General features: G+C 59.9%; 12 protein-coding genes across 15 annotated transcripts in view; 7 read left to right on the forward strand and 5 right to left on the reverse strand.

Moving 5' to 3' along the window:
* The first annotated feature begins 3,034 nt into the window (after window positions 1-3,034).
* On the forward strand, window positions 3,035-4,481 carry H2BK1 (H2B.K variant histone 1). Its single transcript, XM_066320248.1, has 2 exons — window positions 3,035-3,541; window positions 4,226-4,481. Exons 1-2 carry the CDS (start codon window positions 3,422-3,424, stop codon window positions 4,460-4,462), a joined length of 357 nt encoding a protein of 118 aa, XP_066176345.1. The 5' UTR covers window positions 3,035-3,421; the 3' UTR covers window positions 4,463-4,481.
* A 7,613-nt stretch (window positions 4,482-12,094) lies between these two features.
* On the forward strand, window positions 12,095-20,313 carry ASB10 (ankyrin repeat and SOCS box containing 10). Its single transcript, XM_066313035.1, has 5 exons — window positions 12,095-12,523; window positions 16,548-16,815; window positions 17,313-17,817; window positions 19,556-19,669; window positions 19,915-20,313. The coding sequence occupies exons 1-5, from the start codon at window positions 12,232-12,234 to the stop codon at window positions 20,098-20,100; spliced, it is 1,365 nt and encodes a 454-aa protein (XP_066169132.1). The 5' UTR covers window positions 12,095-12,231; the 3' UTR covers window positions 20,101-20,313.
* Window positions 20,314-31,883: 11,570 nt separating this feature from the next.
* GBX1 (gastrulation brain homeobox 1) lies at window positions 31,884-38,780 on the forward strand. The gene is given in 4 exon segments (XM_066313044.1): window positions 31,884-31,936; window positions 31,938-31,982; window positions 31,984-32,660; window positions 38,231-38,780. Coding segments are annotated over 4 exon segments (1,299 nt in total). The 3' UTR covers window positions 38,755-38,780.
* Window positions 38,781-45,992: 7,212 nt separating this feature from the next.
* On the reverse strand, window positions 45,993-155,329 carry AGAP3 (ArfGAP with GTPase domain, ankyrin repeat and PH domain 3). Of its 4 annotated transcripts, none has more exons than XM_066312978.1 (18): window positions 154,959-155,328; window positions 114,260-114,318; window positions 109,523-109,610; window positions 109,269-109,354; window positions 109,002-109,143; window positions 107,749-107,883; window positions 104,823-104,950; window positions 96,917-97,072; window positions 93,111-93,203; window positions 86,116-86,220; window positions 81,180-81,342; window positions 65,366-65,539; window positions 60,603-60,764; window positions 49,962-50,116; window positions 49,412-49,502; window positions 48,849-49,071; window positions 47,542-47,797; window positions 45,993-47,277 (listed from the first exon to the last, which is right to left on the reverse strand). In XM_066312978.1, the coding sequence occupies exons 1-18, from the start codon at window positions 155,236-155,238 to the stop codon at window positions 47,053-47,055; spliced, it is 2,721 nt and encodes a 906-aa protein (XP_066169075.1). In that variant the 5' UTR covers window positions 155,239-155,328; the 3' UTR covers window positions 45,993-47,052. The 4 variants fall into 4 exon arrangements, with proteins under 4 accessions (XP_066169075.1, XP_066169065.1, XP_066169095.1 ...); XM_066312968.1 differs by lacking the exon at window positions 154,959-155,328 and adding an exon at window positions 124,252-125,062; XM_066312998.1 differs by lacking the exons at window positions 45,993-47,277; window positions 47,542-47,797; window positions 48,849-49,071; ... (4 more) ...; window positions 81,180-81,342; window positions 86,116-86,220 and adding an exon at window positions 94,544-94,615 and having other exon boundaries at window positions 93,128-93,203; window positions 154,959-155,329.
* A 6,687-nt stretch (window positions 155,330-162,016) lies between these two features.
* Window positions 162,017-163,985, forward strand: TMUB1 (transmembrane and ubiquitin like domain containing 1). The gene is made up of 2 exons (XM_066313057.1): window positions 162,017-162,506; window positions 163,035-163,985. The coding sequence occupies exons 1-2, from the start codon at window positions 162,145-162,147 to the stop codon at window positions 163,387-163,389; spliced, it is 717 nt and encodes a 238-aa protein (XP_066169154.1). The 5' UTR covers window positions 162,017-162,144; the 3' UTR covers window positions 163,390-163,985.
* A 210-nt stretch (window positions 163,986-164,195) lies between these two features.
* FASTK (Fas activated serine/threonine kinase) lies at window positions 164,196-173,946 on the forward strand. Its single transcript, XM_066313011.1, has 10 exons — window positions 164,196-164,336; window positions 164,685-165,288; window positions 167,495-167,965; window positions 168,552-168,700; window positions 168,922-169,138; window positions 169,261-169,420; window positions 170,349-170,440; window positions 170,703-171,324; window positions 171,604-171,718; window positions 173,547-173,946. The coding sequence occupies exons 2-10, from the start codon at window positions 164,730-164,732 to the stop codon at window positions 173,631-173,633; spliced, it is 2,472 nt and encodes an 823-aa protein (XP_066169108.1). The 5' UTR covers window positions 164,196-164,336; window positions 164,685-164,729; the 3' UTR covers window positions 173,634-173,946.
* A 201-nt stretch (window positions 173,947-174,147) lies between these two features.
* Window positions 174,148-190,968, reverse strand: SLC4A2 (solute carrier family 4 member 2). Its single transcript, XM_066312957.1, is given in 26 exon segments — window positions 174,148-174,640; window positions 174,748-174,921; window positions 175,200-175,369; window positions 175,797-176,050; window positions 176,134-176,300; window positions 176,588-176,677; window positions 176,805-177,047; window positions 177,128-177,322; window positions 177,504-177,652; window positions 177,798-178,019; window positions 178,115-178,328; window positions 178,881-179,065; window positions 179,154-179,268; window positions 179,347-179,530; window positions 179,668-179,803; window positions 179,889-180,069; window positions 180,146-180,282; window positions 181,024-181,247; window positions 181,408-181,532; window positions 181,682-181,917; window positions 182,042-182,188; window positions 182,191-182,209; window positions 185,236-185,258; window positions 185,261-185,378; window positions 190,034-190,088; window positions 190,740-190,968. Coding segments are annotated over 24 exon segments (3,705 nt in total). The 5' UTR covers window positions 185,295-185,378; window positions 190,034-190,088; window positions 190,740-190,968; the 3' UTR covers window positions 174,148-174,559.
* Window positions 189,717-194,014, forward strand: CDK5 (cyclin dependent kinase 5). The gene is given in 17 exon segments (XM_066341200.1): window positions 189,717-189,963; window positions 190,674-190,765; window positions 190,767-191,230; window positions 191,336-191,432; window positions 191,520-191,535; window positions 191,538-191,595; window positions 191,684-191,706; window positions 191,709-191,743; window positions 191,850-191,906; window positions 192,008-192,143; window positions 192,425-192,498; window positions 192,610-192,706; window positions 192,791-192,860; window positions 193,336-193,396; window positions 193,474-193,518; window positions 193,520-193,555; window positions 193,807-194,014. Coding segments are annotated over 17 exon segments (1,695 nt in total). The 3' UTR covers window positions 193,894-194,014.
* Window positions 194,015-194,629: 615 nt separating this feature from the next.
* ASIC3 (acid sensing ion channel subunit 3) lies at window positions 194,630-202,054 on the reverse strand. The gene is given in 18 exon segments (XM_066313023.1): window positions 194,630-194,756; window positions 194,759-194,805; window positions 195,308-195,354; window positions 195,460-195,500; window positions 195,503-195,530; window positions 195,609-195,688; window positions 195,755-195,846; window positions 196,561-196,645; window positions 196,648-196,713; window positions 197,055-197,111; window positions 197,199-197,280; window positions 197,282-197,338; window positions 197,340-197,351; window positions 198,161-198,288; window positions 198,445-198,595; window positions 201,070-201,398; window positions 201,401-201,477; window positions 201,479-202,054. Coding segments are annotated over 18 exon segments (1,548 nt in total). The 5' UTR covers window positions 201,619-202,054; the 3' UTR covers window positions 194,630-194,727.
* Window positions 202,055-203,233: 1,179 nt separating this feature from the next.
* On the reverse strand, window positions 203,234-208,173 carry ABCB8 (ATP binding cassette subfamily B member 8). Its single transcript, XM_066313068.1, is given in 26 exon segments — window positions 203,234-203,354; window positions 203,438-203,473; window positions 203,475-203,525; window positions 203,527-203,690; window positions 203,975-204,122; window positions 204,210-204,343; window positions 204,475-204,520; window positions 204,522-204,570; window positions 204,683-204,746; window positions 204,749-204,818; window positions 204,983-205,016; window positions 205,124-205,140; window positions 205,142-205,201; window positions 205,203-205,251; window positions 205,353-205,454; window positions 205,531-205,616; window positions 205,701-205,760; window positions 205,762-205,863; window positions 205,955-206,060; window positions 206,132-206,193; window positions 206,195-206,227; window positions 206,306-206,461; window positions 207,211-207,389; window positions 207,392-207,480; window positions 208,096-208,139; window positions 208,141-208,173. Coding segments are annotated over 26 exon segments (2,055 nt in total). The 3' UTR covers window positions 203,234-203,273.
* Window positions 208,174-210,335: 2,162 nt separating this feature from the next.
* Window positions 210,336-215,267, forward strand: ATG9B (autophagy related 9B). The gene is given in 34 exon segments (XM_066313081.1): window positions 210,336-210,374; window positions 210,376-210,475; window positions 210,622-210,665; window positions 210,792-210,825; window positions 210,828-210,855; window positions 210,936-211,012; window positions 211,015-211,071; window positions 211,074-211,092; window positions 211,585-211,655; window positions 211,658-211,699; window positions 211,702-211,724; window positions 211,847-211,897; window positions 211,899-211,927; window positions 211,929-211,953; window positions 211,955-212,000; window positions 212,003-212,145; window positions 212,147-212,203; window positions 212,205-212,238; window positions 212,241-212,306; window positions 212,309-212,355; window positions 212,357-212,595; window positions 212,749-212,782; window positions 212,784-212,818; window positions 212,820-212,904; window positions 213,311-213,436; window positions 213,438-213,491; window positions 213,596-213,712; window positions 213,715-213,784; window positions 213,787-213,843; window positions 213,905-214,088; window positions 214,373-214,475; window positions 214,983-215,061; window positions 215,167-215,202; window positions 215,205-215,267. Coding segments are annotated over 34 exon segments (2,295 nt in total). The 5' UTR covers window positions 210,336-210,344; the 3' UTR covers window positions 215,258-215,267.
* Window positions 215,268-216,901: 1,634 nt separating this feature from the next.
* The window catches only part of NOS3 (nitric oxide synthase 3), a 12,348-nt gene continuing 792 nt past the window's right edge, over window positions 216,902-228,457 (reverse strand). Inside the window, exons 2-18 of the mRNA XM_066341210.1 lie at window positions 227,769-227,998; window positions 226,941-227,574; window positions 226,212-226,437; window positions 225,323-225,494; window positions 224,033-224,260; window positions 222,685-222,753; window positions 222,515-222,580; window positions 221,722-221,892; window positions 221,468-221,663; window positions 220,972-221,049; window positions 219,597-219,781; window positions 218,800-218,868; window positions 218,152-218,282; window positions 217,961-218,080; window positions 217,699-217,784; window positions 217,416-217,535; window positions 216,902-217,032 (exon numbers count right to left, since the gene is read on the reverse strand). Of these exons, the coding sequence (XP_066197307.1) occupies window positions 216,902-217,032; window positions 217,416-217,535; window positions 217,699-217,784; window positions 217,961-218,080; window positions 218,152-218,282; window positions 218,800-218,868; window positions 219,597-219,781; window positions 220,972-221,049; window positions 221,468-221,663; window positions 221,722-221,892; window positions 222,515-222,580; window positions 222,685-222,753; window positions 224,033-224,260; window positions 225,323-225,494; window positions 226,212-226,437; window positions 226,941-227,574; window positions 227,769-227,998 (2,912 nt within the window). The remainder of the gene's footprint in view (window positions 217,033-217,415; window positions 217,536-217,698; window positions 217,785-217,960; window positions 218,081-218,151; window positions 218,283-218,799; window positions 218,869-219,596; window positions 219,782-220,971; window positions 221,050-221,467; window positions 221,664-221,721; window positions 221,893-222,514; window positions 222,581-222,684; window positions 222,754-224,032; window positions 224,261-225,322; window positions 225,495-226,211; window positions 226,438-226,940; window positions 227,575-227,768; window positions 227,999-228,457) is intronic.

Here is a 228,457-nt window from a genome sequence, read left to right on the forward strand (position 1 = left end):
TGCTCAGGTGTGGTGTTTTGCTTCACCTTGAATTGTCTAATGATGAGACTCAATAACGTAGGAATTTTGGACTATGAAACTCCTTGTTCCTTGCAGGTTTAGCTAAAGACTAATCAACTGTAGTTAAACTTTTATTTTTGTTCTCAATAACAGAATTTTGGAAAAGTTCACCCTTAGCCACAGAAGCTTGAATAAAATACATGTTTGATTTATTATTAAAACAAAGGCTACTAAAGAGAAAGGTAGGTAGCAAATCGAACCTAATAGCTTTTTTTGGTCATGTGGCTTTGTTTTAATTATTTCTGACACATGAGAGGGGCAACACTGGTCACAGGAAAGGTTCATGTAGCCCAGCAACCTGTCCAGCAGAGAAGGACAGGACGAAGGAAGGAGTTGTGCTCTCATGCAGTGCATTCTTTGGTGTCAACTGACTGGCTTTGACTTTTTGAGTAGTTATTCCTTATTTTTATTTCCTAAAGGACCCATCCAAGTTGTGACTGCTGCTGTGGAAGCACTGAGTGTCATCCATAGGGCAGTTGTCACAACACAAGCTACTTCCAGTTGATCAAATAGGACCTTCAGGTTTTTCATTGGTTCTAGCAATGATCTGAGAGGAGAAAATAATGTTTTCTGGGGAAAAAAATGACAATTAGTGTAAGTGCTTCCAAGTTAGTTCTGCAGGAAGATCTAGATGGCACTAAATGTCGCTTGGATGAGTATCTCACAGTGGAGAACTTGGAGGCTATCAGAGCGAGGGAGTGAAAACTCGCAGGGAACTGATTACTCAAAAGACTGATGGTCACAAGTTAAACAATAATAGATTAATGCACGTCTGCTCTGCTCTCTAGGTTGCAGGAAGTGTTGGTGAGTTGGAAAAAGTTGTGAAGTGGCTCTGAGAATAGTGAGGTCTAGGAGTCCTGACTGAAGCTAGACCTGTTTGTCCTGTGCTTCTTACCAAAGATGTGGCAACAATTCGTTTCAAACATTTCAGATCTGGGGGTAATAAAAGCAAGATACAATCTTACACTGAGTTCCGTGGGAATGTAGGTCCTGTGAATGGCCTGGGGACAGTGGGATGACGGCCAGCATGATGGGCAGTAGTTGGAGCATTGTTGTAGCTCATGGAGCTGAGGAGAGCTCTGTTACCTGTGCTGCTGCAAAGAGAGAGGAACTTCTCAGACGCAGACATGTCTCTGATGTAGAAACAAGGACCACAGCTACATGTTTAAAGCAAAAGCAGCTGTAGCTGCACTAGGTGTCACAGTAGGCCAATACTTGTAAAATGGAATCTATGAATGTGCTTTATCAGCCTTGATCTAACCTCGATTTGTTCTGTGGTGACTGTTTGTTGGCTGTGCTGAAGCAGCTGTGGCAGACATATGTCCTGAAACACTGATCTCAGAGACAGCCACAAGCTGGGGCAGTGCCTCTGCAAGCTGTTTCAGCTGAGAATTTTCTGGGTTTGCAGAAAAGCAAAACTATCAATAAATTACAAGAATTGCTCCTTAGTTGCTATGATGGTCATTTCTGTAAAAGAAGTGACCCAGCACCTGCACAGCCACACTTGCCTGTTATCCAAGAGAAAGGCTGGCTCCAACAGCCACAGCCAGAAGGGGCAGGTGCAGGCTTCTGGGATTCCCTCGTGTGTGTGCTGCAAGTAGATCCATACACCACAAAACCAGAGGCAGGATGAGTCGGGCACAGCACACAGCAGCATGTACAGCCTCCAGCACATGCAGTCCCGGGAAGCAGATGGTAACTCTTCAAACCTGAGAGTTCAAAGCTGACTGTGCTGCTCAGAGGATGAGCCTCCATCCTTGGTGTGTAAAGGCTCCCTGTGCCTAATGCTGAGTGACCGGTTGCTGTTCCTCCACCAACGGGCTCCCTTCCCACTAATTATGGTGTTTTGTTTTGTTTTTTTAGAAAGCACAGCTGTGTGTTTATCACTGTGTAATGTTGTATATCACAAACAGGGTGGCACCTGGGGAGGGATACAACAGCCCCCAGCTCTTTCAGCACAGGAGTCCCTCCCTGTGTGCTGTGACCTGACACCAAGGTAACACAGCTCTCGTTACAAGGAGGAATGTCCCTCAGGGCTGGGAGCTCTGAACTGTTCCCTGACAATGCACAGCCCCTATGAAACACAAGTGGTGATTTCTCCTGCTCCTCACTCCCAGTATTAGTCACTCCTGCTTTGAGAGGGGCTCACTGCCACATATCTTCACTAGACCATTCTCCTTCACAAATGCACAAACAGGACCATTCCAGCCCTGTACTGCCCGATCACTGATGTTTCATTTTCTGGGAGCAAGAACCTCACTGTAGCACTGATGCCCCTTGTCACTGTGACAGTGATTTGCACTAGGGGAGGGTGATCAGGTGCCTCCCCATGAGCACAGGCTGAGAATAAAACCATTCAGTGTTGGCTGCACAAGCAGTAGCAGAACCACTGACAGATGAGTAGGTCTCCCAAGCTCACTCTTTGGAAGATGTGATTTGCTCAGGATGTGCCATTATGATGTGTGTACCTGAGCAGGAGACTCCCCATGGCAACACAGAGACCCTGGTGTGTTCTCCCACCAAACAAGCACACCAGCATCACCCTTTTATGAAATCATTGCAGTGACGCCTGCTGAAGGGCTTCCTTCTCTCTCCAAAGCACAGAAAACTCTGGTTTGTTCACATCTCTGCTGTGCTGCTGCACATTTTTCCTGGCTAAGCCTAAATCCTGTGTCACATTTACCTTCATTAGTCTAATCACTGGTTTCCAAGATGGAACAAATTCACACTTGGGGTGCCAGCCCTCCACTGCCCTGCTCCTGACATTCCCAGCCCTGTTGTGTGCAGCAGGTGGGATCCCAAGAGCAGGCTAGGTAGCAGGGAAAACTTGGCTGGTAGGGTGCTGTTGGTGGTACAGTGCTGTTGTTTCCTCTCTGGAGCAAAGCTTCCTGCAGTTACTGGGTTTCCCCTGATGGCATTACCTGTTCCAGAGCACAGATGTGATTCCATTTAATTCTGGAGTACCTTGAGTGCTCAAATCCACAGCCTTGCACCAAAGCAAGATCCCTCCTTTCACCAAACCCCTTTTGGACCTGGGAATGGCTTTTCTCTGGTAATTCTGTCCCCTGTAAATCAGATGCTTCTGCTCTTGCCCCTCTTTTCCCAGGTTACACTCAAACTTCTCAGGTCTCAAAGTTTAGTTGAACCTGTCACTTCCAAGCTCCTCTCAGGCCAGCTGCTTTTCATTTAGTGCAAAGTGGAACCACCAGCCACAGGTGTGTCATTATCCTGCTCCTTGGGGGCTGCAGCAGAGGCAGGTTAGGTTCTGCTGCCTATATAACCAGTGCTGGTTATGGTAATAACTGCTGGTGCTAAATAACCAGTCTCACAGTATTTGTTGGCTGCTCTGTTGGAGGTTAAGATGAGCTCAGAACCTCTGAAGAGACGTGATAATGCTGCTGCTTCTGGGGAAAAAAGATCTAAGAGGAAGCCTAAGAGAAAGGAAGCCTTTTCAGTCTACATTTATAAAGTACTGAAGCAGGTGAGTAAATGCTTCTTTTCTGCTCAAAGCTGCTTCTGCTTTGTATGTAAAGTAACTTCTGCCTGTTGTATGTTAGCACCATAAAGAGTAGGGAAGAAAAATCTGGGTTTCTAAAGAGATGGGGAAAGAAAAAATGTGTAACTGCAGGCACTGGAGAGCCCCAGCTGAAGCTTTGAAATTGAGGGGGTGGATTCTAGGGGTGGTAGAGATGGATCTAGAGCAGAAAGTGTTTCCTAGAGGGAATGAGCTCTGGTGCTGATCTCTGCCTGAAGAAGTAATTTCATGGAGGTCTGTACAGTAGAAACAGCTCCTTTCAGCCCTGTGACCAGGTAGCTGATGATTTTTGATGGGGAGGTGAGCGTGTTTTTGGAAGTGGCCATGAGTTTTCTCTAGGCCACAGTTGTCAGCATCAGCCTGTAGCTAGGACTTGGAGACTGGAGTATTTCCAGCCCTCAGAGCCATGTTTTTCATGGGGATTGTGAGGAGGCTTCTGCCAGTGCAATCCCAAAGTTCCTGTAGCATTTTGGGAGCCTCTCCTGAGTTTAAAGTGGCCCATGATTTGAGACCTTTAGGGTAGTGCTTTTGGAGTTGGAGTGCCCTGTCTGGGCTGGGGAATGAGGCCCCCTCTCCCTCCGGGGTGATGGGCATTGCAGATTGAGGTGGTCTTTGGTTACCATCTGGCAGGTGCACCCCGACCTCGCCATCTCCTCCAAGGCCATGAGCATCATGAACTCCTTTGTCCATGACATGTTTGAGCGCCTGGCGTCGGAGGCGTCCCGCCTGGCGCAGTACAGCCAGCGTGCCACCATCACCAGCCGCGAGGTGCAGACGGCCACCAGGCTGCTGCTGCCCGGGGAGCTGGCCAAGCACGCCGTCTCTGAGGGCACCAAGGCTGTCACCAAGTACACCACCGGCAAGTGACCCGCTGGGCCCCGAGAAACCTGCCGAGCCTGGCTGCTTCTGCTACATGGCTGGCTGTTTGCTGCTCTTCTACTGAAAAGGCAAAACCTCCTGTTGCCTGCCTGCAAATAAAAAAATGCATAGAAACACAGGTCGTGTCTTTAGTGTTTGTGTCACAAATTGTGAGGAGTTTAGACTGTGACCCTGGGGATTGTCTGGTGGGGCTGGGAGAATAGCTGCTGTTTGAAAACTACCACATTTAACTGGGAGCATGGTGTGCCTGGGGAAAGCTGGGGTCATTATGGGAAGTATAGTGGGTTCTCTGCAGTTCCCCAAACTCCTTACTATAGCTTTCAGATTCCTGACTGCTAAAAACTTCAGCTGCCTTTGACTTTCCTGCCCTTCTTCAACTGCTTCCTAACTGTGCTGAGTCTGCCCAAGTTATCAGTTTATATTGGCCAGAGTAAATGCTAAATCTCCCTGGGTCAATAGGATGAAGTTGGCACTGGGTAAAGAGCTTTTCTAATGTTTATGAACTATTTTCAAAGCTGTTCTTTGTTTGGTTGGGGCTTTTTTTCTGGTGGGCTGTGGGAATGAGTTTTTTCTTGTTAGCTGTTTTCGTGTTTTGTTTTTGTCATTGCTGTTGTTTGGGTTTTGTTGTTTCTGGTTTTATTTTTTTTTTTCTGGTGAAAGCTTTCTCCTTTTCAGCAGAACTGATGGAAAATGAGCTTTGCTGATAGAAAAAACAAACTGTTTTCTTTGTAGGCATGTGGCCATCCTCTCTACTTGCTTCCAGTGTCTTTAAAGAGAGCTTTATCTTGCAAGGCTCTAAACTGGGCTAGGACTGGGTGTCCTGTGTTCTGCCTTGGACCAATATATTAATGACTGGCCCCCACGGTCTTTCCTTGTATCCCCAGGTACTTCCTACAGGAGAGATCCAGGGCCCTGAAGGGAGCATGAGTGTGTTCTGTCTGTCCAGGTGGGACAGACAGACGTGCAGCCTGGGCAACCCACAGGGCTGAGTGTTGTGTCCACAGCCATGACCCTGTGGTGGATGGCTTGGCTGCCCTGTGAGCATGGCACCTCAGGATGTGTGGAGCTGTCCTGGGTTCCTGCACAGAGGTCTTGCCTCAGGGTCTGTGGTGGGGTGAAAAAAAAAAAAAAGTGGTCCATGTTCTGGATGGAGATCATAGAAGAGTTTTGGTTAAAAGGGTCCTTAAACCCCGTCCAGGTCCACCTCCCTGCCATGAGCAGGGACACCTTCCACGAGACCAGGCTGCTCCAAGCCCTGTCCAGCCTGGCCTTGAATGTTTGGGCATCCATGACTTCTGGACAACCTGTTGCAGTGCCTTTGGCCAGGTTCACCTTGGGACAGGATGGCTGATTCTCACATCTTACCTTCACACCCACTGTCAGGCTGGGAGCACCAGCAGGAACCAGAGCTGTGTTAAGGTCCACGGTGACAGTAAATGGGACAATCCTGGATTTCACCAGCTTTGTGAGGTGCTGCTGAGTCTCATGAGCTATGGAGCTGTGGCAGATGCTGCTCTCTGATGAGGGTCAGCCCAGTTCAACAGCATGGGCCAGACAAGATGTATGTGATGCTTCCAGGGAGGGGACAGGAGGCAGCAGCACTGAGCATCTCCCCTTCAGCTCCATCCCTGCTGCTGCAGACTGGGGCTGCCTGGGGGAGGGAGCCAAGGGGCTGCACTGGCTGCTCTGTTGCCTTTTGACTTAGGACAGCACTGAAGAGCAATCTCTTCCTTGTGTCTGGCCTGCGAGCCAGAACTGGACTGGAGCAGAGGGGTGGGCTGCACTTCTTTTCCTCCTTTAACCCTTGTGGTGGCTGCGCTGTGGGGAGAGGCTGTGTGGCTGCTACTAGGGACAGAGCAGCTAGAGGGATGGGCAGCTGCAGGCATGGACTGGAGGCCTGGGGGAGGCCAGCCAAAGAGTGGGAGGCTGAGCAGCCTTGATTTGCATGGAGCAGGTGAGCAGCTCCTCTCCTTGCTGAATTTGTTCTATTGCTCACTGGGCCATCTGTGCCTGTGCTCTGATCCACCTAAGGTGAGGAGAGGCAAGTTTTGCCTTGATCCGTAAGTGTGGAAAGGAGCTAGGTTCTAAACATACCTGAAAGTGAGATTAAAGCAGAAATGAAGTTAGGTGTTGGAATACAAAGTGATAATTCAACTTTTTTTCTTCTTCTTCATAAAGGAGAAAAGCGAAGGAAAACACCAAGAATGATTATGAAAAGCACAGGAAAGAAGTGACCACCACGGGTCCTGAGCTGGCTTATGGAGGGCAATGGGGCAGATCTGTGTGGGGTGTGATGGGTCTTGCCCTGGGGAAATCCCTCTCAAAGCCAGCAAGCAAGGCAGCGAGGGAGCAGGGCCATGGCAGCCAGGCCAGCAGGGTGGGGCATAAAAAGCCTCGGAGGAGCAGCCAGGACCCTCATGGACAGCAAAGACTTCGACGGTTTGTAGATTTTGCAGCCCCTGTGGCAAGTTAGCTACTTTTTTGCAGAGGCTGTTGAAAGCGGCAGTGTCGCAGACACCTCCTAGCAAGAGCAGGGGTGCGGAGATCTCCATCTTTGCTCGCTGAAATTTCATTGGCGCCTCGTTAGATTCTGGTAAAGTTTACCTGATGTATCGAAAGTTTATTGCTCCTGTGCCTGATGTATCATTTACAAGCTCTTTTAATGACCTTGGAAGAGGGCGCCTCGTTTTCTAAAATAAAGCCGTTTCTGCTCGTTGGTGGTGGTAGTTCAAAGCTTTAATTTACAAACCTTTATTTTGAGGAGGCAATGGAGAATATTCCTTACTTTTCACTCGTTCCCTGCAGCTGACTCCCGTTCCCAGCATCTCCAGCCGCGCTCCCTGAGGCTGAGCAGCAGCGTGGAGCTGCAGTTCTGCTCCTGCCCTGGAGATGGGTGTGTGTGACTGCCGGAGCCCGGAGCCGTGTGCGGCAGGAGCACGCTGCCGGGATCGTGCATCCTCCTCCTCCTGAGACACCGCAGCTCTCCCGGCAGGTGCGGGCTGGCCCTGAGCACAAGGTGCTGGGTTATGGGGGAGTGAGGGGCTGCCTCCTGTCTGAGAGAGCATCCAGCACCGCCTGAGCCCCAGGGGAGGAAGGATTTCAAGATGTAAGTGCTTAATTCTCCAATGCTCTATTTTTGCATCCTGCTTCGTGTCACACTCCCCTTTCCCCCTCCATCCACAACAAAGGCTTGGAGAATGGAGTTGGAGATTGGCCTCGTTCCTCTCACGAGGTGCCTGCGTTTCCTCAGAGCTGTGACAGTAGTGCAGGTGCACCAACACTGAGGGGCAGGAGGAGGAGGTTGCTCTTGGAATGAGGGAGTTCTGCACTGCCCACATTGTCCCTTTCACACTTCGTTATGGGGGTGAGTTCATCTCTTGCTGTGCAGGGATCCTGGAGCTTCCCTGGTGCCTGCACAGGATGTCACACAGGGTTGTCTTTTCCTGGGGGTTCACGCAGTGTTTAGCTGATGAGCTTTGGTGAGGAGCATGCCTCAGCTCAGCTGCTTTCAGACTGGGCTTGTGGCTCCAGTGACATTTGAGCAAAGTTGCTTTTAGGCTCTGCCACTGGTGATTCACAGCTCACGGTGAGAACAACTCAGAATATTAAGGTTACACTAAAAGCAAAATTTGAAGCCTGTGCAGGCTCTCTTCCAAAGTGTCTTGGGGCTGCCTTGCTCCGTGTGTGTCTCTTTGCCCATGTCTGCCTGTGCCTTTGCAAGTCTCACAGCAAGTTTTTAGTGCTGCAACACTGCAGACCTGTCATGTTGCACGTCCCTGACCCCACGTCTATGTTCTGACTGAGCTATGCATTTCTGTGGGCTAAAAACAATTAATTCTTTTTCTTTGTCCTTTCTTCAAAATCTCAAAAAGAGCACCCTAGCGCTGAATGAGAATTCATGAAAATATCATCAACGCTTGTGTTCTGTTTTCCTTTCTGTAAGAGAGCAACGGCTCAAGAGCATGTGCTCTTTCTTTCACACAGAGGAGGACCAGGGGGCAGAACATCCCTGAAGTCCATTGTGAGAGCAGGGAGCTTTTTGGGCAGTGGAGGCTGGCAGCAGTGTGCAGACCTGTGTGTGTTCTCCTCTTCCCATGTTGTGTCCCTTGGCAGCCGTGTTGCCAGGTGGCTGCTCCGGTGCCTCATTAGACACTGTTCCAAATAGCAGAGGCAGGAGCAGTTCAGCACAAGGAGGAAAATGAGCTGGTGATGGATAGCCCTGGTGATGCCAAAGTTGTTAAAATATGAACCTCTGATATACAGCTGGGGTTACAGCAATGGACTCTCATCCTCTCTGTGCTCAACTGCAAGTGTGTGGGGATGGTGCTGGTCTGTCACTTCCTTCTCTCTTTAGTCTGAGGTTGTCTCTGAGTTCTGGGAGCTTGTGGTGGCCTTAGAATCCCTGTGTGGGGGAAAGGAGAGGGGAGATGATCCAAGGTCAGACAGGCACTCCCCACCAGCAGATGCACTGTTGTCTGAAGCTGTGTCATCCCTGATGCTGCCAGTGCTGTAACAGGATCGAGCATCCACAGCACCCTTGGAACTGTCTCTGTCTGTGCTCTCTCCAGCAAGGGTTGCTACAAATAGTTTGTTTCCTTGGGGTTTTTTTCCCTCTTTCTGTGCTCTGTGTGCTCTGGATTCTTGGATGTAACCAACAATAATGCTCCTTTCTTCATCTCCCAGGCTCAGGACTGTGCTTGGGGGTTTGTGAGGTGAAAACCTTCAGACTAAGCGAAAAAGGAAATCTTATGTTGTACCCATAACTTCCAGGGCCATATAAAGGGGTTAGGAGGCATCCTTGTTCTCATCCTTGTCCTCTCCCTGTGTAGCCTTGCATTACCTGATGCCAAACTGAGGAGAGACAGAAAGAGCTGCTGTCTGGTGAGGTGCTCCCCTGACGTGGAGCCCTGGGGAATGACTCACAGTGCCCCTGGTGCCTGGAAGCTGCTCTGGGGCTGGAGGTCACTGGGATGTGGACAAAAGGGGTGTCCTCACATAGGCAATGTCCATGGGCCTGGAGAGCTGCCAGTGGTGCCCTGTTTGGCCAGCGAGGAAGAGGAGGAGGATGCTTCCATGTGGCCCCATGCAGGGTGTGGGGCTGGAGAAGGGAATGACATGGGCAGAGTGGCCCCATGAGGAATGGCTGCTGCAGGCCACACGCCGCTTTCCCATTAGTGAGTGTTTAGTTCAGCGTTTTAAATAATTGTGTCCTCGGAATGATATTTAAAATCCATTTGGGAGGCAATGAGGCGGGAAAGTGCCTGTGCCATTGTGATGACGCTGCGCAGGCCGTGCCACACATGCATATTACAAACTCCTTACAGGCTCCTCTCCACGCATGCTGCTCCCTCCCCACAACCTCCTTCTGAGGCTCTGAATGCATCTCCCCGCCATGGCTGCAGTGCTTGGCCCTATGGAGACGTCTTTTGACAAGATAGACGTGGTGTCCTCTGGGATGAGAGAGAAGGCACAGCCGGATCATGGCAGTTGGGTGGTGTCCATGGGAATGGAAGTGTATGGGGACTGCCTGCTGATGGAACACTTGTGCAGGCTTCCTAGCCTTTGCCCGTGGTCACTTTCTGGCCAACCCTTGGACTTGTCACTGTGGATTCCTGACCCTGAAGCCCCAGGGCTTTCAGCTGCTGTGCTCTGTTGGAGGGGTTCTGTCAGCTGTCCTAGGCTGGCTCTGAAGCCCATGGCAAGCCTGTGCTCCTGAATGTCCATGGGAAATGCCTGAGCTGGAGGGACTAGGTGTGAGGGAGCTGATGGAGCAGCAGCAGTTCTGTGGGTGCCGGTTCGTGGTTGGTTGGGAGAGTGGCCTTGCTGCTCTTTCTGTTTCTGTTCCTTTCTGACTGCTGTGTGGGCACCCTCTGCTGTCCCCTCAAGCCATGCAAGATAGAAATCCTGTGTAGGAGGACAAGGGTCCTGTTACCACTTTATCCTTGTCCTGCCTTGGTGCTGCAAGGAGTATTCAGTCCTCATCCTCTTCTTCCTGATCATGTCCAGGCCCTCCTAGCCAGGGGTTTTTCTCAGTGCTACCTTGTGACCAAACATTTGTGGGCTGAGGATGAAGGCCCCAGGTGTGCTTAAGGACATGTTGGGTTCTGACATCCCTGTCTTTGCTCACTGGCCCAGCTGGCTGCTCTTCTGCATAGGAAATGGGTGGCTCTGACACCCTTTTCTCTGCCTGCAGCTGAGGGCCCTCAGTGTCCCTCTGGACTTTCCTGCTTGGCATCTGTGGGTGCTGGGCTTGGAGATGCTAAAGGTGGTTGCTTGTGTTTTGCAGGTTTGGGGTATTTTTTTTTTCTTTGTAATTTTGGGTTGGTTTGTTTGAAGCGGTTTGAGGTATTTTTTTGTTATTAGCCACGGGAATGGGAGAAAATATCCAGGGTAGCTGGTGCAGTCAGGAACATGCAGACTGAGTTCTGTGAAATGCTGAGTGTGAGGACAGTCCCTGCCCATAGCCAGTGTGCAGGAGGTAATGGGGTGGGGGACACCTGCAGTCAGGGCGTTCCTCCCAGGGGCCTTTCTGGATGGCCTTGAGTGCATGAGTAGTGCTGAGTGTGAGGGGTTAGTTTGGGATTCTGTTCCCAAGCCCATAGCTGGGGGATAATGATGGCATTTGTCCCAGTGATAGGAATGGCACGAGTTGTAAAGACAGGTTAGAGAGGAACTAAGAGTCCTTAGTTTCTCCTTTCCCTCATCTCTTAGGGAATCCAGAATTCCTGTACTCAAAGTTCCCGAAGTCAGGGCTATTGCTCTGAGCCCCTCACCTGGCTGGAGGAGACTCTCTGAAGCTTGGATGTGGATTCCACAGTGGAGCTGGAGAGACACCTTCTGCATCTTTCAGGAGAACAATGTGCTCCCAGTCCAGCACCAGTGGGATGCTGCAGGTGCTCATTGGCACAGAGCATCTGTGCTGTGGCAATGGGAATATTTAGCATGATCCCAGTCCTAGGACTGGTTCATGGACCCTCTTCAGCTTCAAGGTTCTCACATAACTATTTTTTCTTCTCTGGAAACAGCTGCCTAAAGGAACACAAGCAAGGTCTGGCTCCCTGTTTGATCAGCACCTCCCTCCGCACTACAAAGAACTTCATCCCAGTTTGGGGCCAACGTGACAGGATAACCTGGGTTGTACAAGCTGCTTGTCTCAGGGCTCACCTCTCTGCCCTTCTGTGTCCTGCCCAGCCCTGTGGGCAGCCAGCCTTGCTGCCCCAGGGAACAGCTGCTTCCCAGAGCAGTGGGTGGTACTTGTGAGGGTCTTCTGGTCCCTGTGCAGGTGCCCATGGGGAAGAGCCCTGTCCTAAGTCCTTTATGACTTCTGGCACCGAGTCTGATCCAGGCCTTTCCTAAGCTCTCTCTCACCCACCTACCTCCCTGGCATGGTTGTCCCCACCTTGCTCTGCCTCTTTCTCAGTGGGAGCACAGTATGGAATGGGAGCTCTTTGCAGAGCCAACAGGCACAAAGAGGGTGTTTCCAGGCCACCTGCCACCCCTCTGCTGTGCCTAGTCTGTGCTGGTGATTGCACTGAGCAGCTGAAAGTAAGCCCTAGGAAGAAGGGGAGGTGGTGATGAGGAGCTGCCAAGCCAGGCTATTTATACTGGGTGATTCAGGCCTGTGCCTGAGTCCAGCCAGATACAGGGGAGCTGGAACCCAGGAGCAACCTGCAAAGGAGAAACCCTTGAACAAGAGGCTCTTTGCTGCAATAGCTCATCTACTGTGTGGCTCAGACTTCTCAGGTTAGTTACCTGTGATGGACTGCACGTTTCCTCTGCACTCTGCCACAAAACGTTTGCTGCAGCAAGCTCAGTGGAAGGATTCTCCCAGTGTGAGGTCCCACCACAGTGAGCCCAGCCTGAGCCCAGATGGCTGGGGACAGCAGCACAGCCGCCTGGAGCCCCTGGAGTGCCGGGATCTGCTGGTGCAGAACGCACTCTTCACTGGAGACCTGGACATGGTGCAGAAGTACTTCACCAAGAGCGCAGCCATCAATCTCATCATTGAGACCAGGGGCGATGTGCTGCGCTGGACCAGCCGTAAACGTGGTGGGTATGAGGCACATGGGGGGATAGAAAATGCCCAGGATGGGCTCCAAAATAGGGCTCAGGAACCCGAGAAAAATGTTGAAAGGAATCCCCAGTGATGGAAAATGGTTGAGGGAAGAAAGACTTGGGAAAAGCAGCTTCAGTGGGAGGAAAGAAGTTTCCAAGGCTGTACCAGAAATAGTAGTAGGTTTGTTGAAGGTGGCATGAGGCAGATCTAATGGGAGATGATGAGAATTATTGCTACTGGAGAATTAATGCTACTGGAAGAGCTGCTGGAGAAGCACATCCTCAGGACTGTCATGGTAGAGATTGCTGGGATGGATGTGAAATACCTGTGAGGTGGGGAGCGTGCATGGGTGAAAAGGCATCAGAATGCTGTTCTGTTCCATGAAATAGATTTGACAAGGGGAGCAGAAATCCAGTCTACAATAAAGGTGGTGGAATCAAGCTTTCCTCAGTGACAGGAGATAGGAGCTGATCATTCTTGGTGTTTCTTTCCATCTGTACACCTCACTGTACCTTGTCCCAGGCACATCTTGGGGCTACCACACATGCTTCCACACACTCTGGTGCCTTTTACTTACCTTCTCATCAACACCATCTATGAGCTTCTCAGTAGGCAATGCAGCTGGTCTGTTCAAGGGAGAGGAGTGCTGGGCAGCCTGGCTGTGCCCTTGTTCTTGCTGCTGTCAATTAGCGATGTGGTGCAGGCAGACTCCCACGATTTAAGAGTGTCAAGTGGGGAAGGGCCTTTAACTCTACCTCCCTCCTCTACAGAAGGCTGGTGGCAAAAGCCACCTGTACCACAATGGAGGATCTGTTGGTGAAGCTGCTTTCCCAGAGGAGCAAGTGTCCTAATGCTTAGTCAGGCAACAGCTTTTTGTGGGGATCCACTCCAGCAAGAGACAAATAGGGTGTGTGGGCTTGCAGATGCATGTGCTGCTACTTGTGAGTGGCAAAGATTATTTACTGAGTTGCCAGATTTGTACCGCTCAGGTTTTGAATTTCTACAGTCTACTTAGGAATGAAATCACTAAAGCTACTCACTTTGGGTAGCTGAGACCATTTGTCAGTAAAATACAAATTGGGTGTTGTAACTCCTCTCTCATGCTAAGCTGGCAGGCATGAGCAGCCAGTCTCTCTGCTTGTAAAGGTTTGTGCCCCAGAGAAAATGGAACAGACAATGTAGAACAACCTCATGCAGAAATTTCTCTAGTCAACAAAGTCTGAAGACATGAAAAACCCAACCAAACGTGATCATTCATCAAGCACAGAGCAAAAATGTGCGGCCAGATTTATCAGATGAGAATACAGAACAAAAAACCAAAACCAACCTTCATGTTACCCGAGGCTTGTCTCTGTATCTCACTGACCATGCAAGGATAGGTTCTTAGAACTGACTCAGTGACCTTAACAGTAGGTTCTCGTGACCTTGTCTTTCCCAGATCACCTCGTTGGTATTTTAAGGTGCCCAGAGGAAGTGTAAACTGTCTGGTGTCACTGATATGTACACAGCTTTCTGCCTCCTTGGTGCATGACTGGGAACCTCAGGCTCTCATAGGAAACCTGCTTATACCCTTGGGCTAATAGAGGGTCTCATTGGGTAAGAACATCTGCCAGGGACTTCCCTTCCTTTACATTTTTGCAGGCTAAGTTTTAGTTAGACAAGGTGAAGTCTGCACAGACAGAGCAAACTGGATACTGTCAGCATACTGTCAGAACTTGCTCATTTATTTTCATTACTAGAGAAGGGTAAAGTTCCCTGTCTTACACTCTGCTCCGGTCCCCTGCTAATTGTTGCTTGGTGGTCTATTGGGGTCACTTAACCAGTGTTTAGATGCATGATCTGAGTAGCTCCATGACACAGAATTCAACTGAACTCTACTAGCTTTCCACGCAGTTTGACATGTTCTGTAGATCACCTGGTGTGAACAATATGTACACAGTGCTAATGCCACATGAGCTCTTCTGTGACTGAGGTGGCGGGCTGGCTGTATGCAGCCAAGTGGGGCCAGAGGAAATCACCATCTCAGGTGACAGGACTGCAGTGAGCAACCAGTCAGGGCACTGTATTAGGACTGAAAGGGAGCACTGAAGCTTTGCAGGGGCTTTGCAGGGCTGGATATCAAGAAAAAGGAGAAAGTGGGGAGGGTCTAAAGGATAATTCCCTCCAAATTTTCCCGTCCTTGTACCTATTTGTACCACTTCTTTGGCTTTGATTAAGTAGCTTGTTTAAAAACCTTCCTAGTGCAAATGGCTCAGGTGCAACTGGTAAATGGGTGTGCAGTGCTGGAGACGTGTGGAGCCAAGGGGTGAACAAAGGCATGGAAATATGTGTGGAGCTGCTGGAGTTGTGCTGTTGTGGTCTGGGTAGCACTGGGCAGCACGTTGAGCAGGCATGAAACCATTTCCCTCCCTACTGTCTTAATGATGTCCCATTCCCATTTCTACCCTTCAAGCTCCCCTGCCCTTCCTGAGAATTTTCCCTTCACAGCAGGGCACTGCTGAGCTACTGCTGCCTGAGTGGAGAGCCTTTATCAGCCTCTTGGCCCCAGCTTTTGGTCACAAGGTTTCCCAAAATAGAACAGCTGAGACTTGAGCTGTGCCCAGGCAGAGCCAAAGAGAGGGGTGTGGACACCCTGGGCTGGCAGGCAGACTCTCGGCCCAAACACGGGCTGCTGGTGGGGCTGTGCCCAAGAGCCAGTCTGGGGTGCAGCAGCAGGTCCTGCCCTGGCCTCTGGGGCGGGTCTGGCTGTTGTTATGGGCAGCATCACAGGCAGAGGAGACGGGAGCCAGGAGCCCATCCGCACACGGCAGGTGGATGGCCCTGCCCAGGTGTTCTGGCAGGCTCTGCTGGCGGGGGACCACGGGGCTGTAGCTGAGATCCTCAGAGATCCCCAGAACAACCTGAGCCCCAAGGCTGTGTTTGACACCAGTGACCTGGAGGAGTGGAAGAACTACCGCTTCAACCCCCGCGGGCTGAGTATGGGGAGCAGTGGGCTGTGATGGGCCAAACACCGTGTGATGTTTGTGCTGGTTGCTGTGGGGCACGGCTGGGGCTGGGGCTGTGTGTTATGGGTGCTGCTTGGGTTCAGAGGAACGGGCACGGGAACAAGAGCGTGGGGATGCAGTCAGGTTCTCATGTGTTCCTTGTGAAAGCGGGTTCCTGTTTCTGAGGGCACAGGGAGCATCCAGGAAAGCTGGTCCCTCTCACTGTGCTGCCATCTCCCACTGTGGGTCGTGCCAGACTATCACAATATGAGTTAGATCTGAGATGATCCAGTTTGAACGTGGCCCTGGAAAACACAGATGGCCACATACTGCCTCTGCAAGAAGGAACTAAGAGGATGTAATGTGTGTAACATGCCATGCAGTCTGGGCTGTCCTCCAGCTTAGCCTGGGTAGGCAGCAAGAAGCACAGTTCAAGGAGCTCTTTTCCTGGAGTCTGTAAGGCAGCAGACTGCACCAGCTCAGCGGTGGTTTGTGCTGGGTCAGCATCTTTGAGAGCTGGCGCATTTCAGCCCCTTCCTCTCTCCTAGGTTCTAGATGCCCATCTCTGCTGTAGCTTGCTGTCTGCACCCTGCTTAGGGCTGGTTTGAGACCCCCGTGTGTGCGGCAGTGGGCTCTGACACCTCTCTTACTGCCCAGGTCCTTGTGTTTGGGGTGCTTCACACATGGTGTCTGGCCCTGCTGGTGCCCCAGAGCCTTCATCTGCTGTGCTCCTGACACCAGAAACCCCATGTGCCCACCTGAGGCACAGGTGAAGGGCACACTGCCCAGAACAGCCTGTGCTCTGGGCTGCTGCTCGCTGGAGCTCCGTGTCTGCATGGCCTGAGAGCCTCCCAGGGATCTCCGCCTTCGGCGGGCCACTCCAAACGCAGGGATCTTGCAGGGAAGGGACTTCAAGTCCTTTGAGGGGAAACACGAGTCTCTCAGGGGGATGTACACAAGGCACTTCAGGGAGGCGGGCAGGGTTTTGTGCGCCGCGGCTGGATGCGGCCCCCTGACCTCTGCTCCCCCGCAGGACTGTGGTCGCTGAGCTACGAGCAGGAGCTGACCACGCCGCTGCACATCACGGCCGGCCGGGGCTACACCGAGTGCCTGCGGCTGCTGCTGCTCCGCGGCGCCGCCGTGGACTTTGCCCCCGGGGGAAGGACGGCGCTGCACGAGGCTTGTGCGGCCGCCAGCGCCGGCTGCGTGCGCCTGCTGCTCGCCTCCGGAGCTGACCCCGAGGCCGTCTCCGAGGATGGCTACAGGCCCCTGCACCTCTGCAAGAGCTCCGGCTCCATCGAGTGAGTTCTGCTCGGGCTGGGGGCGCAGCCAGCCGCCCTCCCCCTCGAGCCCGAGCCCGTGTAGGAGGGGGTTCCTCCTCATCCCTGAAGGTGGCTTGGTGGGTGCAGAATGGGGGTGGCCTCGGTGCCTGTTCCTGGACCAGGATCACGTCTGAGGTCAAACAGGTGACTGCAAGCTCTTGTCCTCGGTAGGTGGAGATGAGGAGCCAGCGGTCACACTGTAATGTTCAAGGTGCTCCTGTGCAGATGCACCACCTATGCGAGCAGGCGTCAGGTGTGACAACACTTCAAGAGGTCTGTGCAGAGTTAGCTGGTATTAGGGTGACGGTATCTCTGCTCACCAGTCACCCTGGCTTAAAACCACTGCTCCAGGGCATGAGGGGCAGGGATTTTTGGACTCTGGGGAAAAGCTGTGGGGTGGTACAGATGTGAGGGCTGGGCAGCACGATGGGATGTGGAGATGAGCAATGGTCACCAAATCACCTTGGCCCTCACAGGTGTGTCCGGCAGCTGCTGCAGCACGGTGCCACTGTGAACAGTCAGACGGAGGAGGAGCACGACACAGCACTGCACGTGGCGTCACGGCACGGCCTGGCAGAGCACGTCCAGCTGCTTCTGCGCCACGGGGCTGACTTGGAGCTAAAGAACAAGGAGGGGCAAACGCCACTGAACGCTGCCTGTGCCCAGCAGCACCAGCCCCAGGACATGGACCGCTACTACCGGGTGTGCCAGCTGCTGGTGGAGAGCGGGGCCAGTGTCAACACTGCGGATCGGGACCAGCAGCACCCCCTTCACCTGGCCTGCAAGAATGCCAACGCTCAGATCGCAGAGTTACTGCTGGCCCGAGGGGCCAACGTCAACGACATGAACTACGGTGGCAACACGGCCCTGCACAACATCCTGCAAGTGGCTGCCTACAAACTGGAGCATGGCCCAGAGCTCGTGGTGCGAGCGCTGCTCAACCACGGAGCCGTCCGCATCTGGCCGGGCTCCCTCCTCAAGGTGTGCTGGGGGTGTGGTGGGAGGGGAAGCCTGTGAACAACCTCAGGGCTGTCACAGCAGGGTCTGTCACAGCAGGGCTTGTTCCATGGCAGCCTGTTCGCTGTCCTGCCCTGCTCTGCCCACGGCCTGGGAAGGGACAATTGGCATTATTGGTATGGGAATACTGGTGTGTTCTCCTGTAGTGTGTTTTGCTGCAGGACTCTCCTGCTTCTGTCTGCTAGAGCTGTGTGGACAGTGTTCACCCTGTTTCCGTAATTAGTTGCTCTGGAAAGTGTTAGTCCTTTTCCTCTGGAGATGTTTCTTCTCAGGTGCACACCCTCCAACTCCTGCTGTCTCTGCAAGACACCAGCAGACAAAGGGTTAATTTCCTGTCTTAATTCCTGAGCAGTGCAATAATTACCCAGCCCGGAGATCAGCAGATTGCTCTCCCCTTTGGGAAAATACAGGAAAATCAACAATTAACACTAATTAATCTCCTATTAACGCCAGATAATGAGGATCACTGGTACCGCCAGAATAGACTCTGACAGCTACTGCTGGCCTGGGCCATGGGGAGTGACAGCCCAGAGCCAGGGAAATCTGCCTCTGTTGAGCTTTGCCTGCGTGGGGTGTGTTCCAAAGGCTGTTCTGTTGCTAGGTGTGTGGCATTGGTGTGTCACCTGCACCCACGTGAATGTGGGACACACCAGAGATGTTGTACAAATATGTGTGAAGTCTTCTGGGGCTCTGTGCTGCCCTTGACATGGGCACAGCGCTGCTTTAGACACAGCTACAGATGTCTCTGTGCCCTGCACCAAACAGGCACAATCCTGCATCCCTGAGACCCTGGTGTGGCTCTCAACAGAGGCTCAGGGTGCTGTGCTCTGGCTGATCACAAAATGAGTCCCAGTCCCTGCCCTGGAATGGCTCATGCTCTGACTGCCAGAGTATGAGGTAAGGAGCCTGGTGTAAAGCAGAGCCTTGTTGTTTATGAGCTACTTGCACAGTGAAGCTGATGCAGGTGGTCATTCCAGCCATGTGCAATGGCCCTGTGTCTGAGGAGAAGCTGTGGGGGCCTGGTTGTGCTGAAGGCAGCCATGCTGTGCATGCTGAGTGAGGGCTCAGTCCTCCTCTTTGCAAGGAGGAGATGCTCTGGTGCTTCATACCTGCAGTGTTTTTTCTCTCCTGGGTCAGCATGAGGGAAGGGGAGGAGTTCACTGGGTTTACCACATCTGGATTGAACAGTACTTTAGGAGGTGACAGTGGGGCTTGCAGGATCTTGCCCCATGATGGTGATCACCTGCTCTTGATGCCTTAAGTTTTAGCTTTCATATTTTCCAGGTTCTGTACTGCTTTAGTATATAACTTTGGACTTCCTATAAAATGTTAGCCAATTCTTCTCACAGTTTAGTTAGACGAAACGGTCCTTTTCCAGCCTGAGAACCAAGGATGCCATTATAGCTTCAGGCCCAAAAACTATAAAAAACAGCCAGCTGAGGAGATCAGTCTGGGAGGATGGGACCTCATAACCTGAAGCTGTAATTGGACAATTAACCCCAATATGTATATGGACCAAAACTTCTAAAAATGTGAAAATGTGTGATCCATCATCCATCTTGGGTGGAGCCACAGCCAGGCTCTTGTACTTCCCGAGGTGTATCCTTTGAAGGCCTTTTAATAAATACCTACCTTATTCCTTTAATGCTGTCTAGCCTCTGTTCCAGGTAGCCTATCAAGGCATCACTCTCTCCCTGGCCAGGTGCTGAGGTACTGCCACAGCTGCCCACGTGTCATCGAGGCCCTGGTGAACAGCTACACCCACGTGCGTGTCTCTGAGGACTGGGTGGAAGCAGTTCCAGTAGAGGTTGTACAGGTAAGGGAACAAATGCTGACTGCTGCCTGAAGAACATGTGTTCAGGTTCTGGTGGGCTGCCAGGGACATCTGGGCCTGGGGGGTTTGGGCAGAGCTGGGGCTGGCCATGCAGAGTTGCAGGACACAGGGGCGGTGCTCTTGGGGACAGGGAGGATGCTCCATGGTGAGGCAAGTGGATGTCTACCTCTGGTCCCAGGGTAATATCCTCAGCTTTGCGTGCCTCTGGTCCTTTCTTCTCTCTGTAGAAATACCCATGTTTCTACCAGTCACTTTTCTCCCTGGGGCACAGACCTCGCTCCTTGCAGCACCTGGCTCGGTGCACCCTCAGGACCCTCCTGGAGGGACGGCTGCTCCTGGTCCTGTCCCAGCTGCACCTGCCAAGTGCCCTGCACCACTTCCTGCTGCTGGGCTTCGAGGATGTTCTCTACTAGGGCTGGCAGTTCCAGTCCTGCTGTGCCTTTCTCTGCAGATGTTCCATCCCTGCCAATGCAGTCTGTGCTTTCCCAGCTGTCCCCTTCCCCTCACCCCACTCCTGCCTGGCCACATCAGCCCCTGTGTCAAGCCTGTTGCTGTGTCCCAGTCCCAATCAGCCTTATGCTCTGCACTGTGCACCTGTTTTGGAGCATTCTGTTTGTCCATACCAATCAGGAAGAGACTCCAGACTAACAAAAGCAGGTAGGGGAATTAGGGCATTCTGTGGTACAAGAGCAAAGACACTGCATGGCTCACAGGCCTAGTAGTAGGATATCTCCCTATCCAAACCCTCTAGCCTGTACTAGGCAACTCTGGTGCCCCGCATGATTGCTGTAATCCTGTCATTAGTCAAGTTGCTTAGTGTGTACTCAAAGGTGTTTGGAATAAATCCTGTTCTTCATACCTACCTGAGCACGACTTCTACATTTCTTTGAAGACTGTCCTGACAGAGCTCACCTGACATGCCATGGGTGGTGGCATATGTGCTCAGACCTGTGCACCCACCTGCTTCTTCGAGGGAAACGTGTGGTAGATATTCCAATCAAACTCCTTTTCTGGAGGTACAATGTCTGAGTTACCTGGCTCAGGAGCCTGGGGTGGGATGGCCACACCTCCCTGCTGGCTGAAGAGGAATGTGCCCTGGGAATGCTGCTCCCCTGGGCAGAGAGCAGCCAGCACACAGCCCTGTGCAGGGTCACACTGAGGGCTGGGCTGCACCCACCTCTGACAAAGTAAAGGGAAATGTTTTATCCTGTGGCTTCAGGACAGGGCTGTAAAGAAAAGGGAGCACTATCCATCCTTTAAAGGCCTGCTGTAAGCAAACTCCATTTCTGCTCCTGGCTCAAGGAGTGCCTTGAGCACCTCAGCTGTGGCTGGCACAGGTACCCAGGGCAGCAGACTGTGGGTCCCTCCTCTTGCTGCACTCATTCTCCCTGGCCTCTCTTCACAGCCATATCAACAGTAGGACTCTGCAACAAGCAGCTCTGAAGTCAAAACTGTTAGACAGATCCAGTTGTGCTGTCTGTCCCTGCCTGTCTGGGCACACGGGCTGTAGCTCTGTGCCCTGAGTTATTGTCGTGCCCTTGCTGCTCTGAGGAGGTAAGCCCAAAATCACACTGAGAGGTTGATCATGCTGTTCCTAATCTGCCTGCACTGCTGATGTGCCACAGCAGGAGTGATAACTGGGTACCAGAGGGGTGTGTTGATGTGGTACAGATGCACACAAGGGGCCTGGAAAGCACTTGTGCCTTCTTTTGTGTAGGTATAGAGATGGTGTATCTCAGGAAGGTTTAACTATGTGCTTTGTGACAAACGGGGCAGAGAGGTAAGGTAATGGCTTGAGGTGACCACAATGATCTGCAAAACTGGGATGAAGTGTACAGGGGAGCCAAAGTTTTTAAAATACGTGGACGGTGGCCTGCCCTCTCACCACCAACCAGCAGTGCATTTCCCTTGCACCAGTGCAGGAATGGAGTCTGAAGTTACCTCCTTCCTGCTGGATGAACTGGTTTGTCTGCTCGTGTGATCTGTTTATGTGATCAGGGCCAGGGATCTTGTTCCCAAAGTGTAGTCACCACTTTGGAGAGTTCATTTTTAGCCAGATAATGTCTATGAGTGAAGGAGAAACAGAAAACAGGAAGGTCTGTCCTTTTTGGTGGCAGCACAATCTGGGATTGCCCCAGCCTGCCCTGGTGTCCTGGTCTGAAGGCAGCCTGCAGAGAGCACACCTGGACAGGTATTACCATCCTTCTCTCCACCATTGTCCCTATGCCTGCAGTAACTTGTGCTCACTAATGCATGCTCAGCCATAACAATATCTCCTTAAAACAGGGAAGGCTTGAATTTAATAGTTTACTTTATTTTGTGGTTGTTACTTGTGGCTATTAGGCCTATAGCTCTTTCATGGGTCTTGATGGTTGCTTTTGCCAGTTCTAAGGCTGCTCTGCATGGGCTGATGAGGGCAGCTCCAGCTCTTCCAGTGGGAAGAGGTGAACCGACAGGGTCTGGTTTCTGCAAATGCAGGAGCAGGTGGAGCTCTGGGACATCCTAGTCCTTCCTCGATGAAGGTGGTGTGGCCCAGACAGGCACCTACTGCAACAAAGGACCCATGGTGGGGCTGCAGGTACATTTCCAGGGCTCCTCTCAGAGCCACCAGATTTGCAGACAGAGCATCCTAGTCCTGCCTGGGAGGGCTGAGGTCAAGTGGGTGGCTGAGAGGAACAGGCCATCCCTGGCCACACATCTTCAGAAACAATTTTATCTGTGCTCCTACCAAAATTGAAAGGGCACGGGTTCATTATGCATAAGGATACCACTGGGTAACAGTCTTCAAGGAATGTGAGGTTGGTAGGAAAAAGAGAGAACCTTTTACAGCATGACCAAGGCAACTGGTGGGGAAAAAGCCAAACCAAATCAAACCAATCCACCAGAAAAGCTTCTGGGAACTCCAGCCCTTTGGCAAATAGAAACAATCAGAAGGGTTCAAGCTAAATGCTCCGACTTCAACTCAGTTCTGCTAATTGATTGGCAATTGATTTTCAAAAACATTTACAAGAACAGGTTTTAAAAGATGTAATGTTCCAAAGCACATTCTGGCAATTTAACAAGCTTTGCTATTTTCTCAGGTTTCTGTAGGGGACATTCCTAATGCAGCACTGGATGTACTTGCAGGGACAAGTTTGCCAGGGAAGTTTAACCATCCTGAGTGGGAGGGCTGTGCTCTCCACTGAGAACACTGAACATCAGGGGTTTGTTAGCACAGGGGCATGTGGTTCTGGTGTGTTTTTATCAGCTGCTGCAGGAACAGGCAGCTGCTGGTCACTTCTGTGTCCCAGGTTTGCTGGGAATTCTCTTGGGCTCAGGCTGGTGCTCCTGCTTCAGCTTCCCCCTGGGTCTGTCAGCAGAGCAGTCATGGCAAGATGCACTCTTGGGATGGCTGGAGCAATGTGAGTCCACTGTTGCATTCCCAGTGCAGCCATTCCAGTGACATGCTCTGGGAAAGAGTTATCCTAGTTCTAGACAGAAGTTTCCATCCCAGCTGCAGCCACTGGATCCTGCTTTGACCCTCCCCGTGCAGCCAAAGCCTCGCCCAGCCCTGGTGTCCCCTTGTGACAGACACCCGGCACTCTCCCCAGCCTCAAGCACCTGCTTGACTCTCACTCGGGTTTTCCTGTTCCACCGTAAAGAGCATGAGAGGCCACAATGGGGGTTAACAGTGAGGTACTTACAGGCAAAGCAAGAAGATAAAAGCTCTTTCCCAGCATATTTGTCCCTACCCTGAGCTGTAACCTGCTTCTTAGGTAGTTTTGAGTCAAAAAGGAATCTTTGGATCGTATGGTTGTGGAGATATTTCTTTTCTTTTTTTTTTTTTTTTTTTCCGCCATAAGTTTGACCAGTCACTTTTTTGACCTGTGTATATTTGAGCATTCAGATGCTCTTGTGGCAAGGAGAGAAAAATTGCACAGTGCATTGATCACCCCCCTCTATTTCTCTTTCTGCTGCCACTGTCATGTTTCATTTGATGCCATGTGAGGATGTATGGACAACAATTTTCTGTTTCTCTTCATCATATAATTTAAAACTATGCAGATCTGTGCTATTTCTCTCTTTATTTGGGCTGGGATTGTGTTCAGCTGTGCTGTGCATGGAAGCTGTCAACCAGCCCTGACTCCACACAGCCTTTCCCTGGGCCTTTCCTTGTTGCAGTGCATCCCTTGAGATGGAGGGAGAACAGCTGGGCACAGCACTCACCACAGGGCAGTGCTGGGATGGTGGGAGGGTTGTTCTGCTGTGGCCTGAGATCCACACAAATGCTCAGGATTTGTGCATTCAGATTTGATGTGATCTGACCATTTGTGCAGCCCAGGAGGAGGCCTGAGCAGTGATGGCCTCCAGTCAGTGTGATCTGTGCTGGACAGCAGATGTTGCAACCTTGAATGTTTTTCAGACTTTTTACATCCATGATTCTGTCTCTGATTTGAAGCGAAGCCCCATTCTTCTTACTTATATACTGGACCTTATATTTCAGTGTAACCAACCAGGCTGTTCATGAACCTGGTGTTTCCAGCAGCCCACATCAGGTTGTCTTGAGCAAGTGCCACCTTTTACCATCCAAACAATTCATTTCTATCCATTCCAATAATTTTTTCAGCAATTGTTTTTTATTTCTCCCTCATTGCTGATAGCACAAAGCATTGATATGTGAAGAGAAGAGAGCTACAGATACACCTGTCAAATGGCTGTGTAACATATGTCTCCTCAGCCACCAAATTCTTTTGGATCTGGTAATATTGAGGACACTAATGGCAGCACACAGCTAATTTTTCTTATTAGAATACCATGCAGAACTTAGTCAGATGACTTACAGGTTTCTAAGCATGGCCCATCTCTCTCATTAGCTCTATCAAACTTGCAGGTTTATAAAAAGTTACATAAAATCATTTGAAAGTACCTCTTTCAGATTACATTAAATTGGGTTCTAGTTTTTACTAACTTACCCAGGACATCCTTTGACTGTTGTCTGTGATTGCTTAGAGCTATGTTGAACTAACTGCTGTATAATTTCTTGGATATCCATGTGAACACATTTAAATAGTGACAATACATTGGTATTTTTCCCCCTGGTAATCTTAAGTTCCCCTGTGTGCCATGATTTGTTATAAAGAAAAAAAAATGGTTCAGTGAACTCATTAGCCAATTAAATACTCTTGGATGTAAGCTCTTCTCCTGCACATTATAAAAATTGTTACTTACACAGTTTAGCATCTTCCTTAATTACTGATGGAATAGAAAGTATTTCATTACCACTGTAAAATATGAATATTGCACATAGTTGTTTCAAATGCAGAGCAGAAATATTTACTGAGTTATTGGTTTTCATTATGCAGGATTTGTGTTGCACACAGACACCTGGGGCAGGTGCCCAGTGCCTGCAGGTCGCTGGGTTCTCTGCTGCAGGGCATCCAGCTCTGGGGTCGATGTTTCAGAAAGTCTGAGAGAGCAGAGGGATGCAGAGTAGCCCCATGAGGGGGTGATGTGCTGCAGAAGCTCCTGGCAGTGGGAGCTGCAGAGATGAGGGGCTTGGACACACCAGGGTTGCTCCTGGGGTCCTGGGTGTGGGTGTGGGTGCCTGTTCCCCAGTTCAGGGTTCACAGAGCATGAGGGGCTGAGACCCCCTCCCAAAGAGTGCCAGGGACCCCCTCCTTGTCCCCTGACACCCACTGCTGGACCCTACTGTGACTTCTTGCTCATCCTCCCCGCAGGGTTCATTCAGCACTGTCAGGTCCCCTGAGTGGCACGTGGAGGTAAAACCAGATCCAGTGGCTGGAAATTGAAGCTGGCAAATACACATTAGAAATGAGACCTTTTTAATAGCAAGGGCAATTAATCTTCTAGTTAATTGCATCGTAGAACAGGTTCTCATGGTGGATGTAGATTTTTCTTTAATCTCAGGGGTTATTTTTAAATCACACAGGGATCTGCCCTAGTCCCAACCAGGGTTCATCTGCATGGTCCTCAGCCCAGTCCCAAAGAGACCAGGCTCGTTAATTACTGATCTGTAAACCCTCACTGGGCTGCCACAAGCTGCTGTCACCTCTGAGACTGTGTTTGGCCCCAGGATATTAAGTTCCAGTTTCCCTTCTCAGCACTTCAAACTGCATTCACACCTCATTGACAGCTCTGACTTAACCTGAGTTTCCTTCATCGTGACCCCACTGCTCTGTACTGGTTCTATCAGCTTCCTTGCTCTGAATATGCTGCCTGCAGTGGTTTCTGAGACATTCTGAAACAAATAGGGATGCTGCTTTTATTGTTATTTAAATATCTGCTCTTACACCACTTCTCTCACAAGCTTTGGCTTTGACATCTCAGCTGTTTGGCAGCACCAGGCAGCAATATTTCACTTGAGTGGGACGGACAATGGTCAGGAGCTCCGAAGGACCCCAGGGCATGTGAGCCCCAAAGGCAAACCCCCTCCTTTCCCCAGCACACGAGCATCTCCGGGCGTGCCCGACAGCCTGGCTGTGATTGCCCCTGCGGAGGCTCTGCGAGGTGTGTCCGCCCCAAGCTGAGACTCCCACGGCCACGCAGCCCCCATAAGCAGAGCTTTGCTGGGCTGATGCTGGGGACTTGCTTGTCCCGGCAGCAGTTCTCCCACTGCCGAGGGCTTCTGGTCTTTCTCCGTGAGGAGCACGACTCCAAATACTTCCCGCGTTTCTCTTTCCATCCGGAGGGGCTGCAGCAGATGCTGGTGGTCCTGAGGTGCCATGCCCCACAGGTCCCCCCAGGAGCGGACCCCTTTTGCTCCCTGGTGCTCTCTGGGCTGTGAGCCCCGCTCTGTTCTCTGGCTCACTGCCACATGTCAGAGCGTCACCTGCAGCTGCTTACCGGGGCTGGGCGCTTCAGGTCGCTCAAAGAATCACCAGCCAAGGTATCTACAGAGGCAAGCTTGGTGTAACTTTGCGGTGCTAGCACAAGACAGCAAGAATGGTCAGAAGACAAGGAAATGACCAACAAAAGCCACCTCAAGGACCTGGAGATGGAGAAACCTGAGCAGCGACAAAATAACAATATCTTTACGTGGAAAAATTACCTGAGCACCTCTCCTATGAGGAAAGGCTGAAGGAGCTGGAACTGATCAGGGAGAAGGGAAGGCAGCAGGGGATCTCATCAGTGTGGATAAGTACCTGAGGGAAGTGCACACAGGCGATGGAGTCAGGCTCTTTTCACTGGTGCTTTTGACTGGACTGTGCTCCCAGCTGAAAAAAACAATGTTCATGTGCCAGCCTGTATTGTGCACAGTGTTGCATAACCCATTTTGCTCTGAATCCTGCATCCTGCACTCCGAGAACACCAGCTTTGCTATAGGCTCTCACAGAGCCATGAGATGTATGTCTATAGAGTGACCTGCAGATGATGGATATCTTCTGAACGAAAGGTTCTGGAGTGCTATGCCCACATAACTGCTGGGGCAGAGCAGTGCACTTGAAGAGAGCTGCTTCCAGGCTAAACATGCAAGAGGTACCAGCTCTGTGCCTTAGAAACCCCATAAATTATCTAAAGAATTTGGCTAACACCAGTGTCCCTGAGCAGGATCCAAACACAGGAGTGAGGGAGGGCTTGACTGTCCTAAGCAGAACAATCCTCAAAGAAATATGTGAAAGGAATATGTGAACCTTGTCCAGGACTACAGAAACAAAAATTTCCAGTCTGAGATCCTGTCAACAGCAAAGCCATGCACCTGGGAACGCTCTTGCTATTGTTAATGAGGATCCTGGATTCTCATTGCTCTAGCTGTGGCGCTGCCAAGTCCAGCTCTGAAGTACCTTCCCCAGGCATGAACACGCAGACAGGTTTCACAGTCAGAAGCTGAAAACAGAAGCACATGGGGCAGTTCTGCAGCCAGGGAGAACCTGTGGGACCATGTCTGCAGAGGCCAGCTCCTGGGTGCCCCTTGCACAAGAGCTGTTGCCCACCTCAGGCAGTGTGTGGCTGCAGAGCCTGAGGGACCAAGCCATGGACACATCCAGGAGCAGGATCTCTGCCTGCCAGGGGCTCAGCTTTGGTCAAACAACATCAGGGCCACAGCCAGCCTGTTCTCTAGACTTCCCAAACTTCGAGTAAATAATTGTACGTTACTCTTGCTGTTAATATGTTTAGCAGCTATATTGCAGGAATGCCTAGAGGCTGTGACCAGATTTAGTCCTGTTGTGCCAGATTCCGTGCAGAGATAGTAAGTGGAGCAGGTAGAGGCATAAAGTTAAGACTGCATAGCAGTTTCCATTAGGAAGACCTGCTTTCATTTCCCAGTCTGTCGTTACACTTTAACTGTTGCAGTTGTGGTTGCTGTGCTGAGTTACTCAGAACTTTACCCATTACAGATACAGCAAAAATTAATTGGCCTGTATCTGGCCAACAGCTGGTGCATCAGAATTATACTCCAGACTCTCCACCTCAGCGAGGAGAGCTGGCCAGGGTGGTTCTTTTTCTGCCCAGTAGCATGGGATCAATTTTTTTTAATTAACAACCTCTGAGGATCCCACTTTGCGTGATCCAAACAAGGGCATTTTTGGAGGCTGACGGTTTTCTCCCAGGATCCTTTGTGCTGACCAGACAGGTCATGCACCATCTTCACACTGTGTCCCAAGTGCCAAGTGTTGAGCAGGACACTCTCCAGTCTTTCCTACTGACTCCAGAAAAGCAGCAATGGACTTGTCCGTGTTCGCATGTCTGCAGCAAGGAATGGAGAAGAGGAGGAGGAAGCTTGAGCAGTTCTAATGCAGAAAACAGAGAAGAGAGGTGGAAAGCAAAGGCAGACTGAGGATGGAGGAGATGGGCCAGGCTGGTCTGTGATTGCTGAGGGCGCTGCTGGCAGAGACTGGACTTGAATTCAGCACTCAGGGCCCAGCTTGGGGAGAGTGAGGACAATGAGCTGAGACTGAAAAACACAGGCCATGACAGAGTGACCCTGAAACAGGAGAGAGCAGGTTTCCTCCTGAGACTTTTTAAACTCACTGTCTGATAATGTACCTAGAGAGGTCCTGAGAGATCTCCATCAACAGCTGAGAGTGCAATGAGACCAGGGGCTTTACAAACTGCACACACAATTGGTGTTTCTGCTGTACCTGGTGCGCTGGACAGTCTATCTTCAGGCATGTTAAGAAAACACTCTGGCTCCTTGAGAGGGAGGGATGACGCTCTTTAAACTGGAATCGAGGGGCTTTTCTGCAGACGTGTGTGGAGAGGGAAAGATGCCCAGGGAGCATTTGAGCAGCAGAGGTCTGAGCCTCAAGTGGAAGCCATGGAAACTGCATTTCACTAGGCAGCAAGAAACTGTGGAAGATTAGACAGAGGCTGCAAAATTGAAATTGGGAAAGCCCATGAAAGTCCAGTGGGTGGATGTGCAACCTGGATGCTCTTTCCAAGCTGGCTCACACTTGAGGATGTGAGGATGGTGGATGTGGAAGCTCTGTCCCATTTGATGTACACATGAGAGTATAGCAGTGCAATCTTTGCTTTATTATTCTTACAACTTTTTGTTTTCTTTCACCAGTCCTTCAATATATCCTTCTCTGAATCTTTGCTTTACTATTTGCACATGAATTTCTACCTGTACTACAAAGTCTCATGAGACAAAGTAAAGAAAAGTGGAGTAAATTGTTGGGGCCCTGAGTACATTCCCCCCCCTCCTGGAGGTTTGGCTCTCCAGGGTCAGGGCCAACTCATAGGATGCAACCATCTGTCATCAGCTCTGCTCTGCTCACCTTCCTCAGGTCCTGAGGTAATGCCCCCTGGTCAGTGAAACCCCTGCCTCGCTACAGCCCCTCCTGCCTGGCTTCCCATCCCTCTGGAAGCAGCCTTTCCTCGCTGCAACTAGCATGGAATAGAGACTCAGTGTTTGAGGGGAGATGAGGGCTGCAGCTAATGCGAGTGCATGATCAGGTAAGCAGGACCTTAATCTTGGAGACATCAGTACGGACTCGCAGGGTTGAAGCTACTGCTGCGCAGAGGGCAGTATTGAGCTTGTGCTGTTGGATTCAGGCAGAACCTGTGGGAGCAGTTTCCTCTTGCTCTCGAGTATCTTGGTAACCTATCTGTAGGTGTGAGGTCTGCGTTGGTTACACAGAAAAGATTCATTGAACGAGTGATCAAATTGTATTTGCTTGGGAGTCAGAAAGCTGCTTGCACAGCCTGGATCTGGGCCTTTTTGAGATCCTGAGATCCAGTAACACATGGCTAAGCTTTCATTTTCTCCATGGTCTAAGTTGCTTTCATAGCAGGGAATGGACCCAAGCTATGTGCACTGAAGGTAACCCCAGCCTGAAGGTTCCTTTAGCACAGTCCTCGGGTGGATGAGACAGGAGAGCTGGGCCAAGGACAGACAGAACATGTATCTGACCAGCAGATCTGGGGCCATGTCCCTTATTGTGTCACAGCTGGTGTCTGGTGGGATTCATCCAAATGCTTGTCACTGCCAGGTTCCTCCCCAGCATGGAACCTGGGCCCTTATCCTGGACTAGGGGCCACAGCCAGTGAATGACCTGCAAAGACAAGCATCTCTCACTCTCTCAGTGATCCAAGGGCAGGGGGTGTCTGCATCAGAGAGCTGATAGGGATCCCCTATGCCACGGCTCAGTTTTATGATTCAATATTTGACCCTGGATGATTATTTTACCACTGACTACTCCACACCCATTTTCCTGACTTGGAGCGGGGCCGTTCTTGCTGTAGAGGCACCACAAGGATGTACCACAGAAAAACATACAAAAAGACATGAAATAAAGAGGAGGCTGTGTGATGTCATATCTGGGCCCTGGGGATTCAGATGGTGCCTGTTTAGTGGAGGAAGGCTGAGAACCCCACTTGCAGCACAGTGGGCCCATTTTGCCTCACTTAAATGCTCCACACAGGATCCAAGTGTCCAGCTCCACGGCTGGGCTGACGTGTCCCACAGAAAACACACACTTCAAAGTGATGTTCCACACCTCCCCGAGGAGAGCAGAAGGTGATGGTGGAGAAATCCATGTGTTTACATGGATATCGATGCCACCAGGGAGCCTGGGTAGCTAAGCAGCCAGGGGTGCTGCATCCCTGGTCAAAGGGCAGGAACACACAGAGGACTTGAGAAGACGAATACCCCTAGGTGAGAGCTAGAGCTCTGGAGTGCCACCGTGCCACTGAAACCACACTTGGAGCGAGCATAGACACGACTTCAGCTTGCATTTCTTGGCTTTCAAAGCACTTAAAAAATCCTGATACTCTTCTGAAGCAGGGCTTCAGTTTGCCTATTGCAGGTCTGGTGAGCAGCTCTCTATAGACAGAGGGCAACCCAAATGCCGAGCTGGGGGCAGAAGGTTCTCTGTTTTAGCGTGGGGTCTCCCCACAAGGGGCAGGCGATGTTTCCCCGGACACAGAGAGCACGGCGGAGCCGCTCAGTTCCCGCCGCGGCTCGGGAGCTTTGGACTCGCACGGGTCTCGCCTGCTCCGCAGATGGAGCGATGCGCCGGGGCCGCCGGCCGTCACCGGGGACGACTCCGGACTGCGGCGGGGAGAGGGCGAGCGGTGTCGGGGCCCTCTGCGGGGGAACAGCAAGAGGGGGCAGTTCGGGATACACACGCACCCCTCACCCTGACCCGAGTGCGCCCGCGGGAGGCGCCGCGCTCTTCCCGGCCCCGCGGCGCCCGAGCCCGTCGGTCTCACGGAGACCCGGCTCCGAGCTGACAAGGCTCCAGCGCCGAGAAAGGGGCAGTCCCGGCCCTGCCCCGTGGCTGCTCCCCCCGCGCCCTGCTCGGAGGCAGGCGGTCTGCGGGCACGGCACGGCACGGTCCCAGCACTCGGCAGCCGGTGCCTGGCCGGGGCCGGTCCGTCGGGGCGCTGGAGCCCGCCCTTGGCCGCCGTCACCGGGCCACTGTCCGCAGCTCGGCCGTCAGGAGCCGCCGGGAGGGCGGGCTCGGGTCCGCTGGCGGGAGCCGGGGCGGCGCCGGGCGGAGCGGGGCCGGCTCGCCCCGTCCGTGGGCCCGGGCCCGGGCAGGGCCGTGCGGAGCGGCGCGGGCCCGTCCAGTGCCCACAAAAGCACCCTTGTCCTGGCCCCATAATTGCTAATCATCAATCACCATTAATAACAGCTGATGAGGCGGGAGGGGGAGGTGCCTTCCCAGGGGCCGGCCGCGCCGGGGGAGCGGGGCGCCTTGCCCCGCCGGAGCGGGCTCTGAAGGAGGAACTGGACCGTGATGTGCAGAAGATGGATGAGAGCAGAGGGCGACACCCCCGCCCGCCTCCCCTCCCCTCCTCCCCTCCCCTCCCCTCGGCGGCCCGGCCCGGCCCCCCCGCGGCGGGGCGGCTCCGAGCGCGCCTCCACTCCGCCGCGCCGAGCCAGCGAGCGGGCGGGCGGGCGGCAGCTCTCGCCGGGCGCCGGAGCCCACGGGAGGCGGAGGGCGCGGGCCGGGGCCGGGGCCGCGGCGGCGGCGGGGCCCGGCGGCGGCGGGATCGCGGCGAGTTGGCGGCGGCCCGAGCTCGCCGGAAAGTTGGTGCCGGCTGAGCCGGAGGCGCCCGCTCGCCATGCAGAGACCCGGCGGCCAGGGGACCGCCTTCTCCATCGACTCGCTCATCGGGACGCCGCCGCCGCGCTCCGGGCACCTGCTGTACACCGGGTACCCCATGTTCATGCCGTACCGGCCGCTGGTGCTGCCGCAGGCGCTGTCCCACGCCCCGCTGCAGTCGGGGCTGCCGCCGCTGGCCCCGCTCGCTTCCTTCGCCGGCCGCCTCACCAACACCTTCTGCGCCAGCCTGGGCCAGGCCGTGCCCTCCATGGTGGCGCTCACCACCGCCCTGCCCAGTTTCTCCGAGCCCCCCGACGGCTTCTACCCACCGCAGGAGCTGCCCCCGCCGCGCGCGACCCCCGACGCCGGCTGCCGGCGCGGCGCCGACGGGCTGGAGGCGGAGGAGCTGCCCCAGGGCCGCGACAAGGGGCCGGCCGAGCCGCCGCTGCACTTCCCGGACCCCTTCCCCGGCCTTGCAGGTAAGAGCGGCGCGGGCCCGTCCTGCCCGGCTCCTCTCCGCCGTCCCCGCGGCACCTGGGGGCAGGCGATCTGCGGGCCGGAGCTCGCCAGGACGGCAGCCCGGAGCGGAGGTGCCGGGGGCCGGGGCTCGGCGGGCAGGACAGAGGGAGCCACGGCTGGCGGCGGCGGGACCTGCTCTGGGCTGAGCCCCCGGCCCGGCCCGCAGCTTTCGGACCGAGCCGGGAGGACCGAACCGATTCCCCTCCGTCCCCAGGCCCGGTCCGCAGCTTTCGCGGGTGGGCGTCAAACTTGGCTTGGCCCGGCCGGGCCGCGGGGCAGGAGGGGCGGGAGGGCGGCCGGGCGTGGGGGACGCCGCGGCGGGACCGGAGCTCTCCGAGGTCCTGGCACTCGGCCCGGGGCGAGCGGGGCGGAAGGTGGCGGGGCGTCCCACGGCTGGGTCCGCAGCCCTCCCCGCCCGCCCCGATCTTGGTCCCGGTCCCGTTTGGTGCGGCGCGGGGTGCGCCTTGTCCCCAGCGTGGCGCCGCGGCCCGGGCGGGTGCCTCCCGGCGTCGCCGTGCTGCGACTGCCGGCTTTCTAAAGTTTCCCCCGAGCCCGGCCCGCAGGGCTGCCGGCGGAGCAGGTCCCGCGCCCAGGCGGCCGCCCGCAGCCCCGCTCTCCTCCGCCGCGCCGCCGTCTCGGCACCGGCTCAGCCCGACGGCGCGGGCGGGCGGCAGCGCCCCTCCCGGGACCCCCGGTGCGGCCGGGAACGGCTCCCGTCCTTTGTGAGACCGCTCCCCGGCTGCGCCGGCACCAGCCTCACAGACTTGTTGCTCCGTGTTTCTCAGCCAGGTCCAGCACTCGCCTCTTCTCCCTCGGTCCCGCAGCACAGGGCGTGTGGGGTCCCTGCGGCAAGACACAGGCGAGCCAGCTGCTGCTTCTCCGGCGTGGCCTCTCTTGAGCTGTCTCTCCTGGCCACTCCTGGGATCCACCTTTGTCTCACAGGCTTCTTGGCATTCATGTGTGCTGAGAGTCTCTGCTGCTTCTGGCAGTGCTTGGCTGTTGGTTCTCCATCCTCTCTTTAGTCTCTCCTGGGTAAGCCCAGGTGTCTTCCTTGCCCTGTCTTGCTCGTCCCTCAGAAGAGCATTTCACTCACTCAGGTACCCCTTAGACCTCTCACTCCAAGTAGGACAATGGGGCATTCTGCCTCCCCCTTGCCTTTGTGGGTTACTGGGTGCTCCTCTGGTGCTCCCCTGCCTCTGTGCAGAATCAAAAGCCCAATGCAATATTATTTCTTTTGTGGAAGTCTTCTTGGAGGGCAGCACTGCCCTGGCCAAAACCAGGTCTGTACGACCTCATCCTTCCAGTCTGTGAGCAGACAAACTGCATTGTGCTTGATCTCCCTCCATGGCTCCTCAATACCTGAGCCCAATATGTTCCCTCCTCCCAGGGGACTCAGATGAACTGTCCCAGACTGTGACCACTTCTGAATCCAAGAAATCTTACCTCTAAGACTTCTCCTGTTGCCACCGGATCATGCGATGGAAAGGAAGATGTCTTGCTACTGCTGTTCATCCCCTGCTGCCTCTGAGCACTGGGTTTGCTCTGGAGCCACGAGGGATGCTTATCCTTCTGCACAGGCATATGCCCATGTGGACCCAGTTCTGTGGGCTGCCCAGGTCCAAGAGGATTTGTCAGGCCAAATGTGCTCACCTTCTCCTTTACCTAATGTTTCTCCTGGCTGTACCAGACAAAACTGGAGATCGACAGTGGGGTTTGTTTTACAATCATCTTAGAGGAAACTCAGGAGGGTTGTTGTGAGCTTTTTCCAGTATTAAGGAATAGAAAGATAATTTGTGTCAACAGGAGTCATCAAAAACTATCTATAATGCAGTTTGCAACTCACATCCAGTCCATGGCTCTGGCCAAAAGCAATTGTCCAGGGAAGAGCAAGAGACCATAACCTGTTCAATGTTCGATTCTAAAATGATGCTTCCCTCACATCCAACCATGTGCACATCTGGGACTTCCTGTGCCAAGTGTTGTTTCTGTATATTTAGTAAACTTCGATTAATTTGTTTCTGTGGCCTCATCTAATCTCCCCTGGAGTCCAGAAAGGAGGGATAACCTCGACATCAGCCACATCAAGATGGCAAGATGTTCCACAGGTTTTTTACCTGTAGAAGAACCTCGTGAAGGATAAATGCCCTCTTTTGATAGTTTTGCTGACATTTAGTGACATACTCTGGAGTAACTGTTTCTGTCCCTAGGCTCTGTTAGTATCTCCATCGTGCAGGTGTCTGTGGACACAGGATCAGTTGCTTCGTATCAGCCAAAGGAATCAGTGCACTATTTTAGGACTTCTCTTTGCATCCACTGGGTTTGAAACTTGCTTCCAGCAATTGCCACCCTTCTTGAGCAGGGAGAGGCATGTAGGGAAACTGGTGGTGGGAAGCAGCAAAGCTTGAAGTCTGGTTTATTTCTACAGCTGCCCCAAAGGTGTGACCCCTGGTGTGAGGGTACTTAACACCCCTAGCTCCCCACACCTCTCATGGGAGCAGGTTTGTTCCTGAGCTGGACAGATCTCCTCAGATTCAGGCAGTAGTCTGAAACTCTTTCTTGGTTTGCTGTAGAGACTGCACATTCAGTCAGGGGCAGGGTGAAGTTTGTCTTGTGCCCCTGTGTGCTTACCAACACAGAGCTCATCACTACACCCATTCCTGATCCAGGTCTTCCTGATGCTGCTTGAATAGCTTTGTCACCTGTGACACCCAAATCTCTTCACCATGCTTTCCACATCCATAATTATAGAATCACAGAATGGTTTGGGTTGGCAGGGACCTTTAAAGGCCACCTAGTCCAAACCCCCTGCCATGGGCTGGGACATCTTCAACTACATCAGGTTGCTCAGAGGCCTGTATGAGCTGGCTTTGAGTGTTGCTGGGGATGTGGTACCCACTACTTATCTGGGCAACCTCTGCCAGTGTTTCACCACACGCATTGTGAATAATTCTTTCTTATATCTAATTTAATCCTCTTTAGGTAAAATCATCACCCCTTGTCCTATCACAAGAGACTTAAAAGTCTCTCTTTGTCTTTCTTATAAGCCCTCCTTAAGTACTGAAAGGTTGCAATAAGGTTTCCCTGGAGCCTTCTCTTCTCCAGACTGAACAACCCCAACTATCTTAGCCGGGCCTCACAACAGAGGTGCTCCAGCCCTCAGAGCACTTTTGTCACCCCCTTTGGACTCCCTTCAGTGTCTTTGACAGGATCAATGAACAGCTGTGACTTTGTGAAAAACAAACCAGCAGGTCAACCCTATTCTTCATCTACTGCTTCTTGTTGATTTTTCAATCGTGATGCTTTGCTTCATGACAGCTTCACTTCATGTTCAAAGGCCTTGAAAGTCTCAGTATACCCCAATCACATGGGTGGGATCCCCTGCCTTCACTCCATCCTTGCTGGGGACACAGTAGGTGACTAACAGACCAATATACCAATTTTTTTTTTTGTGAAAACATCCAATTTAGATTCTGTTTTCAAATAGTTCCAAGTTCCTTACTGCAAGCCCAGCCCTTTTTATAAGACACAAATATGAGAGTGCTCCATTTAAAATTGGAGTCTGGTTCTGAAGAGAGTATTCAGAGATAGCACCTGTTTTGCAAACCATCATGTTGCTCAGCCTTATTCCAGTCTCCTGGGGCACAGCCTGGGCTGACAGGAGCAAACTGCCCTACCAGCACTGTTTGCTGGTGTGGCTGCTGGGATGCAATCCTCCATCCCTGGGGAATTGCAGTGCCAGGGCAGGACCTAAAGAGCCCTTGGGGAAGACACTGAATTCCTTGTAAGAGCTCTCTCGTCTTGTCACGCCCCATGCTCCACCAGGGAGAAGTGGTACACAGAAGTGAAAGCTCTTCATCTCCTCAGCAAACTGGTTCCATGAGGCTGTGCAACGGCAGCCAAAGTGCTCCTTGCCACCTGCTGCTGATCCTCAACCCCACAAGTATGAATTCTCTGGGTCTTTACCATCTGTGCACATGGGAAATCTCCTCCCTGACCTTCAGGAAGAAAGAAATACTCTGCAGCAGGATAGAGATGAAGGTGTTCTTTCCCACTGTAGGAAGCAGGAAGAGCAGGGAGAAGATTCCAGATCTCCAAAGTCACCCACCTGCTCTCAGGAAGCCATGGGCTTGCTGCAGGGCTGACATGGGATATGAGACCTCCTCAGTCACCAGACTACCAGGAATGTCTTGTGGGCTCAAGTAGTCTCCTGCAGTTCTGTTTGTGTATTTAAACCCTGCACTGTCAGCCTTCTGAGGGCTGTTCTGCCTTTCCCACTGAGATGAGATGAGGTGGCCAGTGATCCAGGTTGCATATGCCAATACCTGGACACTGCTTAGAAGTTTGCAGAGCTGCTGCTTCTCTTTGTGCATGTTGAAGTATATAGAGCAGCAGTGCTTCAGGACAACTTCCAGCAGTGATTGCTGCTCTTGGGTCAGACTTGAAGAATGTTCTGGTCTCCTCTAGTCTCAGCATGACAGAAAAGCTTCTTCCCCTGCTTGTGCAGCACTGTGGGTCATCCCATCATGACCCCTGTCTGTGGCTGAGAGCATCTGGTCACTTTGTTTGGGCCCTTCTACTGTGGAAGTGACTCTGTCTTCCAGACCTCTTTCCTCCATCTATCTCCCACCGTGTCCTGCCTTGCTCCATGGCCGTTTAATCGTTCAGGCAGCAGTTTGGGATACAAGAAGCTTGCAAGGAAGAGATTCATACCCCAATACCCTGTCAATATCCTCACAGGCATCTTAACAGAGGTGTCTGTGGAGATCCAAGCACTGCATTCTGCCTGGTGGCCTGCGATGAGGCGCACATCTGTGTGATGCTGACAGGTTCTGTCCTGCCCCTCTGCACACTGCTGGGTGTAGCTGAGCCCTGAGCATCGGCTGCCTCAGCACCTTGTTCCCTGGCTGCACAGTCTGCTGCAGTGCATCCTTGGATTAGGGAGGGAGAGCCCGAAGTGGGCCACCCCATGTCCTATAGAGAGGTTTGCTGGGCTGGAGCTGGCTCTGGATGCTGTTTCCAGGACAGTTCTTCAGCTTTTGGCTGGCTATTTTCTAACAGCATCGATGGTCTGGTGCACTGGGAAGGGATAGGGGGGGCTGAGCTGAGAGACAAGGCATGGCCGTGTTTCCTGTGTGAAGGTCCAGACAAGCCCTGGCAGTGTTGTGATGTTCTCCACTAGACTGACACCGTGATGCTGCTACGGCTGGCCCGTGAGATAGGGATGGGGCGACTGCTGAGGGGGTCAGACCCCGGAGCGGCCGCCGGGTCTGTCGGTGCTGCCCCTTGCAGCCGGGCAGGGCGCCGGGGAGTGGAGCTGCTCGCAGCAGGACCCGCTGCAGGGCTGCTGCTGCTGGGGCCGGGGCTGCGGGAGGCGCTGGTGACGGGGCCCGAGGCTGCGGGAGGAGCTGCAGCCTCTCTCCGGGGGAGCGGGGGAGGTTCCCCCGCGGCGGCGGGGCTCCGGGAGCCGGGGCAGCGCGGGCGGGCGGGCGGCGGGCCGCGCCGGCAGACACTGACGCTGTGTGCCCCGCAGACGGGAAGGCGTACAGCTCCGACGAGGAGAAGTTGGAGGTGAAGTCGGCGGCGACGCCGTGCAGCGAGCGGGAGGAGGAGAGCTCGGCGGGCGAGAGCGAGGAGGAGCCCTTCCTGGACGGGGCGGCTGCCGGCGCCGCGCTGGGAGCCAAGGGCAAGGGCAAGGGCGGCCCCGCCGCCGAGCAGCCCCCGCCGGGCTCCGCGGCCGGGAAGAGCCGCCGCCGCCGCACCGCCTTCACCAGCGAGCAGCTGCTGGAGCTGGAGAAGGAGTTCCACTGCAAGAAGTACCTGAGCCTGACGGAGCGCTCGCAGATCGCGCACGCCCTGAAGCTGAGCGAGGTGCAGGTGAAGATCTGGTTCCAGAACCGCCGCGCCAAGTGGAAACGCATCAAAGCCGGCAATGTCAGCAACCGCTCGGGAGAGCCCGTCCGCAACCCCAAGATCGTGGTGCCCATCCCGGTGCACGTCAATCGTTTCGCCGTGCGCAGCCAGCACCAGCAGATCGAGCAGGGCGCCCGGCCCTGAGCCCGGCGGGGCTCCCGGACCCTGGGGCGGGCCGAGCGCCCGCTCACACTCCTGTGTACATGTACCTTATTTATTCCGTGTAAACTCTGTACATACGGCAGCCTGTCCTTCTGCCCGTGCCGTGGGGAGCGCGGCCGCCTGGCCCTCGGGCCCTGGCCGCCTGCTGGGCCGGGCCGAGCCGGGCCGAACCGGGCCGGGCCCGCGCTGCCGCTGGCGCCCGCCCATGTATAGTTGTGATTTCAATAAATTATTTTCTATGGAGCAAGACCACCTTCTTCCTCGCTGCAGGGACGGGGGGTCCTGCGGCCCAGGCCCGGCGCGGGCAGAGAAGGAGAACAGGGAAAGGAGAGGGATGGGCACAGGAACAGGGACACGAGCACGGGCAGGGGCACGGGCAGCGGCGGCGGCGCCGAGCCCGAGAGCGGACGGGGGAAAGAGAGGCTCCGGGGGCCGGGCCCGCAGAGCCGGAGGCTGCGCGACCAGCAGCGATGGCCTTGCGGGCTCCGCTGCCCCCGCTGCTGAGACGCGGGAGGGAGGAGCGGGGCCGGGAGGCGCCCGGGAGCATCCCCAGGTCGGGAGCATCCCCAGGTCGGGAGCATCCCCAGGTCGGGCCGCCCGCCGGCGGAGCCCGGGCCGGGGCTGGCTCGGGGCCGCCTCCGCAGCTCAGCCCGGGCTGGGGGAATGTGTGTCCTGCTGCGGGCCCCCCGTGGCCAGGACAGCTCCTGGTGCTGAGGCCCTGGAACAGGAGCAACAACGAAAGGGGCTGGCACACCCAGGCCAGCCATTCTCTACTCTTGAGAGCTATCGCATGAGATGCTGCTTCCGCAGCCAGCCAGCTCAGATCCTGAGCCCAGCCCCAGATCCTCCTGAAGACCCGGGTTGGCACTGGGCACAGCTGCATGCACAGCTGCATGAGCAGTCCACAGCACAAGGGCCGTGTGGCTCCCTGGGTGTCCAACCTGGAGAAACTCCCTTCTGGTTTGACAAACATCAGTGAGTCTAGGGGCCAAGGGAGCTCCTATACCTGTGCTGTGGTAGCAACACCCATTGCAATGCCACCAGAAGTTCCTGGAGAGGGGGAAGACTTTCTCCAAGGTTTTGCTGGGGCATCAATTGCTCACAGGTTTGACAGGGAGTTCGGGTCACAAACGGTCCAGCCAGCTGCTGTCACCTCCCCTGGGAGACACAGCTTGGGAGGCAGGAAATATTCCTGACAGCCAGAGCTGACTCCTCCTTCCTTAGCGCCCTCCCTGATGCCATGGCAGGGGCTGGGCCACCTCTATGCTGCCTGGGGAGCAGTGCTCCTTCCCCACGTCCCTTCCCTCCTTGGCAGGTACATTCTGTTCACCTGGAGTGTGGGGTCCATGTTCAGCCTGTGCAGCTGAGTCCACCCTAGAGCTTCAGAGTACTGGGGGGTGGCAGTCCCTGCCCCTTGACTGTGGCTCCAGTTGGCTTGTGTAGCCAACAGACACAGATAGAGCTCAGATCAGAGCTGTTTGGACAAAACTGTGTTTCTAGATGTCCTTGGTGGGTTCCTCTTTCACAGAAATACTTGCTGCAGGTCCCGAGAGGGTTCTGCGGGATCCTTTCAGGATTTGGTTTCTCAGCACAGCTGGCTTCCACTGCAGGACACCTGCACCACTGACCTGGAAACAAGAAAGTATCCTCAGGAAATGCCTGGCCTGGTGTTGCTCACAGCATCCCCAGCATGGATTTGCCCTGTTCAGGTAGCAACACCTGCTGGCAATTCCCTCTGGATCAGGGGAGTAAACATCCTTTGGCAGCAGCCCCCAGTGCCCTGCTCTCAGGAAAACTGTCAGCTCCCTTTTCAACAGGCTGGAGTAGAGCTGCCTGCACCTGCATCGCTTCTCTGTCCTCAGCTGGGTGCTGGTCTGAGACAGGGACTGACCTTAGCTGTGCTCCTGGCTGCACAGGGGACACAGCTGCAATGGCTCTGGCACATGAACTGGTACTCAGCTCTGTGTGGGAGGAGGGGGACACGGTAAAGCCATTTGCAGCTGCACACGGGGCTCTGCCACTACAAATGTGTCCACACGAGGGGTCTGTGCCACTGCAGCCGATCACAGCACAGCAGTGCACGTTAACCACAACACTCCAGAAAGTGTCCACAGCTCCAGGCTTGGGGCAGTCACATTAGAAGGAGTCAAATTTTATTTTAAGGTCAAAGAAGTCCCTTTTTCCCACCAGGCATTTATAACTGACACTGGCTTGAAATGTCCTGCCAGAGTGGCAGCACTGGTTTATTGCGCCTTTAACCCACCTCCCGCACCGTAGAGGCCACTGCCCACCTGAAATCCGTGTGCAGACCACTCCCCCTCCGCTGCACGCTCATCCCTGGACTGCTGCTGAGGTGGTTCCAACACCTACAGTTTTCAGCTGCATGGAGGATTTTGCTGTTGTTGTATCAGACCAACCCCAGAGCTCATACACACTGCAACCCTACAAACAGCCATGTTAAAATCCCCACAAATGCTGCAGAGGTGCAGCTCTATGTAGTACTGCTGGAGGTGACAGACTCCTGCTGTCATCAGCACTGCTGGAGAGAGCTGCAGAGCAGCAGAATGTTCGTGGCACCGAGCAGAGCAGAGCTCCCTGTGAGCCCTGAGCATTGTGACGGCTCTGGTGCCTCGTGCACAGCAGAGAGCAAAGCACTGCACAGTGAGCACACTGCACAGCACTGCCCACACTGCACTGCACTGCCCACAGCACACAGGGAGCACACTGCACTGCACTGCCCACAGCACACAGGGAGCACACTGCACTGCACTGCTCATACTGTGCCCACAGCACACAGGGAGCACACTGCACTGCCCACAGCACACAGGGAGCACACTGCACAGCACTGCCCACACTGCACAGCACTGCCCACCCTGCACTGCACTGCCCACAGCACACAGTGAGCACACTGCACAGCACTGCCCACCCTGCACTGCACTGCCCACAGCACACAGGGAGCACACTGCACAGCACTGCCCACCCTGCACTGCACTGCCCACAGCACACAGGGAGCACACTGCACAGCACTGCCCACAGCACACAGGGAGCACACTGCACTGCACTGCTCATACTGTGCCCACAGCACACAGGGAGCACGGTGCACTGCGCTGCCCACACTGCACAGCACTGCCCACAGCACACAGGGAGCACACTGCACTGCACTGCTCATACTGTGCCCACAGCACACAGGGAGCACGGTGCACTGCGCTGCCCACACTGCACAGCACTGCCCACAGCACACAGTGAGCACACTGCACTGTTCATACTGTGCCCACAGCACACAGGGAGCACACTGCACAGCACTGCCCACAGCACACAGGGAGCACACTGCACTGCCCACAGCACACAGGGAGCACACTGCACTGCACTGCCCACAGCACACAGGGAGCACACTGCACTGCACTGCTCATACTGTGCCCACAGCACACAGGGAGCACAGTGCACTGCGCTGCCCACGCTGCCCGAAGCAGCTGTGGCCCCTCCTCAGATGGGAGAGCTGTGGGAGCCCCGTGAGCTGCAGCTCTGGGTGCTGGCTCAGACTGCGGTGGGCTGGGAGAAAGAGGCCCACAATGAAAAACTGGGCAGTATACACAGATCCAGGGCAATTGATCCACGAAGCTGGGCAGGGTCTTGGGAAGTCTCTGCTCCAACACCTGCTCGAAGCTTGCTCCATTCAAGACACTGCAGAACTTGCCCATCTGACTTCCAGTGTCTCCAAGGCTGGGCAACTCCTCCTATTCAGGCCCCTGTACCAGTGTCCAACCACCTTCCTTGTATGGTTTTTCACTTGCATCTATTTGGAATTTCCCATCTACCAGCTTCTGGCTGTTACGCTGTGTCCTGGAGCAGGAGCTGCTGGGGCAGGAATCCCCACAGATGCAGTGGTACAGATGAATGTGCACGGGTACACACACAGAGACACACACGTGTATGCACACACAGAGTAAAAGGTAGATACAGGTGCAGACACACACAGAGATAAATACATACAGCGTATATACGTGGACATGTTAGTTTATATAAATATGTTTATACACACATATATATACACACATTCATATGAACAAGACTTATTTTGCCCTAAGGAAGGCAATTTCAGCATTTACAAAGGAATTCTCCCTACCCAAACCTGTCCCTTTGTTTACCTGTATGGTGGTTCTTAAAGAACTGGGAAAGGAGCAGGGATTGCACCCCACAGAGCATTTATTCACTCAGCACAACAAAGCTGGTCCCCAGCATTCCCTGACAAGGGGCCTGTGATGGCCCACAATATGGTGCTGGTGCTATTCATTTGCCAGCACATCCAGGACTAGCTCAGGTGCAGGAGAGAAACAGTGGGCAAGAGAGAAACTGTCCCAGTGGTTGGCACCTGGGAAGGGTTGTGAGCTCCCTCTGACCACTCCCCAACTCCTTTGGAGCCTGTGCCAGCTTGTCCAGTGTCCCCATCAGCCAGGCTGGAACTGCCTTCAGGGTTTGTGACTCCCTGTGCTGTGGGCATCTGCACCCACCATAAAGGGGCACAGGTGTTGTAGTGGAGTGTGTTGGTGCTGTACCTCCATGGACACAAGCCAAGGGAGCTGGGACACACCTGTGCCTTTTCCCCCCAGAGGCAAGGCTGACTGGACACACACAGACACAGCCCAGTGGCAGATCTCTGCTCCGGCCATCTCTCCTAAAAGCACTTCTGCATGTGCCCACCTACAGATCACCCGGAGGCTGTGCCTGCTCATCTGGGGCTGCAAGAAGACCCGTGGGGCTTTGATTGTAAGTTGTACCCTGTGGGGCTTTTTCTGCTGCGCCCAGGCTCTCTGGGAAGTGCTGCAAACTTGTGGTATGGCTGGTTTCCAGCCTGAGGCTGCACACCGTGGATTTACCCATGGCATGAGGCTGCATCCCATGGCTCCTGTCCTGTGGCACCCATTTCCCTCCCCCTGGCTCCAGCCGCAGCTCGATGGTGTGAGTGCTGCTGGCTGCCTGGGGCAGGGTCCTCATGGTGCTGCCACAGACCTGCAGTGGTCACTGCTGCTGCTTGGGGCCACAAAACACAGGGACAGTCCCACTGCTGCTGCCCTGGCACGGTCTGCTGGGCTACAGCAGAGCAGAGGGTTGCCTGTGCCCTCCCTGGCATCAGCCTGAACACAGACACCTGACTCCTGCCCCCAAAAACAGACACAGTGCCCCTAAACACAGCCACACAGCTCCTGCCCCTGAACATTGACACACACCTCTTCCCCCGGACACAGACACGGAGCTCCTGCTTCATCCACCTGTCCCGGCCCGGCGCCACCTGAAGCCACATTGATCACCTTGGCCCCCAGATGTGCTCCAGCACTGGGGTAACGCTGGGCTGGGGCAAGGCAAGACAGGGCACGAGTGGCTGCTGCTGGTGTGGTCTGGCCCACTCCTGGCTCCTTGGGACGGTGTCAGAGCCTGGAGGGATCCGGTGGCATTCCCTGCCGGCAAAAGGGCACCACTGGGATCCCAAGCCCGTTTGCAGTTTGTGGGCAGCAGCAGGGCACGGAGCCTGTCCCCACGGGGCTGTGTGCCCACAGCAGTGCCACTGCCAGCAGAACCTGGCCAGGGCTCTGGCTGCCCTGAGGGGCTGCCCCCCATGGGCACTGCAGGGCCGTGGGGGGCTGCTCGGGGCTCTGTGGCCCCAGACCTCGGATGTTGATGATCTTTGTCCCTTCCAACGCAGGGAATTGCCCGATTTTGAGTCCAGAGCTGTCCCCGCCTGGCTCCTGGTGGCATGGTCATGGCTCGCAGCCCCAGCTCCAGCCCCAGCGGCTCAGGCAGGGTGTGGGGGCAGGTGAGGGGTCTCCTGGGGTCAGAGCTGGGTCCAGCCTGGGCACGGGGGCCTGGGCAGGGCTGCGATGGGAAGGGAGGCGCCAGGGCTGGGTAGGGCGGGATCCCGCGCGGGAGATGATGTATGGGCAGATGTATCAGATCGCACAAGATAAACAAGCAGTGAATTTCATCAGGGCCCATCATGGCTTTAATTTGGCTGCCTAATGAGTCAGATCCAGCCGCGCAGATAAAAGTTGTCAGAGCCGCAGCCCTAATGAATTTCTTGCCACTTGTAATCAAGGCAGCTTGTCTGAGGGGGATGATTAATGGGCCCCAGAGGAGCTGCCGTCCCTCGGCTTCCATTCCCGTTAATGCAGTCGCCAGGAAATTAACCAAACCCAGCACTAGGCTGGAGCTGGGGCCGGTGTGGGGCACCCGTGGGCACCACGAGGGGATGGGAATGAGGGGTGACATGGGTGCAGGGGCCAGACTGGAACTGGGACCAGGACCGGGACCAGGACCAGGATGAGGATGATGGCATGGGCACACACAGGCAGAACACATCAAGAAGAGGGGCTGATGAAGGAGCTGGGGCCACCGTCTGTAGCCCCCAGCAAGGCAGCCCTCTGCCATGGGAGGGGCACAAGAAGAGGCAGGAGGCATTTTACAAGGACATCTCAGGGTACCTGTGGCAGCTGGGGTGTCCTGGCTCCTCTCTTCCTTGCAGCACTGCCACACAGGCTCGGGGCCAAGGCCTGTGCCCAGTCCCAGTGCACAGAGCCCAGAGCCCAGGACAGCACAGAGACACTGGAGCCCTGAGCTGCAGTTTGTGGTGTGGCTTGGGGCACAGCCAGCCTGGAACTGCCAGCACTGGGGCCCTGCTCTGCCCACAGCTATGAGAAGCGTGCGAAGTCAGGGCTGGCAGGGCAGACACACAGCTCCCTTCCCTGCTCAGGGGTCTGCCTGTGCCTTGGGACTCGATGATCCCTAGTCTTCTGTAGCTGTAGCTGTAGCAGACTCCCCTCGCAGTGGCAGCCCATCACTCCCTGCCCTTCTCTGCCTTCCCCCGTCCCAGCTTCACACTTGCTGTGCACAGGGACAGCTGGCCCAGCACTCCTGCCCTCCGTGTCCCCTCTCCAGCACACCCCTCTGCTGTGCCCATTTCCCATCCCACCAGAGCTGTGCATTCCTCTGGGGCCATGGTCTGGCACTGTCCCTCAGCAGTGCCCTGGTTGGTACATCTCCCCTCAACACCTCCGCACTCTGCCGTGTCCCAGGGGCCCGGTTTGGCACAGGACTGCAGTTTGGCACAGAGCCCGAGCCAGAGGAGAAGAGGCTGAACGTTTCTCAGTGTGGGGTGGAGAGTCCCCAGACCCAGCTGCAAACCAGGGCTGCATCGAAGGCCCCAAAGGCAGCACACTGAGACGCTGGCCTGGCAGAGGTTGTGTTGCTTTATTGGCCTTTATCTCCTTGGCTGCAGATAACACACACAGGGCAACTCATGGAAAAGAAACCGTATATACAGAGTGTCCATATAAATATTTCCAATGTACATTTTATACACAAGTGACAGAGACATTCCATAGCAGTGTCCAAAGCCTTGAGGTTCCAGCATTCAGCTAGAGGCTTGTCCCCAGTGCAGAGAGATGGTCCTTTCCTCTTGCTCAGCCAGAGACCAGCCCCACCTGGGCAGCAGCAGGAGCCAGCTGGAGGCTCTGATGGAGACACTGTGTATGGCTTGGAGCTTGGAGCTTTAACCTGGAAGGACAGTGACTCTACAGACAGACAGACAGACAAAGCTGGGGATACCGAGGTGACCATCCTCCTCCCGCTCCAGGTCACCAGGGAGGCTGGGAGGCCTTTGTCCAGGGGTTGTGCTGGGGAGATGCCACCCTGGCATCAGCACACAGGGAGCAGTATTGGTGCATGCATCCCTCCTGCACCTGCCAGGAGCAAAGCAGCATGGGGGTGCAATGGAGAAATATGCACCTCCTGCTGCCCCCCACATCACCACTGCACTGGGGCGTGTGGTGAGGCCGACATGGAGGGAGAGCAGGAGGGAAGTACCCAAACTGCCCTGCCTTAGAGAGCAGGTGCAGCCATCAGCCTCCCTAGTACTGCCGTGCAGGGGGGCTACACACCTGAACTGCCCCCAGCCCCTGCTTTATCTACAGATGGGTGGGGAGGAGGGGGGCAGGAGAAACTGGCTCCCCATCCATGTACCGCTCGTGAGAACGGGGTGCACTGGAGCCACCCCAGCGATGATGTGGGAGCCCCTCCACAAGCTGCCAGCATTGGGTCTGCACAGCTGCACGGCCAGGGGTGGCTGGAACCACCAGTGCAGAGGAGCAGGATGCCCAGCTGGCTCCCGGCTCCTCTTGGCTGGAACGGGGATTCTGGTGAGGGCAAGCACCGTGGGGGCCCATCTGTGCTGCTCTCGGAGCCACTGCTGTGGCCCTGGTCCCCGGCAGGGCTGGAGGGCACTGTGCAGGGCTAGCCCGTGCTGGGGCTGGCGCTGAGCTCGGCCGGCGCCGCGGCGCAGGCGTTGTTGTTGGCGTTGGCGTTGCGGCGGGGCAGGCTGGGGGTCAGCGTGGCGCTGCTGTCGCTGGGGCAGCCGTGCTGCAGCAAGATGTCGATGCACTCCTGGCTGCCGGCTCGGCGGGCATAGGCCAGCGGGGTCAGGCCCCGAGCGTCCCGGCTCTTCACGTCCACTCCGTACTGCGCAGGAGAGAAGCAGCCCGTCAGTGGCACCTGGGAGCCGTGTGCCGGGGGCACGGGATGGCAGGGTGCAGCGGGGCCCTGGGGAAGGCAGGAGGAGGGACCCGGGTGGGTGGGCAGGGAGAGGGAGCCAAGAGGATGGGCAGGTCAGTGCCAGTGGACATGTGGGGGAACCCACAGAAGCAGGACGGAAAAGGGTAGGGAGGCGGGGAAGGGCCGGGATAGCACCACACACAGCAGTGGAGACTGCGGGGTCTGTCTCACCCAGATGAGCAGCTGTGTGAAGACTACATTGGCCATTGCGCAGGAGAGATGCAGCGCCGTGCGCCCGTCTCCATCTCCATAGGTCTCGTTCACTTCCTCCTTGGTGCCATGGGCCAGGAGCGTCACCACGAGGCGCAGGTCATCCTCCACCACGGCCCGCAGCAGCTGCTGCCCCAGCGGGATGTCAGACTGAGGCAGCGGGGCCAGAAAGAGCTTCTGCTCGTACTTAGCCCGGATCCAGCGCTCCTTCTCCTCCCTGCCAGACAGGACATTGTCACTGTCACAGTGGAGACTATTTGCCTGGGCGCCATGCACAGAAGGACACGGGTATCAGCACTGCCATGTGAACATCCTTGTGTGAGCAGTGAACATCTGTCACACCCAGGTATGTTCTGCATAGCCCCTGCCGTGCCCCTGTGCTCACAGCTGCCACTGAGGCTCTGTCATCCCCCTCTGGACACCTGCCTGACACCTGCTGGACTCACGGCACCTCCTTACAGCTCCCTACGGACACCGTGTGCTTACATCCACGCCTGTACAGCAGCAGCACCCTGCACCCAGACCCCACACCTGTCTCCCTGCACCTCCGTGCCGGAGCCCCTCGCACCCCAGCGCTGTGTGCCCACGCTGTGGCAGCTCGGGGACCGTCCCTGTCCCGTGCCTGCGTGTGGGCCAGGGCCAGTGGCAGGAAAAGGTTAGCGCTGCACACGCCGGCCCAGCGCCACGGGAGGCACCTTATCGCCGCCGCCGTCTCGCCCGGCGCAGACAAAGGCAGTGTCCGCGTCCGTCCCGGCGGGGCGCGGATCGATGTGTGCCGTCCGCTGCTATCTGCTGCCATTCTATCCATCTGCATCTGGCGGGCGGCCATCAAAGCCCCGCGCCGAGCATGCTCACTGCCGCCGGCCCCTGACCCGCGCTCCGCCGCTGATAAGCCGCAGAATGGGCTCTTGTTGGGATGAGTGACAGCGGAGTGGCTCCGATAGGGACAGACAAGGGCCTGAAAGGGACAGACCCTGGAGACCTGCACGACGACGCTGCCAAGCCATCTCTGTTAACCCCTTCAGCTTTGCAGCCAGCCTCAGCTCTCAGAGTCACCGCACGGCTGTGGCTGCCGTGGAGCCCCACTCTCCATCACCAGGATGGCAGGAGAGGCTGGCCAGTGCCTTGCAGGCAGGCAGGACCCCCAACACTGGAGCATCCTGAGGAATCCTGCCTGCCTCAATGGCCGCTCCCAACCCCTGTAGCGTTCCCCAGCCCTCCTGGTGTGGTTCCCAAGAAGCATCTCTGGGGTTCACCACCTCCCTTACCGACTGCTCTCAGGCGTGGGCTTGGGGTACCCTTCCACCATTCCCTCCCAGACAGCGTTTGCAAGCGCGTTGCCGATGGCCGTCATGACCATAAGAAGCTCACTAGGCCAGTCATCCAGGTCCAGGGAGCGCACACGGGACAGGTGGGTGCCCAGGTTGCGATGGATCCCAGAGCACTCGATGCACATGAGAGCACCCAGGTTCAGACTGGCCCAGTCCGGATCTGAGGGCAGCAGGATCAGTGGGGGAGAGTTAATACCCTGCCGAAACTTACCAGCCCGTCTCCTGTGGTTCAGACTCCTATTTGCAGGCATCTGTCCACCAGAGCCCTTCCCAGTTCAGTGTTCCTGGGATAGGTGGGCACGGAGAGGCCAGGACCTCAGTGTGGGGTCACAGGCCAGCGCGGCAATGTGGTCTGTACCCCAACCCCAAGGAGCAGGTCCACTGCAGGAGAGGACAGGACAGACACACAGAGCAGGCTTTTCTGGGCTGAGGGAGGGGGTGCCTGGGGTGGCTGGAGCCCCCTCCCGGGTGAGGGTCCCCCCCAGTGCAGCATCTCTTACTGGGTGCGTCGCAGTCCACGCAGAAGCTGTTCCCGCGCGCGGTGCGGACGGCCTGCATGGCCTGTGCGTCGCCCTGGCTGCCCAGCCGAGCCTGAAAACAACACACAGGGTCCTCTTCGCCGCAGGCCAGACACCCTACCACACAGCCACACATCCTGCACCCCTCCCGGCGTGCCACACCGCACCCCACGAGGCTGGCAGCATGGGGGCTCTGGCAACAGCGTCTGGAGTGGCCAGCTGTGCGCCAGAGGAGCAGGGGACAGTGGGCAAAGGAGGAGAAAGGGCAGAGGTGTCCAGGGAGGGAATGAAACATGTAGGATCCAGCCACGTGGGATGCAGAGTACTCTGTGGGGCCAGAGCCAGGCGGGGAAGAGGTGACAAGAAACCTGCGGAGAACTGCACAGTCCCAGGGACAGGACTGAACTCTCACTGGGAGAAAAGAGATCAAGGCAGGATGCAGCGGGGACAGACAGGCAAGTGTGAGGCATGGAGGACTGTGGCAAAGCAGACACCAGAGAAGACAGAACAGGAGTTGGCCAAGGCCTCTTACCTTGTTTTTGCTGCTCTCACAGCCCTGCAGGCTGGCCAGGATCTGGCTCTCAATGGCCTGCACCCAGAGCTCCCGCTCCTCTGATGTTGAGGCTTCAAAGAGCCACGTCTGGCCCGTCAGTGACACGATAATGAACTCAAATGGCTCATCTGGTTCTGGAAAAGAAAGGTGTGCCATAACACAGGGCTGGGAAGGAGGGGGTCTGCCATGGGACAGATCCTGGCAGGCCACCGCCATCCCCACATGGCAGGGTCGAGGCAGCAGCAGAGCCCAGGATGCTCGGCAAATGCCTGCAGAGAAGAATCAGAGCTCAGTGCCAGTGCTCCCTCCCTCTGCCCCACACGGCTCCACTGGTTTGTGCCCACTCTCCCTGCCCTGTGTCCCACCCTCAGAGAAAGCTGCCAACATCTGGAGCAGTGAAATCAGCTCCTCCACTGGGCTGGTGCCTGCAGACAGCCCCAGCAGCTCACTGCCCGCCCTGGAGCAGGTTTGGAGCGACGGGCCCTGCACACGGAGGGAGCTGATGCCAGAGGGGCCTGTGCAGTGGGCTCAGAGGCAGCTCCTCACCATGCCTTAAAAGGTGTTCTGCCCTACTAACACCTGCAGCCCTGCCTCACACGGCCCCCCATGGGCACAGTTCATGGGGCGTCGTGTCAGCCTCACACCCAGCACCAGCATTTACCTTTTATTGCCAACTTCAGTAGTTAGTGCAGTAAATGACTTAACTAAGCGGGGCCTGAATGGAATGACTAATAAACGTTATGTCACAGCACATGCTTCAGCTCATAGCAAAATGATTTGTAATTACCTAATTAGCGTTATGCAAATAACACCCTCATCTCCATAATGTGCCTTCCCAGCTCTCTATTAAAAGCAGGGAGTCAACTGCTCAGCTCCAGAGACAGCACGGAGGCCGAGGGGCCTCCAGTCCACATCAAGGCAGAGCTGCACTGGCCTCAAGCCTGGCAGGGTCTGTGCACAGCAGGCATGACGTGGGGAGGTGAGCAGGGGAGTCTGGAGGGGTTGGAGGGAGGTCTCCTCCTCTCCCTGACTTCTCTGCAGCACAGAAGCCCCTCACTGTGGAGGGAAGCAGCAGAAAGGCAGGGACTGAGGAGCTGCTGCAGCGCCCAGTGATGGCTGCAGAGGTCCCACCAAGGGCATGGCCACCCTCAGCTACTGTGGGGCCACCTGGACCCATGTGAGCCAGGCTGTGTCCACGAACATCCCCAGAACATGGTGCAGCCTTGGGAAGTCTCCTTAGGAAAACCAGGTCTGTTGGCCGTGATGGGAGTGCACAGTCCTTCCTCCCAGGCTTGTGGTCAGCACCTGCACTGACAAGAACCACCTGGAGACCACCAGTGCTGGTGAACTGGTGCAGGAGCACAAGGCCAGGTCTCCACACCATCACAGCCTGGGGAGGATGGAGCGACTCCAGCACGAGGGCTTGTCCTGGCTTGCCCTTCCCAGATAGGAAGGCAAGGCTCTTTTACTCATTTCACCTTAAATTAGCCTGGGACTCCTCGTCTAGGGAAAGATGTCTGCAACTGCCTCTCTCCTGCTGGAATGAGATTGAGCCGTCAGAATTATGTCAGACTACAGAAGCGAGTAGTTAGCCACACTGCTGGACTCTCCCTGTGATACACAGGCATACCTGGGACATCCCACTTGTCCAGCACTTTCCTCCAGCTCTCAGCTGCAGGAGAGACCCCACAGACACCAAGTCCCAGCTCAAGAACAAGATTCTTGGAAAAGCTGTTAGCTTGTGAATACTGGGAAATAACCAGCCAACAGCCAGGCTAACAGGCATTGCCTCCTTTGCTTGCTGGCACCAGCCTTTGTGAGTGCTGCCAGACCCCGGCACGGGCAGGGAGCCTCCAGACTGCAGGGGAGCCAGGATCATCCCCCCACAGCCTCAGGACTGCAGGCTGCCTGGGGCCAAGCACCACCAGCCAGCCAGGAATGAGCAGCAGCTCCCTGGGGCAGAGGCTGCCCAGGTGCTGGAGGGAGCATCTGCAGACAGTGACACATCAGAACAGGCCCTGCTCTCCTGAAATCTCACCCTGCCTTGGTCTGAGCTACCTGTGGCTGCTGCTGCTGTGCTGCAGAGCCCAAGCCAGCTGCCTGGACTCAGGAAGCACTGGATGCACCTCAAGTCCTCCCTGCTGCTGAGTCGCTTCTGCACAGCAGGAAGAGGACATCGTGGTGAACAGGACACAGCAAGGATTCCTGCTGTGGCCTCACATGGCTCCATCTTCCTTGTTCCTGGTTTCCCGTTCACCCAGCACCTCCCCACCAGGCAGGCAGCAGAATCCCAGTCCCAGCCTTCCTGCACCTGTAGGCTTCCCAGGAAAGCAAAGGCCTGCTCTGCCTGCCCAGGGCTCTGATGGAGAGGTCACTGCTGCTCCCTGAGGCACCATGCTGGGGTGGGGGCCAGGACATTCTGCTCAGGACATTCACAGTAAGGCAGGAGATTCCCTCCTTCCGAGAGAGGAATTTCTGGGGCTCCAACCTGACTCAGATGGACTTTCCCTACTGTCACAGCAGAGGGATGTCCCAGAGCTCTGAGGCTGCCCAGTCCCAGCTGTGGGAGCAGTCCCAGTCCAACCAAAGCCCTGGTGCCAGCTCTGCAAGACACGGGACCTCCATTCCCTTCATTCTTTGTGCCTCCTGGATTCCAGCTTCATGCCGAACAAAAGCCCTGCTGCTCTTGGAGCCCGGGAAGAGCTAACAAAGGACACAGCTTTTCTGCTGTGCTAAGGCAAATTCCCCACCTCAAAGTGCAGCATGGCACCGTGGGGCTGGATCTCTTTGGAGGCACAGCATGCCTATGACAGAGGAGCGTGGCTCGGTGGGATCACACCCCTGGATCCACATGTGAGGATCAGCAGAGCTGGGAAGGGAATCAAGGACTTGCAGCAGCTTTGAACATGGTGCAGACTCACCTTCTAGAATGGTCTATGATCGGTGCCTGAGCTCCTCAGGGCACCCATACAAGCTGGATCAGACTCCAGCTGCTGTTTTAGGGAAAGCACTGGGCATTCTCAGTTTCTTCTGGGGAGAGGTACAGGTCTCCAATGTGGCAGGGCCATTTCTGGCTGGATGAAAGGGTAGCATCCTTTCAAGCAGATGACATAAGCAGAAGGGTTTAGACTGCCTCTGCTGAAGCAGAGCTGGCAGAACTCTCTCCCCTGCTCCACACATGGGCACGGGCTCCTTCTCAGAGGCCAGAGAAGTCCCAGAGCTTGCCAGCTCCAACTCGAGAGGGCCCAGACCTCAGAGGAAGCCACTCCTACAGGTGCAGGGAGCCCTTCCCAGCTGCCTCCAAGTGAGCAGCTATCCAGGGGCCAGATGGCAGAGCCCGGCCCCCCAGCCCTGCGGCTGCCCCAGTGTGCTGCTGGGAGCCCATTACACCAGCTCCATTAGAATTAGTGGGCAGTGGAAATGAATGCGCTGCCTCTCTCTCTCTCTTGATGATTTTTTGATGATGTTTTAAAGACTGAGCTCCGTGAAGAGTTGCTGAGCAGAGTTGGTGTGAGCTGTCTCTGCTAATGGTGTTAACCCCACGGCCCCCCTTCCAACACTGCCCAGGAACAAGGGCTCTGAACAGGAGCGGGATTAGGGAGGGCACGGCCAGGACAGCAGGGCCACATGGCACCCAGACTCCACCCAAAACCATGGGCAGGGAGATGAGCAGCCCCAGTGCAGCCAGCACCCTCTGCCAACACGGCAGCCGTGGGGGGAACCATCCTCTGGGCAGCTGCCAGGAATGAGGGAATGGAGACACCCCGTGTGTCTGGCCGGGAGCCAGAACAAAGGGACAGCAGGAGGGAAAGGAAGTGCCCACCAAGATGCAAGGCAGCTTGCATCTGCTGCTCAAGGCAGCCCTGGGGAAAAGGTGCCACTGGAACAGTGCGTCCCACTGACACCTGTGGGATGCCAGAGAGGAAAAGGAAAGGGAGCAGCAGTGACACAGAGTGCTCACAGAAAGTGCCCTTTCTGTGCTCTGAGTGGGGGGAAGTACAGCTCTGGTCAGAAGGGGCACACTAGGGACCTAAAAACACCTCAGCTTCAACACAGGGCTGGGGCAGAGCTTGGTCCTGCTCTGAAAAGGGCTCTGGCTACACCCTGCATTGGTGCCCAGCCCAGCCACCCTCCTGTGGGGACCCTGACATGGAGCCACAGGAGCAGAACTTCCCACCTCCTTTCCCATGGACACCCTGGTTCTCTGTGGGTGCTGCAGGTCACCCAGGCAGCGTGTTTCCCCGGGGAGCTGCAGTGGGACAGGCTGGCCCCAGGCCTCATCCCTACCCAAGGGGCAGCACTCTAGAGCATAAGCAATATGGGAGGCTGCTTCAGGAGCACCAGGATACAAAGCAGCTGTGTGAGGACAGAGGATGGAGCAATGTCCCTCTGGTCCCCACCAAGTGCGGCAGGGCTGTGCTCACAGCACTTGGACACAGCACAGCAATTCCCTCTCTAAACATGGCACTGGACAGAGCTCCCCCACACCAGCCCAAAGGCCCAGGGCAGCACTTTCTTCCCCCACAGGAAGGGGGAGTTCAGCACAGGAGATGGCAGGAGCATCTCCATGTCAGCACACCAGGCAGAGAGCCTTCCATGCCAGACAGCTTTCTGGCTGCCTCCTTCCTGAGCAGATGGCTATAGGGGAGTGTAGGACATCTTCCCTGCATCCCTGCAGGTCCAGCAGAAAGGAGCAGGATTCCACTCAACATCAGGGTAACGGGAAGCAGAGCTGGCATGGAGCCGCACTCTTGAAGCAGAAGTCTCCTCTGTCACCTCTGCTCTTCACCATCTCCCAGTCACACCCAGCCTCTCCCTCCACGCTGTCCTTCTCCCACTCCCATCCCTTCTCCCGCTTATTGCTGGAGTAGTAGAAGTGCCTCCAGAGGCCCTGGAGAGTGGGTAGTCACACAGGGAGGAGGTGGGGGGATGCCTCCAGCATGTGGGGCACAAGGCAGGAACCAGGGCAGGTCCTGTCAGACATGCAGGGAGACCCTGGCCCACAGCTCTGTTCTCTGGCTGCCGAGGCTGTGAGGAGGGTCCTGGAGAGGGCAGCCGGCAGCCCCTGGCCTCAGGATGCTTGTTTGCAAGCTGCAACTGTACCATATCATTATGAGGTGTTTGGGATATCAACAAATTAGCAGGCGTCTGGGAAGAGAAGGATGCAGCACCATTCGTAAATGTCAGTTCGCTACCTCCTCATTTTGCAGATCATTAAACCCAATATTCCCAACCTGTATTAGTGCGGCGGGGACAGGCCCCTCCGCAGGGACAGGCGCCAGGAGAGCGCAGCAGGACTGCGCTGTGGAGACCCCCCAGTGCCAGTGTCAGTGCCCCAGGGCCCGGAGTGCCCCGGGCTGAGCTGGCGTGTCACCAGCACGGATGGCACGGGGGTGGCAGCAGCGGGGGGCTGGAGCGTGGATGGAAACGCTGAGCTGTACCATGGGGTCCCAAACGTGTGGGGAAAGACACCGTGTGTCAGGAGGGGCAGGTGCTCCCAGGGGACACCGCAGGTACACAGGGGTGTGCAGGGGCTCACGGAAGGGTGTCATTTCTGTGTCCATGGCAGAGAGGATGCAGTGTGGGGTGCAGCATGTGTGCAGTGGGGACAGGCCTGGGAGGTGGCAGAAGGGATGGAGGGGTGAAGGCAGCAGGGAGGGAGGTCACAGGAAGGATGGCACGGATAGTGTGGGCTTCCCAGTGTGAGCAGAGGCTTGTGGCAGGGTCAGGAGTGTGCACATGAGGGTCTCTCAGAGGGGTAACACGGAGCTGTATAAAGTCCCCCAGGAACCACAGACTAAGGGGATGGGAGTTGATGGAGACAGGGACCAGCTGAACCACAGAGAAGCCCAGCACAGGCTGCCTCCCCTCCCGCCAGGATGAACCGGGAGCTCCAGGGTCCATAATGAGCCGGAGTGACTTGTTAGCACTGAATTAAGAGGCTTGGTGGAAGGAAGCGCACGGGTGACACAAGCTGTGTGGGGCTGAGCGATAGCAGCTGGAATCCCCAGCAATCTGGTGAGCACGGCTCAGCCTCGCTCCTGCCTTGCCACCATCGGCCTCGACAGCCCCTGACAGTCGGCATTAATCACGCACATCGCCCCAACACAACTCTTTACTGGCCATCAATTTCCTGTGGGTTTTAAAACTAAAAAACAAAGACAAAACCGCGTCGTTTGGCCGCCACTGAGAAGCACATTAAGGGGCTGTCAGCTTCTCGCCATGCACCCTGCATCACTCTTTAAGCACATGAGAAGTTCATTATCCCCGGAGCTCTGGCAGCCATGGGGAGACTGGAGCAGGGAGCGTCGCAAAGGTGCTGCTGCCCTCGGCCGTGTCTGGTGGCTCTTTGGCTCTCCTGACAGCCTGAGCGGGGGCTGAGGGTCCAGCCAAGAGCACCGTGGCTGCAGGGGGCTGGGGGCTGCTCCAAGGCAGGACAGCACACCACTGGCCACTGAGCATTGCTGGGTTCTGAGAAGAGCAGACTTTCCTGGTGGTCCTCGCAGGATGACACTGCACCTACACCGTGGGGATGAGCATCTTCATCCCCTGACAGCCTGACACACATTTGCCAGCCTGTGGGTGCTCCCTGACAGCCTGAGCTGCACTCCCCACTTTGGTGACATCTCCGGCAGCCCAATCCCACGCCTGCCATAGTTTGTGGATGCTCCCTGGCAGCCTGACACAGAGCTCTCTTTAACATGAGCCCATGTAAAAAAGCAACAGCTCGTTTGATTTATGATACTTCAGAACAACTAAGATTCAATTGCTCTGCACGTCCCTGGCTCTGATTACCTCCTAAATGAGATAAACTGATGGCAATTTATCCCCAGACCTCACCAACTTTCCCAGGATGCTAACCTGAGCTGCTCGTGCCTAGCTCACGGGCGTGGGGTGGGTGCAGGCAGGTGCAGGCAGCCTGAGCACAGCCCAAACCTGCTCCCTCACATCCCCCAGGGCTGCTCCTGCCTGCAAGGACAATGACAGAGGCTGAGCCTGACACCCTGCCTGGCCCCACGCAGCTCCTCGCGCATGGGAAGCTTTGGGGGGTGTCCCTCCACAGTATTCCCCACAGCAGCACCGCCACACTGACGTGAGCTAATGGAAAGCATGGCTCCTCACTGGACTGTCCCCACGCTCCTGCCAGGACAGTGAAGCCCCCACAGAGGGATGAGCACCACGAGGGGACAGCAGCTCAGCCACAGGGCCCGGCAGCCCTGCTCCTGGTGCAGCAATTTCACACTTTCACGGTGTTGACTATGCAGAAGCAAAACATCTCAAAGTACCCTGCTCTGAAAACAACCTGCTGTAACTATTCAAAAGCAGCTAAAAAAGATTCAAGGGTGTGTCAGTCATACTTATGGACACTGTCCATGACACAAACCACTGGCCATGCCCATGGTGTGGGGCAGTGCTCAGCCCAGAGTCCACAGCTGGACCATTCAGACATTAGGATGGGATCTCAAGTGGAGGCTCAGCACCTCCTTGTACTTGTTGCCAGTCTCCTGCCAGTCATGCAGGACAGCAGCCCATCGTGGGTGGCCACCTGAACACCAGTCCCAGAGTCACTCAGTCCCCTGCCTCTGCCCTGGCCTGCTGGTCCTGGTGATGAGCTTCCGCAGTGTCCAGAGCTGCATCAGCTCTTGGAGCAGCCCCAGAGCTCAGAGCAGGAGAGAGACCAGCCAGGTCACTCACAAAGGTACCACGGGCAGGAGCCATGAGCAGGCATGTGGCAGGTGGGGGATGGAAAGGGTGGTCAACCCAGCTCATAATTCATACTGGGCACAGGGATGCACACAGTCTCTCTTGACCAGGATGTGCCCCTCACACCAAAATGGGGCACAGAGCTCATTGCTGCTGGAACTGGCTAAAACCAGGCTGGGAAGCTCTAAGTGCAGCATCAGTGGCTGCTCCCTTGGACCCAAAGCATGGTTCAGACACTGCCCACAGGAGCAGGTCCTGTTGATGTAGGGCAAGCTGAGAGCATAACAGAACTCACCCAGCCTCTGGAACTCCAATTTTGCAATTGGATCAAATTTCTAATATATTAAACTCTTTTAAAAAATAAATGCTTTTTAAAAAATACCTGACCAAAAGCCAGAAACCCACCATGCAGCAGCCCAGAGCACCACTGTGCCCCAGCACAGGTCTGGGATCAGCTGGCTTAGTCAGCTCTGCCCAACTGCAGCACCCGTTCACCCACTGGAGAAGGAGCATGGACAGCACGCACAGGGGCATGGAAGGTCTGGATTCACGCTGGAGACATGAAGGATGGGCTGCCTGTGGGTCGTGGGTGCCCCCTGAGCTGTGCTGTGCTCACCCCTCACATGGTGCTTGCACTGCTCCTTCCCACTGCAACACTGGAGCAGCTCAGCCACCTGCTGCTGTGCACTTTGGCACCAGCAGCACTGCAGATCACAGAGTGGGGATTCCTCCTGCTCCTGGTGCTGGTGCCAGAGGCTCTGGCAGCAGGGGGATCCACAGTGTGCAAGGTCTGTGCAGGGACAGATGAAGTTTGCTAACTGGCACTACACTGGTAAATCAAGTTCTGTGTTGATAAATGCCAAGGAATGGACATTGTAGGAAAAAGTTACATTGCTAAATTAAATTAACCATATCCACATGAAACAGGGCCTGGGTAACGCTTCAGGTAAGACAGACCTCTGCCCAGCTCACCACCACAGGCAAGGACCAGTGCAGGAAGCCACAAAAACACTGTGATGCCCTCATTCATGCTCACCACACGTCTCCACCCCCATCACTTCACCTTCCAGGGATGCTGCCAAACCAGGAGGGACAGAAAGAATGAGTGTGTGTCTGAAAACACATCCCTATGAAATGATGGAAAAACTGGGATTGCTCAAAGACTCCTGTCCTGGGCACAAGGAGAAGGGTGACAGCCCTCCAGCCTGTGCATCTGGGAGCAGAGAGCTGGGAATTCTGCCAAGCACACATGTGTTGTTGAAAGGGAACTAATCAAATTTTAAGACTTCAAGCCGTGGTTAGTCTGTGTTACTGCTTCATAAAAGTGTTCCCACATTCAATTACCTTTTCCACTAGGAAATTGTGTTACATTCTGTGTACCGTGAGGTCCCAGCATCTGCACCTCTCTCACTCCATCAGCTGCACTGAGCAGCCACAGGACCAGACCTCCTCTGCAAGCACTGACACATCAGTCCTGTGCTTCTTGGTCTTGGTGGTGGTCAGCTGAGAGCCCTCATGTCCACATCATAAATCCAATCGTCACACCGAGGTCAACTTTGGGACCTCCTTTACAACTCGTTTTAGCATTTTATTTATAGGATAGGACACACTACTTCAGCACATGCTTTCTCAGTCTTATGTGTGGGGGTGCAAAATCATCCCCCCTCCTTCACTATCCCACTATTGATACAAAGAATGAGCCTCTCCTTTTGCCAAGCACTGGGCTGAGAACTGCAAACCAGTTTGGGAAGGGCAACAGTGGGCCTGAGGAGGCAACATACACACAGAGCTAAAAACAAAGTGCAACTACAGGCAATGCTTATTTCTAATCCATGGGACACCAGTCTGACAGACTCAAACGATGCTCAAGGTTCCTCAGTCAACCACTGCAGAGGGGAGGCCTGTCTTAGACTCGGTGCATTTCAGATGCAGACAACTGCAAAATAGAACTAGAGAGCTGCCCAACCCTGCATATCATCAAAGCAACGATTCCAAGAACAAGGACTTGAGCTGTTCTGCTATGGGATACCTGGGCTGGACTGCAGGCAGACACGTGATTTGGAGCAAGGTGCCAGGACAGCTGCAGCACCTTCAGATACATAACATTATTTCCTGGTTCATTTTGCAGCAACTGTTAGTTTCAAAGGCTTGTACTGAACCCTCTTCCTCTCTGAATTACATCTTTACTTTGGTTCACTATAGAAGCTTATTGAGTGCTGTGGGACAGGATGACAAAGAATAAAGTCAAATCTCACTTTTACCAGTAGCTAACCACAGATGCAGGCTTTGAAGAACGTGGCTGCCAGGCTCATCTCTACCTGGACAATTTGGTGTCTTTGGTGTCAGAATGCCTCCCCATGCCTTGCAGACTTCCTGTCAAGCTTTGGGTCCCTCTTCAGCAACCAGAGACACCAGAATTTTTCAACACAAAACCCATCGGTACTCTGAGCATTGGGAGAACAATGCACATGCCTTCAACTGGGCCCCTGAAGTAGACAAGCTTTTCCAACAGACCCTTGGCCTGAAGCAGGTATCCAGCACAGGCCTTTTAAATTATGGAAGTTTGGCCAATTTACAAGTCAACAGAAATAGGTCCAGGTGTGTGAGAGCACACTTTAACCATATGGTATGCTCTCAGGTCTGCTACTACAGTTAGCAGTTTTAATTACCAGCGACTGTGTGCACACAGAGGCACGATGGTGGTTCTGCATAGCACATGGGAAATGGAGGGAAAGACAGATCAGAGAGGCTCGTTGCTCTTTCCCACCTCAGCACAAGCTGTTTGGACAAGGAGTGCTCTGAGCCCCAAGTCACCACTGAGCCCCGCATGAGAAACACTCCAAGCCCCAGGCACCCACAGGACCCTTGGGTGCACTCTGAGCCAGCAGAGCTGCCCCCCAGGCAGACCCTTCCTACCTTCTGCTGCTGTGCTGGGGCCATCAAGCCGAGTTGTCCCTGTGCTCTTTTTCCTGCGATGCTTTTTCCTGTTGGCATGTGGTGACGGAGGCGGCTCCAGCTTTGGGCTGGCGGCACTGGAAATGTTTGGGCTGGAGCTGAGCGAGTCGGCAGTACCGTTAGCTGGGGACAAAAACAAGGCAAGTCACATACAGTGGGGACAGTGAGAGTCCTCTTTCCAGAGACACTGAAGTGTTCTGGAGCCAGCCCTGGTACTTGGCTGGCCCGACCTCCACGACTCCATGTGACAGGGCAGGACCTGCCCCACTCCACAGCACAGGGCTGCTCCACACTACTCCAGCTCAGGGCTGGCAGCCCCTTGGGCAGTCAGCCTGGACCCAGTGTGCACTGGGATCCCCCCAGTATGATCACACAGGGACAGCGCTGGCACCCACGCAGCCAGACCTGCAGCAGCACTTCTGGAGCAGCCCCAGGTCCCACCATTAAACACATGTTCCTGGGAAAGCAGTTCCCTCACAGGGCAGTGACTTCACAGGGCTGGACAAGCGTTTTGGGAAGGCCAGGCCCAGAAGGTGGTGCTGGCCTCTCTGGGGCAGATCCAGGCCCCAGGATCTGCAGAGCCTCTGCAGAAGCATCGCCCTCCCAGCGCTGCACTGCCAGACGAGGTGACTGGGGTTGCCACACTCAGGAACCTGAGCATGATGGGCTCAATAGGCTTCCGATACGGAGCTGAAGAAGCTGCATCCCCAGCAGCAACGCACCAAATTTATCCTCAATCATACTGTTCCTTACAATTAATAGCAGAATTAGAAACAATCAGGGAGCTGCCTAATTACTGTCAATTAGAGTGCGCTAATCAAGCTCCGATCACACACACACACGCTGCCGCTGCACTCACCATTAAATGTCAAATTTCATTAGAGACCAGCAACAAAATCAAAAGCCTGACATTCAATTTCAGCAGCACACACAGCGCAGGCTTCCAATCAGCATAAAAATGCAGACTCCGGGGAAGGCAACGAGGCGCAGGAGCCCTTGCTGCACTGTTAACCCTCTCCTAAATCCACTCCTGCCTCTCCAGTGTCCACCCACCCCAGGGCACAGACAGCAGTGCCCAGGACCTCTGCCCCAGCCACCTTGCCATCCTCTGGGCCACAGTCCAGTGTGTCCCATCAAGTCCTGACTTCCCACTTCCATGTTCCGTGGCACCTGGAGTTAAGAAGGGAATCACAGCATTGCACAAGGGCAGCAGCTCCAGCACTGGGATGGCAAGGACCTGCCAAGCCTTCCTCCCACCCCAGTGTGTCCTCTGCTCCCTCGGTTCACCCTGGTTTAGTCAGACTGGTTTTTGGGGCATGGTCTGTATTGACAAACACCAACAGGGGGGTGGAGAGAGGCACAGAGGGGCACAGGCCAGGAGCTGCCCCAGGCAGGGATCGAGGTGCAGCTGGTGTCCCCCACACAGAGCTGAGAGAAGCTGCAGCATTGGAGCTCTCCCAGCTCTGGTCTCTCCTGCACTGGCACATACCAGTAGGGTGTTTCTGCTGCTATTTATCCATGGGGAAATAGCTCACCCTTGACAATTAAGAGAGATAAATCTAATAAAATCAGACTCCAGTTTTCTAAATATAAATCACTGATCCTGCTATAGGACTGTGCTTAGAGCAGGTGTGAAGCACCTTCAGCTCCCAGCCATATGTCACAGGGGACCTGAACTTTCTTGTCAGCGGCTATATACGTGGTGCCTCCATCCTCCCTCTGCTGCCCAGCTGCTCACCAGGATGCTCCCTGGGCCAAACCCCACACCTGTGGCACCCTGCCCCACTCCAGGCTCAGCGAGACATGTCACACATTTCTGCACTCCCCCTCCTGTGGCCTGCCAGGAGCCTGGCAACTCCTGAGGGCCTCACATCCCTGCTCTTACTGCCCAGCAGCCAACACCAGAGCTGGGGACTTGCAGGGCCCCTGTGGGATGGGGACAGGATGGCAATGGGGTGGGGGCAGCACATGAACACATTCCCTCTGCTAGATCAGGCATTGCTCGCTCTCTCCTTCCCCAGCAGGACAACTGAACCCCTCTGATTCCCCCAAGGACTTCCAGAGCCCCACCTCACCAAGGGAACCTCTCACAGGCACCCCTGGGACCTCCTGGGCTCTTCTCCAAACTAGTTAGCCTCAGGGGAGGACCCTGGGACCCCAAAGGTGGGCTGCAGAGCTCTTGCATACAGGACAGATTTAGAATGTCCTGGAGCATGTTTGTATGACTGTATGGCCACATCCCATTGCTCTTCCATGTACTCTCCAGGGCACAACCAGGGCACACAGCCTGTCCCCAGGAACTGGGATGGCAGCCTACAGCCTTGATATGTGCCCAAAATGAGCTCTGAGCACAGGAAAATTCCTCACCTGCCCTGCCATGCCAGAACTGGAAACACAGCAGAGAGCTTGGACTCTGGCAGAGCTGGGGTCCAAGTGTGTTGCAGGACAGCCTCACCCAGCTCAGCTCCTTGATGGAGGGGTGGTTGTGCTGCTCAGCTCAACACACCCTGACATGTGGAAAGCGCTGCCCACCCAACAAATCCCCCCTCCCTCCTGACACTAAGAATCCACTTCTGTCAGCTGTGGCTGTGGGGGACACAGGGCAGGGACACAGCCCTGGGAGCTGCCTGGGACCCCCAGGGAAGGGGCCCATGGTGTGCTGGGGGCCCTCCAGAACAGCTGGCCCTCTGCTCAGTCTGTGGAGCACCAGCACAGGGCAGTGGGAGCTGACAGTGGGTAAACAGCCACCAGCATGCAGAACAGTGAGCACTGAGATGACATCTCACCCCTCCATGTCACTGGCAGGAGCAGCAGCACAGAGTAACGGGATGGCCTGGATTGGAAGAGACCACAGCTCACTCAAGTTCCACCCTGCCATGACAGGGACAGCTTTCCACTACCCCAAGCTGCTCCAAGCCTCATCCAACCTGGTCCTGGACACTTCCAAAGATGGGGCAACCACAGCTTCTCTGGGCACCCTGTTACCTCACCACCCTCTCAATAAAAACTCTCTTCTTTATATCTTGTCTAAACCCGCTCACTTTTAGTTCAAAAACATTGTTCATTTCCCTGCTACAACAGACCATGCAGATCTGCTCTCACTTGAGTCTTCAGTTACTGTGCACAGAAGAGGAAGATGGCTCCAGGTGCTGAGAGCATGGGCAGCTCCTCCATGGACAGGAACAGAAGGACAGGAAGCAGAGGGATGAGGGGCAGAAGGACAAGAGGCAGGGTACAAGGGACAGAGGGACGGGGGCATGGACTGGCTTGCTCTCCTATGCCACCCAGGGAAGGGCAGGGAAGGGCAGAGCAACACACAGCACGGCCGCAGCAGCCCCCAGCTCCAGAGGGGCTGCGGGGAGGAAGGATGAGACCTGCCACGACAGCTCCTGGGGCAGGAGGGAACCGGGGCAAGGAGCCGCAGACCCGACATGTGCCAAGGCGTGTGCAGCGCTGTGTGAGGGCTCCAGACCCGCTGCCGTGCGTGCCGGGGCTGGGTGATCCCACTGCCGGTGCTCCCGGGCCCCACGGCCGGGCAGGGCACGGGCCCTTTCCCTGCACTGGGACAGGCAGACATGGCTGTGACCACACGGGACAGGCACACACGCACGGGGACAGGCACACACGCACGGGGACAGGCAGACACGGCCGTGGCAGCACCGGGACAGGCAGACACACACGGGGACAGGCACACACACGGGGACAGGCACACACACCGGGACAGGCACACATGCCCGTGGCCGAGCCCTCGGCCCGTGCTGCTGTCCCCGTGTCCGTGGCGAGGGGGCTGCCGGCACATCCCCGCTCAGCGCTGCGCCCTTCCGCTCCCCTCGCCCGCGCTGCCCCATCAGCAGTAACAGTCTGATTAATTCGCTTCCAGCAGGGAGCTGATGGGGCCAATGATGGAGCCGCTGCATCAGGCGCGCTGAAATTGATAGTTTTTCACAGTTACAAATGAGGAGCCTCCTCAGCTGCAAATGGCGCCCGCACAGTCGGACTCCGGTAATGATCATAAAGAGGCTCCTTTAAACTGCGAAAGCCCCTGGGAGCGGGCGGGGGGGCGGCTGCCGCGCTAATGAGAACTACAAGGGGCGAGCAGGCATGGAAATGGCTCCTCCACTCTTGATGTGCATTTAACTGCTTTTTTAGTGCGGCGGCAGAGCCAGGAACGAAGGAGTGATGAATGCAGCACAAAAGCATTTATTTTCCAATTCGGCAAAGTGGCTACGTTGGGAAATGTATGAATTATTTTAATTCACTCAACTGTCCTGAAACATCACTGAGAGCGAGTGAGCGTGGGGGGAGGGGGCGGGCCGCGCTCAGTGTGTGCTCCAGAGACAGGAGTCACTCCTATTCCTTCAACTGCCCCGAAATCTGGGAGATGGGGCTGCCAACAAGGCGCAGTGATGGAGGAAAGCAGCGGTACCCCAGCACGGAGAGCTCAGAGCAGGGTCAGGGCAGAGGGCTTGGAGCCATCCTGCTGCAGAGCAGTGTCCCTTGGCTGGAGCTTCTCCGTGCCCTGCAGGACTGCTTTTGCCTGGCTGGGACACTGCCAGCTGATTGTCACCAAGGGGAACAGCCCCAAAGAGGCCCAGAGGCTGCGTCTGACTCTCAGGGGCAAACTGGGCTCACAGCCACAGGGCAGAGCTCAGAACTGCCCTGAAATGAGCTCCCCTACCTGCTGCGGCTGAGGGGAGAAGGGCCAGAAGAGAGGGGATACTCACAGGGGTTGGGGCAGCTGCCCGGGATAGCCACAGCCTCGTTCCACTGGTCTGCACTGGAGACAGAGTAGGAGCGCTGGTGCATCCCGTCTGGCTTGGAGCTGAAGCCCACGAGGTTGATGCCACTGATGGAGCGCTCGGAGTGCAGGGAGGTGCTGCTGGTCGAGTGGGGAGCACCTGCCAGACAGGAAGGAAGCATGGGCTGACTGCTGCCTGGAAGCACGGTGGGACAAGGCAAAGCTGTCCTGCACCTGCTGCCAAACTCCAAAGGGTGGCTCCGAAGGAGGACAGGCTCCCTCTGGCTCTCCTCTTCCAAGGGGTGCTGGTGCATCACCCAAAGGTGCTGACAGAAGAGCCCAGCACACCCCACTTCCCAGAGGGACCCCCAGCTTCGTGGATTGCAGTGCAGCACCCCGGGATGCACACCTGGGGATTTTGGCACACAGGGTCCCCACAGCTGGAGTTCACAGTCATGATTTCCACTACAGCCTCTGGCACCTGGGCAAACCCAAACCCATCCCACAACCAGCACACCCACTTCCATCTCTCCACTTTCTGGTGTGTCCCTGGCAGGAAATCCAGCCATGCTGGGCAGAGAGCATGAAATCACACGGAGGGTGTCAAAGGAACAAGCAGGGGAACAGATGTCTGTAAGGTGGGGACGGCAAGTGGAAGCTCCTTTTCCCACTAGATCAAAACTGCTGTGGCTGAGCCCAGGAACCTGAACCCCCAAGAGAAGTGGTTTTGGGACTAGAGGCTGTCACACAGGACAAGATCACTCAGTGGTGCAAAATGGGTCAAGTGTTTCTGGACTATAGGAATACCCAAAAAGTCCAGAATAGCAAACAAAACGGTTCTGACAGGGAGCACGCCTCCTCCCGTTCAGGCAATCTGCCACAGGGGACACTGGCCCAAGGGAGCCCTCTGCACCTGCACACCACCAACCCTCTCCCACGCTCCCCTCAGGCCATTCTGCTCCAGCCACTGCACAGCAAATGCTCTGGGAGCTCAGGGATGAGAGAAGGGGCCCCATCCCTACTCTTCCTTCCCTGCCCGGAGGCACATACAGTGAGCTGGGACTCTCACTGCAGCCCACCTGGCCGTGGCCCAGGGCAGGGCCACAGAACAGCTCCAGATGCTGCACACCCACAGCTCCAGCCCTGCAGTCATGATGAAGCTGGGCTGTGAGGAGCTGAGCCACTGGTCCAATGGGACTGGTACAAGTGAGAGCCCTCCATGGAAGCAAATGAACACCTGTGGAAGCAGGTCCTCAGTGGGAGCAGCTACACCCAGGACAGCTCACTTGTCTACCTGTGTGAAACCAGATTCACTTGGCTCTCATGGATCCCAGCATGGCTGAGCTGGAAGGGAGCTCTGGTATCATCCTGCACAGCCCAGCTCAAGCAGAGCCCCCCAGAGCCAGTGGCCCTGGACTGCTTCTGATGACTTTGGAGCATCTCTAAGGAGGGAGAGGAAATAACCTCCCTGGGCAACCTATGCCTGTGCTGCATCACCCTCTGCAAAGAGCAGAGTCCCACAGAATCCCACGTGAAGCCCCAGAGTTCATACATAAATGTGTGTTTCTGTCCCTGCTGTTTCCATAAAAACCCAAGGGATGCTATTCAGACGTGCCCAAGCATAGCCAGGGCTGCTGAGTGCCTGATGGGACAGCTCAGGAGTCCAAACACCCCCTCCAAAGGCAAGTGCTTTGGAAAGGAGGGGTGACGTGCCCACCAGCTCTGCACCAGGCATGCCTGCCACCCACCATCTCCACCATCACCACCATCACCACCATCACCACCATCATCACCCCCACTCCTTCATCACCAGCATGGCAGGTACCTCCCACCCTCCTCTTCCCTGTTCTCATCCTGGCCCAAATGCCCTTTCCCTGCAGTGGTATGCAGGGATCCCCTGTGAGCCTCGCCTGCAGACCCCGCCTGCCAGCAGTGCGGATGGAGAGCCTGCTGGGACACGTCTGCACCCCGAGCTGCCAGGACCCTGCAGCCCAAACTCCTGCTCCCTGCTCCCTGTGCTCCCACGACCCTGACCCCAAGCTGCCAGGACCTTCCTGGCAGAGCCCTGCCACACTGCCTGCCTCCAGCCTGGCTGCTGCATGTTCTCCCTCCCTCCCCTTGTTCAGCGCCACAGAAACACGTGTAAAACCATGACACTGACTTTGCCTCTAATTAGCCCTTAATTTACAAGACACACTCGGAAGGGTAATTAGCTGGCGCTCCGCTCCTGACTGCTGCATCCATCTCCTCTCTGCCTCCTCGTGGGAGGGAGCCTGCTGCTGCTGAAGCAGGGACAATGCTGCTCTCCTGGGACCAGGATGAGCTTGGTCCTGGGAATGGTGCTGCTGGGCTGGGGTGGGATGGGATGGGGTGGGATGGGATAGGACAGGATGGAAGGGATGGGGTGAGATGGGGTGGGATGGGATGGGATAGGATGGAAGGGATAGGGTGGGATAGGATGGAAGGGATGGGATGGGATGCTCAGAGCTCAGGCAGTGTCTGCCAGCACCAAGCCCCAAGAGCCCCCAGCCCGAGTTACAGCCACAGAGCAGAGGAAGGTGAAGAAGGGAGAGCAGAAACAGAGGGCCTGGGAGAAGCTCCTCCTGCAGAGGGGAATTCCTGCAGGGCCCTAGGGAATGCAGACCTGACCCCTGTACCCCCACGAGCCAGGCCAGGAGCCCCACCCCACCAGGCCATGCCCTTTCATCACATTTCTGAGGAGAAGCATAGGCTGTCACAAATGCCAGTGTTTCGTTTTGAAAGAAGGAACAGCTTCCATCAGCCTCTGCAGCCCTCCAAGCTCCTGCACCTCACTCCAGCTGCATGGAGTGAAGGAACTCCCTCACAGCCCAGCCACTTGCTCACTCACAGACCTCACACTGTGCAACTCTGGCTCCTCCAACGGAGCTGCTGGGTGGTCCCAGCAAGGCCAGAACTCTCAGGAATTGCATCCCTTTGGAAGTGACACCTTGGCAGCTGCTGGAAATGTTCCCTGGAAATCGGGTAAGTGACAGGTGACATGTAAAGACTATCTGCCTCTGAGCCAACACCTGCAGGAACTGAATCCCCAAACTGCTGACAGTTCCCCAAGTCCCTCTCCCAGTCACTATTTCCTCAATCCCCACAAAGAGACTCTCACATGGCTCTGTGATGCCTTTTCAGTACAGCCCAATTGATGATGTGGCACTGGATGGAAAATTACCTACAGCCAGAATGGCCTTTTCCCAGGCATGACATGTGGCAGCCTGGATGCCTCAGTGAAACACCTGGATCAGAGCAAACTGGGAATTGTTCATTAAGGTGTGGCTGCCCAGGGAACAGGATAAAGGGGCGTGAGCCAAAGGGGCACCACCAGTCAGGAAGGAGATAACTTGAAGAGTCACTTGAGGATCGTTTTAGGATCTCTTTAATATTTTCAAGAGCAATTTGGCAAAAACCCCACAGGGTCTGAAATTTCACAGTTACAAATGGGGTGAAATTTCCTGGAGACATGCTGGATGCTGCTATCAGGCCCCTACAATGTGGAGGAAACCAGCTTTGGCAGAGGGAATGGGCTATGCTGAATGTTAAAGAGGTACCAGCTGGAGAGCACTTTGAGGATCCCCCTGGGACTATGGCCAAGTACAGGACAGGTCTTTCCTTTGGAGAGCCAAGCCCTGCTCCCTCACAGGCAGAGGGATGCTGCTGCTGCAACATGGTGCAGAGAGAACAACAGTGTGTGGCTCAAGATGGTGATGGAGGTGCTCCAGGATGGGTGAGGACATGGCATGGAACAAACCCTGCTTTCTCTGGTACTGCAGAGGCCAACAGTGTAGATTAATGCTATTGACTGTCTGCCAAATGTGTCCCAAGGAGTCATCACTCTGCCCCTCAACCACTTGTTGCTAACACATCATCATTTATTCCACATAAAAACCAGGATTATTGTGAGTCACCTTGGTGTACTGGCTCCCCAGGGCCTGGAACACAACTCCAGCTAGTGGGAAACCTCCCAGAAACCAACTGGTTCTTGAAGGGAGATGAGAGCCAAGGAGCCTGGAAGAGGAGGTGCCTGCCCATGAAAACCCTGCTGGGGAGCACATAACTCACCCCCCACGCCAATGGGCCAGCAGCTGCCATGGCAGGAAGGTGGTCATACTGGGAGCCCCTGTGGCCCCTGTTCTCAGAGCCACCTGTGCCCCGGCCCAAAGTCAGGAGTCTGTCAGGTTGGTTTCTAAATGAAGCAGCACGTGCTGTTACCTGGACATTGCTGGGTCGTTCCTCATGGACAATTTCCAAGAGTCCAACACATATGGGCTGGCTCCTACCAACCGGGAGGCCCAGGATGCAGACGTGTCATTTGAAAACCATCACCCTCTGTGTTCTCCTTGGGAGCCGGCCACCATGCTGAGCACCCCCAGAGGCGTGGTGGGGCACGTTCTGGGGGACAGACTGAGGTGTTCTTCCCGTTCTGCCGACAGGGAACGTCTGTGTGGAATCACTGATCCCAACTGTGGCCAACTGAGGTTTCCCAGCCCAGCTCCGTAGCAGGGCCATCAGGATCTGCCAGCTTGCACACAGCAGGAGCCATTGCCTTGCACTGGGCCTCACAGATGCTCTGACACAGGGAATCTCCCTCCTCTCTCAGTGCTGCCCTTGCAGAGCACGGTTTTGGACATCTGCACATGCTAAGGAACTAAGTGACACCCCAGCTCCTACCAAAGCTGACTTGTGGTGGGTACAAACCATCAGGACAAAAAACTGCATGGTGCCAGTGTCTCTGGGACAACTGAGAGCCTGGGCTGGCTGTGGCAGCAGGATGGGGAGGGCTGGCCACAGCACTTCCCACTCCCCAGCCAAGGCTCCAGGACACACAGGCTGAGCCAACGCTTCTCTACCAACTCACCTGTGGCTTAGAGGGCAACCGACCCCTGTACAGCCTTACCTGGAAAAGCCTGGGACTGGCTACCTCCACGACACTCCAAAATCCTCACTGAGAGCACACTGCCAGCCCAGGAGCTGCAGCTGCTCTGTCTGCCTCCAGCCTGAGCTCTGCCTGCACCAAGTCCCCACACCACACACAGCCCACGCTGCCAGCTGAGGCACCCCACGTCTGCCCAAGGAGCAGCTCCACGGCCAGGGAAGGTGAGCTCTGCAAGGAAGAGGCGGATTTGTGGAAGAGCAGTGGCAGACCTGGGGCCAGGGAGTGCCAAAAGAGCCCCTAGACTGCCCAAGCTTTGCTGCACAGCACAAAGTCACATCACAGCTCTGCCCCTCCGTCATTCCTGCCTGAACAATGACGGATCTGTCAGAAAATCTGATCCCGACTTAAATTTTGCTGGTGCCAGAGGGATCACAGTGACACTGGGTAAGGGGTTAATTGCCTTCACTGCTGAAATTTGGGCCTTATTTCTGGCCTGAACTGTCTTCCTTCTGCCACTGTCACGGATCCTGGTACGTTTGATCTTAGAGCTCTCGCCAAATTTCTGTTCCTATAGAGGTATTTACAGATGGTGTTGAAATCACCTCTTAACCTTTTCCCCAATAAGCTAAATATATTGAACTCGTCGAATCTTCCTACAGGATGATTCTGAGAGCAGTTCCTGGATTTTACAGCCTTCCCTGTCCATCATTTTTCATCTCATCCTTTGGACACATGAATCCATTAACCTCAGCCCTGTGGGAGTCTCTCCATCCCAAAACTGACTGTTACCATCCGCACATGGAAAATATCTTGACCACATCTTCTACAATTCCTGAATTAAGTAATTCAGCCTTGCCGATTCCAACATGTCCACATCTCCTACCTGCTGTTTAATTTGCTGCCTAATTACAGCTGGAATATGAAGAATTCATCATTCTGTGCTGAGATACATCATTTTGCCTCTTCCCAAACACCAATACAAGTGCTCACTGAACACTTTGCCTTTTTTCCTTATTAACCGTTCTATTATTGCCACGCAGAAATGAAAGAATGCTGGGGTTAACATTCATTAGTTCCTAATAAACTTGAAAAAAACCCTTTCACAGTCTGTAACTCCACTGGTTCCTGTTCTGCATCCTCTTGTGCAGCCCTGGCAGTGCAGGCTCCTGTGCCAGCCAAGGTGGAAGGTGACCTGGGACATGAGCTCCTGGTACTGGATCCATCACTTTTATCTGTGTGTTATGTGGAAACTCCATGGAACATGGAATAGCTGAGAATTAGAGGCTTGGTGAGATACGTGAGCAGTGACTGTTCTCATGACTCTCAGGCTGAACAACTGCCACTCACCCAGCACTGGGCAAAGATGAGTCTTTGGCACGGGATGGTGGTGAAGGAGACCACACTGCACATCCACACCCGGCTGCAGAGACCAAAACAGAGAGAGCACAGGGAGGACACGGGAGCTGCCCTGTGCTCAGCACCTGGAGCAGGAACTGAGACACAGGAGTTGAGTTTTTGCCAAGTAAAGCAGCTGTGAGAGCGATGAAATGGAGGTTTTCCTCTGGGAGAAGGGAACAGAGGTGAAGTGACAGACTTGTGCAGATGTCCCCAAAATGGGAAGCTCTCTATGGGGTGGGCAGTGTTGGTGTCCCTGCCAGCTGGGACACCCCTGTCCCCACAGAGGAGATGGGAGGTTCTCCCCAGCAGCTGTTCTTTGCCAGTGCTCTTCCTTCATCAGTGACTTGTTCCCAAATTCCTCATCAGCACTGTTAATTTGCTCTGTAGATGTGGAGGGCATGGAGCGTGGTCCAGGGCAGTGTGAGGCCACCAGGCTCCCCCTGAGCCCAGAGCAAACGGTGACACAGCCTTTGTGTGAGTCTGGGAACGCCAGGAGCTGGAACACTTCCCATAAAGCCAGGAGGGTCACTTTGAAGGCTGCTCACCATCAATCACTCGTGCTGGATGTGGGGCTGGAGTGCTGGCACGGGGCTGAGTGGCAGCAGGAGCCTCCAGCTGGCTGTGCCAGGCCACACCAGAGCCACCAGCCTCCCACCGGCTGCAGCCTCCAGCTCCTGATCAGCACTTACCCATTACTTTATCATGTTGCCCTGAGTTTGAGCACTTTTGATCACACAGACACAGCTGCACAAACCACAGCAGCACCATGCAGCCAGCTCCCTTCTGCCCACTCCTGCCCCTTCTCACTGTCGGGACAGAGAATGGACAGTTCACATCTCCTCCCCAGCAAGACTGACAGATTTTTAAGCAGTACAACCTTCCTTTTAACTTTCTGGTATCCAGTAAAATATTCTTTTAAAACTCCTAATTACACTTCACATTTTTCTCCATTTAAATTCCTTCTCCCAGAAGATCTGTCACGTAATTGCTTCCAGCTTGGTGAAATGGGCTCAGATACATTTTTGTGTGCATGTGTCTGTGCATGTGTGTGTTTAATACTCTATTTCTGATCTGAATTTCACTCTGCCTGAACAATACAGCCGAGGCACTACTGCGTTGAGTTTGGTGATTGGCTGAAGTGGAGGTGAGAGCAGTGGTCTCCTTGGGAGCTGCTCTGCTGTTCAGAAACACAATCCACAAAGTCCACGGAAGCTTTAGTGCAACTTCATAAAGTCCTTCAGTGACTTTACTACAATCATGTCATTTACTCTCCAACACAGTACAAAGAATTATCTCAGAAAATTATCTCAAAGGTGCTGGGAATGAGCAGCAGAAGCAGATGAAGGAAGTGTTCTAGATGTGTGTTCTAGACCACTCTCCTGGTCTGTTACTGTGAAGAGAGAGATGACTCAGAGTCCCTGCAGAAACCTGGAATCACAAGCTGCAGGAAATCTGCAAGTAACACAACCCAGAAGAGATCCTGAGATCCCTGTGGTGGTGGTGGGAGATGGACACTCGTGACAGGCAGCACTGACATGGATCCCTGTTTGCATGCATAGGTGGAGCAGGAACCTGGGTCTGAGACAGAACTGCAGGAGGGAAGGAAGCAGAGCCAGGACTTTCTGGGTTTGCTGAGAAGTGTGGACCTGGACCAGCACTGCAGTGACTGATGAAGAACAGCCCCTGTCCCCAGCTCCCAAGTGCAACTGGGAAAGGGCCGTGTGGGGACACTGGAATTGCTGTCTTTTCCTACATAACTCCAGTTTCTAAAACCTTTCACTCAGACAAGGCTTTATCCACTGCTGCCTGCTTTGTCCACAGAGACTGCTTGGTGTGCAGCACATCCTCCTGGGGTGCAAAAATTCAAGGGGATGGAGCAAGCCCTGCTCTGTTTGGAGAATAGGATGGCTCTGACCCTTGCCTGCTGGTGATGAGCTTCCCACGTTCCTCTGGGACACCTCCCTGTCCAGCAGCAGAGTGCAGAGCCCAGGCCAAGGGCCTGTGTGCTGATGGCAGAGGCAGGTCCAGATGGACTCACACTGGAGTCGCTGCCTGTGGCCAGGGATGAGCTGGGGCTGTGTGACAGCAAAGATCAGAACTTTGTGGCCTGTAACGTCACTCCCTGGCCACTCTCACTCCTGCAGCACAAGCCTGAGTTGTGTGGATGAGACAGCTTGGTTTGCTGAGAAGGCTTTCAGCCCACCTTTGAGAACACTGGCCACCCGTCCAGCCCAGCCCTCCTTGGCAGCAGCAGGCAGGTTATTTACAATGAGATTTTCACAGGTGGCCACTAATTACACCCCTGTAGCTTTTCCAGGTGCCCCATGCAAGGCACCTGAGCCAGATGTTCCAGCAAACAGGATGCTGACAGCTACAGCCACAGCCCCCAGGCCTGGCTCTCTGCCCCGTGCCCACCTGGCTGCCCTGGACACCTCGGCCAGCCCTGGGCAGGGCTCTGATCACCATGGCACTCTGCTGCCATGTGCTTCTCCCTCCCTGCTCCTCACCTCCTTCCCTTCTCCAAGGCCATTTCCCTGCTCAGCCCTGCACTGCATGGCTCCTTAGTGATCCGGTAAGGAATAAGTATATCAACTCCTAGTAATTATCTCTAATTAGGGTTAGTGATTATACTGTTGGGTTGGAGAAAATCAATCTGTTTTTCCACTGGGGAGGGCAGGTAGAGCTGGGGTGTGGAGGGAGGAAGCACCAGCAGCTCCCTTCGTGCTCTGATCCCCTCCATGAACCTCTCCCTGCCTGCACAGCTCTGGAGCTGCCTGTTCCAGGAGCAGGAGCCGTGTGTGTCTCCACACACAGCTGGGGGCTGTGTGGAGGCACAGTGCAGGGGGCTGGAGCTGCAGAGGCTCCCCAAAACAGCAGAGACCTGAGGACATCCTACATCTTCTCTGGGCACAGGGCTCGCTCAGCAATGGGGCAGGGACTCCTCCACGAGCCCAGGGTGCTCAGAGCCCCACCCAACCTGGCCTTGGACACTTCCAGGACAGGGCAGCCACAGCTCACAACTGAAAGGGCCTCAGGACCTCAGAGCTGAGTATTAGCTCTGGGGACACAGGATCCAACCCACCCACCACTACAAAGCCCCAGAAAATACTCTTCAGGTGACTTAGAGCAAGCCTTGCCCAAATCAGCCTCTAACAATGTGTTCCTCCTGTTCTGACTGCCCGGGGCAGACTGAGCTCTGAATGACAGGAATGGTGAAAAAGAGATAAAAAAACGCCAAATTCTTGTGAGAGAAAAAGCACTTCTTGGGCTCCAAACTGGGGGCACAGAATTAGCAGATGCTTTTGACACTTTTGGCTTCACCTTCTCTTTGTCTCGGTATTCCTTCTTTAGAAAGAAGTAACAGCTGAGGTAATCAGGTTACAATGCCTGGAAATATGAAATTCATCCTAACTGTAGCATATCCTAGCAAATAAAACCCTGAGCTGACCCAGCAGAATCTCAGCCCTCCAGCCTTCTGTCCAGCACTAGAACCAGGCACCAAGGGCTGCTGGTCCTTGTGCCATTCCTGCCTTGTGCCATTCCACTCGGCTGCAGCCACACTCCTCCTCTTCCCACTGAGTCCTGATAAATTTTAGCTTCCACTCAACGCAAAACTTTAAACCAACAGCTCAAGCCCCACATTTGGATTCATCCTCCACCTTCAGACATGCAGATAAACATTGATAAGAGGTTACTGTATGACTGTAATGGTGAATGTATAATATTTATAATATACATATGAATTTGCAGTATTTTATACATGATTCATGATGCAAAATATTAATTACAGATAAATTTTAGTAAATCTCTCATCTCAGCTTCATCTTCAGACTACAAACAATCCTTTAACATATTATTGGGAAGGGCAGAATTCCCACACAGAGGAATAGACAGACCCTCACCCTCATCCTTTCAGCTCGGCATTCCCATGTCCGAGTTACAGAATCCCAGACTGGTTTGGGTCAGAAGTGACCTCAGAGACCATCCACTCCCAGCCCCTGCCCTTGGCTGAAGAGCAGTGACACTGAGGCTGAAATCACAGCTGGAGGGAGGGAGGGAGGGATGGGGGCACATCCCCACAGCTGGCACCGACCCAGCTGTGCATGGCACTGCCCCCACCCCGGTCCCAAGCAGTACTTCAGGCTGAGGGGAGGCACTGGGGGCTGCTCTGGCCTTCACTGTGCTGCCCAGCTCACAGGGACCACAATAAAGAGCAGACAGGACCCTGCCTCTGAGCAGAACACACCGAAATGACTCGTGGTCGCCGTGGAGCCACGCACTGGGCCTGGAACAGAGCAGCCACGGGACTGCAGGCAAATCCCAGGAACAGCAAAGTCCATCCAGCTTTCCCTGCAAAGTGTGGAGCACAGGTGTAACTTGGGATGCTCCTGGACACATGGCAGGGCAGGGTGGCAGGAGCTGCAGGGGAAGCAAAACCAACTTTGTTTCGGAAGTCAGAACTGAGCTCTCCCTCCCGAGTCCCCAATTTCTATTCTTTTGTAGGTTATTAATGACCCTGCTCTGACCTGAAGAATCTGTTGCGCAGCCACAACCAGGAGAAAGGTAAGAGATGATCCACCAGGCTCCCGTCTGCCATGACCTGCACCACCCTGCTCTCACTGCTCTTCTTCCCTCAATGTCATTGTCCCCCACAGCGAGCAGCGGTGTGCCAGGGAAACAGGTTTTCCCTTTTCTTTGTTAATTCTTCCCTCATTACATTTGAAATTCCACAATCAGTGTGCACTGTAATTGTCGAATTTGATGCTAATGATTAATGAATTAAACATGGATCCATCAATTAGTCCTCGGAGAATAATTCTGCATAAAGCAGCGGATAATGTAATTACAGTAACAAAGATAATGAGATGTTAACATCGACGGAGCCCGACGTGACATGATCACAGCAGGCTCAGCAACCCCGGCCTGGGGGAGCCAATCCCTCACTCTGCAGAGGCAGAGCATCGGGGGGCAGGGGCTGGCGGGGGGCCCTGGCACCGCGGTGCTCCCCTGTCACTGTGCCCTGTGCCACCGCTCCGGCCACCAGCCCTGGAGGCCACATCAGGGCTGTCAGGATGGACCCAGCCACGGCCCCGAGCTGCCAGGAGACCCAGCACTGGCCCTGCCATCCCGGGGTCTGGAGCTGCTGCGGCCAGCACAGGATCCCTCCCGCCATCCCACCGGCACAGAGCCCACGACGGGCAGGCTGCCACCCTGTGCAGCCAGGAGTCAGTGCCAGCACACAGAACTCGGCCCAGGGACAGCCAGAGCCTCCTCACCTCAGAGCAAACAGCAGCATCCACCAAGCTCTGCACCCCAAGCAGCGCCTCCACCCACCCTGGAAAGCGCTCTCCCTGGAGGGATGCAGGAGTGATGCTGCAGCAGCTGGAGGAGGAAGAGGCCTCACCCCAACACGTGTCAGACCATGCAGACTGTTCCTCGGGCTGAAGGGAACTCTGACTGTGAGCAGTCCCCACCCCAAACTCTCCAGAGCTCGAGCTCAGAACCCTGTGCTGGCCCCAACTGGCCCGTCGTGCTCAGCCTCCCCTGCACTGAGGATGCAGCTGCCGTCTGCTCTGCTGCACCAGTCAGCAGCACATCCCACAGGAGACTCATGGTCCCCAACAGGCTGGAGAATCCCCCATGAGGCCCCCAGAGTGGAGCAGAACCTTCCCCTTTAGCATGCTCTCTTCCCTCTTGTGCTCTGGCTCCCCCACATTTGTTTCCTTCAGTCCCATCCCTGTCTGCTGCTGGGAACACCTCCAATTGCTGCCTGCAACCACAAACATCTCAGCAGTGCTGCAGCCCCCTCCTTCACTTCTCTTCACTTCCCACTCCAAGGCAGGCTTCCTAGTGCTCAGCTCTTGACATCCCCTGCCATCACAGAGCTGCAGTGCAGGGCCAGCTGGTGTTCTCCATGCACAAACCTGCAGAGGTGTCACAGCCACGGGGCCAGCACCTCCCTGTCCAGCTCCCTTTGCTAACACTCTGGAGCAGGTCCCCACAAACCTCTGGGAAGCAAGGACCCAGGGCTCAGCTGGGCTGAGGCTAGGCTCTTGGAATGACACTGTCTCTTGTGCCACCATCTTTCCTCCCTCACTGAAGTACGTTTTCATCCCATTTGCACCTTGATACGAGCTGCCCTTGTTCCTTGAGCCAGAAACATGCAATGCAGCCCACCACGAGGCCAGGTGAACTGATAACCATAGCAAGGATGCACCTGGGGCCTGTGAAGGAGAGGGCAAGAGAAGTGACATTCCAGTGGGAAGAAGAGCAACAGGGATTTGAAGGAGGCACCTGACCCAGCAGTGCCACACCTCTAGTGAATACCTGCCTTCAGGCCATAGCACCTGTGAGCTCTGGCAGGAGATCTGATCCTTCCTTTCCTGCCCTCTCCAGCCCAACCACTGTAGTTCCACCCCTGCCCTTGGATGGCACCTTCTACCTGACCAGTTGCTCCATGACCTGTCCAAACTGGCCCTGGACACTCCCAGCAACGGGGCAGCCACAGCTTCTCTGGCCAGCCAGTGCCAGGACCTCACCACCCTCACATGGAAGAACTTTCTAGTATCCAATCTAAACCTCTGCTCCTTCAGTGTAACATCATTTCTCCTTGCCCATCACTCCAGGCCCTTGTCCAAGCTCCCTCTCCAGCTTTAGACACTGGAAGGGCTCTAAGGACTTCCCCAGAGCCTTCCCTTCTCCAGGGTAACACCTTCAGCTCTCGCAGCCCATCTCTGTAGGAGAGGGCTTGGAGCATCTCCATGTCCTCCTCTGGACAACAGGAACTCATCCAACACAGAATAAAACCAAGCTTAACTACAACAAGTGAAGTTGCTTTCTTGAACGGTTTAAATACTTGGGCACAATCATGACTGAGCTCAGAGCCCCCAGTGGTTTCACAAACGCAAGCCCCTTCCTCATTGTTACTGTATTTAGCTTGAAGCTGTCTATACCTGCTTTGGAGTTATTCTGAATCCTCACCAGAGCACTGCATCCATGTATTTCATCCACATGCAGTGAAAGGTGAGATTTTATTTTTTTTCTTCTTCTCCCCTCTACACCCCTGGTCTTTCCTCACCCCAGGTGAGGACTGTGTGTGCAGTGGACATCAGGCAGTACACTCACTCACCTTTGTAGAGTTCAGGTCACGGGGGAACCACAGACACTTGCTCTGAACTCTAACCACTGGCACCCTGGTTTTGCCCAGAGACTCCTGGAGTAAGACAGCAAATCCTTCATGTCTCCACAGTTTGTGTCCTCTGAAGATTAACTTGTGACTGGCAAAGAATTGCAAACTTTGAAGCGCTTCCTCTCCAGTTCCCAAAATACATGTCAGATGAGAGAAGCCCAGTGGATGCAGTAACAGCCTCATCCACAGTCCCAAAGGTGGACAAACTGCGAGGTCACTGCTAATTTGAAGACAGGCAGATCCTCCACCAACTCTAAACCCAGCCCTAAGCGTTGCACAGGGATAAGAGCACATCACCTCAGAGGGTCTGTGTCCCATCAGTGCACTTGGTGACTACATCCACTGCTATTGGGCTTGGAGGCATCAGAGACAGATTAAAAAATTCCTCGGAAAAGCCTTTACTGATTGTGTACCAGAAGAAAGACCTTTCTGACACTGCAGACATACCTGAGCCAAGACAGGACCCACAATATGTGCTTAAAGCTGCTGTCCCAGTGCTGAGCCCTGTGTGGACACCCACTCTGGGAGCCCACAGCCCTGCTCAAGGGCCCAGGGCAGACAGCCAACAGGGATCCCAAAGCCACAGACCCCACATGGCAACTGGTGCCACAGGGTCTCACCCCTGCACATACACCCAGCAACACCCACATCTCCTGAACTGAAAACTGGTCTCATTCTAAAGGCTCAGGCACTGCTAAGTCCAACTGCTCTCCAGATAAACTATTCCAACATTCATTTCCCCCCTGCTAGGAAACTGCATCTCCTCTCCCGTGTAAACTGCTCCAGTGCCCTGCTCCAGCTCTGTGGCCCAGACTGAAGGGTCTCATGCTGCACTCACTCCCTGGCACTGGTTTTCCAGCAGCAGTGATCAGTAATCCAGGTCCATCCCAACCCACTCCCGTGAGCCCAACAGGACCAAAAGGACTGCTGAAGTAGGATGTGGGGTTAAGTGAGCAGCTGGTTTGACATCAGCATAAGCTCCTCTGTGGTTTGAATCCTTCCCCAGCTCTGATATCTCTCCTGTCAGAGCTCAGACAAGGCATCTCTGACACGCAGGCAGGGAAGTGTCCCTGTCCAGAATCAGGAGCTGTCCCCACTGGGGAACACTGAGCGTGGGTCGTGAAGGAGTGTCAGTGTACAGTGGAGAGCCAAGGCAAAGACAGGCACAGCTGCACAGCCCTGGTCACAACAGACAGTTTGTCCACAGATGACTTCTGACTTGACAAGAACAGCAGTCTGGGTTTGGGAGGGCTGGTGATGTCCTCCTTGGCACCATGTGAGCAGTGATGTTACTGTGCCCCTGTCCGTGTCTGTGTGTGTGTGATGCCAAGGAGTTCAGCAGCTCCTGGCACTCACCCCAGCTGCATCCCACCTCCCCTCAGCCCTGGGACTGAGGGGCTCTGAAGAACTGTGCTGACAGCATTTCACCACAGGGCAGAGCTGGGGCACAGAGCAGGAATGAACAAGATGGAGATGTGTCACCCAAGCTCATTCTCAGTGGCAATACTGGATTTGGAAGGATTTCTGTGATCAGCAGCACTACCAGCACTCAGCATCCCAAACAAAGCCTTTTCCATAACCTGTGCACCAGACTGTGCCAACAGTACCCGGGAAGAAGGCAGGAGGAAACTGCCCACCCTGGACAAGGACACCAGCCCCAAGGATGCAGTAAAGGCTCTGGGCAATGTGGGCAGGAAGACCCCAAGTTCAGCAGTTCCCCCAGGCAGGGTGAGAACCTCCCACAGCAGCAGGAGCAAGGAGGAGCATGGCAGGAACTCTGTGAGAGGAGGAGTGTCACAGGAACTCTGTGTGAGAGGCCAGAGGGGCAGCCAGCCTCCCAGTCTCACCTCATCACACTCTGGGGCAACTCTTCAATGTGCAAAGAGTGATGATCCCAAACCAGATCTTCACCATTTCTCCAGGGGAAAAGTGAGAAGGAAATAGGGTCCCCAAACCAGAAAGAAACAGAGGACAACTTTTCAGGAAGCAAGAGCCTTGGGATTTTCTTTGGTTTAGGGAGCAGCAGCTTCCACCACGCTCACCAGCCTCCACACTCTCCTCTGGGTGAGGAAATCCCCCAGGGGCTCACACTGCCAGTTAAATCCTTTGGCATTCTTGTGTCCTGGACACCAACCAGCACAAAATCCTAAGAGCAGCTTACCTGTGACCTGCACAGAAACGCTAACACCTACCAAAGGGACTCGCCAAGGCTGGTGAAAGCAAGACACTCCAGAAAGGGCTCTGTCCTCAGCTCAGCAAAGCCAGGGGCTGCTGAGGCATGTGGAGGGATGGCACCCCCACAGCTCCTACCTGTGCCTCCTGCCAGCTGCGAGCTGCTCCGCTCCTTGGCCAGCCCGTTGGCCTTGGGGCTGGCGCCGGGCGCTGCCGTGGCCCTGGGGAGCCGCTTGCCCGGGACCTTCACCGTCGTCCGCAGCAGATCGATCTCCTTCCCGTGGACGTTCTGCATGTAGTCCTGCAGCACAGGCAGAAGGTGGAGGGTCAGCCCTGCCCCAGCCGAGCACCCCCATCTCCCCATCCTCAGAACCAGCGCTGGCCCTGCCCGAGGCCAGGACAAGCCATTGGGAAAAGCGTGGCCGGGGATCAGAGATCCCATGGAGCCAAAGGGCAGGCAGCTGGCCAGCACTTCCCCTGCTATCATCCCTTCTTTAATCTCAGCACTCAGCTGCAACAGCATTAATATAATATAATATAATATAATATAATATAATATAATATAATTACAGCATAAGCAATGGGATACCTAAAAATTCCCTCTCAGGTCACAGCTGGGGTAAGAGAAACCCAAACCAACAGAATTCAGGTAAATCCCTTGCTCATTCACCTGCAGAGCTTCCTGTTATTCAAAACTTGCTGCTTCCACCATTTCTTCTGGTGGACAATGCATTATCCAACCAAAACCCCAAGTGCAGATTGTAACTATCACTCTGCTCTGTCTTCCAGGAGCATCTCAGCTTTCAGCCAGCATGAGGGTGCAGGCTCTCAATCTCTCCTGAGCATTGTGCCCCTTCCTGTGCCTCCCACCCCTCCCTGCTCCGTGGGGCACTGTGGTTCTTCCCCAGCCCTCTCTGATGAGGCCAGCTCCTCCTCAGGCTTGTGCCCTCAGAAGAGGAAGACCCAACCTATGTTACAGAAGGGAACTGCTGGTGAGATCCCGAGGGAGCAGGGACCAACACTGGAGCTCAAGGCTCTGGGAGAACAGGGAGATGGGGACACCATCCCTGGGCTCCTGTGCTGCCATCAAGAGAGGAGCCACAGCTATCCATGGAGAGCTTGTGGCTGCTGCAGGGGCTTGGGTTTACTTCAGTTCACAAGGAGGTCACCAAAAATATTAACTCAGAGATGGTCCCTGTCTGCTTCCACATCCAAGAAAATAAAGACATGAACAAGCTTTGTTTAAGAGCAACAATCCTCCCATCCTGGACCCAAAAGCAGGTGACAGGGGCTGCACAGGCCAGGCTCTGCACTTTCAGGTAGCTATTTGCAAGGGTCATGGTCTCCCAAGAGCACCTTAACACCTTGGTCTGAACTCCTCTCTTTCCACTGACCCTCATGCAGGCATCCTGCCCTCACAGCACACCCAGACCTGGGGCAGCACATCCCCATGCAGACATCCTGCCCTCAAACCCCAGACCTGGGGCAGCACATCCCCATGCAGACATCCTGCCCTCACAGCACACCCAGACCTGGGGCAGCACATCCCCATGCAGACATCCTGCCCTCAAACCCCAGACCTGGGGCAGCACATCCTCCCATCCTCCCAGGGCCAGGCCTGGCTCAAACCCTGGCACTCCCCACACAGAGCCCTGGGTGACTGACACCAGCAGCCTAAGCAAACAGCACAGCAAGCTGCTCCCAGCTGGGTGTGGACCTGGTGACAGCCCTGGGCAGGGACCCTCGGAGGGGCTGGAGGATTTTCCCTCACTCAGCACAACCGCGGCGGTCGCCGGCTGCCTGCCGGAGCGAGCGGTCACTGGCGCTCGGCTTTTATTACCTACCATAAAACAGCAATTTCTTCCCAAGCCTCCTCGCTAATTACCCAGCCAGTTCTCTCATTTCATTTTATTACTGGAATTAACAACGAGTTCAAAGCGTGGAAAGCTATTAAGATGTGTGATTAAGCCACATTCAATTAGTTTCTACAAACAATTTAATTGATGTTGCAGATAGAATTAACAGAAGGTGATTGTGTGAATGGCTCCACTGGCTGCAAAATGGGAGCTGCTTCCCCGGCTCTGTGCAGCGCGGCCTGGGCTCAGCCACGCACCTTCCCAGCAGCAGAATTCTCTCCAAGGCTTTGGGGAAGTGATGGGAAACTGTACCAGGCTCTTCACACAACTTCTTCTTTTCCTGTCGCTGAACACACCGACAGAAAGATAGAAATATAGATGCAACAAGGAAAGCCCTGCTGAATCCAGGGATCAGGCCCCCAGCACTCCTGCTTCCATTTCCAGGCATCCTGCTCGTCCCTGAAACCACCAGCTGCTCGGGTAGAGGCAGAGGTGGCACCTCAGGGCAGGAGCCCACCAACTGCCTCACAGCTCCCGAGCATGACTCTGGGCTGGTGGGTCAAGGCAGATTTGTTTCCAACAGGGAAGCAATCCCAGGGCCAGGGCCAGCTCACCAGCACACATTTCACCGACCTGTGACTGCAGACCTGTAGTTTATTCCTCACTCTGGCTGAGGAAACTTTCAAGTTGGGCTGGAGGTGCCACGATCCAGAAACAAGCTGAGTGATAAACTCTCAAAAGCAGAGCGAAAGATGCAGAGCTCCACCAGGAAGCTTTGGCTGGTAAAATCAGCACTGCCAGAGCCAGGCCCTGACCTCCATCCAATGGGGCACAGACACATCCTGGCCAGATGTGTCCTGGAGGAGAAAGAAATTAGGGCTGGGGATCTCTGAGGTCCTGACACTCACCCCAGAAGGGACAGGGAGAGAATGTAACAGAGATGGAAGAGAAGACAAGCCAGGAGCTGCCCTGACTCATGCCAAGGAACAGCCACTGGGAACACAAAAAGAGCACAAAAATGCTCTGGGGCATTGAACATCCTGATGGACAGGGAAGACTCTCTTCCTGCAAGGCTCAGCCTGCCCGCAGGGACCCCTCTGCTGCATCCAGAATTCTGCCATCCCCCAGACACATGGCAGCACAGGTAGGGAAGAAGCTGGGACTTCCCATCCCAAGGCAAGAACTGGATGCTGTACATCCCCTTGGCTGATGCTCTGTGGCTTGTTCCAGCCCACAGCTCCCCTCACCCCATGCCAGCCAGCCTGGGATCTGCTGCCACACTCAAGTGACAGAAGAGAACCTGTCCATCCTCAGGAGCACAGGTTTGTTCCATCCCTAACTGTGCTCTGCTTGTGTCATCCTGTGAAAAGACACAGGAGCTTTGCCTTGGGCCACAGGATACAAATCCATCACAGCACCTCCTGATTCACTCTGGAAGATGGGGAGGAGCAGATACAAGGGGAGATCCTCCTCTGCACTATCTCTTCCTCCTGCTTGTCCCTGCACCTTCCCCTGCCAAGCAGGTCGTACACCAGAGGGAAAGGGAGGCAGAGGCTTTGCAGATCCCACAGGCACGCTGCCAGAACTGCAGTACACAGTGGGACACAGTGGTGGGTGCCAGGGTCCTTTCCCCAGCCCCTAGGCAGGCAGTGCCACGGGGGAGCAGAGGGAAGCCCAGCCTTGCTGCAGACAGGCTGAGCAGCCCCATGCTCCGTGCCCACGTGTAATCCACCCTCGCTGTAGGTAAACACATCCAGCAATACAGCTCCTATCTCAGGTGCAAGGTTCAGAGCTCCTCGTGGAAACTGGGCAGGAAAGGCCACACTGGCATCACCCTCAGCAACAGGCTGTGCATCACCAGTGGCACCAGCTGGAAGCAAACCAGATTTTTTCCCTGGGCAACACAGTAATGAAATGAAACACTGAAGTGCAGGAAGGAAAGTGAGTGGCATCAATCTTGATCACTGCCCAAGGAAGGAATGGTAAAAAAGGGGAGAAACCTGGTGTGTGGCAGCAACTGAGAGCAGCTAAACAGTGCAGAAATTGCTCTGCCTCCACAGCTTATGGTAATAGCATGGTGATTTCCATGGTGGAAATATGATAAGCCCATACACACAGGTGCACTGGTGAGCACACACAGAGATGGCAGGAGCCACTTCCTCTTGGCTTGGTGCTCCAAAGACCAAAAATTGGGCTTACAAAGCTGGAGAACTGCAGACTACAGCACAGTACAGGAATTGAGGACTCTAAGAAAAAGCTCCAACGAATTAGAGAAAGGAAATGCAATGGTTGGGTCTCCAGTTCAAGGACAGCCGAGTCCAGGGGCTCCAGAGCTGGAAAACTGAGCATGGTAAACCCTGAAGTGAGGGTTCAGGGCTAACAATGAGGAGAAAGACTCTGGAGCTCAGGGCACTCCAATACCACACATCTGAGGAGATCAGGGACAGACTGAGGCCCTGGGAACATCCACAAGAGCTGCAGCACCTTGTTGTTCTCCTTGCAGCCCCCTAAACCACCCTGTGCCCCCCTGCCATGCCCGTGTGTCCGTCCTGTGGCAGCACGTCCTTGGCAGAGGTGCTGGGTCTGTGTCACAGGTGTGTCTGTCCGTGGCTGCTGCTGCAGCAGCAAACTGTGCTCAAGAGGGACTGGAGAAGAAGCCATTAGCCCCACAGTGGGGAGGCGACAGAGATGGATGGGGCGGCAGCTGTGTGCCTGAGCCAAGCGGCGAGGAGGATCAGAGCGGCACCGACGGCAGCTCAGCTCTGCACAGGCACCAAGTCCCCATTACCCAATACCTAGCAGCCAGGAAAATTATTCCACACCCAAATGGCACCATCAGAGATGGCTGCAAGGAGCTCTCTGCCTGCTCCTCATCCGGCTGCAGGGAAGGTCCTGCTTTAATGGACTGAGCAGGAGAGAACTGCAGCTTCCCAGCGTAACCCTGCACAAAGCACGTTTCCAGCAGCCCAGCACTGAACAGCCTGCAGGACAGTCTCCTCCACACCCTGGTAAAAACCAACTCTGCTGAAAATGTTGCCTTGGAGGTGGCCAACGCTGAACTCCTGCATAAGGCAGAGCCCAGAACTTTCTCTGCTACCAAACTCTTCCCCAGCCCCTCTCTGCCATGACGGCTGCTGGAAGAGCACCTGCAGCAGCAGCCACAGCACGAAGGACACTGCTCTGCCCCATCCCACTCCTCTACTCAGCCCAGTACTCACGTGCAGGCTGGGGTGGTAGGTGAGGACCCCATTGTCACACAGCGTCACGTACTTCTTCTTCCACTCCTTATTGAGGGACTTGCCGCTGCGTTTGAGGAGAATTCCCTAAAAGAGAAGAGTCACGAGTCTCAGAGGCTGTTTGTTACAGGACCTCGTGCCCCTTGGAGACTGGTCTTTGAGAAGAAACGATGAGCAGATTCAAAAAAACATCTAGGTCAGCTTTCCCATGTTTCCCTGGGCTGCACCCTTTCCTTACCACCCCCTCAGTCCCCACAGACAGTCCCCTCCCTTCCAGGGATAAAGGTCTCCACATGTCAATGCCAATGTCCTTCTGAGGGACCCATCACATCCCCTGGTGTCCCAAACCACTCCTTCTGAGAAACTCTTCCCATGCTGAAGGGCAGTGCCCACACAGGACAGGAGCCAACCTCACTACCACAGACACAGATTGCTCCCAGACCTTCTCCCACCACCCAAAGGACAGAGGGATAGTCAAGGCAAGGAAAAGTGGGGACAGGCAGGAGCTGACTGAGAAACAACAGGTCTCCAAATTCTAAGGGATGCAGATTTTCTTGCCCGTTTGTGATTCTTAGAGCTGTCAAACAGAGCAGGGACACATCCAAGGACAGAGTGCAGGTCCAGGGCAATGAGAGTTAGGGTCACCCCCTTTTCTCATCAGGATTTTACCTGACTCACCCTGTTCTCACTGGCACAACACACTGCCAGGGCCAGGAAATGATTGCACTCACATGTGCTGAACTCCCACCAGGATAACCCAGAACTAACTCCATTGATCTGAACCAAGGCTCAGAGCACAGACCATCCTCATCCTCTCCCCATTCATCTTTACCTCTCAGGAAATCTATCTCCAGCAAAAATTTACCATGTCCCAGGTAAGGGCAAAGGTGGAGAGGGGGAAAGAAGCTGGGGCAAGGCACCAGGTGCAAGGACTGAGGGGCAGGGAGAGCACATCAAGCACTCTGACGGCAGGGAGAGAAGCACAGCATGGGGGAACAAAAGTAGGAATGAGTAACAAAGTCTGGGAAAAAGCTGGATCTACCAACTGTCAGGCCTGGCCCCTCCAAAAGCGCTGTCTGGACAGACACCCAGACTGCCTGTTCCAAACTTGGCAAAAAACCTGGGCCTCAGGCCAGCCCCTCCTCAAAAACCTGGGCAGAAAGTCTCAGCCCTGCCAGCCTCAGCATATTTGGGGGCCCTGTCCCAGTGCCTGGAGACTGAGCTGCTGCGCCTGCACGGTGCAAAGGCCCAGCACGAAGTGATGGGGGGACAACACTGCCAGACGTGGCCGTGAAATCAGCAATAAATGGGGCAGAACAGGCACAAGTCCCCGTGATTCCAGCTCAGTGCTCGGGCAGCAAACAGCGGGAAAAGGAACTGCCTCCTGCACATACAGGGACAGAACAGAAAAACAAGAGTGGCTAGGGCAAAGCCCTGTCTGGGCAGGATCAGATCCCTCGCCCTGAAGAGGACATGAGCTGAAGAGCTCACTCAGTAGTAGTCAGAAGGTGCTGATGAGAACACAACATGGAATGTGGCAGCTGACTGACAGTTCCTGTGTCAAGGTCTGCCAGGGGGCAAGCAACAGCCCCTGGAATCACGGCTGGATGTTCACACCAAGCAAATCCAGGGAAAAGCTACGGCAAAGCATGACGGGCAGAAAACGAGAGGAGAGGAGAGCAGAACAGCCAGTGCCAGCAGTGCAAACAGGACATTAGAGGTGCCTGGTTCTCCCTTGGGTAAAACACAGTATCTGATGGCAGGAGTGACTGTGCTGACAAGTGTGTTTAGCTTTCTGTCAGGTCTTTAACTGAGCAACAATACCCTTAAACACCAGCTGTACAAAACTCATAGAGCCAGTAAAGGATGGAATGAGAACTAGTCAAGTGCAGGGTCTCAAAACATATCCATGTCTAAGAACAAGTGTGGTTATAAACTTCAAACCTGTGTCCAACAGAAGGACTTACAGAGGAGCAGCCAACCTGCATCTGATTCAGACTAGTTCTTCAATATCTTGCTCAAATGAACTCCAAGAAAACATAAACCCAGAAAACCTAAAAGTAATGTGGCAACTGTGTGGTGTAAATCAGTGCAGTGACTGATCCTTAACCCCAACTGCCTCCTATCACAGGGCAAACCGAGCTGCTGAGGACAGCAGGCACAATCCTGCCCAGGGGCCAGGTGGCAGGACCCTGCTGGGGGCTGTCAGGGCTGGTCCTACACTGGTGGGAGCATCCTACACGTGAGCTCTTGGCTGGATGTGCCATCACTGAACAGCTCCCAGGGCAGTGGGGGAAAGGCACCTCAGTCTGGCAGCACCAGTTGGGTCAGACAGGGCACACAGTGCTACCTCCCATCTGTGACATTGTCACGGCGAAGCAGAGCTGAAGGAGTGCTGGGAGGTCACCTCACCCCTCCCTCCCTGGACAGGCTCAGCTGTACCATGTCACCCCAACCTCTGCACAAAACCTGCAGTGATGCACACTGGTCTTCCCCACTGGAGATGGGATCCTGACGTCCTGGCACCTCCCAGATGAGATGGCAGCCATGCCATGCCATGCCATGCCAGCTGCCTGGGTCCTGTGTGCTGTTCTCCACACACAGCCAGTAACACCTGCATTTCCTCAGCACTGGTTCTGGACCCATCGAACACCACAGCTGGGCCACACATTTCCCACACAGAGTATGAAAATGACCATTCCTCCTCCCACACAAAGCTAGTTTAGCTCCAGACCAGCTGAAGTTACAGACCAAACTCAAAGTCACTGTGTGGAACTCTCTGGCTTCTGAGGGTGACAATTCCTTCTGGACAAAGTGATCTCTTCAGGGCATGAAGATTCCTCCTGGCCATGTAATGATCCCTTCTGGGCATAATGATTCCCCTCCTGGCCTTAAACGTGGCTCAGTTCCACAGTGTGACCTGCTCTTTTGTAGCATCCTGCAGAACAGGTCCTCCCCTCCCCAACGTCAACCTGACACACCTTGATGCTACGAAACACCCACTTCAGCACTTCCAGCCTGCCCCAAACACGTGTTGGCTGCAGTCAGGTCAGCCTCAAACCTGCAGCTTGGCAAACTGAAGCACGGCCAAACTCAGAGCCGGAAAGCAGGACCCAGCACTACAGCCCCTTTTTGCAAGCCAGAGCAGTCCGAAAGGGGGAACAGCCCATGGGGAAGGCTGTCCCCACGCTCCCCACAAGCCTCCCAGCCAGGCTCCTGTGGCTCCGAGACCCTGCGCTGGCGCTCCTCACCCTCCCTCTGCCCCTTGTGGGAAAAGCTGCAGGACGTGACTCCCGCACAAGGTTCTCCCGTGTCACACACAGGGAGGAGAGGCTGACCTGCTCCTCTCCCGGCGTTCCGCGGGCCGTGCCCGGCTCGGGGCTGCGCTGGGCTGTGCTGGTGCACACTAAAAGCAGCAGCAGCAGCAATATGCAGCGTAATGAAGCAGGGAGCGGCGATGGCCCCCAGAGGACTCGTTTACTCCACAAATCTCCCTTCCACTCACTTTTTGCTAAGAATTTTAACACCAAACTTAATTGTGAAGTCGCGTATTGATTGGAAAATGCAAATGGCAATTTAAATGTAATCTAAGCTCCCAGCATGATCCCAGCTCCCAAGGAGGAGGAGTCACCCGCCTTGGGCCCTGCTGGAGTGCTTGGCCCGAGCAGAGCCAGGCCAGGGGCCAGGGGACCCCCGGGCTGCCAGCGTGCTCCATGCAGCCTTCCCAGAAAGATTCGGTAGATGTGCAATTAGGAGCTCATTCCTGGTAACAAACAGCTGAGGAAGCTTCGTCTCCCGACCTAATTAACCCACTTCTCAGAGACGAGTGTGCAGCTATGAGGGAACTCCTCCAGCCTTGCAGGACCATCACCAAAAGGACACTGCAGCCATGGACCAGGAGCTCCTGGCCCAGAGCAGTCCTGGAGAGGCACCAGCTGCCTGGAGGGTGTGTAGGCGCTGTCCCAGGTACAGAGGGGCCCCAACACCCACAGTCTCACCTGTCCCCCTGGGGAGCTCCATCTTTTCCAAATGTGCATAAGGGAGACAGATCAGGTCACCCAGAGGTGCTGTGCTGCAGAAGGCAGTGACAAGTGACAATCAAGCACCGTGTGGCAGCAACACACATCTCTCCTCAGCCAAGGCTCCCCAATGTTTCTTCTTCTGCAGCACCCAGCCCAGCCTCCTGCTTCCTGTCTCCAGGCCTCGCGTGCTGAGGGCTGCCAGCGCTCCCCAGTGCTTATGCTGTCCTCACAGAGACCAGGAAGGGGTGGTGGACCTCAGGGACTGCAGCCACGGTGTCGTGGGTGAGCCTGCTGCCCCACAGCACTCGCTGCTTTCAGCTCTTGGTTGGCAATGTAAGCACAGACCAGCCCCACTCTCCCACACAGAGGAACCCAACTGCTCCAAAGCTGACCTGCCAGCAGCCCCAGCACTGAACGTGCCAGCCCAGTGGTGCCCATGCCAAGGGAAGCCAACAGTCCAAAGCTGGCCACAAACCCAGGCAGGAGATCCTGCCCATTTGCCACTCACAGCCCCAGACCCAGCAGCTTCTCTGCTCTTACACCTGGGCAGGACCAATGAGCAGTCTAAGTAGAAAACTAACTAAAGTCCCCACTCTCCCACTGCCTCTCAGAGGAAGCAAGCAGTGAGACCTCCACCATCTTCCAGAAGGGGCAGGTCCATACCAGAGACAACCACCCCCTGTCCCAAATCTTTGCTATACAGAGCTACACCTCCTGGGAGTCTTTGCTCCTCTCCCCACTGGTGGTACCAAGCCATCACTCCCTGTGGGGTGGGGCCATGACAGGAATGTGCCATGCTGTAGTGCTAGCCTCACTATGGACACCCTGGCAGCCCCATCCCCACAAGCCACACCTCATTATCTGCTGGCACAACCTAGTGCCCACCTGTCAAACACCACTTCCCCTCACGTATGTTCCTGTAAAAACACTGCCAGGATCTCTGATCTCTGTGAAATTGTCTCTTACAACTCTGGTGAGAAGAGGTGCCAGTCCTGAACCCAGCATGGACCTGGATCTCCCAGAGGAACTCTGCTCCAGGCTCTCCTTGTGAGCTGCTGCTGCTGCCATGAACTGGTCCCTCCACTTAGCCCTGAACCAGGCAGCAGTTTGGCATCTCCTCCTCCTTGCAGAGCCCAGAAAGGACGTACAGGTTGTGTTTGCAGGCCTGGGCCTCCGCTGCTCCCCATTCTCCCCATTTCACACATGAACAGCATGGAAAGACTTAATCCCAATAAACTGACAGCCTCTGGCAGACCAGGCAAGGTCAGGCCCTGTCAGCAGCACGGAGACACAGGAGCAGGTAAAGCAATCATCCTGCCCTGCCCAGTGCAGGGAGATCCTGGAAAAAGGAACCCAAAGCTCCACACACAAAAGACTGTCAGGCCCGCCTCAGGACCAGCAAGATCTGGGCAACCAAGTCAGGTCTCACTGAGGGCTCCAGCTGCTCCACTCTCAGCCTCCCCTACCCCACCACAGAATAGCTACCCACTGCTTCCCGTTGCCTGGGCTGACCCCAAACCAGAGCATATGGGCACTGCAAACCAATGACCCACTGCACACAACAGTGACCCACCACGGTGACCCACTGGACACCAACAGTGACCCACCACAAACAGTGACCCACCACAAACAACGACCCCACACACACAAACAGCCCCTGTGCTGCAGACAGCAGGGCACGGCTCAGCGTGCAGCTGGGCTGCCTCTTCCTGATGGGGCTGTGCCAAACTCGGGCACCTCAGGAGCAGGGCCCCCATGTGTGACATCTCACAGTCCCCACCCTGGCATTGCCTCTCCTGTCACTGCTCCCTCTGGCCCCAGAGACAACCCTCCCAGTGCTGCCTTCCCAACACCACCCTCCTTTCAGCACGGCCCCCTGCCTGGGGCATCAACAGCCCTGCACAAACCTGCCCCAGGATTACTCCATGGGCGGGGAAGGGCAGGAGCTTTGGCAGCTCCAGCAGTGAGCTCTTCTGTCCCACCACTTCACTCCTCAGCTAGCCTGGCCTCACCGAGCCCTTCCCCATGGAATCTCAGCATGGAATCGTACCAGGCAGCCAGAACCTGGTGGGGATGTAGACTCTGCTCTCCTGCCTCACTCCTGCAATGCAGAGACACAACTGGCCCCGTGCGACTCAGCACTGGCAGCACTGGGGGGCACATGGGTCACAGCAAGCAGGGGGTAAATGGATCCACAGCGGGGAAACAACGTGCAAGGCAGGAGCACAACCAGGCACTGCCAGATCAGTCTTTCCTGAAATGCGAGGAAATCTTGATGGAAACACCACCCAGCCAATCCACACCACTTAGCTCGCCTGGACACCACCCATCACTGCTAGTGATGGACACAGGGCAGGCAACACTCCGGGTTGGATCCAGGCAGTTCAAGCTTCCCTGGAAGCCAAGAGGCAGAAGCAGAATGCACTGCTGCTGGAAGGAGCAATGCCTCTCTTACATTCCCAGCAGCTCACAAGGTGGGCACTGTGCTCACAGTTTTTGTAATAGCCCAAGAAGAGGGGAATCCCCTTCCAGTCCTGCCAGGAGCAGGAATAGGAGTCGAAAGGAGCAGGAGAGAAGAGGAGCAGAGAAGGAGCAGAGAGAGGCTGCAGCAGGGGCTGCAGCGGGCGTGGGGCATGGATGCCATCTGCTGGAACCGCTCTGCAGCCGCCGCTGCAGCCCCCCACCAGCGCCCGGCCACGGCCCCTGCTGCAGCCCCCCACCCACCCACGGCACAGGGCTCACCCACGGCACAGGGCTCACCCACGGCACAGAACCCACCCACGGCACAGAACCCACCCACGGCACAGTGTCCACACCACGGCACAGAACCCACCCCACGCCCGCTGCTGGACCCGGCGGGTGTGCAGCCCCCACGGGGCCGTGCCGAGCAAAGGCGCCCCAGCCCACACTCCCTGGACCCCGCTCCCGCAGCGGGCCGAAGGGGGAGCATCGAACCTGCTTCATGGGAATGGCCCGCCCGCTGCCAATACTGTCCGCTTTACACTCCGGCGCCTTCTTGTCGCGCTCCGGGTCCGCGCCCTTCCGAGACTGGAAGAGAAGAGACACAGGCGCGTTAGAGCTGGGCACGGGAGACCAAACGCACGGTCCCCTGTCCCCAGCAGGCTCCAGACCTGACCACGGTGCTCTCCCCCAGGCCAGCTCCCCCAGCGCACAGCGCAGCGAGGCCCACACCCGGCCCCTCTAGGGACGCTCGGGACACTCCAGCCCAGCCCACAGCAAGCTCTCCTCTCCCCCGACTGCAAGCAGAGCTGTCCTCCTCCTGGCGGAGCGGGGCTATGCGGGCCCCCCTCCCGCGGGGCACACAGGACCATGGCGACAGACAGAAATGGCATGGGATGCGGGTGGAGCATGGATGGAAGCAGGAGAGGCTCAGGCAGTGAAGGAACTCACACCTCTACTAATCCAACAGATTTATTCTGGTAACACACTTGCACCATACAAAGTAGCACAGGTCACCGGGCAGAGATACCAGCCCCTTACAAAAGAGCATGGACAATAAATATCTACCACACGTCTAGAGCGGCGAGAGCGGGACCCACCAGCGCCCGAGGGCCGCGGGGAGAGCAAACTCTGATAAATACAATATGAAATTTACAGTCTGTTGAGCAGAACTCATTCAAAGTGCTTAGGACAGAGGGAAATACCAAGTCATACATGGCATGGAGCACAACCAATACATTCAGAATCACAACAATGGCAGGAGGCAGCGGCAGCGTCTCTCTGGAGCGTCCTACACACCCCCTCAGTCCAGGAGGGCCCCCGTGTGCTTTGGATCAGAAAGGGATACGAGCCCCGCGCGCCTGGGACACCGATTCACCCGATTTTGGGCCCAGAACCAAACAAAGAGATCGAAAGAGAAGAAAACTAAAGAGACACAGATGGCTGCTCGGCTGCGAGGAGAAGAGGAGAAGGAGCAGGAGTCCATGCAGGCTGCAGAGGTGCAGGAGGGAAGGAGCGGAGCGCTAGCGGCAGGCGCTGCAGCGGCTCCCGCAGGCAGCAGCAAAGCGTCTTTTGGCCCATCCAGCTCCATGCGCGGCTGTCGCCCGGTCCCGGTGTGTCTGCAGGTCTTCCCGTCCCAGGAGGGTCGTCCGCCTGGCATCCCCGAGAAAGGGCAGTGCCTAGACAGCATCCAGCAGGCCCAGAAATGTCCCAGCTTAAAGTGCAGGCGCAGGCCGTCTCAGCGCTTCCTAGACTTTACATTGGGGGGATTTAAAAGGCTCCTGCGTGTCTCCGAGGGGGGGACCCATGCTGGCTGGAGGGCGGGCGAGCCTCTAATCTTAGATCAATCCCAGTGCCCATCCCTTATCCGGCCCTGGAGAGGCAATGAAAAGTGAGAGAATTTGTACAGAGGTGCCGTGTGTAACCACCTGGATCTTCTAATTTGGAAGGAGTTGGAAAGGCCTTTTTGTTGATGAAAAGTTGGAAACAGTGGCACATATCTGCAAATATCGAAAGAATAAAGAGTTTGGCAAGTTATACTCAGAACACGGACACGAGTCTGTCAGTGATGGGTGCCAGTGGACAGCACGGACAGGCCACGGAGTGGGCGCCGGCGGCAGCAGCAGTCAGGGCTGGGGCTGGGGTCAGGAGTGGGTGGGCGCCTCGAGGCGCGGGTGGGCGCAGAGCTGGTCTCCACCTGGAGCTCTGGGGCACACAGACCCCCGGGGGGGGAATGTGATCCAGTGGGGAGCGGGAGGGGAGCAGGAGAGGAGCCAGAGCAGGAAAGAGGAGGAGGAGAGTAGAAGAAGAGAGGAGGAGAAGAGTAGAAGAGGAGAGGAGGAGGAGAATGGGAAGGAGGGGGAGGAAAAGAGAAGGAGAGGAGCAAAGGAGTCAGGCATAGTTTGGGACTGGGGCTGCAGTGGCTCCCAGAGCTGGGCTGAGCACCGCACCTCGGAAAGGCCTGTGCCCACCTGGGGACCCTACAAGGACGAAGGCCGCTGGCTACACCTGCGCTGCCTGCCTGGGAAAAGCTAGCGGCAGTAAACAGCCTGCCCTTTCCTTTCCTTCCCTTCCCTTCCCGCCCTTCCTGGTCCTGTCCCACTGCGGGAGGTGTCGGGAGCTGCTGCTGCTGCCACGACCAGATGGGTGAAGACGTCAACGTGAGCCATGGATGTGCACCAGCACACGAGCAAGCAGGTGAGGTGAGCCCCGGCCCCGCGGCGAGCGAGCGCGTGCCGCCGAGCGCAGGCGAGAGCAAGCGTGAGCCCAGGATGAGTGAGCACGTGAGAGCCCTGCACGCATGATGACGTCCACAGCGAACAAGCGTAAGCCCCGCAGCAAGGCCCCCTCCTCCTCCCCCAAGCGTGTGCCCACCCCGGTGAGCGAGCAGGGGGCTCCGGAGAGCGGGACCACGAGCCGGCGGCGAGTCCAGGCGCGGCGGCGCGCAGCGAGCAGCGTGGGCGGTGGCGGCGCGGTGCCAGCGCCCGGCAGCAGGCACGGGCCAGGGAAGGGCACTGCAGCCGGAGCACGGCCACGGGACAGCTACACGGCATTCCACAGGGCGTGAGCACACGGAGGGGAAGGCAGGGAGGGAACAACCATGCGCCGGGAGCGGGCACCTGCCGTGAGGGGCGGCGTGTGCTGGCAGGAGGGATGGGGAGCACAGCCCAGCCGCCCACAGCACACAGACGGGGCAGTGTGGGCCTGGGGTGGGCACAGAGCTGGGCGTGCACTAGATGCAACCTGGGGGGAATGCAGAGTATTCAGGAGGTCAGTGCAGAAGCTTCCAGGATGTCAGAAGCCAAGGGAGATGGGCACATTCCCAGCATAGGGACTGGGGAATCTGGGATGCCAATGGTGCAGTGAGAGGAACGGGGCATAGGACACTGACTTTGTGTGGTCTGGGCTCAGAGCAATAGCGGCTGGTCACAAGGGTGACATGGTGCAAACAGATACAAGGGCTTTGTGGTGCCCAGATCCACAAACAGCAGACACGGTGTGCTGAGCAATGGTGGCTGGAAAGCACATTGAGATGGGGAGAGGAGCAAGGCCGGAGCCTGCACATGTACACAGGGAACAGAGGCTACACCTACACTAGACGTGGGACTGGGACACGTGTGTGCTCACAGTGAGGGGACACTCATGGCTGTGCTCAGAGCAAGGGTGAGTGTGAGGGCAGGACTGTGCACACTGCAGACAGCGTGCAGAGACGCAGGCTGCAAGGCAACCAGCACAGCTGAGGGCTGCAAATGTACCTTGCTCCACCTGGGGCCCACAGCTTCACTGCCTCCCCTGTCTTCCCTCCCTCCACACCCACAGCAGCTCCCACAGCCGCTCAAGTCACGCAGGATTCAGGAACGGGAGCGAGTGGGGCCCCATGCCAGGTGCTGAGCTCTGCACAGCACCACTGGGCACAGCATCACCACCCCAGGAACCAGGGGCTCCGTGCCACGCTCGGGGCATGCAGCCCCAAGGAGAAGATGAGCAGAGTCACTGGTGCTGTGCATGCACAGCTGCACTCCCTGTAACGAGCAGGAGCTCACACACACTACACACCCACATGAGTGCACACTCCTATGTGTGTGAGCAGTGTCCTGCTCCCAGATGCTCCCCATGCACGCACACTCTGCCTGAAGCAGCCTGCAGCACTACGGTCCCTGCACGAGCAGAAGGTCCCTCCCGCTCACACGCACCCCTGACCCTCCTGCCAGCACGGCACGGGTCAAGCTGCAGTGACCCACTCCCTCCCTCTCCCCTGCTGAAAGCCCACGGCAGGGCTCGGGGCCCCCCGTGCCGCTTACCGTGAAGATGTTGGAGCGCCGCTTGGACTGCTTGCGGATGGGCGTGGGCGTGTTGGAGGCAGCGATGGTCTCGATGCGCAGCTCCCGCTGGCTGATGCTCGGGGTGGAGGGCACAGACGAGGAGTAGTCACTGAAGGCTCCCCCACCGTTGGTGGCCTGCAGGAGGAGACGGATGGTCAGAGAGGTCACAGACAGGCCACCTGCAGGAACATCACCTGCCCCACGTGGCCTGATGCCAGGGCAGGGAGTGCCGTGCAGGACAGGGACCGGGTGACATCCAAAGTATCATGGAATCATTTCGGTTGGAAGGGATCTTAAAGACCGTTTAGTCCCAACCCCCTGCCGTGCACAGGGACAACTTCCACAAGACCAGATTGCTCCAAGCCCCATTCAACCTGGCCTTGAACATTTCCAGAGATGGGGAGCTCACAACCTCTCTGGGCAGCCCAGAGAGACATCCAACACCAGGCACTGCTCCTGCTCAACAGAGAGGCTCAGGAAGCCTTTCCTCTCTTTCTGCTCTAGTTTTCTCACCAGTGAAATGTTCAAGTTCTGAAATCAAAAAGAAGGGCAACAAATGGCCAGAGAAACCCAGCTGAAGCCCTTCCAAACATAAGTGTGGAGCAAGGCCTGAGGCAGCAGGGTCCCACATAGCTGTGCCCAGCAGAGGGGCACAGCTAGGGCACCTCCACCTGCTCCCAGAACACAGGACCTTGGGCAGTCATTCCCTTCCCCTCCAGTGAGCCCAAAGCCTGTGAGACAGCCCAAAGCCTGCCCAGCTTCAAGTGCCACTCATCCATTCCCTGTCTCATTGAGACAGCTGTGATGCCAGTGGGGATGCATGTCCCCAGGACTCCAGCCCTCATCTTTCCTGAAGCATGGAGTGCTACACCCCAAGCTCAAGCTCTGTGTGAAACCTGTATCTGCTGCTGGTTTGGAGGTCTCTCTGAGCAGACCCTGAGGCTGGCACACACCTCCAGTGCCCGCAGACAGCCGTAGCCAAGGCTGTGATGGCCTGTGCCTGGGAACATTGGGGGCTTCACTAACCCCTCACAGACTTCATGGAAACAGGAAGATCCAACCGTGCAGCCACGTACCCATGTCAACAACACATCTCTCCACACCAGGTTGTTCACTCCCACCCTGCCCATGCCAGCAGCGTGGGCAGCCACTGGACAGGGGCTTAGGGACATCCCAGATCCACACTGGCGTGGAAGTATTTCAGGTCTGCTGCCCAGAACATCTCACTGTGACACTGCACATGGCAGCCCAAGCTCCCTGGCAGTTCTGAACAGTATTTCAGAAACACTTGGAGGAGCTGTCCCTAGAAGGGCTGGTGAGCTCCAGCACCCCAGAGGGGGCAGCCTGCCTCCTCCCAGCTCCATGCTCACAGAGTGGTGGCATCAATGGCCCAGTGACTTCCTCCATCCTGCCTACACTGAGCAGGAATGGAGCCTACGCAGATCATCTTCTGGAGAGGCTCCACAAGAGACCCCCATCCCCAGTGGGATCAGAGCCTTATTCTGAGAAAAGCTTTTCAGAGAAGTGTGAAAAGGGCTGCACAGGTAGAGCAGGGTCCACGACCCATAACCCAATCTCAGAGAGAGGTGCAACCTTCACCCAAGCCATGGATCCCATCATCTTTGACAAGAGATGGGCACACAATGAGAACTTAGGAGAGGAAAAAGCCACCCAAGCAGCATTTCAGCTTCCTCCTCAAGAAGACAGAGGAAGGAAAATAATTGCATGCTGTGAGCAGGTGGGTGGCTTGGACGATTCCAGCCTGTCTGGAAACAGGAATGTTTCTGGAGCCCTGAAACACAGAACAAGAGGGAACCTGAGCTGGTTGTGCTTTTCCACAAGTACAAGAGGCTGGGAACTCTGTCCAGAGAAGGGAATGTCACCTGGGAGCTTCTCTACAGGGTGAGGAACCCTGCACTGGACAAGAAGGTTCTGCTGCTGAGTCCCAGGGAAGAGGAGACCACCAGGGACACAAAGGGGCAAAGCAACATGTCACCTGCCAGTGACTTCTGAACCTTCAACAGAGAGAGCTGCTGTCAACCCCAGGTCCAACACCCACACAGGAGTTCCACAGGAGCTGTGATGAAGGAAGGGCTGCAGACAGCCAGGGCCACTGAGTGCACACACACAGAGTCTGTGTTTAACTGATTCATCATGTGTGAACTAGGTCAAAGAAAGTGAAATATTCCAAGTGTTAGGAAGAGGAGGATGCAGCAGCAGAGACAACCTGCCACAGGGAACAGTGAGCTGGGCATGGCTGTCCCTTCCAAGACCAGCTCCTGGCCATGCTTGGCACGTCTCAGTGACCTTGGCAGCACATTCATGATGCCACGACTGTGGGAGAGGAGCCAGTTCGGAGGAGCCTGGTGAGTCTAAGCTCCTGCCAGAGCAACTGGAATAAACCCTGTGGATGCAGGAGATGGACACAAAAACATCAAGGAAGAAAATTTGCTACACCCTGGTTTATATTTTACTTACTCCCTGCAGATCTGTGTCATTTCTGTCTGGCCAGAACAACTTTCCTTAGTCTGTAAGTCTGCCTGGTTTAGAGCCAAGGTTACTGTCCTTGAGTGATGAAGGATGGAGGCCTTTGAGCCCCCCATGTCCCACTGACCAAACCTCAGGAAGGGCTCTGGGGCTGGAGGATGGTTCACACCAGGCTATGAAGGCAAGCTGCCGTGAGTTTGGGGGCAGAGGAGAAAGTCCTTCAAAGATAGAGTGGATCAGGCAACCCTGAGTCACCAGTCCTCTGCTGGAGCAGGGAGCTCCAGAACTTCTGTGGGATCCAGGAAAAACCTCAGGGATGTGGGAAAGCCCTGAAAAGATGGACAGGTTTGGGCTGGTACCATGTGTCTATTTGCAGGTACTTTGCTGGTGGACCTGAACAACCAACTGTGGTCACCCCTGGAATCTGAGAACACAGTGGGAACTGGAAACTGGTAAAACACCTGTGGGACAAATCCTTCCCATTAGTGTGTAGCTGGTGGAAGAGCATCAACAGTGCCACGGGTGCCTGGGAAGGGCAGAACACAGCCCTGGAGTTCAGGGGCAGTAATTACTGGCCTAATAAGGCCTGAGACGTTCAGAACAAGTGGTTTGGGAAGGGCTCTGAGTGGAAGAGCACAGACAAACAGCAAACACCAACCTGGTGTCTGCAGGAAGAAGGAGCAGCCAGAGGAGCATATGGACAATGGAAAGTGGGCACCACGAGCTGAGCAGGAAGCAGGACACAGGCTTCCACCAGGAGATGCCAGCACCTGCTGCTGCAGCTCCTGAATTCTGATGGAACGTGCCGTGGCAGGCCAGTGAGCACTGTTACCAGCTCAGGTGAGCTGCCCTTGGGGCTTCATTTCACTTGCAAACTTTGATATTCCACCTCTTTCATCTGATCTCTCACTGAAGCCTGGATGAAGGCCCTCCCAGTGCTCCCAAAGAACCCATGCAGGAAGGCAGACTGAGGCCATCGGAGAGGAGCCATGACACTGGGCAGTCCAGAGCAGGGTGGGGATGGCAGCAGCTCCCAAGGCCCAGGAGGGCACCCAGCTCCCTCCACCCACCCGCCAGGAACCTGCATGGGGTACCCGTGTTACCTCCTGCCAGCTGCTGGGAACCAGTTTCCTGGCAGAAAGACAAACTGCCATCCCACAGCAAACACAGCAGTGACTCACCCACAGCCTGGGGAACTCCCAAAGGCATCCCAGAGGCCCTGAAGAAAGACTGAGAACGGGACAGCAAAAGTGAGGAAATCAGGTAGAACAACTCTGCAGGTGTTGCAAGCACCCACTGGCCCGAGAAACTCCCATCCCCTCCCTGTAGGCAAGGGCCAGGAGCTGCCAGGAGGGAGCAAGGTGGAAGTCAGGGCCAAGTGAGGAGTGGGATTCCCAAACCTATCCAACCTGCTCACTCAGCAACAGGTGTGGGCAGGATCCAGAGAGGAGAGCCCAAGGCAGCAGGCAAGAGCTTTCTCTGGGGCTGATGGGTTCTGGGGAATACAAGGTGCCTGCTCCAGCGTGTGCAGACCCACATCCCTCAAGCTGCTGGGAAGGCCAAAGGGACAGATCTGTGTCCCCAAGGGAGCACAGGACTCCAGGGCTGGCCCTGGCTCCTGCCATACCAGATTGATGCTGAACAGAGTAGCCAGGGTCAGCGACTCACCAAGCACATCTAGTGACTCATGAGAGCTGGTGGAAAATCCTGACCAAGGCTGACCTGTTCCTACAGCTTCCTTTCCCTTCCCATGGATGGAGCAATGTCCTTGAGGCTCCAGGCACCGCTGCAGAATAAGAGAAAAAAACCCAAAATCCCAAAGGCAAAAATGAAAACAGGGCCTTTGGCTGGTTCCCAAGATGATCATCCACTGTGCAAGGAGACCAGGACACATCCACAGCACCACTGTCCCAGGAGAAGGGAATCCACCAGACAGATGGGCAACCTTGGTAAAATCACCAGGTCCTCTGGCCTCCCTCCTCTCCCAGTAACCATGCTGGACTGGTCCAGCTGACAGATCAGACGAGCAGTGGCCATTTCCAAAAAAGTTAATTTGGCTCAGCCGGTAGTGTCAAGCTACTTCCAGAAGAGTTGTGCCCAGAACAAGAGAAGAGGCAGGGCTGGGTCTCAGCTCCTACCTACCAAAAGAAGCCCTTTGTAGGGGCCCCCTGGTTCCCATTCCAGGAAAAGTGCCTTCTCAGCTGGCAGCTCCAGAGGACAGTGCTGTCCCCTCGGTATGGGCCAGACCAGGCCCAGAACACTACTGCCAGCCCCAGTTCCAGGGGCTCCTCCTGCCCCTAAATGCCAGTCCTGTTGTTCCAAAGCCTCCTCCTGACCCCCAAGTGCCAGTCCCACTGTTCCAGGGACTCCTCCTGTCCCCCCAGGCAGTACTGGAAGGGAAGGGGTTCGTTCTGTCGAAGTGCACTGACATCTGCAGCATAAGGCAAATGAAAGCTCCTAATTGTGTTTTTTTTTTGTCTGGCTTCTCTCCACCTCATCTCCATGCTAAGTCCTGTGCTCTTAAACTCCTTGAGAGCCTTTTTCCTGTTTTCCCTGTGCCAGTTACTGCTCTTTGACTTGCAAAAGCAAATGAGAAACCCTGGTGAGAGCCCCAGGGCCTCAGGTATGACAGAGTTCAGCTCTGCTGCACAAACACCTTGTCACTCTCCTACTGGTCCCTCCTGGCAGGGTGAGCCTGTCCAGCCCCTCCCAGAGCTGCCCCAAAATGTATTGCTGGGCCAGGGGACACCAGGGCACTGCTCCCCAGTGCTCACCTGGCCATTGTGCCCTCCCACGTGGGCAGCCTGAGGACACACCTGAGTGTGTGGGCTGCTCTGCGCAGCTCCCTGTCAGAACCATCTGTTATGGGTGAATTTGTTTCCCAAAGCCACTTGGATTTTCCCTGAGGACAGTGGGGAGCAGCTCCAGAACCTCACTTCCCAGTCCATGCAAGAACAGGTAAATACTTCACGGCGTTTTAGGACCACTCACCATTGCCTCGCTACCTTTGGAAGTGTTTTTAGTAACGGGGGAGAGACGTGCAAACAGCAGGGCAAAGATCACTGCACAGGGCATTGGCACCCAGAGGGTTTGTGGTGGGCCACACAAGACCCCAGGAACACAAACTGACTTTGATCACCCTTGTAGGGCCCAGGTTTGCTGAGGGTAGGAGGGGCACGGCACTGGACAGGCACAGAGCAGGTCTGGGGAGGGGGCACGGGCCAGCAAGCCACAATCCCTGTGAGCTGCACGCTGTGTTACTTCCCTTCACAGCTCTGCTTCCCACCACAGCTCCCCACGTCCCTCCAGCCAAGCCAGGAGCACAGTGAGGTACAGAGAGCAAAGGTCTGTCCCTGAGCAGGCAGGCAGAAATCCCCTCTACACAGTCGTCTGCAAGCCGTGCTGAGAGGAGCTCTGTGGGGAGGAGAGGACAGCAGGGACAGCTCTGACCAACGCCTCACAGAGCTCATGACATGCAGTCAGAAAAACCTTCCAAAATTTGCTTCCCCGCAGCCAGTCCTAAACCCACCCCTTTGTTCAGTGCTGCCTTTCCTTAAGGAGCTCTTTCTTGTCACACCTGTGTATTTTAGGTCAGGTTTGACCTATCCCTGCACTCACTCCTCAGCTAAATCAGTCAAGTGCTTACTTTCCTCCCGTGTCAGGGTCTCTTCCCTACCACACATTTGTGCTTCTCCTTCGGGTTCCGTGCACAGTCACACGAGTGACTGGATTCAGACTGGGGGGTCTGGCAGCCCCATCCCTCACACAGGGAACACTTTTCAGCCTCACAGCAAACACACTGCCTGCCTGGCACAGCCAGTGCCAATGACAGGTATTTACTGGGACTCCTCTCATGCTTTGGACATGGAAGAAAACACTGAACAAGTGTCCAGCTCCCCTGAGAAATGCTGACCTTGGCCATCAGCCTTTTGCCTCCCTTTCAGCACAAATGGCCTCTCCTTCCCAACCAAGCTCATACTGTACACAGTTTGCTCATAAAGCCCTCAAATTACCAGAGATACACAAATCTGTATTTCCCTGGGACTTTGCTCTCCACCTTGGATGTCTCCCACTGAACTTGTCCCCAGCTTTCTGGACACAAGCACACTCTGACAGAACCTGGCTTTGCAGCCTTCCCCAGCTGCCCATCCACCTGCACTCAGACTTTACCTGAACTCGCTGGTGTCCAGGTGACCTGCCGCACCAGGAAGCTGGCACAGGTCTCTGCAAAAACCTACAGTCACCTACTTGCAATCCAGCTTTAGAAGCCTCCACAACCAGGTAGCTGGTGGCTGCAGATAGGGCTCAGGTCTGTGGTGGGGGCCCAGGAGTCCTCCCAGGGCCTGGAGGTTCTGACACACCCAGAGTTTCAAAGGCAATCCCCTTATGGAAACCCATCAGCTCCATGTGCTGTCCCTCAGTCACAGGCAGACTTCCTGCAGTCCCCGTCACACATCCTGTGACTCTATGCCAGTTGCTCCAGAGATGGAACCTGTCCCCTTGAGTGCCCTGGGGAGCATTGGAGCCCAGGATCCCTCCTTTCTTCCTCACCAGTTGCCTGACCAGCATTTCTGTGGGCACTGGGAATGTAGCAGAGCTACAGTGAGGCGGCTGCCCAAAGGATCTCCTTCCCCAGGTCCTCACCATGGAGCCTGTCCTGCCTCAGCTCTGGAACAAACACCTACAGCATCACCATCCTCCCCACACCAAGACCTTGGCAATCCTTACCAACAGCACAGAGCCTTCCTCTGGCAGAGGGGAGGGAACCTCCTTCAGATCACCACTGAACCCACGTTTCCACAGGTACCTCCCCTCAGAAGCCCCTGAGAAGCCCTCAGATGGATGTGCATGTAGACCATCAGCGTTCTGAGTCCAGGGGAAGCAGGACCTGAGCAGCTGTGCCCACCCAGCCAGGGCAGCCAGAGCACCACCCTCCCCAACACCCCTGTGCTGCCCAAGAGCTCCCCACACACCCCTCATGGCTCTGCTCCGTGTCTGCCAAAGCCCAACACAGTCTGGGGACCATGAGCCACACCCAAAGCTTTAGCCATGAAACTTGACCTCAGGGCAAGCATCAAACTGTCACACAATCATAAAATCAGGGTGTGCTTTGGGTTGGAAGAAACCTTCAAGTACATCTCATTCCACCCCCTGCCGTGGGCTGCCTTCCACTAGAGCTGGTTGCTCCAAGCCCCACTGCTCCAAGCTGGCCTCAGACACTTCCAGGGCAGGCACAGCTCCTCTGGGCTATGGAAGGAGCACAGGGTGACACCACTCTTGCTCTTCCAAAGAGCCAGCACACAGCAGCAGTACAAGCCTAAGGCTGAACTCTTGGGTACTGAGCTGAGGGTGCAGAGAGCACAAGAGGTCCTTGGCTTCCCCCATTCCCATTCCCCACCTGGTTGATGTGGACAGAAGGAATGGAGGCTGCAGAAACAGATGAGTGGCTGGGTGAGTTGGGCAGGGACTTGCAGGGGCCGATGGATAGCTGGTGCTTCTTCCGGAGAGCCACCACCTTCTGAGCCACTGGAAAAGGGAGAAAGGGACAGAGTCAGAGATCAGAAAACAGCTTCCTGCACCCACAGATTTCTGGAGGGCTTCAGGGAGACCCAGGCCCTTCCCCTGACTGATGTGCTGCCTGCACTGCTCAGGCTGAGTCCCCAGAGGCCACCTGCCCTCTCGGGCATCACACAGAACAGCAACTTCCCACAGACACCATGGAGACACTACGAGCCCGGGCCTGCTGCAGGAGAATCCCTGGGCAGTCCATCACTTATCAGTCACCCCTCACAGCAAATCCAGGAGCCAGGTACTGCACTGAACTGCCTGGAAAAATGCCACCTCCATCAGTCTGGGCCTTGTAGGTCTGTAAGGTGACACCCTGAGGGGTTCTGTGTGAATCCTTGGTGGGTCACTAGGGACCTCTGCATGCTCCTCCTCTGTCCAGACTTGGAGTGCTGGGTTTGCTTTGAAACACTGAGTGCTGCTCAGGGGCTGGTGCTCACAGTGACACGGGGCAGGGGGGCTGCTCAGGCTCTGCAGGCAGGGCACACCTCACTGGCTGTACAGCACACCTGTGTGGGGCAACCAGAGAAACCAGAACAAAGACTGGTGTAAGGGATGGCAGAAATTATCCCAGAGAAGATGTTCAGGAAGTACAAGAGCCTGGGCCCAACGTGCAGAAAAGTGAAGGTCACCTCAAGGTGCCTCTTTTCAGGACTGGGGAGGTGTTACCCCTGCAGTGTGTTCTCACTGGCCTCATTAGCAGTGGTGGTATGGGATAACTGATGGGCAGAGCCTCTGCCAGGCTCCCTGCCTGTAACAGCAGAGGCTGAGGGGTTTTTTCTGGGTATTTCCTTGGTCCCTGGAGCTCACAGTGTGCCCAGCCTTGGGATGGGAGCTGTCCCCTGGGCAGGGGATCCAAAGCCTCCCTGGGAGCTCATGTGGAGCCTGGGCCTGAAGCCCTGTGTTTGAGGGGAGCAATGGACAGCACCCAGCCATAGATTCTCAGCCGTGGAGCCACTGGCTGTCCTCTCCTGCCCTCTCCAGTTTTCAGGGCAGAGGAAAGGCAGGAGCATGCAGTTGGGATCTGCAGCAGAAGTGAAGCACAAGAAGTCACCCACAGCACAGGGCAGCACAGCTGCTGTCCCTCCTGCGCCCCGCAGGACTGGGGCTGGGTCAGTCCTCCTCAGGAACATCACCAAGGTGACCATGGCTAGGCTCTCTCTGACCTCTTCTTGGTACAGAAACACCCTTAAAATGAAGCCCAAGAACTGAGGCCCCCCACACTGATGGCTCCTTGAAAACAGTCCAGACATCTGCTGAACCTGAACTCCAGATTTCTGCCAAGAAGAATTGTGAGGGAAATTTTAAGAATAAAGTTCTTTAGCCAGCCCTCTTTGGAGCCAGGAGGGCAGAAGGCACATCCCACACCAGCCCTCACCTCAGTGGGGCTCTGCCATGAGGGGACCATGCCAACCACCCCTCAGGGAGTCCTGAGGCTGACCAGACACTGCAGGACACAGCCTGGCATAGGGCACTGTCCCTGCTTGTGCCAGGGCCACCTCCTGGCAACACCTGGCAATACCAAGATGCCACCCTCTCACTGCAGAGGTCACTGTGACATCTGTGGACTCGGGAAGGATGGAGGAGTGCAATTCCCACAAAGCCAGCAGCACCTCCGGGGGGAATTCTTCAGGACATGAGAAACCAGCAAGGAGGAAGTGATCCCCATTCTCCTGCCACGTGTCCTTCTCATGGTGACCTTTGGCAGCCTGACTGCCCAGACACAGCCTCAGCCACAAAAGTCTCAACACCATCAGGTACACACTGCAACATGCTCAATCCAGACAGCACAGCTCAATCCAGACACAGCTGCTGGCTACAGACCACCCAGACCCGCTCTGGGAACAGGGTCTCTGCTGCTCCTGCCCGAGCTGTGGTGGCACAACAGCCAGGGCCACCCAGCTCTTCGAGAATGCCCGTGCAGCTGGGGAAGATGGAGATATCAGTTTTTCTGTCTCGGAGCATCCTCCCCACCCTGCAGCACCAGGTGTGTGTGTGTGGTGAGCCATCTGTGCCCACCAAGGGGCAGGGGGTCACTCCCTCAAGCTCCTGTGCCAGCACATCGACCTGCTCCCCGAAAAGGTCAGTGGCCACTGGCTGTGTCCCGGGACAGTGGCAGGGAAGGGCTCTCTAGAAACAGAGGTGCAGCACACACTGCACACAGCACAGGCAAGCTCAGCACTGAGAGCAGCTCCTCCTGCTCCTGCTGTGGGAAGCAGACATCCCTCCCAGCCTGCCCGGGGTAGGTCTGCTGGGGTCTGGGCTGGAAACGTGTGGGAGAAGTCATATAGAGACAAGGTCTGATGGAAACTGGATTGCCACGTGAGGCAAGGTCCTCACAGAGTCTGTGACTGCCAGGACTCCACAAGGTCCCAAAGCAGCTGCATCATGACCCACCTGTGCTCACTAGGAAGAATCGCTTACCCACTCTAGAAACACCTCATCCCATCTGCCTCAGGCCCCCTGTCCTGTCACTAGAGGGAACACACAGTCCCCTTTAGGGTAAGGTCACAGGTCATTTAAGCAGAGTGCAAACTCCCAGGAGGTGGTGCAGGTTCCCTGTGCCCCTCAGCATCACTGTGTTGCAGGCTCCTCTCCAAGCCTAAGCAGGAACACTCTCTCACGCTGTTCCCATGAGGAACAGCTGGCCCATCCAGCTGTTTAGGTGCTGCTTTCCTACTCCACGGGCAGCACCAACTGCCCTGTGGGACCCCAGTGCTGTCGCATCCTGCCCAGCACCCCGACACAGCTGCAGTTACCATCCTGGAAGACCCTCTCCACGTTCAGGCCGTAGGTAGCACAGGTCTCGTAGTAAGTGCAGCGCTTCAGGTCATTGGAGAGCTTCCGTGCCCGGGAGTCGTCGATGACACGGGGGTTGGTGGCACTGATTGCATCTGCAAACCAAAGGGACAGGAGGCTGAAAGGCAAGGACCCTGTCCCACCTACCCACAGGTCCCATGACACTTCTGGCCTCCCTCCCTCTCTTCACACAGAGGAACCACCTCCATACCACTGCCCCCTAAATGCCTGTGATCACAAAATCCCACGTCTGTAGAAAAATGGATGGGTCTCAGGAAATGAATCTGATTCCATTTCTGAAACCTCCCAGCCACTGACACTCCAGCAGACACAGGCAGAACACCTCTGGGAGGTGTGGGGACCAAGGCCAGGCAGCTCCAGCTGACAAATAGAATACATTTGTCAATCTCCACCATTTTAGGGCTCACGGCCGAGCCCTACATGTTAAAGGATCCAAGGGAGAGATCCTCCTGGTTTAACAAGAATGTCAACTCTGCTGGGATGTCTCCACAGCCAAGGACTTCCTGGGCATCTCCAAAATACAGGCTCAGTTTGCGTCCCAGATAGCCACCAAGTGCTTGCCTGTTTTGGAAAACCTTCCTTCCAAAGAGGAATCCAACTCCCTGAAGACAAGCCAGGGAGAAGTGGGGGCTGAGAACTGGGACCTGCACTGTGAGGAAGCCCTCCTTGAGCTCTCCAGATGGTTGTGTGCCTGTACCAAGGCTAGGACCTCACCTGGGACAAGAATGGCCACTGACCCCATTACATGTCCCACTCCTGCCCCTCACAGTGCATGCTGCCACCCCATTCCTGAGCAAAGATGACTCAGTCCTAAAATTCATTCCATAATCTATAAATACCCAAACCAGCACCATTTTTCCCTAAATCCATGTCCTGCTCCTCGCTCTCTACTGCCACACAGAAAACTCTTCACCCAAGGCTCCCTCCTGCCCGTGCTGGCAGAGCTGGGGAAGGCAGCACCAGGGTATCATGCCATTTCCAAGAGGAAGGTGTCTCCATGGCACGAGGCAGCTCTCTGTGGGGAAGCTGGGATGGTGTGAGCAGGAACTCCCCCCTGGGGACCCTGGGCTGAGGCCTCAGCACTGTCCCCCAGCCCCACATACGGCTGACAGACCAGATCCCCACTGTGCCCACAGGGCTGGCACTCCACACTCCCTCCTGAGGCTGGGGGAAGCCCAGGCACCGTCCTCACCCTGTGTGCCCACCAGCACCATGGGCACCTCCGCCGTGTTCCGGTAGCTGCAGAGCCGCAGGTAGTAGTTGTAGACGGTCTGGAAGCTGATCTCATCCTCCAGGCTGAAGACAAACACCACTGCATCGACCCAGGCAGCAAACTGAAGAGACAGGGCAGGATTACAGCGTGGACAGCAGCTGCAGACCCCGAGCAGCCAGCACACACCTCCCCCAGTCCCTGAGCAGGACAAGTGGGAAGGGACCACAGGGAGGACAGGTCTCCTACCTGGAGCTCAGGGGGGCCCCCTTCATCTCGAATCAGCAGCAAGTAGCTCTGCCCATCCACCACGATCTCCTTCTTAAACCGGCCACCTTGGGGAGCAAAGCCACCGTCAGTAAGGGAGGTGCAGGCAGGGGACACCCCAAATGCGGGCTGGGGGAGCTGCAGAGCCCCGTGACAGTGGTGGAGGGACTGGGATCACCTCCAGCACCAGGGAGAGGAGTGAGGACCCAGCCCACCCCCAGGGAACCAGTCCTTACCCTCTGGAGACTCCTCCTGCACGTAGGTGCCGGTCAGGTAGCGGTGCACCAGGGCCGACTTGCCACTGGACAGGTTCCCCACGATGCCCTGGAACAGATGCACGTGTCACCTGTGCGCCCAGCACGTGTCCCTGCACACGAGGCCACCCCCTCGAGGTGACACCACCAGCGCTGGGGCACACACTGATGAGAGGCAGAGTGTCCCTGAGAGGACAGGGATGCTGTGACCCAGCCCAGCATTTGGTGGGAGGCCAGGGTTCAGTCAGGCAGAGAGCAGCCAAAACTGGGGCACAGCCACCTGGACAGAGGGCAGTGAGTACTGTCATCGTCACCTGAACAGGCACAGCCCTGTCAGAGCCACCTCAGCTCTTCCCACAGCCTTTCTGCTCCTCAGGGAACACTTGCCATCCCAAGTCAACTCAGAAGGAGAAAAACCTCTTCTCCCAGCCCACACATCCCAGTTTCGGGGTGCTGCAGCTCTGGACAGCAGCTGGCAGTGGAAGAGGAGCAGAGACCAGCTCCACGTTGAGCACAGCCCCAGCGTGTGCTCATGGCTGAGGCAGCAGCACAAGGGCAGCACTACGTGCATCTCCCAGCAGGGCCAATGGTGCCGCCCACACGGAAACACCCAGCACCAGTGTTCCACCAAAGCAAAGGATAAAGCCACTGAGCGCCGAATTTAATGGGGTGGAAGCACATCTGACTGCAGCACCCTCAGATTGGCTATGAAATGCAGGTGGGTGTCCTGGGATGAGTCAGTCAGAGAGCCCAGCTCTGCTCATTGTCAGTGTCTTCCTGACCAGGGACCAGGTCTGCACTGAAGGATCTGCACTGAAGGGTCTGGACCTCAGCCAGTCTGATGAGAATTGGCTGAGGGAGCAGAAGGGGCTCAGCCTGGAGAAAAGGCAGCTCAGGGGGAACCTTCTCATATTCCACACCTCCCTGATGGGAGGGTGAAGCCAGGTGGGGACTGGGCTCTGCTCCCAAGTAACTAACAACAGGAGAAGAGGTAACATCCTCAAATTGCATCAGGGGAGGGTTAGGTTGGATATCAGATATCCCTTTTCCACAAAAAGGGAAGGGATCAGCTTCAGCTGAAGGTGAACCAAGTCACTATCCCTGGAAGTGTTCAAAAACTGTGGATGTGGCACTTGAGGATATAGTTTAGTGATGAACACGGTGGTGGTGCTGATTGATGGTTGGACTTTGTGACCTTAGAGGGCTTTTCCAGCCTTCATGGTTCTGTGATTCTGTACAGCTGCCCTCACACGGCCACACCAGTGCCAGAAGATGTGCAGTGAGGAGTGCCTACGAACACTAAAGCTGCCTCTGCTGCCACGGAAGTTTACAGCCAAACTCCTCCAGGCACAGGGATGAGCTTGGCAGGTGAGTCACCACGGGCAGGTTCTCCAGCTCTCAGCCAGGCACTCAAACGCTCCTGCTGCTCTGGGTGCTGCCAGGAGTCCTGCCCTGGGCCAGGCACATGCTCCCCGTGAGAGAGGCACCAGCATCCTGCGGCACATCCAGAGCCCAGGGCACCACCCTGCCACTCCTCTGGTGCCACTGGGGCCTGCACGTGGCAGGACCAGGAAACCCCCATCAGTGGCTCCCACAGCACCCCTGGGCCACCTCCACCACTGCCACAGCTGTCACTCCTCGGAGCAGCTACAGACCCCGACAGCGCCTTTGCACAGGTGACAACACAGACCACACAGGGCTGCGACCCCGCCTGGTCCTGCCCGTGGGCCTCTGGAGCCACCATGGGACAGCCCAGTCCCTGCCTGAGCCCCCCCTGCCACTGCAGTCTAACCAGGACAGCCACAGAACCAGGGAATCCCAGACTGGCCTGTGTCGGAAGGGACCTACAAGCTCATCCAGTGCCACCCCCTGCCATGGACAGGGACACCTTCCACTACCCCAGGTTGCTCCAGGCCCCATCCAGCCTGGCCTTGGACACTTCCAGGGATCCAGGGGTAGCTTCTCTGGGCAACCAGTGCCAGGGCTTCACCACTGTCACAGAGAAGAATTCTTTCCCAGAATTCCATCTAACCCTGCCCTCTGTCCATGGGACGCCATTCCTCTTTGTCCTGTCACTCCAGGCCCTTGTCCCAAGTCCCTCTCCAGCTTCCCTAGAGCCTCTTCAGGCCCTGTCAGGGGCTCTAATGTCACCAGGCTGAACACCCCCGGCTCTCTCAGCCTGGCTCCAGAGGGGTTTCAGCCCCCAGGGCACCTCCACAGCCTCCTCTGGACTCACTCCAAGTCCCTGTCTGTGTTTTGCTGGGGCCCTGACATGGACACATCCCTGCAGGTGTGAGCACTAAAGGCTCACAGCAGAACCTCTGGAGAGCCCAGCTCCAGGCAGGCAGCTCAGGGGTTCAGTGCCAGGCTGCCCATGGCTCCTCTGCCAAAGGAGCAGCTCCCAAGGGCAGCCAGGGTGCCACACCACACCAAAGATAAACACTCCAAAGGCATTTACCTCTAAAACCTGGACACAGGCTACAGGTACACTTTGTTTGCACATAGTACAAACCTTGACCTCTCACCAAAATCCTGCTGCTCTGCCGTGTCCTTGAGCTCACCTGGAGCTTCAAACCAGCCACAGACCTGAGAATCCTGAGGAACACAGCCCCTGAGAGGCAGCAAACTGGAGCCAGACAAGGTGTGTAAGCACGGTGGGAGCCTCTGCTACACGATTTTTTGGAGAATGAGGGAATGCAGTCAGGGACAGCCAGGGGACAAGTCCTGCCAAGAGGCACCATCAATGCCCCTCTGCAAGAACTGCTCAGTCACAGCTTCCTCCTGGCCTGCAGCACTGGGAGGAAGCTTTGGGGATAAACTGAAGGAGGGAGAATTGCTGAATGGATCTCAAATACATCAAATTATTCAAAAACCTTGGAGAAAGTATCCTGAATGCTTTGGAACACAAGCAGTGAGAGCAGTGAGACCCTCAACTCCTGCGGGAGAGACAGAGGAGACAGAGGACACAGAGTTGCCTGAAAATGGGAAGGAAGTGAAGCTTGGCAACATTTCTTGCTGGGGTCAGCTCTGGGCCCCTCAGGACAAGAAAGACCCTGAGGGGCTGGAGCATGTCCAGGGAACGGAGCTGGGAAGAGTCTGGAGCCCCAGGATCAGCTGAGGGAGCTGGGAAGGGGCTGAGCCTGGAGAAAAGGAGCTCAGGGGGGACCTGGTGGCTCTGCACAAGTCCCTGCCAGGAGGGGACAGCCAGAGGAGCATTTGTGATCTGCTCCCAGGGCACAGGGACAGGAGGAGAGGGAACGGCCTCAGGCTGGGCCAGGGGAGGCTCAGGGTGGATATCGGGAAATTCCTTCCCCAAAAAGACTGTCCAGCCCCGGCCCAGGCTGTCCACAGCAGGGGGGGAGTCCCCATCCCTGTGGGAATTTTAAAGCCGTGTGGATGTGGCACCTGGGGACAACAGTCCGTGATGGCCTTGGCAGTGTTGGGGAAGCAGCTGGACTCCACGACCTCCAAAGGCTTTTCCAAGTCAAATGATTCTGTCACCCTAAACTAGCACTCCAAAAGCCCTCCAGGCTTTTAGAAGAGCTGCTTTGGCCAGATCAAATCCCGGAGCAACACAGATCCCCAGAGGTCATGCAAAACCTGGGAAAAGGGCTGTGCTACTTGAGGAAGAACTAAAAGCCTCAGGATGGTTTAGCTGGCAGCCTTGCAGAGCCTCAATATCAGGCAGCAACGCCTAAACAGCTGTGAGAATGATTTTAAAAATGCATTTCACAGGTAAACTAACAAATGAATATTCAAAGTTTGGTTTGTTTCTCACTTAACTGCAGGTAAGAGACATTTAGAGTGGCAGGACAGTGCTGGAATGGTTTGCAAGAAGAATTTTCTCTTTTGTTTCTTGGACTAATATTGAAGAAAGTTAATCTTGCAAAAGCTGAAGGGACAAAGAACTGAAGGGCAGACGCCAGGAGCCTGTAAGGAGAGCTGAGGGCTGGCACAGAGAGCACAGGAAGAGCAGAAGGAGGAATTGATCACTGAAGCACCTGCAGCACCCTGCCCAGCCTGACACCACGTCCTGGCCACCCCAGAGCCCACAACACTGACCCTGCCCCACTTGGGGGGGCTGTGCCAGGGGCAGGAGGGGCAGGGGCAGCCCTCTGACCACAGAGAGCACACCCCACAGGGAGCTGGTGAAGCCCTGGGGAAACCTGCCCTGTGCAGACAGACCTGGGGAGCCTCATCCCCTCGGTTTGGCAGAACAGAGCTGAGTGTCGTCCTCCAGCAGGGCAGGGACATCTTGGCAGAGGCAGGAGGAGTGCCAGGGCAGGGCTGAGACTGGTGAGGCTCTGAAGGAGCAGTGACACCTCCCATGACACCCCACAATGGCTGTTCTGGGGGTGATCACCAGGGGCCTGAACCTAAACCAACACCTGGGATCTGCACCTGCTTCTGCTGCATCAGCTGGAGCAGCAGCACCCAGACAGGCCTCGCAGCTCTGCCGGGGCCAGCAGGAGGCTGAGTGGCTCAAATGGTGCCTTTTCAGCTCCACATCCAAGTGCTCTCCCAGATGAACAACCTCTGGCTCACCCCTCAGAGTGTGAGCTGCCCAAACCCCAGTCCTTCCCTGGCACAGCAGCCCCAGCTCCCTCTCCCTTCTGAGGCTGAAGCCTCTGTGTTCCCACCTGGCCACACGAAAACGCAGGATTTTCTTGAGGATTTAGGGAACGAGGGGTATCCCAGGCAGAAGCCACAGGTACTCACCACCTTCAGCTCAGGCACTGAGCGACTCAGGGTCCATTCCTGGCTGTTCACAAACGAATCTGCAGAAAGAGGGAGGAAATCATCAGCTTACCCTCAAGATCCCAGCAAGGATCCTGCTCCACCCTCCCTGCTCCCTCCAGGCAGATGGAGGCTCTTCCTGCCCTTCTACCCCAAAGACACAGAACTGCAGGAGGATCCAGCCAGAGCCCCAAGGGGAGGAGCAGCAGAGCCAAGGGCAGCAGCAGTATGGCAGCAAAGAGGCTGGCCACCACTGGCTTCAGCACTAGAACCCTCCCTTCAGCAGGAGCACAAAAACCCCTTCAGCATCCCCTGCCCTGAGGCACAGAGGGCAAGGGGAGCACTAGGGACCAGACACCCTTTTGGGGAGCACTGAGGGCACACGGAGCACCCTGAGCCCTGCCCTCAGTGGGGCAGCTGCCAGCAGGATATCAGCCACGCTCCTGACTGAACACAAACACAATTAATTATTGCGTGTTATGGAATTGGCAGCACGCTGCAATAGGCTTACAGAGGCTGTGGCAATCCAGCATGGCTTGAGGAAACACCCCCACCCTGCCACAGAGCTTCTGGAGGAGGAGCAGGAGCCTGGAGGGCACCTTGAGCCCCTCCTGACAAACTTTAGCTCCTCAGTCGCCTTGGCGAGGTCAGACCTTCCATCCAACACCAGCTCCAGGGCAGGACCCACAGGAGCAGCACCTCCTGCACGCTTACCACATACAAACAGAAAGGGTTTCTGGAGACCAGAAACCTGCGGGAGCTCTGCATCTCCAGGAGCCTGTAACACACCTGCCAAATCTGTGGCCACAGGCTCACAGGAGTGGGAATCTCAGATGGGCTCAGAAGGGAAGCAGCAAATCCACCAGAGCCAAAAGCAGGCCGCAGTCAAACACGGTGACCTGGGCACTGCCACTGCTCCAGTGTCACCCGAGGGCACAGGGAGGGTGGCTCCAGACCTCCCCCAGCAGCCCCAACCTCACAGCCACAATTCCTAGTGCCTGCTCCAGCACTCACCAAACCACCCTCACAGAAACAATTCCTTCCCAATATCCCATCCAGCCCTGCCCTCTGGCAGTGGGATGCCATTCCCTGTGTCCTGTCCCTCCATCCCTTGTCCCCAGCCCCTCTCCAGCTCTCCTGGAGCCCCTTTATGCCCTGGAAGGGGCTCTGAGCTCTCCCTGGAGCCTTCTCCTCTCCAGGGGAACAGCCCCAGCTCTCACAGCCTGGCTCCAGGGCAGAGGGGCTCCAGCCCTCAGAGCATTTACCTTGTGTTGGGGACAGCACTGGGCTCCACGGCCCTGCCAGGGCCACAAGCACCTGCCCTCACCCCAACCCATGTTCCAGCCCTCCTTAGGGGAGGTTGGACACAAAACAGCACCAGCTCTTCCTCCACCTCCAGGCTAAAGCCCCATCTCACCTCACTGGGCAGCTCCAAGCCATGGGGAAGAGCCCCTTCCCACTGCCAGAGGCAGGGCTAAGCTGCTCAGAGAGCACAGACAACAAACCATGAGCTGGCACTGTGTCCCTGTCCCCGTTCTGTGCAGCCACCAGCACCCACAGGCCACGACATTCATCCATCATGTGCAAGAAAGGTGCAAACATGGTGCTCCCACCTGCAGTCTACTTTCCATGGCTGACTTAGGAACACTCCTTTTCCAGGAGTTACAGACAAATAATCCCCAAGCCTGCTGCAGGAACACCAGGTTATTTATAGCCATCCTGAGGAATTGTTTCTCTGCGGTGTCTTTCACCTGCCCTTTCCTTTTTTAGGCAGAGGTAATGTTTTTATTAAAACAATCCATCAGTCAGGAGGAAAGTGATACATTTTTGAGCCCTTTCCAAAAGACAACAGCACACCTGTATTTCCAACTGCATCACTGGGTCTAAAAATAGCTGTCACCTCCACTTGGGACTTCTGCCCTGCTCAGCTTCTCTGGCAGGTAATGTGACAGATAAAGCACCATTCGGGCTTCTCTGTCCCCAGCATTCCCTGATGGGAGCGGGCAGCACACACTCGTGCTGTTTCACTACACACAGCAGGCCCTTGGCGGGCCCAAAGTGGGGCACACACACACTCAGTGATCGGCCTTGGGAAGGAGGAGAGCAGGAGAGCCCTGGGGAGGGCTGGCTGGGCTCTCTCTGGATCTGCTCTGGGATGACCGGGACAAGCTGCCCCGACATCTGCCAGCTGCCTCCTGCACCAACTGTCCCAGCAGATCCTTGTCTGGTTTTCAAACGAGGTTCAAGAGTTTGCAACACGTTGATTTTTGACTTGCTGAGAAGGCCCCTGAGTAAACCTTAACACAAACAAACACTGACGACACAAGGCCAAGAGGACTGCGCTCAGCCACACCACACACCCTGCTCCTCACTCCCACCAGCACACCTTAGCCGAGCACCAGGCACACCTGCACATCTGCCCAGCTGCTGCAGCATCTGCCAGCCCCGAGTGCCACCCCAGGCCACCCACCGGTGACCCAGCCAGCACGGGTGGCACTGACAGCCCAGGGGTCTCACTGCAGCCCGGGGGTCCCGGCTCAGCCCGGGGGTCTCACTGCAGCAAAGGGGTCTCAGAACAGCCCAGGGGTCCCACTGCAGCCCGGGGGTCCCACTGCAGCCCAGGGGTCTCACTGCAGCCCAGGGGTCCCGGCACAGCCCGGGGGTCCCACTGCAGCCCGGGGGTCTCACTGCAGCAAAGGGGTCTCAGAACAGCCCAGGGGTCTCACTGCAGCCCGGGGGTCCCACTGCAGCCTGGGGGTCTCACTGCAGCAAAGGGGTCTCAGAACAGCCCGGGGGTCTCACTGCAGCAAAGGGGTCCCGGCTCAGCCCAGGGGTCTCACTGCAGCCCGGGGGTCCCGGCTCAGCCCGGGGGTCCCAGCACAGCCCGGGGGTCCCAGCACAGCCCGGGGGTCCCGGCTCAGCCCAGGGGTCTCACTGCAGCCCGGGGGTCCCAGCACAGCCCGGGGATCCCGGCTCAGCCCGGGGGTCCCACAGCAGCCCGGGGGTCCCACTGCAGCCCGGGGGTCTCACTGCAGCAAAGGGGTCTCAGAACAGCCCAGGGGTCTCACTGCAGCCCGGGGGTCCCGGCTCAGCCCAGGGGTCTCACTGCAGCCCAGGGGTCTCACTGCAGCCCAGGGGTCTCACTGCAGCCCGGGGGTCTCACTGCAGCCCGGGGGTCTCACTGCAGCCCGGGGGTCTCACTGCAGCCTGGGGGTCCCGGCTCAGCCCAGCACACTGCCAGTACCCACATTGTCTCCACCCAGCATCGTGCCAGGGTGTGAGCACCACTTTACACAGTGCATTGGAGTCTCCCTACACAATCGCCTGGGAGTTATGGAGATGCAGATCTTGGAGAGGCCTGGTCCCTCTCAGCCCCCTTCTGGAGCAAAGGCCACAGATGTCAGGAGCAGAAGACCCCTGTGTGCCCCTGACATCCTGAGCCAGACCTGTACACACCAACTCTTCAACCGAGTAATACCTCAGTGAACACACGTCCCTTGTTCAGGGGGACATCCCACCACGACTCTCAACACCTGTCTGGAGCAGCACCTTCACAGCACCTCCAGCCTCTCTCCTGCCTCATCAGCTGAGTGGGAGGCAGTTTCCCCCCACACAGACTGATTAAAGATGAAGAGGGCAGTGCCTGGCAGGCAAAGAGGCCATGCATGTCCACACTCTGGAGCAGGCTTGTGTCCTCGGTCTGCACCCCACAACAAGTGGGGACGCCTCCCACCTACCACCTGCTCAATGTATTCCAGGCCATCAAGACTTGACAGACAAGAGGAAATGCCCTCAAGTTGTCAGGGGAGGTTTAGGTTTGATCTCGAGAATATTTCTTCCCTGAATCAGCTGTCCAGCCCTGGCCCAGGGCAGTGGTGGGGTCACCATGCCTGGAGGAATTTAAAAGGCACGTGGATGTGGCACCTGGGGACATGGGTTAGGGGTGGCCATGGCACATGGGAATGACTGGACTGGATGGTCTGAGAGGCCTTTACCAGCCTCAGTGATTCTGTGACTATCAGGCAGTCGGGGAAGGCTTGAGGGTTTGGAGCACAACCCACTTCAGGGTGTCAGGCTGGGGTCAATGCCACAACTGCATGACTTACAGTCTGTCACTGTAAGTGTCCCCGGGCTCCTTTTACACCCCCTGCTCTGCCCCAGGACATGCCAATCACCCTTCTCTCACCACACAAGGGACACAGACAACATGTGCACACCACTGACAGCTGGGGGCCCCACATCTGTGCAATGAGCCATCCACTGGCCCCAAGACATCTCTCACACCACCTGGGCCCTGTGTCCTGCAGCCTGCACCCACGCTCACAGGGACAGCTTTGTCACCCAGGTCTCAGACACCCCCAGGACGGAGCCTCCTCCCTGCTGATTTCTTGCCCTTGCTTCCCTCCTCCAGCAGCAGCTCCTGCAGCAGTGTGTGCAGGCAGGCACAGATCACACCCAGGGAACTGCCAAAGGGCAGCTCACGAGCAGTTTCTCGACCCCAAACAGCTACAAACCAAGCAGCTGGCTGCTGAAAACCAGTGACATGACCCCAGTGTCCGCTCTGTCCACACAAGTGTCCATCCTTGGTTGTCAAAATGCAGAACATGGCAAGTCCCTGCACTCATGGCTACGAACCCCATCAGTGTGACATTACACACCCTGCATGTCACTGCAGCTATTGCACACCAGAGCAGCAGCAAAGGTCCAAATGCACAGCAGCAGACTGATTTGGGCTCCCCTCAGACAGCACCATTCCCTCTGTGGCTGCCAGACTTTCCCCATTTCCCTCTGGGCCTCCAGAGCCTCCCCACCCACCAGGCTGCCTGACCAGCTGTACTGCTGGACTGCCTGCATCACCTGCAGCTCCAGATGAAAATACACCTGGCCACTCTTCCTGCATCTTCTCTTTCTTGTCTAATCACACAGAGGGGACCAGGCTGTCCATGTTGCAGTTCAACACCTTCCCCAGGTGTACCTGACCTCCAAAGCCAAAGCAGTGGGCTCAGGGAACCACTGTCATACCAAGAGCCTCAGCACAGCCCAACAGCATCCTTGGCTCCACAACACAACCATTCAAAAGGAGATCAGTCCAGACTTGCCTGGGAAAAGGAGATTCAGGACAATTCTGTTACTCCCCAGAAGCTTTTTTGATGGAGGTTTTCTGGCACAGGCAGCTCTGCTGCAGGAGGTGGAAATGAGGGAGATGGGGTGAGCAGAGCCCCTGCCATGCAGACGAGCAGACAGGGACATAAAGAAGGCACTCTGTAGCTGATGTCTCTTGGTCAGTTGGTCATCCTGGACACCTTCAGGACCTACAGACCAGACCCCAGCTGTGGGACAGCAGTGCCATGCACCGAGGAGGCAGCATCAGCACACTCCATCCCAGAGCTCAGACACTGACCCCTGAAGGCAGCTTGGAGGGGGTTCAGCCACAGATCAACAGCTCCCAGCACCAACACACTGCACAGAGGCTGGGAGGAGAGAGGGGCTGGCCAGCCAAATCCAACTCCTCACCCCAGCTACTGACTCCACGGGATGATGATGCACAGCAGGTTCAGCTACTGTGTGCTCCAGAAGCGCCAGGGCCAGACACATCTGGTCTCTCCACACAGCAACTAATAATTAACCAACTCATCGTCCAAGCCATGGTGGAACTCCCTTGGACACTGCAACCCTGGACACTAAACCCAGCCTTCAACCAGGTCAGAGGCTGCACAAACACAGCAGGGGCCACACAAACCAAGGCCACTTGTGGCCACCACTGCGGCCACGCAAACGGACCTACCTGACCCCACAGACAGATCAAAGGGTGGCACAGGCAGCGTCCCTGGGCACAGCCACCCTTCCTGGGCACAGCCACCCCTCCCAGGCCAGGCTGAGAAAGCCTCCCGCAATGCTGGTAGGTGGGGGATTTCTCCAGGTCAAGGACCAGCACAGCACAGCCAGCGGTCAGTCAGCACTGAGCCAGCACAGGAACCCACTGCAGGACACCACCTGGGCAAGGATTATCTCAGCAGAGCTTTAAACACTCTGCAGCAACAAAAGGAGACAATGCTGTGTCTCTCTGGGAAAGTGCACACTTAGGAACTGTCACCCTTGCTTCATCATCATGCCACAGGTGGCAGCAGCTGGCGTCGCTGTGCTCTGAGGTCAGCACAGACTCTGGAAGATCCAGGCATTTCTTCCAGGCACCTGCTGCTCTCCAGCCCCCATCCAAACACTCAAAGACCCGGACCAAACCCTGCTGTGATGGTGGGACGGTGTCTGCTGGAAGGGAAAACCCAGCAGAGAGTGACATGGAAAGACAGGTAACTCAACTTCCCATTGCAGCACTCCATGGGGATCACCAGCAAAAACCTGTTCCCAATGTGCCTGACCTCAGCTCCAGCTGTGCAACCTCACGAGTGCTGGCAGGTGAACACTGAAGGCACAGGGTTCCCTCTCCCTAAGGCTGCCCGTGACTGCAGTCAGACACCTCTGCACCCACCACACACCCTCTGACCTGCCCAAAGAGCTGAGCCCTGCAAAGTATTGTCCCAGCAGCTCCCTGACACCTTCCAGAACTCTCAAGCTTTTCCCATGTGCAGACACCAGACTGGCTTCAGCATCTGAGGTATCTTTAACCCCACCATGACACCTCTGCCTCGCACCAACACTCCCAGCTCAACCAAGGCAAGTACCAACACGAGGTGATATTTATCATTACCTACCCAGCTCACTATGCAAACTTCACCCAATCCATGAGAAAACAGCCCGTCTTCTCTCAGATGCCTTCCCTCTCATGCCCTGCACATCAGTACTCCACACACGAGAGGAAAGGGAGGTACCTTAAAGAACCTCAAAAAGCAGGGCATCTCTCTGGGTGAGGGGACACAGCTGTGATCACAGAATCATGGAATATCCTGAGCTGGAAGAGATCCACAAGGATCATTAAGTCCCACACCTGTCCCTGCACAGACACCCCAACAATCCTACCCTGTGCCTGAGAGTGCTGTCCAAATGCTCCCTGAGCTCTGGCAGCCTTGGGGCAATGACCATACCCCAGGGAGCCTGTTCAGTGCCCAGCCACCCTTTGGGGGAAGAACTCTTTCCTGAAATCCAACCTAAACCTCCCTGACACAGCTCCATGCTCTTCCCTCAGATGAGGAATGCTTCCTGAGCCATCAGAGCTGCTGTACCCATCACACAAGTACTTCATGCACAGGGACCACTCCAGTTCCAACAGTCCAGTTTTCCCAAGACCATACCTATTAGAGAGCCTCTCTGGAATGGCACCAGCCAACACCTGGATACATAGAAACGCATTAACCACTGACCATGATCACCTACCTGGGTCAGTCCAAGCTGGCTGGACTCTGTTGACTTTGGTCTCTAGCCCAAGGGCTGTTGCCCTCCCTTGCCCATTTCACAAGGATCAGCTCTTTACATCTTTTTTGGGCAACAAACCCTGAAATCCCCCATCACCCCTCTGTGCTCTCAATCCCCGCCGAACCCCTCCAGGGCTGGGAGCAGCACTTGGAGCATCCCCCTGGCTTTTGTGGGTATGTCTGGATGCAGATCGTGATGCTGGGTGGGTATCACAGCGTGCTGTAAACAAACCACTCCAGGTTCTGGAAACAGAGAGAGTGCTGCCTTGGCTCTCTGCCGGGACTCCTACATCCAGCGTTTCCAAGTGCTGATAACCACAGCTGCAGCTGCACCCCCCAGGAGGGCAAGTTGGGGCTGCACCAGCAGCTTTCCCAGGGCAAGGTGGGCAGCGCCCACACAGAGCATCAAAGTTTGTGGTTGTCAAGCGGGTGTTTGGAACACCGTCGGCCTGCAAGACTGGAACAGGAATGGGGCAGAGACCGCCTGAGCAGCCCCACTGCAGCAGCACTAAGGCTGTGCCCCTCCAGCCCTGGCTCAGAGAGCCACAGCTCCCACCGGAGGAAGCCACGGACCAACATTCTGAGCAGAGAGACAACGGGGAGATGGGGCACAAGAGAGGACAAGCGGCAGCTACTTTGCTGTGCAGACTTCACCACTACCTTTTCACACCTCACCATCCCCAGGAGGGCACAGCGTTGGTGAGTACAGAGACTGTGCAGGTACCAGGCAGGTAACAAACGGTGTTCTCAGTGTGACTAAACCCAGTGTGAGCTCCACAGCACCAGGGGCTCCTGCCAGGAGCCACCGTGTCGGCGGCAGCTGGGAGAGGTCAATCCCTGAGCCTCTGCCTCCAGCACAAGCCACGATGGCAAACACTAACCCCTGCAACAAGAAGTGGTCCTGCATGAGCTGGTCACTGCTGCAGGGACCTCAAGCTGCCCACACCGCTCCCCACAGAAGCTCAGCAGGATCTCCCAAAGATGGATGCGAAGGGAGCTCCTACCTGTCTGCTGGAGGAGCCAGGTGAGAGGCAAGGACGCCAACCAAGCGCTCAGCCTCGGCTGCTCCTCTGGGAATGCGGCCGGCAGGCCGGGCGCTGCTGGCGCGGCTCCACTGGAAGCGGCAAGCAGGAACAGGCCCCCGCTGCAGGGGCAGGGCCCGGCCCTCCCTGCCCGCATACACCCACATTCCCCAGCCATGAGCGCAGCCTCCCCTCTCCTGGGAACCTCCCGCTGGCCACCCAGCACACAGCCCGGGCTGCCAGCACCGGAACCCCCGGAGCGCAGCGGCACCCCAGCCCTCGGCCTCATGGTGCACGGGCAGCCCTGCATCCATCAGAGCCTCCAGAACCTTCCCCTGGATCACAGGGAGCCTGAGGGACAGAAGGGGGCTGAGGATGGAGCCCCCTGAGCTCCCTGGCAGCAGCAGATCTGCTCCTGTGGCAAACACTCCTGGGGAATGTCCAGGCACGATGCTGCCCTGGAGAGCCACTGCCCCAGCAGCATGTGTGTTCCCTGGAGAGCCTGCCAGCCCTAAGACATCCCTCTGGCACATAAGCCTAGCAGAGAACTGCCTCCACAACACCCAGATGCAGAGCAGAGCCATGGAACCCAGCAAGGCCCCCGGGAGCAGCAGCAGGGCTTGGCCCAGCCCCCAGCTCCATGCGTTCCATGCCTTAAAAAGCTGTGGATGCTGCCGTCGCCTCCCGGCCCTGCCAGGCCACAGGGTTTGCCTGCAGCTCCTTCCACGGGGCCTGGAAGTGGACAGGGCACAGAGGCACAACCAGCACAGCCCCAGCTGAGGCCCCACAAAGCCCTGAGGCCGGAGAACTCCCCACCAAGAGCAGAGAGTCAAACATCCGAGGGGCGCTTCATCTGCCAGTGCCCACTGAATGCCCACCCCATGGGGGTCCTGTCCCCCTGTCCCATCACTGCTAATGCCACACCTGACCTCTGCAGGCTGCCCCATACCCGGTGAGGGTCCCTGTGCTCCCAAACACGTGGGCTCTGCTCAAGGGACCGTGGCAGGGGTGGCCAGGGCTGAGCATCCCCCAGACGAGGCCCAGCACCAGAGAGCTGCTCACAAAAGGGGGGTGCAGGCACATTTCTGGGCTCCCCAACCCCCTCTGCTGCTCCAAGTCTCTGCTCTCCCAAACAGTCCCACCTGCCAGGGAGGCCACCAACAGCACCCCTCTCCCCATTCTGTCAATGTTGTGGGGTGAGGGCCCCCAGGGAAGGTTTGGCCCACCCCATCCCCGGTGGGACACTACCAGGGTAAGCAGCACATGTGACACATGTACTTGACTCCCAGGTGTGTGGCCAGCAAGAGAACCAGACCCTGGAGTACATCTTCCTAAGCAGCCACACCACTGCTCCAGCTGGCTGCTCCACACCATTGAGGACAGCACTGCCCAGGGCACTGGAGTATGGCACGACCCTGTCAATGCTCACTGCAGCCCAGTGCAAACCCTGCAGAGCACCGGGACAGAAGCAGGGGCCAAGTGCACAGCCCAGAACCTCAGCTGGAAGGCCACAGCCACCCATCCCTGCAGGCCCTGCCGGCACGGGGGGCTCTCGCAGCCCAGCGCTGCTCCTGCGCTGACTTACCCAGAGCCCGCAGAGGACCCCCACCCAGGAGGAGAGGCTCCACACTGCCATGGGGATCCTTGGAGCACACGCTGCCGGTGCTGCCACGCTCTCGCCTTCGGAAGCGGCTCGTGAGGAGTTTCCACAGTCCCCCCGTGTGCCCGGGGTCGGGGTGCAGCCGGCCCCCGACCCTGGCGAGCTCGGGGTACAGCAGGTCCCGCTTGCTGGGGCAGGTGTGCAGGGAGCTGGCATCGCCCTCGCTCTTGGTGCGGAGGCGCGCGGGGCGCAGGAGCCCCCCGGACTCCGACCGCCGCAGCTCGTGGCCCCGGCGCAGGCGGAAACTGAAGCTTTTCCGCAGGGAGCTGAAGTTCTTCCTGGGGCCGGAGCCGCTCCAGCCGCCGCCCCCGAAGAGGTTCCAGCGGCGGCTGCCCCACAGGGAGCCCCCCCGGAGGAAGCCGGGGCTCTCGGCGGGGTGCGGCGGCCGGGCGCCGGGCAGGAAGGTCACGCTGCCGGGGCGCGGGCGCTGCGCCTCCTCGGGGCCGTCGGGCTCCCGCTCGGGGCTCTGCCTGCGGGGCGAGCGCAGCCGGAGCAGGTCCAGGAGGCCGCCGCGGGCGCGGGCGGGGGGCGGCGGCGGCAGCAGCGCCCCGGGCAGCCCGTTCCCCGCCGCGCAGAAGCTCTTGGGCCGCCGGCGCTGCTGCTGCGCGGCGCCGAGCGCGGCCTGGACGGCGGGGACGCCCTGCAGGTCCAGCGACTCGCAGACGCTGACGGCGCGGCGGGGGCTCGGCCGCGGGGCGCCCCGGCCCGGCCCGGCCCAGCGCCAGCCCTCGGCCATGGTCAGCGGCGGGGCTGCCCCATGGCCCCACGCCCGCCGCTCTCCGCCGCCGGCGCGGGGCTCCCACGACGCGCCCGCACGTCCGGGCCGCGCTCGGCGCCGCCGGCGCGGGGCTGGGCCGGCCCGCCCCGGAACGGGCCGGGGCCGCCGTGGGGATGGGGCGGGGGCCGGGGCCGCCCCGCCCGCCGCGCCCTCCGCGGGCACCGACGGCACCGAGGCCGGGCGGCGGGCAGCGGCCGCGGCGCCGTCCCGGAGCGGCGGGGGCGGCGGCCCCGGGGCAAAGCGGCGCCGGTCCCTGGCACCGCTCGGCCGCGCTCGGTGCCCGCGGCGGAGCCAGCGCCAGCGAGCGGCGGCACTGCCCGGCCGCCCGCACCCCGCCGTGGCGCTTACCGGGAGCACAACCTGCCCGGATCCTGCCGGGGCGGCGCCGAGCGCCGGGACCAGAACCTGCCCTGACCCCGCCGGGGCCTTCACCGGGTCCAGAACCGGCCATGGACCCTGTGAGGAACCGACGGGAGCGCTGGGCCGGCAACGGGGTCTCGGTACGGCGCGGGGCCGGCCGTGTCCGCCAGGGGGCGCTGCGCCCCCGCTGGCCGCTGCTGCCCGCGACACCGACAGCGACAGCGACAGCGACAGCGACACCGGCACCGACACCGGCACCGACAGCGACACCGGCACCGACACCGGCACCGACAGCGACACCGGCACCGACAGCGACACCGCGATCCCGGCGGGACCGGCTCCGGCAGCGGCACCGAGATCGCACGGTGCACCCCTTCGGCGGCCCCGGCTCGAGCCGCTCCTTGCGGCATCCCCGCGCCCCCGCCGCCCTCCCCGGCCGCACGTCCCGAGCTCAGCCCGGCTCGGAGCTTCCCCTCTCCCGCCAGGACCCCCGCTCTGGGCGCCCAGACCCCCGGCCCTGCACCACATCCAGCTACCTTCTGCCTTCTCTCCTTTCCCAAACCTGTGATGGGGCAGCGAACCGCCCAGCGGCTGCGTGATGCCCGACAGCCGACCTGCGCTCACGGACGCGTGAAAATCGACAGTATTTATATAGTTTTATATATCCCCAGGGGCCCGGGCAGCCCGGAACACCCACACCCTGGAGCACAGACCCCCAGGAGCACCGACTTCCAGAGCCCACCCGAGCCCGAGGCAGAGGGCACCAGGTTAAGTGTGACCACCTCAGCCCGAGCTTGGCTCCTCTCTAGTTCCAGGGAAGTCATTTCCTCTGACCAAACCCACAATCACTAAGCACTGACCTCCTCGGCCATTGGAGTCCTGACTATGGTACCTCCTCCACCTCTTCCCCAGCACCCCCCATGGCTGCCTGGAGTCCCTGTCTGCAGCACCACCCCAGGGCACTCCTCCTCCTTCTCCTCTTCCTCCTCCTCCTTTTTCCTCCACACCTTTTCCCTCTCCCTGCTTTTGCTCCTTCACATTGCAAGTATGATCTGTGCTCCCTCTGGGGAGGAAAAAAAAAGATGCCTGACTCCCCTTAAACTATTTTTACCTTACTGAAAGCCCTGTCTGCTGAACTAGCCCAGGTCTTCTGCTTCTCCAGGCCTCTCCAGGGAACACCTCAATATCAAGCACCTCCCTTTCCCCCTCCTTACACAGGAGTCTGACTCCACTGCCTTGGCTCTTCCAAATTCCCATCACCTTGGACTGTGCCTTCTCTTTGAGCCCTCATCCTCCTCCACAAAAGGCCTCATCCTACCTCTCCAGTTTCCTGGATGCACCCAAGCCTTGGACACAGCCAAACCCCACCTAAAGCTCTTCCCCTCCCTACTGCACAGCCAGTGCCTCGGCCAAGCCCCTTCCTTCTCCCTCCTCCCCTAAGCCCACAGATCCCACCATCCGCCTCCCCTCCCATCCCTGTCAGTACCACAGACCCCATCAAGGCACGCAGCAGCAGAGGTCCCACCCAGAGCCTCTCCTGGGGCTTCACACCGTGCTCTTCCCTCAGGTGTTTGCAGCTGTCAGCACCAGCCCTACGCCGGCAGTTCCCTCCCCGGTGCCCGCTGCCAAACGCTCAGAGCTGCAGCCCAGAGCCGCCACTCCCCACGCCACGGCCACGGCCAGCGGGCAGGCGATGGACACATCCCACTCCCCTCCTCCCACGACAACGGGCACCTGTGCCTGGCACCGAGCAGAAGGCGCCTGCCAACCCGCCCGAGCTGCAGCTCTGCCATCTGTGCCAAGGTCACGGGAACACGGGAACTGCCAGACTGGATGTGACCCGCACGCACAGCATCTGCCAGCCCGTCTCCCGGAGCAGCCGCACTGCAGCCACAGTGAGGAATTCTGCAGGAAGCAATTACAAGGGAATGTCTTCCAAAGAACACCAGACAGGCCTGGCTGTGGGAAACAGGCTGTCAGAGCCGACCTCTCAGGGGTACCTCAGGCACAGGTCCCTGGCTCTGGGCAGGGAACCAGGTCAGGACACTCACAAGCTCCTTTCCACCATACCTGGCACAGCTCTGTGCTCCCAGGGATGGAAAGCTGTTCCTGTAGGGAGACGGGACCATCTATATCCATCTCTTTCCAAACCCTGGGTTTAACACATACTCCAACAGCACCAGATGGTTCCCCTTCCACATGAGTCTCAGCTTTTTAAAATATTCTGGCAGGTTCTGGCTGTGAGGTGTCGCTGAATCACAGACTGTCTGCTGGAGAGATGATGCACCTTGTGCTGCCCGCTGAGGCAGGACTGGACATGCTGGATTGGCCCAACAGGGTCTGTCTGGCCCATCCCTACGACCTCCTCAAGACCCCCTCAGCACTATGACTTCCTCAAGCCCTTTCCAGCCTGTGACCCCCTTCCTGCTCTTCCTCCTCCTGTGACTCCATCCAAATCCAGATTAAACCTACTGAAAAGCACAGAGAGTTCCCCTTAGCTGATTACACCCCTTCCCTGTCCTACCAGGGATCATATTTTTAAACTTATTTGTGTTTTCAAAGCATTCCCAATTCTCTGCAGTTCGTCTCCACCTTTCTTAAACAGTCAGAAGCTGAGCACAGCACTCAATTGGAACCTCCATCAGCCTAAGAAGAAATACAAGTACACCAGCTGTCCTACTGCATCCCAGTAAGATACTGGTCTATATCACAGTAACAGTGTAACACTGTTCTTACCTAATTAGGCTGTTTCGTGGCAAAGGTTTCCACATGCTGTGTGCATTGATATGTCTATTGACATGATCCCCTTGAAATTATTCTGAAAAATATCTAAAATAGGCTAAAATGGAGCCTTAGATTCATGTCCTGGGGTTGAGGACTGCAGGGCAGGGCACCTGCACACAGGTTGGGAATCTGTACCCCAGGATGGGTTCAAACCCTGCCAGTCTCAGCAACACATGGGGTCCAGCTGCCTCAGCCCTCCACTGCTGGAGGAACTGCTCTGAGAATGAGACCAGAACACACCAGGGTTTGAGAAGAGCCATCACTGAAACTCCCCACGTGCCTTTAATGTGTCTCTTCTCTGGCAGTTCACACCATGACCATACTGGGTGGGACTGGAGTTGTGTCTGTGTCTAATCCAGATGACAGGTGGCAGCTCACCTGCTCACAAGGTGGGCAATAGCTTGGCTAGAGTCCCCAGGGCTATGCAGGGCTGCAGAAACATCTCCAAGAGCTGGGAAGTAATTGGAAGAGCTGGAAGATTGCCATTGGGGTTTGGCAATCTGACCCAGAGCAGGTGCCTGGAGAGAGAAGCAAGTTGGTCCCTCACCAGTCACATGCATGGTACAAACATTATGGCCATGAACATCTGGCTGAAATTAATATAATCCATGAGAGGCTTAACAACAGCTGCATGGGAAGAGTCCAAGAGCCAGGGAACATTCCAGCGCTGGTTGGCCGTGATGTGACATTCAGGGTGGAGCCCCAAAAATGAAAAGGAGTCTAAACCAAGGTCAAATGCTCCACTGTGCTCCCCAGAGCCCAGGACACCAGTATCGCCGCTCTCCCAGACCCACAGGCACTGGTACCCCTGTGTTCCCCCAGACATAAACAGTACTGCTGCTCCAGAGATCCGCAGCCAGGGCGATTTTGTTGCCAGGGAGATGCCCAGCTGGGAGGACGGGCAGCCCCACACATCCAGCACGGATGAGGGGCTGGCACTGCCTCGGCAGCCAGGGGGGGACGAGGTTCCCAGCATGGATGGCCCCAGCACTCCCAGTGCCCGCACTGAGGGCAGGTACCAGACCAGGAGCACGGGAAGACACCAGCCAGCTCCAGGCCCGATGTGCCACCAGGGCTGTGAGTGCCCCAGGCCAGCAGCTCGGCACAGACCGTGGCACTGGGGCAGTGGACCAGGCTGAGCACCACTGCCAGGGACAAGGTCAGGACAGGGTGCAGGACAGGTGACAACACTGCACCTGTACGAGGCTGGGGGGCACCCGGGGGCCTGGCACATGCTGTCCAGCCGGAGCAGGGCAGCAGGAGGGCTCAGTGCAGGAGGGAAGGCAGCCAAGCCCCCCGCAGCCGCAGGAGGACCCTGAGCGCTGTGTCAGGACCATGCTGGAGCTACCGGGCTCTGCAAAGCAGCTCCAGCCGGCTCGGCCACGCACCAGGAATACTGATGAGGCTCTGCCACACCGGAGCGTCCGGGGGCGCGGGCTCGGCGGCCCGGCCGTGGGGTGCAGCCCCCGCAGCCCCACGTCACAGCCCACGCTGCGGCGCGTCAGCAGCTCCGTCACTCGGAGACGGCGGGGCCAGCCCCTGCGTGCCGGCCCCACGGATGGAGCCACACATCCTCGCCCCAAACAGCAGGAGGGAGGAGACAGAGGCGTCCCCTGACCCTGAGCAGAGACACGTTTGCGCTGAGTCCTGCCACAGGCTCAGCATGCACCACAGTGCCACTGCACACTGCACAGCTCCGCTCTGGTAACCTGTTCTGGTCACCCCAAACAACTGCACAGCTCCGCTCTGGTAACCTGTTCTGGTCACCCCAAACAACTCCTTCTGGTCACCCGAACCACCCTGGGCCCAAGAGACAATGTCCTCCTGCTCTCCACTGACACCCCACAGCCCCTGCACATCCCCAGGGGCTGGGGACAGACAGATGAGGCACTGCTCAGGTCTGAGCTCTGCTGGACCCTCATGCCCTGCCCCGCCCCATCCCTGTGCCCGTGCCCACCTCACAGCACATAGCCCTCCTGGGTTTGACACTTGACAGGCTGACTGACTTTCCAAGGCTTCTTGCCGAGAGAGGTGCCTCAAAGCAGGTTGTTCCCTACAGTTTCCATGGAGAGGAGGAACAGGCCAAACCAGCAGAGAGTTAACACCAGCTGGGAAGTCAGTAACAGTCACAGGAGAGCCCGACTCCAGCATCAGCTCCCTCCCTCCTCCCACGCTGCACACCCCCAGCTCAGGTCCTGCCACAAACCTCCAGCTGCTGATGAGGAAATTGCCACCTTCTCCCCCCAGCCCCGGGATGCAGAACTGAAGCCAACGCCTCCCTCCCACACACGTGAGGTCAGGCCCGTGTCACCCAAAAAGGGCATGGCCACGCTCCTGTCCAGCAAGGAGAGAAGCTGAGCACCAAATTGCTGCCAGCCTTTCCAAGAGAGCATCCTGCCACGGCCCCTGTGGAGGTGGCCGTGCTGCAGATCCTGCACACACATGCTGCAAGTCAGATGCATGACAGATGCAGGGATGACAGATGCAGGGATATGCTTCCTAAGCTGGTCCAGCCCCTGGTGCCTCAGGGACACCCCGGAAGACAACGCTTTGGGATGTTACCCACAGGGTGTAATACTAGATCAAGGCAGCAGCAATCATTTCTGCTCCTTCAGTCACCTCCGGGCACTTCTGCATGCAGAGACGTCCATACCATATCCTGACTAAATCAGCAGCTGGTCTGGTACCTGCACTGCAGGGCATGAGCAGCCCTGCCACGCTGCACCAGGCTGGCCCCAGGCACCAGGTACACAGATGTTCCCATGGAACAGGGCTGTCTCCAGGCACCAGGATGTTCCCAATTCCCAAGCTCTGCACTGGTGATGCAGGTATGAGCAGCATCAGCATGATTAGGCCAGACATTGTGAAATCTCCTTGGGATTTTAAAATCCAAAGACAAAAGGCCAGGTTAAAAATTGGTTAGAAGACTAAAGAAGACCTCCTCAGGCCCCAAAGCCTCACTTTAAAATCTCTGCCATAACAATCACAGTGAAAATCCTCCAGTTTGTTCCAAAAGCAGCAAATGAAAGAAGAAATGGCAAGAAAAATAGCAACGGGGTGAAACTAGAAGTGAACAGTGCAGCAATAGGACTCAGAGGACAAGAAAATCCACATGGGGGTCAGGAGGAGAACATGGCAGGAGATGGAGGAGGATGGAAAATCCCTCCAGCCTTGACAGAAAGGCAGAGGCCTCACAGCACCTGCAAAGGATGGTCACAGAGGTGTCCTTTAGCTGCACCAGGGAGCCCCTTCAGCAACAACTGCACTGTGCTGACGTTCCTATGTCCAGTGGATACAGGACATTTCTGTGCCCAAAAGCAAAGCTCCCACCCACCCCAGCAGCAGATGGAGCCTCCAAGCCAGGCCTGAGCTGACTGGACACAGAACCTGCCCTCATGTCCTTCTGGCTCTGCACATGTGGCATCGCAGACACCAACAACACAAGAATTTCGGGAAGAGCCAACCCTAGCAAAGGTTGGGCTGGAGAGTCACCAAGCTCCACAGAAAAGGGAGCAACCCAGAATCCAAAAGGGATGGTCCCAACAGTGCTTTCAAAGCTCTCCAAGACCACTCCTCCCTCCTTGGGAAACATGAAAAACAATTAAAGCCATGAAAAGATCCTGGCCTTCCGCCCTGTTCCCAAAGGCACCTGCTCAGGAACAACAGAGCAGGCAAAGGAAATTATTTTCAAAACACAAGCTAAAAAGCTACTGAGGCTGACAACAACACAGGATGCTCACGTGGGCCTGAGCACCCCAACAAACGCCGTGTTACTGCTGCTCCCACCTCGTCATCCTCTGAGGCGAGCACAGTGACTAACAGCATCTGCACACACAGGCAGAGATTGTTTTGCCGCAAACAACAAGAGCCAGTTGTGAGAACAGTGTGAGCAATACCTCTGTATCCCACCTGGAGCAGGGGGACTGCAGTGCTCCACCCTCCAACAACCTTCTCCAGCTCCCTCACGGTGGACAGACCCCAGACCCCACATGGAATTTCGATGCTCACAAGCAATGGACTCAGAGAAGGAAATGTCATCCTTGGGATGGTAAAGAAGTAAACATCACCTGGCACATGGAACTCACCCTCACAACAAACACTGTAGGTAGCACTATCCATTTCCATGAATCCACGCATACCTCAGGTGCTGCCCCCAGGTTCTGGAGAGAGCTGGAGGCAGCCCCACCCTGAGGGATGTTGAGCTAAAGACTCTGCCCCAGGCTGGCCAAGGGTTTGATGTCTCCTGCTCTCACTTTGGCACAAGGGTCCCAGCTCTGAGCCCTGGAGCAGCCCCTGTTGGAAGCAGCCTCCCCACACCAGCCATCTCCATCAGTGCTCACCTCCACAGACCCCAGCGGCCCACAGAGCCTACCTCTGTCTAATTCAGGTTTTGGGTGTTTCAGGTTCCTCCCTGAGGCCTCTGCACAGAGGCCAACCACCAACCACAGGGAGCAGAAAAGCCCAGAAACCGAAAGCCACAAGCCGCAGCCGGAGGGAGGGATGGAAGGTGCAGGTCTTGCACCTGGTTCTCCGTTCCCACCCTGCTCCAAGGCTTCCCTGCTGCAGCCACAGACACTCAGGGTGAGACACAGGCTCATCCTCCCAAATGGCCCTGGGTGCCCCTTCCCACTCCAGGGCCCCAGGAGGGACCAGTCCCTGCGTCACCCTCAGCAACCCTCACCTCGTGTCTCCCTGCCAACACCCCAGCAGGGTCTGAGGGGTATCAGCTGCCTGAGTCACAGCGGGCTCCTGCCTGATGTGACCACAGAGAGCAACAAGGGAGACCACAAATCCCCTGGCACCAAAACCAACTTCCCATGTGGTCGGGGCAGAAGAGGATGGCTTTGAATGCCTCACACCACCTTGGATTTGGCAGGGAGAACCATTCTTGATGATTTTTCCAGGGCCTAGTACAGACACTTAACACTCACAGGAGAGGATCAATCCCCAGGAATGCCCCCAAACCTGCCCCAGCCCAGTTTGTGTTCACAGCTACACACTGAGGGCCCCAGTTCTTACTCCACACATTTCATGTTGACCATTAACTCTTCCAGTTTCTTCCTGAGGTCACTCTGGACTAACCCAAATACCACGAAGAAGCCTTAAGGTATTATTTAATCACTAACACCTTTCACTAATCCCACTGCTCGGGAGCTGTTCTCAATGTCATGGAAAGTAGATCCCATCAAACTACATCACTGAGCACCCACTTCCCTCCTTTAATTCTCCAATAGTTCGGATTATGTCAGGCACTCCGCTGCTCTCTCAAGGATCAGTATCAACCTAACTGTATCCTAAATACCTGAGTCATCCCTGAATCCTGCTGAAGGCTGGCACAGCATCAGCCCACTCCAACCTTGCTCATCTTCTCCCAGCCAGCTCACAGGGAGCTCTGCAGCCACCTCTGGGTGCCCAAAAGTCAGAATCTGAAAACACCTGGCTTTGGCAGCTGCTGTTCAGGACCAAACAACCATTCCAAAAAAAGGATTCCACCTCTCCAAGCAGGGATGGAGATGCTTACACTGCACAGCTCCCCACACCCCATGTTTCAGACAGTACAGACAAACACCACAGCTAAAAACACCCCTGTTCCAAATAAACCTCCCAATTCTCCATAGGCACTGACCAGCTGGATGCCAGTGGCCACTCATTCCCACCTCTTTTGCTCACTTCCACTCTTGGTCTGTGCTCCATAACACCTACTCTTCCCCTGTTTAGGATCAATTCTGTGCCAGTCCTGCTGTTCGGATGTGCCACCCGCCCCATGTGCCAGGCTGGCTGCTGGCACAGCCTCCCTCATTAACGGGGCTTTATGTGATCTGGGCACAAACATGACATTCTTTGGAATTACTGCATTTGAAATTTGCGTTCTCTCTCCCAAGTCCTGCAGCACGTCATTTTATTGGTTTCTTGGTTTTAGTGACACCAACCTCCAAAACCAAATGGCAGCATTGCCCAGGAAACAAACATGACCCAAACACCTTGCCCAGGAACAGCATCACTCCTCCGAATTTGTGGGAGCTGTGAGGGACAGGGAACATCCTTCCCTATCCGCAGGCAATCCAGCACCGAGGAAAAGGCTGGGATAGCTCCCAAGAGATGACCTTGGTGGTGATGAAACACTGCTGGGAATGCCCAGGGCTGGCACCAGACCAGTACCACTGGTAACACCATGACACCAGTCCCAGTAACTCCAGCATTCACTGCGTGCTGCTGCTCACCTCAAAATCCACGGCACAACTGGGGCACCTGTGCATTCCCTGCAGCAAGGCCCAGGCAAGGCTGTGGGGTTCACACCTCCACCAGGCTCTTTAGACGCAGCTGGTTCTGTGCTGTGCAGGGAAGAAGGTGGGAATGAACAGCACTGAGACATCAAAGCCAGAGGAAGGGCTACCAGGGAGCAAGTGCAGCCACTATGGTCAGAGGACTACCAGGGAGTATGGCGTGTACCCCAGGACCATTGCGTGCACCCCAGGACCACAGTGTGCACCCCAGGACCATGGCGTGTACCCCAGGACCATGGTGTGCACCCCAGGACCTCAGTGTGCACCCCAGGACCACGGTGTGCACCCCTGAACCACAGTGTGCACCCCAGGACCACAGTGTGCACCCCAGGACCATGGTGTGCACCCCAGGACCACAGTGTGCACCCCAGGACCACAGTGTGCACCCCAGGACCATGGTGTGCACCCCAGGACCACAGTGTGCACCCCAGGACCATGGTGTCCACCCCAGGACCACGCTGTGCACCCCAGGACCATGGTGTGTACCCAAGGACTACAGTGTACACCCCAGGACCACGCTGTGCACCCCAGGACCATGGCGTGTACCCCAGGACCATGGTGTGCACCCCAGGACCACAGTGTGCACCCCAGGACCACGGTGTGCACCCCAGGACCACGGTGTGCACCCCATGACCACAGTGTGCACCCCAGGACCACGCTGTGCACCCCAGGACCATGGTGTGTTCCCCAGGACCACGGCATCCCTCCCTGGGAGAACTCTGCTGTGAGAAGAGGTGGCTGCAAAGCTCTGCCGTGCTGTGCTGCTGGAAGGTGAGCACACAGCAAACCTGCCCTGGCCACAGACACCCAGGGAACGGGCAGCTGCCTGGGGAGAGCCTGGGAGAAGGGACAGATCTGCTCAGACCAAGGCTGGGGCACCAGGGGAGCTCTCCCTGCCTGCCAGCCGGGTCACACAGCTCTCACAGGCACTGCAGCCACCGTCTGCAGCACTGGAACTTCAGGGGAGAAAGGTACAGAAAAAGTATGGGGTGTGGGACAGGCACAGGGAGAACAGTACAAAGCAAGGAAACCCCAGCAGCTCAAAGCATTACTCAAGGTGGCAGAAACAAAGAGAAAGAGTGGCAAAAGGACCTTAAAATCCCAGGTGTCCAGTTGCCAGAACAGCAGGTGACCAATGAAAAGTGGAATCATCAGAAACACACAAAATAATCTGCAAAAATAAGCTGCAAGTTCTCACCACTTGGATGAAATCCTGGAGTTATTCTCAAGAACTCTATGAAAACATTTCCCAGAGAAGTTGTGACTACCCCATTCCTGGAAGTGTTCAAGGCCAGGCTTGGAGTAACCTGGTCTAGTGGAAGTGGGGTGAACTGGATGGGTTTTAAGATCCCCATAAACCCAAACCATTCCATGACTCTGTGAACACTAGTTCACTACTCGCAGCAATCAAAGAGCAAAGACAGTGCCAACCATTACCAGGTGAAGAATGGAGAGCAAGAGAGGGAATATCCCAACACTCTCATCCTGACCCACAGTCCTCACCAGATACTAAGAGGAGCAGAGATGACTGACAAGATAGAACAGCTACTGTACAAGGAGCCTGCAAAGGAAGATGGCAGAAAGGGAATGAAGTTTTCCATGCCGGGAGAAGAAAGAAGGAGGCCACCAGGGAACAATTTGTTCACTGTTTCTTCCGAAGCAGGAACTTGGGGACATCACATCCAATTAAGCAGGTCCAAAACAGGAGATTTTTTCACATAAAGCATCACTGTGAAATGTCTCATCAGGGCTGCGGCGGCGCTCAGCGAACACGCACTCAGAGGACGATCAGCCAAACCCAAGGACAAAAGCTCCACGCGAGGCTACAGAAACACAAGAGCCAGCTCTGGGCTCGGGAATGGCTTCCCGGGAGCAGTAAGGGCCCGGCCCAGGCCATGCAGAGCAGGGCAGCAGCACGGGCTGGGCAGGGGGCAGAGGAGCCCCCAGAGCCCGGTGGCAGCAGCACCGTCCCCTCTCCCCAGCCCCTGCGCACCCCGAGCCGCGGCAGCGCCGGGTTGGGGCTGTCACACCATCCCCTGGAGGAGGAGAGGCCCGGGGCTGCCAAACCCACATTCCCACTGACATTTTCCGTGCTCGCTCACTGCATCGCCACGGTATTTATAGAAGTTTCAGCAAAAGCAATTCAGACACTTCCCAAAAGCAGGCTGGGGAAAAACACTGCAGCTTGGCCAGGGCTGTACATTTTTCCAGCTTGGAGTGAGGGATTGAAGAGCTGATCAACCTCCCAGCTCCAGGCTGGAGCCCAGCACTCCAGACTTTGATCTGCCAAGCCATGGTGAGCTCTGCTTGGGGCACAGCAAATGTTTCCTGCATCTCCAGTCCCAGCGTTTCTCAGATGAAATCTTGGGGTTATTCTCTACAACTCTATGAAAACATTTCCCAGAGAAGCTATGGCAACCCCAGCCCTGGAAGAATTCAAGGCCAGGTTGGATGAGGCTTGGTGGAAGTCTAATAGAAGGGTCCCTGCTCACAGAGGGGGTGGGACTAGATGAGCTTTAAGGTTCTGGGTTCTGTGACCATGGTGACTGTGGGCTTTCCCTCCCAGGCATCACCTGAGACAGGGAAGCTGGAGAAATGCCAAGGCCACTCAGCCAGGTAAGAGAGCCTGGGGACATAGGAGAGGAGGGCTGCACAGCCCAGTTCCTCAGCCTCCCAAGAACGGATCTGCTCTGCAGAGCCCAGTTTCCCTGGGCAGCTCTGCAGGGAGAGGCCCTGCTGAGCCCCACCAGCCCCATGTCCCCTCGGCACCCCACGCTGTGCAGGAGGGTGCCAAAATTAAAGTGGGTCCCATCACAACCCTTCCTCCTCCTCCTTCTCTCAAGCTGAACTCCAGCCATCTGTGGTTCCCAGTTCCAGATCTGATCCAGCACCCTCGGCTCTCCCACAGCATGGAGAGAAATCAGCACTTCTAGTGCCCAAGTCACCCAACCTACTTATCACTCCTACTTCAGCCTGAGACCAATGACGATGACGAGGAGCCTGGGGGAGCAGACTCAGGTGATGTCACCTCCATCCCTGACACCGTATTAGCCAACTCCCCCACTTCTGGATCCCACAGTTTCCATAGAGGACAACCCACCCAGTCGACACTGAACGAGCAGTAAACTGCTCGATGCAGCTGAGGAGGTTCTGGCAGGATCCTTGGGCCAAGGCAGGGCTTCCAGACACCCTTCTGAAGGCGCCCAGACTGCCATGTAAGGACAGGTGTGTGTCTCCTCTCACACAGAGACACAATCGTGGGAGCAAACAAGGACCTGCAGCTCTGAAGGACCAGAGAGCTGCCACCTCAGCCTCACATCTTAATCACAAGATCATTCTATTTCCATGGAAACGGCAGAATTAGAGTCTTTGACAGAACGACAATTACCAACACTGGGAATTTAACTGTTAAACCTGTCACACTCCCGTCCCCAGTGCCAGCGGAGGAGATGGTGCTTGCCCACACCACTGCCATGCATCTGGCCCCAGCACCACGCTCAGGTGTTTGCCCCTGCTTCCTTCAGCAGCCAGTTGGGTTTCCAGAGAGCCTGTGTCGGCGTCAGGGGATGAACACCCGCGACTCACTGGGGCTCAGTCCAGTGCCGACTTGTCCGTCAGCAGCTGATCCTGGAGCACACACAGTGATCCTGCTGACCAAGGCTTCCCCAGTGCCTCAGCAGCAGGAAAAGGCTTTATGTGCTCATGAGTCACTCAGGGAATTACGGGCTGGCTCCAGGCACTACAGGGAGCCCTGGCCGAGTGCCTCCCAGGGTAGGCCCTTTCCCTGACACCACGGAGCACCACAGTGCTTCTGGTCAGCCAAGGACAGTGTGGAGCCAAGGTGCTAATCACCATCAGTGGCACAGGGTATCCTGTTCCATCCCACTCTCATCACTGCACTGTGCAGCCACGAGCCTTTCCTGAAAGCAAAGCTGGGAAGGACCTGGCAGCACCATGGAACTCCCCAGACTCATACCTTGGGTTTGCAGAACACCACAATGTAAACTGCAACCCTGGGAGCATTAGCAAAGCTGCTGAGGTGGATATGGGGAGATCCCTGTGCCCAGGAAGGCCTCAGCTAACACAGACACATCTGCCAGAAGAGGAGAGAAGAGCTGCCCCTCTGCCTTCTGCGCAGACAGGGGTCCCCTTTGAGAGGTCACTGCCCAAAATCGCCGCCACGTGCTCCATGCCTTGGCCCCACTGTGGTCAGCAGGACCATGAGCTGATGGGCCCAGGCCTCCCCTGGCTGTTACACCCAATCCAAGGACTGAAATTGCTTAGCCCAGCTGTGATCATGTACCACCACAGAGATCAACAGTCAGATAGTGGGCAACGTGCTGATGGAGAGGAGTTTTCCACGGCACGTGCACTCCACTGACCTGCCCATGCCTGGGACACAGGGGATACCTGCCCATGTGCCACACTCCTGCCATGATTACAGACACACTCCTAAAGCCCTTCCTGCAGGTCTGGACACTGATGTCCAACCTCAAGGAAAGCAATTTCCCACCCCCGGAAAATTCCAGCCCAGCTCCGAGAGCCCAGACCTGGGGCAGCTGGAAGGATGTCACCTTCTACACGGGAGTCTGAGACACAGCAAGTGCCCACTCCAGCAGGAGCTCACAGGGAGCCATCCCCACCCTCACACTGGCAAGGCTCCAGGGCTGAAACTACTTCTTACAGCTAATCTCCTAAGAAAGCAGGGTGTGCTCCAGGCCAGACTCTCCTCCAGCCTCTGGAGAGAACTTCCCGGGGCACAGCTGCACACACCTGCCCGCCCAGACTGCCTGTACAGACAGGTACCAGCAGGGAAGAGCCACTGTGACCTCTGATCCATCCTGAGCCCATGAGCACCCCAAACCTTGCAGTCACCCACTTGAGTTCCTCCTGTCACACAGGCAGCCCTGCTGCTGTTCCACGTCACACACGGCACTGGGGAGCTGCTGTGGAGGGGACACTGCAGGACACCGACCTGGGCTCCTCCCTGCTCGTGCTGGGACCTCCCTGGCACAGCTCCACCTGGCCCCCTCAGCCTGTCCTCCCCAGTCCTGCCTGCAGCCTGCCCATGCAGGGCTGGGGCCCGGCAGCAGTGACTCAGGTGCAGGGCCAGCAGAGTCTGCGGCTGAGTCACAGCGTGGCCGGTGACTCAGCCAGGACACGGCTGCGGCCAGCACATGCAGCTGCAGCTCTGCTCACAGCCGGCGGCTCCCCGAGGGCCCTGGCAGAGCACAGACCTGGCAGTGGCACGGGCAGGGCTCTCCCAGCCCTACAGCGGCGATTCAGGGACACTGAGCAGGCGCTGTGCCTGTCCCCACACACGCTGGTGGCCGTGCCACAAGCACAGCTTGTCAGGGATCACACAACCATTAGGGTTGGAAGAACCCTCAGAGACCATCAAGACCAAGTGTTTGTTCTTCCAGCACTGTCAAGGCCATCACCATGTTCCCAAGTGCCACATGGCCAGGCACAGGGACATGTCATTTGGTGCAGGGGGACTGAGGGGACTCAACCTGCCCTGTCCCTCTGACCACTGCACTCTCCTCACCTGGAGAAATCTGCTTAGCACCTACTTCAGTAATAAAGCAACCCAAATTCTCAGTAACTGCACTTATTTTACTGTGCCACCTAAATCTGGCAGCGCTGCTGCACTCTGGGACCAGCAGAACTAGCTCAAGGAGAGGAAGGGACGCTGCACTAGGGCCACTGCTCTGAGGAGCCCACCAGCCACAGCCATGGGCACACAGGAGCCAGGGACAACGCAGGAGCAGCAGCAGGACCCAACACCTGGAGAGGAAAGCAGGGCAACCTGGGTTTTCCCAGAGCAGCTGTGGCTGAACCATCCCTGGAAGTGTCCAAGACCAAGTTGGACATGGCTTGGAGGAACCTGGACTAGTGGAAAGTGCCCCTGACCATGGCAAGGGGGTAGAATGGAAGGAGTTGTAAGGTCACTTCAAACCCAAACTATTCCATGATTCTAAGCCCCAGTTTGGGGGTTTTGCTGTGGTTTGCATTTTTACACTTCCACAATAATTGATCAGACAGTTCAAATGCGAAGACTTCACAAAAACACCAGGACAACAATTTGGCTAAAACTCCTGAACCCTCCTGGAGGCAAGTGACATCCAAGCTGCCCCAAAACGGGTAAGAAGTAGGAAGAAAGAGGAGGAAACAGATGTCAATAAGATCTTTAAGGCAGGAAGCATCAAAAATGGTGTAGGAAGCTGAAGCCTTCAGGAAAACGAGTCTCTAACAATGCTGAGAGCAGCAGGAAGCGGCTGTGTGGAGCACAGACCCACACAGGGAGGCACAGCTCACCCCCAGAGCAGGTCCAGGGCAGGGCAGGGGTCTGATGGCACCAGAGGGGCTGACACAAACACTCAGGAAGAGCAAACACAGACAAATGTCGAATGGCAAAACCATCAGCAGAAACAATTTTTTAAATGTCATTAAAAAAACTGTAACTTTCATTTAAAGGCACAAACAACCTGAATACAATGGTGTGAGGAAGAGTGAGCTCACACTCCTGCTCATGCTAATTTTTAATAAATATTTTAATAACACAGATATTCATGAATGGCTGGAACAGAGCAAAGTGACCTGATAGCCCCAGCAGCCCTTGCTGACACCAGTGCCTATGGGAAGGGGACCCCCAACTTCCCCTGCTGTCCCAGTAACACCCTGGGAAAGGGGATGGAGTCAATGGAACTGGACGTTTTCAAACAGTAATTGATGTTACAGCTGATAGCACTCCTCCAGGTGGTTCAGGTATTGCTGACACAGGGTTTGACTGGACAACCCTGAAGGTCCCTGCAGCCCAAAGTCATCTGTGGTTCCATGACCCAAACAACTCTGCCCATGTTTCCGTGATCATGCAGCCCACTCCCATACAACATTCTCTCTATAAACCACCACTTTGCAAAGTCATTCACAATAAACACAGTTGGACCAGGCTCAGAAGAGCCAGAGATCCACATCAACAGGTAAGAGGGTTCCAGTGACACCTGGAGCCTTACCTGTGATGTTGGGAAGCTTCAGACAACTGAGAAAACACTTTTACTATGCCAGCTCTAAGAGAGGTGAAATGGCAAATGCCAGGAACACCAGCACAGTCAGATTCCCCAGCCCAAAACCACAGGCCACGTCGTTCTGGGGCCATTTCCATACAGGAGAAATGACTGGGTGACCAGGAACCATCAGTGTGGATTCACATCATCCACCATCAGAAAGCAGCAGATGGATCTGCTGGACAGCAGAGCTCTAATGCACACAGACCACAGGTGACCTTTAAGGCTCCTCCCAACCCAAATCACTCTGGATTGAGAATTCATAAAAAAGAGCAGCCAGCAGAAAAAGGAACTGGATTTACAGTTCATGGAACTGTGGCTGGGTCAAGTGGGAGCACACTGCCTCTAATCTGATGGTTTTCATTTTAAGAACACTAGGTAAGGAAGAGCCATAAAAATTCTTTGAAGACCCCACAAAATGAACTCATGTAGAGACTTTTAATGATCATTATGCGATTTACTTCCCAAAAAGAACATCAAGAGAAAATTGATGAAGAAGTAACAGTAAACTTCTCAGGAAATAACGTTCAGGTAACAAAGTTTTATTTAGTCCAATCTAAAGAAACAAGTGAGAAAATGAACTTTAAAAGAGATGAATGTAAATTGGGAATTAAATGGGAGCAGCTGGGGGAATTAATGACTGGAACAACCAACTGAAGAAGCAGTGGTTGGGCTCCCTTCAGTTGCTGCCCCGGGAGGGTGTGAAGATCTCTAGGAATGGGGGATCCAAGACCTTTCCAGTTGGACAAAGTACTTCCCAACCCACCCGGATGGCAAAGCTGTTAAACTGATCAGGGGGATGAAGGTACCATTTATAAGTTCATTATACATGGCCAGCAATGCAATAGACACTCCAGTATCAAAGTTTGTGGTTTTGTGATGGAAAATCAAACGCCACAAAGCCCACAGAGCCTGCAAACCAGCTGATAAGCCAAACACACATTTGGGCATTTTCTCCTCCAAGGTGAGTATCTTGGTCTCCTCCCTCAGCTCTCACCACCAGAGCTCCCCAAACACCTTCTGCAATCCCCTCCCCAAAAATCCACTCCCAGCCCTGCAAAGGGGCTGGGCACCTCCTCCCACGCCCATTTCTCACTTGTACCAGACCACGTGTCATTTTGTCCTCAATTTTCCCTTAGACTCTCTCCAACTCGATTTCCAGGTCTTGCTGTCTGCCAGAGCAGCCTTCAGCTGACCCTCTGCGGGAAGCTGATGGGAGGAGGCAGAGCACAAATGGTCCACAAATTGTCCACAAATTCTTAGGGTCTGTGGAAGGAAGGACAGCAAACTGCAGAGACTCCACCAAGGCAGGTGCTGCCCAGAAAGGTCGTGGACTCCCCATCTCTGGAAGTGTTCAAGGCCAGGTTTAATGGGACCTGGAGCAACCTGGTCCAGTGGACGGTGTCCTTGCCCAGGGCAGGGGGTGGAACTGGATGAGCTTCAAGGTCCCTTTCAAAGCAAACCATTCTGGAATTCTATGATTACCAAACTCCATAGGCAAGATCGTATTGGAAGCAAATCCACAAGGAAAAAAGAAAAAGAGAAAACAGAAAAGATTACAAAAGGCTGTTGGGCCCCTGAAGCAGCAGCGATGGCACACACAGAAATCATCCCAGTGCAGAGGAAACCAGTGTGGCAGGAGACCAACCAGGCTCACCCAAGCTCCACACCGGGATTGGCATGGGAAGGCAGGCACAGAGAAACTGGAAATGAGGTCAGATTAATAAGGATAAATATAAAGGAGTGGCAGCAGCACCCCAGTCTGAGCCCAGAGCAGCTACACAAGGAGCGAGAGCTGGCCAGCAACAAACAGCAGAAACTAGAGGCAAATCCTAGGCACATCAGGGACCAACCAAAGGACACAGGCAAGCTGGAGACACAGGAGACAGAGAAAACACTGAGGAATGATGCTGAAGACAGGGGAGGTTTAAGCCTCTTTGTGTAAATTCCCACGACAAAGGGCAAAGAGGAGGCCAGCACAAACAGAGGCCAAAGAACTCACCAAAACTTCCAGTAAAAAATGCAATTCCAGATGTTTTTCATGGGCAGATGGTGACAGACCAAAGGGTGATAGTTTTAAACTAAAAGAGCACATTTAGATTAGATATTGGGATTAAATTCTTCCCTGTGAGGGTGGTGAGGCCCTGGCACAGATTGCCCAGAGAAGCTGTGGCTGCTCCATCCCTGGAAGTGTCCAGGGCCAGGCTGGATGGGGCTTGGAGCAGCCTGGCCTGTACTGGCACAGCTGATTGACCAGGACCAGGTGCAGGACCTTGCACATGGCCTTGGTGCACTTAATGAGGATCCCATGGGCCACTCCTCTGTCAGTGTCCCTCTGGATGCCATCCCTGCCCTCCAGCATTTAACCTGCACCCCTCGGCTTGGTGTCACCTGCAAACACACTGAGGGTGCACTCAGTGCCACTGTCTGTGTCATTAATAAAGATATTAACCAGCACTGGTCCCAGTACGGCCCTGGGGTGGACAACGCTCATTACTGGTTTCCATTTGGCCACTGACCAAAAGCCTTTGGATGTGGCCATCTATATTGTAATTCCCCACCCATCAAACAGTCCATCCACCAAACCCACCTCTCTCTGAATTCCCTCCAGCCTCCTGGAAAGGTGTCTGATGTCACTGACACATTTCATTTCCCAAGAGGACAGGCATCCCCACCTCAGGATCTCCCACTGCCCTTTTCTGGCTCACCAGGGGACTGTTCCTGCCTCACCTGCAGATTCTGGGCTCTTCTGGACCCTGTAGCTCCTCTCTCAGGAACCAAACTGGTCACAGCACCTTGTCCTCGTTGATCCCAGTAATTCTTTTATTCTCTTTGTTTTCCTCCTAGTTCTCTACAGCTTCTTTCACCAGCCTCAGACAGACCATCCTCACTCTCCACCTCCAGTGTTGCTGTTTTTCGGGAGTCTCACATGGCTCTGCCCATAGCACCTTCCCTTCTCCTTCCACGCTTCCTCCAGCCAGCCTTTAATTTAACACCATCCCTCAGCTCTGTGTGATGATTCATAGTTCTGCTTTTCTATTCCTGGACTGTCTCCTGTCCAAAATGAAGTCTCAGCTTCTTTTCCCCTCCAGCATTTCAAGTGTGCACCCACAATCCCAAGGTCCACATGATTAAAGAGAGCTGCTGCTAATCCCAGCTTTGTCCCCCAAGCCTGTGCTGCACAGGGAGTAGGGACGTCACTCAGACCCTGTCTGGGACTTGAGGACATGACTCAGACAGTAAGAGTTCACAGATTCTCCTTCCCCTCTCCTCACCCCTCATCCTGGCATCCCTAACCTCTGCACAGCTACACAAACTCCAGTCCCTGAAACCTCCTTGTCCCCAGGCAGCCAAAGGCCTCCAGCATCCACTCTGCATTGACCACGACTGCTCCTTTTCCCAAAAGTGCCTGTAACCCATAAAATCCCACCCCATCCCTATTCAGCCACAACGCTGCTGCTGCTGGAATCATTTCACTAACCTCTCTCTTCAGCAGCAGAAGGCTCCCTCTGAATCCCTCCTCTTCTGTCACGTCAACTGCGAGCTGCGTGTCTTCCCCCTCCCAAACACCTCGTTCCAGAACAACTATCCCTATCCTTCCTCTGCTGTCTCCCTCCCAAACCTGGGCACAAGCTCCATTTCCCAGATGCCGAATTACAGCAAACACCTCCCTGCTTCCTCCTGTTTGTGCTTCATGTTGGAAAAGCTCTATGTAAGCCACCTGAAATCGCTTGATTCTCCTCTTCCAAAGCGCTCCTGGAAGCTGCCCCAAGCTCTGTGCCCACCAGGAGCACCCAAATTACCCCTGAGGTGGCTGACCTGGGAGGTCCATGTCCTGACACAGCCCCTGCCACGTGCTCATCAGCACCTGCCCCTCACTTTTACATCAACTCCCAGCCCTCCGCAGCAAAGCTGGCCCTGTCCTGTGCTCCCATAGGCAGGACTGGACCAGGTGAGGCTCCAAGGGTGACTGCAGTGAAAAACCAGGACCAGCAGCAGCTTCTCCCACTAAACAGCTCCCGAGCAGAGGTGCCACAGTGCCACCAGTCCTTGCAGCACACCTCCCACCAGGAACAGTGCTGGCCGTGGCCACCCACCAGTGTGGCATCCTGCATGGATGTGTGCTCCTCCAGCCCTGCTCAATCCTCGCACGCTGGGGACAGGCAGCGCTGGCCAGAGGCTGATCACACAAACACCAAATGGACTGGGTGGAAAACCACCTTAAAGCCCATCCAATCCCACCCCCTGCCATGGGCAGGGACACCCTCCACTGTCCCAGCTTGCTCCAAGCCCTGTCCAGCCTGGCCTTGAACACTTCCACAGCTGTTTTAAGCAACCTCTGCCAGGGCCTCACCACTCTCACAGGGAAAAATTTCTGTCCAGTATCCCGTCTTAACTAACCCTGCCCTCTGTGCATGGGAAGCTGAATTCCCCCTTGTCTTGTCACTCGAGTCCCTTGTTCAAAGTCCCTCTGTGAAGGCCAGACCCCTTTTCCCCACCCCAGGAGTCACTGCTGGGTAAATACTCAAAGCTGCCCAGAACCAAGAGCACGAGCCAGCGAGCACAGAGCTCACTGTGAGAGCCAGGGCCACCAGCCCACACTGGCCACCACGGAAACCTGGAGCCAGCTGGAGTCAGCAGCTCCCACCCCAGGAACTCAGGATCAGCAGCACATGGGATTCCAGATGCAGCAGCTGGGAGCGTGGCACAGAGCCCCGAGGCTGGAGGGGATTTCATCATGTAGATCACATGGCCAGAACCAGATCTCACACATGACCCCGGGCAGGAATTCCCCAGTGACTCACAGCCAGGACTTACAGAGTGAAGATGCTGTCCCACTGTACCCAGACACCCTGGAGAGATGCAAACTTCCCTTTCCCCCTGCATGCCGCAAGCTGGAGTGCTCTGCTCCGTCTGGAAATCTATTTCCTTAGGATTTGTGGGAATTCAGAAGCAGCAGGGTTTGGTTGTAATCGGACAGCAGGTGTGAAAGTCACTGAGGCAGGAGAGGTGAGCAGGCATGCAACAGGTCTTAATCACACAAACCTCCTTCCAATAGGGAAGCGGCTAAAATTATCTTAATTTTTACCTTTCCCACCTCAGAAGATTTCTTGCACTCACTACACCACTTCAGGAAATCCACCTGAATAGGCACCCCCGGGATCTGTGCTCCCAGTGCTGCCCAGAGCTGCAGGAGGCAGCAGGAGTGAGATAACAGGAGACTCTTCCATGAAGGGCACTGCCAGCAGGAACACAACAGACATGGATCCCCAATCCCTGCAGCTGCTGCACAGTGAGATAACGACTTGCAGGAAGTCTTGGAGAACAATTAAAAAAAATAATCCAATGCCAAAGCAGGAAAGTGGGGTCACAAGGAGAACAGGCCTCCTCCTGACAGGGAGGGATGTGATAAGAGCATCATGGCACTGCCGAGATGCCCATCAAGTTGCCAAGCTCTGATCAAAGGCTGGGGCAGCTCTTGCATCCCTCAATTCCCAGCAGCCAGGCTTCTGTGCCAGCCCTTCAGCCCACAGCTGCTCCTCCAGATCATGTGGCTGCTGCTTATTCCCCCCACATCCACGCCAGCTCCAAGGGATTTTAGCCTCAGGGCTGCACCCCATGGCCCCAGGCACCAGAGCACCCAGTATTCCCCAGCACAGGACCATCCCACGTTGGCTGGGAACACAGTCTGGGACCCGATCAGAGATCATTTAGATCATTTTTGGCCACCCAAATTAAGCAGAAGTCCCATCACTAGCTCAGAACAACCAGCCTGGATGCACCCACGCCCCACATTCCCCCCTCAGCGAGACTCCAGAGCAGGTGAGAGCAGCTCCCAGCACTAGAAGGTGTCTGCGCAGAAATGGTCTGCCAGGAGCTGAGAGTGAATGGCAGGGGCATGACCCAGAGTCACCTGTGCAAAGCTGGCCCCTGTGGCACTCTCCCACTACGCTGCCACCCCAGGAGAGCCCAGCAGCTCCAGCCCAGCAGAACACACCCCACAGCCAAGGCAGAGGCAGCTCTGAGGACAGGGCCACTGCTGTCCCCGCTCTGACAGAGGGCAGCAGGACACGGCTGCTTGGAGCAACAGTCAGTGCAGAGCACCCCTAAACGGGAAAAGGCTCTGTGCAACCAAGCCGTGAAGCTCCTGAGAAATGTGGAGTTTATGTTGGGACAAGAGTTACGTTGGGCCTTCCCACAATAGTTGTGTTGGGAAGGCAGAGAGCCACCAAGGACTGACATGACACCGACCCACAGTGAGCACAGGGAGACCAGCCAGCATCTGGCCAAACACCCAGAGCATGTCCCTGGAACAGGCCCCAGGCTCCCAGCTCCCCCCCAGGTACTGCTGGTGCTGCTGTCATGGTCAGGAGACCTGGCCCACGGAGGAGCTTTGCCATCAGCTGTTGCACAGCTCAGATCAGCACAATCCCTTTCTGCTTCCCCCAGAGCTGACCACGCGTGCCCTCGTCCCACCACCCGCATTCACGTGGTCACACCACAAGCAGCTGAGAACCGACTGAACCAAACCCAGCACATGCCTGGCTCCTGCCAGAGGAGCTCCTGATCACAGGGAGGAGTAGGTGGAGCTGCCAAGTGGGAAGAGCTGCACTGTCCCTGCCGGCAGCAGCCATGCTTGTACTGGATCAAGGGAGCTGAAATGCAGCCAGAGACTCCCAATTCTCTCCTGACCCCACTTCCAACTCCTGTTCTTCCCTGTGTACCTTCACATCCCCAGATTTTCCTCTTTAGCCACAGTACTGAGTTCTTGCCCCCAGAGCACCGGGAACTTTCACCTCCCCCCAGCACAGCACCTGCAATTCCATCCTGCTCAGCTCCCAGCCATCAGGACATCCTCCAGCCTTCCTGCTACAGTTTCTCCATCTCTCCCAACTCCCCTCGATCAGGGCATCAAGCAATGACCTTTTCTGATTCTTCCCCATGACCGGATTGTCCATCTGCAAGCTTGGCAAGGTGACAGCTGCACCTGGCAAAGATGCCTCCAGATGACTTGGGCCACAACATAAAACTCAGTAAAAACAAGGGACGTGTTTCTTCAAGTGTGCTAAAGGCTCCTTCAGCTGTGCTTTAGCTCTTGCCCGTCACTCCTGGGGTCCAATGTCTCCTGCCACATCAGAATTGGCTCCAGGACTCTTTCCAGGCAGATCCTTTTGCCTGTGCTGCTCATGCCAGGCCCAGGCACTGTGAGACACTGAGTAGTGCCAGCTCTGCAGACGACCTCAGCCGGGCCAGGACACACATAGTGATGGAGGACCCAGGGCTCTCCCTTGCCAGCATAAAAAGCAGCCCAGGAAGCACTTCCCAGTGCCCTTAGGAGCCTCTCGTGGGAGCTGGCCCTGAGACCACAGCACCCCTCACCCAAACAACACAGAGTGCATGATCAGAACAGGAGCTGCTCTGAGAGCTGGAGCCTCTCTGCGCTGCGAGCCAGGCTGGGATGTTCACCTGGAGAAAAGGAGGCTCCAGGGAGAACTTAGAGCTCCTTCCAGCACCTAAAGAGGCTCCAGGAGAGCTGGAGAGGGACTGGGGAAAGGGGACTGGAGTGACAGGACAAGGGGAATGGCTTCCCACAGACAAGAAGGCAGGGTTGGATGGGATATCGGGAAGACATTTTTCCTTGTGAGGGTGGTGAAGCCCTGGCACAAGCTGCCCACAGAAGCAGTGACTGCCCCATCCCTGGAAGTGTTCAAGGCCAGATTGGATGGAGCTTGTGGCAACCTGGTCTAGTGGAAGTTGTGCCTGCCCATGGCAGTGGGTGGAACAAGATGGTCTGCAACCCAAACCATTCTCTGGTTCTGTGATTTGCCCAACCTCTTATTTCGTGCTCTTTTAACCATGTTGACACTTAACTTCCAGCACATCTGGTGACCACAGCGTCAGAGGAACACTGCCCTGAATGCAGGGGTAATACAGCAGGAGCCACACAGCTGCCCAGAACGGCCAGCTCCAGCCCTGGAGCAGGATGTGCCGATGGCTCTGGAGTTTGCAGCTCCCCCTACGGCACCCCAGCACCAGGGCCTGTGGTTTCCCAGCCCTCGGGAACTCACAGGCACACATAAACAGGGCAGTTTTTCTGCAGAGGTCATGGAATTAGGAGCAAAAAGCTGGCTAAGCAGAACGCTCTCCTTCCCAAAGGGTGTAATTTACTCGAGGCTGATTCAGCAGAGCGAAGACATGGTGAGCCCTGGGTGCAGCCTGGCAGCGTGGGGCTCCCCAAACCCGGCGTGAGTGGAGGGCTCCAGTGAGGAGGGTCCTCACCTTCCTCCAGAACATCCTGCATCACTGGCAGCTCCTGCCTCCGCGTGCTTTGTGAATCAGCACATCAGGAGCCAGTTTCAAAAGACATTGGGAAAGGACAGAGCATGGAGGACTTGTGCTGGAACTGAACAGAACGATGAAGTTCAGCCCATTTAACTCATGACAGACAGCAAAGTGGCCTCAGTAACTGGTACAAGTGGCTTTAAACACGAAAATGCCCAGCATCAAAGCAGTCCTTTCAAAGAAAGAGAGAAATGGAGAAAATATCCAGGATGTTGGAGATGCCAGCTGGAAAAGTCACAGCAATTATTGACAGCAAGACAGATTATGATGGAGTAAACTCCTGAGGCAGAGGCCCAGGTCTGTACCTCCAACAGGCCATAGCCAGAGGCCTTATTTTTAAAGGCTAAAATCCTGGGATGGGCTATTTACTCCAAGTGACCCAATGGTGTGTGCTGGCCTCACAGCCAACAGCCAGGCCCTGGAGTGATACAGAGCCAGCAGTGGGGTAGCCCCTGCCCAGCAGAGCAGATGTGGAGCTCACGGACATCCAGGGTGCTCCCAGCCACCACAGACATTCTGCAGGGCTTCTCTCATCCCAAGCCTCTGTCAGAGCAGCAGCAGCTGGAAATTGTAGAGGAGAGCTTTCCCAAACTAACCCTGCTTCTTAACCTGCAGAGAGGAATCCACATGGGTGTGTGGCAAGTGGGAGAGGTGAGGAGGGACAATGAAGGGACAAAACATGTGCTCCAGGTAAAGCTGACTACAGAGAGATTCCTGGTCCTGCTCTCTGGACACCAAGTCCTCCCCATGGCTCAAACCCTCTCCAAGCTTTCCCAGAGAGCTGAGCTTTAGGTGGGCTGCAAGGCATGTGCCCAACCACAAACATCCTAAGAAAATTCCCATCATCTGCCAAAAGCTCTGTTGAGAGAATCTCACCTTCTTCTTATCTCCCTTCTACCTCTCCCTCCTGCCTTCATCCCTTTACACACCCAGAAAATCTCTGTGTAGCCATCTCCTCAGTCCCACATCATGATCTTTTGTTATTCCATCTTGTTGGTGCTGTCTCTGTCCACGGATCCATGCTGGTTCCTGCATCCCCACGCTGCTCACAGCCTGTCCTGGATGTCCCTCAGGTAACCCCCTGCACCAGAGACATCTCCCATCCTCCTCAAACCCACACTCTGATCATTGCTCAAAGTTCATTCCTAGGAAAGAAATTAAGCACTGTGCAATTACTGCTCTAATTACCAACTCTATTTATACGGTTCTGTCTGTAGCCTGTCCCAGAGTCACGACGTTGGAGGCCACATTTACTGTGAGCAGGGCTGCACCAGCCTCAGGTTGGTATCGTTTTGCTTTATGCAGATATGAAATCTTTTATAGAACTCAGCAGCTTGCAGCAGTCTCCACAATTTGGCAAGGAAAGCAGCCTGGGATGAGGGAATCGCTTTCTGCAAGCCCCCTGAAAATCTGTCCAAATTTGGTGGTAAGAAACCACCAAAAAACTCCAGGTCTTGCCTGTGATGCAGCTGATGCTGGCGACCAGCCCAGCCTGCCATGTCTCCCAGCCCCAGCACCCCTCAGCCCCTCGGCCCCCATGGCCTCCAAATAAAGCTCCAGCTCAAGGAGGAGACCAAAACAGAGCAGATTTCCCTTTCCCCCCACTGATGCCAACCCATGAGCAGGCACATCTGGCTCTCACCCACCCCATCACAGGCTCTGAACTTCTCAGGAAAGGCTTGCTCCCAAGCCTGGGGGGCTGGCAGGGCTCTGCCTGCAGCAGCCCCCCAACACCCACTCCACCCCCCGGTTCTGTACAGCTCTGTCAACGCCCCTGACTCCTCTGCTGGCACAGCTGCAACGGTGACACCCGTGCAGTGACACCCGTGCAGTGACACCCATGCAGTGACACCCATGCAGTGACACCCGTGCAGTGACACCCGTGCAGTGACACCCGTGCAGTGACAGCCCCACAGCGACGCTGGCAGCCCTGGCCCCCAGCAGAGGGTGGGCAGCTTGGGACCCCTGCCCCTGTGCAGCATAGCACTGCCTTTGGTTTTTCCCCTTCAGAAATGAAGGAATTGCCTACAGGAAAGGAATCTGGCAACAGCACGTGAGCAAGTCTTGCGTGACCCAGTGCTCAAGTTTTAGGAAATTGAATTTGGGGTTTCACTGGTAACTTCCATCATGGACTTTCAAACCATGAGCCATCGCTCCAGTCACCAACTCTGATCTTCAGATCAGGAACATCAACAAACAAAATCCTCTTCCAGACATTTCTGTATCAAGCCTCAAACCTGCAGTTTAGAAAGAAATTCCCTTGCAGACCAAGGCACTCCATGGAATGATAACATCTCCAGCAAGGCTCTTCCAGCCCATAATTAACCCCTGGTAATTCACTCGCACACACCTGGTAACGGGTCACAGGTAACTGTGTCATCACAGCCCATGTTTCACCAGGATCAGGATTCATCCCAATGCCTGGCAGGTATTAAGGAAATGCAGCCCAGACAAGGAAATCTGTGGGATCCTGCTACAAATCCACAGGGAAGGCTCAGAGGAGACAAGATGGGGCTGTGGCTTGAGCAGGGAAAGCCCCCGGGGACACGCAGCCTCTGGCACCATCCCACAGCCCTGTGGACACCAGGTGAGCTGTGTCATGGCCAGCCAGGAGCAGGGCAACCCCTCAGCCCTCACTCTGGGTGCTTCGGGAAGCCCCCCGAGCACCTCAGCAGCACGTAAGAGGCCGGTGTGTGTGTTCACACCTTCCTGAGCAACAGGAGGAACCACGCACCAGAGGAGTTGCTAAGAGACGCGCGCCTCCCACCACCGTGCCCAGCACCCACTGCCGTGGCTGGGGGTGCAGGATGGGACACAGCACCCCGGGTGGCTCAGCATCCCTGCAGAGGGACAAGGGGCAGGGACACAGTGCCCTTGGGACACGGCTCTGCCCACAGAGGTGACCCTGGGAGCACCTCAGGCACAGCCCCGCCGTGCCTCAGCTGGCAGCTCCTGTGTCCCACGGCGCAGGAGCCACACACAAGATCAGATCGTGTCACCAGTGACCTCGGGGCTCCCTGCACAGCTGTCATCAGAGGCACAAACAAGGGAGAGCTGCAGGGGCCCCATGAGAACGGGCACAGCACAGTCCTCCCCCAGCAGCCCACTGTGACTCCCCCGGTCAGACTGCATCCAGCTGAGCCACTGCCAGGGCCTGTGCCAGCCTCGCACTCCCACCCATCTCCATCCAGCCTGAGTCCCTTTCCTCTTCTTCAATTCCATCAACCCAACAGCTTTCTGTAGCTGAAGACCTCCACAGAGGTGGAAAAACCCCTCCAGCATCAGCCCAGGGTTTTACACCCTCACTGTCTTAACCCCACTGAATGTCCTTTGTCCTTGCACCACGAGGCCAATAAAACAAATTCTGGGATTTACATTCCTTCAACCCATGCAACCGTTCAGATCTTCTTACAGCCCATCTTCCTTTCCTCCTTTCCACAGAAACCCAAAAGAACCAAAGTGGGATGCAGGCCCCTGGAGAAGCAGCCAGGCTGCTGCTCCATGCAGTATCCCCATGGTGACCAGCACCCTACAGCAGGGCCATCACTCCCCAAAACCACCTCGTGTGCCCCTGCAGTGACATTCCCGGCATGAGGCAGCAGGAACAGGGCTAAGCACACTGCCACCAAGCAGGGACAACAAAACCTAAGGCAGGGAAACGGCAGTGCTGGCAGGCACCGAGCTGGACCGGGGCTCCTCACACACACCAAAGGCCCCACTGCCTTCCCTGCTGTGGGCCAGCTGCAGGAACTTGGAGGTTTGGGCTCACCAAGGGCAGAGGATCCCTTAGGCTGGGGGGCTGCAACACAGCGGGCCTCAGCACAGCACGATCCACCCTCCCCTCAGCTCCACCGCTGCCGCTCGCCCATCCTGGCCTCAGCCCCATCCCCTGGCCTCAGCCCCATCCTTCATCTCAGCCCCTCGGCTCCATCCCAGTCCCCCCATTCCATCCCAGCCCCTGGGCTCCATCTCAGCCCCTGGGCTCCATCCCAGCCCCTCGGCTCCATCCCAGTCCCCCCATTCCATCCCAGCCCCTGGGCTCCATCCCAGTCCCCCCATTCCATCTCAGCCCCTGGGCTCCATCCCAGTCCCCCCATTCCATCCCAGCCCCTGGGCTCCATCTCAGCCCCTGGGCTCCATCCCAGCCCCTCGGCTCCATCCCAGTCCCCCCATTCCATCCCAGCCCCTCGGCTCCATCCCAGTCCCCCCATTCCATCTCAGCCCCTCGGCTCCATCCCAGCCCCTCGGCTCCATCCCAGTCCCCCAATTCCATCCCAGCCCCTGGGCTCCATCCCAGCCCCTCGGCTCCATCCCAGTCCCTCGGCTCCATCCCAGTCCCCCAATTCCATCCCAGCCCCTGGGCTCCATCTCAGTCTCCCCATTCCATCTCAGCCCCTCGGCTCCATCTCAGCCCCTGGGCTCCATCCCAGCCCCTCGGCTCCATTGCATTTCCTCAGCTCCTCCGCAGTTGCTCGGCTCCATCCCTTCCCTCGCTGCCGATTCCCGGGCTGCAGTTTTCTGCATTTCTAATGTTAACGGGTTCCGGCGGATCCCGTTCCCCGCCGCCGCCGAGCACAAGCCCCCCCGGCCCGCCGCCGGCCCAGCGCCCGCCCCCGCCCGCCGCTGCCGGCAGAGGCCGCGGGCGGAGTCCCCGGTCCTGCGCAGGCCCGGCCGCGACCACCATCGCCGCGGGGCCGGGGCCGGGGCCGGGCCGGGGGCGGCTGCCGAGCGCGTCCCCTTCGCTGCCTCCCTGCCGGCCCCCGCAGCCCCGCCGTGCCCGGCCCCGCCGCCCTAAGCCCCGGCCCCGTGCGCAGGCCGCGCCCGGCCCCCGCGCCCCCGGCCCCGGCGCCGCAGGGCCCGGCCGGTCCCGCTGCCGTGGGCAGGGCCGCGCCGGGCCCCGCGGGCGGCAGCGGGCGCAGGTGCAGCGGCGGCGGGGACAAAGGCGGCGGCGCGGCCGGCCCGGCTCGGCGCCCCGTCGCCGGTGACCCCGTTCGGTGCCCGGCTGCCGGCGCTCACCCTCGATGGAGATGACGTGCTCGCGGATCTGGCTCTGCAGCGCCAGGTCCTCCACGCGCTCGATGAGGTCGTAGATCGCGTAGATATTGGGGTGCACGGACTCGAAGCGGCCGATTTCGGCGCGGATCGCGGCCGAGTTGGAGAGCCCGAACTGCGGCGGGGGCGGCCCGCCGGGCTGCGGCCCCGAGGGCCCGGCCACGGGCACCGGCACCGGCCCGCCCGGCGCCGCCAGGCTCTGCTGCTGCCCGGGGCTCTGCCCGGCGCCGCCCGGGAAATTCATCGCGGCGGCGGCAGGGCCGGTCAGCGGCGCGGGGCTCCGGGCAGCCGCTGCATGGCCACAGCCGCGTCCGTCCGCGGGTCCCCCGGGCTCCGCCGCCGCCCCCGACCGCCTCCCGCCTGCTCCGCCCCGCCCCGGCCGCGTCAGCGGGACCGGCCCCGCGGCGGGCGGGGAGCGGGGAGCGGGCTGGGCAGAGCGGGGAGCGGGCAGCGGGGAGCGGGGAGCGGGCTGGGCAGAGCGGGGAGCGGGCTGGGCAGAGCGGGCAGCGGGAAGCGGGCTGGGCAGAGCGGGGAGCGGGCTGGGCAGAGCGGGGAGCGGGGAGCGGGCTGGGCAGAGCGGGCAGCGGGCTGAGCAGATTGGGGAGCGGGCTGGGCAGAGCGGGGAGCAGAGCCGGCGCTGCGGAGGGAGAGCGCGGGGCCGGGACCGAGAGCGGGGCCGGGACCGGGAGCGGCGGGAGCTGGCGGCGGGCGGCAGCGGAGGACTGTCGCTGCCCGGTGCTGCTCCGCTCCGCCGCGGCCCCTGCCCGGCCCTGGCATCCCCCTGCTCCGAGCCTGGGCTCCCGTCCCTCGGCATCCCCCGCGGCCGTTCCGGGACACCGCGGTGGCTGTGCCGCTGCTGCCCCAGGGCCGCCGTGCCTGCCCCCAGCCCGGCCTGGAAACGGCCTGTGCCGGCCTGGAGAGCCCTGCCCAGCCCTGCCCCCGGCTGCGTTCCGGAGGTAATTTCGTCCTCGATCACCCCAAGGTTATTAATGAAGCTGTGGAACACAACCGGTCCCAAGAAGTTCCTGGGCGCCCGCCAGCTGCAGCCCCTCTGTGGTGGGCTCTCCTCTCTGGTCACCCCCTGCCCAACCTCTGTCACCCTGCTCATACGGGCACGGGCTGCTCCAGGCCGCTCTGCTGAGGGCTGCAGTGATGGTGGAACCACCCAGGGCACCACCACGGTGACAGCCCAGCCGTTCCAGGGGGTGCCTGTTGGGCAGGGGCTGATAACACCCCTCCCGTGTGCCCATCCCTAAAACAGCTTGCAGGGGGTGACCTGGGCACAGGAAGGCTCTGGCTGGACACAGGGCTGGCAGCACCATGGGAGCCAGTGGAGCTTGCTGGGGCATCACTTCAAAATGGCTGAGAAACATAAAAAACCAGGATCATGGGCCCTGGCACTTTTAATGAGAGAGTGGAATTTGGGAGAGGAGAAGGAACAGAAAGGTGAGCAGCTGAGAGAACCAAGACTGCAGTGGATTTCTCCCTGAGTCCCACTGGGTCCAGAGCCATGGTGGGCAGCAGTGCCAGGGGGCTCAGGGAGCAGCTGGGGGCTGGTTCCCACCCTCTGCCTTTCTCTGGGTGACTGTGGGAAGGGTTGGAGGAGGAGGAATACAAGGAGGAAGAGCACAGCAAGGAGGAAAAGGAGGAGGAGAGATCTCTGGGAAGTTCTAAATGCCTCCCGGCTCTGGAATCCTGTGTGACTCGGCAGTGAGTGCTGGGTGTGTGGGTGGGAGAAGCACCTCCCTGCCCTCTCCCCCTCCCTTTTGTGCCCTTCCGGGATTCCTTGAGTGCATCTCAACCGCCTCTGCCACGAGAAGGGGTTTATTAGGAAACAACTTTTATGAGGGTTTTTGGAAAGCATTTAGAAAATCTGTGTTTGTTACAGCACTGGGCTCCCCTCACCTGCACACCCACCTGTGTGCTCCCCAAGGCTTCCAGAGGGCTCTGAAAGATCTGTGAGTCGCAGCTCTGCTCAGCAGGAGCTTCCCTAACGTGTCCCAGGGGATTACCTCCACGTGTGCTGTGCAGGGCCATCCCACCACTCCAGCACAATTGTGCCTGGCTGTGCAATGGCCTTTCTCCAGCCTGCTTTTGGTTTGGGTCTCTTGGTCCTTGCTCATGGCCTTTTTCTCCATCTTCTGCCATCATCATCCCAGAATGGTTTGGGTGGGAAGGGATCTTAAAGTCCATCCAGTTCCACCCCCTGCTGCAGACACGGGCACCTCCTACCAGACCAGGTTGCCCTACGCCCCGTTCAACGCAGCCTTGAATACTTCCAAGAATAGGGCAGCCACAGCTTCTCTGGGCAACCTGCGCCAGGGCCTCCCCACCCTCACAGGGTAGAATTTCTCCCCAGTATCCCACTAAACCCTGCCCTCTGTCAGTTATCACATAAACATTTATCAATTTTCTCTATTTCACCCGCTTTGAATATCCAGACACCCCATGTGCAGCCCCCTCCACCATTTCCCCCTCTCAGTCAGGGATTCCAGGATTTATACCTGGTGAGGGGTGGGACATCACCCCTCATCCCTGCCTCGCCCTACCCAGTGTGCATAGAGGTGGCTCTCCCCTGACAGGTGGGCTCTGGCCATCCCCATATCTCCTGACCCCTCCTCCTTGTCTTTCTCCTCCTTTGCCTCCTGCTCCTCCTTTCTTATCTTCCTCTTCCTCCTCCTCCTCTGGCAGAGATGTGCAGTGCCCAGGTGTCCCTGCAGCCCTGGCTGCTCGTCCCCGATGTGGTAATCACACACTGCCCTGAGCTGACAGCTCAGGTCTCCTCGGTGCCATCCTCCAGCACCGGGGATCCCACGGGTCCCTGCCACCTCCCACCGCCCAGCAGGACACAGGGCACAAGGATGGGAAGAGACAGAGGTGGACACTGGGGTGGAGCATCACCCAGCCCAAGCCTGTGAAGATGGGCCCCTGTCCCTGCCAGCCCCTGTGGAGCAGGACCCTGCAGTCAGCACTGGGCCAGGACTGGAAAACCGGAGCCTGGAGTGTTGCAGAGGTGCAGAGGGAGATGAGCAAACAGATGGAGCTGGGGCTTAGCAAAGGGATGGGAAAACCCAGGAGAGAAGTTTGATAGTCTGAAAAGGCAGGAGTTGGTGGGGACGAGCAGAGGCTTTCAGGAGCAAACATTCCCTCAGGGATGGCCAACCACCTGCCCTCTGCAGACACAGGCCACTTGAAGATGTAAACTGCTTTTCAGGATGGATTTCACCCTCAGATCATGAACTTTCTCTTCTCCATCTGCAGCACTTCATCTGACGCTGCAGTTTGTGAGTGCCTCAAACCAGTGCTGCTGCCAAGAGGAGCTGCCACCTCCTCCACTATCTCCTCCTCCTTCTCCCTTCCTCCTCCTCCTTTTCCTGCTGCTGCTCCCACCCCAGACCAGCCACCCTGGTACCTCTGGTGCCAGTCGGGTGGAACAGGATGGGTGTGAAGGTCCCTTCCCACCCAAACCATTCCATGACAGCAGACAGTGCCAGAGCCCATGTGGGGCAGCAGGAGGGTCCCCACAGCAGGTTCCCAATGTCCACCCAAGACGCAGGGCTGGGGAGCAGCACCCCCAGAACAGAGCTGAGGGGAGCCAAGGCCCAGAGTTGAGCTTTGGTCAGTGTCTGAGCAAAATGGGCAGAGAGGGGGGTCCTGGGGGCTCTCCAGGGCTTTATGGCTTCTCAGTGCACGGGGACTGAGGTGTTTGATCACTCTTGCAGCAAAAACTGGGGCTTGCTTTTTGTGGGGACATCTCTGCTGGGAGAGCTGAGGGCACAGCTGCGAGCACTGCTGGGGACACTGTTCCTCTTTCCTGGACTAAGGGGAGCAGGAATCTGCCTCCCAGGCATCTCTGGGAGGTTTGGGCTGCCTGTCCTCCTGTGCACCCAACATAGTTGTGGCTCCTGTTCCCAAACACATCAGCACTTTGCTGCGTGGCAGCACTGGTCTGGGGGGAGGGAGGTGTTTAATGTCACCCTCCAGTGACAGGGACTGTTCCCTCTGAGCTGGGGATCAGTCAGCCGCTTTCCCCAGAACAGCTGCAGCTCTTTAATCTCACTCTGGAGCAAGGAGGTACGGGCTCCACCCTTAATCCCATCCAGCTCCGCGCCATGCGGCTGTCAAATGGCAAATCCAAAATCCACTGCTCAGTGCCGGGAGCATCCCGCTGTGTCCCTGCCACGAGGCTCTGGGTGTGGAGCAGAGAGGAGCAGTGTCCCACCCCGAGGTCAGGTCCCCTCACTGTGCCAAGGACACAGCACGGCTGCTGGCCCCGTGGGGTGATCACAGTTCACAGGACCACGGTTGTCTGTGTCCCTTGTTGTGAGCCACCACAATGCCACTGGCCATCTCAGACCACCCTGTGGATTTTGGTGACAGCTGGAACATTCCACTCCAAGTGTCCGCCTGCACACAGTGGGGTCCTGGGATCCTCTTCTAGGCTGGGCTGGGTGGGTGCCATCAACGCTGCCTCCGCATGAACCAGGGACACCACAGGGTGGAAATCCATGGGGTGGTGTCCTAGTTGTCCCCAGTGCCCCACTGGGGCAGAATCCCTCTGCAACCCCTCTCGGGTCACAATCCCAGAGGAGCTGGACTGTCCAAATATGTGGGCTTTGGGAAAAGAAGCTGAAAACGGAACAAGGTGGATTAAACTCTCTGGGCACTGTGGAGGTCCTGAAGAGAGCTCAGGGTCAACAATCCCGGCAAGGCCTGGGGGACAGGAGGTGGCTCAGCCCAGTCATGGGGAGACACCACAGGGAGAAACACTGAGGAAAGGTGAAATGGGGAGTAAAGGGGAAACAGAAGGAGGCGACCATGAACCCTGGCAGAAATACAATGAGGCAGCCCTTCTCATGAAAATGTTTTCCTCAGTATCCAACCTAAACTTCCTCTGGCGCAGCTTGAGGCTGTTTCCACTTGTCCTGTCCCTTGTTCCCTGAGAGCAGAGCTCCACCTCCACTTATCTTGTCAGGGAGTTGTGCAGACCCAGGTTCCCCCGAGCCTCCTTTTCTCCAGGCTGAGCCCCTTTTTCAGCTGCTCCTGGTGCTTCACACCCTTCCCAGCTTCGTTCCTTGCTCTGGACACGCTCCAGCCCCTCAGAGTCTCTCTTGTCATGGGGGGCCCAGTCCTGAGGTCAGGTCTCAGCAGTGCCAGCCCAGGGGACAGGCAATGCCCCCCTGTGCCAGGGGAGGCTGGAGCCGCCCGTCACAGCCCCAGCCCCAGCAGGGCAGAGCTGCAGGAAGGGGCCAGGACACCTTTGGGTGTCACTGTCTGGGGGCCCTCACCCTGCTGACCCCTGGGACCACCTCACTGGTGTTTGTGGAGCCCAGGCAGGGCAGGGGGTGCCCACCTCCACAATTGGCCATCGCTTTAGGTCACCAGTCTCTCCGGAGAACATTGAGAAATCCAAGGGATTCAGAGCAGCCCTGGGCAGGGCAACACGAACGCTCCCTGGTTCCTCAGCAGCGGATTTAAGGAGCACAATCTGCTCAGCTTTCCTGGGAAACTGAAGGTGACTGGATGACACTGGGGAAGTACTTTCAGAGGAATATTAAACAGCTTCTTAATCGAGGACGAGAGGATGGAAAAGTCTCACTTTCTGGGAGCTGAAGCCAGACAAATCCACAGTGACAACCAGACACCGGATTTATCAGGGAGGGGATGAACTGCCGGATAAACCCTCAAATCTGAGCAGACACAGCCCCTCCAGCAGTGGATTCAGGCTCATTCCAACACTGGGAAGGGATAAATCCCAGTTGTCTGCCTGCACGGATCAGTCATGGTTATAATCTGCTGCTGCTGTCACGTCCATTGCTCTGACAACCCCAGGATCTGCTGGGCACCTCGGCAGCTCCGGGCTGGAGATGGGTTTTACCTTACTTGGAGCGGGGATCCCTCACCTGCAGCCCATCCTTCCCAGCCAGAGGCTGCTCCCACACAGAATCCCAGAACAGAAATCATGAACTGCCTCCTGGGAGGCCCCCAACCCCAGATATCCTCAGCAGGAAGAGGCTGCTCTGGCATGCTGCTGCCTTCTGGTATTATCCTGATTTCCTCCTGATTTTTTCCCAGGGAAAATAATATGGAGGATAGAATCCTCCTGATCTTATTCCAGGAAATCTCAGTGCCATGCCAGTGAGGGACCTGTGGAGAGGACACCCTGAGAACAGCAGACATTGTTGCCCAGAATTTCCCTTCAACCCACAATTGTCCTTTATGGGAGGGTCAGTTTGTTCCCATCTCTGTTGCTGTATTTCCATGGTTGGACCTCTTCACATAAAAGTAAGAATTTTTGACATAGAGCTAAGAACTTGTCACTTAAAATTAAAAACCCCTTCACCTAAAATCAACAATTTCTAGCCTAAAATTAGGACCTTTTCACCTAAAATTAATAAGTTTTAACCTAAAATTAAGTTGGGTTTGGTTTTTTTTTTTTTCCACCTAATATGAAAGATTTTAATCAGAGCCTGCAGGTGGCTTTGGGCACTCCTGGAGATTCACAGCTCCAGAACCGCTGAGGGTAGAAAACTCCCGGAGATGCCTGAGCCCACCCAGCCTCAGAATGGCCATGGCCACCACTGTCCTTGTCCCCAAGTGATGCATCCACAGGGATTTAAACCTGGGAGTATCTAGAGTATCTGGGAGTAACTGGAGTCATACTGGGCGTGACTGGTAGCAACTGGGACTACACTGGGGACAAATGGCATCATACTGGGGTTAACTGGGTTCATACTGGGAATTTCACTAGAAGGAACTCAAACCCTACTGGGCCAACTGGGGTAATACCGTGACTGTACTGGAATTGTCTGGGGACATATGGCAAGTTACCGGAGTCATGCCGGGAGGCTCTAGGAGGGGCTGGCATCACACACGCAGGGGCTGGAAGTGACCGGGATGACAGCGGGAGTACCTGCGGCGGGGTCGGGACTACAACTCCCGGCGTGCTCCGCGCGGCGGCCGCGCCCCCGCCGCGGCTCACCCAGCCGGGACTACACGTCCCATCGCCGCCCGAGCCGGCCGGAAGCGGCGCGATGGCGGCCCGAGCCCGGCCCGGTGCGGCCCCGGCCCCGGTTCCCCGCGGCCCCGCGGGCTGAGGCCGCGCCGCCCGGTCCGCTCTCCCGGTGCGCTCCCCGCTCCTGCCGCCGCCATGGCGCTCATCGAGGGCGTCGGCGATGAGGTGACGGTGCTGTTCGCGCTGCTGCTGGCGGCCGCCGTGCTGGGGCTCGCCTGGGCCTCCACGCGCGCCCCCGAACCCGCGGCGCCGCCGACTGAGGCGGCCCCGAGCGCGGCCCCCGCCGAGCGCAAGGCCCCGAGCCCGGCCCCGGCCCCGGCCCCGGCCGAGGGAGCGGCGGCCTCCGATGAGACGGCGGGGCTGCGGCACCGGAATCCTGCCGCGGCCGCCCCCGACAGCGCCGCCGAGCCCACGCTGGTGCTGCGCCTCAAGTTCCTGAACGACACGGAGCGCCTGGCGCGGGTGCGCCCCGGGGACACCGTCGGTGCTCTCAAAAGGTGAGGGGGGAGCGGACAGGGCCGACTCATCCCGGCTCGGGAGTCCTCGGACCCCCCCGGGCGTCCCTCCGCTCCCCGCAGCACCTGGGAGGGGACAGCGGCGTCCCGGGGCAGGTGGCCTGCGCCCAGGTACCTGTGCCGAGCCCTGGCGGGGCCGTGGGACAGCCCGGGCTGGCCAGTGACACCTGGCGTGCCTGATGGGCACACACACGCTCAGCTGTGTGGGCAGGGCAGGGCGGGAGGGTCGTGATGGGTGCGTTGGCAGGGGCTGAACAGAGAGGACTGTCCTGGCAGGTGACAGCTGGGGCACGCACAGATATGTGGGGTCAGGTGTGCAGGGCAAGGTGGGCACGTCATTGGATGTGGATTAAGAAACTGACTTGGCAGGCGACACTTGGGGTGGCGGATGGGGACACACAGGCTCAGCTATGCAGGTGAGATGAGAGATCAGGTTGGGCACGGTCACAGGAGTTGGGTCAGAGAGGCTTGTCCTGCCAGCAGCGTGACCCCTGTCGCTGTCTCTTCCAGGACCTACTTCCCCGGGCAGGAGCAGCAGGTGCGGCTGATCTACCAGGGCCAGCTGCTGCGTGACGATACCCAGAGCCTGGCAGGGTTGCACCTGGGCCACCTGAGCGTCCTGCACTGCCACCTGTCCCCGCCCAGCGTGGCCCCCACGGCCCCCGGCACCCCCGGTCCCCGCAGCCCTGCGCCCGCCGCGCTGGGTGTGGGCAGCCTGGCGCTGCCGCTCTTCGTGCTGCTGCTGGCCCTGCTCTGGTACCTGCAGCTGCAGCACCGTCACGTCTTCACCGCCACCGCCACCACCTGCCTGGCCGGCCTCACCCTGCTCGTCACCTTCGTGGCCTTCGCCATGTACCGCAGATAGCGCGGCCCGGACCAGCACCTGGGACACAGGGGACCTAGAGCCACACCTGGGACACTTAGAGCCTGCCCAACCCACCGGGACGTGGAGGGCTCTGCGTTCAGCCCGCTCCGCATATCGGGGGCACATGGGGCGTGCCCCCCACAGACCCAGGAGTCCCGAGCAGACGCCCACCCACACCGTGTCTGCACGCAGGGGCTGTCGCAGGAGTGGGGGCTCAGCTACCTCGGGGGGGTCCCGGTGCCCCCTGTCCCTGCATGGAGCATTCCCCCCGCCACTCCGTGTGCAGCTCCTCGGGTCCTGCCCGGGGAGGTGTCTGTGCCTGCAAGAGCTTCTCCCCCTGGGAACACGTCCTGGCACCTCCCGGGGTGCTGCTCCCGGGGGTCCCAGTGCCTGGGGAGGGACATGAGCCCTGGGGTGTCGAGGATCCTGGTGCCGGCGGGATGCGCTTTTGAGGTCTCTGTGCCGGGGGAGGATTTGTGCCCGCAGGCGGTCCCGGTGTCGGGGATGGCTGCACTCCCCACTGTCCCGGGGCTTCCGATGCTGTGTTGGGGGTCGAACCCCCCGCCGCCGTTCCGATTAAAGCGGAAAGACTGTGACCGGCCGTGGCGTCCCGGCTGTGCTGCGCCGTGGGTCCGGGAAGGGCCCCGGGTGACCGGGAGCCGGGGGCGGGGCTCCGGGGGCGGGGCCTGGCACCTTCCGCCACGCGCTCCGCAGGGCCGTAGCGCGCCTGCGCTGGCGGCACCGCCCCGTTCGAACGGAGCTCTCGCTCATTGGCGGAGGGCAGCGGCGATTTGCATGCAGCGCGCGCCGGCCACGCCCCGGAAGTGCCGGGCGTGGGGCGGGGCCGCAGGAAGATGGCGGCGGGGCTGCGGTCCCGGGCCGTGTCCGTGTCCCGGCGGCGCTGAGTGGCGGCGGTGGCGGCGGGATCGAGCGGCCGCCAGCGCCATGTACGGCCGGGCTGCGCCGGATGGGGGGCAGGAAATCCTGCCGAGGGGGCCGGGGCGGGCCTCGTGGAGGTCGGAGTATGCCCGGGAGAGGGGCGGGTGCTGTGGGGCGGGGGACGCCGGGCAGGCCGGAGGTCCCGGCACCACGGGGCCGGGCGGGACGTGGGCCCAGACAGGGCGGCGGGCCCGGTGCCGGGGAGTTGTGCGGGCGGGGGCGCCCGGGGGCGGGGATCCCGGTGGGTGTGGGGAATGCCTGGCGGGTCGGGGGGTGTCCGCGGCCGCCCGCGCCCCCCCGGCTCCCGCCGTCGCACAGTTCTCCCCCCGTCACGCCCCCACCGGTCTGTCCCGCAGGGTCCTCCGGAGCCGCGGAGCCCCCCGCGCCGCGCCGCCCCCGCCATGCTGTGCCCGCTGCTGTGCCCATGGCTCCGCGCTCTGACCCGGGCGGGCCCGCGGGGCCCGGCTGCCCGTGAGCGCCGCGGTGCCGCGATGTTCCCCGCCTGCTGCTGCGCCGGCAAGGCCAGGCCGCGCCTGCTGCTGCCCCTGGACCCCTACGGCCATGGGCTGCTGCCCACCGTGCACCCGGACGGCGGCCGGGGCCGGGCCCACGGCAAGAGGAAAAGCTGGAACTTCATCCACGAGAAGATGAGCTACGACACGTTCTTCACCATGAAGCGGCTGATCGAGCGCTCACGCAGCGTGGGCGAGGTGCTCCGCTGGGTCACGCAGAACCCGGGCAAGGTGTCGGCTAGTCATTACCCCATAGCGCTTCACAAGCTGGGGCAGCTCCTGCAGCAGCAGCCGGGGCCGCCCATGGGGGCTGGGGACAGCCGTGGGCCCGCGGGGCAGGTGCTGGAGCAGCCCGAGTTCCACGTCCTCTGCCAGGCCATCGTCAGCGGCTGCGCCAAGTTCGACAACTTCAGCATCGTCAACTGCCTGTACGCAGCGGCTGCGCTGGGTGAGCCACCCCAGGGACTCAGACGGGGTGGGGAGCGCAGCACTGGAATGGGCCACGGCCCACGTTTGTGGGAGTTTAGTAGAGGTGGATTTGTGGCTGATGGAGCTGTGACCACTGGGGGCTCTGCTCAGGGAGCAGGAGGGCTTGGGCTCAGCTCAGCAAGGATGCTCTGCTCCTCCAGGGCAGGAGTGTCCCTAGCTGACCTGGAGGTCCATGCTGGGCAGCCCTGCCTGGCAGGATGTGTATCAGCTACTCCTGGGCTGCGTCTAGTTCCAGCTTGAGTTCCAAGCTCTGAGAACCAGGAAGCAACCTGAGCACCAGTGGGGGAGAGCGTGGGTTTGGCTGAACTCTTGGGGGGCACAAAGCCCCATGTCACTGGGTGTTGCTGTGTGGGAGAGAGGGTTTGAGGTATTTGGGTTCCTGCACAGCGTCCTTGGGGTGCTGCTGAGCTAAGGAGGCTGCATCCTGCGGGGCTGTGTCCCAGGGAAGGCTGCATCCCAGAGGCTCGTCCTGTGGGCTGGGGTGACCCTGCAAGTTCTCCTGCTGCGAGGAAGGGGATGGGGTCTACACCCAAAGAGGAGTGGACAGCGGGGCAGTAAGGGGGATCTTCTCTGCCCCACTCAGGTGAGGCTCTACCTGCAGTGCTGCTTTCAGCTCTGAAGGCCAACAGCAGGAAGATGTGGAGCGAGCCCAGGGGGGGCCATGGACATGCTCCGAGAGCAGAGAGGGACTTTGAATAAGGGCCTGAGGGGGACAGGACAAGGGGGAATGGTTTCCCACTGCCGGAGGTCAGGGTTAGATTGGAAAGGAATTCTTCCTTGAGAGGGTTGGGAGGCCTGCAGAAGTTGCTCAGAGATGCTGTTGCTGCCCCTTCCTTTGAAGTGTCAAAAGCCAGGCTGGACAGGGCTCGGAGCAACCTGGTGTAGTGGAAGGTGTCTCTGGTCATGGCAGGAGGTTGTAACTGGATGATCTTTAAGGTCCCTTCCAACCCAAACAATTCCAGGATTCCACGATGTGGCGGGTGCCAGCCCTCCTGCCCGTGGCTCCCCCCATCCTGTCCCCGTTCCCGCAGCCTTCCCGGGCCAGGCCTCGGGAGCCGCCCGGGGTTGACGCAGTAACTCGAGCCCTGGGGGTGGGGGGGCCGGTTCTGCCCGGGCCGGCGGCGCCGGGTGTTTGTTGACACTGGGCTGGAGCTGCCCCTGCCCTCCTCAGGCTCCCCGTGCTGGGCCCCCAACGCTGCTGTGCCCCCCACTTTGTTCTGCCCCCTTGGCCCTCATTAACACAAACTCCAGCTTTCTTCTGAGGCCTTTTTACAGAACAAAGTGGCTGCTCAGGCCAATTCTGCACATTCTCCCTCCTGAGTTCTGATTAACAATAACCTGCAGTGACTTGCCCTGTGCTGCCCTGCGTCCTATGCTGGCCCAGATCCTGGGGTGGTGGGGAACTCCAGGCCCCCCAATGCTCTTTGCCTCCGCTGAGGAGATCCCTCCTGACAGCCAAGGCACTGAGCCTGTGCCCAGGCCTGGATAACACGTCCTGAGCTGCAGGGAAGTGTTTCCCTGGGAGCCAGGTCTCACAAGCTCAAGCTGAGCTGGGAAACAGGAGAAGGTCAAAAAAGCTAAAGGATTAGTCCCTTCTGGAACAAACAGCATTTAGTTTGGTCACGTGGGATGTCACAGTTGTTTTCTAACCTCAATTTTTTTTTAACTTTTCGAGATGATTTTTTGAGTGCCCAGAGCCTCTGGAAGAGCTCCAGGCCAGGTTGGATAGGACTGGTCCAGTGGAAGTGCTCCTGCCCATGGCAGAGGGCTGGAACTGGATGGGATTTAAGGTTCCTTCCAACCCAAAACAGTTGGAGATTTTGGGATTCGGTGAATGATTTGTCTTTGACATGTTTGAGACCTAGAAAATGAACCTTGCTACTGCAGGTGAACTGCAGGGCTCCCATTCCGGTGGGATGGGTGGGAATGACCATGCAGCTCCGCGCAGTGTTTTCCATGGTGTGGATGCTCTCATGTTGTGCCAGTGCTTTGCCTTCTTCTCCCTTCCCCTTCTCGGTTTGATCACTGACCCAGCACATCCATCCAGTCATGGCAGTGGCCTCCTGCCCAAGCTCTGGAGGTGGTTGTGCCGTGGGGCTGAGGTGTGTCCGTGGGGCTGAGCCATGCCCAGGATGTGAGCTGTGCCTGTGCCCATTTTCCCTCAGGGCTGCCCGGGGAGTCGCCGCTCGTGCGGGTGCTGGAGGACGAGTCCCGCAGCCGCCTGGGCCGCTTCAACCAGAAGGACGTGTCGATGGTGTTCAGCAGCGTGATGCGGCTGCACCCCTCCAGCCCCCACCCGCTGGTCGAGTCCTGCCTCAGCAGCCTGGAGCGGCACCTGGAGAAGGAGCGGCACCCCCAGACCCTGTTCCTGCTGCTCTCCTACTACCGTCTGCGGGCGCAGGCCCTGCAGGGCCACGCCGCCTCTGACCAGCAGCTCATCAACAACCGCAAGATCCTGCGCCTGGTGCGGCACACGCTGGGCCAGGTCAGCGCCATGAGGGAGCACGAGCTGGCGCTGCTGGACGAGATGCTGGCCCTGTGTGCCCAGGAGGCCAACAACAAGGCCCTGGAGGCCATCTTCAGCTCCCAGCTCTTCTACGAGAACCGGCAGGAGCGCTTCATCCGCAGCATGGCAGGTGAGGGGTGCCCGGGTGGGGTCCAGCGTTGGCACCCACGCTGGGGGTGCAAGGCTCTGGTCAGGGCGGGAGACAGCCTCACAGACACCTTCCCTGCCCCTGTTTGGGTGGTGACAGCCTCAGCTGGGGCCCTGCTGAACCCCAGGACTGGAGCAGAAGGAGCCCTGTGTCATGGCCACCCTTGTCACTGGCAGCCCAGCCCTTTGGCAGGCTGAGAGCCCCCCATTTCTCTAGGTTCTGGGATGGACCAGGAGCCCTCCATTCTTTCAGGGACTGTTTTCCCATAGTGCCTCTGGGTTGGGCACAGTGGAGTTTTGGTGGGGTTTTGCAGAGGGTCCCACTTTTGCACATTCCAGCTGTGCTCCATCTGTGCCTTCTGGCTGTGCATGACAGGAATCGGCCTCAGCCTCTCACCTGACCCACACCTGAGGGTTTTTAGGAGCTGCCTGGCTTTTGAGGTTTTTGGGACTGGCGCTACTCTCCAGTCCTGTCCTCCCAGCTGCCTGGACTGTGGTGGCTGCAGAGGACTTGGGCTTGGGACAGAGCCGGCCCCTGTGACGGCCTCCCCACTGTGTTGGCTTGGCAGAGTGGCTGCCCCGGAAGGCAGAGAACCTCACCCCCTACACCATGGCCCTCATCGCCAAGTACGTGGCGCGGCACCGGCTGCGTGAGCCGCGGCTGCTCGACACCATCGCCAACTTCCTGCTGAAGCGTGGGGAGCAGCTCGACAGCAAGGTGAGCACCGCCTCGTCTGGGGGGTCACCTCATCTCTGGGCACACCTGGCAAAGGAGCCGTGGCCCTTTTCCATCATGATGGGGCATTCCAGGGGACACGGGGCCGTGCCCCAGTCCTGGCAGGTTCCAGGTTCTGAGCACCTCTCTCTTCATGGCACTGGGCAGCTGGCCCCGACCTGTCCCTTGTCCCACCCCAGCCCCACACTCCTCTCTTGCCGCAGGTGATCCAGAAGTTGGTGTTTCCCTTCAGCCGGATGAACTACCGCCCCTCCAACCACGGCGAGCTCTTCCCCAAGCTGGAGGCCATCTTGGAGCAGAAGGCCGGCAGCTCACCGCTGGCCACCGTCAACATCCTCATGTCCATGTTCCAGCTCAGCCACTTCCCACAGACTGTCCTGCACCAGGTCTTCTCCCCAGGCTTCATCACCAATGTCATGAGTACGTCGGGGGGCCGTCGCGGGGCTGCTCCCCGCTGGCAGAGCCCCGGCTGGGGTCAGGGTTGGGTGAGGCCGGGCCAGGGGACGCCCATGGCGGTGGGCTCCATCTCGGCTGCCCCGCAGGCAGCCCCTACGCGCTGATCGTGCGCCGGTACCTGTCGCTGCTGGACGCGGCGGTGGAGCTGGAGTTCCGCGAGTACAGCGGCCCCCGCCTCGACCCGCGCTACCGCGTCCTCATGTTCGAGCACGCCCTGACCGCTGACGAGGCCAACAGGAAGTACAGGTGGGCAACGGGGAGCCCCTCTGCTGTCCCTCACACTGCGGGACGGGGGTCTGTCGCCTTCTCTGGTGGCATCCCACGTGGTGTCGGGGTGAAGGCCCTTATGGCAGGTCCGAAGCCTGTGGGGTAGCACTCTAGAATCACAGAATCGTTTAGAATTGTTTGGGTTGTGAAAGCCTCGGAGACCTCAGTGAAGAAGAGGCGATATTCATACAGGCAGAGCTGGTTTGGAAACGCTTCCGAGTCCAGCCAGAGTTACCAACAATCGGGCAGAAGCTGGGGGCAGAGGCTCCCTGTCCAAGGCATTCTCCCAGTCAGTGCATTCTCTCTGCCACTCCAGCCTCACTATGCCCCAAGCAAATCAGGGGATACCACCTGCTGGAAGCAGGACGTACTGGAGGTCAGGAGACTGGCACACAAAGTGAAGGCTTTCAGATTGACAGTGAGGAGAGCAAAAACTCAGATGATGAAATTTCATCCAGCACAGCTTCCCCAGCAGCACCTGGGCAGAGGAGGAGGAAGGGTGCTTGCATGAAGGGACTGCCCATCTGGATGAAGATGCTGGGTGGCCTAGCCCCTGAGTCCACCTGTCCCCCAGCACTGCTAAGGCTACCACTGACTGTGTCCTCAGGTGTCACATCCCCGTGGCTGTTGATTCCCCTCAGGAACGGGGACTCCCCCCTGCCCTGGGCAGTGGTAGCAGGGCTGGACAGCCCTTTGAGGGAGCCTTTGGTGTCCCAGAACTACGAGGTTTTCTGCAAAAGGAACTGGAGCCCATCCCCTCTTGACTCCCAACAGCAAAGCCCAAAACTCTAGCCCTGCGCATCCCACTCCTGGGGGTTCCCATCTCCACGGCGATGTACTCAGCACCAACAGTGTTGGGGGGACACGTCAGCCCCGCAGTGCCCCCCTGATTGTCCCCTCCTTGCAGCTACAAGGGGCTGGTGGCCGAGGCACTGCGACAGCTGGTGGGAGAGGAATGCTACCGGCAGGACGAGGTGCTGCCCCCTGGGTACTGCACAGGTAACCCCCCGGGCTGTGGGGAGAGGGCTGCCAGGTGGGATCTGGGGGCTGAGGGTGGGGGGTCATTTGGGGCAGAATGAGTTCTGGCTGCTTTGTCACTGCCTTCCCTGTGACACTGCCTTTGGGACAAAGCTCCTTGAGCCCTCCCACTGCAGAAAGGGGGGTTTCCCCTGTGCCTGTGTTGGCTCAGAGTCCCAGCTGGGGCACGGAGTTCCCGAGCCCGTGTCCCATCAGTTGCTGATGCCTGTTCTCTCTCCTGCAGACTTCCTGCTGTGGATCAACCGCTCAGGCACAGTGCTGCCCCTCTCACGCGTTCCGGCGGCTTCCAGGGCGCCCCCAGCCACGTCCCCTGTCACCATGTCCCTGCGGTCCAGCGTCCTCGCCCTCACCTCGGATTTGCAGGACTTTGCCCCGTTTGCTCCAGAGACGCCCAGCAGCCCCCCGGGCCCCCCGGAGAGCGGCCGGGCCGGGCGGTTCCTGCCGGCGCTGTGCCCGGCCCCGGGGGGGCCCTGCTTCCAGCCCCCCTCGGACTATTACTGCGGGCTGAGCAAGGAGCCGTCCCTGGGCAGCCCGGGCAGCTCCACGCTCAGCAGCCCCTCCGAGTGCCTCTCGGCGCCGCCGCCCGGCACCCCCGACTGCTCCCCCCGCACCTCCACCACCTCCCTCTTCCAGTTCCCCATCGGCAAGATCCTGGAGGAGGAGGAGGAGGCCTCTGGCTGCCCTGGCCAGGAGCACGGCTGTTTCCAGGGGGAGCAGAGCCAGGAGCAGCCTGAGGAGCGGAGCCCCCCAGCCAGCGAGGACACCGGCCCCCCGCCCTCACCGCGCCGGCCCAGCCCCAAGCAGAGGCCGGGCGAGGGGCCGCAGGGTGCCGAGGAGATCCAGAGGTATGGAGCAGGGACACGTCCCCAGGCTATGTCCCTGGTCCCTTCCAGCAGGACAGCCGCCCTGGCACTGCCCTGGGCTCCTGCTCCCTGAGGCACTCAGCCCTGTCCAGTGCCGTGGGGCACCCACAGATCCATGTCCCCTGGGGTGCTGGATTCGGCTGTCCCTGCCACCAGCAGGGTCTGGGGTCATTTGGGGTGCTGCTCTTCAGCTGCCGTGGTGCTGGGGAGCAGGGTCCGTGGGGTGGGGTGACACTGCGTTCCCCACTGTCCCCTGTACAGGGTGGTGCTGTCAGTCAATGACAAGTGGCACTACTGCCAGAACTCCGACATCCTGGTGGGCTCCCGGGCCATGAGGGACCGGCACCTGCGGCTGCTGGGATACTGTCTGGTGCAGGTAAGGGGGGCTGCCCCCACCGCCTCAGGGCCAGGGGACACAGTGGGTGATGGGCTATGGGCTGGCATCTGATGGGCTCAGAGCTGAGAGCTGGCATCCCCCTGTAAGGATGGGCCCGGACCTGGCATCCCCAGTGTAAACACTCCTGTCCCTTTGAGAGGAAGCAGGGATGACTCATCCGCATGTCTCCTTGCCCTCCCCCACCCCATGCAGGACTTTTTCCATGCAGCTGGTGGGTGACACCAGCCCTGATGGAAGGCAGAGACAAGGGACAGTCTGTCCTGTGAGCTGAGACCCGACCTGAGTGAGGGGAAGTAGAAGGGGAGAGTGTTCAGCCCAGGCTGCCAGACACAGCCACAGTGGCAGCATCGGGTGCAGGGTGAAATCAGCTTGGGGGGAACACGTGTGGGTCCACACATGGTGACCTGTGCTCTCGTGTGCCAAGGGGGCAGGAGGGACATTGGTTCACCTTCTGCACCAGAGCCCTGCCTGCCCTGGTTCCAGCCCCAGCTGTTCCCTGCCCAGTGCTGGGACTGGAAGAGCCCTCAGGTCTGCCTCAGGTTGGCCAACTCCAGGTGTTGGTTTAGGATGTGCAGCTCCCACGTGCTTGTTCGTGGGTGGTTTTAGCCTGAGGATGAGTCTTTCTGAGTAAAATGGCACTGGAAATGAGCCCTCAGTCCTGTTCACTCTTGCACTGCAGAGAGGACCAGGATTACAGCAGTGCTTCCACCGCACCATCCCACAGCAATTCCCGAACTGTCTGACCCCTGCTGCCTCCAGGCCATGCCAGCTGCAGCTCCTCTCCATTCTAGAGCTCAGCAGCCCAGAGCCCCATGTTTGTGCAGAGCCCCAGAGTCCTGTGACTGCTGAGGAATCACCTGGGAGCTGCCCAGCAGCATAGCTGGGCCAGCTCTCCCTTGAGCTGGTGTTTTGGCTGGGCTGGCCAGGGCTGTCTGTGTCCCTCCTGCAGAAGGCACAGCAGGGACCTGGCTGAAGGGACCTTAAAGCCCATCCAGTGCTAGTCCCTGCCATGGGCAGGAGCACCTTCACTATCCCAGGTTCCTCCACGCCCTGTCCAACCTGGCCTTGAACATTTCCAGGGAGCCAGGGGCAGCCACAGCTGCTCTGAGCACCCTGTGCCAGGGCCTCTCCACCTGCCCAGCCAGGAATTCCTTCCCAGTATCACATCCCGCACCTCTGGCAATGGGAAGCAGTGCTCTATTGTTTTGTCCCTCCAGGCTCTTGACCTAAGTCCCTCTCCAAGTGTCTTGAAGCCTCTTTAGGCACTGGAAGGGGCTCTAAAAGGTCTCCCCAGAGCCTCCTCTTTCCAGCTCTCACCTGTGGGCTGAGAGGCTCCAGCTCTTGGAACTTTGATTCCTCCCCTGTGCTGCCAGTGGCCGGAGTATGGGTCCCAAAGACCCTCAGTTCTGCTCTGAGAGTGCTGGTGGTGCCCTCAGGGCTGTTGGACCTGCAGAGTTTTCAGCCCCCCTAGTACCTTGCACTAATAAAGAGAGGTATATACTTGGAGGGTGCTGAGAAGGGCTCGAGGATGGGATTCCTTCCTTTATGTGCCTGCATCACCTGTCCAGGGCTGAGCTCAGGCTGGATGAGCCTGGAGCTGGGCATTGTCTACATTTCCCATGCCTTTGCCCACACTTCTGTCCATCCCCTCAGCAGGAACTGCGCTGCCCTCCTTCTCCAGGGAGGGGTCTTCTTCCTCTTCTTCCTCCCACCACCACAGAAGGCTGAACGGGGCTGGGGGTACTGGGGTTACAGGTGGGGCCAGACATGCTGTCAGCGCTCTGACATCATCCCTGTCCCCTCACAGCTGCCCTACACGGAGCTGGAGAAGGTGAGTGGCATCGAGGAGGCCAAGCACTACCTGCGGCAGAAGCTGAGGGAGCTGCGCTTCTGAGGGACGGATCCGGGGGGTGTGGGGGGCCAGGTGGGTGTTGCCAGCCCCTTCCCCCGTGCAGGGGGATACGGAGCTGCCCCCCATCCCGGGGGGTCAGGGGGATATGGAGATGCTCCCCATCTTGGGGGGCCAGGCTGTGGGGCCAGGCCATGGGCACGGGCTCCTGCTGTGGGGCTGGGGGAGTGTGAGATTATTTATTGCCGCTATGGGGGGTCGGGGTGTGACTTGAGGGGGGGCGGGGGGGAGTTACTGGGGAAGGTCCCTCACGGTCCCCCTGCCCCAGCTCTGCCACCTCAGCCCAGTCTTGCCGCAGGGGCTGGGCCTGCCCTGGGCTTCCCTGGGCACTGGGGTTCATCCCCGTGCCCGCAGCGCGGCGCTGGGCTGGGGCACAGGGGCCCGGGGGCTGCGCTGGAGCAGAGGCAGGGCCGGGAGCGGGTGTGCTCACAGGGCTGTTCCCAGGGCCTGGAGGAGGGTGTTAGGGAAGGGGGGAGCTTTCCAATAAAACTGGTGAAAATGTGCAAAGTCCGGTCTCTTTATTAGTCGAAGGCAGCGGAGGGGGCCCCAGCCCCCACCTCGGTAGCCCCCCCAGGGACTGCTCGGAGCAGTCCCCCTGGCAGGGGGGTCCCCCAGCACCTCTGCCCTGAGCCCTGTGCTCAGAATAAAGCCGTTTATTGCCTTTGAATTGCCTGTTCCATAAACCCCGGGGGCTCAGCTGCCGCCGGGGTGCCGGGCGGGAGCCGAGGGGCTGCGGGGGGCTCAGTCCCGGGGGTGGGCGGCAGGTGGCCGCGGGGCCGTACCGCGGGGGCGAGCCCGGGGCCGGCGTCTCTTTGGCAGGTGCCCTCCGAGGGCCTGGGGAGCCCCTGTCCCCGCGGTGCGGGCTCCAGCCGTGCCCGGCGCCCCCCGCCAGCCGTGAGCCGCTGGCGCCGTCACACCGGCATCGGCATCTCGTTGTATTCGTCCACACCTTCCCGCTCGTCCAGGATGGGCTCGGCCTCGGCTGCGTCCAGCTGCGGGACACGGCGGCTGAGGGGCAGCGAGGGACCCCCGGCCCTGCCGCCCCCAGGAGCCCGCCGCCCCCCGCCTCCCCCCGGGGACAGGCGACAAAGCCACTTACACACTTCATTTCCCGGTCGGTGAAGATGCGGCTGAGCAGGCACATGCGGAGCGGCACCGTGAGGATGAGGATGAAGGGGAAGGCGAGGGAGGCCACAGTGGACATGACGGCCCAGAGCACGGCCAGGCAGGCCAGCTGCAGCCCGGTGAACAGGTGCATGCGCAGCGTGCGCACCTGGGCACGGAGAGGTGTCAGTGCTGAGGTGCCCAGCCGGGCCCTGTGTCCCCCTCCCGCCGCGGGCACAGCTCGGCCCAGGGGTACCCACACCCCCAGAGACGGCCCCCGGCCCCGCCGGGGTCTGGCTGCCCCAGGGTCCCTACTCTGTCCTCCTCTGCCCCCCTAAACACGGCTCTGTCCTGCAGACACTGCAGTGCTCCCAAGGGTACCCCAGCCTGGCTGCTGTCCCGGGCAAGGGTCCCGCCCCTAAGGATCCTCCCCAGGCCCCTCCCCACCTTTTTGACATAGGTGACATCAGGGTGGTGCTTGGGGGGCATCAGCAGCAGCTGCAAGCGTTCGTAGAACTGGATGCCATTGAGGGAGGTGACACCCATGTAGAGGAAGATGCCGAAGAGCACGGCCAGTGGGATCTGCCGCAGCAGGTCCCCGATGACAATGGACAGCCCTGGGCCAGAGCAGTGTCAGCCTGGGGTGGGGGCTCAGCACAGCCCTCCAGCCCCACTTCCCCCTGCCCACTGAACCCCCCGCATGGGGAGGGTCCCACATCCCTGTGTCCCCTGGGGAATGATGGCCACACAAATTCAGCAGGGGCTCAGGGTGTCCCAGCTCCATTCCCCACACTGCCCCCTCCCCACCGCAGCCCCCATGGCCCCCCAGCCCCTCCCCACACTGCCTCCTCCCCACCACAGCCCCCATGGCCCCCCAGCCCCTCCCCACACTGCCCCCTCCCCACCGCAGCCCCCATGGCTCCCCAGCTCCATTCCCCACACTGCCCCCTTCCCACCGCAGCCCCCATGGCCCCCCAGCCCCTCCCCACGCTGCCCCCTCCCCACTGCCCTGCAGTCCCCCCGGGTCCCGAGGGCCAGACCTACCAACAAGCACGGCCACCAGCAGCCCGGTGACCCTCTGCTCCTTCACCTCCTGGATCTTGGGCTTGTCCCCAGGTGCCACAGCCTTGCTCATGACGGTGAGGGCGTTGGCATGGGTCACCGAGCGCACGGTGGCCGCGGCGAGCCAGGGCAACCCAAAGAGCGCGAAGAAGCCGCCCATGGCCACGATGAGCAGGAGGTCGAGGTGGAACCCGGAGCCCTTCTGCAGCATCCGCTCCTTCTTGCTGATGATCAGCCTGGGCACGAGGGCAGATGGTTGGCACAGCACAGGCTCCCCCTTGCCCCACCAATGCCCCTTGCCCGGCCCCACTGCGCTCACGTGGTGATCTGGGTCTCCATGAAGATGAGGATGAAGACCAGGATGGCGGGGAGGCCGCTGGCCACCATCATCCACACAGGGAAGGCACTCTGCATCCCCAGGGGGTTGATCACCCAACCCCGCTTGTCTGGGGCTGTCACTGAGAACCCACTGGGCACACTCAGCTTCTGCAGGGGGTGAGGGAGACAAATGCTGAGAGCTCCAGCCTCACATGACTCCATGGTCATGGCCCATGGAGTCATAGATAGAGGGGGACATGGACCCACAGAAGCCAGACTCAGAGGGAGAGGGAAGGTCAGATCCTGGGAGCCAGAGGTGGCCAAGCAAGTGCAGCCATGGTGGGGACAGATGGAGCTGCTGACCCACAGCCAGGACAGTGGGACAGGGCACAGGGATCCCTAAGAGGGTGTGGGGTTAGGTGCCCTGCCCAGGCCGTGGACGGGTGGCTGCTCACCTGTGTGTAGGTGTCCTGGATGCTGTAGTCCACCAGCACCATCACCAGGATGGCGATGGGCACCCCAAAGTCCCCGATGAGCCTCCGGATCTGGGGGAACACCAGCACCAGCCTGGTCACAGCCCTCCTGGCTCACCCCAGCCCCTCTGGGCTCGTCCCAGCCCCATGGCCCCTGGGCTCACCCCAGCCCCACGGCCACACGGCCGTCCCCACGCACCCGTCCGGGGAAGAAGCGGCTGTTCTTGAACTTGCGCAGGAAGAAGGCGATGAAGAAGGTGCCGGCCATGAGCACAAGGGAGAGCAGTGCCGTGTTGGGCTGCCCTGTGACCTTGGTGGCACTGCGGGCAGCCGGGCTGGTGGCCAGGGCTGTGGTGTTGGCCACGGCCACGCTGCCGTTGCCCCAGGCGTCAGCCGAGCTGTTGGCGCTCAGGCAGCCATGCAGTGGGTGCTCTTGGAAGATCTGGAGCAGGAGGATGGGATGTTCAGCCCCATCCTGCCCGGCCCTGCCACAGCCCCCTCGGCTCATCCCCCACAGCTCACCTTGGCCAGCTTGGAAAAGGTCTCATAGATGAAGATGAGGGAGATGAGAAAGGCAAAGATCTCCTGGGTGAAGCGGGAGACGAAACGCACCAGGAAGCTGCCCTCAAAGGCCACCATGACCAGCACGATGAGGATGAGCCAGAAGCCGATCCAGACGCGCCCCACCAGGTACTCCAGATCATTGGATGTGCAGAACTGCCCAGCCACGCAGACAGACGGATGGACAGACGGGTGTCAGGATGGTCGCAGGGCTGGACGGAGCCCTGGGCAGTGGGGCAGAGCCCTGGCAGGAGGGCTGTGGGGATGCCTGCCCTGGGCAGTGGGGCTGGGGTGGTGGTGTCTCCCCCAGCCCCCAGGGCAGACCCCAGCACCTCACCGTGAAGAAGGCTTCCTCAAAGACAAGCAGCGGCCCCGAGAAGCCGATGACAAGCAGGGGCTGAGCACCCAGCAGGCAGAAGAGGACGCCCTGCAGCGACGTGGAGATGATCAGCTCCGACACCCCGATCAGGTCCTGGGTCTTCTCCCCTGCGGCAGGACAGGCTCAGACACACCATCAGGACGGGCCCTTCGGCCTCGGCGTCACAGCCCTGCCCCATGGCACATTCTCGGGGCAGTGCCCGGCACCGCCTGCAGCCCCCCGACTGCCCCTGAGCCCCCCAGCCCCACTCACCCAGCAGCCCCCCGAAGGTGATGGCAGGCGACAGCGCAGCGAAGTAGATGAAGATGACGGCGGCAATGCACTGGGGGTCCAGCGCGTCGCGGAAGTCGCTCAGGTACTGGGGGTACCTGCGCCGCACGTCCCGGATCAGCCCCCCGAAGGGGCGCCCCGTGCGCCTCAGGGGGTCATCCTCCTCCTCGGCCTCGTCCTCCACCACCTTCAGCTTCAGCAATGCTGGGGACAGGCAGATGCACAGACAGACAGACAGTAAGACCCCAACAGCTGGGACACCCCAAACCCAGCCCTGGCCCCAGCCCTGCCCCTGGCACCTTTCTCCTCAGGGGACTTGGGCTCCAGCAGCAGCCTCCGCTCCTGCTCCATCCTCTTCTTCAGCATCTCGCGCTGGAAGTGGGCGACGCTGCGCAGCAGCTCCTCACCCTGCACCTCGGATGGCGGCAGCACCACGCTGCAGTCCAGGAACTCGTTGATGGCGTTCAAAAGGTCGTGACGGTCGTCGGCCAGGTACGCGGCCTCGTGGAATTGCTGTGGGGCAACGGCAGGTCAGTGCCCACGCCACAGCTCTGTCCTGAGCGCCCAGTGTCACACAGGTCCATGCCCATGGCCTCAGGACGGCCCTGGTCCTGGCATGGCCTTGAGCCCCCAACCCCAGCAGAGCCCTGGCCCCCACCCCAGTATGGCCATGAGACCCCAACACAGCAAGACCTAACTGGCATCCTGGCACGGCCCCAAGCTTCCCAGCCCAGACAGGACTCCAGTCTCAACAGGACTCCAAGCTCTCATCCTGACATTTCTCTGAGACCCAGCACTGGCATAATCTGAGCCCTCCATCCCATCCCATCTGAGTCCTGAGCTTCCAGCCCCATCACAGCCCCAAGCCCCTAATCTAGTGGTGTCTCAAGACCATAGTCCCAGCAGGACCCTGAACCCCCAGCTCTGGCACAACTCTCTGCCCAGCACAGCCTCAAGCCCCCTCCCCAGCAGAGGAACCCCCACCCTGGTACAGCCCCAAGCCCCCAGCCTGGCACAGCCTGAGCCCCCCACCCCGGCAGGACCCCAGCGCCCTGGGGCACGGACCTTGTCGGACATGAGGGTGGAGATGGAGCGCCCAATCTCGTGATAGTCCATGTGGGTGCTGCTGGGCCCCAGCAGCACAAAGAGGAATCGCACAGGCACGGGCACCTCCAGCACCGCGTCCAGCTCCACTGCCTCCTGCAGCCGCACAAAGGCCATGGTGGGCTGGTCCAGGAACTCCACACAGCCTGGGGAGGGGCACAAGGGGCACAGGGGTCACCGGGGTGCCTGGTACACGCTCCCCAAGCAAGCCCTGGCCTGCCCACCCCTCCATACCCACGAGCACCACGGTGGCCTCAGCGTTGTCCGGGATCTTCTCCAGCAGCTTCAGCTCGTGCTTTGACTTGGAGCGAGTGATGCCGGCGGGGGGCGTGGGAGTGACGACCTCCTTCTGTGGGGACAGAGGGGGACCGGGGTCAGGGCCCTTCCCCAGGGCACGGGCAGGGCTGGGGGCCCACGGCACACCCACCTCCCTCTCCACGTCGACACGCGTCTCGTGCTCGCCGGCGTGGCCAGCTATGAGGGGCTCGGTGACGGCCGGCTCGCTGCCCTCAGCCACGTGGTTGGTGCTGTGGTGGTGCACGAGCAGGGAGCCCAGGCTGCCCGCCGAGATGTTCCGTGGGAAGGAGAACTCCTTCTCGTCGCTCGGGTGGCTGCAGGACAGGGCCAGGGCTGTCCGTGGTGGCCCGACGGCACAGCCATTGCCAGGATCCCAGGGACAGCATCAGCCCCACAGCTCAGGGAGCAGAGTCCGGGGAAAAGGGGCTGTGTTTGTGCCCCCCAGGCCCACCTGTGCTTGAGCAGCAGTGCCCGCAGCACATTGGCACGGTCCTCGGCCCGGATCTGGTCCGTGATGACCATCTGCTCCACCACCTGGTGAGCCACCCCTGGCAGCGTCTTCTGGTCCAGGTCCAGGAGCACGGCCCCTGGATAACGGAGTGGGGGCTGAGGCCAGCAGGGACAGGACCCCACCTCACCACGGGCCCTACAGGGTGGTCTCCGCCTCCCTACCGTGGGCCAGGGTCTTGCGGAGCTCCAGGAGGCTGCGGAAGGAGAGGGAGGCCACATGAGGCTTGCCCCAGCGGTCTGTCTCCTCCTCCACATCCTCCTCAAACTTGATCCAGCGCGCCGTCTCCTTCCACTGCAGCTCCTGGTTCTTGTCCACCACCAGCTCGTTCAGCTCCACAAACACCTGCAGCACGGCTGGGTCAGTGCTGGGACCCCAGGGCCCCCCACCCCTGCCCGTCCCCTGCCCCGGGACCCTGCACCTCGTGGGGCTGCCGGTCCTGCTTGCGCTGCCGCGTGCTGGGCTCCTTGTGGCCCTTGCTGACGTGCACCATCTGTGCCTTGGCACTCTTCCGCACCAGGTGCCGCCGCACACCTGGCACATCCTCAAAGCGGTGACCTGAGGGGGGGACAGCAACGCTGGGGGTGGCCAGTCTGAGGGGCCCTCAGACCCCAGCACAGGGGACACTGAGCCCCGGCACGGGCAGCCGTGGAGAGCTGCAGGATGTATCCTGCCTGGGATAGCTCAGGGCAGAGGGATCATCCTAGTGCTGGGGGCCAGTGCTGCAGCTTGGGGGGTCGCTGGGTCACCACCAGCAATGCCAAGCGGTTGATTCCTGCTCCTGGCACTGGGCTCATCTGCTCCCTATGTGCCAAGGCCCACCCATGCCCACTGGCACATGGGCTCTGCCCTGGCTGCACTCCCCTGGGAGCTCCACAGCAACAGCATCACCTGCCACCCTGAGAGTCCTGGACTGTGAATCCCTGGAGCTGGTAAGTGCCCAGGAGAGCCACCACCACTGCTAAAGTTGTCACTGCTCCAGGTGCCCCAGGCTCAGCTCCTGGCATCACTCAACAGGGACTCAGCCCAGCCCCAGCACCAGGGATGGGTCCCCTGTGGTTGTGCCTAGCCCTGGGAGTAGGGTCAGTGCCTGCACCCAGCCCAGCTTGGCTGCAGCCACAAGGCAGCCTGGTACTGCCAGCCCCACTGTCCCAAACCCACCACCCTGAGCAATGCCAGGCCCCCAGGTCCACTGTCCCCAGCCTCACTCCGCCGGCACTGCCTGCCCCACTGTCCCAGCCCACCTGCCCGACACAGAGTGGCCACCAGCACAGCCCCAGGTGCACAGCCCCCACTCACTCTTCATGTAGTCCAGGTCAGCCGAGGCCAGCGTCTGCGCCTCCGACTCGTCTGTGGGCATCTTCTGGTACCGGTCCTGCTCCGCAGCCGTCATGCTGCCGATGCAGCGCCGCTCGTGCAGGTTGTAGCTCCGGTGCCCCGGCTGTGACTTCGGGGCAGGGCGACCCGGGGACCCAGCCTCAGCGGCCGCCCCTTCCCCCGGAGCCCTCTGCTCCGCATCAGGGCTGCAAGGCAGGAGCCCAGCTCAGTGCTGAGCCCCCCTCTGCATCCCAGTCCTGCCACGGGGTACCAGAAGGGGCTGTCCAGCCTCCAACCCTGCCATGGGGCGGCCAGAGGATGCTGCCCATTCCCCAGGAGCCCCAGCACGGCCCAACCCCAGCTCACCTGCTGGCCTGGGCTTCCTTCGGGGTCATGCCCGCTCGGGGCTCAGGGGGGGAGCCAGGCAGCGCCGCGGGGGCCGCTGGCTCCTCTGCCCGGCGCTCAGCCACCTCATCCTCCTGCAGGAAGAACTGGGGGACAGCGGGTGAGCCGGCTGCTGGGCAGCCACATCCCCCCGGCCGTGGGCAGCACTGGCCCCGGCTCCTCTGGTGCCCCAGCCGTGCCCAGACATGCTGAGCTGGGGGGCACAGCGCTGCCCCCACCCCAGCCCCGCCCTCACCTGCACCGCCTCGGATGGCCCGGGCTGCCGCAGCTCCTCCGCCGAGCGCTCCGTCTCCGTGTCGCACGCGTCATCCTCATCCTCTTCAGCCTCCTCGATGGTGGGGGTCTCTCCGGGGACAGAGGCACGCCGGGCCTTCTTTTTGCCCTTTTTCGAGATCCCCTTCTTGCGGCGGGCGTCAGGGGGCAGGTGCGTGGAGAGCGGGTGGTGGATGTGGTGGGACGACTGGCGGTGGTCTGGGGGGACTGGGAGTTGGTGCTGTGCTCCTTGCCCATTTCCTGCCAGTTCCCCACTCCCTGCTCGCCCCTTGTCCGCTCCCTGCCCGTTCCCTGCTCCGTGCCCGCCCTTGGCCCCGCTCACACTCGAAATCCTCCTCGCCGTAGCTGCGCCCGGCCTCCTCAGCGTTGCGGGGGTGAGCGTCGTTCAGGATCTCCTCGAAGCGCTCCACACCCAGGGCCTTGTTCAGGTCCTTCTCCTCCTCCTCATCCCCGAAGGCAGGTGAGCCGCGCCCAGCGCCTCCTGCTCGGGCTGTGGGCCGCAGCGGGGATGAGCGGGCACAGGGCGGCGCTGGCCCCGCCGCCCGCCACGCCACCGACCCCGCAGCGTGCCCCGGCCATGCAGCCCCGTGAGACGGGTGCCCCGGACAGGGGCTCTCTGACGCCCCAAAGACACCCAAGGGCTGCGCACCCCCGTGCCCTGGGCTGGGGCACCCCCTGCATCAACACCCGCACACCCCCAGCAGCCCCAGCCTCAGCGCTGTGCTGTGTTCCCCTCACCCGCTGTGCCACAGCAGCCCAGCTCCGGGCCCCGGGGCTGTGCCCCTGGGTATCCCGGCGCCCTGCTCTCCTACGAGCTGCGACCCGCAGCAGCAGCGCCGTGCCCCTGTACAGCCTCGGCACCCCGAGGGCCGTGCCCGGCTCCGTGCCCCCCGCCCACCCCCGGTGCTGTCCCTGCACCGGCAGAGCCCCCGGCTCCGTGCCCCCCGCCCAGGGCTGCTGCTGCACCCGCCCCTGGGTGCTGGGGGGCAAGGGGGGCGCGGGGGTCGGGGCTGCGGGGCGGGGGGCGGCAGGGGCCGCGGGGCTGGGGGCGTAGAGGGATGTGAAGGAGCGGAGGGTGCTGGAGGGGGGCTGTGGGGGGGATGCGGGACTGAGGGGGGTGCGAGGACACGGGATGCGGAGCTGGGGCGGATACGGGGATGCGGGGCAGGCGGTTGCGGAGGCTCGCTGGGGAGCGCGGGAGGGGCTGCGAGGCTGCGGGGGGCGCGTCCTCGGCCGGTCCTACCTGAGTCATGGCGGAGCCGCTCCCTCCGCAGCTCCCGCAGCGCTTTATCGGAGCGGCGGGACCGGCCGCGGATGGGGCCGGGGCGGGGGGGGGAGAAGAGCGAGGGGGGGGCCGGGGAGGGAACCGGGGGGGCGGCGGCTCCGTCCCGGCCTCGCCAAATATTGACGGAGCCGCCTCGCGCCCGTCTCAAGGTGACGGCGAAAGCAGAGGGCACCGGCGGCACCGCGGCACCGGCGGCGGCCCCGGAGCGAGCGGCCCCCCCGCCGTGGAATGCACCGACTGCCCCCGGGATGCACCGGGCCCCACAGCATGCACCGGTCCCACTCGGGATGCGTCGATCCCCCCGCCAGCCCCGGCCCCTCGGGACGCACCAACACCCCGGGGCGCACCGGCCCCTCCCGCCGAGCCCCGGCCCCCACGAACCCCCGGCTCCCCCGGCCGAGCTCAGGCTGCCCCCGGATCGCAGCGACCCCACGGCCGCGCTCCCAGCCCCCGGTAAACCCCCTCCCAGTGGGGCACCGCTCAGCCCCTGCGGGGGCTGCACAGCCACGGCCCCCACCCTGTGACCCCGGCACACGGCAGGTCCTGGACCCGGGGTCGGGGGACAAGGGGGGACAGGGACACCCCAAGCACCAGGATCTGCCCGAAGGGACACCCCCTGGGCAGTGGTGGGGGAGCTCCCATCACCCGAGTGGGCCACCCCACAAGCACTTGCTGGTCCAGCGCTGCGCTATGGCCACCCCACATGAACCTCAGGTATCAGGCATCAGGTGTGGGCACAGGTGTCCCACACCCATCCCTTCTGCGCAGTGACCACAGGACCCCCCAGGGGGTGTAACCCAGCAGGTCACAGGGGGTGACCCAGGTGATGACCCACGCCACCCCATCACACCCACCACCCTGGCACACAGAGGCTGCCACGTGCTGGCAGCAGTGGCATTAGGCCACGTCCTGCACCTGCATCCCCCACTCCTGCCACATCCCTTCCACCCTCCCCGTGACCCCTTTGATGCCCCAGACCCCCTAAGCCTTTTTGGCCATGGCCCACGGCCCCAAACCTGCCAGGCCTCATCCCGCACCCCAGCGGCACCCAACACTCCTTTGTCTGGCACCTGGCGTCACCGTGGCACAGGTGGGCACTGTGCCCTGGGGTGGCACGGCAGAGAGAGCCCCCGGCAGCCCCCCGGGCCGCAGCTTACCTGGGAGCCCCGAAGGAACTCCATTAGGATGGGGCCGGTCCCATCCCCGGTCACGTGCGTGCGACAGGCAGTGCCAACAGCACCGGGCGGCCGCGGCGTGACACGGGGGTCAATCATTAACTCGGCCCGGGACCCGTCGCCAGGGCAGTGCTGGCACCGCGGGCACCGCCGCGGCCGTGCCACCAGCGGCACCGGCACCGCGCCGCCCCAAGGGCACCCGCCGCCCTGGCACAGCCGGCCCGGCCTGCCCCGGGGAGCTGCCGTGGGGCAGGTGCCACCCAGCACTGCCGGCGCCCCACAACCCTGCCCCACACCTGAGCGAGGCGGGGCTGGGTGCTACGGGCGCTGCCGGCACCCCACAGCCCGGCAATCGGAATCCACAGCCCGGCAATCGGGCATCCCACAGCCCGGCAGTCGGGCATCCCACAGCCCGGCAGTCGGGCATCCCACAGCCCGGCAATCGGGAATCCCACAGCCCGGCAGTCGGGCATCCCACAGCCCGGCAGTCGGGAATCCCACAGCCCGGCAGTCGGGAATCCCAGAGCCCGGCAGTCGGGCATCCCACAGCCCGGCAATCGGGAATCCCACAGCCCGGCAATCGGGAATCCCACAGCCCGGCAGTCGGGAATCCCACAGCCCGGCAATCGGGAATCCCACAGCCCGGCAGTCGGGCATCCAACAGCCCGGCAGTCGGGAATCCCACAGCCCGGCAGTCGGGCATCCAACAGCCCGGCAGTCGGGAATCCCACAGCCCGGCAGTCGGGAATCCCACAGCCCGGCAATCGGGAATCCCACAGCCCGGCAGTCGGGAATCCCACAGCCCGACAGTCGGGAATCCCACAGCCCGGCAGTTCGGGAATCCCACAGCCCGGCAGTCGGGAATCCCCACAGCCCGGCAGTCGGGAATCTACAGCCGGCAGTCGGGCATCCCACAGCCCGGCAGTCGGGAATCCCACAGGCGCACCACGGCAGCAGGGGCTGTGCGGTGACACCCGTGACACCCCTGCAGGCACCATCGGGGGTGCGGCCTCTCATCCCCCAGCCCACACGGCCCGGCCCCGCGCTGCCACTTACGCTCTGGAAGGCTGAGGAGACGAGTGGTGAAGCTCGGAAGACACCTGGGAGTGGGTCATGGTGCCGGCACGGCACCCGGCACGGCCGGCTTAGCCCTTTTCCTTCTCGCGGGGGCTCAGGGGAGGCTGTCGGGGCAGCATAACCTGGGGGCACAGAGCGGGATCAGGGGGTCCCCCAGAGCCGCGCCGCAGGCAGGGGCCAGGGGCTGCCCCTCCTCGGGCTGGGCTGGCTCCAGGCGGGTTTGTCTTGGCCACCGGTTGGAATGGGAGAGCCGTGGCCAAGACAAACGCCGGGAGGGGAGCGGAGTCGGGGCAGCGGGACCCCGGGCAAGCACCCAACGCTGTGGGGTGCAGGCAGGGTGCCAGACTCGGGGGGGGCACAGCAGCACCCGACCCTCCCGAACCCCCCCGCACTCCCCCCGGTTTCCCCAGCCCAACCCAGCTTCCACCCACATTTGCCCCTTGGCAGCTCCCCGGGCCCTGCGCTGACCCCTCTGGCACCGGTGTGCCGGGTTTATTGCCACGGGAGGTGGCCCCACGTGACGGGGGGGACGGAGAGGGTGGTGACGGATGACTGCGTCTCACATGGGTGGCATCACTGTCCTCGTCACCGTCACCGCTGGGGTGCCAGCACGGTGGCCGTGGTGAGGCCAGAGGAGTCGGTGGATGCCAAGGCTGCATCGAGCCGCACCACGGCCCCGGACCCCACCTTTTCCCAAAATTCGGTGCTACCCTGCTCTGGCTTCTCCCTAATCCCCGTTCCCGTCCGGGGCCGGAGCCAGCACATCCACATTCCAGCAGGCAGATTATCCGCCCTGCCACGCCGCTCTCCTGGGGCGCCCGCCAAGCCGCCGCCAGCACTCAACCCCCCCCCAAATTCAGGGTGGGACCCTCCCACGGGGGGGGTCGTGGTGCCGGGCCACCACCTCGGCGTGTCCCGGGGCGCCGGCACAGGACGGTGTCGCTGCTCTAGGCACTAAGCAGCTTTTTGGGCTTAATCTCGTGGGCAGCTTGGGATTAGTTTGGGAACACACTGGGATTGTTCTCGGGAACGTCGTGCTCTCACCAAAACACCCCAAAAGGGGGTCCTGGCCCCCTGGCACCCCAGGTGCCACAGCAGGGACCTGCCAGGATGGTGACACTTGGGGACATGTGGTGCTCGGGAGCCAGGGGCATGACCCCGCTGGAAAGGATGACGGACAGCTGGGGGGGGCACAGGGGGACACTTCTGCTTTCCACTGCAGTCGCTGAGTCACAGACAAGCAGTGGCTGAGAAGGGCTCAGGGCTCGCGCCAGCCCCGTGGAAAGGGGCCAGGACAAGCCTTGATCGGTGCCCTGTGGCTAACCCCACTCCCAGGACGCTCTGGCACCCTGGCTTGGGGGGACAGGCCCAGAGCAGACAGCCCGGGGCAGTCCCACCGTCACTACATGGCCGCAGTGCCACCACCTTGCCCTCCTCCTGAGCGGCGGGGTCAGGACACTCACCCGTGGCCACGGCGGTGACAGGACCGTGACGGTGTCAGTGCTGGCACTGCCACCAGCCGCGCCCCGCGCCGGCCCCACAGCACAATGGCCCCTTGTGCGAGGCTGGGCCGCCCCGATAAGCGGGGCAGGACCGCGATCCCGCTGGCTGCCAGCGCTGGCCACGCCGGGAATGACCTGTCGCTGCCACGGGCGCTCAGCACCGCTGCACGGCCACTCCCGCGCCGCCGGAGTCACATTCCTGGGACCGGCCCTGGCCTGCCTGAGCTGCTGAGGTGATTAGAGGGCTCGGCCCCGGCCCCACACTGCCTGGGGGCTGCCCCCGAGGGCCCACCAGCTCCTGGAGCCGTCCTGTGCCAGGACCCACCTCTGGCACCAGCGGCACTGCCATCACTGGGGCAGCGGGCTGAGCACAGGGGGAAGTGGGACAGTGACGCTGGCACCCACACTGCAGGCAGCACATCCACATCAGGATACACGTGCCCACACCAGGACAATTTACTCCTGGACTGGACTGTCCACACCGGGACAACTTGCCCACACCAGGACAACCACATCTGGACTGGGACAATCACATCTGGGCAGCCTGTCCACACCAGGACACCGTGTCCACACTGAGACACACACATCCTGAGGATCCAGTTCACACGTCCACACCAGGACAGCCACACGCATAGCACAGACCCAAAACCCATGAGAAGAGACAAGACTGGGAGCAGGGGACCCCCAGGGCAGCAAACATCCTCCTGCCCACTCTCCCATGCCAGTGCCCCCAGTAGCAGTAGGACCATGACTCCTGCCACTACATCTCCTGCCACCACTGTGTCACCTGGCACATCCCTGGGCTCAATGCACACACATGTGCCACCCATGCTTGTGCCCACATTGGCGTTAAGGCTGATGGTGACTCCTGCAGCACGTTTCCCAGCCTTGGTGGTGGCACCAGCTGCCCCCTTGGTGACAAGGAGCACCCCATGTCTGTTGTGACCTCCCTGCTGGCAGCACCCCCAGCACGGCGTGTGCCAAGCAGGAGGAACAGCCGGGGTGAGGCCAGCACAGCTCAGGCCATGCCCATTGCCCAGGCAGACACGTCCATGGAAGAGGGAAGTCAGGAGACCCCCAGTCCCCAGCACCCCAAAATGAGGAGGCCCAGTGGGTGCCCCAGCACTCTGCCCAACCCCAAAGACGGGAGGGCCCCAGCTCCCTGCAGCCTCTTGGTCCCCACCCCGTCTCACCTGGCCGCTCCAGGAACCCCCCGGGTGTTACTGGCACCCTGTGTGCCCCTGGGTCCCACCCAGCAGGAGCACTCGGGATCCTGCACCCCCCATCACCGTGGGACACCAGGGGATGGAGCTGGGCCAGACACCACTGGCCCCCGCCCGGCAGAGCTTCCCTCACTGAAACTTCGGAAACCAACACCAAAAATATTCACCTTCCCCCGCCCACACACCCCTGCCCACAACCTCAAAACCACCGGATCTGGAGATAAATCTCTGCACCCACATGGTGCCACTACCACTGTCATTGCCACTGTCACTGATGTGCCAGGGTGCCCTCCACCCCCTCACTGCCACCTCAGAGAGCCCAGGAGCCCCCATGCAGCACCAGACCCGCAAGAGCCTCCTGCCATTGCCATCGGTGGCCCCCGCCACTGTCCCCATCCCAGCCCCAGGAGGGGACAGGCACAGCTGCCCCCACAGTCCTGTGGGGACACGCACCAGCACTGACAGCTTGGTCCCTGCAGGATGGGACATCGTTGAGAGCGGTGGTCTGGCCACAGGGACAACCACTCTGTCGCCTGCGGCAGGGCTGGACAACGCCCACCCACCCACCCACCCACGGCTGTCGGAGCCCACCGAGGAGGTGTCACTCCCGCTGTGCCACCCCCGGTCCCAGCACAGGCTCCACTCACCCCATCACCGGCCGATCCGGTAAGGCTCCAGCGGCTCCCGCCGCTCCCACCGCCCCCGGACGGGGTCCTGCCCGGCGGGAAGGGGCTGGGAGCCCGGCAGCGCAGGGGCGAGGCCCGCCCGGAGCGTGTCCGGAGCCGGAGCCGCGCCGTGCCCGGAGCCCCGAGCGCTGCCAGGAGTTTTATACCGGCTCAGGAGGAAAACAACCCGCGGGAGCAGCGGCGGGAGCGCGAGGCTTTGTTCCGTGCGGCAAGCCCCAGATCCAACAGTGAAGCTCTGCCAAGTCCTTCGCCTTGGCTCCCGTGGCGACCCCACTCCCGTCTCAGGCGTCTTTGGGACACAGAGGACATGACCCCCTCCGTAAGCGCGGGGTCCCACCTCGGGTGAGGCGTGTGCCCACCCCTTGGCCTCACGCCCCTGGAATGCCCCAGTGCGGCGTCCTCGGGCAGCCAGCCCGGGCCCTGCGGCCACCGCGTCCCGTCTAATGACAGGCTGTCACTGTGGGGGCTGAAACGGGGACGGCGCGGGGACACGGCTCCCACGGTCCCCTCCCTTCCGCCGGCTGGGACGGCACCCTCAGGCACGGTGGCACCTGGGTCACCCTCAGCCCTGCCCAGGGCACGGGAGGTGCCAGGAGGGTCCCCCAAGCCATCCTTTGGACCTTGGCCGCCCAGGACAGGGGCCAGAGCAGGTACAGAGCGGCCCGAGCCCCCGGGAGCGGGCGGAAGGCTGCCGGCGGGGAGGCGCAGGCGCCGGTGCCAGCGGATCGTTAGAACGATCAAATCTCGGGATTTTTGGCAACCGCTTGAAGTGGTGCAGCGACCCCGAAGGGCTCGACAGCAGGTTCCCAACTGGAGCTCCCTCCGTGGGGGGACGGGGCAGGCACGGAGCCCTCCCCGCAGCGCTGGGAGTTGCCAACAGAATTCCACTACGGAGCAATCCCAAATCCTGACACCGTATCGAAGAACGACAACAACAAAAAAACGGGTCTCTGCAACTGGGGAGAGGGGCAGCCCCAGGCAAAGCAGCCCCCCAAACGTGCTCTCACCCCAAACCTGCTGCCCCCGCACTGGGGACGCACTCCGGGGCCATGGGAGCACACGCTCCGTGGGAGAGCCGCGGGCTGGAGCCGTGCCCGGCGTTGCTCAACCCCGGATGGTTTCGCAAGGGGCAGTGCCCCGGCACCCGGCGGCTCTCAGCGGGCACCGTGCGACTGCCCGGGCCCCATCCGGACCCTCCGCTCCGGCAGGAGCAGGACGGTGGAGGGCGGCTGCACCATCCCAGTCCCCTCCCTGGTCCCGTGGACCCCTGGGACCCCCTCCGCTCGCGGGGAGCGGGTGGGTGCAGGGCTGCTCCAGATGCGTGACAGGGACACACCTGGTCCCTTCCCAGCGCCGCGTCACTCACCTGCCGAGGGCTGCCGGGCTCAGGCGCCGCGGGGGAAGCGCATGGAGCGGCCTCGCTGCAAGACAGAGGGATGACGATGGATGAAGGGTCCCCCCCTGCCCCCGGGATCGATCGTCACCCCGAGAGCAGGCTCTGGGACCCACCGTGCACGGAGCCCCAGCGCGGCGGGGAGGGGCCGAGGTTCAAGGTCCCGGGCAGCATCGCTGCTGGCCGGGGGGATGGTGGTGCCGGGGTGTCCGGGAGGGGTCAGGGGGGCCCACGGGGGTCCAGGGGTGGTCCTGCGGATGCCCGCGACTGGGTATTTATTGCTCCACCTGCAGCCGCAGGAGCCAAGGCACCCGGAGCATGTGCTGGGAGCCGCGGAGTCCCCGGACACGGCACAGCCCCGCTGAACCCCCGCGCCGCGGCAGGGCCCCGGGGAGGCAGCGGGGGAAAGCAGAGCACCCGGGGCTGCCAGGGCGCGGCAGGACACGACCGGGACCGGAGCTGCGCGGGCGGGGCGGGAGAGAAGGGAGCGGAACGGAGCGGGCTCGGTTAGAGCAGGCGTGGGCGGGGACAGCGCGGGGTAGCGGGACAGCACCGACGGGGACGGCGGCACCGGGAGGGTAGGGGAGCCGGGATGGGACCGGGACCGGACCAGCCGTGCTGCGCCCCGACAAGACCCACCGCCTCCGCTCACGATCCCGCCGCCGGTGCCGCTGCTTACCGGACAGTCCGGCCGCCCGGGCGGGTCTGCGCGTCTCCGCGGGGCGGAACGGCGGGAGCGCGCCGGGGCGGGCGGCACCGGGCGGGTCCGCACCCCTTCCGGCACCGAGCAGCGGGTGCGGACACCCTCCCCCGTAAGGGATCCCCGCAGAGCGCCCGCGCAGTGGCGCTGTCCCGGGGAGGGCGGGCGAGGGGACCCGGAGGGTCCGGCGGGGACTCGGGCGGGCGGAGCCGGGGCTCGAACCGGAACCACGGGGCGGGGTGTGGCGGGTGGGCGGGGCATGGCAGGAGGCGTGGCGGGGCGGGGCCGCGCGGGGGCTGCCGGGAGGTGGGCGGGCCGCGCGGGGGCTGCCGGGAGGTGTGGCGGGGCGCGGGGGGCTGCCGGGAGGGTGGCGGGCGGGCGGGGGCCGGTGGCGGGGCCGGGACCGGGGCCGGGGCGGGCCGGGACCGATCGCGGCGCGATGCAGAAATACGAGAAGCTGGAGAAGATCGGTGAAGGTGCGGCAGAGCCGGAGCCGTACGCAGAGACCCGGTGCTGTGGGGCCCGGCGATGATGTCTGTACAGGTACCGGGGGCTCGGCCGTGACCCCCTTCCACTCCCCGCAGGCACCTACGGACCGTGTTCAAGGCCAAGAACCGGGAGACGCACGAGATCGTGGCGCTGAAGCGGGTGCGGCTGGACGACGATGATGAGGTGAGGGGGCAGCCGGGGCTGGGACCCCCCGGGACCCCCCCGGACCCGTGCGGAGCCCCCGCTCCCACATCCCGGCGTGTTCCGCAGGGAGTGCCCAGCTCGGCGCGCGGGAGATCTGCCTGCTCAAGGAGCTCAAGCACAAGAACATTGTCGGTACCGGGAGGTGACGGTGAGGGTGGCGGGGGCTGGGGGTCGTGGCACGGGGACGGCTCTGCCGGCTGCGCCGGGGGCTCAGGAACCCCTCCTCGCAGGCTCCACGACGTTCTGCACAGCGACAGAAGCTGACCCTGGTCTTTGAGTTTTGCGACCAGGTGAGCAGCGGAGGCACGGGGCCCCGGAGGGTCGCGGGGTCCCCGGGGGTCTCTGAGGGCACCGCTCCCGGCGACCCCTGACGCGGCCCCTCCTCACTTCCCCCAGGACCTGAAGAAATACTTCGACAGCTGCAACGGGGATCTGGACCCCCGAATTGTCAAGGTGGGTGTGGGAGTCCCGGGGAGCCCCCGGGGTCCCGACTGTGCCCTGCTGGGGTGCAGCGGTGCTGGGGGCTGATGGACCCCGCCTGTGCTCTCCCACAGTCGTTCATGTACCAGCTGCTGAAGGGCCTCGCCTTCTGCCACAGCCGCAATGTCCTGCACCGGGACCTGAAACCCCAGAACCTGCTCATCAACAGGGTGGGGCACGGGGGGCGCGGAGGGGTCACAGTGGGAAGGGGTGATGGAGCAGGGGCCCGTCTGTCTGGGCAGTCACACCTGGGAGCGGGGGCTGTGCCCGGGGGTCACACTGGAAATAGGGGGCGGCCTGTCTGTCTGTCTGTCTGTCTGTCTGTCTGTCTATCTGTCTGTCTTGGGGAGTCACACCTGGTGTCTGTCCAGCCACAGTTGCAGTTCCATCTTTCCCATGTTCCCTGTGCTGGGAAAGGCAACAGGGCCGTTGTCTCTGGGGTGTGGGGGACACAGGTGAGGTCCCCCACGCTGACCCCATCTGTCCCCCAGAACGGGAGCTCAAGCTGGCGGATTTTGGGCTGGCTCGGGCATTTGGCATCCCTGTGCGCTGCTACTCAGCTGAGGTGAGCGGGGGCTTGTGGAGGTCATGGGGCTCGTGGGGCTCGGGGTCCTGGCCCCATCTGGCTGGGCTGGGTTCCCCCTGTCCCTGTCCAAGTGCCCCTGTCCCTCCCCAGGTGGTCACTCTGTGGTACCGGCCCCCTGACGTTCTCTTCGGTGCCAAGCTCTACTCCACCTCCATCGACATGTGGTCAGCTGGGTGCATCTTTGCGGGTACACTGGGGGCCAGAGGAGTGGAGGGGCACCTGGGGCTCCACAAGGGCTAGGGGCCTGTGGGAACCACCCTTGTCCCCCCAGAACTGGCCAACGCAGGACGGCCCCTCTTCCCGGGCAACGACGTGGATGACCAGCTGAAGAGGATCTTCCGATATCCTTGGGAATGGAGCCCCAGAACGGACTGTGGGAATGGGGAGCTCAGGGAATAGGGAACCCAAAGGAATGGGGACCACTGGGAGTGGGGAAACGCTTGAATAGAGAGCCCCCAGGAGTGGGGCCTTCCCCTGGGAATGGGGAATTCCCTGGGAATGGGGAACCCTGTGGGCATGGTGATCCCTCTGGAATGGGCCAGAATGGGGGACTAGGGAGATCCTGGAGTGGAGAGCCCTCAGGAATGGGGACCTCCCCTGGGAATGGAGAGCCCTCAGGAATGGGGACCTCCCCCGGGAATGGGGACCTCCCCCGGGAATGGGGACCTCCCCCGGGAATGGGGAGCCCTGCAGAATTGGGACCCCCTGGGGAATGGGGAGCTCTGAGAATGAGGATCCCTTGGAATGGGACCCCCCCTTGGCTGGGCAGGGGGCAGGTGCTTGGGTGTCCCAGTGGTGGCCATTGACTGTCCCCACGCTGCTGGGGACCCCGACGGAGGAGCAGTGGCCAGCCATGGCCAGCTTCCGGGACTACAAGGTGAGAGCAGGGAGACCCGGGGGGTCAGAGGGAATGAGGGGGTCTGGGGGAGCTGGGGGTCACCTGTGTGTCCCCAGCCCTACCCCATGTACCCAGCTACCACCTCCCTGGTCAACGTGGTTGCCCAAGCTGAACGCGACTGGCCGGGACCTGCTGCAGGTGAGACCCCGCCTCTGTCCCCCTGCCTGTGCCCCCCTTCCCCTGGGTGCCCACCTCTGGTGTGTCTCCCAGTCTGCAGTCCCCTGCTCATGTCCCATCGCGTGTCCCTCACCTGCGGCACCCTGCCCAGCCCATGGGGGCTCTGGCTCCTGGGGGTGGGTGCCCTCGCCCCTCGCGGCCCCCTGCCCACCTGGGGGGCTGTTTGGATGGGGAGGGTCCGTGCTCCCCCCTCAGCCCCCCGTGCCCCCCAGAACCTGCTCAAGTGCAATCCGGTGCAGCGGATCTCAGCGGAGGAGGCCCTGCAGCACCCCTACTTCACCGACTTCTGCCCCCCCTAGGGCCCCCGATCCCCCAGAGCCCCCTGAGGGGGCAGCCCCCAGCCCCCCGCAGCGGCTGCCAGCCCCAGAGCCCCCTGAACTGCAGCCCCCTCCCAGTATTTATTAGGTTCTTTCCTGGCTGCGGGGGCTGGCACAACCCCCCGGGCCCCCAGCCCGGGGGTGGATGAGAGGGCTTGGGCTCCCCCTGGGGACACAGGGCTCACCCGGGGCCAGGGAACTTCCCAAGGACATGGGAACGCCAGGACACGGGGCCACAGGGCTGGTGGAGGGGCAGGACCCTCCGGGACCAGGCACAGGGACCCCAGGGGGGAGCACACCCCCCGCTCTCCTCTCCTTACTTCCCCGACCCTTCTCTGCTGGGGGGTCCTGGGTGTGCCCTCTGCTAGGGTGCTGCTGTACGTGGGTGATGTGCGTTTGGTATCCCATAAAGAGCTTCCCCCCCCAGCGCTGCCTCCTGCTTCCTGGGGTGTCGGGGACCCCCGCTGCCCTGTGACAGACCCCCCACCCTCCCCTGAGCCCTAACCCCGCGCTGTCACCCCCCAGTGTTGGCTTCTCCTTGCTGGGGCGCCCCGTCCCCCCAAGCAGCCCGGAGCCAGCGCCTGGGGCACCTCTTTATTTGGGGGCTGTGGGGAGGGGGCATGTCCAGCGCGGGGGGGCACAGGCAGCGCATGCAGGGATGTGGGAGCAGGGCCGGGGGGCCCCTCACCCCAGCCCCCCGACACCCCCTCAGGGGGTGGGGGAGGCCTGGAGGCCGCCCCGCGGCCCGGGGGTGTCCCCCCAGCCCCCGGCCGGCGGGGGGGCGGGCTGGCTCTGCGGGGCGGCCCGGGGAGGACCCTAGAGCCGGGTGACGAGGTAGCAGGTTCGGGTGATGCCGAGACGGGGCGTGGGGCCGGGCAGGGGGGGCCAGGCGCTCTGCAGGGGGGTCGGGGGGTCAGCTCCCTCTGCCGCCACCTGCGCCCTGCCTGCTGGGGGGCTCTGCCCCTTGCACCCCCCCCTTGTGACCCCCAGGGGTCCTCCATTTGGGAGGGGACACCACCGCCTGGAGCCGGGCTGGCCCCTCCCGTGTCCCCCACCCGGCCCCCTCTCTCCGGCCCCACTGCGTCCAGAGGGGAGGTTTGGGGGACCCCGGCCCAGCTGAGGGGTGTCAGGGCAGGGGTACCCCGGAACAGGGTGCTGTGGGGGATGATGAGAATGGGGATGTCTGCAGGGAATGGGTGGGGGGTCTACAGGGCATGAGAGGTCCGCGGAGAATGCAGGGGGAATCGCAGGGAATGCGGGAGATCTGCGGGGAATGGCCCCGCACCCCCGTGCCGGCCCCGGGGAGCCCCCAGGAGCCCCATCTCCCCCCGGGGAGTGACAGCCCCACACCCCCCGTGCCAGCCCCGGGTGGCTCTGCTTGCCCCCCGACGTGTACCTGGGTGGGCGCGGGGCCGTGGGGCTGCCCGGGACCGCCGGGTGCTCCTGGACGGGCGCACGGAGGGGACGAGAGAGCGGTGAGCGGGGGCGTGATGAGGCGCGACCCCTGGGCTGGGGGCTGGGGAGGGGGGGGGCGCGGGGGGGGGTTACCAGGGTGCCGCCGTCGCTCCGGGGGCTCCGCTTCTTCTCCTGTACAGGCTGAGCAGTTTGTCCCGGAATACCTGGAGGGGCAGGTCAGAGTCCCCAGCCCCGAGACCCCTGGGTGGCCCCCGGGCAGGGGGAGGCCGGGGTGGGCTCACCTCGTACAGGTAATCAAAGATCTCCAGGATGGTGAGGAGGCTGGCACCGATGAAGAGCCCCATCTGCCCCCCGATGTCACCTGTGCGGAGGTGACGTCAGTGAGGGCAGACCCTGGTCCCCGGCACCCCCGGGCCCCGTCCCTCACCCAGCAGCCCCGCCACCTCGTACGCCTTCTTCTGTTCGATCATCTCGTAGTTCAGGGCCTCGAAGAAGATGTCCAGGACCAGCACATTGTCTCTGGGGGCACACGGGACACAGGGGACGAGGGGGCAGTGTCAGGTGCAGGGGGCCGTGCCAGGCCGTGCTGTGTCAGGCCAGGGGGTACTGTGGGACAGGGCAAGAGGGGTGCCCGGTGCTGGGGACACAAGGGTGTCTGTGCCACACCTGGGCTGTGCTGTGCCATGCCATGCTGAGCCATGCCGTGCCGTGCCATGTGTTTTCCCATTTTCTGGGGCAGGTTTGGCAGGGGAGGCCATGCCGTGCCATGCTGTGCCATGTCATGGGGTTTCCCATTTCTGGGGCAGGTTTGGGCAGGGAACGCCATGCCGTGCCATGCTGTGCCATGTCATGCTGTCACACTGCGCCTGCCATGTCACACCATCGTTTTGGGCTGTGTCAGTTGGTGTGTGATGGGGATGCCGGGTGTGGCTGTGCCATGCTGTGTCACAACTGTCACACTGTCCCAGTTCATGTCTGCTGGGGGATGCTATGTGGGCGTGCCATGTCACACTGTCACTCTGGGCTGTGCCAGTTCATAGATGCTGGGGAGGTTGTGTCACACTGCGCTGGTTCATGTCATGGGCCGTGCTGTGCCGTGTCACACTGTCACACTGTGCCCTCTGATGCCAGTTCTCATGCCGGGGCTGTGGGGCTGTGCTGTGCTGTGTCACACTGCGCTGGCGAGGTGGTAGGTGACACCGCAGTGGCAGCAGTGGTGGCAGCGTCACTCACGCAATGTACTGCTCCGTCTTGTTGAACTTCTTGGCCAGGTACTTGGCCGAGGCCTTGCTGGGGATCTTCACCATGGAGAGCTCTTGCCGTAGCGCACCATGGCGCAGGGCGTGCGACACGCGCAGTACTCGCTGTCCTTCGTCACCAGGAAGTCTGGGGGGGCGTGGGTGGGACGGGGACCCGCGGGACCCCTGCCCACGGGGGGAGGCGGGATGCTCCGGACACAGAGCCGGGTGGTGGTGGGCGCCCCCCGGGACGAGTGCGCCACGAGCGCTGTTGGTGGCACAGGGAGGGGACCCGGCCCTGCGCAATCCGGGGACAGCGGGGACCCCCACCCCAGCGAGGGCACAGGGACACCGGAGCCACACTCAGCAAGCGGTGGGGGCACAGGGACACCGGAGCTACACTCGCAGAAATGGGGGCGTGGGGAGGCCGAGGGGCCCCCGGGAGAGGCCAGGGGCGTCCCGGGCCATTGAGGGGCACAGGGTACGTACCCAGCGCGGGGTCGGCGCACTCCTTGTACTGCTCCGGGGTGCAGACGTTGGCGTTGCCTGCGGGGGAGGCGGCGGTCGCAGGGGCGCGGATGGTGCCGCGGCCCCGCAGCCCCCCGGGTGAGCCCCCGGGCGCCCCCCGCTCACCCGGCATGTGCACCATGCGGCAGTTGCAGTTCTCGGCCAGGTAGCGCGTCTCGCAGTCCAGGCGGCACGCATTCAGGCTGTTAGTTGGTGAAGAAGTCGGACTCGATGGGGGTGGCCTTGCAGTCCCCCCACGGTGGGGGGCAGGTACACCAGCTGCCGGCACCCCGCTAAGGAAAACACGGCGTCCTGGGGCCCCGTGTCCACCCCATGTCCCCGGTGTCACACCCGGCCGCGCCCCCACGTCCCAGCCCGCGGCCGTGCCGCGTCTCGGGCAGAGCTCCCCCCCAGCGCTGGGGGTCCTGCCACCCCAGAGCCCCGTCCCACCCTGTCCCCTCCTTTCGGGCCGTGGGGACGGGTGTCGCAGCAATTGTCACCTGCACTGGGTGCCGCAGCGAAGTCTGGCAGGGGGCACTGTCTGCGAGCATGCGGGAACGGGACACGCCGGGTGGGGGGCTCAGCCGGACCCCTGCCGTCCCCCCGGTGCAGGGATCATGCCGTGAGGACCCAGCCCCCCCCGTGGGTGCCAGGGCCACATTCCCCTGCCGCCGTGCTCCTGCCGCCCATGCACCGGCACACGTGGTGACACCCACCCGAGGCACCTAAATTTAGGTGTCTGGCTGGGGGGCCGGGTGCCGCCACCCCCCCGGCGGCTGTTCCGCAGGAGCAGGGGGGTCTCTGCCGGAGCCGCTGCCTGCGCAGGGGCTGCCTGGACCCGGCGTGGGGCTGCCCCACACCGTGTGCCCACGGCACGGCTGGGCACGGGGTGTCCCCACGGAGATGGCTGTGGTACCCATGGCTTGGAGTGGCCTCACAGGGACATCCCTCGCCCCCCCTTTGAGGGTCCATTCTGATCCCTTTGGGTCACCATCCTGAGCGCTTTGAGGGTCCATCCCAGTCCCTCCAGGGGCCCATCCCAGTCCCTCAGGGGTCTGTGCCCAGCCCCGGGCGCCGTGCCCGGATACCCGCTGCTGCTGGCAGGAGACGAAGGTCTGGAAGCCAGGGGCAACACCGAAGCCCAACTGGTCAATGAAGGGCGGCTCGTCCTGGCTGTGGATCTGCACCTTCACCCCCACCTCAAACGAGGTCTCGTCTGCAGAGCAGGGGAAGGGGGTCAGGTGCAGGGCAGGAGATGTCACCTATGTCCCCTCAGATGGGCGTGAGCTCACCTGGTGCCCTGAAAAGGACAAGTACTCGCCGGGGACCAGAATGCTCTCACCCATGTCCCCCCAGACAGGCGGGGGCTCACCTGTGTCCCCCCAGACGGGCAGATACTCCTCCTGCTGCACGTTGAGCATGAGCTCAAGGCCGTTGCCGGAGCCGCCCTGCAGCGTGGTCAGCACCTCCCGCCCCGGCCCCCCCGGGTTGAACGTGTAGCACTTCCCCAGGCGTGTGAAGATCTGCAGCGACACAGGGCACACGTGGGACATGGGGACAGGGCCCTCACTGCCGCTGCAGGGACCCCATGTGGACATCAGGATGAGGCATTCGGTGCCGCTGTGGGGACCCCGTGGGGACACAGGGACACACAGGGGACACGGCAGTGGGGATTCCGGTGCCCCCCATGAGCCAGGACAGGATCCCAGTACGCTCAAGCAGGATCCCACTGCCCTACAGGACCCGGGATGGGGTCCAAGTGTCCTGGGATAGGATGCCGGTGCCCCCAGAGGAGGCGAGGAGGTTGGTGGTGCCCGCGCCTGTGCTGCCGCGGCTCTGCAGGGATATTGGGTTTCGTCGCGGTTCCAGGGAACATGTGGGGACACTTGAGATGGGAGGGCACAAGCCAGAATGGTGACGGGGAGCAGGACTCCTTTGTCTCAGTGGCAGAGGCACTGTCCCCCTAGGACCGAGAGCGAGTCCTGGGCCAGCCACCCAAGGGACCCCGGGGATCTGCCCCCAGCCAGGAACCCTGGGGTGACCTTGAGTTCCCAGGGATCAGAACCCACAGCCAGGGAGCCTGGGCTGACCCTGAGCCCCGGAGCGGCCCCATGGCCCCCCAGCTCCTGCCATACAGTCCCATGGCGGCACGGCCCTCTCTGCTATGGGTGCCCCCACCCGGGGTTATGTCCCACGGGGGGGAGCGGAGGGGGCGTTGCTGTGGCAACCAGCTGCTCCCAAAGTGGGGACCCGTTGCCATGGCAATGCGGTGCCCAAGGAGGAAAGGGGGGGGGGTGTCATGGCAACGGCTGCCCGGCATGGGGATGCTGGGGGGGGCATGGGTGGGGACAGTGATGGGACACAGCCCCAGCACTGCCAGTCCTCCCGCGCTCCACATCAGGGTCACACAGGGACCCCCAGCCCTGCACCCTGGGGACCCCCAGCCCTGCTCCCCAAAGATCCCCTGTCCCCACACCCCCATCCTGCCCCAACTGGCCCTGGGGGAGGCCAGAGGAGACACAGCTCACCCCGATGGCCCTTGGGCCTCACCACTTATCCAGGGATCTCGGGGACGCTGGGGCCCAGGCTGGGACGAGGTGCAGGGACACAGGGCCACAGCTCAGCACCGTGGCCCAGGGCAGAGGATCCCGAGCCAGGACTAAGACTGGCCAAGCCTGAGGACTTTGGGGGCTGGAGCTAGGACCCTGCTGCTTCACCAGGCACATGCCACCCCCAAGTTCTGCCCTGGGGACCCTCAGCCCTTCTGCCACGTGTCCCAGCCCTCAAACCCAGCGACTCTCACCAGTGCCTGGCCATGCTATGGGGACACTGGCAGAACAGCTCTGGCCACCAGGGCACAGGGGGCACAGGGAGCATTGGGGCACAGGCCCGTCAAAGGGCAGCTCGTCCCTAAGCTGCGTGGTGAATTAATTAGTGCTCTAAGAGCATTAAGGTGACAGTAATTGCTGGGGACAGTGATGCGGACTGGGCAGAGCTGGCATGGCAGACGTGAGCTGCCCAGCGCCCACGCTGCTGCCTGGTGCTGCTGTGACAGGAGGGAAGTGTCTGTGCTGCCCATTCCGCCATCACTGCCTGTGCCAATGTCCCTGCCTGTCCTGCCCAGGCCACCGCCCCTGTCCACCCTGCCTGTGCTACTGTCCCTGCCCATCCCTGTGTCCCTGCCTGTGCCACCGTCCCTGCCCATCCCTGTGTCCCTGCCTGTGCCACTGTCCCTGCCCATCCTGTCTGTGCCACCATCCCTGCCCATCCCTGTGTCCCTGCCTGTGCCACTGTCCCTGCCCATCCTGTCTGTGCCACCGTCCCTGCCCATCCCTGTGTCCCTGCCTGTGCCACTGTCCCTGCCCATCCCGTCTGTGCCACTGTCCCTGCCCATCCCTGTGTCCCTGCCTGTGCCACCGTCCCTGCCCATCCCTGAGTCCTTGCCTTGCCACTGTCCCTGCCTGTTCTGAGGCTGCAGTGGGGTGGTGGAGGTCACAGCAGGGGACCCCCACCCAAGCCAGGCATGGAAGAGCTGCCCATGGGATCCTCTGTGCCAACAGAGCGGCTGCTGCTGGCCGTGCCCAGTGACACCTGAGGCTGGTGAGGGCTGCACCTGGGAGCACCCTGCACAAGTGACACCCCATCCAGGAGAGCGCCCCACAGCTGTGAGCGTCCTGTACCTGTGAGCATCCTGTGCCCACCACCACCGCTGCCCAGTGCCCGCATGCCAGCAGAGACCCCGAGCCCACAGAGTCCCCAGCACAGCCCTGCTCTGTCCTGGGCTGGTCACAGCTGCCCGGCGTCCCCGCAGCACCCAGGGTGGGGGCATCCCTGTCTGGCAGCCGCTGTCCCCAGCGGGGTGGGCAGGTGCTGGGAGTGCTGCGGGTGGTGGGACGAGAGAGGGGATCACCTGCCGGTGTCTGACCTCAGCGGGACTCCCCTGTCCCTCTGCAGCCCCGGGGCATGCGTGGTCCCCTCCCCGGCCTCTCGGCACTCACACGGTGAAGTTGCGGGCAGTGCAGCCGGTGCCACGGAAGGAGCACTGCAGCAGCATGTCCCAGGTCGTGCCCCGTGCGGTTGTAGAACTCGGCCATGCTGAAGGGCTTCGCCTTGAAGTTCTTGAAGTTGGCCTTGTCGCGCAGCGCGGCCAGGACGTGGGGCTCAGCCACTGCGGGTTGCTGATCTCGTAGCGCTCGTTGAGCAGCGCCAGCAGCTCGCCCACGTGGTACATGTCGTTGCGGGTGATTTTGGAGAAGCGGAACTCGTTGAGGTTGCAGATGGTGATGGCCGGGAAGGTGAGGTTGCGGGCAGCCACCTCGTCCACTTGGTGACGTGCGGGTAGGTGAGGAAGTAGGCGACGCGCTCGGCGCACACGAGCAGCAGCAGCCCCAGCGAGCCCAGGAAAAGCCGCCCAGAGCACGCGGCGCAGGGACACGGCCCCGTAGGCGAAGACGTGGCTGATGCCGTGCAGCGAGGAGCTGTGGGCGAAGGCCCGCAGGCTCGAGAGCCCCTCGCCCTCCCCGCTGCCTTCCGAGCCCCTCCTCATCCTGTCGCGGCCGGGGCCCCGCGGTGCCCCGCACCCTCAGCCATCGCCGCGCCGGGCTCAGGGCGCAGCTGGCGGCGAGGGAAGGGGGGGAGGGGGGCAGGGGAGAGGAAGGCAGGCGATGGGAGGGCAGGACCCGCCGCTTCGCCCCCCCGGGTCCGTCACGGCCGCCGCTGCCGGTGCTGCCCGACCGATGCCGCGGAGCCGCGGGCAGCGCAGCGCAGCCCCCGTCCCGGCTCCAGCCCCAGCCTCAGCCCCGGTCGCGGCGTCGGTTTCCGATCTCCGGTCCGAGCCCTGGTCCCAGATCCGGTCCCGATTCCAGCCTCGGTCCCCCTCCGGATCCCGGTCCCGGATCTAGTTCCCAGCCCCGATCCCAGCTCCAATTCCAACCCCAGCCCCGGTCCCGCTCCCCGCTCCGCTCCCGCCGCGGCGCAGCCGCCGCCGGTCCCCGCCGTCCCCCGCCGCCGCCGCCCCCGCCCTCCCGCTCGGCTCCACCCGCCGCCCCCGCCGGCGGCCCGCAGCCTTGGGGTACGGGGGGCCGAGACCCCCGGGGAAGGGAAGGGGGCACCGCAGACAGCGCCCCTTCATCGGGCAGCGCAGGGGAACCCGCCCCTCGGGGTCACACGGAGGTCCCCCCATGCCGGGGTCACACAGGGGTCCCTCCACCCCGGGAAGAGATCCAGCGGAGGCTTCACCCCAGAAAGATGCCACAGGGTCCCCCACGCCGCGGGTGACACAAGAGGTCTCCCATTCAAAGGCTGACCCACGGGACCTCCCCTCCCCAGGGGAGTCACGCAGGGCTCATCCTACCCCAGGGGGTCCCACCGGGGTCCCCCCCGCCTGGGGGATTGACACAAGGCGCCCCTATTTTGAGGGGCAGCACAGGGGACAGTCCATCCCGTGGTGTTATGAAGGGATAACCCTCATTCCCGGGTCCCCCATCCTGGGGTCATGCAGAGGGTCCCAACCCCAGAAAGACGACACAGGGTCTCTCCACTCCTGGCGTGGTAGAGGAGCCGCCACCCTGCAGGGTGACACAAGCGACACCCCCTCCCTCCAGCGGGGGCTCACAAGGGGGTCTCCCCGTCCCAGAGGTCACCCAGGGGTTCCTCCACTCCGGGGGTGACACGAGCCCTCCTTCCCCGGAGTAATATCGGGGTCCCCATCACAGAAATCACTCGAGGGCTCCTCCCATCCCGGGGGGAATGCAGGGGTCCCCATCCCGAGGCCCACGTAGGGGTTCACCCCCTCCAGTCCCCCGGCGGGCGTTGCAGCGTTTCCTCACTCGGGAGTGACAGGGATCGCACACCCACGGGTGACACGAGGGACACCCTACCCCGAGGGTCATACAGGGAACCCTCATCCCAACAGGGTCACGCAGGGGTCCCCCATCTCGAGAGGGGGCTCACCCCAAGCAGGGGGTGACACAGACGACCCCGGCCCCGTGGGGCAGCGCGGCAGGGCAGGGGGCGGGGCCAGCCCTTTCAGACACGCCCACAAACGCACGTCGCTCACTCTCGGCCCCGCCCAGAGCCGCCCCTTCCCTGTGCCAAGGGCGCCCTCCAGCGGCGCGGAGGACCCTTCGCAACGTCCCAGCACAAAGCGGAGCCCCCGTCCGCCTTCCGCCCCTGCTTTATTGGGGAGCAGCGCGGGGACCCTCAGGAGCCCTCCTTAGTCTGCCGTCGGATGAGCTCGGCGTAGAGACCCCCCAGTCGCAGCAGCTGCTCGTGAGTCCCTGCCTGCGGAGACAGCGGGGACAGCCGGACCGTGTCACCTGCGGGCGGTGACATGCCGCCCGGCCCCGCCCGGCCCCGCGTCTCACCTCGGCCACGCGGCCCTGGTCCAGCACGGCGATGAGGGTGCGCGCCTTGGATGGTGCTGAGGCGGTGGGCGATGAGCAGCACGGTGCGGGCCCGTGGCGGCGCGGTCCAGCGCCTCCTGCACCGCCCGCTCCGCCTGCGCATCCAGCGCGCTCGTCGCCTCGTCAAGGATGAGCACGGCCGGGTCCTTGAGCAGCGCTCGGGCGATGGCGATGCGCTGCTTCTGCCCCCCGGACAGCGCCGTGCCGCGCTCGCCTGCGGGACACCGCGGGGACACCGCGGGGCGGGGGGACACCGTGGGGACGGCCGTGCTGCACCATCCCAAGGGCACCCCCCAGAATGCCCGTGCCGCATCAGCCCGGGGAGACCCCTCCAGCCCAGAGCCAAGAACGTCCCACATCCGAACCCTGTCACCTCCTATCCCCACCCCGGTGCGGCCCACAGCCTCCGCTGGCACAGCTGAACATCAGCAGTGACCAGCAGCCGGTGTCCCTGCAGGGACTGCCATCACCTCAGCCGGGGTCCCGCCCTGGCCGTACCCACGATGGTGTCGTAGCCCTCAGGGAAGCTGCGGATGAAGCCGTCGGCGTTGGCGAGCTGGGCAGCCTCGTACACCTCGGCATCAGAGGCTCCTGGCTTCCCGAAGCGGATGTTCTCCATGATGGTTGTGCCAAACAGCACAGGCTCCTGCAGCAAAACCCGGCCCTCAGCACTGGGCCTCCCCTTCCCCAGGGACAGCCAGGGGCTCCCAGCCAGCAGCACTCCTGTCCCCACCTGGCTGATGAAGCCGATGACCTGTCCCCGCAGCCAGGAGGGGTCCAGGCTGGCGATGTCGTGCCCGTCCAAGGTGATGGTTCCTGCCGTGGGCTCATAGAACCGCTCCAGCAGCGCTGCCACCGTTGACTTCCCTGGGGAGGGGACCCTGAGCCCCCTGGCTCCAGCAGCACTGGGGCTTCCCAGTCTCTGGCACACACTGGGTGCACTTGGCAGAGGGCTGGGGCGCAGGAGGATTCACCCAGGGGGTGGGGGGTACCGGTACCTCCTCCAGAGGGCCCCACGATGGCCACGGTCTGGCACGGGGGCAGGCGTGAGGCTGAAGTCCTGCAGGACACGGTAGCCAGGCCGTGTGGGATAACTGCAGGGAGAGGAGCAGGGGCTGCAGGGCTTCGGGGACTTGGTGCCAATCCCCATCCGTGGGGTGGCTCAGGGAGCCATGGAGGGCCAGGCAGGGGCCTAGAGGGACTCACCTGAAGGAAACGTGCTTGAAGCAGATGCGTCCGCGCAGGGAGTGGGCGGGGATGGAGATTCCCCTTGCAGTGGCACCAGGGGCTCCAGTCTCAGCAGCTCGAAGACACGGCGCCAGCGCTCAGGACCCCGCACCACCTGTGGGGGACAGCAGGAGCACCTCATGGTCCCCAGGCCCCCAGACCCCACCTCACTGGTGCTCAGACCCCACACCACCTGCAGGGAGGGTGGCAAAAGCGTCCCTGGACCCCAAACCTGAATCCCCAGCCTCAGGGGGTGCCAGGACCCCTCACCCCACCTACCTGGCCCATCAGGATGGAGATGTTGGCCAAGGACCTGGGATGCACGAGGACAGAGTGTTGAGCTCAGGGCTGTGCCCAGGCAGGCTGTGGGGCACATGGGGTGCTGGGAGTACTGGGGGTCCCATTGAGCCCTGCCCTGACCTTTGCACCGTCTGCGAGGGCCACCAGGAAGGACATGAGGTCACCAGGCGAGAGCTCATCTCCAGCCATCAGGGAGCCCACCGACGAAGATGGTTCCCAGGACCGATGCCTGTGGGGTGGGGGCAGAGCTGGGATTTGAAGGGGACACGCAGAAGGGGGCATTTGGAGGAGGTCCTGCCCAAGGGAGTGCCTCCCCACAGCCCCCCAGGTCCCACTCTGCGACCCCCACTCACCATTGAGCGCCAGGTTGGAGAGCCCCTGGAAGGCGGCGATGCCCCGTCCCAGCTGCTCACTCAGCTGTCCAGCACGGTCCACCTCGGCACGGAACAGCCTGGGGCAGGGTTGGGCTGGGGTCCCCCCTGCCACACGCCCACCACCCCCAAGGCCCCCTACCCCTTTCCCCTTACCCTGCCTGCTGCTCCTCCATGGCGAAGGCGCGCACGGTTCCGCACATGCCCAGCGCCTCGTCGGCCACCACCGTGGCCTTGGCCACCTGCAGGGATACGGGGACGCTGGGGACAACCCCACACTGTGGCCTCGGGGCCGGCAGGACATGGGGGTCTCAGGTGAGGGGTACCTGCTCCTGTGCCTGGCGAGAGAGGCTGCGGAGGAAGGCGCCGATGAAGGCGCCGGCGCCTCACCAGCACCGGCAGCGCCACGAGCAGGAGCCCCGTGAGCTTGGGCGAGAGCAGGTACAGCGACACGAAGCAGCCGGCGGTCTGGGTGCCGCTGCGCAGGCCCTGGGGCGGGGGCACAGTGGGTGGGGGGCTGGGGGACCGCCGGGCTTGCCCAGGAGATAGCTGGGCTCACCTGGGAGACGGCTGGGCTCACCTGGGAGATGGCCAGCTTGAAGGAAGACTTGAACTCCTGGATGTCGGCCGTCAGCCGTGTCACCAGCTGCCCCGTGCGCGTGGCGTCGAAGAAGGCCACCTCCTGCCTGCCGGGGGAGCGGTGGGTTGGGGTCCCCGTGCGCCCACCCCTCCCGTCCCTCCTCCCTGCTGCGGGTACCTGAGCAGGGCACTGAAGAGCGCCTTGCGCATGTTGCCGGCCACCTGCTCGCCGACGCGGGCCCAGCAGCGCGATGTACCCGAAGGTCAGCAGGCCCTGCGGGACACGGGGGTCAGCAGGGCCGGGGGGCACCCCCGGGACCCCACACCCGCCCTTTCGGGGGTCGGCACTCACCTGCAGGCAGTAGACGGCGAGGAGGCGCAGGGCCGGGCGCCGCACCTCCCGCAGGTACGTGGGGACGTGGCCGCGGGCACACCGGGCCACCACGTTCACCAGCTGCCCCAGCAGCACCGGGATGCGCACGTTGAGCAGGGCCGCGCCCAGCGCCAGCTGCGGGCAGGGACAGGGACAGGGACAGGGTCAGGGTCAGGGTCAGGGACAGGGACAGGGCTGTCACAGCACTGGGACAGCAGCACTGAGGGTGTCAGGCCATGGCACTCTGACAGCAGGTGGCCTGGCACAGCACTGGGACAGTGGGTGTCACACCATGGCACCAGACAGCGGGTGTCACACCATGGCACCAGACAGTGGGTGTCACACCATGGCACCAGACAGCGGGTGTCACACCATGGCACTGTGACAGTGGGTGTCACACCATGGTACCAGATAGTGGGTGTCACACCATGGCACTGGGACAGTGGGTGTCACATCATGGTGCTGGGACAGTGGGTGTCACATCACAGCACTGGGACAGTGGGTGTCACGCCATGGCACTGGGACAGTGGCAATCTCATGTCAGCACTGGGATGGTGGCTGTCACGCTGTGGCACTGGGATAGCACGTGTCACACAACAGCAGATACCAAGATGGTGGGTGTCACACAATGCCATCAGGACAGGGGCTGCCGGACCATGGCATGGGGACAGAGGTGTCATGCCCCTGCACAGGGACATGGCCATCCTGCTGTGGCACTGCTGACAGCCAGTGACAGGCACTGGGATGACAGGTGTCATACCATGTCAATGGGACACAGGCCATCATACTGTGGCACCGGGACAGTGGTGTACTCCACCTCATAGATGTGACACAGGGACAATGGGGACACGGACGACCATGGCCACCCACTCGCCCCGGCTCACCACAATAGCAGCGGAGAGTGCCAGGAGCTGCGGGCGCAGGAAGGTCCAGAACAGCGGCCAGTCAAAAGGGGGCTCCGGGGGAGACTCTGGAGGCTCGGGAGCAGGGGGGACGGCGGGGACAGTGGCCTCCTGGCAGTGCGCAGCCGTGCGCAGCAGCCCCAGCACCACGCAGCCCGTGCCGAGCCCGCCAGCAGCAGGCGGCGGGGCGCCGGGAGCGCTGGGGGCAGCCGGGGGGGCGCGGCCAGCCCCAGGCGCCCCCCATACCTGAAACTGGGGACAGGGGTGAGTGAAGGGTGTCCCAGCTGGGGGAGTCCCCATGGATCACCCCAGGGATCTCAGAATGCCATCTCCCCGCACCAAGAGTTGTGTTCCTGCCTCCAAGGGACCCAGGAGTCCAGGATCCCCACAACACCGCCCGAAACCCCAGAGTCCTGGCTCGTCCCACCAAGAATTGGGGTGCCCCCACCACCCACGGGGACCGTGAGTCTGGGAACCTCTGGAACACCCCGGGGCTGCAGAATCCGAGCTCCCCACACCGCACCACCCCCAGGGCCGGGGTCGTCCTCTCAGGGTACCCCGGGGCTCCTCGGTACCTGCCCATGTGCTGCCCCCGCTCTGACCCCCGTGCCGCTGCTCCGGGAAGCCCACGTACCCCCCCGACCTCCCGGGAGCCCCGGCCGCCCCGCTGTGCCCCCGCAGGGATCCAGCTGCCTGGGAGCCCCCGAGAGTCCCCGGAACCCCTGACCGCCCCGCAGCCCGACTCGCACCCCCGAGACCCCCGCGACCCCCGCCTCTGGGCTCCTCCCGCCGAGAGCTGGGCTTCCGGCGCTCCGAGGGTCCCGAGAGCCCGGGATCCTCCCGGGATGCCCCGCACTCCCCCGGTACCTGCGGCCCGGCACGGAGGGCGGCCGGAGCCGGGTCCAAGCGCCCCGCTGCCCGCAGCAAGAGCACCGGCAGCGGCATGGCGGCGCCGGGCGGGGGCGGCCCCGGGCACACGGGGCGGGCCGGGGGCGGGCCGGGGACGGGCAGGGGCGGGCCGGGGCGGGCCGGGGCGGGCCGGGGACGGGCAGGGCGGGCCGGGGCGGGCCGGGGCGGGCCGGGGACGGGCAGGGGCGGGCCGGGGCGGGCCGGGGACGGCAGGGGCGGGCCGGGGGCGGGCCGGGGGCGGCCCGGGCGGGCGGAGCCCCAACACCGCGGCCCGGGCCCTGCGCCGGCCCCGACCCGCACCGGGCCCTTCCCCGGGCTCCGCGCCCTGACCCCTCCGGTCCCCGGTCCCGGCACAGCCGCCCCTCCCGGGGCCGCCCCCGGAGCCTCCGGAGCTGCCCCGGAACCCCGCGGCGGAGGTCAGAGCGCCCTCGGGCACCCCGGAGCGCCGCCGCTGCCCGGGGCTGCCGTCGGTGCGGCCATGGCCGGCGGCGGCACCCGCGGCGAGCCCGCGGCCCTTGAGCGCCCGGCGGCGGCGGGGACAGCGGCACCGAGCGGCACCGAGCGGCACCGAGCGGCACCGAGCGGCACCGAGCGGCACCGGGCGGCCAGGTGAGCAGCGCCGGGGACCGGGCTGCCGGAGCCCCGCGGTCCCCGCTCAGTGGTCGCGCCGCTCCTGTCCGGGCTCCGTCGGCCCGGGCGCTGCCCCGGGAGCCCCAAGCCGGGCAGCGCGGGGCCCTGGGCTGGGGTGTCCCCTGCAGCCCCGGGGCTGTCCCCACGTGTGCTCCCGGGTCACTCGCGGGGTCCCTGACCAGCCCCGTCCGTGCTCTTACGGCGCAGCCGAGTGTCGCCGCCGGGGCTCGTGTCAGCGCGGGGCTGTCACCCTGCCGTGTCCCCACGGGCAGTTGTCCATGTCCCCAGGCGGAGTCCCTCGGGAGTCCCCGTGACACAGGTGACGCTGTGAAAACGCACGTGTGTCCCGACAGCGTCACCGGTGCCGTTGCCGGGGGCCGCTGTGTCCCCCGTGCCCGCTGTGTCCCCTGGGCTCTGTCCATGGCCCCGGGGGTGTCGCGGCTGCCCCGGCCCCGGCCCGGGGAATCCCCCCGGCCCCCCCACCGTTTACACTCTCGGGCTATATTTTCGGGCTCCGCTGGTATTTTTGGCTTCCTGATGCTGAGCGGGTTGGGGACGGCCGTGCCGATGTCACCCGCCGGGACACCCGATCCCGGGGGATGTGGCCTCTGTCCCCAAGGGGGTGTTGCGCAAATGGGGGTCGGGTCCCTCTTGCCGCACCAGCCCCGTGCCCGCGGCCCCCGCGCCGTGAGTCAGCCCCGGACAGGTGGGGCCAGACGGTGTCACCTGCGGCCACTGGCCTGGCCGGACAGCGGCTGTGGCCACCGCCGGGGACGCTGGTGACGCGCGGCGCTGCGGGGCTTGCGGTGAGGGGACCGTGGGGGGGGTGGGTGGGGGGTCCCGTTCTGCTCCAGGGGTGGGGTCCCATCCTTCCCAGGAGTGATGGTCCCATCCAAGGGTTTGGGGTCCCTTCCGAGAGGTTGTGTGTCCCGTCCTCCCCTGTGGGAAGGTTGCCCTCTGCCCCAAGGTCCAGGGTCCTGCTCTGCCCCAGAGAGGTGGGGGGATCCGCTCCTTCCCGGGCTGGGGCTCCGCGGGGCAGTGAGAGCCAGCGGGGCTCAGGACTGGTCCTGAGCTGGTCCTGCTCTGGGCTGCTGCCCCCCCGGCTTCCGGGATGGTGTGGGGAGTGGGGTCGTGGGGTGTCTGTGGCTACAGGAGTCCGTGGGAGAGGGCGTCCGTGGGGAGGAAGGCTGTGGGGGGCCGTGGACACAGGGGTCCGTGGGGAGAGGCGTCCCCGCACTGGGACTGGGCAGCGCAGCATGGCCCGGGGGTCAGCTGGGGGCAGTGTTGGGGACCTCACACCGTGCCGGGGGTCCCTCCCGGGGAGCCCCGGGAAGCTCCGCAGGGTCACGGCGGGCTCTGGCACTGGCCTGGCCGTGGGACAGGACGGGCCGGTGGCACCTGTGGTGTCATTTGCCCGCGGCCGGGGCCAGCTCAGGCCACCCGAATTCGGGGCACGCGGGCGGCGCTGCGGCACCCCAGTGGCATTTCCGGGGCCCCACACCTGCCCCCCGACCCCCGCCTGCCCCATTCGCGGCCGCCCCGTCCCGGCGGCAGGCGCTCACGTTTCCCGGCAGGTGATGGCGGAGCAGGGAGACGGGGACCGGCAGTTACCAGGAGTACCGGCGGCTGGAGGACTGCGAGGAAGACTCGCCCCCCGGCGAGGAGGAGGAGGAGCAGCTGCTGCTGCACGTCACCGAAGGACCGACAGGTACGGGGATCCCGTTTGGGGGGGATCCAGGGTTCCCGTGGGCCCTCTGGGGACTCCTCGTGGGTGTTTCTGGGTCCTCGGTGGGGCGTGGGGGTCCCGGGGGGCGGTACCATTCTGACCTGACCCCCTCGTGTTTTTGCCCCCAGACTCGTGGCATCACATTAAGGACCTGGACAGTTTTTTCACCAAGATATCCTGGCACAGCCCTGGTGGCACCGTGGGGGGACATGGAGGAGCGTGGGGTGGACTCTGGGCATGGGGGTGGAACGAGGGGGGGGGTCCATCACCCATTCACAGTCTCCTTAACGCCCCCCACATCTACCAGTTCCACCAGAGGAATGGCTTTGCCTGCGTCTGCTCTCGGACGTCCTGGAGCTGGTGTAAGTGCCGCGGTGTTGTCACCCTGCGGTGCCCACACGGCTGCGACACAGGGGTCCCACTGACCCCCCCGTGCCCTCAGGCAGTTCCTGTTCGTCGTCACCTTCAGCACGTTCCTGCTGTGCTGCGTCGACTACGACGTCCTGTTCGCCACCCGCCCCTCAACCACAGCCACGTCCCCGAGCGCGCCAAGGTGACGCTGCCCGACGCCGTGCTGCCCGCCCGCAGTGCGCCCGCAGGTGGGCACGGGGACACTGGGGGACACGTGGGAGCTGTGCTGGGTGCTGTGGGTGACACGTATGTCCTCAAAGGGTCCATGGCAGTGGGTGCTTACTGCTCCTGCTGCTGCCATGCAGAGGTGCCAGTGCCCCTGGGTGGCCTTGTGGGGGTCAGGGTGCCAATGGTGTGGCCCGGGGTGACGTGTGTCCCCAGGAGGTCTCTGAGACAGCAGATGGCCATGCGGCAGTTGGTGGCACTGGTGACACCTATGTTTCTGCAGGCTTCATGGCAGTGGGCAGCTGGTGTCTTTGAAGGGTGGCACTGCTGACACTTGTGTCCCCAAAGGCGTCACGTCAGCAGGTGGCTTCTAGTTCTGCTGGCACCTGGTGTGGCTGTGGGGGGGTTTCCAGTGGCGCTAGTGACACCTGTGTCTTCTTGGCAGGGTCTGTGGTGGTGGTTGGCAGGTGGCCTCGGAGGGGTTGGTGGCACTGGTGACACTCGTGTCCCCGCAGGCTCCGTGGCAGCGGGTGGCTGCTGTTCCTGCTGGTGCTGGCGGGTGCGGTCTGGCTGTGCGGCCTGGTCACGCCCTCCGGCGCCTCGTGGGCTACTGGGATATCCGGAGCTTCTACTCCGCGCGCTCGGCATCCCCCGCGTGAGGGGCTGGGGGGCCATGGGGGATGGGGTCAGGGCCGGGCCGTGCTGAGTCACCCGGCACTGCTCGGCGCCGAGCCGTGCCCTGGGTGCCCAGCGCCGACGGCCGTGCCGCTGTCGCAGGAGGAGCTGTGCAACCACAGCTGGCAGTCGGTGCAGGCGCGGCTGCTGGCCGCTGCAGCGGCGCCAGCCCCTGTGCGTGCCGCCGGGAGCTGACGGAGCTCGACATCCAACCACCGCATCCTGCGCTTCCGCAACTACACCGTGGCCATGGTCAACAGTCCCTGCTGCCCGTGCGCTTCCACCTGCCGCTGCTCGGACCCGTCGTCTTCCTCACGCGCGGCCTCCAGTTCAACCTGGAGCTGCTGCTGTTCCGCGGCCCGGCCGCGCTCTTCCAGAACACCTGGAGCCTGCGGCCGCAGTGTGAAGCGGGCGGGCGCGCGGCGGGCGCTGGCGCGGGGGCTGGCGCGGGCGGCCGTTGCTGCTGGGGGTGGCCAACCTGGCGCTGTGCCCCTGCGTCTGGGCTGGCGCCTGCTGCTCGCCTTCTTCAGCTACGCCGAGGGGCTGAAGCGGGCGCCGGGCAGCCTGGCGCACGCCGCTGGTCGCTGTACGCCCGCCACTACCTGCGCCACTTTCAACGAGCTGGGCCACGAGCTGCAGGCGCGGCTGGGCCGCGGCCACGGCGCGGCCACCAAGTACATGGACTCCTTCAGCAGCCCGCTGCTGGCCGTGCTGGCCCGCCACGTAGGCTTCTTCGCCGGCTCCGTGCTGGCCGTGCTCATCGTGCTCACCGTCTACGACGAGGACGTGCTGACGGTGCAGCACATCCTGACGGCCATCACCCTGCTGGGGCTCGTGGTCACGGTGGCCAGGTGCGTGCTGGGGGCACCGTGGGGCCGGCTGGGTCCGCCGGGTTTGTGGTCATGGTTGGCCATGGTGGGTGGGACAGACCTCGGGCTGGGCTGGGCCGGGTCAGGCTGGATGGGCAGCAGGGGGCTGAGGTGGGACCCCGCCATGCCCTCCAGGTCCTTCATCCCAGACGAGCATGCGGTGTGGTGCCACGGAGCAGCTGCTGCAGCGGGTGCTGGCACACGTCATTACCTGCCGAGCACTGGCAGGGCCGCGCCGGCCGCGCCGAGACACGGGCAGAGATGGCACAGCTCTTCCAGTAAAGGCGGTGGGTGCAGCCCCCCAGTCCCTGAGACCCTCCTCCCCAGAACCCGCTTCCCCTGGGACCGTCCTCTCCCACTGTTCCCCACCCCCAGGACCCACAGACTGGGAGCCCCCAGCCTGGACCCCTCACCGCTGGGACCCCCTGCTCAAGAGCACATTGCCCTGGGACCCCTCCACCCCCAGGACCCCACAGACTGGGAGCTTCCTGTGCCAGGATCCGGGTGCTGGGATCCACCACACTGGCCACCCTCCTGCACCGTGGACTCCCCACTCCTGAGGCGCCCCATCCCAGGAGTCGCCTGCTTTGGAATCCCCCACCCTGATTCTCCCCACCCTGGACATCCCACCCCAGGATTTCCAAATTTTGCACCTCCGCCCCGTAGCACCCCCAGACCCCACTGCTCCCCCCTGCAGGTTTTCATCCTGGAGGAGCTGCTGAGCCCCCTCGTGACACCGCTGATCCTCATCTTCGCGTTTCCCCCCCGCGCCCTCGACATCGTGGACTTCTTCCGCAACTTCACGGTGGAGGTGGCGGGGGTGGGGCGACATCTGCTCCTTCGCGCAGCTGGACGTGCGACACCACGGCAACCCGCAGGTGGGGACCGGGGGGCCCCGGGGGCGGCGGGCCGGGGGCCCGGGGTGAGCCGTTCCGGGGCTGCGTGTTCCCTGCTGGGGTGTCCCATGTCGCTGTCCCCGCAGTGGCTGTCGGAGGGACACACGGAGGCCCCCCCGGAGCGCCAGGCGGAGCACGGGAAGACGGAGCTGTCGCTGATGCGCTTCGCCCTGAGCAATCCCCGGTGGCGGCCGCCGCCGCCCGCGCCCGCCGCTTCCTCGGCCACCTCCAGGCGCAGGTGACCCGCGACGCGGCCACCGCGCCGCCCCCGCGACACTGGCGGAGGGGCCGCTGGCCGCGTCCCTCCTGTCCGAGGACTCGGCCCTGGCGGTGAGTGGGGCGCTTCGGGGGAGCCGCGGATGTGTCGGGTGTCCCCCTAACCAATGTCCCCGCAGCCCGGGGGCTGGTGGCCAGTGTCTTGGCGGCCAGCGGGCTGGTGGCCCGGGACCCGCGCTTTGGGCAGCCCTGCGGCACGGCCAGCGCCACCGCCAGCCTGCTGGCGTCCCTGCGGAACCCCCTGGGCACCCCGCCCTGCGGAGCCCCCGACAGCCCCGCAGAGCACCCGTGCCCCGAGGACAGGTGGGGACAAGCGTCCTGAGGAGGGGGGGACGTGGTGGGGACATGGGGAGAGGGGACACGGCTGGGAAGGGTGTCGCTGAGGGGGCTGTCATGGTGGCCGGAGTGCTGTGGTGGGGAGAGGGTGTCACGGGACGGTGGCAGGGCAGGGACGGGGTGTCACCGTGGGAACGGGTGGCGGGGAGGGATGTCACGGCAGGGAAGGGTTGTTGTGGCCGGGAAGGGGTGTCAACAGCGAGGAGGGGGTGTTGTGGCGGGGCTGTCACCTCGTGTCCCCCGTGCCCAAGGCCGGCGCTGAGTGAGTCGCGGCTGCGCAGCCTGAGCCGCTCGGCGCTGCTGGCCGAGGTGGCCTCGGCCGAGATGAGCCTTCACGCCATCTACTTGCACCAGGTGTGTCACCCGCGGTCCCCGGGGTCGCCCTGCCCGCAGCATCCCAGGACACAGGTCCCTTGGGGTTCCCTGGGATTCCCTGGTGTCCCCGTGCCCAGCAGAGTGTCACTGTCTGGGTGCTCGCCTCAGCCCCTGGGAGTCCTGCCTGGCCCTGCTCCCTTGTCCCCCCGTCCCTTGTCCCCAGCGCCATTCCTGGCTGCTCCTACCCTCCCTGCCCCACTGGGTGACCCCCACCCCCTTCTTGGCCACTGCCAGACGGGGTGCTGGGGATGAGACACCACGGCTGGTGTCACCCGTGTTCCCCCTTCTGCCACCCCTTTGGGGCCGGGGAGTCCCCGGGCTGAGGGCCCCCTGCCCTGTGGGCTGACGGGGGGCTCCGAGTGCCAGTGGGGGGCTCTGTGCTGCTGGGGGGCTCCAGCAGCAATATGGGGGCTGTGAGTGTCTCTGGGTTGTTCTCAGGACTAATAGGGGCTCTCTGCTATTCCTTGACCCCCCGTGTCCCCCCAGCTCCACCAGCAGCAGCAGCAGCCGCAGGGCCCCGGCCCCCAGCCCGCGGGGGCGCCCAAACACCCCTTTGTGACCACAGGTGAGCACCGGCCCGGGGGATGTCCCGGGGGGCTGGGGGGACACTGCTGCACCCCAGCACAGGGCAGGGGGGGCTCTGCGGGTCCTGACCCCCCTGTGCCCCCAGGCTCGGCTGCCCGCGCCTCGCAGCTGCGGGAGATGCCGCTGGGGGGTGGGCCGAGGAGGAAGAGGAGGAGGAAGAGGAGACGATGACGTAGCCGGACCCGGCTCCGGTGGGTGGGGACACGGGGGGCGGGGACCCCGGGGCTGGACAGTGGAACCCTGGGGGCAGGGGACATGGTGGCCCCCAGGGCTGAGGATACAGGGGCTGCTGGGCTGGGGCACAGAGACCCCGAGGCCGGGGTTCAGTGGGCTCTGGCTGCCATCTGTGCTGGGGTCCCCAGTTTCTGGGGTGCCCGTGTTGGGTCCCCAAGTGCCAGGGTCCCTACTCTGGGATCCCCACTCCGGGGTCCCTTCTCTGGAGTCCCTGCTGACACCCCGTTCCCTCCGCAGGGTCCTGGTTGTGCCGAGACCCCCGGAGGTGCCGGGGGAGCTGCCAAGGGCACAGTGGGGGGCTCGCCGTGCCCACTATGCTGCCAGGGGGGCCCTGTCCGCGGGAGCCCCTGCTCGGGGCAGCCCTGCTGCCCCCACTACGGTGCAGGGCTAAGGGTGCTGCCAGGGTCCCTCCCGGGGCTGTTTTTAGGGGGGCCCACAGGGCTGGTGCCCCCCGTGGTGCCCCGAGCACCAGCTGAAATAAAAGTTTACAACAGGGGTGTGCCGCTGGCTGTGCCCGGGGGTGGGCTGGGGGTCCCGGGGGAGGGCGATGGGGATGCCCCATGGTGGGGAGTGGCAGTTTGGGGTGACTGGGGGTTGTGGGCAGGTGGCAGCGGTGGTGGGCAGGGGGTGCACACACCTGGGCCACACAGGTGGGGCCATGGTCCTCTCCCACCTTCTCCCACCCCTCAGAGCCACAGGAGCGTGGCTGTGTCCTTTTGCCCCCCATTTCCCACTCCTCGTGTCTGGAGGTGACCCCGGAGGTGTCACAAAGGCTGTCCTTCCCCGTGCCACCTCCCATGCCCCAGTGCCACCGCGGAGCCAAAGTGTCGCGCCGGGGTTATCAAAACTAAACTTTACTGGGGGTGGCGGGACGGGGGCCACAGCCACAGGGTCCCCCGTGTCCCCGTGTCCCCGCTCAGGGCCCCGGGCCGGGCGGGCGCCGCTCCTGCAGGGAGAAGGACTGGCTGCGGATGCGCAGGGCCACCTCCTGCGTGCGGAACGTGAGCCCGAAGATGTCCTCGTGGTAGCGGTTCTTGTCCTGCGGGACACGTGTCAGGGCCGCGGCCGGTGCCCCGTGGTGTCCACGGGCGTGTCCCCTGCCGTGTGTCCCCAGCCCTTACCCTCAGCTCGCTGATGACGTCCCCGGCCTGCCCCAGGGTCATGTCGCCCTCCTGGGCCAGGTGCTGCACGCTCTGCAGCACCTCGGTGGCCATGGTGACGTCCCCGCACACGTACATGTGGCCCCGAGCTGGCAGAGCACCTGGTGCACCTCGGCTGCCAGCTGTGCCCGCAGCACGTCCTGCACATAGGTCTGGGGACACACAGGGGATGGCATCCTGCACCCCCGACCTGCCCCAGGTTCCCCAGCCCTGCCCTGACCCTTTGTGCTGTCCCTGTCCTTGTCTATGTCCCCAGCCCTTCACCTCCGTCTCTGGCTCAGTATCCCACCGCTCCCTGTCCCCCCCATTTCCATCCTCACCTTGTCCTTGTCCCCATCCCGCCTCCCTCCCCAGCTCCGTGGCCATCCCAGGCTGTCCCCATTCCATCCCTGTCTCCGTCCCCTCCCCACGCCACCCCTGTCCCTGTCACACTTGGGGGTGCCGGGCTGGCGGGGAAGGCGGTGAGCACCGGCTGAGGGCGCCCTGCTCCCGGGCCTGCTCCATCTCCTCGCGGTAAATGTGGTCCAGGGCGGATGAGCGGCACCGAACACCAGCACCTGGGGCCCAGGCCACCTGCGGGGGGACAGTGTCCTCGTGTCCCTACAGCCCCGCTCACCCCTGTCCTGCAACCCCCCTGTCCCCCCAGCCCCATGTGCCCACATCCCCACTCTCCATCCTCATCCCCATGTCCCCACATCCCGACCCCTTGCTCACTGTCACCATGTCTCTTGTCCCGCGTCCCAGAACTGCCATCCTTGTGTCCCTGTGCCCGTCCCCATGCCCCTGCATCCTCCATTCCCGGGTCCGTGTCCTCACGTCCTCCCAACGACCTGTCCCCCTGTCCCCATTCCTCCATCCCCTCCTCCCTGGCGCCCCGTGGCCCCTGTGTCCCTGCCCGCAGCCCCCATGTCCCTGGTCCCCAGCCGTGTCGCTGTCCCACCTCCGGCGCTCTGCAGGTGCAGCCGGTGCTGCCAGAAGCTGCGGAACGGGGCGACGCCGGTGCCGGGGCCCACGAGGATGCAGGGGGTGTCGGGGGTGGCGGCAGCCGGAACGAGGGGCCCTGCAGCGGTCGGGGGTCACCGCGGGGGCCCCGAGCCCAGCCCGGGTGGGGAAATGGGCGGGGGGAGGTTGGGGGCGTGGAGGTGGGGGGACGGGGGACAGGGAGGCAGGCGGGACAGGGAGGGCAGGCAGGGGACACATGCCACAGGACACAGATCCCTTACCCCCGGATGAAGCCGGCACTGTGTCCCCCGGCTGCAGCCGCGCCAGCCACGTGGAGCAGACGCCGTAGTGGAGGGGACCCTGCCCTCTGTGGGACCAGAGGGGGCTGCTGAGGCTGCGGTGGGCGGCACTCCCAAAGGCAGCCCCTCACAGAGCCCCCCGAGCAGTCCTGGCGGATGGGGGCCCTGAAGGTGCACTGGGGACCCTGGAGATATCCTGGAAACCCTGGAGATATCCTGGAAACCCTGGAGATGATGGAGGTGCCTGGAGATGCCTGCGCCTGAGGTGCCCACCACCGCCCCCTCCCCGCCCCGCTCACTCTCGCTGTGGTAGGTGACCACGGCCACGGTGAGGTGGATCTCGTCCGTGGGCCTGGGCGCGGAGCTGATGGAGTAATAGCGGGGCTGAGCAGCGGGAGCTGGGAGAGCAGCAGCGCGGCCGGCAGAGCCACGGACGGGAACTCGGCCAGCACCTCCGGCAGCGTGGGGCACCGGAACCACTTCCACTCCTCGTACAGCCGCGCGTCCTGCGGGCACAGGGCTGGGACACCGGGGATCCCACACTCGGCCCCGGGGACCCCCAGGGCCTGGCACCAGACCGCGGGAGCAGCCCCCAGCCGGGGTGGGGGTGGCAACATCCCAGTATCCAATGAGGCAGCGGATCAGCATCCCAGTATCCAGACTGCAAGGTAACTGGTATCCCAGCCGGGTATAGCGGCCGAGAAGGGCAGTCAGCACCCCAGTATCCCCTCAGCACCGCAGTATCCCAGTCGGCCCCGCAGTATCCCAGTCAGTACCCCGTATCCCAGTCGGAACCCCAGTATCCACTCAGCACCGCAGTATCCCAGTCGGCACCCCAGTATCCCGTCGGCACCGGAGTATCCCAGTCAGTACCCCAGTATCCCACTCAGCACCCCAGTATCCCAGTCGGCACCCCAGTATCCCAGTCGGCCCCGCAGTATCCCAGTCGGCACCCAGTATCCCAGTCGGCCCCGCAGTATCCCACTCAGCACCCCATATCCAGTCGGCCCCGCAGTATCCCAGTCAGTACCCCAGTATCCCACCCCCAGCCCCTCTCCCGCGGTGATCCCCCCCTCCCCTCACCTGCGCCAGGCGCTGGAGCCGCTCCCGCTCCGCGGGGTCCCGCGCCAAGGAGCCCAGGAGCTGCAGGAACTGGGGGGTCGGCGGAGCCCACGTCCAGGTAGAAGGTGAGAGCCTGGGCCAGGGTGCAGGGGGGCAGCCGGGTCTGCAGCACCCAGCGGGGCCCGGGGCTGGACCCTCCTGGGGATGGGGATTGTGGCTCGGTTCTGTCCCGTATCCTTCCCAAGGTCCTTCCTCTTTTCTCTTCCTCTCACCCCGCTCCCCAAGTCCCAGCGTTTTCCTCTTCCTCCATCCCTTCCCATTCCTTTCCCCAGACCCTCTTCCCCTGCCCAAATTTCTTCCCTTTCCCTTTCGCCTTCCTTTTCCCAATCCTCAGCCCCTCCCCATCTTCCCCCGGTCCGTAGCTGCGGGACACCCTCCTGTCCCGGTCCGGTACCGCTGGAGTCCTCCTACCACCCCGCGCCTCCCCGGTACCGGCGGGGTCCCCCCAATCCCCCGTGTTCCCGGTACCGGCGGGTCCCCCCAATCCCCGTGTTCCCGGTACCGGCAGGGTCCCCCCAATCCCCCCCGTGTTCCCGGTACCGGCGGGGTTCCCCCAATCCCCCCCGTGTTCCCGGTACCGGCGGGGTTCCCCCAATCCCCCCGTGTTCCCGTACCGGCGGGGTCTCCCCAATCCCCCGTGTTCCCGGTACCGGCAGGGTCCCCCCCAATCCCCCCCGTTCCCGGTACCGCGGGGTCCCCCCAAGCCCCCATATTCCCGGTCCCGGCGGGGTTCCCCAATCCCCCCGTGTTCCCGGTACCGGCGGGTCCCCGTCGCGGCTCTCCAGGCCCACGGGGCTGCTCGGGGGCGGCGGGTCCTCCACACGCTCCAGGACGTCCCGCACCAGCTCCTCGCGGTTGGCGGGGACACGCCCAGGTGATCCCCGGCAGGTGCCGCAGCCCGCCCTGCTCCGCGCAGCCCAGCCGCACCAGCAGCGTCTGCCGGCTGGGGCACGGCGTCAGCGGGGCTCCGGACAGCGGGGGGCTCGGGTGCCAGGGGCACAGCGGGGTCGGGGGAGGCGGGGAAGGGGGCTTGGAATGACGGGAGGGGTCAGCGGGGTGAGGGAGGGGTCAGCGGGGTGAGAGGGGTCAATTTGGTGAAGGAGAGGTCAATGGGGAAGGAGAGGTCAATGGGGTGAAGGAGGGGTCAGGGGGGTGAGGAGGGGTCAGCGGGGTGAGGGAGGGGTCAGTTTGGTGAAGGAGAGGTCAATGGGGTGAAGGAGAGGTCAATGGGGTGAAGGAGGGGTCAGGGGGTGAAGGAGGAGTCGATGGGTGAAGGAGAGGTCAGTGGGTGAGGGGGTCAATGGGAGGAGGGGTCAATGGGGAAGGAGGGGTCAGTGGGGTGAAGGAAGGGTCAGTGGGGTGAAGGAGGGGTCAGTGGGGTGAAGGAGGGGTCAATGGGGGAAGGAGGGTCAGCGGGGTGAAGGAGGGGTCAGCGGGGTGAGGAGGGGTCAGCGGGATGAAGGAGGGGTCGATGGGGTGAAGGAGGGTCAATAGGGTGAAGGAGGGTCAGCGGGGTGAGGGAGGGTCAGTGAGGTGAAGGAGGGGTCAGCGGGGTGAGGGAGAGGTCAATGGGGTGAAGGAGGGTCGATGGGGTGAAGGAGGGGTCAGTGAGGTGAAGGAGGGGTCAATGGGTGAAGGAGAGGTCAGCGGGGTGAAGGAGGGTCAGCGGGGTGAAGAGGGGTCAGCGGGATGAAGACAGGTCAATGGGTGAAGAGAGGTCAGTGGGGGTGAGGGAGGGTCAATAGGGTGAAGGAGGGGTCATGGGGTGAAGGAGAGGTCAATGGGGTGAAGGAGACGTCAGTGGGGTGAAGGAAGGGTCAGGGGCTGAAGGAGGGGTCAGCGGGGTGAAGGAGGGGTTAATGGGTGAAGGAGGGGTCGATGGGGTGAGGGAGGGGTCAGGGGGTGAAGGAGGGGTCGATGGGGTGAAGGAGGGGTCAGGGGTGAAGAGGGGTCAATGGGGTGAAGGAGGGTCAGGGGATGAAGGAGGGGTCAGTGGGGGATGAGGCAGGGGCAGACACAGGACGGGGGCACTGGGGGAAAGTGATCCCGGGGGTCCCGGGATCGGGGTGTCCTGGGATGGAGGGAGACAGGAGATCCCCCCCGGGGCTGGGTGGGGAGTGAGTGGGGTCTCACCTGGACTCCCGCTCTGCAGGTTCTCCACGGACAGCACCGAGCAGGGGAACACCTGGCGCTTGTGCAGCTGGGACAGTCCTGGGGGCGCGGGGGGTCAGGGGGTCACGGAATGTGTGGGAAGGTGCAGGGGGCTGGGGGACAGGGGACGCTGGTGGTCACGGGTGGGGTCATATGGGGCTGGGGGATCATAGGGGACAGGACGGGCGCTGGGAGGAACAGGGGTCTGGGGGCGACATGGAGGGCACGGGGGCTGGGGAGTCACGGGTGACTGTCGCCTGGGGGGAACCGAGGGGTCTCGGGGAGGTCACCAGGGGGCTGGGGCAGTCCCGGGGGAGCTGGGGGTGACCCCCCAGAGCTGTGGGTGTGAGGGATCCCACAGGATACTCGGGGCTGCTGTGCGGTGTCTCGGGGAGCCACGGGCAGGTGCCAGTGACAGACGGGGCGCACGGGGGTCAGGAGGTCCCGCAGGGTTTGGGGGGGCCCGGAGGATCGGTACCGGCCAGGGTCTCGGTGGCCTGGGGCTGTGGCACCAGCCGGTGCCTCTGGCGCTTCCAGCCCTGGGGCGGGGCGAACAGCTCCTCGGCCCCCGCTGCCCCGTCCCCCACGCAGAATGTCTCGCAGGCAGCCTGGGGGGACGGGGGAGAGGGGTCGGTGCCAAGCGGGGGACTGTGGGTGCCCCCCGACTCTGGTACCTGGAAGACCAGGTGTGCCGGGGGCAGAGCGTCTCCCCAGGGCCCCCAGCCCCCGTACCTGGAACCTGGCGTGCCCAGGTGCGGAACGACTCCTCCTGGGCGCACAGCTCGTCGCCCTCGCCCAGGGCAGCACCCGCTCCCCGCCCAGCTCCTCCACCGCGTGTCCACGGCCCGAGCGAAGGCGCAGAAGTGGGGGTACGCCCGGGACCCCAACCCGAACACCGCGAACCTGGGGGGAGACGGGCCGTGAGGGTCCCGGGGATGTGGGGGTGCGCCCGGGACCCCGACCTGAACTCTACCGTCCCCTGGGTGGGGATCCCGGGGAACCCCATAGTCCAGGCGCTCAGGCCGTTTTCAGGCCGTTACATGAGGGAGGCACAGCTGGGGACCTCGGGGGCAGCTCCTGTCCCCAGCCACACCCGCAGGGCAGACGGGGCTGGAGCTGCCAGGGCCGGGGTGGGTCCCGGGGCAGGGCAGCGTGCCCGGGCGAGGACCCCATCCCTGTGCCCACGGCCGTGCCCTCGGGCCTGCGGGCCCCCAGCGTGCCCGGGCTGAGGACCCATCCCTGTGCCTGTGCCCTGTGCCCCCCGACATTCCCGGCTGAGGAGCCCATCCCTGTGCCCTGGGCCCCCCGACATTCCGGGCTGAGGAGCCCATCCTTGCCCTGTTCCCTGGCCCCCCGACATTCCCGGGCTGAGGAGCCATCCCTGTGCCTGTTCCCTGGGCCCCCACATTCCCGGGCTGAGGAGCCCATCCCTGTGCCCTGTTCCCTGGGCCCCCGACATTCCCGGGCTGAGGAGCCCATCCCGTGCCCAGGCCTCGGTACCTCAGGGCCCCCAGGGTTCCCGCACTGTCTGTGTGCTCAGCTGCCGCCGCTTCTTCTTCCAGGAGGACACGAGCTGGTCGGACGGGAGACGCTGTTGAACCGCAGCTTGTTAGCTCCGGGCATCAGGAGGGGGAGGGGGGTCAGGGGGCTCCTGCCCTGGCCCAGTGGGACCCCCAGGACCCCCGGGGTGCTCACATGGGCGGCTCCGCCTGGGAGGTGCCGGTGTACGGTGACGTTCATCTCCATCAGTGCCTTGGAGAAGCTCTGTGGGGGCAGAATGTCACCCCCACTCCCCATCCTCATCCCATCTCCAACCTCAACCCATCCCATCCTACGCCATCATCATCCTCCCTTATCCATCCTCATCCTCCCGTCCCATCCCGTCCCATCCCTACCTCAGCACATTCCGGAGGGTCCCCATTCCCAAATGTGCTGGTGACCACCAGGACCAGGGTCTCGTTCGCTCAGGGCCACCACGTCATATCATCCATGCACAGCACCTTCATGGAATCCGGGATTAGGATTCCTCCACGGAAGTGCGCCCGGCTCCCCCTCGCCCAAACCCCGCCACAGGGCGCTGGCCTTTGGCCCCTGGGGGAGGTGGATGAGGGAGCTGCCCCAGTTCTCCCCCTTTGTCCTCCAAACCTTGGGATCAAAGGCCCGGCGGAGAGCTGCACAGATTCCAGCGTAGGTCGGGATTCCGGTCTCAGTGGCATAGAGGATGGTGGGCCTTGACCCGCCGTGCCATCACGTGTCCCATGAGCTGCCGAGATCTTAACAGCACTGTGGGATGCCATCATGGGATCAGCGTGGGATTCCTGAGGATCCCGGAACTCCCATGGCATCCCCAGGATCACGGGTTCACCTACTGGCCACTTCCTTGAAGGTTTTTCTCCGGGTGACAGTTGGTGCCTTTGGACACGTAAACCTTCCAGGCGTCTGGCTGAGGGGCGGAATGGGGCAGTGGGTGGGCAGAGGGGCCGTGGGGGGCAGTGATGGGCAGAGGGGCCTGGGGGGCAGTGATGGGCAGAGGGCCGGGGTCTGTGGTTTGGTGGGCAGAGGGGTTGGGGAGCGGGGGATGGCTGTGGGGCAGAGGGGTTGGGGTCTGTGGGGCCAAACCTGGAACTGGAATGTGAACTTGGGGTCATGGGGGACACTGGGGGGTCATGTGGGCTCACGGGGGGCCTGCAGGCTCCCAAAGGGGCTGAGGGGGAGCACCCTCAGCTGGGTGCTGTAGGTATCCAGGGGATGCTCAGGGGCTGCTGTGGGGTGTCCCGGGGCCGCTGTGGGGCAGATGCCAGTGGAGGTGATGCAGAGGGTTGGGGCTCCCACAGGGATCAGCAAAACCCAGGACAGTCCCGAAAGTCCTGGGGGGGCCCGGGGGGGTCAGTGCCAGCAGCCCGAGGGTCTCAGAGACCTGGGGCTCCAGCCCTGGGATGGGGACAGAGGGCTGGGGAGCCACGGAGCAGGATCTGTGGGTCCCAACCCCATGCCTGGTGGCAGAAGGGGGCTGTGGGATATATCCGTTGGGGCAGGGACCCACCTGGTAGCGGAAGGTGGGGCTCAGTGGTAGTTGACCATCTCCTGGTGGAAGACCGTAGACTGCCGAAGCGGGGGCACGATCCAGGCCCAGTCGGCGGGACACCCGCCCCGTGCCCGCCCTCGGCCGCCAGGTGCTCATGAAGGACTCGGTGCTGCGTGGTGGTCCACGATGGTCACCTGGGCCACCTGCGGGGACAGGGGCCAATGGGAACTTGGGCTGCCTGTGGGGCTGGGGGGCACAGGGACGTGGGGGTTCCCACGGCAGTGTGGGTCCTGGCACCGGGTGTCCCTGTAGGGGGTCCCAGCTGTGGGGAGTTCCCGCTAAGGGGATCCCAGCAGTGTGAGTCCTGCCACTGGGGGTCCACCTGGAAGCTGTGCAGCACGGCCACGTCACCTCCACAGCCGCCCGGTCCTTTCCAGAGGGAGGAGCTGCTCCCTGTCCAGCCCCATCGCTGGGCACCTCCTGCGGGGGTCAGCGGGGCGGGTGGCACGGGGGGGCAGCCAGGGGTCCCCTGGGTCCCGATGGGGCCCTCGGGTGTCCGTTGGGGCACCAGAGACCTCCCAGGGGGATGCTGGGGGAGGTCCCGGGACGATCCAAGCGTGGTCCTGGTGTGGGGCTAGGGGGTTCTGCTGAGGGTCCCCATGGGCCTGAAGGGTCCCGGAGTGTCCCGTGGGGTCGCAGAGGGGGGGCAGTGTGGGTCCCAAGGGAAACCTTGGGGAGTTACAGGGCTCCCAGAGGGGTCCTGGGGTTCCCCAATGAGTCCCAGGGCTGCCTTGTGGGGTCCCCGTTCAGCCCCGGGTCCCTGTTCATTCCCAGGGGTCCCCAGTGCAGCCCCGGGGTCCTGTTCCGCCCGGGGTCCCTGTTCCGCCCCGGGGGTCCTGTTCAGTCCCGGGGTCCCTGGGTCCCTGTTCAGTCCCGGGGCCTGTGCCGTCCGGTCCCTGTTCCACCCGGGTGTCCCTGTTCATTCCCAGGGGTCCCGAGGGTCCCTGTTCCGCCCCGGGGTCCCTGTTCATTCCCAGGGTCCCTGTTCCGCCCGGGATCCTGTGCAGCCCGGGGTCCCTGTTGCAGTTCCAGGGGTCCGTGCAGGGGTCCCTGTTCAGCCCAGGGGTCCGGGGGTCCCGTTCAGCCCCAGGGTCCCCCGGGGGATCCTGTGCAGTCCGGGGGTCCCTGTGCAGTCCGGGTCCCTGTGCAGTCCCGGGTCCCTGTTCATCCCAGGGGTCCCTGTTCAGCCCCAGGGGGTCCCTGTTCATTCCCAGGGGTCCCGGGTCCCTGTCCGCCCCGGGGGCTCACGGGCAGCACGTCGTAGCGGTGGCGGTCGCAGAGGTTGCGGGAGCCGATCTCGGTGCCCATGTACCAGCCGTTGAAGGGCGCCGCGGGGAACTCGAGCCCCCCGATCTCCAGCAGCAGGTGGCCACGGCCGGCAGTGCGTGCCAGCGCAGCCCCCTCCGAGAACCACTCCAGCCTGGGGGCACGGGGGGCTGTGGCCGCACCCCCGCAGCCCCAGAGCGGGGACCCTGCCCCCACCCCTCCTGCACCCCAGTGTCCCGCAGGGTCAGCCACCACAGCTCCGTCAGGAGAGGAATATCAGAATCCAGCCCAGGAGGGTCCAACACCCAGGTATCGCAGGCCGGGGAGGATCCAGCATTCAGTATCCGCCAGGGATGGGATCGTGTCCCCAGCGGGGCTCCCCAGCCTCCACCCCCACCCAAACCCTCCCCAAAACCCTCCCAGGGGTGACCCGTGGTATCTCAGCCCAGGCCGCTGGGAGCGCCGCGGCCAGAGAGGTCGGGGGTCACAGCCCCACTCACGTGGGTGGTGCAGGGGCACCTCCAGGACCAGCTCCGGGGGCAGCGGGAACAGCTCAGGGACTCGTCGGGCTCTGCAGCAGCAGCGGCAGCACGTCGAAGCGGCCCCCGCCGGGAGTCCAGCCGTGTTGGATGCAGAGCTGGGGGGGACAGCGTCAGGGGGGCTCCGGGAGGTGTTTGGGGGCGCAGGGTTTGGGGCAGATGAAGGGGATGCGGAGGATGGAGCGGAGATGGAGATGGGGGTGGAGTAGTCCGATGAGGGAGAAGGAAGAGGTGAGTGGGAATGGAGGGCGGCATGGAGGGAGGATCGAGGCGGGCACGGAGAGGGAACACAGGGGGTGCTGAGCGGGCCTGGGGCGCAGGGGTACCCCCACCTCGGTGATGTCCACGGCAGGGTCGCCCCGCACGGAGCCGTCGGGCTGCCGTAGCCCGCGTAGCGGATCAGCTGCGGGTTCCAGATGCGGAAATCGCCGCGGCCGGAGCCCGCGGGGGGAAGATGGTGATGGCAGACTGGGCGCCGGGGGGCCGTCAGCACACCTGCGGCCGCGGGGGACGGGGGCGCCGGGAGATTCTCACGGATGTTGCCACGGTTGGTGCGAACTGGATGTGGGAGCAGAGAGGCTGAACATCTCCCCCAGCCCGCGCATCCCGGGCGTCAAACACCTGCGGGGAATGGGACACGGTGGGCGGGAGCCCCGGGGGGAATCGGCAAGCCAGGAGGTCCTTTGGGGCAGAGGTCCCCAAGGGATGGTGTGGGGTCTTTGTTGGGACCCTGTGGAACCAGGATCTCCTAGGATAGGGATTTTGTGAGTCGGGGTCCCCCTGGGGCCGGGGTCGCCGTGCGACAGGCGCAAAGCAGGGTTTCTGTGGGGTGGGGTCACCCCAGGACTTGGGGCATGGCATGAGGGCCCCCCGTGGTGGGGGGTGACCGTGGGGTGTTGGTCCCTGCGGGTACCCGTGAGTGGGGTGGGGTTTCCCTGTGCGGTGAGCTGGGGTGCCTTTGGGTTTGGCGTCCCCAGGAGTTTGAGGGGTGTGGGTGTCCCTGTGGGCTGCGGTGGGTGAGGTCCCCGCGTGCTGAGGTCTCCGCTGTGGCTGAGTGGTACCCCGGTGGCTGAGGGTCCCCGCGTGGGTGAGGGTCCCCGCGTGGGTGAGAGTCCCCGCGTGTCTGAGGGGTCCCCGCGTGCTGAGGGGTCCCCGCGATGTGAGGGGTCCCCGCGTGTGAGGGTCCCCGCGGTGGCTGAGGGGTCCCCGCTTGTTGAGGGTCCCCGCGTGTCTGAGTGTCCCCGCGGTGTCGAGTGTCCCCCGGGTGTCTGAGGGGTCCCCGCGGTGGCTGAGGGTCCCCCGGTGGCGAGGGGTCCCCGCGGTGAGTGAGGGTCCCCGCGGTGAGTGAGGGTCCCCGCGGTGGCTGAAGTGTCCCCCAGTGGTTGGGGTCCCCCGGTGGCTGGGGGTCCCGAGGTTGATGGTCCCCGCGGTGTCTAAGGGTCCCCGCGTGGCTGAGTGTCCCCGCAGTGGTTGATGGTCCCCACAGTGGGTGAGAGTCCCCGCGATGAGTGAGGGGTCCCCCCTGTGGCTGAGTGTCCCCGCGTGGGTGAGGGTCCCCACAGTGAGTGAGGGGTCCCCGGTGGCTGAGGGTCCCCGCGTGGCTGAAGGGTCCCCACAGTGTGTGAGAGTCCCCGCGGTGTCTGAGGGTCCCCGCAGTGGCTGAAGGGTCCCCGCGGTGAGTGGGGTCTCCCGTGGCTGAGAGGCCCCGCAGTGGCTGAGGGTCCCCCGCGGTGCCTGAGTGTCCCCCGGTCTGAGGGGTCCCCGCGGTGAGTGAGGGTCCCGCGGTGAGTGAGGGGTCCCCGCGGTGTCTGAGGTCCCCGCGGTGGCGAGGGTCCCCGCGGTGGCTGAGTTCCCCCGGTGCTGAAGGGTCCCCGCGGTTGGGGCCGCACCTGGAGCTTGTTCCACTGGATGCGGCCCACGCAGCGCGCCGCGTTCCTCCACGCCTGCTTGGCTCCGAACGTCAGCTCGGGCTCCCGCAGCCGGTACGAGCCCGAGGCCGCGATGTCGGCAGCCACTTCCCGCAGCCGCTGCGTGTGTGCCGGGGAGTTCTCCCTGCGGGGGACCCTCAGCACCCACAGACACCGCGACCCACCCCCCAGCACCCCCCGACACTGCCACCCTCGGGGTAGCGGGGCCAAGCAGAATACAGGGGTGCAGGGTGCTCTGGGGTCGGGATGGATGGGTGTCCCAGGGCAGGGATGGGGATATGGGATGTCCCAGGGATGGGATATGGATGTCCCAGGGCAGGGATGGGGATATGGGATGTCCCAGGATGGGGATATGGGATGTCCCAGGGCAGGATGGGGGATATGGGATGTCCCAGGTAACGATGGAGGATATGGGATGTCCCAGGGCAGGGATATGGGATGTCCCAGGGAAGGGATGGGATATGTGTGTACTCTGAGGGAGAGATGGGGATATGGGGCACCCCAGGCATGTCTGGAGCTCTGGGGGTACCCGGTGTGCAGATGGGGATGGGAAGTGCTGCTGGCAGGGATGAGCTGGGTTACTTTGCGGCAGGGATGGCGGTTTTGGGGTGTCCCAAGAAAGGGATAGGGATATGGAGGGGTTCGGGGCA

Source organism: Sylvia atricapilla, chromosome 1 (assembly GCF_009819655.1).
Source record: "Sylvia atricapilla isolate bSylAtr1 chromosome 1, bSylAtr1.pri, whole genome shotgun sequence".
Classification (NCBI taxonomy): Eukaryota; Metazoa; Chordata; class Aves; order Passeriformes; family Sylviidae; genus Sylvia; species Sylvia atricapilla.

What these genes read in the sequence shown, in the direction of transcription:
- ASB10 (XM_066313035.1), top strand. Translation starts at nt 12,232, where the DNA reads ATGGACTGCACGTTTCCTCTGCACTCTGCCACAAAACGTTTGCTGCAG. An exon ending in CTGGACCAGCCGTAAACGTG is followed by an intron (nt 12,524 to 16,547) that starts GTGGGTATGAGG and finishes GCTCCCCCGCAG; the next exon opens with GACTGTGGTCGCTGAGCTAC. An exon ending in AAGAGCTCCGGCTCCATCGA is followed by an intron (nt 16,816 to 17,312) that starts GTGAGTTCTGCT and finishes TGGCCCTCACAG; the next exon opens with GTGTGTCCGGCAGCTGCTGC.
- FASTK (XM_066313011.1), top strand. Translation starts at nt 164,730, where the DNA reads ATGCTGTGCCCGCTGCTGTGCCCATGGCTCCGCGCTCTGACCCGGGCG. An exon ending in CTTCATCACCAATGTCATGA is followed by an intron (nt 169,139 to 169,260) that starts GTACGTCGGGGG and finishes GCTGCCCCGCAG; the next exon opens with GCAGCCCCTACGCGCTGATC. An exon ending in GAGGCCAACAGGAAGTACAG is followed by an intron (nt 169,421 to 170,348) that starts GTGGGCAACGGG and finishes CCCTCCTTGCAG; the next exon opens with CTACAAGGGGCTGGTGGCCG.
- H2BK1 (XM_066320248.1), top strand. Translation starts at nt 3,422, where the DNA reads ATGAGCTCAGAACCTCTGAAGAGACGTGATAATGCTGCTGCTTCTGGG. An exon ending in TTTATAAAGTACTGAAGCAG is followed by an intron (nt 3,542 to 4,225) that starts GTGAGTAAATGC and finishes ACCATCTGGCAG; the next exon opens with GTGCACCCCGACCTCGCCAT.
- TMUB1 (XM_066313057.1), top strand. Translation starts at nt 162,145, where the DNA reads ATGGCGCTCATCGAGGGCGTCGGCGATGAGGTGACGGTGCTGTTCGCG. An exon ending in ACCGTCGGTGCTCTCAAAAG is followed by an intron (nt 162,507 to 163,034) that starts GTGAGGGGGGAG and finishes TGTCTCTTCCAG; the next exon opens with GACCTACTTCCCCGGGCAGG.
- AGAP3 (XM_066312968.1), bottom strand. Translation starts at nt 125,062, where the DNA reads ATGGCCGAGGGCTGGCGCTGGGCCGGGCCGGGCCGGGGCGCCCCGCGG. An exon ending in GGTGCTGGTGGGCACACAGG is followed by an intron (nt 107,884 to 109,001) that starts GTGAGGACGGTG and finishes TTTGGTTTGCAG; the next exon opens with ATGCAATCAGTGCCACCAAC. An exon ending in GGAGAGGGTCTTCCAGGATG is followed by an intron (nt 104,951 to 107,748) that starts GTAACTGCAGCT and finishes TCCCTTTTCCAG; the next exon opens with TGGCTCAGAAGGTGGTGGCT.